The 288,358-nt window shown below is 34.7% G+C and overlaps 20 protein-coding genes, 2 long non-coding RNA genes and 1 pseudogene across 39 annotated transcripts; 9 read left to right on the top strand and 14 right to left on the bottom strand.

Moving 5' to 3' along the window:
• The first annotated feature begins 26,294 nt into the window (after window positions 1-26,294).
• LOC126712832 (probable WRKY transcription factor 40) lies at window positions 26,295-29,163 on the top strand. Of its 2 annotated transcripts, XM_050412319.1 has the most exons (5): window positions 26,337-26,381; window positions 26,493-26,558; window positions 27,099-27,353; window positions 27,481-27,597; window positions 28,089-29,163. In XM_050412319.1, exons 2-5 carry the CDS (start codon window positions 26,529-26,531, stop codon window positions 28,467-28,469), a joined length of 783 nt encoding a protein of 260 aa, XP_050268276.1. In that variant the 5' UTR covers window positions 26,337-26,381; window positions 26,493-26,528; the 3' UTR covers window positions 28,470-29,163. The 2 variants fall into 2 exon arrangements, with proteins under 2 accessions (XP_050268275.1, XP_050268276.1); XM_050412318.1 differs by having other exon boundaries at window positions 26,295-26,558.
• A 22,687-nt stretch (window positions 29,164-51,850) lies between these two features.
• On the bottom strand, window positions 51,851-74,206 carry LOC126712831 (formin-like protein 18). 2 transcript variants are annotated; one of them, XM_050412317.1, is made up of 18 exons: window positions 73,632-74,205; window positions 71,583-72,283; window positions 69,909-70,130; window positions 68,125-69,800; window positions 67,881-68,010; window positions 65,077-65,148; window positions 62,005-62,103; window positions 61,821-61,862; window positions 60,606-60,686; window positions 60,466-60,516; window positions 60,285-60,366; window positions 56,772-56,866; window positions 54,932-55,003; window positions 54,714-54,830; window positions 53,510-53,578; window positions 53,336-53,402; window positions 52,245-52,639; window positions 51,851-52,138 (listed from the first exon to the last, which is right to left on the bottom strand). In XM_050412317.1, exons 1-17 carry the CDS (start codon window positions 73,702-73,704, stop codon window positions 52,455-52,457), a joined length of 3,834 nt encoding a protein of 1,277 aa, XP_050268274.1. In that variant the 5' UTR covers window positions 73,705-74,205; the 3' UTR covers window positions 51,851-52,138; window positions 52,245-52,454. The 2 variants fall into 2 exon arrangements, with proteins under 2 accessions (XP_050268274.1, XP_050268273.1); XM_050412316.1 differs by having other exon boundaries at window positions 60,285-60,516; window positions 73,632-74,206.
• A 12,376-nt stretch (window positions 74,207-86,582) lies between these two features.
• Window positions 86,583-90,351, top strand: LOC126712830 (protein POLAR-like 1). The gene is made up of 4 exons (XM_050412315.1): window positions 86,583-87,029; window positions 88,135-88,592; window positions 88,727-88,762; window positions 89,724-90,351. Exons 2-4 carry the CDS (start codon window positions 88,224-88,226, stop codon window positions 90,093-90,095), a joined length of 777 nt encoding a protein of 258 aa, XP_050268272.1. The 5' UTR covers window positions 86,583-87,029; window positions 88,135-88,223; the 3' UTR covers window positions 90,096-90,351.
• Window positions 90,352-94,339: 3,988 nt separating this feature from the next.
• Window positions 94,340-98,130, top strand: LOC126712826 (chorismate mutase 2-like). Of its 3 annotated transcripts, none has more exons than XM_050412310.1 (6): window positions 94,340-94,595; window positions 94,905-95,103; window positions 96,692-96,778; window positions 96,859-97,002; window positions 97,249-97,341; window positions 97,666-98,130. In XM_050412310.1, the coding sequence occupies exons 1-6, from the start codon at window positions 94,345-94,347 to the stop codon at window positions 97,894-97,896; spliced, it is 1,005 nt and encodes a 334-aa protein (XP_050268267.1). In that variant the 5' UTR covers window positions 94,340-94,344; the 3' UTR covers window positions 97,897-98,130. The 3 variants fall into 3 exon arrangements, with proteins under 3 accessions (XP_050268267.1, XP_050268266.1, XP_050268268.1); XM_050412309.1 differs by having other exon boundaries at window positions 94,899-95,103; window positions 97,666-98,057; XM_050412311.1 differs by having other exon boundaries at window positions 94,512-94,590; window positions 97,666-98,057.
• A 15,508-nt stretch (window positions 98,131-113,638) lies between these two features.
• LOC126712828 (chorismate mutase 2-like) lies at window positions 113,639-133,466 on the top strand. Of its 2 annotated transcripts, XM_050412313.1 has the most exons (7): window positions 113,639-113,902; window positions 114,183-114,396; window positions 118,880-118,966; window positions 119,046-119,189; window positions 119,398-119,490; window positions 119,758-119,892; window positions 132,987-133,466. In XM_050412313.1, the coding sequence occupies exons 2-7, from the start codon at window positions 114,190-114,192 to the stop codon at window positions 133,080-133,082; spliced, it is 762 nt and encodes a 253-aa protein (XP_050268270.1). In that variant the 5' UTR covers window positions 113,639-113,902; window positions 114,183-114,189; the 3' UTR covers window positions 133,083-133,466. The 2 variants fall into 2 exon arrangements, with proteins under 2 accessions (XP_050268270.1, XP_050268269.1); XM_050412312.1 differs by lacking the exons at window positions 113,639-113,902; window positions 114,183-114,396; window positions 118,880-118,966; ... (1 more) ...; window positions 119,398-119,490; window positions 119,758-119,892 and adding exons at window positions 129,512-129,758; window positions 130,063-130,276; window positions 131,975-132,061; window positions 132,141-132,284; window positions 132,494-132,586 and having other exon boundaries at window positions 132,852-133,466.
• LOC126712829 (uncharacterized) lies at window positions 114,153-130,293 on the bottom strand. The gene is made up of 2 exons (XR_007651165.1): window positions 130,219-130,293; window positions 114,153-114,338 (listed from the first exon to the last, which is right to left on the bottom strand). It is a non-coding gene; the product is annotated as an uncharacterized LOC126712829 (long non-coding RNA).
• A 4,786-nt stretch (window positions 133,467-138,252) lies between the features above and the next one.
• On the top strand, window positions 138,253-150,600 carry LOC126712825 (DNA-directed RNA polymerases IV and V subunit 2-like). The gene is made up of 8 exons (XM_050412308.1): window positions 138,253-138,466; window positions 139,596-140,081; window positions 140,857-141,069; window positions 142,440-143,323; window positions 145,003-145,288; window positions 146,941-147,891; window positions 148,135-148,406; window positions 149,992-150,600. The coding sequence occupies exons 2-8, from the start codon at window positions 139,608-139,610 to the stop codon at window positions 150,491-150,493; spliced, it is 3,582 nt and encodes a 1,193-aa protein (XP_050268265.1). The 5' UTR covers window positions 138,253-138,466; window positions 139,596-139,607; the 3' UTR covers window positions 150,494-150,600.
• Window positions 150,601-152,036: 1,436 nt separating this feature from the next.
• On the bottom strand, window positions 152,037-160,156 carry LOC126712824 (3-hydroxyisobutyryl-CoA hydrolase-like protein 2, mitochondrial). Its single transcript, XM_050412307.1, has 14 exons — window positions 159,802-160,156; window positions 159,531-159,611; window positions 159,336-159,404; window positions 158,720-158,783; window positions 157,637-157,716; window positions 156,815-156,898; window positions 155,716-155,800; window positions 155,442-155,527; window positions 155,223-155,344; window positions 154,247-154,307; window positions 152,899-152,997; window positions 152,713-152,814; window positions 152,591-152,632; window positions 152,037-152,488 (listed from the first exon to the last, which is right to left on the bottom strand). Exons 1-14 carry the CDS (start codon window positions 159,949-159,951, stop codon window positions 152,369-152,371), a joined length of 1,245 nt encoding a protein of 414 aa, XP_050268264.1. The 5' UTR covers window positions 159,952-160,156; the 3' UTR covers window positions 152,037-152,368.
• A 2,418-nt stretch (window positions 160,157-162,574) lies between these two features.
• LOC126712823 (uncharacterized) lies at window positions 162,575-170,185 on the bottom strand. Its single transcript, XM_050412306.1, has 7 exons — window positions 169,859-170,185; window positions 169,562-169,766; window positions 167,419-167,620; window positions 166,867-167,060; window positions 165,680-165,836; window positions 164,894-165,058; window positions 162,575-163,245 (listed from the first exon to the last, which is right to left on the bottom strand). Exons 1-7 carry the CDS (start codon window positions 170,052-170,054, stop codon window positions 162,787-162,789), a joined length of 1,578 nt encoding a protein of 525 aa, XP_050268263.1. The 5' UTR covers window positions 170,055-170,185; the 3' UTR covers window positions 162,575-162,786.
• A 3,916-nt stretch (window positions 170,186-174,101) lies between these two features.
• LOC126712822 (uncharacterized) lies at window positions 174,102-174,960 on the top strand. The gene is made up of 2 exons (XR_007651164.1): window positions 174,102-174,248; window positions 174,335-174,960. It is a non-coding gene; the product is annotated as an uncharacterized LOC126712822 (long non-coding RNA).
• Window positions 174,117-181,141, bottom strand: LOC126712821 (uncharacterized; annotated as a pseudogene).
• Window positions 181,142-182,507: 1,366 nt separating this feature from the next.
• Window positions 182,508-190,211, bottom strand: LOC126712820 (BTB/POZ domain-containing protein NPY1). 2 transcript variants are annotated; one of them, XM_050412305.1, is made up of 5 exons: window positions 189,623-190,211; window positions 189,080-189,472; window positions 186,514-186,583; window positions 184,274-185,452; window positions 182,508-183,375 (listed from the first exon to the last, which is right to left on the bottom strand). In XM_050412305.1, exons 2-5 carry the CDS (start codon window positions 189,139-189,141, stop codon window positions 182,836-182,838), a joined length of 1,851 nt encoding a protein of 616 aa, XP_050268262.1. In that variant the 5' UTR covers window positions 189,142-189,472; window positions 189,623-190,211; the 3' UTR covers window positions 182,508-182,835. The 2 variants fall into 2 exon arrangements, with proteins under 2 accessions (XP_050268262.1, XP_050268260.1); XM_050412303.1 differs by having other exon boundaries at window positions 189,080-190,211.
• Window positions 190,212-207,597: 17,386 nt separating this feature from the next.
• LOC126696013 (uncharacterized) lies at window positions 207,598-209,596 on the bottom strand. The gene is made up of 3 exons (XM_050392804.1): window positions 209,593-209,596; window positions 208,395-208,843; window positions 207,598-208,107 (listed from the first exon to the last, which is right to left on the bottom strand). Exons 1-3 carry the CDS (start codon window positions 209,594-209,596, stop codon window positions 207,598-207,600), a joined length of 963 nt encoding a protein of 320 aa, XP_050248761.1.
• Window positions 209,597-213,490: 3,894 nt separating this feature from the next.
• LOC126712819 (transmembrane 9 superfamily member 8) lies at window positions 213,491-218,643 on the top strand. The gene is made up of 7 exons (XM_050412302.1): window positions 213,491-213,781; window positions 216,019-216,183; window positions 216,271-216,380; window positions 216,482-216,590; window positions 216,682-216,794; window positions 216,906-217,059; window positions 217,276-218,643. The coding sequence occupies exons 1-7, from the start codon at window positions 213,674-213,676 to the stop codon at window positions 218,431-218,433; spliced, it is 1,917 nt and encodes a 638-aa protein (XP_050268259.1). The 5' UTR covers window positions 213,491-213,673; the 3' UTR covers window positions 218,434-218,643.
• Window positions 218,644-222,943: 4,300 nt separating this feature from the next.
• Window positions 222,944-223,439, bottom strand: LOC126712818 (uncharacterized). Its single transcript, XM_050412301.1, is given in 2 exon segments — window positions 222,944-223,349; window positions 223,352-223,439. Coding segments are annotated over 2 exon segments (300 nt in total). The 3' UTR covers window positions 222,944-223,137.
• A 2,867-nt stretch (window positions 223,440-226,306) lies between these two features.
• On the bottom strand, window positions 226,307-226,831 carry LOC126696006 (uncharacterized). The gene has a single exon (XM_050392798.1). The coding sequence runs from the start codon at window positions 226,829-226,831 to the stop codon at window positions 226,307-226,309; it is 525 nt and encodes a 174-aa protein (XP_050248755.1).
• Window positions 226,832-228,004: 1,173 nt separating this feature from the next.
• On the top strand, window positions 228,005-228,885 carry LOC126712816 (early nodulin-like protein 1). The gene is made up of 2 exons (XM_050412300.1): window positions 228,005-228,287; window positions 228,392-228,885. Exons 1-2 carry the CDS (start codon window positions 228,107-228,109, stop codon window positions 228,745-228,747), a joined length of 537 nt encoding a protein of 178 aa, XP_050268257.1. The 5' UTR covers window positions 228,005-228,106; the 3' UTR covers window positions 228,748-228,885.
• Window positions 228,886-229,810: 925 nt separating this feature from the next.
• LOC126696000 (nucleoid-associated protein At4g30620, chloroplastic-like) lies at window positions 229,811-232,667 on the bottom strand. Its single transcript, XM_050392793.1, has 4 exons — window positions 232,628-232,667; window positions 230,267-230,412; window positions 229,958-230,058; window positions 229,811-229,856 (listed from the first exon to the last, which is right to left on the bottom strand). Exons 1-4 carry the CDS (start codon window positions 232,665-232,667, stop codon window positions 229,811-229,813), a joined length of 333 nt encoding a protein of 110 aa, XP_050248750.1.
• Window positions 232,668-237,056: 4,389 nt separating this feature from the next.
• Window positions 237,057-244,301, bottom strand: LOC126712815 (uncharacterized). Its single transcript, XM_050412299.1, has 6 exons — window positions 243,884-244,301; window positions 243,721-243,776; window positions 243,356-243,410; window positions 243,042-243,122; window positions 242,702-242,955; window positions 237,057-237,441 (listed from the first exon to the last, which is right to left on the bottom strand). Exons 1-5 carry the CDS (start codon window positions 244,089-244,091, stop codon window positions 242,720-242,722), a joined length of 636 nt encoding a protein of 211 aa, XP_050268256.1. The 5' UTR covers window positions 244,092-244,301; the 3' UTR covers window positions 237,057-237,441; window positions 242,702-242,719.
• Window positions 244,302-246,370: 2,069 nt separating this feature from the next.
• Window positions 246,371-253,794, top strand: LOC126712811 (pentatricopeptide repeat-containing protein At4g31850, chloroplastic). Of its 11 annotated transcripts, none has more exons than XM_050412292.1 (4): window positions 246,371-250,130; window positions 250,280-250,379; window positions 251,696-251,869; window positions 253,139-253,794. In XM_050412292.1, exon 1 carries the CDS (start codon window positions 246,719-246,721, stop codon window positions 250,058-250,060), a length of 3,342 nt encoding a protein of 1,113 aa, XP_050268249.1. In that variant the 5' UTR covers window positions 246,371-246,718; the 3' UTR covers window positions 250,061-250,130; window positions 250,280-250,379; window positions 251,696-251,869; window positions 253,139-253,794. The 11 variants fall into 11 exon arrangements, with proteins under 11 accessions (XP_050268249.1, XP_050268248.1, XP_050268251.1 ...); XM_050412291.1 differs by having other exon boundaries at window positions 250,456-251,869; XM_050412294.1 differs by having other exon boundaries at window positions 250,280-250,386; window positions 251,758-251,869.
• LOC126712814 (uncharacterized) lies at window positions 253,317-256,735 on the bottom strand. Its single transcript, XM_050412298.1, has 5 exons — window positions 255,796-256,735; window positions 255,214-255,284; window positions 254,907-255,087; window positions 254,679-254,807; window positions 253,317-253,922 (listed from the first exon to the last, which is right to left on the bottom strand). The coding sequence occupies exons 1-5, from the start codon at window positions 255,898-255,900 to the stop codon at window positions 253,881-253,883; spliced, it is 528 nt and encodes a 175-aa protein (XP_050268255.1). The 5' UTR covers window positions 255,901-256,735; the 3' UTR covers window positions 253,317-253,880.
• Window positions 256,736-260,491: 3,756 nt separating this feature from the next.
• LOC126695992 (uncharacterized) lies at window positions 260,492-268,562 on the bottom strand. The gene is made up of 7 exons (XM_050392787.1): window positions 268,386-268,562; window positions 266,781-267,235; window positions 263,839-264,343; window positions 263,457-263,542; window positions 262,122-262,274; window positions 261,880-262,024; window positions 260,492-261,376 (listed from the first exon to the last, which is right to left on the bottom strand). The coding sequence occupies exons 1-7, from the start codon at window positions 268,560-268,562 to the stop codon at window positions 260,555-260,557; spliced, it is 2,343 nt and encodes a 780-aa protein (XP_050248744.1). The 3' UTR covers window positions 260,492-260,554.
• Window positions 268,563-272,937: 4,375 nt separating this feature from the next.
• Window positions 272,938-281,249, bottom strand: LOC126712810 (probable protein phosphatase 2C 60). 2 transcript variants are annotated; one of them, XM_050412286.1, is made up of 12 exons: window positions 281,102-281,249; window positions 280,841-280,919; window positions 280,096-280,218; window positions 278,788-278,851; window positions 277,587-277,695; window positions 276,863-277,016; window positions 276,078-276,203; window positions 275,638-275,761; window positions 275,225-275,301; window positions 274,961-275,013; window positions 273,850-273,904; window positions 272,938-273,449 (listed from the first exon to the last, which is right to left on the bottom strand). In XM_050412286.1, exons 3-12 carry the CDS (start codon window positions 280,210-280,212, stop codon window positions 273,264-273,266), a joined length of 1,065 nt encoding a protein of 354 aa, XP_050268243.1. In that variant the 5' UTR covers window positions 280,213-280,218; window positions 280,841-280,919; window positions 281,102-281,249; the 3' UTR covers window positions 272,938-273,263. The 2 variants fall into 2 exon arrangements, with proteins under 2 accessions (XP_050268243.1, XP_050268242.1); XM_050412285.1 differs by having other exon boundaries at window positions 281,034-281,183.
• Between the last annotated feature and the right edge of the window lie 7,109 nt (window positions 281,250-288,358).

Here is a 288,358-nt window from a genome sequence, read left to right as displayed (position 1 = left end):
TTATTATATTGCGGTGGTCTCTCACACTGTGAGTTTGGTATTGATATGGGTTGACAATGGAGTACAACAACTAGTCTATTATGTGAGCAAATCACTACATGAGGCCAAGATTCTCTATCTACCATTGAAGAAGGCCATCTTGGCGGTGGTGCATGGTACCAGAAAGCTCCCCTATTACTTTTAAGCACATACAGTCGTCATCTTAACTCAACTTCCACTCAAGGCCATACTTCGAAGTGCTGATTACATGGGGAGGATTGAAAAGTGGGGCACGGTCCTAGGGGCTTTTGACATCAAATACATGCCTCGTACCTCTGTCAAGGGTCAGGTACTGGCAGATCTCGTGGCCGAGTTCACTGAACCCTCGTTAGAAGAAACATCAACAACACAGAACATGGATGGAAAATCGGTTGGCACAATCTCTCTGCAAGAACCTTTATTTTCGAAGGTATACGTTGATGGTGCGGCAAATCAAAGGGGCTCTGGAGTGGGGCTAGTTCTAATCTCGCCCGAAAAGCTCACCATAGAAAAGTCACTGAGATTGGGCTTCTTGGCCATGAATAATGAAGCTGAATACGAAGCCTTGCTGGAGGGAATGTCCATGGTTCAAAGAATGAGAGGAAAGACAATAAAGATGTTCTCAAACTCGAGGTTGGTCGTCGGCCAGGTGAAAGGTGAACTAGAAGCAAGAGATGAGAGTATGCAAGGGTATTTAAGTCATGTTAGACGTCTGCAATCAAGATTTGAATCCTTCACTCTTTTGCACGTCCCCAAGAGTGGAAACACACACACCGATTCCCTAGCCACGCTGGCGACCTCCTCGGCACAAAGCCTACCTCGGGTTATCCTTATAGAAGATTTGTGTAAACCCACGGAGGTCAAGGGACCAGCGATTCATGTTCATCGGATCAGGGTAGGGCCCAGTTGGATGGACTCCATAGTACTATATCTGAGAGAAGACATCTTGTTGGAAGACAAATCAAAGGCTGAAAAGATAAGGAGAAAAGCTCCTCGTTTCTAGCTATTCGAGGACCAAAAATTGTACAAGCACTCTTTTTCTGAGCCATATCTACTCTGTGTTCACCCATAAGCGATAGAGCTACTCCTTGAGGAGCTACATGAAGGAATTTATAAAAGTCACACAGGAGGCAGATCTTTATCTCACAGAGCCATCATTCAGGGCTAATGGTGGCCAAATATGCAAAAAGAAGCACAATAGTATGTGAAGAAATATGATCAGTGTTAAAGGTTCGCACCAAACATACACCAGCCAGGAGGAGTTCTTAACCCCCTGTTGAGCCCCTAGCCTTCTGCTCAATGGGGCTTAGATATAGTTGGCCCTTTCCCCAAAGTAGCAGGGAACAAGAGGTATTTGCTGGTCAGCACTGACTATTTCACTAAATGAGTTGAAGCTGAACTTTTAGCAAATATCAAAGATGTGGATGCTAAGAAGTTTATATGGAAAAACATTGTTACCCGGTTCGGGGTCCCTCATCTTGGATAATGGTCTTCAATTTGACAGTAAGTCCTTTAGGAGATACTACGGTGAATTGGGAATTACGAATAGATATTCTACTCCAGCTTATCCTCAGGGAAATGGACAAGTAGAGGTTGTTAATAAGGTCATAATGAATGGACTTAAGAAAAGGTTGGATGATGCGAAAGGAAAATGGGTGGAAGAACTGTCACATGTCTTGTGGACTTATCGAACCACGCCTCGCAAATCAACGGGGGAAACCCCCATTTCGATGACTTATGGAGCCGAGACTGTAATTCCCTTAGAGACAGGCTTCCCAACATTAAAGACCAGCTCATTCAGTCCAAGTAGTAACAGTGAGTTGCTAGAAAGGAGCTTGGATCTTATTGAAGAAAGAAGAGAAAGTGTAATGGTCTAATTGGCATACTACCAACACAAACTCAAACAAGGTTATGATGCCAAAGTAAAGCTAAGGCCATTAGTGCCTGGTGACTTAGTATTGAGGAAGGTTCTGGGCACTACAAAGAATCCAGCATGGGGAAAGTTAGGACCCAATTCAGAAGGACCATATCGCATCACCTCTGTGGTTGGAATAGGGGCCTATTTCCTTGAAGATTTAGATGCACATGTAATACCACGCCCATGGAATGTAAACAACCTGAAAATGTATTATTATTAATGAAAATTTCCTTTATCATTAAATTTTTTTGTTGTGAAAAAGCATCGTGCTTCATATTACTCAATCTGTTCAAGTATTAAACAGAACTTAAGTCCTGCATAGCTCCTCGGACCACAGGTTTAGGGGAAATTAACTACTTTTGGCATTTATCTAAGTATTAAATAGAACCTAAGTCCTACATGGCTCCTCAGACCACAGGTTTAGGGGAAATTAACTACTTTTGGCATCCATCCAAGTATTAAACAGAACCTAAGTCCTGCATGGCTCCTCAGACCACAGGCTTATAGGAAATTAACTACTTTTGGCATCCATCCAAGTATTAAACAAAATCTAAATCTTGCATGGCTCCTCAGACCACAAGCTTAGGGGAAATTAACTACTTTTGGCATTTATCCAAGTATTAAACAGAACTTAAGTCCTGCATGGCTCCTCGGACCACAAGCTTAGGGGAAATTAATTACTTTTGGCATCCATCCAAGTGTTAAACAGAACTTAAGTCCTGCATGGCTCCTCGGACCACAGGTTTTGGAGAAATTAATCACTTCTGGCATCTATCCAAGTATTAAACAGAACTTAAGTCCTGCATGACTCCTCAGACCACAGGCTTAGGGGAAATTAATCACTTTTGACATCTATCCTAGTATTAAACAGAATCTAAGCCCTGCATGGCTCCTCGGACCACAAGCTAAAGGAAAATTAAAACTCAAGGGCATATACATAAGTGTTTAAACAGATCCTAAGATATGTCAGGTCTTTCGGACCACATGTTTAGGTGAAATTAACATTCAAAGGTATACTTATAGATGTTGAACAGAACTCGAAATACAAGGTATATTACTTATTTCCTTTAGATTCAATACTCATTGTATGAGGGTTAGTTCACGATATAAGTGGATAATAACTCTCTATTGCTAATACTTAGATTTCTGGAGACGTCAATAATGATTTGTTGTTAGAATATGTTGGAAATGGAGCAACAACAGTTTAAACTTGTTTGCAATAATAATAAGTACGAAAAGCGCAAAAAGTAAAGACTCAGAGAATAGAAGGAAAGGTTCATTCATTAATTTCAAAGAAGATGTATTACAAGCAACGAAATAAATCTCAGTACTACTTTTTCTTTGGCTGGGGATCCTCCTTAGTAGTAGCAGTCTTAGACCTAGCATCCCCATCTTTAGGCTTCTCAGCTACCTTAGCCTGGGAGACCACATCCCTAATAGTGAGGGTGTCCTCGGACTAAGCATCACTGGCTGGAGGAAGGCCCTCTTTACCCATACCTGCTTCAGTAGAAGTCCCAACATCAATAGTAAGATCTTGTGTACTGCGAACTTGCTCAAGAGAGGGCAAGGGCAAAGCGGTTGAAGAAGGATCGGCTAGAATCTCTCTTATGTGTTCAGGAAAGTACACGTTCTCCGCCTTCCTCAGCTCGGAGTCTGCTGAGACCCCTGCACTGTTAAGGGCCTCATTCCAAGTTATAGTGTAGTAGTCCCTGCACACTTCGGCTACCTCCTCAGCCATCCTCTACTCCGTTTGGAGCATCCCCCGTTCGTAGGCTACTATATCTGTGGCTTTAGCAACTTCTTTGATCGCCTGGGTTTCTGCTTTGGCCTTTTGCAGTTCGGCCTTCAGACTTAGAACCGTCGCCTTCTCTGTGGCTAGATTCAGCTCAGTTGTATAGAGAAGCTTGCGTTGGTCCTCAGCCTAGATCTCAACAGTTTTAAGCCCTACCAAAGTGCTTAAACGCTCATGCTCGGAGGTCTTGAGCTTTTCGGCCAGTTGAGTCTTTTCCTCCTTCACAATCCCGAGTGCTTTCTCTACTTCGCGCCGGGAATGAGACTCAGCTTCAAATTTATTGTGGGCATTTCTAACGCATTCCTCGGCCACATAGACTTGTTGAGTGACTTGTATAAAAGCACCAAAGGGATTACACATAAAAAAATATATGCGAATGGAAAAGGGAAATAAATTAAGGTACTGATAAAACCGTACTCACTATTGCGAGGTCTCTTTTTAGAGACATAAACAAGTTAGGTTGCCTCATCCGCCTAAGGGCTTCCATATCCTTCGGAAGGAGGAAAGACTACTCTAGGGCTTGGGCCAGATGCGTAGAATGCCCTCTGCTAGATTCCCTTATCGTAGAATCGTAAGGGATAGGGGCTCCGTCCATCTCTATTACGGGTGCCCATGTATGTTGCTGTCAGCATACCTCAGCGTCATCTCGGCTATCCACGGATTTAGCCCTCTTGTCTCGATGGTCTTTAGTCTTTTGCTGTTTGGTGCCCCTCTGCGGGAGTATCTCCCCTCCTTCGAACTCATGAGGTGGTTTCTTCTTCTTCGAATCAGGATTGACACGCGAACCTAGATCAGTAAGAGGAGGAGGGGGAAGAGGAAGGTTAGCAGAAGTTTGGGTCTTAGGAACTTCGGGTGGAGTTGCTCCTTTGTTCCTATTAGCAATCAAACCCCTCAAGCTCGGTCTCTTTTTAAGGTCCATGTTCTCTGCTTCTTCGGAACTTGCTTCAACCAGAGCAATGGTTTGTCTTGGCTGATGAGCTGTGGAAAGCCTGTCGGACTTGGTCTCAGAATCCGAAAGCTCCACGGGCCTTTCAGGTGTTCTCTCTTCCTCTACAAAATGAAATCTATCTATCTCCTCCTTAAGTGACAAATGTGAGGGGGAGGCTATCTCTTCCGCTACTGCTACGGTTGTGAACGGAACTTGTTGGAGCGGTATCGCAAACTGTGGGGGGTTTTGTTGAGCAGGCAATACCATAGGAGGGAGATCCCGCCTCGCTAGGAACCCTGGTTTGGAAACGTCTATCCGAACGAGCCGGGGGCTACCTGCTCTTAACGCTTGGCCTGCGTCTTGGTATATGCGTGAGAAGGGCTCATAACCTAGGATTAGGTGAGTAGCCCACAACTGATTATCCTCACTCATGAATATCTCCGACATCAGTAAAAAGTTGAGCCTGGGAATGTTAACCAAACTGAGCTTCGGAGAGACGTGATCTTTATCTACAAAAACATCCGAGAAGGTAATTATCGTTAATCCAATAATGAACATTATCCGAGAAGACAGATTACCAAAAATGAATAGAGAGAGAGCTCAGAAAACTAAGGTCCTGATTGAGAGACCTGATCCTAGGGTACCCCATCTAGTGTTCCTGCCCTAACTGGGCAGTGAAGACCGTCGTGCCATCCCTCGGAGACAACTAGATAATTGTCCTTCAAGCCTTTGTTGGACTTAGAGAGGCAGGATATTAGTCTCACCTCGTCAGACCAAGATTTGAGGTAATATCCCCCTGAAAGGGAGTGACACTCGTACAAATGAGCAATGTCATGCCATGTAAGACCGAGATTCATCTGGTCGTTTAGCACATCTACACATCCTAAGACTCTAAACATATTGGCGGTGCACTGATGTGGGTGATAGGCCACAAACTGAATGACCCCTTGTGATAGAAATTAATTAATTAATTAGCCAAGTTATTAATTAATCAATTTATCATGCAAAAGCGTGGTAGCACAAACAAATCACCAATAAACTAATTATGCAGTAGAAAATAAATAACACGGTGATTTGTTTACGAATAGGGAAAACTTAATGGCAAAAACCCCACCGGGTGATTTTCAGGTCACCACTCCCGAAACTCCATTATTATCACAACAAGCGGTTACAAGTAAAGGAATCCCAAGTACCTTACCAACCTATAGTTGAACCCTTACCCCAATACCCAATTGGACTTGTTCTGTAGTGACAGTTCCCCTTTCTGATGCACGACTCCCAAGTACGTGACTAACCAATTGCGCGGATCCCAGTACGCGACTTCAATCACCAACTAAGAAGGTTGTTAGTTGCAAAGTTCTTCAATTCATCCACACGATGAAGATCAAGAAGATGCTTGGTCACAAAACCCTACGGTGCACATACACAGCAACTTCTTCAAGAGAAAGAGATGAACTAGGGCAAGAACTTCGTCTTTGGTCACAATTTGCTTAAACAGAGTTTGCTCAATACTTGTGCAACTTGTGAACTATTTAACGGCCCTTAAAACAATCTTTTTATATGTCTAGGGTTAGGAGAAAAGAAAGCCCAAAGATATATTCACGGATCCCAAGAAAATCAAAATTGAATTATGAAAATCTTAAACCTCGATAGAGAGGAGGTGTCGAGCAGCTGTCAAGCACATCGGGTTTTGAATAGCTTTCTTAAACTCAATAGATGCAACTGTCGAGCCAGCCGTCGAATTTTAATGAATTTGCATTATCAACTTGTTTTCTTGGACTGACTTGAAGACTTCAACACTTGATCTTAAAACATGGTTTCTTGAAGTATTTAAACACATCCTAAATCTACCCAAATACAAGTAAAGTGCGTTTTGTCAAAGGATAAGCCAATTACATAAAATCATGACATATGTTCTTAACATGTGTAACACATATGTCCTAACAGTGGGCATAAACTATGGTTGAGCAGATAGTCCCTAGTTATCCTACCTATGGGAAGCGTCATTCCTCCCTCTATAAAGGCAATCATTGGAATGACAACTTCGCCTTCTTTTTTATCCGTGAGTACACAGTCTGAGGGATAGTATTGTAGGCCTACTCCTGGGGAGATATGGAACTTAGCCCTAAAGCTCTCCATACTAGCTGGAGGGTCTACCAAATACTTGAATCTACCCATTTGAATGAACGGAAATGACGCAGGAAGAAGTTTCTAAAACAAAAGAAAAAGGCCGAGGAGGATGGCCGAGAATAAAAGGGAGAATATAAAGAAATAAGAACTTACGAGAATGAGTATGTTTATCTCTGTTGTTTTTAAAATATTTTCGAAGAAATCTTGAAGAAAAGGTTTGGGAAGCTTTGTAATTTGGAGAGTTCTGTGAGTTGGAGCACTAGAAATCACTAGAGAGCTTGAAGATTGGTAAAGTAAAAGGAAAACAAGTTCCCTCAAGGCTTTATATATGAAATGGAAATGAGTGGGAGTTATCCTGCTCAAATTTCCAAGAAAATGCTCAACTGTTGAATCTAAGCTTCGCCATTGGATCTGGGGAACAACACGCCACTTAGAGCAATTAATGATGCTTCGTGGGCTGTGAAACGTCAGAGATAATCATGAGGCACAGAAAACGGAATTTCCACACATGTGAGCAACAAAATCAAATGGTGTTAGCTCTTAAAAAATCAAAACCTCACTTTTCTCCTCGGATGGGGAAAAAATCGGTGTTTTGGGGGGCTATTGTAGGGTAAGGGCCCAAGATCACATATTGGGCCTTGGGCTTTATCCGAAGATATAGATGGGTCCGAGGAGGAACAAATAATTATTAGATATTCTTAGACCAGGTCCCATAAGTAGAGAGCAAATGAAAGGTTGTTTGAGGAGTAGCTCCTCCTCGGACTTGATGAATATGGTTCAAAGTATGTAATCCAGCAATTAAAGTGACGTTCCAAGAAGCTTTAATGATAGGGATGTGCCTCATGAACATACGAGAAGGAAGGAGACCTAAAAATATCTAAGGGAAAGCTGCCACCACCGCATTAAATGCACTGCAACTGCTTTTTTGGTCGCATTTATGTGGAAAAGACCTCTGAACAGCGCTACCTTGGCTACCGCAACTCACAAAGAACCAGAGAGTGTATCTGATGGGACATGTACTCAAGTAAAGACTCGGATGATCAACAGGTGTAGGATAAGGATGGTCTGGAAGAGAATATATAGTGTGAAGGATTCTTCATAAAGGGGGGATCGGAAAAAATAGGGAGAGAATAACTGTAACAATCTAAATTGTCTCTGTATCCCACTATGATTAATATATACAATCGTGGTCTTCTCGGACTGGAAGTCCATTGATATCAATACCTCTTATTCGTGCTTGATTGTCATTTAATTCAATACTAGCCGTTGTTCAACTCATTAGGGCCTAATTCTTTGACTCACCCTCTACAAATTTATTGTATTGGGCTCATTGGGCCGAGATCCCATACACTGTAGGTTTGGGCCATAAATCGGGACCCTACAAACAGAAAGAACTTATTTTGACTTCTATTGAAAATTACAACAAAAGGATAATTTATCATAAATAGCAAAAGCAACTAATTAAATGGCACCTAAATGAAGGAATTTCCCCCTAAAAGTGATATTCAATTCTGTGAAATGTATAGTTACGATAGATTAGAGAGTAGTGGAGGCAATTCAAGCTTATATTCATGTATAAATATAGGACATTGTTCGGAGCAAGGTGATAAGAAATTAAGAATTTCATTCTCCAATTCACTCTCTCTGTTTCCTTTCCTCAACCTCAACCTCTGCATCTTCTTCTTTCTTTCTTTCTTTTCAATTCTTTTTTTTTTTTTTTTTTTGGAGAATAACCTCTTCAGCTTCTTTAATTCATCTACATTCTGTACTTGCATCAATCCATGTTTCCCTTCATTTCATTCATTCACGGTTTAATTTACAATTAACTTTGACTTGTATTAAAACATGTAACTAGCATTATGTGTGGCTACAATTCTACTTACACTAAGATTTGTACATCATATTTCTAGCTATAGTGTTTTAATACTTTAGGTTGTATTTTTTTAAGTCTCTTTTAACTGTAGCTTATATTTAACTTAAACCATGATAATTTCATGTAATTTTTGGTTAGCACTGGTTTTAAATATTCTATCATACAACTTTAAGGATGTGTTTTGATCCTAATTAACTTATATATACTTTGGTCAATAACAAATATATATCTATTTTTTCCATACTAAAATGAAACTTACCAGTTTCTCACATAGGGCTTCCAGCATGTTACAGTCCATTAAATGCCACATATTATCCCAAGATCAACCTTAAGGTGGTTTAGATCATAGGTATCTATACAAAACAAATCATTAGATTAGATGTATGATTAGTTTGTCATATGATTTATTTAATATTGAGCACTTTGTTTTTTTTCAATGAATAATTAACTTGAAACAAAAATTAAAAATCTTAAATAGGACACATGGCACAAAATTGAACCTCAATTGTAATCCAAAATCTAAAATCTAATTGGATTTTTCCTGTGCAACACCAACTTTTTAAGAAAATTATTATTTGAAATTAATTGCACTTATTTCTTTGGCTCTCTCAAATGGTTTTGCATCTTTATCAGCGGGAATATAATTTTTCACTTTTATATTTTTAAAATTTTAAATTATAATTTTTTTGAATTTTTAATAAAAATATCTAAAGTTTAAATCATCTTCCTCTGAAAAAAACAAAACAAAATCAAACCAAACCGTTCAGACTCCACTATTCAGCAATCAATATGACAACTTGGTCTTGGTTGGTATCTAATAAGTGCAAAGGGTAAAGAAACTATTGACTCAATGATAGCGTATATATTTGAAATGTTTTAACATCAATATCCATTTTGGTATGATTGTAGTTGCCAATTGGCAATTCCAATTTTCTACAAGAGATGAGCCACTTGCTGCATTTAGAATTGACAGATGGACATGTTGAAAATATGAACACGTCGGCCAAAAAAAATGTATAGTAACACTTATATTTTGACAGCGTCAAGATCCTTGTAGCTATTAGCATATTTTAATATTTTCTTTCTCAATTGTAACTATAAAATTTATAAAAAAAAAGAAGGCAATAAATTAATTGATGGCTTTATCTCATACTGTTTTGATGGGAAGTTTCTCCGACGGTTACCTGACGGTTCATAAAATTATTAACATGCACTTTTAGTCAAAAAAAAACTTTTGTCTAAAACTAAAAGATGATTTGAATATTCCGAGAATATTCAATAATAATTTTTAAAACATCGTACCCCGCATGACTCGTGGGTTAACAGGAGCAGTTAATAACTTCATCAGATTCAGATGTCATCCTCCCATGCTTGAACGACAAATCAGAGCAGGAAAAAAAAAAGGCTAGTTGGTCAAACCAGAGGCATGTTGCTATCCTTGATTCCCTAGTTTTATCCACGACATTGGGCCCCGAACTTACAAAATCACATAATGGCTTATACACGTCTAGCCGTATTAATTGACTAGAAAAATTTGGGATACTAACAATTATTTTGATGATGATGATATCGACAGGTTTGTCTTTGAAACGTATTGTAATCTTTCTTGGCCTTCTGGGTCTACTTTCTTATGAAGAAGAAAGTCTTCAGTCTCTGCACGTGAATAAAGCTGGCGTCTTTTGCAGCTTAAACAGCCGGGGAGGGATGTGCTTAAATTCAACCCATTTGGGGGCTAATTAATTACAAGACTAGAGATTTAATTTGTTAGTTAGAGAATACTAGTGATGACTGATGACAATTTAATACTAAACCCGATTGATCTCGCCCCTTTTGGAGAATTTATTTAGTCCACCGGAAAGACTGTTGACGTAATAAGTGATGATTAATGCTAGACATGTACAATCATTTGATGTAATAAGTTGAAGTATAAGCTTGAACTAATGCAATTATTCTTATTCATGCAACTCAACAAGAATTAGGACAAAATTTAGCTCCAAACTGATTTGTAGTTATCTTTTATAATCCATTACGTGACGATTTTGTAAGACTATCTAATTTTATTATTTAAAAGACGAAGTTTAGCTACAAAATTGGTTGTAGCCTTATTCAATATCTTTTTATTGGAGGTGAATTTGGATAGTTCCACCATTGGATTACATCTTTTTCTTATATCCTCCATACTTGCAAAATTTCTAAAAAATTAAATATCAATAGTTATGCCATTAATAAATTGTTTAAATTGCTAGTTTTTGTAATTTTAAATTATGTATAAAATATAAACTTATAGATCATATAGTATATAATATCTGATTGATATGAAATTTGACATGTGTATTAAGAGTATAAAGAACAAGCAATTCAACAGCTAGATTTTCAAAATATTTAGTAATATTTATTTTATTGAGTAAGGTTGTAACCTTAAGCTACAACTAATTTTGTAGTTAAATTTTGTCTTTATTTAAATAAAACACGACTCATTAAAAAAGTCATGTGACTAAAACAATATATGAATAATCTTATAAATCGACATATAATGGGTTGGAGTAAGATAACTTCACCCCAGTTTTTCCCCAAAATTGTGAAGAAAGGACAAAGTTTAGACTAGTAATGGAGGAGAGAGAGAATGATTTGTGGGGTTGCGAATAGAGGAGAGAGAAAGGGTTTAAGGAGGAATGGCAAAGAGAGAAGAGAGAGAGAGGAGAGTAATAGTTATTAAGTTGCAATTGGCCTGTTAAATGGTATAAAGAAGGTTATGTATTTTGCACATGACCAAGATACTTATTTATTTAAGAAGATGCCACCTAGCAATTTGAAGGAATCTCTTTCAAACTAGTTTGTAACTAAACTTTATCTGTGAATAAATTAGTAAGATTTATACTTAGGCTGTGTTTGTTTCTGTAATGGAAATTAGGAAAACATTTTACATGTTGGTCAGTGTTTGGTTTGGACTAAAAATTTAGTCAACCCAAAAATTGGGATCTCTAACCGTAAAATAGGTGGGCCTGAAGTGTAATATTGTTTACACTTCAGATTTACCTTTAAACCATTTCCATGGTCTGCCTAAACCGAGAGAGAGAGAGAGAGAGAGAGAGAGAGAGAGAGAGAGAGAGAGAGAGAGAGAGAGAGAGAGAGAGAGAGAGAGAGAGAGAGAGAGAGAGAGAGAGAGAGAGAGAGAGAGAGAGAGAGCACCATCGACACCTGAACTCGAGCTTCGGTCCACTGCCGTTTGTGGCCGTGCCTATCATCGCTAATCAAGGTCAAATCAGAAGCCCTCTTCCTCTCTCTCTCTTTCTCTCGATCCTTCTTTCTCACTCTTCCTCCTATACCGATCTTGCTTCTTTCTCTCTCTACCTTTCTATCCTCCCTTACCAATTTGCTTTCTTTGGCCTCATTGTTGTGGATTTTTTTTTAATTGTAAATATATTTGTTTTTGGGTTTTGGAGGATCGATGGTTGGGGTGATTTGTGGTTTCAATGGTGGTGGGTTGGGGTGAGTTCTAGCGTTGATGGTGGCCAATTGGGGGTGGGTTTTGGTAGATTGGTTGCTTGGGTGATTTATGGGTTTCAAGGGTGGTTGGTTGTGGGTTTTGTAGATGGGTTTTGATTTTGATTTTGAGATTAATGAGTTTTGATTTTGATTATGAAATTTTCAAGTTAATTGGTTATGTGGTGGTTGATGGTGGCTAGGTTTGTGGTGGTGACTGTGGTGGCTGGGTTGATAGAAATACGTTTTTACATGCAAAACCAAACACTGAAAAATAATTTTACGGTATATTTTCCATAACGCAAACAAACAACTGAAAATATTTTCCTTTTCGTAAAACATTTTCAAAACATTTTCACCTGAAAATATTTTACGCTTAGAAAATATTTTACATATTGCCAAACACAGCCTTAAAGTAATTACATTTTACACACATGTTGTGGGTACCTAAGGCATGCTTGCAACGTCCTAGGCATGCTTGGCAACGTCCTAGGTCGGCCAAGGACGTTGCCAAAGCATGCCGAGGACGGCCAAGGACGTTGCCAAGCATGCCTAGGACGTTGCAAGCATGCCTTAGGTACCCACACATGTAATTTTGGATTTTTTTTTTTTTTTTTTTTTGTGGTAAAAAGATACACTTTTTATTTTAAAAATTTACTCCATCAATATTAGTTGTACTTTCTCATCAAATATTATCAATTATCATTCTAAGAGCATTCACACTTGTTAATGTTTTTAGCATAAGTCACACATTTTATCCAACCAACCCCCCAAAAAATACTAACATTAGCTCATGCAAAATTGTGCAAAAATAAATTCCAGCTACAGTGATTATGCAAATATCTGAGGGCACTGTTCATATGTATTGGATTAAAGATTGACCCCAGTTAATTAATCAAATTTCCCAAGTTGATTAATTAATCAAATTACATGCAAGTCAAATTAAGGCACACTCACATCACCAAACTAAATTAGTGTAATGGAAAAGAAGTGTGACACGATGATTTGATCCTGATGAAGAAAACTTTCATAGGCAAAACCCCACAAGGTCAATTTTAGGTCACCACTCCTGAAGAATCCACTAACAAAAAAAATCGATTACAAGCACAAGGAATCTGACCCTATAGGTCTATTTCCAAGTACCTACCTATAGTAGAATCTACTAAGATATACCAATCTCAACTCTAATCCGCAATTAGACTTGATATTGTAGAAGAATTCTCCCTTGCACAAATCTCCTTATTCATGATTAACTCTACAACAACCTTTTTTATTGTTGTAACTTTGTAGAGTTCTTCAATACATGCTTGGATGAATCAAAAGTAACTTGACACTAAACCCTAGGCGCATAAACATTGTAGCATCTCTCGTTATGCATGTGTCTCTCTGTCTCAATGATGACAGCTGTAGAATGAGTCTTTTATATGCTTTAGAAGCCTAGTGCACAAATTCCTAGAAAGCCAAGTCATCATAGACCGAAAATAGAACTTTACATTCAGTTTTTCCAATACTCAATAGATTGAGAGGTGTTGAACTTGGTATCAAGATACATTAACTCTCGATAAATCGACAAGTATCGAGCTAAGTATCAAGACCTTCAGATTCAGCTTTTCATAAGCAGTCTTAAGTCTTCATTAATACCACTTGTAAGTAACATTATGACAAACTTAAACTTGGACTCAATTACACAAAAAAATATGTTTTGAGCTCAAATATGCTAATACATAAAAATATGACCCTTACAATATGCAAATGATTTTTAAATTTTTTTTCTCTCTTTGTAACAAACCTCTTTCAGTTTGTCTTCTTCCTCATTTTCCCCTCCTTCATCTTCCTCTTCCTCTTCCTTTTCCCCTCTGTCTTCTTCCTCTCTTTGTACAAAACACACCCCATCCCAACCACAAAACCACTACCTTACCCAGTCTTAACCACCGGCCAAGGTGGTTCCACCCAAATACAAAAACTCCAAAACTAAAATTAGCAATAACCCATTACAAAACTAGCAAGAAAGAAAGAACTTAGAATTAAAGTCAAAAATCCAAAATTAACATAAACCCAAATTAAATCAATCAAAAACTCCCCCCCCCCCCCCCCCCCCACCCCCCCAAAAAAAACTAACCTCCAAATCCAAAATTAACCAAAATCTAGATGAAATCAACAAGAGAAAACCTCCCCAAATTTTACTTTTTCACCACAAAACTAACCTCTAAACACAAAATCAACCAATATTCAAATAAAATCAAGTGGGCCATAGTGGCAGGACATCAAGAAGGGATCAAAGGTTCTCATGGTGGGTCACTACAACTAAGGCATACTTGGGTTGTTGGCAATGGTGTGATGCAACGTGGTAGCTTGGGGTAGGCTGTGATGGTTCAAATTTGTGGTGGTTGTTGAGAGAGAGAGAGAGAGAGAGAGAGAGAGAGAGAGAGAGCTAATAAGGGTTGAAGGAAATAGTAAAAAATGTAAAAGAAAGAATATTTTATCGGAATATTTTAGAATAGATAATCTGATGTAAGTGTTCTTGAAAAGTGGTTGTGTAAAATATAGTAAAAAAAAAATCAAGTTATTATGCTAAAATAGACTTGAATTTTTACATAAGCTGATGCGAATGCTTTAGGAGTGGGAAAAATATTAGCTTATAACCTTTGTATATACACAAGTGCAATTAAAAATAATCACAATTACATTTATATGTGTAGAAATTTTCTACCCAATAAATAATAAACTGTACATATTTATAGTATTACATAATAACATAATAAATTTAAATTATGTCTTTTTATATTTTCTAAGTTTGAGTGGATTTAAATTCTAAAAACATTTGGCATCAAAAAATAATTCAATTAAAAGGATACTTGGCATAATATTATATGGCAATTAGAATGATACTTGGCACAAAATTGAATGGAAATCAAAATCTACTTGGAATTCTTGATTGGGCTTCCACTTTAATTTATTATTAATTACTAGTATGTAGCCCCATGTACATGTACGGGTATAATTAAAAACATTCACAATTATGTGGTTCAAATTATACATGGTATTAGCTTACACATTTTTTAAATCATATATTTCTAAAATATGTAATAGTTTCCCATTATATATATATATATATATATGATTTAGAATTTAATTAGATTTAGACTTTTCATTTTTTGCACTTAATAATTCACTTGCCACAAAAATTAAAAAATTAGATGTACATATAACGCAAAATTGGACTCCAATTTAGAATCTAATTGGATTTGGGTTCTTCGATTTTTATACTCAATAATTCACTTGTTACAAAAATTAAAATTAGATGGGACATATGGCACAAAATTAAGAATCCAATTGAAATCTAAATGGATTTTCTCTAAGTTTTGACTTTTAATATATATATATATATTAGCTTGTAACTCATGTATATGCATGGAAACATTTAAAGATATATAATAAGATGCATAATATAATTCTTATATATATAATTTAAATACTATTGATAGTCATTTTTATATTTTGTTAACTCTTTAAAAAATTTTGTAAGGATATTATTAGGTATAAAATGTAAATTGTCTATTTTTTTTTAATTATTATGAAGCACTTTTAAAAAAAAATTCATTTATTCTAGACTCTTTAGTTTTTGTACTTAATAACTCACTTAGATGAATATTTATGATGTAATTACACATTTGATTCTAAAATTAATAGATAAAATTTTTTAAGAATAAATAATTTAGGACACATGGCGTAAAATTGAAACTCTAATTTGAAATTCTAATTTGAGTTTCTCTCAACTTCACCTATTATTATTATTATTATATAGATATATAGATTAGAGTTATTTAAACATATTTTTATAATGACCTATTATAGCATGACACGTGGATGGCCATTATATTTTTGATAATTGGATGGCCATTAAATTTAATAGCAGATGAATAAGACTAATGATAAGACTCTGTCGATTGAATTAATGACACATATCAAGCTGAATAATTCAATGGCTAAAATGATACTTTGGAACAAGAAACTAGTCCCATGTCAAGTGTGTGTCGAGGGCTTGGCAACCAGACCATAGCGAGAAATTTATTTATCGTGAAATATCAGTTCGAGTAACTGTCTACGCATGAGACAAAATTCAAAGAAAAATAGGTACAATGATGTAGTCAAATAACTACTTAAAAAAAAAAAAAAAAAAAGAGATAAACTGATAATTTGGGAGGGAGGTGAGGGGGAAGAAATGGAATGGAATGGATTAAAATGCATTTTTTATAGGCTATTTCATCCTTTTATTTGAAAGTTTAATAGAAAGAAGTTGAATGATGACTTCCGGGGAATGGTCATTCCATTTCATACTCTCCTAAGAATTGAAATGAATAGAAATGAATTAAATATTTATCTTTCTCATGCTTTAATATTTAAAATCAAATGAATGGAATGAAAAGTTGAATGGAAATAAATCTTTATAACAACATTACCATTATGTCATTTATTTAATAAAAAAATGAATATGGAAATTTAAGGGAAAAAAACATGGGCATTTTAGTAAAACTCATTAAAATATATATTTCTTTCCCTCCTATTAAACTACCAAATGAGGAAATGAAAATACCAATTTTAAATAAAAAATTTCTTTTCATTCCATTTTCTAATATTTCCCTCTCCCAAACAAACTGTTTTGAATTATTTTTTTTCTATTCTTTTAATAATTCCCAAACATAGAATAAGAAAATTGCTACAAGGCCTGATAAGGTAATAGTAATACTACTTTTCTTGAGCAACTAATTGTAACCTTCTTCTAAATTATAAATAAATAAATAAATAAAAAAGACAAAAAAAAATGATAGTAACCTTTAAGTCTCACTTATAAAATAAAAGGACATTTATAAGAACTCATCGAGAGTAAGAAAGTTTAACAAAATATGATTTTTTTTCTCTTTTTTTTAGCCTAAATATTAAATTTTATAATTATGATAGTTCTTAAAAGGAATTTATTATAATATTTTTTTAACATTATATACTACCATTTAAAGAAAATATGATTTATCAAAATTTTAATGAAAGATTTAAATAAAGAATATAATTTAAATTCAATTAAAAAAATTTATTAATATAATAACGTAAAAAATTGCAAAACCTCAAAATTTTATATAGTACAATATTACGAGGTCAACTAAAAGTCAAAATGTTTTGACTTTATATATTATAAATTATAGATGATAGATGAAACACGAATACAGACTTATCAATTTTTTTTTCTTTTATTATAACTTTTAGAGGAATTCATTTCAGTCCAGTTTCCTTTGTAAGCTCCACTATTTTCAAATAACTTATTACTCACTTTTATGTGTACTCTTTCTAATTAATGCAAATAAGTAGCTAGACTCACTAAATTCTTGTCTTAGTTTATTACTCTGTTCAATTTAGCTTTGGTTCACTTTTCCGGCTCAATCTAGTTTTACTTTACTTTTCTCGCATGATCTAGTTTAATTGTAATTTAATTTCTTGCTCAATTAAGCGTAATTGATCTAGTTGAAGTTTAATTGTTGCTCAATATAGAACAATCACTTTATCTATTATCCAAAATACTTATTCAAATCTTGCTTAATTTTGAATTACTCAATGGGTTCCAGTAAGTCAATAGACATAGTGTCACGCCCCTACTAATCATTGGCATGATATTGTCTGCTTTGGTAATTAGGACTTTGCAGTTTTGTTTCTCCCTTGTGACACCAAGCCTCAAGGGAAAAGGCCTCATGCCAATGAAGAGTTGAACTGTGACATAAAATTTCTTATCTTCGAATAAGGGACCTAGATTTAAATTTCTCTTACACCAAAAATAAATTCATTGGTGCTATAGATGATGATAAAGAGAAACCATTATAGAACATATACCATAAATTTAAAATATTATTGTATTTGTCATAAAAATCCCGAATCACTCATTGGTTAAATTCATATTAATTGAGGTAATTCTAAACCCATCTAAAGTGGATTATCGATTTCTAGAAAATCCTCAACAAAAGTGTAATTATATATCTCGAAGAAATTTATTGTAAAACAATAGTAGTTAATGTTCAAATTTTTGTACTAATAAAAAGAGATATTGTTTCTTTGGATGGAACTATTTCAGAAAGTTTCTCCAAAAAAAAAATAAAAGGAATTATTTCAGAGAGAGACAGAATAGATTTGGATTTAAACTTTTAGTTTAAACAATTTGATTAAATAATGAAAACATTGAAATTAAATTCATAAATGTATTTAAGTTTTATTAATACATAAATTTGAAATAATGATGTGTAACATGTTATTAATGTTTTTGTGAGGCAAAAAATTTAAGGTTAAAAAATTATTATGTGTTCTTAAAATTCATATCAAGCAAATTATATTATTAACTGTTTTCTAAATCGCTCAATGTTAAACCCTCAAATTTAATAACTTTTTTTTATTAACTTGCTAAAGAGACTTCAAAAGACCCCCCCCACCTACATTAGAAAATAACAAAAATTAATAATAAAGAATTTTGAAATTTTAAGTTGAGAATGACTTGATTTTGTAAAAGTTACTCAATTGCAATATAAATTACCTGGTGCACAAGACTCATTTACATTTCGTTTGTTTCACTATAAAATATTTTACATTTGAAAACATTTTCAATAAAATATTTTCAGGTTTTTGGTTTGACATGTAAAATTTTTCAATTACAAACCACCAAAATTAGCGGCTCAATCACTGGATCCATCGGTGGTGGCCATAGTTGATGATATGGCGACCAAATCGTCGGCATCGATTGCCAAACTGCCAATTTCGGCAATCAAATCGTGTTAGGAATGCTATAAGCATATGGATAATAATTGTTGTATTGAGATTTAGTTAGTTAGTTAGTTACAATTTCAAGCATGTTAATCACATTTAGCACATGTTGGAATTATTAATGCACATGGGGAATAATAGAACCAATAGGATGAGGCCATGTGGACCAATGAGATTAGAGCTAGTCTCCTATAAATACATGATTGTAATCCAATATGAGAAATCAATGAAGAATAAACCAATTTGTTAGTGCATTTCTCTCTCTTAATCTCTCTCTTTCTCTATGGAGGGTGACTACCTCAAATTAAGTCAATTTACCTATAATCCCTATCCATTCCCTTATAATTCCCATCAATCTCCATTAGGAACCACCGGGTTCCTAACAAATCGACGACCCAACCACTAAATAAGAGAGTAGAACTATTGTATATTTTTGTCAAATGTTTTACGCATTTTTTAAAGATAAAACATTTTATAAATAATTTTACATCAACGAAAAATATTTTTAAATTTGATTAAATTTTACAATGAAATGAATGAAATAAAATGCTTAAAATATTTTACAACAAAATATTTTATAGCAAAACAAATCTCGGTTAACAACAATTAATCTTTTAGTTTGGACAGATTGAAAAATGAGAGGATATAAAAAATTTAGTTTTCTCTCAGATGTGTTTAATTGGAAGGATGAAAAATTGGAAAGATGAAAAATGATAGAAAAAGCAGATTGTATAAATTTATCCTCATGTCCCTAATAGATAATTTTTTTTTAAAATATCTTTTTAGAAAAAAAAATACACAAAGTTGAGTTAATTATATTGTTGTGGGGGAGGATAAGAGGTAAATGGGTAATTCTATCAACCCATCTATTTTCTCCCAATTTTCTCTTCATTTTGGAGGGATTGAATTTTGATGGACCAGAAGAAAAAACTGCACGATCTCATCATGTTCTCCCCCTCTCCCCTCCCAATCAAACATACTTAGGATCCGTTTGGATATAACTTATTTTGCTAAAAACTGAAAACACTGTAGTAAAATAATTTTTAAATGTGTGAATACTGCCATGGGACCCATTTTTAATATATTTTTTCTTAATAAAGTAGTTGTGGGTCCTATGAACAGTGCATGAACAGGAACTTTGTCTCTCACACAGTGTAATCACGTGCATGAACAGTGCCAGTTACTGTTCATAAGCGCTTTAAAAAAAAAAAAAAAAAAAAAAAAAAAAAAGGGCAAAATGTGCAAACACACAAAAGCAAACGTGAATCCAAACTGCACCTTAGTTTTAGTTGTCTCCTATATTCACTCATTTATTTCCGTCTCCCATTTTTCATCCCCAATCAAACGGACTCTTAGATAGCGTTTGAATTGGGATAGAAAATTAAAATTAAAATTATTTTACTATTCAGTTTATTTTTGCTCCTATTCATAGGTCCCATTACATTTTTTTTGTACTATTCATGAGTTTCACTATATTATTTCAACTAACTTTTACTTTTATTTATAATACTTTTAACAATAAATTTTTAATTTCAACAAAATAAACAGTATCTAAACATCCCTTACTATTTTTTCTTCCCTCCCCGCAATTTCTAAGATGCTTCTAGTGCTGCATCCTGGGGCAGCCAAAACAAGACAAAAACAAAAGAAAAGGTGAAGGGTAGCCCACTAGCCCGGGCAGTGAAACATGTATGTACCTGCATGTGATGGTGTAATAATAGATAAAGACAAAGACTGGGGTCAAGTGGGAGATTTCGTGCCTGGATTGAGTTGATTTGTCTTTATATGATTGACTTTCAACGACTATTGACTGGCGTTAATTTCCCCATCCCATGATACGAATCCAAAGACTTGACTTTGTTCGCCGCCGCACGCCCACCTTTTACTACAGACCACAACGATGACCACAGTTTGTTCCTCTATTTCTATGGCTTTGCATGCCCCACAACAACTCTATAACTTATTCCTTTCCTATTATCCTTGTTTTTTTTTAATTTGTCTTCATTCTTTTTGGGATTCTAGATGGAGTTATCTCGCCCGAATAATTCTAGTATCACATACTTTTATGTATTTTTTATTACAACAATTTTAATTAATTGATTGTGTGTAATGAGAAAAAAGATATTTATGAGTTTATGCAATATATATTTTAACTCATCTTTTACGTATCCCACTAATTTCTAATATCACTTTTTACTTATTCCAAACATGACAAATAGTTTCCCCGTTGTTATTATTATTTATGATATTTAACAAGGGTATAATAATAAAATAAAACACCCAACAAAAAAAAATTAATTAATACATATTATATATTGTCTTACTTTTTCTTCTCAAAGTAAAGGAATACATCAATTTTCCATTTTCTCACTTTTTTGGGCCATATTTTATCAAATCAGTAATTGTTCTATGTATCCGACAACTTCATTTTTTCTCACACATTATATCGGTTACACACGAGGACTACCAAACACATACCAATAAAATTTCTTGAGATATCACATACCATAAATTTGGTATCTTTAATTTGAATGCTCCAATCCAACTTTTCTATTTTCCCCCCTTCTTTTTCCACATTTTCGGTCCTTTTTCTTTTTAGCTGTATCTAACAATGGAAAGCTTTAAGAGGATAAAAAATGAAGAAAATGTGGAAATCCTCTACTATTGGGTTGGAAAAGGAAGAGAAAAAATGTGAAGGTTAAAGTGGTGTGGAAGAAATTTTTTCACCCTATCCTATGTTTCCCAATATTCCATTTATACATAAAGCAAGTCTAGGTTGATGAGATAAATCATAAATTTACCTCTTATTCTCCAAACATTTAACATTACATTTATATATATTTTTTAAGTCATCTTTTATGTATCCCACCAATTTCTAATATCACTTTTTACTTATTCCAAACATGACAAATAGTTTCCACGTTATTATTATTATTTATGATACTTAACAAGGGTATAATAATAAAATAAAACACCCAACAAAAAAATAATAATTAATTAATACATATTATATATTGTCTTACTTTTTCTTCTCAAAGTAAAGGAAATTTACATCAATTTTCCATTTTCTCATTTTTTTTTGGGCCATATTTTTATCAAATCAATAATTATTCTATGTATTCAACAACTTCATCTTTTCTCTCACATGATATCGGTTACACACGAGGACGACCAAACACATACCAATAAAATTTCATTAAGATATCACGTACCATAAAATTTGGTATCTTTAATTTGAATGCTCTAATCCAACTTTTCTATTTTCCCCCTTCTTTTTCCACAGTTTCAGTCCTTTTTCTTTTTAGTTGTATCTAACAATGGGGAGCTTTAGACTTACTATCAGGTCTTAGCAGCGAATATTGTCTTTTTCTTAAATGTGTTTTTGTTTGGAGGCTGGCTCAATTGCAAACTCAAATGATATTTTTTGTGAGCTTTCATATATAGAAGTTGGACTCGAGAAGAACCGATTTTGTGAGGGATAAATGTGTTTTCTTAATAGGTATTTTTAGGTATTGATGTATTTTTTATTGAAATGTTTTTGAAGGGTTGATACTAGGTCTAACTAAATGTCTTCTCTTTTTTTTTTTCTTTTTTTTTTTTTTTTTTTTCAGAAGAACTAAATATGTTGTGTTAAAGGTTAAGGATACTAAATTAAGCTACATGAAGACAGCTAAATACTATAGTTTAACTCAAGGATTGACATGTTTTATAAATCCATATAGGTTATAAAAATAATGGAGAAAGAAATTTGAAATTTTTTTATTTTTTTTTATTGTGTCCTTGCAGTTCTCCTTTTTTCTTTTTTTCTTTTTTTTACTACAAGTAGATAAGTATTTCGATTAAGATAGTGTTTTCGTAGGTGTAGTACATTAAGTTCTCTAATTAAATTTTTTTTCTTGCTAAGAAGTCCTCCAATTAAATTCAATCACATGACTACTTTGAACAATATAACACAAAGAATATTATCTATTCCAAAGAAATTAAATTCAATACAACTATTTGTTTTAATTTAAATGGAAAACCTAATAAAAATTTAGGCACAATATCTAAAGAACTATACCTAAATTTTCCTGTATTTTTATGTTTGAAACCCACTGGCCCTTGTAACAAGCCAAAACTATTAGGTTGAAACTTGAGAGAGGATGAAAATAGTAATCTTCTATTATGATTTTCTATTATGGACCCAATTTTTTATTGATTGTATTGAGGGAGGCGAGACCTCCTAATTTGTTAAAATGGACTTCATCTAGGGAGTCCAGACTTCTAAAGTGAAACTTCACTCCATAATACTAACATTTTTCATTTTGCTTTATTATTCACCATCAAGCTATATAAATAGATTGTAAGATTAACCTAGCATTTAAAATTAAAAGAAACCTAATCTTTATCTACTACAAATAGATAAGATGTATTTATATTCTAATTAACCTAATCATTAATTTGTCCTTGTCCTCAAGGGTAACCTTTGGGAATGGACTCTCTCTCTCTCTCTCTCTCTCTCTCTCTCTCTCTCTCTCTCTCTCTCTCTCTCTCTCTCTCTCTCTCTCTCTCTCTCTCTCCATTATATTATTATTCCTAGTTTATAGCCTTCCTTCTTTTTGAATAACTAGTACCATACAAATTCCTCTCCTCCAAAAATTGATGCATTATATTATTATTCCCAGTCTATAGCCTTCCTTCTTTTTGAATAACTATAGTACCATACAAATATTTCTCCTCCAAAAATGATAATTAGTCAAAGAAATTTCATTCTTTTCTAGTTTTTGGGTGTTTATGTTCAACAAATCACTTGGGTATTGACTAATTTTGCCTTTGAGACATCCTAATTGGTTTAAGTTATATGAATCTTCAACTTGGTCACAATCCTAACCACCCAATAGTTGATTAGGACTCATTTGGCCATTAATTGGTACATAGTCATTCGATTCAATTGTGCGAATCTTCAACTCAATTAGGATTTACGTTTCTTGTAAGTTGATCATGGTGAATGTTCAATGTGAAAACATCTCTCACATCTCCTTAAGCATGTGCTATCGCCAAAATCTAACAACGCTAAGCTTGGTTTCAAGCCGCTCAAAACTTGAATAAGCTTGGTTTCAAGCCGCTCAAAACTTGAATTGTCCATAACGTGGCTTTGATACCAATTGTTATGGACCTAATTTTTTATTTGTTGCTTCAAGGGAACCAAGACCTCCTCATTTGTTAAAATTGACGTCTTCAAGGGAGTTTACTATGTAGACCTCCAAGGTGAAACTTCACTCAATAATAATATTTTCAACTTGATTTATTATTTAACATCAATCCGTATAAATAGATGGCTTTATAAGATAAACTTATCATTTAAATTCAAAAGAAACATAATCTTTGTTTACTACAAATAGATAAGATTTATTTAAAGACTAATCTAAAAATTTATCTCACCCTTATCTATTTACCCAAACTAATAACAAAAATACAATTCTAAAATGATTATAAAAAATTTAAAAAGAAAAAAGAAAAAAAGACATAGGATAAAAGGCACATAATACTTTCATTTAATTAAGTTTACCTCATTTTTTTGTGAAAATTTATCCTCACAATGCTCAAAATAGATCAATTATCACATGCATTGATACAATGATGAATTGTTAAGAAAAACTAGTTCTTACCGAAGATATGGAGAAATTGAAGGCTTCTTAGATGCAAGAAATTAAGGAAGATTCATCAATAAGGCGGTGCACAGAAGTTGAAACTAACTTCAACTGTTAAAATATCACATCTTGGGTCCAATTAACTTAGAGTATTTGTTAATAGAACATTTTAGGATAGTTTTGATACCACTTTCATGAGAAATATAAAAAACTATCAAAAAAACAATTGCTTTTTTCTTTTTCTATAAAAAAAATTTAAAATTTTTTTTATAAACCAATGTCCTTAAAACATCTATTAACTTTTCTCTAAAATCTTTGATCTAAACTGAACATTATCTATATTTGCATTTTCTTCCTTTGATTAAATAAAATGATGTCCATATTCCCTCCGCTGCTTACTATTATTATGAGCAACTATAATATTTTTTGTTTTTTCCTAGTACAAATTTTCTATCTGCTTAAGAGATTGTCCTGTGATTCAGTACTTTTACCTGACTCTTTATCTTTTGACCGGTTTTGAAGATTAATTTGTCCATTATTCAGTTTACTTGGAAGAATTCAATCATCATATTAACAGAAACTTTTGATAAGCCAATTAAGATGATGGTGGTCATAAAGAATTTCAACATTTGAACCACATACACACGAATACACACGCCAGGATCAAAGAGAAATGAGTTTGGTCCTTGGGGGTATTAGACTATTAGTCCGCAATAATGTCAGGTAATAAAAAATAAATAAAAAAAGGAAAGAAAGTATATTAGTAAAATACCTAGCCAACTAGCCCGTCCGTGTGTTTTTGTGATTACTTTGTCATTCATAAAATGATAAGTAATGTTAAAGACATAATAAATTTTATAAATATTTTTACATTTTATTGAAATAATAAAATTATGATTGATAAAATATCACACTTATTTATATTTATATATATATATATATATATATTAACATCACTTAAATTGTACACCAATCATAACTTACCATCAAGCTATAACTAAAAATAAGTAGACTTTTTGTGGCATAAGTAGACTTGTTGTAGTATTTGGCCTAGCTGGTATGCAGACAGAGAAAGTTACAAAAAAAACAAATTTCTAACATCTTGAGAGAAATAATAATAATAATAATTGAATTAATACTGTTCAAGTATGAAAACACAATCCACGTATGTCATTGTTTATCTTTTAAGACATTAAAAACCTCTTTATCAATTCTTTCTTTTTTTAAAAAATTAAATAAAAACTCTTAACAACTTATTTACCAAAGGGGATAACAATTTCAAAATATTTTATCATTATAATTTGCCATCAAAAAAAAAATCTTTCTAATTTACAAAAAAAAAAAAAAAAAAAAAAAAAAATACCTCCACTTCCTAAAGAATCTTAAATGAGCTTTAATGCTTTATTATGTTTTAGTTCCTTTCTCCTTGTTTTACTTATGTATAGAGGAATACTGTCAAAAAAAAAAAAAAACAATTATGTACAGAGAAATTAATTCGCCTGGGACCTAAAATAGAAAAAGAAACTGAGTCAACAACCAACGTAGACTTGAGTCTTTGAATTTTGTTTTCATGCTTCCGTGACCCAAAAATTAAAAGGAAAAGAAAAAAAGTTAATGGAAGAAAGAAATGCAGGGCTTACGTCATGGATAGTGATGTAATTATGCTTAGTGTGGGTTGCGTAGTTCTATGTATGATTCAAAGGTTCTTATATACCATGAATCTATTTTTTTTTTCTAACACATGGATTTGATTTCAACATTTTTCTTACAAAGAACCAAGACCAGCCTCCATGTTAGTCTTCATTGATCTTAGTGTAAGTTGAATATAACTAGGCCTTATTAGACTACCAACCACTGCATGAAAATAACTTATATTACATTATAGATAAGAGCTTCTCCAACTCTTATTTCTTTTTCTTCCAAAGGCTTAATCAGTTAGCAATCATCGAAGTTCATTCAACATGGAACCTCATATCTCCTACAAAGAAAAGGTAATCTTTCTTTTGTTGCTTTACTTTCTCCTGGGCATGTTGAACAGAATAAACATGTTCAATTTGGTTTTTTTTTTTTTTTTTTTTTTTTGGAGTGGGTGGGGGGGGGGGGGGGGGGGGGATTAAAATAAGATCATTTTACAGAAAATCTTAGATGCTTGTCTGATAAAGAACTTAAAGGTACATCCATGGGTTCCACGTTTCATTTTTTTTTTCCTTGCTTCGCTTTGGGCATTTTTTCCATGTTTCTTTTAGCATAGGAAATAAATCACTTTTTGAATTACATGAAACATGTTTTGTGAACTTTTTTTTGATAAACACGTTTTTTGTGAACTTAAGATCACAGAAGATGGCTCCATGATATATAGTGGGGTTAGTTTTTGCCTTCAAAATTTGTGAAAAAAAAGCTATATATACTTAAATCTACTTTACTATAGGTAGGAAAAAAGTTTAAACTTCAAAATTATATTAGACATCAAATACCTTTGATTTTTTTTATGTTTTTGGGAAAAAGATTTAAAGGAAAAGATGTCTCTCCAGGTGGAGACCCTCCAAGAAGACTTGGAACGTTTGCGAAAAGAGAATGAAACTCTAAGATTCATGCTTAGCGCCATGAACAACAAATGCAACATCCTTCAAGCCCGTCTCCAAGAAATGAAGGTAGAACAAATGGGAATCAATTTAACTCAAAGTGGCTCAATCTATGATACAAAGAAGAGAGCACGGACTGAGGTTCCTATACAGACTAATACAAGACAAATCTTTGTGAGAACCGACTCCAAGGACTCTAGCCTAGTAAGTCTTTTTTATTTGAACATGTACATTTGTATGTAATGGTTACCATTTCTATGTTAATTCAGTTGTTAAAATCGATTTATTCGTCTTTATTCATATTTATTTATTTATTTATTGTGGATTTTAGATAGTGAAAGATGGCTACCAATGGAGGAAGTATGGGCAGAAGGTTACAAAAGATAACCAATCACCTAGAGCTTATTTTAGATGTTCCATGGCTCCTACATGCCGAGTCAAAAAGAAGGTGTGCTCGATTAGAACTCTACAAAAGAAAAAAAAAAAAAAAAAAGCTTTTTCCATCACATATCTACAATAAACTGTTTAGTTGTTAGATTATTATTGCTATATTAGATCCATTTTATTAGCAGTGGTCGTTTTGGAGACAGAAAAGTATACAAGATAAGGGAACTGATCAAGAAAATAACAACTGTACTTTTAAAAATTACAAAACTATTTGACTATAATTACTATTTGACTAGAAAAAATACTTATTAGAATGTATTATTAGAACACGCATCTATAAAAAAATTTCAAAAATTAATTAGTATTTCAATTTACACAAAATTTGACTAATTTGTTGGCCGGGAATCCATAAAACTAATAATCCACAAAATATAAATTGTTATTAAACCTTTCCATCCAAATGAATAAAATATAGATTTTGAATGTGACTTGATGGCATAATTAATAACAACTACAGTCTAACTAAATGCTATTAATTTTCTTCCACTTTAGGTACAAAGATGTATGGAAGATAAGTCTATTCTTGTAGCAACTTATGATGGGGAGCACAACCATGAAGCTCATGGTTCTCTTGGGGACTCTTCATCTTCATCAGATATAGTGAACACAGGTTCAATAGCTAATGTTATCTCTCCTCTATGCATGGCTTATAATAACCCATTTCAACCAGCTATCGCCCTTGATCTTAGTCTTTCCGTGCCAAATCAAGAAAATCGAATACCCTTCCAAAATTTTGTGGAAGACTACCATAGCAACTACAACAAAATTGAAGAATATGTTGCATCTTTAACTAAAGACCCTAATTTTACCGCTGCTTTAGCTGCAGCTGTTGCAAGCTCCATCGCCGACCAACCTAAAATATCCAAGATTTGAGAATCTGAACATTATTCATGATCATTGTCACTGTAAAGAGACAAGAGTATCTAGATTCTAAATTTAATGTTAATGGTTTTCTTATAGGTGTCTGACTGTTAAGAATAAGGTTCAAGTGTATTGGTTTCTTTAATTCTATCTTCCCTTCCATGAAAATGAGACGATTGAGTTTTATTCATCCTTATTAAGATGCTATCAAAGTCAAAATGATATAATCAAGAGTCGATCGATTTAGTGGTATTGCCCATATTCAATCAGGTGTAGGAGAATTTGGGTTCAAGTCCCCCTCGATCTCCTCCTGTTTGTGAAAGGAAAAAGTGAAAATAGCATAATCAGATGTGTCATGCATGCGTTTTGTAGCACAAAAATGGAGGAATAAATTTCTTTAGCCTGCCTGAAGTGGTTGCTGCTGCTACTGTGATGGAAAACGGAAGTAGGAAATTGAAGAATTGTTGGATTATGGTAGTCTATATATAGTAGTGCCTCTGTTATTGATACCTAAATTATGTACTTGCTCACTCTTAAGCCTTTTTGGTTGTAACTTGGAGGGATCCATCTTCATCAACCTCATACCCAAGTCTCTAATCTGTAGTGAAGGGGCTGAAGGGGAAGGATCCTCCTCTCTTTTGTACGTGGCAATAATACCTTGGGCAATTGATGTAGATTGGTTGAAGGAGAGGAAAATATTTTAATATTTTATGTTGTTTGCTCTTTCTTAGTAGAATTAGGATTTATTTGCTTTTTCAAGTTCAATTAAAATCATTTAACAACTAATGTAGATGAGTGTAGAAGCAAAATCTGTAACACACAATTACTACAACTCTTTCATGAAATCTAAATTCTACAAGAACAATATGCTAGTAGGCAAAATAATAGAAAAAACCTCTCTAATAAACTTTTATTAATCAACATATAATAATAATCCACTCTCTATTTATAGGAATGGAATTTCTCTTACTCCTTTAAGGAAAATAAATAATAAACTTACTTCTACTTGAGAAAGGATAAACAATTTAATTAACTACAAAAAGAAAAACAATTAAAATCCTAATTTAACTAGGAAAATGATTTTAATTAAACTTGAAAAGGCAAATAAATCCTAATTTCACTAGGAAAGAGAAAACAACATAAAATATTAAAATGTTTTCTTCTCCTTCAACCAATCTACATCAGCAATTATCACAACAACAATAACAACAAAACCCTCAGTCATAGACAAGCATTGTAAGTTCACATCTATCAATTTGAATCGATCAATACCTGAAGAAGCTATCTTATATTTTCTAAAGAGTCATATTATCAACCAGAAATTGAGCAAAACAAATATTAGGTTGTGGGTGGTGGGTGGTGGGTAGAAATCCCACAATAAGTAATTAGATTATAAATTGCAAATTTGGTGTTCAAGTGATAATCCAATGGTAAGTGCATTCATGTAGTGTTTTATATATGTGGTTTAAGCCTCACCTCCCCCTTTCCTATTTCTACCTATCAAATAAAAAGTTATAAATTCTAGCTTGCCATATTGGTGTGAGAAGTGTTTGGCAAGCCCCTTCCCCACCCCCACAATGCCAAAAATAAATAAATAAATAAAGAGCTTTTTGGACTTCTCTCTCATATTTTCTCAAGTATATTCAACATATATGCTTAAATAAAGTGAATTCAAATGAAAAATGTAAATAAAAAGTTATTCAATTTTGAAAATATAATAATTATAAAAATAGAATATTTTTTACAACTTTTTTCAGAATGGCTAACATAACTTATTGTCATTGATGCATAATAAAAATAGTGTCAATAATGGACCCAAGAGAAAATGATATTGCTCTAATCACAACATATCATATTAGAAGTTGTAAAAAAAAAAAAATGTTGTGTAGTGGAGTATTACTCTTGAAAATAAGTGGCTGATAAGTTCTGCTATCTCATAGGCTTAAGCTTTGATTTGCAATTTTGAAGCAAACAAGAATTCATCGTGTAGGGAATTAACCCGAAATTCCCAACCTGTGAAAAACAAAAATAAAGAAAACACACGCCAAAGAAAACAATCACACGTACAAGATAATATTTACGTGGTTCGGCAATTTGCCTACGTCCACGGAGCTACAGGAATTTTACTATTATCAGGGGAAAAAAAATACAAGGTACGGCTACAATTTTTCACACTCTCTCAAGACGATGACAATACAATGAAACCCTTATCATCAAAAACGGTTTTTACATCCTGCACACAAGAATCACAATGGGTTACAAAACGAGCCAAAAAATTTTCCTCAAAAAATCTCTCATTAAAAACCACGCAACATTATTTCGGGTCAGGTCGGGTCGTCAACTGGATCAAACACAACTAGGCTCCACAAAGCCCAACACATTAGGACCAATGAATTCTAGTTAGCTCAATAGGTGAAATTTATTTACGTTGAATAAGAGACCTGGGTTCAAACCTTGCTTATAACAAAAATCAATAGTTGTCTTAGCCTAATACTCAAAAATAATTATCATAAAATAGACGTCATAAGTTTAAATTCATTATATCTACCAAAAATAAATAAATAAATAGAATTCATCCTGACCCACCCACCTACCCACCACCTCTACTTTAATGAAGAAATATTCTCATAGGTATTGACATGAATGCATGGAATGAATTATAGGATACCATTAACTGTCTAATTGAAGTATATAAATTATGTTATAATTAGAGGTGTGTATGGATCAGTTTAAGATAGGTTGGACAGTTTTTACAACCCAACTAGATCTTGTCAAGTTAAGAAATTCCCAACCCAACCCACATGGGTTGAGTTGGGCTTAAATGTTTCATACCTTGTAAAAAATTGAATTTTCATCGGCAATGTAAATCCCATTTTTTAATGAATTACTACAATTCCTAAAATGTCTTAGTTACCCAAATGTCCAAATTCATCAAAACTTTTTTTTTCTCCATATACCAAAATAAATCAAACTAAAAAGTTATTATAAGAATAAGAAAATGCATTTGTATAATGTTTGAGTCAAGCTGAATTAAATGAATTGAAAAAATTATCGGTCCGAGTATCCAACCCCACTTTGAACTTTGAAGCTCAAAAAAATTCCAACACAATCCAAGACCTCGGGTTGCGTTAGGTTGGACTAATTTCATTCAGTTAATGGGTTAGATGCATACCCTTGCTGCAACGTCTTTGATGTTTACACTTTTTAATTAATGTTGTTGTAAACTCATCTTGTAATAATATGAAGAATAAAAAACTGTCAACATTACTGTCTGCATTTGTTGGTTGTACTGGACCCAGGCGGCTCCATCTTAATAAGACTTTGAAAGTACAAAAGATTTTATTGTAATTGGGTCCAATGACCTTTGAAATGGTTTTAATTGGCGGCCAAATTCAGCTGCTTTCCATCCAAAAACCATTTCGTTTTGTCATTTCGAACTGGTGCATTTAATTAAAGAGAATAAAGATGCTCAAATACGTACCACAAAATGGTCTAGATACATGATACCCCTGGCATCACCTTAAGTTAAACAAACGAAGGCTAATCCATATTTCATTTGAAAGGTACTTTTCAATGTTGAGAGCCCTACATTGATTTTCGGAGACCATTGACTTCAAAGTGTGGAATGTATATTGATAATGTGTTAGGAAGTCGCTGGGAACCTGAGACCACGATCCGGTTTTCAACGACGGCTTTAAAAATAGGCCTGTAAAATGCAATATTGAATGCCATAAAAAATTAGTGTATTTCTCTAACTCATCACTAATTGATTTTAAGACAAAGTGACACAATTTACGGTTCGATAGAAGTTAGCCTTAACTAGGGAAAGTATTGCCTAAGAATTCATACTTTTTTTATATTAATTACAATGTTACATACATCCTTAAAAATAAAATAAAAAATTACAATGTTACATACACATTTAGTAGGGTCTTGAACCCAAAACTTCATCTTTTATCCAATTACCAAGAGGCAATTAAACTATTATTCATTGACACTTGAGCATTCAGTTCTAAGGGTTCGACTCCCCTCCCTTGTAAAATCCTTTCATTCTCTCTTACTTTTATTTTACTAAATAACATGTGGCACATAAATAATCTAAAGATTTTAAATAAATAAAAAGAAAAGTCATGTCAATCTTTGTAAGATTCTCCTCCTCTGCCTCTCCTTCTCTTACCTCTACAACATCACCGTGATCACCTAAAGAAGAAGTGTTAGTGTGCCTTGAATTTGCCACAAGCCCATAAAGCCCAATCCGGCCATAAATTGACCTAATACAAGTTGTATTAGGAATCCCACTCAGCCGACTTTATAAAGTAATATATATATATATATATATGTACTTTATTATATGTGGCAAAAAAGAAGAGAATTGATTTAAGAAAAATTCCAATTAACCTAGTGAGCAAGCCGCATGAGAGAAAATAGAGAAAAGAGAGGCAGCCAGCTTCTATTCTTATTTTTTCTGTGAGAGAGTGCTAGGGTGTAATTGGGATTTGGGTTTCTTGAGAGTGTTCTTGTGCACTATTGTATTTTCTCTGATAATAGTGAAATCCCTGCAACTCCGTGGACGTAGGCAAATTGCCGAACCACGTAAATATTGTCTTGTGCGTGTGATTATTTTCTTTGACGTGTGTTTTCTCTATTTGTTTTGTTTCTCACAGGTTGGGATTATTTTGGTTAAATTCCCTACAACTATTATCAGAGCCTAGAGTTAGGTTTGAGTGGGAGCAATGACAGAGGAAGCAAGAAAGGCGTCTGGAATAGAAAAGTTTGATGGCACAGACTTCGCGTATTGGAGGATGCAGATTGAAGATTATCTCTATGGGAGGAAATTGCATCTGCCTCTGTTAGGGACAAAACTTGAGGCTATGAAGGCTGAGGAATGGACTCTTCTTGACAGACAAGTACTAGGAGTTATCAGGTTAACTCTGTCTAGGTCTGTTGCACACAATGTTGTAAAGGAGAAGACCACAGCAGATCTGATGAAGACTTTGTCTGGCTTGTATGAAAAGCCGTCAGCAAACAATAAAGTGCACTTGATGAAAAAACTGTTCAATCTGAAGATGGCAGAAAATGCATCAGTAGCACTACATCTGAATGAATTTAACACTATCACAAATCAATTGTCATCTGTAGAAATTGATTTTGATGATGAGATCCGTGCACTGATCGTTTTGGCTTCTTTGCCAAACAGTTGGGAGGCAATGAGGATGGCTGTAAGCAATTCTACAGGAAAGGAAAAGCTCAAGTACAATGATATACGAGATTTAATTCTGGCTGAGGAGATTCGCCGAAGAAATGCAGGTGAAACCTTAGGATCTGGTTCTGCCCTAAACCTTGAGACAAAAGGCAGAGGTAATAACAGAAATTCAAATCGGGACAGATCAAAATTCAGAAATTCTAATCGGAACAGAAGTAAATCTAGATCAGGCTAACAAGTACAATGCTGGAATTGTGGAAAAACAGGTCACTTTAGGAATCAATGCAAAAGTCCTAAGAAGAAGAATGAAGATGATTCTGCTAATGTTGTAACAGAAGAGGTACAGGATGCATTACTTCTTGCAGTAGACAGTCCACTTGATGATTGGGTTTTGGATTCAGGAGTTTCGTTTCATACCACTCCACACCGAGAAATCATACAGAATTATGTTGCAGGTGATTTTGGTAAGGTGTATTTGGCTGATGGTTCAGCCTTGGATGTTGTGGGTATGGGAGATGTTCGAATATTGTTGCCTAATGGGTCTATTTGGTTACTGGAGAAGATTCGACATATTCCTGACCTGAGGAGGAATCTGATTTCTGTTGGACAACTGGATGATGAAGGACATGCAATACTATTTGTTGGTGGTACTTGGAAGGTTACAAAGGGAGCTAGGGTATTGGCTCGTGGAAAGAAGACTAGTACTCTGTACATGACCTCAAGTCCAAGAGACACAATTGCAGTTGCTGATGTAAGTACTGATACAAGCCTATGGCACCGCAGACTTGGTCATATGAGTGAAAAAGGGATGAAGATGCTGCTGTCAAAAGGAAAACTACCAGAATTGAAGTCCATTGATTTTGACATGTGTGAAAGTTGCATCTTAGGAAAGCAGAAAAATGTGAGCTTCTTGAAAACTGGCAGGACACCGAAGGCTGAAAAACTGGAGTTAGTACACACTGATTTGTAGGGGCCTTCTCCGGTTGCATCCTTTGGAGGTTCAAGGTACTACATCACTTTCATTGATGACTCAAGCAGAAAAGTATGAGTTTATTTTCTGAAAAATAAATCAGATGTATTTGAAACCTTTAAGAAGTGGAAGATCATGGTTGAGACAGAAACAGGTTTGAAAGTAAAATGTTTGAGGTCAGATAATGGAGGAGAGTACATAGATGGAGGGTTCAGTGAGTATTGTGCTACACAGGGAATTAGGATGGAGAAGACCATTCCTGGGACACCATAGCAGAATGGTGTGGCTGAGCGCATGAACAGAACTCTCAATGAGCGTGCTAGGAGTATGAGATTGCATGCTGGACTACCAAAAACTTTTTGAGCTGATGCTGTTAGCACTGCAGCTTACCTGATAAACCGAGGACCTTCAGTTCCCATGGAGTTCAGACTTCCTGAGGAGGTTTGGAGTGGTAAAGAGGTAAAGTTTTCACACTTAAAAGTTTTTGGTTGTATTTCTTATGTTCATATTGATTCTGATGCTCGTAGTAAACTTGATGTAAAGTCTAAAATATGTTTTTTCATTGGCTATGGTGATGAGAAATTTGGCTATAGGTTTTGGGATGAACAAAACAGGAAAATCATCAGAAGTAGAAATGTGATATTTAATGAACAGGTTATGTACAAGGACAGGTCAACTGTAGTGTCAGATGTTACAGGGATAGATCAAAAGAAATCTGAGTTTGTTAACTTAGATGAATTGACTGAAGGTACTGTCCAGAAAATGGGTGAAGAAGATAAGGAGAATGTAAATTCACAAGTAGATCTGAGTACCCCTGTAGCTGAAGTCCGCAGATCTTCCAAAAACATTAGACCTCCACAACGTTATTCACCCACTCTAAATTATCTCTTGTTGATTGATGGTGGTGAGTTAGAGTGTTATGATGAAGCCTTGCAAGATGAAAATTCAAGCAAGTGGGAGTTAGCCATGAAGGATGAGATGGATTCCTTGTTGGGGAATCAAACATGGGAACTGACTGAATTGCCAGTAGGAAAGAAGGCTTTGCACAACAAGTGGGTATACAGAGTAAAGAATAAGCATGATGGTAGCAAACGTTACAAGGCCAGATTAGTTGTTAAAGGGTTCCAGCAGAAGGAAGGCATTGACTACACAGAGATATTTTCTCCAGTTGTGAAGATGTCAACAATCAGACTGGTACTGGGAATGGTGGCTGTAGAAAACTTACATCTTGAGCAGTTAGATGTGAAGACAGCATTCCTTCATGGTGACTTGGAGGAAGACCTTTACATGATTCAGCCAGAAGGGTTCATTGCTCAAGGACAAGAGAATTTAGTCTGCAAATTGAGAAAGAGCTTGTATGGCCTAAAACAAGCTCATAGACAGTGGTACAAGAAATTTGACAGTTTTATGCATAGAATTGGGTTCAAGAGATGTGAAGCTGATCACTGTTGCTATGTTAAGTCTTTTGACAATTTTTACATCATATTACTGTTGTATGTGGATGATATGCTTATTGCAGGGTCTAGCATTGAGGAAATTAATAATCTGAAGAAGCAATTATCCAAACAGTTTGCAATGAAAGATTTGGGAGCTGTAAAGCAAATCCTTAGTATGAGAATCATTAGAGACAAGGCTAATGGTACATTGAAACTTTCACAGTCAGAGTATGTGAAGAAAGTTCTCAGCAGGTTTAACATGAATGAAGCTAAACCAGTGAGCACACCCTTGGGTAGTCATTTCAAACTAAGTAAAGAACAATCACCGAAGACAGAAGAAGAAAGGGACCATATGAGTAAGGTGCCCTATGCCTCAGCTATTGGCAGCTTGATGTATGCTATGGTGTGTACAAGGCCAAACATTGCACATGCAGTGGGAGTTGTGAGCAGATTCATGAGTAGGCCTGGAAAACAGCATTGGGAGGTAGTCAAGTGGATTCTGAGATATCTGAAGGGTTCATCAGATACATGTCTTTGTTTCACAGGTGCAAGTTTGAAACTGCAAGGTTATGTAGATGCTGATTTTCCTGGTGATATTAATAGTAGAAAGAGTACTACAGGGTTTGTTTTCACTCTGGGTGGTACAACTATATCATGGGCTTCAAATCTACAGAAGATTGTTACTTTGTCTACTACAGAAGCTGAGTATGTTGCAGCAACTGAAGTTGGAAAAGAGATGATTTGACTACATGGTTTCTTAGATGAATTGGGTAAGAAGCAGAAGATGGGCATTCTACACAGTGACAGTCAGAGTGCAATCTTTCTTGCCAAAAATTCAGCTTTTCATTCAAAGTCGAAGCATATACAAACAAAATACCACTTTATCCGTTACCTTGTTGAAGATAAACTGATAATACTTGAGAAGATTTGTGGATCTAAGAACCCGGCAGACATGTTGACTAAGGGTGTCACTATTGAGAAGTTGAAGCTGTACGCAGCTTCAATTGGTCTTCTAGCTTGAGGACAGGAGGATGAGTTGCAGGGATGAGGGATTGTGTTATGGAGGATTGTGGATGATGTTTGCAGCTTGTGAGCCCTTAAGGGCTAAGGTGGAGCTGATGGAGGAGTTTGCTAGTGCAGCTTGTTCAATTCAAGCCAAGGTGGAGATTTGTTAGTGTGGCTTGAATTTGCCACAAGCCCATAAAGCCCAATCCGGCCATAAATTGACCTAATACAAGTTGTATTAGGAATCCCACTCAGCCGACTTTATAAAGTAATATATATATATATATATATATGTGTGTGTGTGTGTGTGTGTGTGTGTGTGTGTGTGTGTGTGTGTGTGTGTGTGTGTGTACTTTATTATATGTGGCAAAAAAAGAAGAGAATTGATTTAAGAAAAATTCCAATTAACCTAGTGAGCAAGCTGCATGAGAGAAAATAGAGAAAAGAGAGGCAGCCAGCTTCTATTCTTATTTTTTCTGTGAGAGAGTGCTAGGGTGTAATTGGGATTTGGGTTTCTTGAGAGTGTTCTTGTGCACTATTGTATTTTCTCTGATAATAGTGAAATCCCTGCAACTCCGTGGACGTAGGCAAATTGCTGAACCACGTAAATATTGTCTTGTGCGTGTGATTATTTTCTTTGACGTGTGTTTTCTCTATTTGTTTTGTTTCTCACAGGTAGTTGGGATTATTTTGGTTAAATTCCCTACAAGAAGGTGACCCATTAAGCTAGTATTGCCGCCTGCAGCTTTGATTCAATCCAAGGTTCCAAAGCAAAACAAAATTAAGAATACTATAAATTTTATTATATATCTTTACAAACTAATCATTCCTAGTACCCAACTATCAAATTATCAACAACAACAACAAAAATGTTAAATTTACTTTTTTATGATTAGTGACATATTAATTTTATGTAGTAAAATTCGTTGTATTCTTATCACCCCTCTTCTAACATTACCAATTTAGTGTAAACTCAGTCATGTGATGCATTTTCCATCTCCCTCAAGGCATAACGTAAGGCTCTTTGGTTACCAACACCGATCATTTCCACCTCCTTACACGATTGAATAATTTTGTTAATGATCTTCAATTCGTTCATGAGCTACAAGAATCCATAGGTCAAAGGACTCTTCCATTGATCAATTGGGATATAAAGCTATATATCTCCTTGGGTGTTATTTGTTATCAACATATATCTGAGGTGAATCTGGTGATGGGCAACCTTGGTTAGTAAATTAAAGTCACAACTAAGATAAATAAATTCCATATTGCTCTCACTTTAAAGTAAAGATATATTTGAAATCTATTGTTTTACCCACAATTCGTTTTTTGGCCTAAGAACACATATTTCAAAGGCAATTATCTTCTCAACAACCATTAGCGTAGAATGGTTGAAAGTTGGGGAGGGCTCTCAAAGTTCTTAGTTGCACTTAGAAGCTTTATGATGTACTAGTCGCAAACCCACGCAATACGTGGGAAAATGTAATATAATCTATATATATATAATAATAGGTGAAACTGAGAAAAACTCAAATTTGAATTTCAAATTAGAATTCCAATTTTGCGCCAGGTGTTTTAAATTATTTATTCTTAAAGAGTTTTATTTCTTAATTTTAGAATCAAATGTAGGACCACATCATAAATATTCATCCAAATGAGTTATTATGTACAAAAACTAAAGAGCCTAGAATAAATGAATCATTAAAAAAAAAAAAAAAAAAAGTGCTTCACAATAATTATAAAACAAAAAATGGACAATTTACATTTTATACATAATAATATCCTTACAAAATTTTTTAAAGAGTTAACAAAATATAAAAATTACTATCAATAGTATTTAAATTATATATAGGAATTATATTATGCATCTTATTGTATATTTTTAAGTATATCAATGCATATGCATAGGGTTATAAGCTAGTTATTTTAAAAGAATATAATGTAAAATTTGTAGGCTAAATAGTACGTGTTATTTAAAAGTATTTTTTATTTTTATAAGTTTTATATAATGTATTTTTCATTTAACAACAATATAAACGTAATTTAATAAAAAAAAATTAATTACATAATTATGATATTGTTTTATATAAATGGAGAAGAAGTTATTAAAATGACTCTTAAAAAATATATATATACTATAATCAGTTGACCAACTTGAATATATTTAAAAATATATATATACACCATCATTCTATGGAACACATCACACATGTAACATGTTACATTAAGTTTAAATTATTATATCATTCTAAAATTGTAGCATTTTTTCTTTCCAAATATAAGTATAATGCGTTAATGCCTATATGATAGGCCAAGAATGTATTGACCCCTTGTGATAAATTAACTAATTGATTTAAAAATTTTAATTAATTAATTCAATTAACATGCAAAATGTGTGGTAGTACGAACAAATCACCAACTAACTAAATGCAGCGGAAATTAAATTGATATGGTGATTTTTTTACGAATTGGAAAAACCTACACGGCAAAAACTCTATCGGATGATTTTAAGGTCACCACTCCCGATAATCCACTATTATCAAAACAAGTGGTTATAAGTAAAGGAATCTCAGTACCTTATACCAACTTACAGTTGAACCCTTACCCCAATACCCAATTGGATTTGTTCTGTAATAACAACCTCTCATTTTCAATGCACGGCTCCCAGTACGAGACTAACCAATAGATGCGCAGATTCCAGTACGCGACTTGATCACCAACTTGATAAAGATGTTGGCTGCAAAGTTTTTTAGTTCTTCACACAATAAAGATCACAAAACTCCTTGGTCACAAAACCCTACGGTGTACATACACAACAGCTTTTTCAAAAGAAATATGAACTAGGGCAAGTTCTGTCTCCGGTCACAATTTGCATGAAGAAAACTTCACACTTTCACAACCTTTGACGACCCTTAAAATAATCCATATATATGTTTATGGTTGTGAGAAAAGAAAGCCTAAACACATACTCACGGATTGGAGTGAAATCAGCTCTGAAAAATTGAATTTCATAAATCTCGACATACCCTATCTATTGAGCTAACTGTCGATCTTCGGGTTTCAGCAGCTTTTTAAACCTCGATAGATGCTAGTTGTCGAGGTTTAAAATTCAGCACTTCTTCACTTGTTTCTTAGACAGATTTGCATGGCTTTAACACTTGAACTTGAAACTTTATTCCTTGAAGCATTAAACGCATACTATATCTACCCAATTACAAGTAAAGTGCGTTTTGTCAAAGGATCAGCGAATTTTAGTTTGACATATGTCCTAACAATCTCCCCCTTTAGCAATCTGTGACAAAACCACAACAACAAAAATGAACATATGATAGAAGTCATAAATCACTCAACTCATATTTACTTGTTGAATACAATAAAATCTATCCTAACACAAACTCTTGAAAAACTTTGCAAGAAGAGAGTTTATGACAAATAGACTTTGACAACCTGTATTTCTGAAACACTTTAAACAAAACTCATCAAGGCATTTTAGTGTGAAACAAAAATATAAGATTACATACATTAATAAGAAGTATGTGCATAAAGAAATAAAAGAAACAACACATGGAAAGATAGGTGAAAGAAAGTAATAACAACCTCAATATATATCAACATAAGTACAAGGTGTGCTATCACTAAGTGGTCATAAAACCAATGTACAAGAGATAATGTATCTAAAATAAAAGGAAAAGAAAAGATACAAAAATCATCACTACATCCCTCATATACACACTCCCCCTAACACAAAATCTCCTATACTAACCCTCCCCCTATGAGTATGACTACTTTCATCTCAAAACTACTCCTCCTTTTTGTCACGAGTGACAAAGGGTTAGTACATCAAGTAGACATCTCATCATCACTAGGCGAGCTAGCACCATCATCCTCATTAGCATCCTCACTGCCAGAACCATCGTCGCTCTCATCCTCAGAGGCTAGTGGAGATGGAGAGGAAGCAACAGTGAAACCAATCATGACAGCCTGTCATCATGCGATACGACCGACACGGGTGTTCACCTGATACAACTCATCACTAAGAATGTCAAGGCGAGCATCCATGCACACAAGCTATGCCATGATGGCCTCAAGTGTCACTCCACCCACAAAAGACGAATGAGCAGAGGTGGATGGAGCGGTAGAAGCTGGAGGAGCTACCGTTTATATCTGGGGCTGCCTCGGTCTAAGCTATGCCACCCTTTGTCTAACGGTAGCAGCGTCTATGGCACCCATCACGGAAAAATGAGGAGACACGGGAAAGGAGAAGGAAAAATGAACTTATCACGGATTGTCGTATCCCTATATACATCTATAAGGGATAGAATAAAGTGAAAAGGGAAGTCGATAAAGATATCCTCTAAGAGGGACAACAAAAATTGAGCACGAGGCTCTATAGTGAAGTTATAGTAAGACAAAGGATGAACAATGAATGTCATCACCATATTAAGGAACCTCAGACCTTTTGCAAAACTCAAGCAAGGAATGCTTTGATGGTCACCCCAAGAAGAAGGTGTCTCACAGAAGCGAGGCGAGAGTTCGTCTTTGGACACAGTTCGCAGACAATCGCAACCAAGGTAGTCAGGATGCACTACCCTAGGAACATGTAGTACCTCAAATACAATATCTGGAGTAACTACAATGCGAGTACCTCAAACGCGAAAGAAGAAATGAGGTACAGAAGTATCGATTCCGTGCATATTAGAGTAAAACTCCTGTATAATCATGGAGGGACAAGTGACCGGGATGTCACAAAGTGACTCCCAACCCCTACTGTGAATGACAGTGGGTAGGTTAGTGTCGAAAAAGTCCGATAGAATGACGTAGCATTCCTAATGAATGCCTCGTCTACAAAAGTTCTCCGAGAAGTCCTTTCGGGCTTTATCATCACGGAACCGTACAAAAGAAGGTGTAGGATCAAAAAAAGAAGATGCCCTAGAACGCAGAGGATTCTGGGATAGAGTAGATTTACGTTTAGGTGCCATAGAGCAGACTAACGAAAGAAAAAGAGAGAGAGAGAGAGAGAGAGGCAATCAGAAAAGTACCGACAACAGCAGTATATAAGAATATAAAGAAATGAAGGTATGTATGCATAAAAATGCATGAACATGTGACATGCAAATTTAAATACATCATGGGCTTAGCCCAATCCAATCCTAACAGCACACAAACAGTTCAACATATATAGCACACATCTAAAATGCATAAAAATATAGTTATAATGCAAGTGTGATGTAATGCATGAAGTTTTAAACTCATTTAAGCAACACCCATCCCAAAAATTTTACAAAAACTTCATCAATTTTGAAAAACCCCAAAAATTTTCAAAAATCCCAAAAGTTAGGTCAAAATGAATGAAATGCATGATAAAGTGATAAAGTGATGGATTAAGGACCTTACCAATGAAGAAGAACAAGATCAAGGTCGAAAAACACTTGGGAATGAAGTTTGGAGTGAGAGAGAAGAGTTTGGGAAGGTGAGACGTCAGAAAGTATCGAGAGAGATCGAGAAGAAATGAACAGAAATCGCGCTGACCCTTTAAATAGAAACTTCATAAATCTCGACAGATCGAGATGTGTCGAGAGGTGTTGAGAATTTAAAAGGCGCTTTTTAGCTGTCGTAGAGCTATCCAGGATCTATCGAGAGGTGTCCATAGCAAAGGAATCTCGATGAATCGAGGAAGCTGTCGAAAGGCTATCGAGCAACCAAAAAGTATCTTGATGGATCAAGCAGCTATCGAGAAGCTATCGAGAATGTGATAAAAAGCAACTGAAGGGTCTCAATAGATAGCCTAGCTGTCGAGAGGTGTCCAACAACTGTTGAGATTGCTTAAAAACAATTTTTCAAGGAGAAAAAAACATAGATATGAATGCAATCAAGCATGCTATACAACCAATGATCTAAAAATCATCTCTCAACAAGAAAAATGTTAAGCACATAGATCCAAAACACACACACTAAACATGTCTAACCAATTTTATATATCAAAAACAAGTTAAAACAGTTTAGTGAGCATACATTTACACAAGTATTCCTTGTGATGGCCAAATCACATTGTACCTGCACATGTATCAAAAGTAGCAAAAGTAGCAAAGAATATTGCGAGTTGTATGTGAAAAATATTGCAAGATTGCATAAGTGTCTACATATTATGACAATTTGAGATATGAGAAAATCACTTTAACTCACACGTAATCATAACTGTTTGATGGGGACTGTCACCTTTGAGGTACATCCTATAACTCTCACATCTCCTAGAAGACATGCTTGCAATCATATATAAAGCATTTTGATCTTTTTGCTTTTATTTTTCTTTGCATATTTTTCTTTTAGGCAAACCATGCATGGGCATATAAGAGATAGAAAAAAAAAATACCCAATGATGTTAAGCTTTTGACATTGCACTTTTGCTATGCCGAAGTATACAGGTGTCATTTCATGATTGGCGGGCAACAGTAGTGAGATGGTTATTTATGCCTTTCTCTTAGGATTTTCTAGTCCTTCCCGTCAAAAAGAGTGATGCGAGTGTTAAGTACAAGAAATTACTTAATCTTACTCATCACAAACACGAGCCACAAAGCTCACTTACTTAGTTGTGCATAGAGATGCTCATCTAAGCTACAAAAGATACAAAGTTTAGAAAACTTTATTTCATTGGCCATCCAAAGTACACAAGTACCAATGTACACAAACACACATTGTTTTTGTATTTTTCTGATTTTTAATTTTTATATGAAAAACAAAATAAAGCAAAACTGAAAAGAAAACCAAAAAAAAAAAAATGTTAAACAAAGCAATGCATAGAACTAGACTGACTCAAAACAATAAAGCAAAACACACAAGTAATGCAAAACAAAAACAAGAAGGGGAGAGAGAGAAAAAGTGATAGAATCACTTGGAACCCTTTTCCTTCCACACCTTAGAAGAACCTTTCCGTTTAGCAAACCCTTGATCTGGCGGTGAAGGGGAAGAATTTAAACCATTCAAGTTCAAAAGGAATATGAGGGCTTTGAGTAGATCTCCAAGAGAAGCAAAAGAGGATGGAAACTGATTTTGGTTTCTCGACACGACCATGTTGTTGCTTTGTGAAGTGGCTAACCACTTATAGCAATTAGGTCAAGTATGTCCAACTGTGCTACAGTGATGACAAAAATGATGCTTTTTCTATTTGGGCTTTTGAATATTTCCCTTCTTAGTCCTAGGGTTCTTGATCTCTTTCTTATCAAGCTTAGGGGGTGCTCCTAAGATAGATTTACCCTTATCTATTTTCTCACTAGCTAATTTATTTTTAACATCATTGTTCTCAATTTCAATATTATCAGCAGGAGAAACAAAAATAGTAGTACTAGTAGAAGCAATACTAGGAGAAGAGAAATCATACCCTAAACCGGTTCAATCATATGCAGATTTCTAAAGACTAAGCATCTCATCGAGCTTTGCACTTGAAGTCCTTTCCAACTAGGCTCTGACTTGGAACAATTCTGCCTCAAACTTCTTGGTCTTCTCAGCCAAGAAATTATTCTCAAATCTTAATGCTCCAATAGTCTGATTTGCTTCATCAAACTTAGTGGAAATTTCTTCTCGCTCAAGCTCTACTTCACTAAGCCTCTTAGTGACCAACCTATACAACTTCTCATGCTTTTCTGAGATCTTGTATAACTTTGCATAGGCTGTGTGGATGTCATCTTGTTTATTCATCTTTTCAAACTTAGACTGCACCAATTCCTCTTCTTCATCCACATCTTCAACAATCCCTTCAGTAGGATTTACAGTGGCAGTGAAGGCATTTAGGATTCCATCATACTCATTATCAAAACCATCCTCAAGCTCAATGTCACTGAACATAGCAGCAAGTGCCTTGCTTTTCCCAATAGTCTTGAAGTAAGTAGGACACTCTTGTTTCATATGACCGAAGCCTTGCCACCCAAAGTATTTTGGTCCTGAGGGAATAGTGTATTGACCGCCATCCCTAGCATCCTTCTTCCCTTTGTCTTAGCTCTTGAACTATGAAGAACTAGATTGCTTTCGGTCCTTGTCAAATCCTTTCACATTGGCATTCTTTATAAACTTCTTGAACTGCCTCGTGATATAGGATTTCATCTTAAAATATTCATCGTCTGAAGACTCATCAGTGTCACTGCTCTTGGCCTTCAATGCCATGCTCTTGCTCTTACTTGATTTCCTAATCCTTGTCAAATCCAACTCATAGGTCTGCAGATTGCCAACTAACTCTGTCAAAGGAATTTTATCAATATCCTTTGATTCCTCAACCACGGTGATCTTGGCATGAAATCTCTCGGGTAGAGATCTGAGCACTTTTCTCACAATCTTGGGTTCAGGAATGGTTTCCCCAAGATTAAAGGCTGAGTTCACTATATCCTTGAGCTTGACATAGAACTCATCGAATGACTCATCCTCCTCCATCTTAATCTCTTCAAAGCTCGTAGTAAGCCTCTGAAGTTTTGAATCCTTGACAGCCTTGGTTCCTTCATAAGTTGTCTAAAGAATGGTTCATGCTTCCTTAGCAGTTTTAGTAGAGGATATCTTTTTGAATTCCTCATTTGTAACTGCACTGAATAAAGCATTCAATGTCCTACTGTTGAAGTTTGCCGCTTTGATCTTATCATCATCCAAGTCGGCTGACGCTTTCGTAGGCTTGGTTCAGCCTATCTCCACAGCTTGCCACACTTTTTCATCTAATGACTGTAAGAAAGCTCTCATGCATACTTTCCAGTATACATAGTTAGTACCATCAAATAAATGAGTTATAATAAGAGACTGTCCTTTATCCATGACAAACAGGAGTTAATGGATCACATAACAAAGATTAACACCTAATCAGAGTGTGCCTACTCTGATGCCACTTAATAAGTCAAGAATGTATTAACCCCTTATGATAAATTAACCAACTGATTTAGCCAAGTTAATTAATTAATTAATTCAATTAACATACAAAATGTGTGGTAGTACAAACAAATCACCAATTAACTAAATGCAGCGGAAATTAAATTGACACGGAGATTTGTTTACGAATAGGGAAAACCTACACATCAAAAACCCCACCGAGTGATTTTAAGATCACCACTCCCGAGAATCCACTATTATCAAACACAAGCGGTTACAAGTAAAGAAATCCCAATACCTTATACCAACCTACAGTTGAACCTTTACCCCAATACTCAATTGGATTTATTCTGTAGTGACAATCTTTCATTTTCAATGCACAGCTCCCAGTACTTGACTAACCAATAATTGTGCGGATCCCAGTACGCGGCTTGATCACTAACTTAAGAAAGATATTAGCTGCAAAGTTCATCAGTTCATCACACGATGAAGATCACGAAACTCCTTAGTCACAAAACCCTACGGTGTACATACATAATAGTTTCTTCAAAAGAAAGATGAACTATGGCAAGTTCTGTCTCTGGTCACAATTTGCATAAACAAAACTTTTCTTCACACTTGCGTAACCTTTGACGGCCCTTAAAATAATTCTTATATATGTTTAGGGTTGTGAGAAAAGAAAGCCTAAACACATACTCACGGATTGGAGTGAAATCAGTTTTGAAAAACTGAATTTCATAAATCTCGACAGATAGGGTGTCTATCGAGCTAGCTGTCGAGATTCGGGCTTCAGCAGCTTTTTAAACCTCGATAGATTCTAGCTATTGAGCTAGCTGTCGAGCTTTAAAATCCAGCACTTCTTCACTTGTTTCTTGGACAGACTTGCATGACTCTAACACTTGAACTTAAAACCTTGTTCCTTGAAGCATTAAACACGTCCTAGATCTACCCAATTACAAGTAATGTATGTTTTGTCAAAGGATTAGCCAATTCTAGTTTGATATATATTCATAACATCAAATTACATATGTCCTAACACTATATTATTGAAACTTGTATTTTAAGGTAATCTTTTGAAATCTATCTTTTTTTTTTTATGACCCAAATCTCTAATTTCTAATGCCTATTTTGTTTGCATTTTTTAGTCCAAAACTAAAGAATTTGGCCCAAATAGAATAAAATTTCATACTTTCAACCCAAAAGTTAAGGGAAAAAAATGAATTTTTGAGTCCAAAACTGAAAAGGCAACCTACAAATAAAATCAATTTAATACCCACTTAGTCCAAAATGGAACAAACCAGATTGAATGGACCAAAGTGGACTGAATTGTACCAAATAAACCGAACTGGATCAAATGGACCAACGTGGGCCGAATAGACCAAAATGGACCAAGGTAGACCAAAATGGATTGAATGGGCCAAAATGGGCCAAAGTGGACTATAGTAGACTGAATAGATGGAAGTGAACGGAAATGGATCGTATGGACCAAAATAGACCGAAGTGGACCGCATTGGACCTAATTGTACCGAACTTGACTGAAATGCTACATTGATGTAGCATTTCAATCCAGTAAATACTACAATTCAACTTTTAGATTTTATATAGGTATCTTTATCAAAGAAGGCTAATAAGGAGAGAGTTGAAAGACTAAGAAGGACATTGGGTTTCTATAGAAGTTTCTGTGTGAACTCCCAAGCTGCTGAGGAGGTCTAGCCTATCATGGAGGGCTAGGTTTGAAATTAAAATTATAAAAGCAAACAACTAGTTGATATGTGGTCAAGTGCTCGTTTGTTTGCACTTTCAGATGGAAAAAAACGTTTTTTGAAACCAAAAAAATTTTATGCGCATTTGGTAAGGTTTTAAAAGCTGCTTTTTCTAAAAAGCTGTGTTTTGAAATGTGAAGGAAGTCCACTTTAACACTAGGCAGCTCTTCAGAGCCTTTTGCAAAAGCCAATGCGCGTTTCATAAATATTACCATTAGTGGCAGTGTTCAATTAACAAATTGCCCAAATATTTTATTAAGAACCCAATTTTACCCTTCGATAAATCAAAAGATAACACCTCTAGAGCTCACCTCACGCCAGGTTCCTCTCATCTCTCTGCTCTGCTCTGCTACAGAACAAGCCTCTCTGTGTTGCTACAAAGGTCCTCTCTGTGCTGCAAAGGTCCTCTTCGTGTTGTTGATCTCACTCTCAAATCTCAACATCTTATCTCACTTCCAATTTGGTTTTGCAGTTATAGAGAGAGAGAGAGAGAGAGAGAGGAGTTGGTTTTGGGTGAAATTGAGAAAAATTAACTCACCTTAATTGATTTTTAATTGGCATGTATGTGGTCGGATGATAAATTTGAGAGGAGTTCGGTTTGGTTCTTGGAAGTTGTTTGATGAAACTAGAGAAAATGAGAAGCAGAAAGAAGATAAAAGTGGATGGGAGAATATAAAGGTAGAAGAAGATAAGGGTGAAAGGAAACGTGTGGTTGAGAAAAAATAAAAAAATAAATAGAGAAGTAAAAAAATAAATAAATAAAAGTAAAAGGTAGAGTGGGATATGTGTCCATGCAAGGAAATTTACAAAATGAAAATTACAACAATATTATGACACAACAAATTATCACAAAAGTTTCACAATAGTTGAGGTATCAAATCTTTTATTAGACTAGGATTGACCACAACTAAAAACAAATAGTATTGTGAAAATATTGTCACATTTTATTGTATTTCTGGACTTTATAAATTAGTGCTATTTTCTTTAGGAAAAAAAATAGTGTTATTGACACAATATTTTCATAACAATTTCATAATAAATTTTACACAGTAAGTTGTTATTAGTTTTCATTTGGACCTACTAGTGACATTATTATTATTTTATCTACCATTAACAACTTATCATATAGACTTTATTGTGAAATTTTTGTAAAAATGTTGTGTCCATAACTTGCATTAAGAGAGATAATTAAAATAAAGAATTCTCTTATATATATATATATATATATATCTTGTCCTTTTTGGTAATTTACAACTCAAACCTCCACTTTTATAAGTGTTAGCCAAACACTCAACTTTTTCAAAAAGTACTTTTTAACAATTTTTACCGAACACTCAGCTTTTTCAAAAATTCCAGTTTCAAAAGACTGAATCAAGTAACTTGGAAGTTGGAAGATGTCATGGGCTTGAGATCCTAGTAACTTGGAAGTTGTCAGAGACGCATGAAGCAGCACAGTTCTTAGCTCAACGACATTCAAGCTCATGATGAAAATTCATAATACTAGAAAAGTTTAGAGAAAGTGGAACAAGGAGATTTTTGAATGATGTCAATCAAGGATAAGTGAAATAACAAAGATGTTGGATGCTTGTCAAAGGGTAGAACCAACAGCTCCAAATTTGAATCTTGAAGCCCATTTGCAAATGAAGCTTGATGAAAGTAGAAGGCTATGAAACTGTGGCTTGAGGAGGGGGATAGAAATACCATTTTTTTTCATCTGGCCACTATAGTGAGGAGAAGGAGATAGATTCCAGTAGGGATATCAAAGGTGGCTAATAGACCCAGATGAGATTGAGAACATCTTGAAGAACTTTAAGTGGGTGTATGAGTCCAGTAAACCTTCCTGGCACAAAAACATAAAAGATTTGATCAAGTCTATGGTGGTGGGAGTTGGAAAATGAAGAGTTTTGCCAGTACCTTCAATGGAGTAGATTAAAGGAATGGTATAAGCAATGAATTTATTGAAGATGTAAGGCATGCTCCAATGGTGGTGTCCAATCTAACAAACTACAGGTCATAGGGATAACTAAAAAAATTGCAAGACATGTTTGATGAGGAGTCAATTGCAGGAAGCAAGAAAATCCAAGCGTCTAATAGATCTAACAAGGTGACTTGGATTAAGGAATGATCGAGCAAGTCTACTGTTAAGTCGGCTTCCTGGATAGATCATGGAGAAGAATTTAATAGAGAAAATCAAGGCATTTGGAAGAAGTGTGGGGATGCAAATTTCACAAAGAGATTGAAACTATTTATGTGGAACAAGGGACAAAGTCTGTATGCTGTGTGGCTTGGAAAATGAAATTGAAGCATGTGTTCAAGGAGTGCGATATGGCTAGACTTTAATTGGTTTGGCTCAAGTTGGGGCCTAAACCTAAAGAGATTGCAATTGTCTTCAAGCCTGGATTCAGTGAAGCTGTTTGTGGATTCTCATAAAGAATTTTCTAATGACTCTTTGTCAACGGCATACTTTTTTAATCTTGCTGCAACCACAGCAGATGACTAGAGGAAATTAAGGGAATGTTGTTCTTTATAATTGAGGCAAAATAGACCTCTTATGTTTGTCAATAAGAATAAATCAAACCTTTTCATGATATGTTCAATCTCGTAAACCAAATCCGATACTCTTTATGGTTCAAGATCCTAGGGAAGTGGAGTTTGCCTCCGTTGTGAACTCTACTCTGGCGTGAGCCTCTCTCTACCTCTTTCGCGGGCTTTTCTGCTCTTTTGAAGACCTTTTTTCGTCCTTTTGTGGCAGTTTTCACCGTCTCCTTCAAGAGTCTCAAGTAGATCCTATGTGGTTGTGTCTCATTCGTTGGTTGACAATTAAGCCGCCCTCAAATTCCCTTAGGGGGTGGCATCGGTCCAAATCTAGCACAGAATGGCCCGAATCTAATGGCTTGGATTTCAAGGCTGGAGTTCTAACACTAAGGTGGATTCTTCCTCTTAGCTACTGCAGGTATGTGCTTTCTCTCCTAGATCTATTGCTTCCCTACGTAGTTTTGGTGACTTTAGGGTCCGTTTAGTTGGAAATGTGAAAATGTGGGAGGATAAAAAATGAGGAGATGATAAAAAAATTGGAGTTTTCTCTCATATGTGTTTGGTTGGAATGATGGAAAAGTAAAATAAATAAATAAAGTTTGTATAAATTTATAATCATGTCCCTCTTAACAAAAACAAAAAGTAACACTTTTTATAAATAAATATAAATGCTATATAGACACCTCCTAAAAAAGAGCACAAAGTCTTGATCCAAAACACGACACACACATATATAAACCAACACCAACACAGTTCTATTAAAAAAAATAAAAGAGAGAGAGAATAAAAGAAACGGACAAAACACAAGAAAGCAAATATATATATTATACATACATAAAATCAATAAAAATAAAAAAAGGTAAAGAAGATAAAGACAATGAAAAATATTGTAAGTTACTGGGGAAGAACAAGGGTAATTTCGTCCAACAAAAACCTCACATTCTCCCTTGTATTTTCTCCCTGATTTGGAGAGATCAATTTTTGGTAGGCTCAGAGAGAAGATAACTGAGCTCCACTATTATTTCCTCCCTTCTCTCTCCCAACCAAACACTCCTCCTACCTATTTTCTCTACTCTTTTTTCCATCCTCCCCAGAATCGCCCTAACCAAACATACCCCTTAAGGTGGATTTGTGGAGAACATGGGCCATCTTCTAAGTTCGTATTAATGTCTTTCCTCACGTTGTTAAAACAAATTTGGTTTGTAATTGTCTCTAAGAGTTTAGATCTCTCCTTGTCTATGCTACATTGTATACTTTTTTTGTTTTTTCTTTATACTTGTAATTATTTTATTTTAGTAATAAAATTTTCTGCCGCTGTCTCACATAAAAAAATATATAAATATAAATAAATAAATAAAAATTTTGAATGTTGATGCAACTTGGAAGCAAGACCAAGCTTTGTATAGTAACAGTTAGAATCCACAAGGGTTAGGCCAAGCAAGCATGGCCGACCAATTTTACTGCGAGTTCAGCTGAAGTAGCAGCAGCCATGACCCTTAAAAAAGCTGTGGAGTTGACACCAATAAAATATTGGCCTAAGATATAATAAGTGGAAGGGGATGCCAAATTGGTGATGAAGGGTGTAGATTCCGAAGGAAAGCCAATGATCTGACAGATAGTTAATATTATAGAAGAGATCAGAGAGTCAGTTCAAAACAACTCACGTAATATCAATTTTGTTGGGTGAAAAAGGAGAAAAATATTGCTCTCTACTCATCTTTGATAATTGCTTACTTTCAAGAGGAGAAAATATTGCTCTCTACTCATCTTTATGTACTATCTATGTGTATATATATATCAACATTTACATCCCTATCAATCAAAAAATATATACACAGTAAAAAATGATGATAACAGATTTACACTACATAATTCTTAAAGAGCTTCATAAAAGTAGCTCATCGAACAGGACTCCTTCAACTCCAGCACAACTGCTCCAAAAACAACAAACCATTTTTAAAAATAAAACAAACATAAATCTCAATATTCATAAAGTGAAATAAGTTCCAAAACTTGAAAGGGGTGTAAAAGGCTTACTGTTTAAAAATGACTCTCCCAGCCATGCACCACCTGCATTTCATTAACTGCTTATCCTCCTTACCATTCAGATTAAACAATCTCCATGTCATCAACATCAGTGCTGCCAGTTGTGGTTTGTTTTCTCAGTCCTTTTTAGGGTTTTTTCATCCATGGGGCAATTATGTTATCTTGTGTTGCTCATCAGAATGTAATTTTTGTAACACTTGATCATTTGACGTTGCCACTCTTGATGGCAGTCTGCATCCAGTGTAAGGGCCCCTTTTTGGGTGCATTTAACTTCAATTTCTCTTCTTCCTCCTTCTGCGCTCTCTTTTTTTCAAGCTCAATCTGCTTGCAGTTTTCCTCATGTGCTCGTACAAACATCCTCACAAAGTTGAACAGAGTAGATACGACTACAAGACATACCAAATAAAATTAAAGACAGAAAATGATATCCTTTAGAAAGGAAAAGGCAAATATGTTTACTGCAAAAGTAAAGACACAAGGTTATTACTGCTTGGCATAACTGGGAGCCAAGAAATGTAATATATATATAAACCTAATAAGTATCAATTAGAGAAATTCTAAAAGCTAATATATATATATATATATATGCAATTGATTGTTCATCAGCTCAAAGAAAAAATAAAAAGAATAAGCATGAAGGTCAAGTGTTGCCCAATGGGACAAGAAGTGAGGGATCAAGATCCTCTCAATTTGATTTGAAATGGAGAGGATCCATTTCATGGTATAGATTTAATTATTCATGCATCTAAAGGTGTACATGATGCCACATCATTCAAAATCAATTCCACCAAAAACGGAATGATAATTGGTTTTAAATGATATGGCACCATATTCACCAATAGATTCGCAAAAACGAAGTCTTCACCTTAAAATGGACTATCCATTTCAGAATCAAAAAGGGAGGATACTTTTCTAGTAGTGAGCATGTTAAACATGGCTCAGAGACAAGAGTGCAGAAAGGTAAACGAGGGAATTAAGAAAATAATACATGATACCTATCAGAAATAAAGAACAGGTAGACTTAATTTTCTTTAACATCTAACAGGAATACAAATTAATCAAAACTATAAGACCAAAAATACCTTGCTCAAATGGACACCGGGCTGGATCTTCCCCAAAATACTGAGCCAAAGCATCAGCATTTCTACCCTGAAAACATTGAAATTCAGATATATGTCTAGTAATGCTTAAATATCATCTTGCAAGCATACACTAGCATCTGAAACAAATTCCATCAAACTAAACGCAATACATACCACATTAGTATAAAGCGAAGCCAAAGACCTCACTTCAGCTTCAGCATGACCGAGGAATTCATTTAATATCTGGAAATTTCCCAATGAAAGATCAAATTGTAATAACTGAATTAATTGCAATAAGAAAAATAAATCTAAAATAAAGTAACTTAGATTTGAAAGCAGTTGTAGACAAATGGCAGGTAAACAGGAAAAAAAGCCATGCCTTCTTGAGATGGTGGTAGATCAAGCAGAATGCTCTACCATGTTAGTGCACAAGGTGACAAATATTGCAATTATTTTGTGGCTTTTATATCAACTCTTAAGTCTTGTCAGAAACCTTTTAACTATAGTTAAAAAAACTAGTAAGAAACATTCAAAGTCAAGTTTACAACTGAACTTGCCCCCCCAAAACCCTAAATAAATAAATAAATAAAAAGCTTCAATTGTTTTGACTTAATCTTTGTAGTTCTATTATTATAGCAAGTGAATAAGTTCTACCTCAAGTGGCACCACCTTCCGTTTAAAAACAGGGTAGATGGTAAAGTTGTGGATTTAAGGCCCGCATGTGCAACTTACAAATAACAGGAAAAACAAACACTATTATTACAGCCAGACTTTATAAGTTTTATCTTACATGTCATGTAATGTAACTTTTGCTGTTTCAGCTTTCGGTAAAAATCAATAATGCAACTGATTTTGAGACCTAGGAATTTGACTAGTATAGAGGAACATCTTCTGATTCCAGACCTTCAAAAGCAACTAATATAAATAAAGATTAAAATTATGTCCTGCCCTCCTCCCCTCCCCTCCCCCCCCCCCCCCCCCCTCTCTCTCAGTCTCCCCATTCCACAATATTATGAAGTATCCAAGTCTGAGATAATTAACTTTTTCACTCTGAATGTGGAATAACTCTGATCTGGAATCTATAGTGAATATGTGCAATCACACCACCATTCAAAAGGTCCAAAAGTCTAGAGAATATCTGCTGCCACAGATTACAAAGAATCACATCCTAGACAGGGTTTACAGATGTAACAGATACCATTGGTCTATGGCAAAAGTTCAGTTAAAAAACTTTCAAGGTACAACTGGGAATAGAACTCTTGAAGCTTATTGCATGTCTCAAAGCAATGCATCTATCAGCTGCAGGATATCATGCAGCAACATAAATAGAGAAACTCTACTCACACACATGAACACATATGCAGCCATTGCAGAGTACCTTGCAAAATTTTTCAGACACAGGACCATCATTTTCTGAGGCAGTCAATTCCTGTACAACCTTCTCCAGCCCCTTACTAATGGCCTGCATTTCCTCTGCCAGATATTTCAATTGTATCTGCATGGTAATAAAACTTTTAGCAACAAAGACACGTTATATGGAAAATGAACTGTTCCACAAAAATAATACCCAAAAAATGAAGCAAAAAAAAAAAATACCTTTGTTGAAGCCTCCAAATTCACTAAGTCTTTATGAAAATCTAGAAGTTCTGGCAACTTCTCAGCAAGCACCTACAGCTTGCCAAGCAGAAATTGATTATAAAGAGATACATACAAATTTCCCTGAACAGAAGCATGCAAAAGTCCCAAATTTTTTTATTTTCATCGGACCAAAAACAGTAAAATAAGACCAACATGACGTGGACAAAATGGGGGAAGAATATGATCATCAAAGATATACCCAGGGATTAGTCAAGTGCTGAAGGAGCCCCAGATAGCTTGTAATAAAATATGACCTTCCATATGACTGGATGGTGCAAATGGGTCCATGTAGCAGACTAATAATTAATTGATGCTAAGGCTTACTTGAGCAAAATGAGATAATAAACAACTTCAGGTTAAGCCTAGTTGAATACACTTTATTCCTTTTGTTCTTTCACCATTTCATGATTCAATATGCACAAATGAGGGAGGATAGACTTCAGCACAGATTAACAGTAACACCAATATCTCCAAATGCCGACCAACAACAAATTGAAAATAGATCCAGATTCTGCAGAAACTACAATATTTCTCTCTTCAAATCAATCTCAATGGTGAGATAGCCCAGAAACACTCATATAGTGTCGGGTATAATGTACTAAAAGTACAATAATGACCATTATTCAGTTCCTTTCACCGAGTACATGCTCAAAATTTCATCAAACTCCTAATGCCCTAAACTTAAAAAGGCACGTGTTATGGATATGTTCAAACATAGTTTCCACATATTAAACTTCCTATGTTAGACACAGCTTTGTCTGACCCCTCCTCACTAATGACTCAATTCAACCAACTACAAAAGTGTTAATTTTTTAATACCTCTTCTCCTCTTCAACCAGATGCTCTTCTCTCCAACTCTGATAGGAAACAAAGAGGGGATGAAATCCTTTTTCTGTAGGATGTTAGCAATCATTTTTCCATACTGTTAAAGCTGCTCCACCAAATGCACTTGAAACTTGCCATCAAAATGCCATTATCAAGCTGCATAAGGATGGCTATTTGTGAGGTTGTTTTCTTCCCAGAATAGTATTTCTCTCACTTGCTTTAATCAAGCTGCCTCTCTGGATATCCCTCCAATTCAATTTCAACCTTTATTTTATTTTATACTTTTTGGATTTGTAACTTACAAACACACCCAATATTCAACCCTCAATTACAATTTCTCATTCTTCACCATTCAGTCCTCTTTCAGGAAGAGCTCTCCATCCATTAATACTTCGCTGTATTTCTTTAATTAGAGAAGCACTTTATGCCACTTCCAGAGAGAGAGAGAGTCTCCTTCATCCAACAGTCCCAAATTGATCTCAATTTGTGAAAAGTAAAAGGAAGTAAATGTTCACTTTCCCATTCTATCCTTAAACAATGTGTCGATGTAAGTCTCCTTAAACTTTGTTTTGTGTGAAACATGACACAAAATTTGGGATGGAAGGAGTTTTACTTTATGGAGAGAGACGGAATATGATGTAGTTGGTAGCAATTACTGTCCTACATCAAAATATTTCAATAGAATGTAGGTATTCGGAATCTGGACCTTCTAATAATGTCTAACTACATCAAATGCACAATCAAATAGTACAAATACAATTTTAGAGACATGCCAAATTAGGAGATATTTAACTCTCTGATCTTACATTACACCAAAGACACCTTTGTCTGCGGGAACTTAAAGTGAGTTCTCATGTGATTACCAATGACAACAAAAAATCCCAAAGCAACAAGTGTGCCTGTGATTAAGCTAATGATACAAGCTCGACAGAAAAATAAGCATCAGCAAAGGCTAAAATGAACAATATTCTACCTTACAAAGATAATGCATGAGAGTCATCTTGTTGTTCCGGGCCCGTGTATCAGTGAGTTTAAGGAGACTATCCAAACGAAATCCAATTGCAGAACCTGAATCAATAATGTTATAAAATTATTGCAAGAAGAAAGAAAGAGGTATTGGTACTTCAAAAAAAATTTGTACTGCACATCTAAAGGCAAATTTCGATAGCTGGTTCATCTAGATAAAAGGTAATGCACAGCATATAAGACAAATGTTAATGCACAAACACATACACATTAATTTAGAGTAGTTAGAAGGTCTTTAATAAAATAGACAATTCATCCCAGATTTAAGCACCCAGTCATGAGCTTGTTATTTCAAGCACAAAGCAGTATATCTTGGAATGACCCAAATGGCATCCATGAGGTTGCAGGTCAAACTCCACCATGCAACTCCAACTGACCAAAGGATAGAATATTGGTATTGTCTTTTTTTTTTTTTTTTTTTACAAGTAAATATTTCATTAAAAAAAGAGAAAAGACATAGCCCATGTACACAGAGAGTGTACAAGTACAACAAGTACACCAACATTAAACTCTAAAAGAACAACTGTCAAGCATCTCAAGGAAAGAACCAAAAGACAGAAGCCCCAAAGCATATATCCATTCAAACAAAGACTTGAGGAATAAAAGCTTCAGGTCAGAAACAGAATTTTCACGTCCTTCAATCGTCCTGGAATTCTGCTTTTGCCAAATGCTTCACTTAACTATCGGTTGCTTCTTCAGGCAAAAGCTACTGATATCATGCTAAAGTAAAGCTATAATAAAACAGAATCTTTGGGTAGATCAGCCAGTTCCAATACTAAAGACAAATATTTGACACCTAGTTGTAACTTAAAGGTACACTAAATTCCCAAGTTATGTTTTCCTCTTCATTTTTTTTTTTTTTTTTGGCATTCTCATTGGACCCAGAATGTGGTCAAAATAGGGCTTAACCACATACTAAATTTTTTTTTTTTTGTTTCAGGGGGCCGGGGGTACACTTAATCCACCATTGACTTGGAATGATTTCACTCTGCCTATTTGTGGCTTAAAAAGTGACACTTTATACCCTGAGCTTGTCTTGTTAGAATTCAACACAATTCACCATTAAAATAAGGCTAAAATCATCTGTGCATTGCTCACTTCTTGACACAGGATAGAATCCTTAAGGGACTCTGATACCAGTTTTAATGTAGGATGACTAGGATCTTTAGGAATTCAACAATAAATTAGGCTCCTTGATTAGGGTTTGAGGTTTTAACGGTTTATGTAGGGTTAGATAATAAAAAGATAACATCTTGAATAAACTTGATGATTGTTTGGTGTAAAACAATAAATAAAATGAGAAACAAAGAAAGATATACACTAGGCAATCACACCCTCAAAGCTTAAAATAAGCTGCTAGAATTTAATAAATTCAATCTCTCTATTTATAAATATTATTTACTACAATAAAGCTTTTATATAGGCTATTACTAAATCTTTTCCTCAAAAGACTAGGGCTCCTCAATAACCTATTCCTAGAAAGACTAAAACTCCTATAACAAATTTAGGTACTTAAAAACTTCTAAATGAAATAGAAAAAGGACTCAAAACATAAAATAAGACTCATGGGCCTTTGCCAATTCCAAAAAATCTACAAATTATCAAACTACCCCAAGTTTGGTAAAACTTAATTAAAACTGAAACAGCAACTTTCTAACCTAAACTTAACACTAAGACTCAATATTAACTAAAGTAGCCTATGTAAGGTGCCAAGAAGACCCCACATCCAAACTAGATTACAATTCTTGAATCTTTTGGTATTTTATCATGTTTTTCCTCAAACTCTTTATTGTTTGCATGACTTCTTCTTTTCTTTGTCTCTCACACATCTGGCCAATCTCTCTCTTCTTTTGGAGAAAGAAGAAATAGACCACAAGTAACAGATCTTAGACTAACTGAAGGACTTACAAGCCTCAGCAGCAGCAGCAGCCTTCACTACTGGCTGCTCACAAGGTTTACCTAATGTATCAAAACAGCTAAATCCATAGATTAAAAACACAGCTTTCTCAGATTAGATGTCTAAGCCTCGTCTGTCGCATGGATAGGATGCACAACACATCCAATGGAAGATGCAAAACAAGGTAAACATTGGTACATTCACATACAAAATGATGCGATATCAAGTGAAATTTCAGTCCACTAAGGTTCTTTATTAACTAATAAAATCCCCAAAAGAATCCAATGCAACCTGGCTCTGACCTCACTGGAAAACCATTCTCAAACTTAGCACAAAGCAATGCTGCCTGTTTTTGCATGTAGCCTTCAATTCCTTTAACACTACCCTCTTTAACCATTTCTGATAAATCTTGAGCCACCCTATAGCCCATCTTGTGATGCCTCACCACCAACCTGGAAGACCCTACACTCTATCGCCTCCACCATATGTTACACCCACAAGGCAATAAAATCCACCGATTGTAAAAGGAGGAAACCAAGCAAGAGAAAAGAGCAACAATCATAAAATCAAACATGTAAAAAGAATACCATAAAAAATCTCTTGAAGCTATAAAACATGCAAAAAGGTAGGCATCCGGGTATCCAAACCATTCTTTATTTTTTTTTCTCCCTCTACAAGCATGTTAACAAGTCACAAACCGTTTTCACCACGCCAGACATGAGTCCATAAGCACCCTTACCAAAAATATCCAAACCAATCCACCCCTTACCACCACCACCTCAAGCCACATGAAACCCACCCAAGCCACCACAAGAAACCCAAACCCAAACACCCAATCAAACCCATGAATCCATGGCCAGCCACCATAGACCCAACTGCCACCCCCTTCAAAAAGCCTAAACCATTCCCATCCAAAGCCACTCATAAGAGGAAATTGGTTAGATAAGGGAGAGAGAAAGAAAAAAGAAAAAGAATGAAACTTTACCTTATTTTTTAACAGTGAAGTGTGATAAGGTGGGTTATGAAGCTTAATGGGGAGAGTGAGAAACTCAAGGAGTAAAGTGTCACTTTTTAAAATACAGGTAGGAAAAGTTAGACACCCCAAACCAAAGATGAAGTGTAGTTTCCCTTTTTTTTCTTTGCTAGAATTTCTACATTTTTTTCGCTCTTTACATATTTCAAACCTATATTATGCATATCCTTTTATAACTCAAGTGGCTTTATCACTACTGCAACATTTCTTTTCAAATATAATTTTTGTTGTATAAAATGATAAATTACGGGTCTGTTTGGAATCCGCTTATTTTGCTGAAACTGAAAAAATTTTGTTGAAAGTACTACAAATAAAGGTAAAAGTTAGCTGAAATAGTATAGTGGGACTCATAAATAGTATCAAAAAGTGCAGTGAGATCTACGAATAATAGCAAAAATAAGCTGAATAGTAAAATAAACTGACTTTTTAAGCTAGAGTCAAACGCATACTATATGTCTAAAATTCAAATTCTTCGAGATGAAATAAAAAGTAATATACGCAAATCAATGTAATTTTAAGTTTTAACTCACCTCTTGCAGTTCCATGGTTCAAAGCATTACCCAGAGAAAGAATTGTTTGCATGATTCTTTTCAATTTGACTGAATTCCTGATCTGATAAGCACAGCAGTGAAAATGGTGTAAGAGATAAAACTGTTCAGAAAAAAAAATTTGCAGACAGTAGAGAATCTTTAAAAAAAAAAAGTAACTTACCACTTCAGATGCAGAATTGACAATGTTCAAATTTTTTCTAAGGTCGGAAACCTGATAGAAATACAAGACAAGCTTAACAAGTAACAACACAACAACAAGAGAAAGTATGTGGAAAACTAATAAATAGATTGTCATCTGACCTGACAACGGAACTGTATCTTAAAGGAGAAAACTCTCAACTTTGACTCTACCCGTGGCACTTTCATCAATTCTAAGAAGAACTGTAAGGAAACATTTTGTTATATATTAAACAAATAAATTAAGGAAAAACATAGGGAATGACTATGGTATACAGGTTGTCTACAAAAGAACTGTCTGAAAGCATACTAGTTAGTTATTTAGGATATGATTGAAAAAGAGAGAATTGAAATATTTATGAAAGTGATTATCCCAACTTCATCAAGATAAAATTGATTCATATATTCAGTATTACACATTGTCCATCCCCAAGTGGCTCATGGTAAGCGCTACACATTGTATAATGTGCTTTCACCATATGGCTCACTACAAGCAGTATCCACTTTATTTTCCCATGTGGCTCGTGGTGTTTTTCTTTTTCCACTATCTTCAAAATTTATCAACTACAATTATTATGATAATTTTCTCTAGGTAAAACTATTTTGCCAAAGGTTCCAAGAAATATTGAAATGCTACTCCAATTGAAACTATTATCAAAAGTTCAAAGAAATTCAAATTAAGTTTTTAACATTTAATTTTATACATAAATATTTTAATAATCTCCTATAACTTTGGGTTTTGATCAAAACTGTCTCACATGCCAGGCTTCCACCACGTAGCTCATTGTTGGAATTACATGTTCTTTCACCATGTGACTTAAAGTTCTTCTTTTTCTTTTCTTTTTTTCTTTTTTAGCTATGTTGATGATATTAGACATATCCTTTCAGAATTTCACAATTAACCCATACACATCACACGCATAGTATCAGAACTAATACAGAAGGACTCCCTCAAGCTTTGCTTTTTCCTTCAAAAGAGGGATCTAGTTGTATTCAAAAAATTTTGGTTAAATTTTTCTGGCTGAAATAATCCAACTGTGGGCTTGCCCTTTTGATAGCTTCATTATGCTGGTTCAACTTCAGTTGGGGTCTACCATGGGAGGTAGACCACTTGGATTAAATTTTATGGTCTTAACTTGAATGATAAGCTAAAAAATTGTGCAACTGCAGCTTATAGATGACTGTCTCTGCATCTTCCTTCCTGGTCCTATATTGATCTACTGAAAGCTTAACTTAAGTACAACTCAAGACATACAATCTGTACATTCAATTTAATAGTGGCAGCAGTCCTGCTACCCAAAGAAAAACTTACAAGTCAAAAAAAATAAGCTCCATTACCTGTTCACATTTTCCCAAGTTTTCCTTATTTCCACCATAACCCTGAACATTAAAGCATGATTACAACATAAAAGAAACATGAGAAAATATGTGTACAGTACTCACAGTATGGAAATAAAATATTCAGTGGGTATGATATGCAAACATAGAATGGAATATTTCAACTGAAAAAGAAATCCAATACCTTTAGCAATTCTGTCTCTTCTTTTGTTGGACAAAACTTTATGAGGTTCTCAACCTGATCAATATCTAGCGCTGACTCATCCAAGGCCAGTACTAAACTCTAAATGACATGGGCAAAGAAGAAATAATGTAAGAAGCTAATTTAAAGATTCATTTTATGGGATGAAATCTGTTAAATAATTCATTGTGCATCACTTCAAATTCCCCAATATCCAAGGATGGTAGATATAAGTTGTGTCTTTGACGCGCTAAAAAGAAACAAGATTCAAGCAAGCAAGGTATGAAAAATATTACAAAAAGTCTCTAACAAGTTAATGCTTCTCGTACAAGAGATAGTAATGGGCAAAATGAATATATAAATTATCGTTCTATATGAGTGTGTGTATATATATAATATAAATATAATATATATTTATATTTATATATATTAAAAAAAATGTTCTGATTTTACCATATATGCATTGTTATCAAACATTGAAACTTAAGTAAAAAAAAAAAAAAAAAAAACCATTTGGTTCCACTAAATTAAGCACGGGTACATTTTTCAGGTAAGGGTATGGTACAATATGGGATACGGTAGAGATACATGTATCAATTAATTATTACATATATGTTTATTTATATTTTGTATATATTGTTAAGCGTTTATTTATTAAATATTGATAAGCATATATATATATATATATATATCAATTTAAGAGCTATAATGGATACTAAAGTGAATCCATAGCCATTAAATTATGTTTAGCATACAAATTAAGATCCAACATAGTAAATAAAAGATAACTAGATAAATGTTTAGTATTGAAACGAATATATAAAAAAATATAAACAAAAATCCTCACAAGTTTGGGCTATCTCTAACTATCAAAGGGTTGGGTTATGAGTTACGCCGTATCTGAGCTGTACCACGAGAGCATCCCCGAACATATCGACACTTAAAAAAAACAGTTGGGACACACATGTAGAGGTATCCCAAAAGTATCTGATACAAAGACGTATATACGGGTACTTTAGCAAAAATGGAGTATCTGTATTTCCTAGCCACTAATTCTTAAATTTAGAAGATGTCTATCTCTATATTGCTTGTAGATTTATCTAAACAGTTTTGACTAATAAGTAATCTTACCGATCTACAGAAAAATGAATGAGGCCCCATCATAAATTCAAAAACTGATCCAGGAAATATTATCATATGATTCACACAATTTCATAGGAACTATCAATGTAAAACGAAAAAAATTATATGGAATCACCCAAAAATAAAAGTGATTAGACCATTAGATTACAAACAAATTATGGACAATTCCAATATCATAACAAATTTTCTAATAGGTAACTGTTAAAGAATCCCATATTAGTCATGTATAGAACCTAATGTTAATTTATGTGCTAGTTGGCTTTTCAAAATAGCTTAAGCTTTAATGACAGATGCTCTAATATCGAATCCCAGTTTGTTCTCTCTTCACTCCACATGGCAAGCCTGTTTGTTTTTGTTTCGGTTTTGGTTTGGTCATCCACCCCATTTGTCTCAGTTCTAGTCTAGGTTGGACTTGGACTCGAGAAGATGTGCTAAGAAATCCAGATTGGTTGTGTTTAAAATTTGATATGGGTTTACATACTGGTTAGGCATTCCTTCTTAATAACTTAAGCTTTTAGGTTGTATACTCTTAACAATAACATCATGAGCTACACTTTCCTAATTTTTGCTATTCAATAAACATATTTAGAAATTTTTTAATATAAAATAGCTAATATTAACACAATCAACTCTACTACACTGGAACATAAAATTGGAATTTGTCCTGATTTCAAGTTATTGGAAATCTAGATTGAGAACATATTGAAACCAAATTCCATTGATGGGATGAGTCATGATGTCAAATAGAAAAGGTAATTAAATAATGCAGACCAGTGGTGAAGGGCAATGATGGTGAGGGAAATGGATTATAAAAGAGACTCCATGATGGTATGGTTACAAAGTTGGAATATATGGTAACTATTGAACTGCCGCCCTAGTTAAACTCCACCTTGAACCAAACTCATTCTTCACAAAATCCATGACATCCGTAGTTCCTGTTTCCAGACCTCCATTTGATCTTCTGCCAAAATAATATACAATTTGGAAGGTATCCTAGTATATAGTACCTATATGTTAGAGATTTTTTCCTACACTAGGGTGGCAAGTTTATAATTAGAAAAGATGGCGTAAATAAGCACGCGCACACACCAAAAAAAAAAAACACCATTGTCCAAGCAGCAACAATTTTTTCCCAAAAGTGCACACGTTAAGATTCAATTGATACAAACAATAGTTACAGTCATGCCAAGAAAAATACTTAAATAACACGCCCAAGAGATCAAGATGAATACCACAAAAGGAATTAATTGGCTACACTAATCGGGTTGAAGGAGTCAAATAATATGTCAAACATTATATAAAATGAACAAACTAGAAACATAATATTTGGCAATTCAAAACTGTAACCCATACTAGATGTGGAAACACACAGTGCATGTGGGTTTTTTTTTTTTTTTTTTTTTTTTTTTGCCTTTTTCAACACTATTTATATATAGACAGTGCAGTATTTTTTTTTTTCTTTTCTTTTTCTGTTATTTTTTTCTTTCTTTTATTTTTTTGGGGGGGCTAAAATAGACAAAGTGTGGTTATAATCGTAAGAAGTTAGAGTGTGTGTGTGTGTGTAGCTAAAGAGAATGTAGCACAGTGAGCATAAGACATAAGGAATTATGTGGGAAATTATTTGGTAACATGAGAGAGAGAGAGAGTGAGTGAGTGAGTGAGTGAAGGAGAAACAAGGGAACATGGGTTAGAAGTTTACTAAAAGCCCATATTATTAAGTATTCTTGAGTTTTTCTTCAACTATTTTAATCTTAGTTGCACATCTCTGAACTTCTAATAAGTATTTAATTTTCCCTAGAGTTGTTTTGGGTATTCAAACGATGACACCAAATGAGAAGAATTATAATGGTACAGATAACTCTATAGAACCTCAACTCCAATTCCATGAAAGAAGAGTTTAATTGCAGAGAAAAGCCATAAGGAGTAGCTTACCATCAAATCAGGAATAGGGACTTTAACTTTTGAAAGCATGATTTCACAATTATATGCTCGCCTTAGCTCAATCTGCAAGAACCAATAAATTCAATATGAAATAGCAAAACTAGATGTTCTAATGATGATGACTAATGATTTCATATATATATATATATATATAATGCGAGATGCTATAAGGCAAAAATCATCAAACATGCAAAAATACAATCAAGAAGAGGTTATCCCTATAAAAGAAAAGGCACCACACAATTTGTCTGTGCAGATTTAGAATGAAGTTCCATTTCTCCACTGGAAAGCACAGGTACGCCGATTGGGTCGGCGCACCCGAGTCTGATATGCACAGACGCGTCCATGGCTGCACATGCGTCCGTGACTGAATTATTTTTTTTTCATTTTCCAAATCGGCCCAATACGGTCCAAAACGGGCCAAAACAGGCCCCGAATCGGTCCGATCTGGGCCAAAATAAGTGTTAAAAAAAAAAAAAAAAACATAAAAAAATTTGTCAAAACACACCGTTTTGACATCCTAGTTTAAAGAAAAAACCCTAAACTCATCTCAAACTCTCTCGTTCTCTCCGTTTCCTCTCTCTCTAACCCACGACTCTCCCTCAAACTCCCTCCATCTCTCCTTTGCCTCACTGAACATCATGGAATGGTTATGTATTCAATATTCACTTTATTATCTATTATTCTTAAATTGGTATATGTTTACCATTATATGAAAAAAATATGTTTAGCAATATATAAAAATATATATTTAATAATTTATTAATAAACGTATGCCGCCGCACCCGCACCCTCCTTTTTCAAAAATTGTTGAGTTGCCGCACCGCACCCACCCCCGAACCCAAATCCGCACCCGTGCTTCCTCATTTCTCCATCACCCAGCACTATGAATGATTTTCCAATTATTTATATGATAAGCCAAATAAAAATACAATTACCAGGTAATATGACCATATCACTCCAAATTGATCACCCAAATGTGACCTAATATGAAGTTGTTGTTTCTAGACCCTATCCTATCCCCAGCATTATTTTCTACTCCACATTCAGAGGGCCTCTTACAAGAGACTAAGATCCTCTGACACCTACTGGATCAGTGGAGGTATCAATCAACCACCTCATCTACAGCTTGCCATAAATTCAAGCTCAAACACCTCAAATGACATGACTCATATACCTGCTTCCTTTTCCACGTGTCCCCTATCACTTTATTACCTCATATCCTCACTTCAGAGCATCATAAAAGGGCAACAAGAAGCAGCAATGTGAGGAGATATTTTATTTTGTCAAAAAGTTATGGGTTTATTATTTAAACAGGATAAGAGCGCTGTACCCCTGAAATTCCTATTCACAACTACTTATTGCTGCTAAAGTTTTCTCAATCTATCCTTATTGCACTTTTGATAATCAGCACCTCCAATTACATTTTCCAATACATTTCTTTTTTAATTATTATTCTTTTGTTACACACATACACAATTGGTTGAAACCACAAATTCACTCTCCGCCTAATATTTCCCAAGAGTTTATGCACTCAACATGTCTCCCTCTGTTTTAACAATCTCTCTCATCTTCATATATTAAATATTCAACCTTATTGTACACTGCCTTATTCCCCTGAATTTCCAAGGATATACACCTAATATTTTCTAAGAGTTCATGCACTTAACATCCAATCTCCCACTGTTTTACAAATCTCTCTCACCTTCATATGTTACATACTCAACCTTGTACACTTCCTTTTTTCCCCTGAATTTCAAAGGAAATTCATGCACTTAAATCCAAGTTGGAATGATATATGTTTCAGGAGGAGAGAGCTCTTGAGAAAACTAACAACTAGGAGTCATGATTTTCATATCCCATTGAATTTTAGGATGGAAGTGTGTTGACATTTTAACGAGCTTTGATAACATGTATTCATGTCTATCAAAAACTCAGGAGAGAACACTCTGCAAGAAAGAAAAGTAGGATGCCATGAACAGGACAGGTTCCAGTTGTATTTTATTTTTCTCTTATATTTTCTCTATATTTGTTTGTCAGAATAGGGGAAAATATAGAAATTAGAAAAAATACCATGCAACATATGTTTTAAGAAAAAGCTAAGATCTCACTAGCTTGTGATAAAGCAATTTCCTGGTGGCCAGGAGAGTATACTGCATATGATGTAAGTAAAGATCAAAAATTGTTCTCCCCTTTTGCCCCACCCCAAAAGAATTTTATATATATTGTGAGTGAGAGAGAGAGACATACTTATCAATATAATATAATATATATATACACATACACATATAAATAGTAGAAACCAAATCTGATAATTGGGGGCCTTCAGTGGGATTCAAACAATTTAAATTTTGATGAACAGATTTTTGTTTTTTATGACGTAGGAGAATTTTGATGAACAGATGATCACTTAATACCTTACTTCTATTACAACAGTTACAAAGCAATTTGAACTCCCTCAGTGTAAAATGTAAATTGCTGCATCGAAATGGTATTATACAACTAACCAGATTCATTAATTAATGATGATAAATTCTATCACATATGCCCAATATTGATTTTTCTAAAACACAAGAACTCAAGTGTTCACCCACAGTAATTAACTGTATGGGCCAAAGGGCCTAACCCAACACAACCCCCTGAGAAAATAACCAGCCAGAACCAGGCAAGCCTGGTTGTTTAAAAGGATAAAACAAGTCATGCCAGTTCTAGCAATGTGTAAGAACAGAAATTTTGAGTTGATGAAATGTAGAGAACTAACAATAAGCTCCATTGTAGTAGAATTAGACACTAACCAGCTGAACTTTTTCAGATTTAGGTCCAGAGGCACGGCGATTTGATTTTCCTCCTGTGCTTCCATGATCTGAATTTGGCAAAGCAGTAGAGAAAAGACTCTCAAGTTCTGACATGTCAAACTCTGGAGCCCTGGCACAGACAAGACAGGATAAGAACAATTAAATGTCCACAAGAATTGTACGAACTGGAAAACACTCTTTTCAGAAAGTGAGGGAAGAAATGGTTGACAATGAAGATGCATACTTAGTAGCTTCATCAGATTTCTGTGCCTCAGCCCATAAGCTTCCTGACATGGCCCTAGTCAACTTTAACCAATGATATGGCTTAAGATTAGACTTTTTAGGCTGAGCCAGATTTCTAGAACCTATACGTGATAGGCCCCGTCCCTTTGCACTGAATGGAGCACCAGAAGGTGGTCCAGGAATTGGAGATACATTTCCATTACTAACTACAGAGGAAGACTGTGGAGCAGAACTACCCACTTTCGTTAACCCATTCACAAACAGAGCTGGAGGAGGGGGTGGTGCTGGTGCTGGTGCTGAAGATGTTTTATTAGGACCTGAAGCAAATCTAGAATGTGGAGGAGGGGGAGGAGGTGATGGATGAGGGGCAGATGTAACTGCTGAGTTCTTTACAGGTAGTACAGAAGGAATGCCAGGGGATGGAGGAGGGGGAGGAGGGGGAGGGGGAGTTGAAAATGAGTCTCTGATACTGGAAGATGGGAATGTTTCGGTCAAAGTAGGCAGAGGTGGAGGTGGAGGTGGGGGTGGGGGAGTTGAAAATGAACTCTTGACAGACAAAGATGGCACCCCAGCCAATGAAGGTGGTGGAGGAGGGGGAGAGGGGATTGTACATGAACTCTTGATAGCAAAGGATTGAGATGCCCCTAAAGGAGGGGGTGGAGGGGGAGGAGGAGGTAATGATGACTGTACTGTGGTCCCAGGATGTTGGGTAGGTGAAGAATCTGCTGCACTTGAAATTGGTAGAGGCATTGACTGAGATGTAGGAGCATCCATTGAAGATTGCAATGAGAAAGGGGGCAGTGGAGGTGTTGTTGTTGGAGGAATAGGCACATTAGTTGGCTGTACAGGTTTGAGGGTACTTGAAATAGCAGCCAAAGAAGTGGGAGAAGGTAAAGGTACTGTCAACGCATGCTTAACCTCTTCACCACTAGATGCAGCATGATCATGCAATAAAGCTGTAATGCCAAGGGCTGAGGGCGCACTATGGTATCTTGATATAGGCACAGGTGAACCTTGCAAAGAATTAGAATATGAAACTGGAGTAGATAGGGAAGTTTGAGGTCCTCTTTGGGATATGATCTTAGGTTGGGCAGGCCGTTGGAGAGCAAACCGTAACTCTTGGGGCTCAATCTTCTTCCTAACTAATAGAGAATCTAGAGATGATTCAAAAGAGGTTGTAGATTGTTTTCCCTGGCCCATCAACGTGGGATTCCTGGTTATTTTTTCTGTGTCCTTTAATTCTGATTTTAGATTTTCTGGAGTTGAATCCAGCAACAAGCTACCCACTTCTGCAGAATGCATGGGATCCAATATTTTCTGAATGGCATTTGATACTTTGATTTGTTGGAGCATATCCACCGATGTGAGGCACCTGATGTTGTTTTCAGAGGCACTGGATTCTGATTTTAGTTTTTCATGACTTGAATCTTGCAACGAGCTACCTGTTTCAGCAGTGAGAACAGAAACGGCCTCCAGACTTTCCTGAAGAATATTAGACGCTGTGATTTGTTGAATAACGTTTAGTGCTGCATCAGCGTTTGGATCTTGCCAATCCACATTGCTGAAAATCTCTTTAACTTTAGCAAATGCTTCCACAGGAAGCCCTTCTTTCTCCTCTAAACCAGCCAAATCAATTGAAATAGGAGGACCAGTAGCATCCATATCCGAAAAAAGAACCTTAAAAAGAGGTCAGATCAAATAAGAGAAGTAGCAGAATTCACATAAATTGCCACTAAATAACATATTTGTTGTTGTGCCAAGCATAAGTGAAGGATAGATCAATACCTCTGCTCTAAATTCCTTGGGAAATTGGTCCTTCACATTCCATACGACATCAATGTCATCACGATTAAGCATCAAAATATTTGATCTTATAAAGGCTGTATTGAACATAACCCGAAACATCATCTGTTCACGTTCCAGATCATCATCCAAACTAATGCACTCAAGAACAACATCACCTTGGATGTGGCAATGGATGTCAAATTTAACAAGTTCACAATCTTCCTGCAATAAGATAATAATAGTAGAAATCTCATTAGAATAATATTCATGTAAATTGGGGAAAATTCAATTTACAACTCATTCTCATAGGCAACGCAACAACATATAGAAAAAATAAACCATGAGAAGCAAATGTTAATGCTCATGAGTGGGGTAAGAAGTGATAGTTGATCTTAAACATTAAATTGTGAGAAGGTACCAACCCAGTCAATTGAAGTATATAAGCCACTTAGTCCTGTCTAATTTTTGTTATAAAACTGGGTTTGATCTTAACTTCAAGGTCACTGCTACCAGTTTAAATTTGATTAAAATAGCAAGTATATGTGCTTAGTTTTGTTAAATTAAAATCCACAAAAAAAAAAAAAAAAAAAAAAAAAAATTAAGTCGAAAAATACCCATAAATGAAGAAGAACTAAGCCACTTGCTTAAACAAAACCTTTGTGAGTTGTTATGGAGTTGTTCTTCTCTAATCTCCCTCTCTTAAAGCAGAAATTACCTATCCATACATTGTGTTATAGATATATTCACTAATAAAATAGATGATAATGATGACAACTGTTAGAGTAATGGTCAAGTGATTAAATTCACCATTTCCTATCAATTTAAGCTTTTAGGACTAGTCGAACTTAGGACCAAAGCAAGTGGTCCTAAGCTCAAACCCTTTCTCCATTCTACCTCACATTGAAGGTAGAAAATTCCACATATCGGGCCCACTTATTAAGGGTCAGTCTGGCCCACACACAAATGGGGAGTGTTAGAATAATAGTTAAGTGATTAAATTTATCATTTTCTATCAGCTTAATCTTTTAAAACTAGTGATAGTATCAACAACAATAATATTATTATTATAAAATATTAGCAATAACATGAAGAATGAATGAATGAATATATGATGACGATGATGATGATAATATTAATAATAACAACATGTGAACTATTAGGGGGTAAATTTTCTATTTATTCCATGGTTGATTCATCTTATTAGCTGACCTATGACCAGAATAAGATCCTTTTGTAGATTCTTATATGACAGATGATACTAGCATGTGTTTATCAATAGGAGCACCCACGATATGTTCATGTTGGAACACCCCCCCCCCCTTCTTTAATGAGAATGCCTTTGCTAGAACATAGTGAATATTAAAGGGATTAGGGATCTCATTATGGATTTAAAAACTATAAAGGTAGATATCCTCTCCATTAGAGGCAACTATTAAAGAGCAAGATTTAAAAATGCAACAGATATACTATATGATAATGGCGAGAACAGCTTTTATATTGATACATCATATGCAGTTCACAAGCTATCCCCCCAGGATCCTGCTTTGGCAGGACCAACACTAGGTAACAACACTTCTCTTTTCTTTTCTTTCTTCAGTAGTTCACAGGAAGGGGGGGGGGGGGGGGGGGGGGGGGGGGGATCATATATACAAGAATTAAAAGACTTAGATTGACCTGACTGTAGTGCCGAACAAGTTTGCTCCTCTTTGAAGTCGAGAACAGAACTTTGGTTGTCCGATCAGCAGCCATAAAAGGATCCTGTCCATAGATCCTAAATATTGGACGGCAACCACCCGCTCCATCCATATTAGGAATGAATCTAATTATGACGCAGTCTAATGTAAGGGCCCTGTCCAGTGGAGGCCATTCTGAGCCGACATTTCTTCTGGATACATACTGAAGGTACCTGATTTGCGAAGGCAATGGATTCAGTGGTGACATTAACTGCAAAAGTTCCCGTGGTGCTTGCTTGTAAATCATGTCCAGAGTTTTTTGTTCACCAGTGTACTGCTTCCTGTAAATCAGGAGGGAAGCCAGCATGAAAGCCAATACTGGCCATCCACCACGTTCACAATGCATCAAAAGCACATTTTGTTGCCCAAGTGACAGCCAGCTTTCACTTGATCTCAAAAAGTGGTGGATCATCTCCATTGTGAGTAACGGGCAACCTTCATAGTGTCGTGGATAATCCATCACCGTCATATCATATTCAGACAATATGTTACATATCTGGCTTTGGTTCTCTCCTTCTCGAAAGTTGAAGACCATGAATGAAGCATCAGGGGAGTGTTCGCGGAGTTGACCAACTATGCCTCCTATATAGACTTTATATTCATCTTCTTCCCAAACATCCGTTGTGAAGCAGCAATCAAATACTGCACATGTGCAAACATAGTGATCACAGCCATATAAGTAAAAAAATTTGTCTATTCTTTTACAGCATGAAAATGAACAATGTAATTTATATATACAGATCTAAGACACATTCATTTCCTCCAAAACATTCAAAACAAGGCAACCGTCAAAGGCTACATATATAAGGCAGTCATTATTCTTTGTTTATGCACCAATTACAATTTAATTCAAATTGTATTTGTTTCTTATTCAAAGTGTTCAACATCGTGAACATGATGTTCAATTTTTTTTTTCAATAAAAGTCTTATTACATATCAAAAAATAATTTAATTCATACGTCTTCAGAAAACTAATTTATATATCAGAGTATTGGACAAAATGAAGAACATAAACAAAGACAAGCACTCATGTGTGTCAGATGCACATACACAGTCTACATATACATACATTCATGCATACATATATACATATATTTGTGGAGGGCATTAATTGCAATACAATCCTTGGCAAATGTAGCATGTCCAAAATCTATAAGAGGTCATAGAGCCCCTAAGAACTTTCCCAATGCAGATTTTGGAAATTTTCTAACATTATGATAGTTCACAAACTGGGAATTCTTCTTGACTGGTTTTCACTCAAAGACTGTCAATAGGTCAAGTTTCCAGAGGAAACAATTTAAATTCTCTTCAGATAATAATACAATTCAGCAGCCAGTCAGAGACTCAGAATCTGTGTGACGAACACCGACATGGATTGGGTAAGGCACCACTGATTTCAATTGAAATGAGTTGTTGGCAGCAATTCTGGAAAATTACCTTCTCTCTATGCCTCATTTCTCTCAGAAAAAAATTACTGCCAAGTGTGGGTAAATTTTATTACATTCTAACCTCCATCATCACCCAGAAGGAACAATGTTACGCAGCTATTTTTCTTCTTTTCTTCCCAAAGATTTTCTTTGGAAAAATTGACCAACAAATCCTTACTATAGACTGTGACACTGACACCATTTTGTTCATTTGACAGTCCCACTTCAACTTTCTATTCATTAACATTCTTAGTGCTTCCACTATTAGAGAAAATCTTGGTCTCCAAATATATAAACACATGTTAATTACAAAATTAGCAACTCCTGGTTAGCCTATGATGATAACATGTAAAACCATGAACAAACCATTATGTATTTCACAAGAATTAAACACAATATATATCTTATAATGTCAAAAGGCACTACTATTAACACCAATGCATAAGAATTCACAACTCTGAAATCAAATGGCAATCACAAATTTAAGAGAACCCCATTAATATTCAACCCCTTCCCTTTCATTTTTGGTCAACCAAGTAAACTGAACCGAAAGAAAAACATACCATAAACCCTTTCAGAGATCTCCAAAAGCCCTTCTGGTGGCTTCCTATAAAAGAACTTGCGGAACAAAGCCATGTTCTTTCAAGATCCCAAAGAACAACCAACCAAAACACAACACCTAGGAACGCTTAAACACAACACACATTGTAACAAAGCTCAACCCCCCATCTCAGATCACACAAACCCCACATTAAATAAATTGAAAACGGTCATAATGGTATTGAAGGTAGTGTCTGTTATGTGTATATTCAGGAATAAGAGGTATGGATTTTGCTGGGTCTTGAAGGAATACTTTTTTTTTTTTTCTGGGTATTGCTGTTGTCCTTGTCTTCAAATTCACACTATTGTGTATCAGAGAGACTTTGCTTTCAATCAAGATAGAAGGAGCTCGAGATATAGAGAGAGTTTGGTTTATATAGGTACATTCTATTCCTATATATATATATTAAGAAATAAGAGTCAGAAATGGAGGTTGTTAAGAGAGAGAGATATGGGATCCAAGGATCTGAGGTTTGTCTCTGTCTCTGTCTCTGTTTGTGTTTGTGTGTTTTTGTTTTGTGTTATGAAGAAAAGATTGATGATAATGATGTGCCTTTTTTTTTTTTTTTTTTTTTAACATTCTCTATTCCACACATTAGAATAGACATTGGATTAGATCTGTACTTTGGTTGCTCTTGTGCGGCACGTGTGTATGTGTGCCCATCAAGGAACACCCAACAAAAAATATAAAAGTTACTTTAGAAAAAAAGGAACGTATAACACAATTTATAATCTATTCTTCCAATAAGGTAGTGTGGTTAAATTGTATTTTACTAATGTTTTCTCCTTTCTAGGGTTCAAATTTGATTACAAACTACCTTTTAAATTTAGTTTAAAATTGAATTATAAATTTCAAAAAGTTATGATTAAAACTTGAAGATAAAGGAAAAAATTTAATGGCAAAATCACATAAAATGTTTAGGGTTTTATAACCTTTTCAAGTTAGGTCCTAGACTCTTAATTTTATTAATTAAAGTCTCAAATTTATGATTTTTTTTTTTTAATTTTAAAAACCCTTGCCCATATCTGTTATTTATTTTGATTATTTTGGAAAGAACATGCTAGAAATTAAACAAAGAGTCATTGATAAAATTTTGTTTTACATCTAGATACCCTGGTTTTTAAACAAACACCTTCTCACTAAGAGCAAAACTTTCTTTCCAAAATGGAGATTTCTATCTTTAATAGTATAATTCTGAGTTTAATAGCTGCCAAATTGATATATGAACAAGTTTTAAATGAAACACATGGTTTAATTAATAGTTTCTTGCTTGTCTTTACTTCCGTTTAAAATCATGAAAATTAAAAACGATGGTAGGCAAAGACACGCCTCATTAATGCCTAATTAAATTTAGAGCCTCGAGCAATTTATGCTAATGTAATCAATGAAATTATTACACAATTCCATGCACAAGTAAATATCAAACACAATTTATATTAACCAAAAATATCAAATAAGAAATCCAAAGCAATAAAGATAAAGTAGTAACAATCAAATCAAAGATCTGATAACAAAGTGAAAAATCAAAGAAAAACCTTCTTCAATGGGAAAAATCACTATAAATGAACATATAAAATAATTTATACTCATCAAGAATCTTGTAGCTTTTTGCCTTTTACCTTAAAAAAACTTGTAATTCAATCGATACCTTATGGTTTTTATAATGAAAACATTTAGGGTTCAAATCCCTCCATCTTCATTGTCAATGTTGAATTATCTCAAAACAAATATTCTCACAAAATCTTTGTAGCTCTAGGCTCTCTATTTTTTTGGTAAACTTCAATGAATTAAATCAAAAAGACAAACAAACTAAGGCATCTTCCTCACAAACAACAGCCAAAGAGGCTGGAAGATTGCCTGGAACAAAACAGAGAGATCCTAAACAGCTAATTGCATACTTTGCTGTCACATGAGCAGCAGCGTTTCCACTTCTATTAATCCAACTAAAAAAACAAGAGGAAAAAGACTTAGCCAACTGACAAATATTGAAGACACTGGTAGAGATTGCCCACACGGGGAAGCCTGAAGGGTCCAAGATGGCATCAATGTTGCTTTTTGAATCACTTTCCACCGCAATATTCCTCCAATTTTCCCCATACACAATGTTCAAAGCCCATAGGATAGCTTCGGTTTCAGCAATAAGAGGGGAGTAGATAAGTATGCTTTTAGCTCTAGACTCTCTATGTAACCTCTACAAACACCCTGCTTGCCTTTCTAATGTTTGCACAAACTAAATAAAAGTTTCAAGTAAGGGCTTAAAGCTCAATGTATTATAAAAAAATTATAAAATAAAAAAATAAAAACAAAAACCAAAAAAACGCCAATAAGCTGTTTTTTCTTATTTGATAGCTTATGTTGAGATTTTTATGGCAAGACTATATGGTTTTTTATTTTTATTTATGAACGACTATATGGGTAATTGGTGACTGATGAGTTTGGAGGCAACAATGTGGTCGGGATGTGATTCCTTTGAGGAAAGAGTAGCGGGGGAGGGGGAAATTAAAATAATTAAAATGAAGTTTAATAGTTAAATAGTGGAATACTCTTTTCTAATAATAGCAACCCCACCAAAGTCCTGATGTCATATCATATCGAGTGACGAAATGTGGTAGCCATGTTGCCATATCTAAAATTTAAATAATAATAATAATAAAAACGTCAAATATGAAGTACAGCAGGACCTTAATTTCTTATTATTATGAGTAATGAACAATTAAGATTAATTAAATGATTTCTTCTTCTTGGCAAAAAACATGGCGCAATACCTGGCAACACAGAACCAAAATCCCGCTTTAATTGGTCCGCCAAATCAGTTAACACTTTATGCAGTTCTCGTTTGGAGCTGGCAATTTGATGTTTTTTTTGCTTTTTTTAGTTGCTAAAGAATCAACTATTTGACGTGTTTGTTAAAGTCTTAAAGACATAAAGTACATGATTAAACACTAAACACCATCAAAGGTCACATTTTGATAGTTAAGGTCACATCACCTTAACTGTTACCCCTCTTTTCTTTTCTTTTTCTTTTTTGGTAGAAACCTTAACTATTACTACTAGATGCATCTCTTCTCTTCTCTTTTCTTGACTTACCCTTTATCCTTATTTATTTATAGTTGTTGTTGTCAGTCGAAAATGATATGATTGTACAAACCGTGAAAGGCACTTCGTTGCCAGAAAATAACTTTATTGTCGTAAAGAAAAGTAAAGTAAAAAACCCTCAAAACTCAGTCAAAAGTAAACAACTTGCTTAATTTTAATTTCATTGTTTGATAGATAAGCACGTGCAAGTCCATAGGAAGGAACTCAAACTTAACATCTACTAACATTTTTTTTTTTTAACGATACTACGGATCACCTAATTTTACAATATTCTAAAATGGTTAATTGTAAATAGGGGAAAAAAAAAAGTAATGGTCCAACCGTCCAAGTGAAAAAGGGTGAACAGAAATCGTTCACTATCCGCCACTCACATTTGGGGTGTCCCTAAATTTATTTTCTAAAGTTTCCTTAACTTTAGAATCAATACAATTGTTAATTGATAATTAGTGAAATGAACTTAAATTAGAGTTCAAAATTCCTTTTTTTTCTTTCTTCCCCTCATAACAAGGTAAACCTAGTAGTATAAAAAACAAAAGCCACTTTTAAGGTTCTGACTATTGACTAACACTTGGCACTATCAAAAATTTTAAAAAATATCCAATTTTTCCCCTAAACACAAACTACACTTAATATTGTTTGAAAATTTATTATTCTTTTAAGTCAACTACTTCCTTCAAACAACTTGTCCTTACTGCTTAGGTCTCACATTAACTACATTATGGTCATTGTTAGATAAATAGAAGCCACCAATTGAGAAGGAAGTAAGGGAATTTTCAAAAGGTGTTAAGAGGCGTTTTTGCTTTAGGAGCAAATTATTTATTTTTGAAAAAAAAAATTTGTACTATCTAACCTAATAAACATTAGCCCAAACCTAACTGTAGTCTTGTTTTAATTTTACCCAATCTATTAGCATAATTATCAAATTTGGCTATATTTGGTCTAAGGGATAGAAAAGTGGGAATTTTCTATCATGTGTGCTTGGTATAGGGGAAATAAAAGTGAAAGAGAATATGTGTGTGTATGTGTGTGTAAAAAAAAGGTAAGTATTGTATAAAAAAAAAAATGCCAATTTAGTTGGATTGCACGTTTCTTTGTGGTTAAGGGATAAGGCTGCTGCTTAACTAAAAAAAAAGAGGGATGAGGTTGCTAGTTTTCTTTTTTGAAAAACTAAAATTTAGGACCAAATAGTTGGCACTAACTTATATTGTAGTATAAATAATGTCCTAATTTTTAGCAATTTTAGGGTCCGTGGCTTGGAAGCCAGCTTAGAGTCCATAACTTGGAGTTCACAGTTTCGAAACCCTTTAAATAGTAGTATAGATATAGATAATATGTACCTAGAGTATTTGGTTCATATTTTTAAAAACAAATTTGGACTAATTTCAGGGTTAAAGCATGTATTTTAGGAGTAGTCAAAATCAAACCTCATAGTTTCAAAAGTATCAAATTGAACCTTGAAATTTTGAAAGGTAACAAATTAAACTCTAGAGTAAAAACTGTTATAAAATTTAAGTACACATTAGCTATAAAAAGAGGGGGAAAATAAAAGAAAACTTTGTTTAATTATGATATTTGAAAATGTCATGGTGCGAACTTACATTTATATGAATACGTATGTGTTGATGAGACATTACCAAGTGTATAAATGTTCCTATATGTTTTGGTTTAAGTTGCCTATGGTTTGCTTTAGAAAGCTATTGTTCAATTTCATTCATGATGTTTTGAGGATTATGAATACTGTGTAGGGTCTAGCCTAAGATTCCAGATGAGTTTTTGGGTCAGACTCCCAATTTACTTGTTTTTTATGGGTATGGAATTTCCAACAATGGAAAAACCTCCTAGAGCAACCCAATGGCCCAAGGGAAGGTGCTTTAGGCCCATTCTGCGTACTGTTCCCCTATGTGTGTGCTTCCTGAGAAGGCTCAAGCTATGTCAAGTTGAAACCTTCTCTCTCTCTCTCTCTCTCTCTCTCTCTCTCTCTCTCTCTCTCTCTCTCTCTCTCTCTCTCTCGTTGTTCCTCACTCTTCACTCATGTATCCCTCCCTAAAAATGCCAAATCCTTCCCCCTTACTAGTTAGTCCTTATCCCTTAGTAGGGGCATTACGATGGAAGGGTGGTTTTCCATGCCGATGGGTTCCTTTGAGATATATTCCTAATCAGATAGGGCCCACTACTTATGACTGACATGGCTTCCTTGAAACTTGCAACTATCGCCAAATGGCATTTGGCGAGTAATCTCCCCCAAGGCATTATTGTTCCCATCTGATATAGGCCCCAACCTGGTACTGGACCCCGACCTGGCTCTGGGCCTTGAACCTTTAACCATACAGAGGCTAATGGGTTGGATCCATACTTGGTGCCCGTACAATTATGTTTAAATCTTGTCTTTGAGAACTTATTTTATGATATGATATGTGTTCATTTTTACTTAAAATGATTGGAAAGTATTATAAGATTGGAAGTATATGTTTTGAAGATATCAATGGTAGATATGAAATCAATTAATTTTGAAATATGTTGTGAGCACTTTGAGAAATGGTTTTGAAACCCTAAGGCAAATCATGATTCATGAGTAGAAGCATGGTACCATATCTAGTGCATCTTTGGTAACTCCAAATGGGGAATTTACCGATCATGATTTTAAAGAGGGAGTCGATCTATCGAACGAGCCTTGTTTTATGTGATTATATTTGATCTATTAGATAATATTATTGCATTGTGGTGACTGTAGACACTCAATTTTACACCCATGATTTAATCAAGGAAAATGACTTGAATGATCATCCATGTACCCCAAAAATCATGATTGCATTACATGCATCAATTTGTTTTTGCATTACATGCGTCAATTTATTCATTGCATATCATAAAAATGATCTTGAAGTTCTAACAGTCACAATGGTGTGCCCGGTTTCCAAATCGGATCATCGAATCGAAAGATATCGCATGATCAAGTTACACGGTCAACATGTATTATGTCTAGGTAGAGTCGACCACACATGATCAACTTAGGTTGTGTTTGGTTTATGTAAAATATTTTCCGGAAATGCTATTTTCGGGAAAGGAAAATATTTTCAAGTGTTTGGTTGCATTATGAAAATTATATTAGAAAACAATTTTTAGTGTTTGGTAACATTCTGAAAATGCTATTTTCTCACAAATTTTTCACATTTTCTCAGCTATTTTCTCAGCTTCCAAACAAATTTTATATCAGAAAAAACCACTGATACCACCACAAACTCACCTCAACAACCCAACCACATCAATAAACCACCACTTGCCACCACAACAACTCTGATTAAAAAAAAAAAAAAAAAACAACAAACACCACCACAAATCCACCTCAACAATCCATCCACGTCAACAATGGCTATTAACAAACCCACCACAGCCCAATAAAAACCCACACAACCGGCCACAGCCCACAACCCAAGGACCCACAACACCGATCCCCACCACCATCGACTCACAGGCCACAACCCAACAATCCATTCTCTTCAAATCGGAGTGATCAGAGCCATCAATTTCGTCGGAAGAGAAAGTAAAGATCGAAGCTTTGGAGGAAGAAAGGAAGCCATCAATTTCTCGACGATCTCGGCGAACGATCTCAGTGATCTCGGCTTTCCTTGTGGCGCGACCTTGGCGCAATCGAGAGGGTGGCTCGATCTTGGTACGATCAAGATGACGACGAGATCGAAGGCGATGATCTAACCCAGAGAAGGATGGCGCGTTGGGGCTTGGGGCGGTGGGCTGAGCTCGACAACGCGAGCTCGATCTCACTCTCTCTAGTCTCTCTTCGTGCTCTTTCTCTCTCTCTCTCTTTGGTGTCTAAGTCCGGAAATGGTTTGAAGGTAAAATACAAACATAAAATGATTTCCGGGTCAAAGCTTAATATTTTACGGTCAACTGAAAAATATTTTCCGGAAAATTTATTTTTCATGCGCAACCAAACACCCGCATTTACGGAAAAGTATTTCCGGAAGTGATTTGAAGCCAAAACAAACACAACCTTAAATTAATTATGATTGGTTAAGCAACTAAAATTAATTATTTGTGATTGGTGGATAATTAGTATTTAAAATAGGGATGCATGCATAGGAATAAAAGAGATGATTGGGTAACAATAAAATTGTGGAAAATCTGAAATTTATCAAGATTTATTTTAGAGTATTTATCTACAAGATAATTGTTCCTGAAAAAGCCTGAATTATCCAGAAAAAAGATAAAAAATCATAGACTAAGGATAAAAACACATCTATGTGCGAGGACCGGATCAAAAAACCCTAGAAGGAGAGTCCAAAACGCACCCAAACACGGAAGAACGTTTAGCGTCCAAGAGCCCATTTGGCACTTTTGGAGCGCCGAACGGCACTTTAAAAGTGCCGAATTGGCTCCTTTTGGGCTTTGGCCTAACTCCCTTCGGGTAACGATAAGGCACACAATTTTCAATCTTTTCGCGTTAGGATGCATCCAGATTCACGTCCTAATTGTCCATACCTATTTTTTAAAGTCTTCTGGCCTCTATAAATAAAGACTGAATCTCATAATTCAGTACCTTTTTTTTTACGTTCTGAGAGGCATACGTTTTGAGACTCTTAAATTGCTAATATTTGCTGATCCTCTTTGAGATTTGCTACTAAAATTATAGTTTTTAGGTTTCAAAGATAATCGAATAAGTTTCTTTGACCCTAAAACATCCTCTCAATAACAAGGAGCGCTCATGCAAGAGGTTGTTTTCAATCACCTTTTCTTTTTATGCTTCTTGTTTATGATGATGAATGTTTTTCTTTATCCATGAATTATTATTTATTGTTTTGTTAAAGCATGATCTTGATTTTTATACAATTGTTTTGATCTTTTTCTTAATTCCAATAATTTGCATGTGAATAATTCTTTTTCTTAAAACAAAAATAGATCTACATCTTTCTTAGTTGTAGATCTGAATTTTTCTTAATCCCAAAACAAATCTGCATCTTCATTACATGCAGATCTGAATTTTTCTTAAATAAAAAACTGATTTGTATCTTTCTTAGATACAAATATGATTTTTCTTTAGCATATGTAGATTTTTGAAATAAAGGAAAAAATTAAACATGATTGTGTTTGTGTTTGTTTTATTTAATTCATGTTGCATATATTTAAATTATGAGTGAAACTTTATTCTTAAAAAATATTTTCATTCTTTTAAAACATATAAATAAATAAATAAAAAAACAGATCTGATTTTCATGTTATCAAAAACCATTTTTTAGTTCTTAAAAAAAAAAAAAAGATTTGATATTTTTCAAATCAAAAGACTTTAGTTCATGTGATAAACACAGATCTTAATTTTCTATCTCCAAAAACCACATTTTTCTACATCCTACAAAATAGATATAGTATTTTGACAAATCAAAATCAAATTTTTTTTACCAATCAAAACAGATCTAAATTTTTTAAACAAAAGAAGAGACTTCATTCATAAATAAATTTATGTGATTTAATCTTTATTTAACATATTCAACATATCATTCATGATATGCATAAAAAAATACACTGGTCACAAGAGTCTAGAAGACCAGACTCTGTCTGGGCAGAATTAGTGTCTAACACCTTCCCATTTCGTAACCTAGCCTTGAGATTTAGGTTTTTGGTTAAGTAGATCTAAGCCTTGTCTTTACTTTTTATTTTGGGTAGAATGTAACTAGGACAAAAAAGGCCACTTAATTATTCGGTAGTTTGTAACTAGGACCCAAAACCATGTAATTTTTCAATTTTCCAAATGTGTAATTTTTTTATTCAATCAATGAAGATAATAATTCAATCATGTATTTAGTTTTTTTTTTTTTTTGGTATAAAAAATAAGTAGTGACTCCATACCACTTACCCAAAAAGAGAAGTGCCCTAAAAAACCCTCCAAAAATCACTCTCTTTTGAGAGGCAACTTTCGAGGTCTCTCACAGTGACCTAAAAGTCCAAAAATACCTCTTAATTAGGATGAGGTGAAGCAGAGCCAAGTCATGAATGATGTTTTGCTCACATAAATATATTGCTTTATGAAATATTTCCATATCTGTGCTTGATGTTTTGAGATATCTACCTACATTGCTATTTTAAAAAATATCTATATTTGCAATATAACTGTTTTTGCAAAGTAGTGGATTTATCGAAAAGGTATTCTATTAAAATTGCTCGTTTCCATGACTTAGGGAATATCTCCTCCTTACAGATTCTTGAGGCAATCATGGATTAGAGAGTTTTTGGTTATGTGTTTGAGGAATTTTAATTTGTTCTTTGTTGTAGATGTTTTATTTTTGAGAAAATTTAATGTAATAAAAATCCACAGGAAATTTGGACTCTATGGAAATTGATTATTTTTGTTGGAACCTCCTTTGGGTTGGAAGATTTCATTATCGTTGTGGTTGGATTCTTAATAATTTATTAATGGAATTAGAGCTATGTCAATCATGACATAAAAATATTAGTTGATGAGTATTATTTTATTTTCCATGCATGGATGGTCTCAAATTAAACAAACAAATATGTATACGAGTTAGATAATTCAATGATTCATTCTCTCTAGGCCCTAGCCGGGTTTGGGGCATGACATTGTCACTAAGCTAGTGCCATGCCCACAGTGGATGAGTGGGAGATGTTAGAAACTGAAAAGAATATGGAAGGACACTCAAAGTGGGCATGTTCCTCTGTATACCTCATGATAATTGTAACATTTAGGAGTTATAGAGTAATGGTTTGGAATGTTACTCTACCCCACTAAGTCCACTATCCCACTCAATATTAATGGAGTGGGATGTATATAAACACCAAGGGTGGTACCCATTGAACAATAAACGAATTCTGCATTTCTCATAGTGTTTACAGAGTGTTGTGAGGCTCTTAGGTTACGGGTTATGTTTGCATCACTCTAGTGGTATGCAACACCGTCGAGAAATGTTTTTGGTCCGTGGGTTATACAAACTGGAATTCAAAATGTGTTTGAATAGCTAGTCTGCGTGGAGGCTGGCTCTAGATAGCGTAGAACAATCTCAAAACTCCTATGTGATTGTTAGTTTAGGCCAAAAGAGGTATGCCGAAAAACCGATTGTTCATATTCCGCTGCAAGTCTCTATTTCTTACACTTGATATATTGATCTACCATTTAGTCATTTTTCCTCAACTAAATAGAGAAGTGATATTTTAAATCGTTGTACATAAGTAAATTGTGTGCATTTAAAAAATAAGTCGAAGTATAGCTCACACAAACACATTCACAATCAAACTTGTTTCTTGTTTTGGTTTTTCACTTTGAAGCAAATAACTTGGGGCCTGTTTGGATTGAGGGGGGGAAGGAGGGGGAGTGGAGAGGAGTAGAATAGAGTTGGCTTAAAATAGACTAATTTTGGACCAAATTTACTCTACTCTACTCCTTCTCCCTCCCCCTCCCCCTCAATCCAAATGGACCATTAGTATAAATGAATTTCAACAATAAATGCATAACATGATTAAAAAAGATAAATTTACAGCAAAATTGGTTGTATACACTTTTTTTTTTTTTTTTTTTTTAACTTTATATACCTATTTAGTCTTAAACATGAATATGAAATATTGCCTTATTTAATATATATATATATATATATATTAAAATTAAGTAAGTGTAGTATATACAACAAAGCTAAGAGTCTTGTAGTTTAATCCTCGTCTACAACAAAAACTAATTAATGTCTTGGTTAGATGATAAATAGTTACCATTAGAAGCAGACGTCATAGGTTAAAACTCTCTAAAAAAAAAAAAAACAAAGCTAAGAGCTTTATAGTTTAATTGGTACTTTCTAATGTTTCTAATGAAGACATTCATGGTTCAAATCATTTATTATAAATGTAAGGGGTGTAACTAGTGATCAAGCCCAATCAAAAGAGTAATGGGCTCAAAAGCAGATCTAATACAATTAATTTGTAGATGTGGGTTATCAAGGCCAACCCTTCAAGCCTTAATAGCTTCACTTGGTGATTTAATGAAAGGAAATAGTCTAAGACAACAATTTGAGAAGAGAACAATCTAGAGAAAAACACAAATTCTTACTCGGGCTAGCTAAGGAGCAATGGTTCTTAGAATTATACACTTCTTGGTTATACAACTTTTAATTCCGCTATCTTTCCTTTCTATTTCTTTTTTCTGATCCTCCCTTTAGGAGGATCTTTCTTACTATATATAGCTACTAGAATTGCATCCTAACCTTCCACTGGGATAATCGTTGATCATTCTTTGGATACTTGTCCTATCGTTGCTTTGCTGGTAGTGGTAGAGTAGGATGTAAGCTATGAGGGTACTGTTTAGTAATCATTTTGCCATTAATGCGACAAATTGAGTTGGTACAGTGCATTAAATATGAAGGTGATGGGTGCCTTATCTGGAAGCTTTCTCCTCTCATTGCTTGCACGTCTCTACTTCCTTCCTTGGCTTTTAGTCCTATGGCTTGGTGGTTTGTTTAAAGTCTCACAAGAAGTGTATGCTCCTTGGGCTCCTTAGGTAAGCTGTCTTCCTCGGTTTCACTATCTAGATTATCCTAACTGTGCTGGGCCTAAGCTGATGAATAGTTGGGCCCAATTGCTCCTCGAGTTGAGCCCAATTGATGATCTTTTATCTTTGGACTTCACCCTCCCACAGTAAATATCAAACATTAACCCAAAAAAAAAAAGTCTTTAAACTTAAATAAGCAATTTTTTTTTTAATTTTTTTTTAAATTTTATAATGAAAACATTCCAGAAAATTCACTCATTTCATTTGAAATTTAATTAACGAAAGGCAAGTACATTTTTGTTCACATTATTGACCAAATAGCACAGCTTCAAACCAATATCGAAAAATACTCTCTTTTTGGTACACAACTCTTCATGAGTTGAGTTTTATGTCAAATATGCGCATTAGCATTAGTGATTACGACTAATGTGAAGCTTTTCTTTTGGAGTGAATGACTGATGTGCTCTAACCCATTTGGTTGGGGTGATTTTGGAGGATGAAAAATGGGAAGAAAAAATATAGAGAAGTTTGAATAGTGCCCTTGTTTGCCACTCGGCCCATTAAATTAGCGTGGTTTGTTTTCTCCCAAATCGTAGAGAAAATGGAGGAGAAACAATGGCTTAATTCAGATTATTTATTTATTTATTTAAAATTTATTTATTTTTAAGGTGTTTTGTTTTCTCCCATATGTTTACAATGTTACGGTTATAGTTTTCTTTTCCTGTTTTTTTTTTTTTTTTAAATTTATTTTTTATGTAATAGTAGGAATATGAGAACAAATTTAGACAAATATCATTTTCTATCATAAATTTTCTTCTCAATCTCAACTAAATAAAAGGTATTTTCAATATATAACCCAAAAAAGAAAAAAAAAAAAAAAAACTCTTTAAGGGTCTGAGAGTTTGAAACAATTCTATAATCTATTTGACCAAATTTTTTTTTTTAAATTACATTACTAAACAAAAAAAAAAAAAAAAAACTGCCCAAAAAAAGAAGAAGCATATTCCATTCAAAAGTGTTGGAAATTCAAAATAGTACAATATTTTGAAACAAGCAAGCAGCAATAATGAAGATGCTGTCGGTCAGCAGACTCAGCACCCAGCACTGCTATCTGATTCATTCAAATAATTACTAGTAATATTAAAAACCAGATAAGGGAATTTAATTTTTTGGATTGAAAAGTAAATATACTTGTCAGCTTTTTCATGATTCACGTTTGGCCACAATAAATATAATAATCAATTAACACAACAATAAATATCGAAATATTGGTATAGTACAAAGTACAAACCAAACGCTCTTTCCCTCCAATTAAATTTTTTCCCTCTCTCTCTCTCTAATTTAAAACACTTTGATTTGTCCTATGTTCTCATCTGTCACTGTTTCTCTCATTCAGTTTTCACATTCAATTCTCACCCAACGAATTAAAACACCAATCCAAATCCCAAGATATGAACATTAATATCAACGACAACAACAAGTTCAAGAACCAACATCTTCGTATTGCAGACATACTCGCTGATGATGATGACGGCGAATATTTTGTTAGAGATTTAGGCATGGAGTGCTGGTCGCCTGGCCGGATTGTTGCTCGCTGGCTGGCGGCGGTGTGGCGGCGGCGGCGGAACAAGGAGAGTTCTATTGTGAATGTGGTGCCGCTTAGGAAGCCGGAGGAGGAGGAGGAGAAGGAGAATGAGCCTTTGCGCACAAGGGGTTCGGTCGATGGTCTCCAGGGCCGTCCTGGTTCGTCGCTTTCTTCTTCCGAAAGTGAGGCTTTCTATTTCCTTTGTTTTTATTATTATTGAATTTGTGATTGTTTCATTTGATGTTTCTTTGAACAAAATGGGTTTTTTGTTTTTCAAAAAAAAAAAAAATACTTTTTATGCTTAGGTTGCCTTTCTTAGTCTCAAATTTAATCTTTCACTTTTTGTTATATGATCAAATATTTGAAACTCTCACGTTGTCAAATTTGCTTCGCAAATATTATTATTATTTTTTTAAAATGACGTATGAAAACTTCCCTAAGATTAGTTGCTAGACGTAGAGTATAACAATCCTCAGGGATACACAATTGACTTCACATACTAGAACCAGTTATTGGTAATCCAGATCTTTTTACCCCCATTCGGGCTACGCAGTTTATTCTCATGCTTAGGAGGTTTTACCAAATATTACCATTTAAAGAAAAATAAAATTGCCTAGTTTTTAAATAAACAACCGCCAAAAGCTTATCTGCCTTGTTGTTACGTATGTGTCACTGAAATCTAGATTAATGACACAGTTTATTCTCATGTCCAGGAGGCTTTTCCAAATATTACAATTTAAAGAAATAAAATTGCCTAGTTTTTAAATAAACAAACACCAAAAGCTTATACGGCTTGTTCTTGTTACTTATGTGTCATTAAAATCTAGATTAATGGCAATGGTGCCATTATGATTGCCTCATGACCATTTGTACTATAGTACATGGGTGTCTAAAGATGTGTGAACTGCCATGCCATTGCATCACTATCTTTGCTTTCTCGTTGTATAGAGTTCAGACATTACCTGTTTGAGTAGCGTTTGGTAAATGAAACATATGAGCTTCCTTTGGTAATACCAGACTAACAATAGCAATCAAAATCTGCATTTTGAATTCGAACATTTAAGTTCATCAATTATCAAACTAAAAGATATGTCATAAGTGAAGCCGATTTTTGTAGAAATAATTCTCCATATGTGAGTTTAATTGATCATTGGTTTCTTCATGTTGAGAGGGCATGATTTCATATAAAGGCCTGGTGACTGTGTGCCTGTTTGATTTTTCTCCTTACAGTTATTGTTTCTTTATTGTTGAATGAATTAAATCGTTTAAATATTTTAATATATGCAGGACAGTGCAGAGAAGATGCTTCGTTCAACTTGGGACTCGGGTGTAGTTAGCTATATCTCATTGCAGCGAGTAAAAATGAACTTACTAAGATGGTGGAGTTGCGAAAAGAAGTGGAAATGCTTCTTCAAAATGTCAAAGTGGAATTACAAAGGAAGGATGTACTGTGTAAGCCATTTGAGTCAAATGACACAATTGCTTATTCCACCACTGATATACAAGAAGGTTCAAACTCTAACAGCAGAATTTCACTTCAGTCACAAACTACATCACATGTCTTACAAGATTCAGAAAGCATTATGGTACATGATCAGCTTTTGATTAGTAATCATCATCAAAAAGAGGAACATGTAGAAGGAATGGATGAACTTGAGGCGGAACTTGTAGCTGAGTTAGAACTTCTGCAGATCCACTTGGATAGAGAAAATTCGACGAAACATCCACAGCAGCAAAGTATAAAGGTACCTGGAATTACATTTCTGTTTCTTTCTTTAATCTGTAATTGATGCCCGTGTGTCCCTAAGTGAATTGATAAATTACGATGAGATTTGCTTGCATTATAGAAACTTTGTTATCTTGAGTGGCCTTAAATCAGGACTGGTACCAGCAAAGAGGAGCACAAATGGGCAAAGTATTGATTTGAGAATTTTCCTTTTTATGTTTTTATCAGTTTAATCAAGCTATCTCTGCTCGAATGGCACTTCTTCCTCCCTTAAGAGTATATGGAGAGTGAGATCATAAATTTAGAACTTATTGGGAGTGTGTGTAACTTACCAATAATAAAAAAAAAGTAATGTATTTTGTATGTGTAAGCACATGCACCTATTGGATATGTGTTTTTTTTTTTGAATTTATGGAAGTGCAAGGTTAGTGTCTTAGTGATTAACTAGAAGAGGTTTTACCTTTTCATAGTTGTCGGAACTATTGCATGGTCATCAACCTGGTTGCACCTATTTCAACATCAGTTGTAGATGATCACCAAAATCTTGTAGCATAGTCTTCCTTTTTCTATTATGTTTTGCCTGTATCTTACAAGTACATTTCTTCCTTCAGTTTTGGTACGTTGTGTCATACATCTGAGTAGAACAGCTGTACTTTCCCACCTTGACATTTTCATTGTAAGCTTTAATTCATTGACTTTATATATGTTGATGGCCTCATGAACTGTCAACCAATTCTTCGGTCTTTTAATTTATATAGTTGCCTCCTGCAAAAATAGAGGTATTTTAAGAGTTTAGGTGATGATTCCCTGCTAATATTGTGATCCTTGTTCTCGTACACTAGTAAAAGATTATTCAAACTATTCATCACTGCAGGAGAATATCACTTTTTGAGTTAATCAATGTCTTTGATGATTGCGGTTCAAACACATCATGTAAGATCAATAGGAAAGAACTTTAAGACAAAAACTTACTTTTGTTAGAAAGTTTGAAATTTTGACCAACTTCCCCAACTTTGTGGCGACACCCCCTCTTCCTCCTTTTATTTTTTCTTCTGGAGTAATCTTTGGTATGTTGTTCTATACTTCTATCCCAATTTTACTGTTACACTTTCGTAATATCACAGACTAAAACTAACAAGTGACTGCTCAGGACACTGCTTCTGTCAGAGGCCGCAGTTTGAGTTTTGGGGAAGTAATTGACCCTCAAAATGGAGGTACTGAAATGGAATATGGAGTTCCACCCACAGAACTCGAGATAGGGCTGCATGAACTACTGGAAGCAAGACAGCAAGAATGGGTAGAAGATACTGAAATGGAATATGGAGTTCCACCCACAGAACTCGAGATAAGGCTGCATGAACTACTGGAAGCAAGACAGCAAGAACGGGTAGAAGAGCTAGAAGCTGCTCTAGAATGTACCATACACAAGCTTCGTGAAAAAGAAATAGAGGTTTCTTGGTGGAAAGACACTGCACGACTTATTTCGCAGCATGTTCCAGGGCCTTCACGATTTAGTTCCTGACATAATTCAGAAACTTCTTAATTATGGAGGTAGGCAGCAAATTGTAAACCACGGGTTTTGAGCAAGATTTTGATCAAGCCATTATGCATGAGAAATTATATTTAGGTGTTTGATGATGAGTTACAGTATCTGTCTGGCTTTTTGGCTTATGGATTGTAACAGCGTGGGATATAAAGTGTAAAAAGGTGTAATGCTGACAAATGAGAAGAATAATACACAATCAAGAATTGCAACAGAGTGAAATTGAACTAGGAAATCTTTTCTTCTTCCTTTTAGGTATTACATAATTCTTGACATGCCTTGTACCATTTCTTTCCTATAGGTCCTGTGCTTCTGAAAGAATGTGATATATGTGTAGCTGCTACAAATAAAATTTGCATACCAATTAAAATGAAGACATTTAATTCATACTTATGTTATGCGTCTCGAATGATCCTACTCTTATACATATGATAAATGATGCATTCAATTGATTGATTGTCACGTAGGTTTTAAGATGTGCTATTGTACAGCTACTAAATTGATAATCATTGACGTAGGACCAGGGGGAACAAACAAAATCAGATTTAGAACTCTTGGGGTAAAATCTGGTATAGCTTCAATTTTGAGGAATTTGGGTTAGTGTTTGGAGGAAATGTTGGAAAATAATAGGGATTATAGAGTTTCCAAAGGGACAAGGATTAGTAGGGTTTGGGGATGAAATAAAGGTGAAAAATTAGATTTGGGCAGCTGTTCCTGTACAAACAAGCTCCATCATAAAGTTTGCATCACACAAACAAGCTTCAAAGCTTCTTCAAAATTTGAAAACTTTATTATTATTATTCTTTTTCAATAGAAACTATTACAACTCTTTAAATCGAAGACTTAGCTATTCCGAGTAGAACTAAGATATCTTGAAGAAGGTTTGGACTCCTTAGGCTTTATTACTAAGCCCAACTAAATAACTAACTAAAATAAAACTAAAATAAGACCTAATAGACTATTAGCAAAGTCCATTTCAAAAAATTATTAAATTACAAAGTTGCCCCTAAAATCTAAAGATAAATAAAATAAAATTAACATTGCCTCCTATATCATTTCCTCTGGTTGGTCAAAACTCTTCCTCGAATTTTGAAGTGTTGAAGTATGAAGAATCTTGGTTTCTTGAAGCGTATCATTGATCTTGAATAAACTCTTTGACTTTGAATTTACTTTCATTTCTTTATCTGAGGTAGCAATGATAATAATTAGGGTGAAGGTTTACTTTCATTTCATTTCCAAAGGAGACAAAAATTAGTAGGGTTTGGGGATGAAAAGAATGAGAAAAATCATATTTAGGCCGTTGTTCTTGTGTTGTGAACAATAACTCTTGAATAGTAAAAATGTAAAATAATAAAAAGAGACTCCTAGAAGTTTGCATCATACAAACAAGTTTCTTCAAAAATTGAAGACTTTATTATTATTCTTCTTCATCCATAGAAAGCATTACAACTTTTTAAATAGAAGACTATGACTCATTGGGCTTTCATTACTGAGCCCAACTAAATAATTAAACTAAAATAAAACCCAATGGACTATTAGCACAACTCATTCTAGAAAATTATTAAATTACAAAGTTGCTTTGTAACTTAAAGATAAATAAAGTAAAAATAAATGTCTTTCCACGGCCTCTTGCATCAATCATATACCATTGTATTTTTTATTTATTTTTTGTTAAATTACATTAACCTCTATTGAAATTTTAGGAATTTTTTTTCCCCGACTATTGAAAAAATGGCAATTCTTCTCTTGAGGTTTGTGATGAACAACTAAGTTCTACCACTTGATATTAGCGACCGTGATACATCTAGGGTTTTCACTTTTCCTTTAGCAAAGTCTTCTTTGTGATTGTTTATAGGTCATTATGCAATCTATTCTTTAGAGTTTTTGCCAAATAAATATTTTTTTATGCAATCTATTCCTAAGAGTTTTTTCTTGTAGAAGTATCACTGGCAAAGTGCATGAGGAGGCCGTGCTTGCCATTTAACCCTTGCCTATACAATGGACTCCTCATAATCGACTTCCCACTTAATAAACATCCAATTTGTAGAAACAAAAACCTAAATAGAAGACATAGCATCATGTTTTAGATCTCATATATCATTGAAGTATTTATCCGAATAGCAGGGCCAGCTCAACACATTTTTGAGTTAAGGTGATAATCTAAAGTAAGAAGTTTAATGAAAAGTTATTAGTTTCTTCCAATAGCCCAATGGTGCAACTTGTTGAATACTACTTTGAAAACCCATCAATTTTATATTTGTTTTTTTATAGCAATTTTAGCCTTGATTGAATTGGTTTTTTTTTTTGTACTAATACAACTATGTTCATGCCAAAATCATGAAATATTAACTACAATATTGACATGTTAAATGCATTTCATGCAAAATATGGCCACAGTACTATGAAGATTTTTCATATGCGTATTTTAAATATAAAATAAAAAGTTTTAAAAAATTGTAAATTCTAAATAGTGTCATTTATGGAAATAGCTCAATTCAACTTAAAATTTTTTTTTTTTTTCAAACATCGCTCAAATCCACAGTCCACAAAAATAGGGTCAAGTGTAGGGTTGTCTCAACACATTTTAGGGTCAGACACAAGTATAAAATCAATTATTACTAGTACTGTACAAAAAACTGTTCTGATCGCACCTAAACCAATCGAAATTTATGGTTACCACACTGCCGACTATGGTGGAGGTGCAAAAACCACACCTCAAATATAAGTGCGGTGTGGTTTTGTTTCAAAAAACCACAAAAACCCACATCGCACCTATTAATATATAAGTTATATTTAATATTTAATAGACATGTAACATATATTTAATATAACTTTTTAATATATAAGAAAACCAACCAAACCACATTGGGAAATAACGCAACTGGGATGGGGAATATTGAGGACTAATGCTCTGTTTGTTTCCATATTAACAATTTCTATAAATGAATTATTTTTCAAAAATCATTTTTTAGAAAATTATCTCATTTTTCTATGATTGGTAGCAATCTTAAAATGAGTTGAAAAACTATTAATTACTGTCCTTATTTAGGTTTGTGAGAGATAGAGTTATTTTGCAAAAAAATTTAGCTCAAAAAAATTCTATCTCATGTCAAATTAAGGCAATTTAAAATATAGTTTTCCTTTGACCCTTTTTTTTTAACTTTCCTTACTAAGCCTAGCATGAGATAGAATTGTTTTTAGCTAAAATTTCCTAGAAAAAAACTCTATCTTGCACAAAGCTAAATAAGGAAAGTCAATAGATAAATTTTCAACTCATTTTAGGATTGTTACCAAACATAGAAAAATAAGATAGTTTTCAAAAAAATTATTTGAAAAATAATTCTTTTTCCAAAAATTGTTAATATTGAAAAAAACAAAGCATCAGTCCTCAATATTCCCCGTCCCACTTGCATACATTTCCCTCAAAATAAAAAACCAACCAAACAGAGCATGAGTTGAGCCTTAGCTCATTATCAAACAAAATTACATGTTTGAGCTTGGTTCATTTTCTTGTCGAACAAATTTTATTTTGTTCATGAGTTACTTGATTCACTTTTTTTTTTCTTATTATTTAAAAAAAATTATTTTTTCACATATATATTAAAATCATGACCAAAATTGTTTACATTTTCAAAAATCATTGAATTTTCACAATAAATAAATTGGTTATATTATTAATAATTTTTTTTTTTTAATTGATATCATATCAACAACCTATTTATAAATTTACAAAATTAAATCCTATATAGCATGTTGTTACATGCTGTTACTAGTGGGTAAGAAAGTAATTTTAGTGGTGGATTCAAATTAAAAACCTTTAACAACTTGTCAACTAGGATTTATTGTGAAAAACAAAGGGTTTTAATTAGCTTACTGAATAAAGTTTCTAATGGTTGTATAAGAGATCTGAAATCTAATTCCTACATACATCAAAAACTGATTGGTGCCTTAGTTTGATAATAAAAAACTATTATCAAGAGTGAATGCCATACGTTGAAACTCTATAAAATTTTTTTTTTTTTGAAAATGTTGTATATATAGCATTTCTCATATATATATATATATATATATATATATACACACACATACACACACTTAAACCGGGCCTTATATTCATGAGCTTGTTTAAGAACAAATTATTATGATTAAGCTAAGCTTGTTTAATAATAGAGTTTAAACTTAGGTTTAAGATTAATTTATTTACTAACGCAGACAATCTTTTTCTCGGATGGAGCTCGAGGTTGGGCTTGTTTCATTTACACCCGGAGGTGGAAATAAAGAAGTGCGTGGCCGCCGCGTGGGTCCTCCTCACTCCTCACGCCTTGCCCGTTCACACGCAAAATCCGCATATAATAAGAACAGTCAACCACCATTCCATCCTTCCATCCACAAAGCTCTTTTCCTGCGTTTTCTTACATCACCTCCTACCCTCCCTGACTCCTCCGCCACCACAAGTCCCCACCAAACTCCAAAGGTAAGGTAAGTACGTAGAATTTCCTTCTCCATTTCATTCATGTTTTATTTGACTTTTTCCATTTTCTATTTAATTACCATATTTACTAACCAACTATACAGCAAAATGCTTGACTAATTAATAAGATTTGACCTCTATATATGGCAACTACAGGGTGCCCTTTTTATTGAACATTATTACAGTTACAATATATACCAAGTCCCAATAATAATCTTGGCCTCATCTCATTCCTTTTCTTCTTGCTAACATATAAACATGTCCATCCTATCACTCATTGTTTGTTTTGTGGTATGGTCCCATAATGTTAGAAACAGCATGGCGAATGGTGTAACGCTTGAATCGGTTAGACAGTCTTTGATAAGACAAGAAGACACCATCATTTTCAGTCTCATAGAGAGGGCTCGTTTTCCCAGCAATTCTCCTACCTATAATGAATCTTACGTTTCCACTCCAACCTTTTCTGGTTCTTTGGTTCACTTTGTTGTTAAGGAAACAGAGGCCCTTCAAGCTAAGGTATGTGCTATTAAAAATATATATTTAATATTTCAAAGCAAATAATTTAATTTTTCTTGGTCTTCGACTTCTGGTGCAATTTTGTTTTTATTTCCTTATCATTGTATTTGTTTTGTTTTGTTTTGCTACGCATTGTATTGTCCGCAAAAATTTGAAGTTGGGCTTGTCGTATCGTGTCAATAGGACGGTCCACATCGTGTGTGGGCCATGTGGGAGAACTCGCTCGTCTTTGTTATTATCTTATGCTGTGGCCTGTACCAAACAAAATGATTTTAGTAGTTATTTAATTTAATAATATTATTATTATTATAGCAAAGTACAAAACAAAATTATATTTGTTATATAATGATCTTATTACTAATAATATTTGTTATATCAGTTTCATAATAATATTAGCCTATGATTTGTATTCACCATTTATTTTAGGTGGTGCTATTTCCATTTTTTCCATACTATTCCCAAGTACCATGTGAATAAAGGTCTGGTGAAAATTATGTTTCCCTTATTTTTGGTCTCCCTATGTGTATGGTTCTTTATATGTTTTTATGATTTTATTCTAAGGGAGAGATAGTGGTGCCCTTACCATGACTCCATTGATTTCATATGGTTGTACTCTTAGATAAGTGTTAATTGAATGGAGTGTGCGAACTATCTAAATTACAATGTTGTTCAAACATTGTGTACAATGCCTAATCGAGCCTCTGCATCCCAATGCTTGACTAGACAAGTAGCAAGAGATTTCAATATGGTAACATTTCTCTACTTAAAATTGATCATCGCATTTCACAGAGTTTAGGAAGGAGTTAAGAGTTTTTGGTGGCCAAGGTAGTTATTTCTTACTTCCATGAATGTAATCAACTTAGGGACACACTAAAAATTTGGAGAACCAACAATATGAAAGATCTCCAAGGGTGACCTTTTTTTTTTTTTTGCTTACAACATATGGGGTTGGGAGGATTTGAGCCCAGGTTCTCATCATAGAGAGAACCAGGTCGTGCCATTGAGCTACAAGGATCTTGGAGAAGATGAACTATGTTGCTTCACACTTCATGTTGAACATCATCATAATGGCAGGCTGACCAGACAGACTATTGAAACTTTTGGGTTTGTACTTTGTACTCTTTGATTTTTGGTAGAATTGTATCAAAACGACATCAAGTTTTATGTGATATTGTCATTGGCTAAAGCCTTTACATGATTATCAATATCTGCAAAACCATAATTGGCTAATTTTAATTAGAAAACATAAACATTGTTGTCATTAGTACGCTACACTGACTCTTCACTCTGTTAAACATATCTGACAAAGGGCAACCAAGCCAAGTTTATTTTCAATGCAGGATCTGAAACTTTAGCACTGAGATAAGTTGCTTTACTGTATGTAATTTCGTTTGTTCCAGCTTTCTATCTACTAAGTTACTTGTATCCTTGATATGTCTACTTTCTTGTTTAGTGTGAATGCCAAATGCGATTATGCAAACTTAGTAAAACCACAGTAATGAGACTCAGTTGACAGAATTCTTTGGTTTGGGTTGTGTGGGTACTTCCTACTTCAGTTTTATTAATAAAATGACCTGGAATGTTACAGGCTGGAAGATATGCAAACCCTGAAGAGCATCCCTTCTTTCCAGATAATCTTCCGCCCTCGGTGGTGCCGCCTTACAACTTTACAGAGGTATTCATATGCTGCAAAACTCTTGTTTTGCTTTTTAATTTTGAAATGGTCCATTAGTTTTCATCTAATTCCAAATCTAGATATTGCATCCTCCAGCTGCTTCGATTAACATAAACAAGGACATATGGGATATGTATTTTAAGAAACTTCTTCAGCTGTTTGCTGCACCGGGTGATGATGGCAATTATGCATCAACTGCAGCTAGCGACCTTGTGTGTTTACAGGTAAAGGTGCATGTGAACTTGTTCAGTGTTCTGCTATGCTGTTGTTAAAATTTCCTGGCTGCTGATGATCATTTGGACTCTTGTGCAAAGTCATTTGTTGTTGTTGTTGTTGTTGTCGTTGTTGTTGTTTTTTATTTATTTTATTTTTTTATATAAAAATATTCTTTGAGAAGGTAAATTATTGATTACTGTCATAAGCCATATTTTGAGGTTTTGACAATGAAAAATACAAAATATTCCGTGCAGGCCCTCTCCAGAAGAATTCATTATGGAAAGTTAGTAGCCGAGGTAAAATTCAGGGAATCCCCTAAAGAATATGAGCCTGCAATTCGTGCTAAGGTATTAAGGGTGCATCATTAAGGACTATAGTAAATAAGGTTTTGCTAGAATATTTGCCTTGTTGTGATCAGCAGATTGAAGAACCAGTGATTCTTAACTCCTAAGCAATTAATTAGAATCACTATGACAATATTTTGTTGGATTTTTATTTATTATGATTATGAGTTCAATGACACCATGACAGGAATTTGAGAAAAATGAGAACATATGGATTGATTTCTATATTAAGCATATTTTAACTTCCTAAATTGTTTAGGTGCTACTTCTTGAAGAAAAAAAGTAAAGGTCATGCATTTTACTTCAATAATGTGTTGGTTTTTTCAGGACAGAGATGCTCTGATGAAATTGTTGACATATGCGAGTGTAGAAGAGGCAGTAAAGAAGAGGGTTGCAAAGAAGGCCATGGTGTTTGGACAAGAAGTGACTCTGAATAATGATGACAACAAGGGAAAGTACAAGGTTGATCCAACAGTAGTTTCTCGCCTCTATGGGGATTGGATAATGCCTCTCACTAAACTTGTCCAAGTTGAGTACCTACTAAGACGCCTTGATTGAAGCCGTTTCCTTTATGAATCATCCAATAATGTGATGGAGTTTCAAAGGATTGAATTTTTCTTATGATCACATAATTGCTTATTCAAGAAAGATGATTTTGAATTGAGTATCATTTTAAAAGCTAGCAAATAAATCTGCATTTAATGAAGAAAGTTCGTCTACATGAACATGTATCCATGATTGGATATATAGAGATATCGATGTATATATATGCATGCATTATTGATAAAGAAATGAAGGTAGTGAAGCTTACAATCCTAAAAAAATAATTTATATAATATGTCGTAGACATAACTTTTTCCGTAACTTGTTGAGATGAAAAGTTGTGAGTGGTGGATAATTTCATATACTTTTCACTAACACCACTTTTGTTATTAGCTACTCATAATTTTTAATTCAACAAGTTGTGAAAAAGTTGTATAGCTGTACTTATTCAACATTATATTGGTACATGAAGACGTTGTTGTTAAGACCATGACAATTTACATATTTACACACAATTGGAGAAAAAAGAACGGTTTTGAAACACCTTGTTGCCTCAAAAGTTGATCTATATAAACTATCAACACAATTTACTACCTGAGGAGGGTAAGGCACGGAGTGAAATATAGGGCTTAATACAAAGGTTTTGGTCCAGATGGATTAAACGGCTTGAGAAGAAATGACCCAAAGACAATGAAACAAATGAGGTTTGGGTCATCTCTGTTACACTTTCTTAATATCTGTAGACTAAAACTAACAAGTGACTGCTCAGGAAACTGCTTCTGTCAGAAGCCACAGTTTGAGTTTTGGGTAAGTAATTGACCCTCAAAATGGAGGTACTGAAATGGAATATGGAGTTCCACCCACAGAACTCGAGAGAAGGTTGCATGAACTACTGGAAACAAGGGAGCAAGAACAGGTAGAAGTAGAAGAGCTAGAAGCTGCTCTAGAATGTACCATACACAATCTTCATGAAAAAGAAATAGAGGTTTCTTGGTGGAAAGACACTGCACGACTTATTTCGCAGCATGCTCCAAGGCCTTCACGATTTGGTTCCTGACATAATTCAGAAACTTCCTAAGCATCAAATATTGTAAACAACAGGTTTTAAGTAAGATTTTGATCAAGCCATTATGCATGAGTAATTATACTTGGGTGTTTGATGATGAGTTACAGTATCTGTCTGGCTTTTTTGGCTTATGGATTGTAACAATGTGGGATATAAATTGAAAAAGGTGTAATGATGACAAATGAGAAGAATAATACACATTCAAAAATTGCATGAAATTAAACTAGGAAAACTTTTCTTCTTCTTCCTTTTCTTTTAGGTATCACGTAAGTCTTGACATGCCTTATACCATTCCTTTCCTATAAGTCCTGTGCTTCCAAAAGAACGTGATTTATGTGTAGCTGCGACAACTAAAATTTGCATACCAATTAATACCATTTTTTAAATATTCTCTACTTTTTTATGGTGAATTATTCTTAACGAAACTCCATTTTCTCTCCAAATTTTTTTAAAAAAAAAATCCATTTGCTATTAACAAAGAAGTTTTTAACTATCTTCTTAATCTAATCAATCATGATATAGATTCAAATTATTCTTCTTTGTTTAAATGAAATTTTAAAATTATTCTTCCCTATAACATATTTTTGTAATTTTACAGATCCAAATTGCATAAGGCATGCCTGTCATCACATGATAAGTTCAGAGAATTATATAGTTATGTGCCAATAGAAGCTCTCCTTCTAGTTTTGTATTTATGATATTTAGATTAATGCCAATATCCATAAGGTAAATTCAAAAAAAATTATCTATTTTTATTTCAGATCACTTTTTATATAACTACAAGTGTAGATATAACACCAATATAGAAAACACAATGGTTGAATTAGTTAGTGTCAATTTTGCCCTAGTGATCTACATGTCTACAAATTGAAGAAAACAAATATTAAAAATGATGCATTACAAATGAGTATATGGATATTTGCACTATTCAGATTATTTGGCTGCGTTTGCTTTTTTTTTTTTTTTTAAGGACCAATGCCTCTTGCACTGTTTATGGTCATGGGACATGAATAGTGCAAACAAGCAAATGAACAATAATCCGTGCGTAAACAGTAACTTTATTTATTATTTTCAATTTTTAATTTTCAGTTTTCAGCAAAATAAGCGGTATCCAAACGGATTCTCAGTGTTTTAATTTCATGTGTACAAATTAATTTTAATTACACCATCCCAATAAAAGTAATAAAAATACACCACATCTCACAACATTCACAATATTATGGAGGAAAAGAAAATTCAAATCAATTTAATCCATAAAAATTACATTTAATCAAACAAAATGTACACATAAATTGCATGAAAGACACAATGGATGGTTCCTAATGGCTTGGGACCATCATGTTGCTAAACGTCCTTGATGGTTGAAGAGCATATAGCTGCCCTTGATAATAATAATTATTATTTTTTTAAATCTTCAAATTAAACCAAACTTATTAATCCAATCAAACACTAAATTTTTTAGAATGTATTTTCATAATAAAAAAAAGGATAGTAATAATAAAGAATTGATGAAGAAGTACATAATAATAAGGATAAAGTTTAGTAACAAAATTTGTTGTAGATTAAGATTACAACCTTACTCAATATCTTTTTATTAGAGGTGAATTTTGACAAAATTTACCAATGGGTTACATCTTTTACTTATAACCTCCATGCTTGCAAAATTTTTAGAAAATTAAAAATTAATAGTTATGTCATTAATAAATTGTTTAAATTGCAAGTTTTTGTAGTTTAAAATTAAGCATAAAATATAAGTTTATAGATCATATAGTAAATAATATTCGATTGACACAAAATTTGACATGTGTATTAAGAGAGTAAAGAACATACAATTCAAAAGTTAGATTTTCAAAATATATCGTAATTTTTATTTTATTGAGTAAGGTTGTGGCATAAGACTTCAACCAAAATTGTAGCTAAATTTTATCCTAATAATAAAAAATAATTGATGAGGATGTTGTCCAATTTAGCTAGCAAGAAAGTGCCAAATCTAATGACACGTGTAGGAAGGGGAGATTTTCACACACTCAATACTATAATGTCATGTGGCAAACAAATCCTAAGTATACTATCCGAAATAAAAGTAAATAAAAATACACCATCACAACATTCACAATATTATGGAAGAAAAGAAAAATCAAATTAATGTAAACCATGAAATTACATTTAATCAAACAAAAGCTACACATAACTTGGATGAAAGGCACAATGGATGGTCCTAATCGCACTGCTAAACTTATTTGATTGTTGAAGAGCATATACTTACCATTCATAGAAACAAATCTTCAAATTAATCCAAACTTATCAATCTAATCAACACTAAATCTTTTAGAAAGTATTTTCCTAAAAAAACCATAATAATAATAAAGAATTGATAAGGAAAAGATAATAATAATAAAGAATTGATAAAGATGTTGTCCAATTTAGCAAGAAAAGTGTTGAAACTAATAAGGATGTTGACATATCTTTTTTTTTTTTGAGAATCAAGACTTTGAACTTTATTAAATAGTAGACAAATCTACCTGATAAGTAGCAATGGTGCACGATGGGACATCTTCCATCCACACTTGAAAACTAGTGACATGTCGTGCATGTTGAACTAGGTTGTGAGCTACACTATTTCCTTCTCTACGCACATGTGAAAACCTAATACAATGAAATAGACTTGCAAAACATTTAACATCTCGACTAAGTAAACCAAAGGAATCTAAAGAATGCGAATTTGCATTCAAAGCGTTCATAGCAATCTTTGAATCTCCCTTTGGGATGACATCTTTCAAACTCAGATCAGCATTAAACTGTAAAGCCTTCGATATAGCCAAAGTTTCAAGCTCTATGATAGTTAGGGGGAGAGGGATGATTCCGACAATGTGTTCCAAGCCTTTTCCTTGGCAATCTCGGATGATCATTCCAATCCCTGCCCTATCTTCTTCTTGAAACATTGTATTGATATAATATGTGCTCGAACCCTCCACAATTTCGTCAATAGTCGATCTCCAAAACAACACTAATCCACCACCCATATCCAAAACAACACCCACAGAATTTTGTTCCCAGAAATTAGCATCATTAGAGTTCACTTTCAGGATCGGCCATGGAGTTGGTTTCCAAATGGCACTGTGGAGGCTGATTGGACTTATCCAGCTCATTACCCTTCATTGTTGTTGTTGAGCTTTTTTCCTTGTCTGGAATATTGACCATATTAAACACTTGTCATTGGGATTGCTTTAAAGTGCACCCCATAAAATCCGAATCCTCATCAAACTTTGCCAATTCTGTATCTATCTCCTTTATTTGAATATCAAATAAATTCTCCTTATTGCCTGCCTTCGAACTTAACTCCTTTTCCTTCTTTATCTCGCAATCAACATGACTTGCTTCCACAAACTTATTGGCAACAGCTGTTGAAGTTAAACCCTCAATCATATTCGGCTATAACGTATCATCAACTCCCCCCTCTTTTGTAACCAACACTTCATTGGCAATAATGCATTCACTCACTACAATTTCCATATTTGCCTGAGCCATCTCCGGTCGGCTAGCCACCGTTTTCGCCACCATAGCCTCAGCCCTCATCCTTGCCGTTTGGTAAGCTTTCCGCGTGAAAGGAGATTTGTTCTTGTAAAAGCCAGGCACCACGATGAAATCCCTACTAGTTGACGTGTATGGGGCTGCCTTCAGGTTAGAATTGAATTGTTGTTGATCCGGTGTAAGAGAGCCTTAGCTTCGTAACCACAATTCACAATTTTTATCACTATGATCAAGCCGCCCGCACCAAAAGCAGAGGTTTGGAAGACTCTCATACTTGAAATGAACCCAACTCTTAGCTCCACTCTCCAGCGTAATCACTCTCCAGTGTAGTAGCTGATACGCCCGATCAAATTATAATTGTCCAAACAATACCGGTCATGGACGATCTTAACAAAACCGTCCTGAGGGAAAGGGTCGTCTCTCAAGGACATGAACACTCGTCTCCACTCCTCGAGGAGCCATTACAAGACATTAATCAACCTTTAGACCGTTGGGAAGGGCAACTCATCATTAACACCTTGCAAGGGGGTTACTAGGCAAGATTAAAGCCTCCATCAAAACTCCACCAACGGCTAGAAGAACCCAGCTGTAAGCACACATATATAAAGACTAAACCCCGAAAGGGGTGGGGGTAAGAAAAACGCTCTAAAACATTATTCTCATTGCTCTCTTTTGTCAATCTTTTTAACTTTGGCATCGGAGACCTTTTTGCAGGCACAACGCCGGCGAATTACTTCCTTTCTTTCATCCACGAGTTGCAGAAGATTGGATTGGTCAGGGACGGCTTCCATCTGGACGATCATAGTAAACTGACGATCTGTTCGTCATCAGTTTGGCGCCGTCTGTGGGAACGACGATGCAACACGTGATCTGTCCCCAGTCCAAATGGAATCCAGTACAAACCCAGATCCTGCTGCGCTGGCCCTACAAATCCAGTCGCTATCAGCAACCATGGAGGAACTCACAAGACAGAACCAAGAGATGAAGCAACGACTGCTGCAGGAAAGTAATCGTGCAGACAGAGGGGACGACGAAGACAGCAACAGAAGGCGAACTAGCACTCTGGAGGAAGCAAGCTCGGATCTCTTAAAAGAAATGAGGAAAGAGATGGACGAACTAAGGAACGCCATCAAAGGAAAGATGGATCAAAGCTTGGAAAGAATTGTCCGGAAGACAGATTCGCCCTTCACCATAGCCGTCCAGGAGTGCCCAGTACCCTCCAAGTTTCGTCTACCCCAGCTAGAACCTTTCGACGGGCTGAAAGATCCCTTGGATCACCTGAATACCTTCAGGACGACCCTAGGCCTTCAACAGCCACCCGACGAGATCTTGTGTCGCTCATTCCCTACGACCCTCAAAGGAGCAGCCAGGGAATGATTCAACAAGTTGCCAACATCGTCTATTGATAATTTCGAACAATTAAGCAGTTCCTTCGTCCGTCATTTCGTAGGCGGGCAGCGACCAAAGAGAACTGCCGACCACCTGCTTACCATCAGACAAGGAGAGAAAGAACCACTGAGGTCTTACATGACACGTTTCACCCGAGGAATGCTGGAAATAGATGAGACAGATGACAAGGTACACCTCACGACCTTCAAAGCAGGGTTGAAATCCAAGGATTTTGTGGCATCCTTGGCAAAGAACCCCCCCTAAGACAATGGCCGAGGCATTGCTGAAAGCTCAGAAGTACATGAACGCGGAAGAAGCCCTGCCAGCTATTGACGGGGCAGATAAGAGCAGGGAAAAGAAAAAGGAAAAGGGGGGCGATCGAATAGGGCTAAAAAGGAATTGGGCTGACAGACAGAATGACGATGGAAATAGAAGGAGGGAGGATAAGAACCCTCGTCCATCAAAATTCACTCCACTGGTGATGCCAGTTGATCAGATTCTAACAGAAATAAGGGACGAACCATCCCTAAAATGGCTAAGACCACTCCATTCAGCGCCTGGATTGCGCGATAAAAGGAAATACTGCCGTTTCCACAAAGATCATGAGCATTACACGGAGGATTGCAGGGACCTCAAAGAACAGATTGAGGAGCTCATCCGTAATGGGAAGCTACAACAGTATATAAAAAGGGGAGATTCTGGCAGGTACGGACAGAAAGGCCAGCAAGTTAATGCACGGAGAGACGAAGATCGCCCCCAACCTCGTCCACAAAGTGCTCTAGGGGAAATAAAGACCATCACCGGGGGACCGACCACTGGGGGATCATTCAAGTCTCTCAGGAAATCATACCAAAGACAGGTAAACAGCGTCCACAGTATACCTCCATCAAAGCAAAGACGTACCAGTAGAGACTTGTATTTCTCTGAGGAAGATGCCAGAAGTGTGAGGCAACCTTATAATGACCCACTCGTCATTATGATCATGATCGAGGGGTTCAACACACGAAGAGTCCTGGTCGACAGCGGAAGTTCAGCAGACATAATCTATCTTCCTGCCTTCCAACAACTAAAGCTGGACCCAAAAAGGCTCCGTCCTTTTGAGTTTCCCCTCGTCAGTTTCAGCGGAGACAAAGTATACCTCAGAGGAATCGTGGCGTTGACAGTAACGGCCGGGTCATACCCCCTTCAGGTAACCAACCAGCACAATTTCCTGATAGTAGACTCACCCTCGTCCTACAATGTGATCATAGGGAGACCAATGCTTAATCGCTGGAAGGCTGCAATCTCCACCTACTGCTTAAAGGTGAAGTTTCCAATAGAACACGGCGTTGGGGAGATTAAAAGAGATCAAGTACTGGCAAGAGAATGCTACCATGCCGTCCTGGCCTTAAAAGAGAACCATACGTGGACAATTGAAGAGAAAACACCAGAGATTATGGAGAAACTTGAAACGGTAGAGCTGGCTGAAGGGAATCCTCCAAAGACGACCCAAATAGGGACGAGCATGAGTCAAAGGACGAAAGGTGAAATCGTCAGCTTTCTGAAGAGCAACCTCGATATATTTGCCTGGAGCCACAACGATATACCAGGAATCCCAGCAAGCCTCATCCAGCATCACCTGAATGTTGACCCGAAGAAGAAACCCGTCCAGCAGAAAAGGAGAGTCTTTGCTCTTGAGCGAAATAAGGTAGTGATGGACGAGGTTAATAAGTTGCTTGCAGCAAAATTTATCCGAGAAGTCCACTACCCAGAGTGGTTGGCCAACGTAGTCATGGTCAAAAAAGCAAATGGGAAGTGAAGAATGTGTGTCGACTTCACAGACCTGAACCAAGCCTACCCAAAAGATAGCTTCCCACTGCCCAGAATCGACCAGCTAGTGGACTCCACAGCAGGGCATAAACTTCTCACATTTATGGCCGCGTTTTCGGGGTATAACCAGATACAAATGGCTGAAGAAGACCAAGAGAAGACCGCTTTTATCACCAGCCAGGGACTTTACTGCTACCAGGTCATGCCTTTTGGGTTCAAGAACACAAGTGCCACCTATCAAAGATTGGTGAACCAGATGTTCGAGAAGCAAATCGGGAGGAATGTGGAGGTTTATGTTGACGATATGCTCGTCAAGAGCAAGGAGGAAGAGAACCATCTGGACGACCTCAGAGAGACGTTCAATACACTCAGGCAGTACAGCATGAAACTCAATCCGTCCAAATGCGCTTTTGGAGTTTCCTCAGGAAAATTCCTCGGGTTTGTGGTATCGCAGAGAGGGATTGAAGCAAACCCCGAGAAGGTCAGGGCCATCCTAGAAATGTCCTCACCCAGGACGGTCAAAGAAGTTCAATCCCTCACAGGGAAAATTGCGGCCCTCAACAGGTTCGTCTCGAAGGCTACAGACAAATGCCTTCCATTCTTCAAGACTTTGAAGAAGGCTTTTTCCTGGACGGAGGAATGCGAAATGACGTTCCAAGAGCTGAAGCGTTATCTTAGTAACCCGCCCCTCTTAAGCCCATCCAAAGAAGGCGAAGATCTATTCCTGTACTTAGCCATCTCGGTTACGGCTGTCAGCGCGGCGTTGATTAGAGAAGATGATGGTTTGCAACTTCCTGTGTATTACGTTAGCCAGGCCTTCCAGGGTGCCGAGGTGCGGTACCCTCGTATTGAGAAGATCACCTTCGCCCTGATTATGGCTTCGAGAAAACTTCGTCCGTATTTTCAAGCCAATCCCATCATTGTGATGACGGACCAGCCCATCAAAAAGGCCATGAACAAGCCCGAAGCGGCAGGAAGAATGGTGTAGTGGGCAATCGAGCTCAGCCAGTTTGACATAAAATATCGTCCAAGGATAGCGATAAAAGCACAGGCGTTGGCCGATTTTATAGCAGAATTCACCATCCCTGGGAACGTAGAGAATATCTGGACGGTAAATACTGACGGATCGTCCACTCAAAGGGGGGGCGGAGCGGGCATCGTTATCACTTTCCCTGAAAAAAATGTCCTCAAGTATGGAGTCCAGCTTAAATTCCATGTAACCAATAACGAAGCAGAATACGAGGCCTTATTGACGAGATTGAGAGTAGCCCGGGTACTAGGAACTGAGAATGTTGTACTCAAAAGCGATTCCCAACTCGTCATTGGGCAAGTAAGAGGGGAGTACGAAGCAAAGGAGGCCAGGATGCAGAAATACCTCAAATTGACGAACCAATTGATAAGCTCCTTTAATTACGTAGAGTTCGTCCAGATCCCCAGGGATCAGAACGCAGAAGCTGATGAGGTGGCCCGAAGTGCCTCAACGGATAGCGAAAGTAAAAGGTTCGATTGGAAGACGGAAAAACAAAACTATCCTAGCATCTAGAAACTTCAAACTTTCTCCGTCCACACTGACCGTGGTTGGACGAGCCCGATATTCACATTCCTTCAAGAAGGACAACTACCGCCAGATCTAGAAGAAGCTAAAAAGGTACGGAAACGAGCAGCTAGATTTACAATACTTAATGACGAACTCTACAAAAGGGGCTACTCCCAACCGTATTTGAGATGTGTGGAAAAGGAGGAAGCCAGATACATCCTTGAAGAAGTACATGGGGGAATCTGCGGAGATCACACGGGGGCAAAGTCCCTCGTCAGGAAGATCATGAGAGTAGGCTACTTTTGGCCAACAATGCAACGAGACACAGCTGATTTCGTGAAGACGTGTGACAGTTGCCAAAGATATGGGAATGTTCAAAGAATCCCCGGGGAAAAGATGACCACAATATCGTCTCCCTGGCCATTCGCACAGTGGGGGATCGACATTATGGGTCCCTTACCTCCAGGAAAGAGACAAGTGAAGTTCCTACTCGTCGCCATCGATTACTTCACAAAATGGGTGGAGGCAAAAGCTCTGGCAACAATCACCGAAGCAAAGGTACAAAATTTTGTTTGGAAAAATATTGTTTGCAGGTTCGGGATATTAAGGACGATCATATCAGACAACGGTCGTCAGTTTGACAGCCAAAACTTCAGGTCATTTTGCTCGGGCTTGGGCATTAAAAACAAGTACTCATCACCAGGTCATCCTCAGGCCAACGGACAGACGGAAGTAACCAACCGGACCCTGCTTAAGATCATCAAGTCCTGGTTGGTGGGGGCAAAAGGAATGTGGCCTGAAGAACTACCAAGCGTCTTGTGGGCATATAGGACGACAGCGCGGACACCAACTGGAGAAACACCGTTCAGTCTGACATACGACACAGAAGCAGTCATACCCGTCGAAGTTGGGCTCACAAGCCTTAGGAGAGAATTCTTTGACGAGCAAACTAATGAAGATCAATTGAAGGAAAACTTAGACAGTCTGGACGAGATTAGAGACCAGGCAGCTGAAAGAATGACCAAGTACCAGCAGAGGATAGCCGAATATTATAATCAAAGAGTGAAGCTGAGAAGATTCAACATTGGAGACCTCGTCCTTAGAAAAGTCACCCTTGCAACAAAGGATCCAACACATGGCAAATTGGGGCCGTCTTGGGAAAGTCCCTACAGAGTCTTCCATTATTCACGTCAGGGTAGTTACCATCTGGAGGACTCAGAAGGAAAAAGACTACCTCGTCCGTGGAACGTCGAACATCTAAAGAGGTATTACGAAAAGGAACCATAAACTTCAGAGTAAAATCTATTTGATACTTCTATCTTATGTAAGCAATTATTTGAATCATAAGTATTATCCAGCATTTCTTAAGTGTTATTGAGCAAATCATGCGCCACAGTTTTCAAAGTAAAATACAAACAATCGTCCAAAGAAAAAAATGGCGATAAGATTCCTTAAATGGACGTACATTGTCTCAAAAAAAAAAAAAAAAAAAAAGCTAAATGACGATAAGATTCCTTAAATGGATGTACATCGTCTCAAAAAAAAGCTTAGTGACGATAAAATTCCTTAAATGGATGTACATCGTCCCCAAAAAAGCTTAATGACGATAAAATTCCTGAAATGGATGTGCATCGTCCCCAAAAAAGCTTAACGACGATAAAATCCCTAAGATGGAGGTACATCGTCTTAAAAAGCTTAATGACAGTAAAATTCCTTAAATGGATTTACATCGTCTCAAAAAACTTAATGACGATAAAATTCCTGAAATGGATGTGCATCGTCCCCAAAAAAGCTTAACGACGATAAAATCCCTAAGATGGAGGTACATCGTCTTAAAAAGCTTAATGATAGTAAAATTCCTTAAATGGATTTATATCGTCTCAAAAAGCTTAATAACGATAAGATTCCTTGAACTAATCGTCTAAAATAACTTCGTCCATACAGCGAAGCAAGTTGATCAAGGTAACCTCGTCCATACAGGACCATGGAAAAAGTTAGTAAGTGGGGAAACCTTTTTAAAACCCCCAGGAAGAGGCAAAAATCCTCACACAACTCACGCGATCATGAAAAGCAAACACACAGACGTTTATATAAAGCCAAAAATCAAACATAAAATTAAATTGTTCAGAGGCAAAAAGGGGGGCCCCAAAAACAGGAGCAGCATCCAAACATCAGCTGTTTTTAAAACTTAGTACATACAAAAAAAAAAAAAAAAAAAAAAAAGAGAAGGGAAAAAGTGGGCAACAATATTGGGGTGAACGCACCAATCAAAGGGGTCTCCCACCGGCGCAGCAACCTAGGAACGTTCCCCCACAAATCATCAGGTAATGTTTCCCAACCGTCGCCCAATACAAAAAAGTATCTTGACTTCCAGTAGCGAAAGGACGACGGAAGGTCAACTACCAGACGAGCCTTCCTATTCCAGGGTACAAACTCATAGTATCCAAATTCTCTGGACTCTTTTAGACGATATAGATGGACGAACTCATTAACTGAGATCAAATCTCCGTCAGCAATGGTCGTCTAGATCACCATATAACTAATTACTATTCTCCAAGAGTTAGGCATAAGTTGCCCCGGTGCAAGGTTAAAATGGTAAAGAAGCTCCATTATGAACGGATGGACGGGAAACCGGAGGCCACACGAAAAAGCAGCCTCGTAAAAGCAAACTTCTCCATGGGCAAAGGCGCAAGCCTTTTCACCCTTCCTGGGGAGACGAGCCTTGGTTCCCTCTGGAAACTGGAATCTGTCCTTAAATTTACTAAAAACCTCAACTTTCAAGGAACACTTTTCCTTAAGGGCATGAAATTGACGGACCACTGCGGGAGCAGGAGAATGGGAGGACGAGGGAGCATGGGAAAGCACGGTGGTCGTTGCGTCGATCCCGGCCCCTTCCTCAACTACGTTAGAGGACAAACCCCTCTCTAAATCACCTGACCTTTCCTCTAAACCCATATTCCCCTCTCTTAGGAGCCCTCGAATAGACCGGAACCAAGCCTGAGATTCTAACAATAAAGGGTATAAGGCACCCAACGCCAAACTTAACCCACTACCCCTACTGACAAATTCCTCAACTGGTGGGTACAAACCGGCAGGCGAAGGCGTACCCAATGGGTCACCGGAAAGCTCTACCAAGGATCCTAAGCGTGCGAAGAGAAAAGCTACGGAGGGAAAGTTACGCCTAACTTCGAAATTATCCACCATTAAAAAACCAACACCACCACTTGGTAAGAAGAAGGGATAGTACAGAAAGGAAAAAGAGCTTAAATGACACTAATACAAGGAAAGTTCAGAAAGGAAAGAAAAGCGTAAAAGAGGGGGGGGGGGCGTACCTGGAAGTTAGGGAGAAAACTGAGTAGGTAAGGAGCAAAATACGCGAAGGAGAGATCAACCGCACAGAGAACAGGGAAATGGGAAAAGGAAAAGCCAAAGAAATCAAAGAACTCTGCCTTGGAAAGTGCGGGAAACTGAAAAGGCACTCACCGGAAACGAGGCTCTCCAGCCAATAAAAATCAAACACGTGGCACTGAGATGAGCCACAGCCGCCATTACGCAATCAATGCGGAGCAGAACTCCAAGCGCCAAAAAAAAAAAAAAAAAAAAAAAATTTAAAAAAAAAACCTTTTCATATTCCTATAATCGTCCAGGATATGGACGACCATGGAATAGGGGGGCAACTGATACGCCCGATCAAATTATAATCGTCCAAACAATGCCGGTCATGGACAATCTTAACAAAACCGTCCTGAGGGAAAGGGTCGTCTCTCAAGGACATGAACACTCGTTTCCACTCCTCGAGGAGCCGTTACAAGACATTAATCAACCTTTAGACCGTTGGGAAGGGCAGCTCATCATTAACACCCTGCAAGGGGGTAACCAGGCAGGATTAAAGCCTCCATCAAAACTCCACCAACGGCTAGAAGAACCCAGCTGTAAGCACACATATATAAAGACTGAACCCCGAAAAGGGTGGGGGTAAGAAAAACACTCTAAGACATTATTCTCATTGCTCTCTTTTGTCAATCTTTCTAACTTTGGCATCGGAGACCTTTTTGCAGGCACAACGTCGGCGAATTACTTCCTTTCTTTCGTCCACGAGTTGCAGAAGATTGGATTGGTCAGGGACGGCTTCCATCTGGACGATCATAGTAAACTGACGATCTGTTCGTCATTAGTAGACTCATCTCAAAAAGAAAAATGTTTCCCTAGCCCCACAACAAATAAACCCCACAAGCTCCACGGATACGCTTGATATCCACAGAGAGACAAAATAACAAACAAGACAAACCCAAAACAAAACTCTCCTTCGTGTAGAAGGGACAAATAATTTCTACTGTTGAAGAGAAGGAGGAAACACCCACTTCTCTACACAACAAAGAGACTTTCATGAAGAAAAGTCATTTCTCCCGGCCCCATACTCAAGTTGATTTGCATGACTTGAAAAGGAACTTATCCACAATAGAAAGAAAAAATGTTAATGCTCCCTAATAGTGGCTGTTGACATATCTTGATTATGATAAACATCTGACTCAATTAATTGGCAACATGACATTATACTATTGAGTGGAAGAAACAATCAGATATTGCTAACATGATCTTAAACGCACTATCTTATCAAAAAATAAAATAAAATAAAATAAAATTAAAAAATTAAAATGCACTAAATAATTGTAGGCAAGAAGCAACATACAATTTAATATATACAACTCATATATATTTTTTTAACACACACACACATATATATATATATATATATAATATAATTTAGTAATGAATTAAAAGAGGCTACCACCCAAAAAAAAAAATTATCTATATGATAATAAATAATATTTTTTCTTCAAACGTTTTTACTTCTAATATTTACACATTTATAAATTAAAAGAAATTTAATAAATAATAAAATAAATTATGCAAAGCACGGTTAATAATTAGTTTATATCTATATCCGTATCTATCTATACTTATCTAAAAATTAAAGAGTGCAATTAATTTTTACACTCTTACATTATGTCACATCATTCACATATTTCCAACATTCTCTCCCTTATTTTTAACATTTTTTCTTCTTATTAATTTTCCAACGGATTGTTACACTTCTCCTACATTTCCTCTTTATTTTTGCCTTATCATCTTCATAGTACTCTCTACTTTAATGTCACTCTTCCCTTATCCATTTATCTTTCGTTATTTTGGCTCTTCTTATTCACATTCTCTTACTATAAATTTCCATGTAAGAAGGTTATTTTTCTCTCTCTCTTAATTTTTTTAATTATTTTTTGGTGGTTTTTTCCCAGCATCTCTACTTTAGGATAATAAATTTTTATGTTCTATAGAACTCTACTTTTGGTTGATGCAATTTAGTTTTGTGTTTTAAGTTTTTTTTTTTTTTTTAAATTATTAGATGTTATCCTATTGCATATGAAGATAGTACATAAGAATATAATGTTATTCTATTACATAGCATGGCTTGGATAATTTGCTATTTATTACCATATATTTTATCTTTACTTTTTTTTCTTCTCATTTTTATTTTCTATGAATTTGCTATTCTCTCTCTCTCTCTCTCTCTCTCTCTCTCTCTCTCTCTCTCTCTCTCTCTCTCTCTCTCTCTCTCTCTCTCTCTCTCTCTCTCTCTCTCTCTCTCTCAATTTTGTATTATTTCTTGCAACTCTACTTTAAGTTGATAAATCATTGTATTTTTTATAACTCTGTTTTGGGTTAATAAGTTTTGGTGTTGTATTTTTTAGTTCCCTATCATAAGTAGTCTCTCTCCCTCTTATAACTTTAGTTTGATTTTTGTTTGAATTAATTTGGATGTGATAATTTGAATTTATATTAAAAGTCATGCTTAGTGTTAAAAGTTCAGCCTCATTCATTTAATTTTATTTCAAACATGAGTTAAGCTTAATCTCTTTATTGAACAAAATTATATGTTTAAGTTTGGTTTATTTTCTTATCGAACAGGCTTAAGTTTTTTCACTAGCTACTAGCTAATTACTTGACTAATTTATTATTTTTCTCTTACTTAAGAAAAAAAAAAAACTTATTTTTCTACATATATGGTAAAACTATGAGTAAAAATTTTGATCCCTCACAAATCAATGAATGTTTACGACAAATGAATGATTATATTATTAATAAACTCACAAAATAATAATGTAAAATATCACATCAACAACCTACGGTATTTATGCTTAAAAAAAAACAACCTACCGTATTTACAAAATGAATAGCTACAGCTTTATTCATTTACCCTAAGTGCTAACTAAAGAGGCGACACCACCAGGAGGTGGAAATAAAGAAAGTGCGTGTGGGTCCTCACTTACCTATCTTCCTGCCTAATAAGCAATACAATCTGCAATCACGCCACGTTATGGCCACTAGTACACACGCAACATCCGCATATTAAGAATAGAAATGGCCGCTCCCATCAAACCCCACTTCTTTGATTCTTTCCCACGATTTTCCTTTCCATATATAATTAAGTTTATGACTTTTATCATGATCTCACAGCCAGAGAGTAGTCAGTCATAGAAAACAAAACATCATCACAACAATTCCAGTCTCTCTTACCTCTTTCTCTCCTCCACCACCACTTTTCTCCTGTGTCTTTCTAACATCATCACCTCCTAATCCTATCCCAGAAGTCTTGACTCTTCCATCACCACAAAGTCCCACCAAACTCCAAGGTACTTATAATTTCTTTTTCTTTTTAATTCATGTTTTATTTGACCTTTTCCATTTTCTATTTATTTGTCAACCATATAACAAAATGCTTCACCAAAGGGTGCCTTTTTCAAAAATAATAATAATTACAATTACCATATATCCCAAGTCCCAATAATAATAATGGCAAAAATTCCTTAATTTCCTAGTTGCTTTTTGACAAAATTGTTGCTAACATATAACATAACATGTCCCTATTATTATTACTCAGTGTTTTTATTTTGTGGCATCCCATAATGTTAGAAATAGCATGGCGACGAATAGTCTGACGCTTGAATCGGTGAGACATTCATTGATAAGACAAGAAGACAGCATCATTTTCAGTCTCATAGAGCGAGCTCACTTCCCCATCAATTCTCCTACCTACAGCCAGTCTTACGTTTCAAATTCCATTCACACCTTTTCTGGTTCTTTGCTTCGTTTTGTTGTTGAGGAAACCGAAGCCATCCTAGCTAAGGTATGTATGTGCTGTGCTTTCTTTTTTTTTTTTCTTTTTTCTTTTTTACTTTTTTGGTTAAAAGGAGAATGCATAAAACAACTAACTGTCCAAAGCAGTTACAACAGTGGCAGAACGCCTTAAGGGGTACAGACCATTAGCATCAAACATAACAAAAGAGGTAATATCAGGGGAAGGGGAATTAGTGAACACTGCAAAATCAGCTTGCCGCAAACATCCCTTCCTCGCAAGCCCATCTGCGACTTTATTCGCTTCCCGATAGACTTGCTGGAATCCGTGGAGTAGGGACCTGCAATCATTCAGCAGTGGAGAATACTCTTTGTTAGAAACAGAATTAGAGAGGACAAGGTTAACTACTATCTTTGCATCCATCTCTATTTCTAGGAAAGGAATCCCCAATTGTGCAGCCATGGTCAGCCCATCTCTTAAAGCCCAAAACTCAGCTATGACACTTGATATGAAGCCTATGTTTCGGGCAAAACCCTGAACCCAGTTCCCTCTGTGATCCCGTATGACCTCTCGTCCTCCTGTTTTTCCTGGATTCCCCATCGAGGCTCCATCTGTGTTGAGCTTGTGCCAACCCACGTTGGGTTTATTCCATCTGATCTGCATGCAGCCCTGTTGCTGAGGTCGGACAGATTTGCCTACACAAAAGAAGTACTCGGCTGCCTGAATAAAATAATACAAGATTTATGAAGAGAGTGATTCAGTGCGATGTTCTCAAAGACAACTTTGTTCCTGTGCTTCGATAAGCCCCAAACAGCAAAAGGAAGTAAGTTCCTGTGGGATTGGATTTGGTGGTTGCACAAGCTATTAATCTTCAACCATTCCAACCAGTTTGTGTTGAATGAGGAAACCAGAGAGGCAGGCACTCCAATCTTCCTCCAAAAGTCTACGGCAAAAGGGCACTCCCTTAATAAATGGCTAATTGATTCAATACCATTTCTGTACAAAGGGCAGGTGGATTCACTGTTCACACCTCTTGCAGCAAGGACCTCTCTCACGGGTACACTGTTATGGTGACACAACCATAAGAAATGTGATATTTTAGGCGTTGTGTCCAGTTCCCAGACCCATTTCCATTTACCGAAAAAGGTGCTTTCTTGATCGTCCTTAGGTCTCGCCAACTTGTATGCCAAAGCTGCAGAGAATTCTCCATTCTTGGTTACCCTCCAAATTAGGGTGCCCTCCTTAACTCCATATAATTGAATAGGCGTAGCTGAAATTTTTTCCTTCACAGTTGTCGGTAGCTGAAAGGACAGCTCATTCCATTTCCATTCTCCATCTCTAAACATGTCTTTTACTGTTATATTGTCTTCCATATGCTGTAATGGACCTTCAATGAGCTCCCTTAAACTGCCCCCTTTTAACCAGTTCTGTCCAAAACTTCAATGCAGAATTATTGCCTACACTCCATGCAATGCCTTTAGAGAAGACATGAAACCCCTGTTTGACTGCTTTCCAGATTGGAGAGCAAGGAAGCTTGTCGGGGTCAGTGGAGTTCCTCCTAGACTGAGAGCAGTATTTGTTTAACAAAACTTTCGCCCACAAAGCCCCCTTTCATGATAGAGCCGCCAGTTGAACTTAGCCAATAGGGCAAAATATTTTTTGCTCTTGCTGTTTGAATGCCCAAACCTCCCTCCTCCTTGGATTTGATTATTTTATTCTAACCTACCAAGTGCATCTTGTTTTTTCCTTGAGATGATCCCCAAGGATGTGTTTCTTTGGAGTTAAAATATGATGGATGAAAAACTTTGAAGAGAAAATGGGAACAAAAACTTTTTTGGTAGGTGTTTGGTTGGAGAGAGGGAAGGGAAAAAAATTGGTGGGACTCAGGTGTTTTCTCTCTGGACCTACCAAAATGTTTTCTCTCCAAAATGGAGAGAAAACTTAGTGGGAGGAATTTATTAGGTAAATGACAAAAATACCCATGTGCTTGTCCAATCCGTAGTTTTTTTTTTTTTTTTTGGTGATTTTTTGTTTTTGTTTTTTCTTTAGATGTGATTTTTCTTTTCTAGATATGATTTTTATTTCCTAATAAATTTGGGTGATTTGCATTTTTTGTCACTAATTTTTTTTTTTTAATAGGGCATCATTTTTTAACAAGAAATGAGTAAATTTATTCAAAGACATTTTTTCCATCCTCCTACTTTTTCACTCTCAACCAAACAAAAAAGAAGAAAATTAAAATATTTTCTATCCCCTCACTTTTCCATACCCACCATTTTCTATCCTTCCACTTTTACCCTTCTCCAACCAAATGGATCCCAAAGGAAATCCTTGCTGATTTTATCATTTTATTACAAAGGTGAATTGGTAAGGCCGCCCCTTGCATCACATAGTTTGGTATGGCGGACATCACAGATTTCACAGGACCGTCCTAACTATGAAGGATAGAAGCTTAGCTTTCCATCCCGATAGCTTGTTGATAACCCTTTCTGCCACAAAATTGAATTGATTTCTTGCAGCCCCTTTATGTCTTATGGGTAATCCCAAATATTTGCCTAAGTCATTGGTAGCTTGGATTTGCAGATTGCTACAAATTTTGGCCTTCAAATTTGCCTTTACATTCCTGGAGAAGTAGATGTGGGATTTGTCAGAGCTCACTTTTTGTCTAGACTCAGCACAAAATCTGTCTAGCACATTTTGATAACCTCACCACCTTCTTCACTTGCCTTGGCAAACAAAATTAGGTCGTCGGCAAAAAAGAGATGCGAAATCTCAAGATTTCCTCTTGAAGCCTTCATGGGAATCTAGTCACCATCCATACATTCTCTTTCAATTAGGCTTCCAGGATACTCCATACATAGGATGAAGATGTAAGGGGATAATGGGTCGCCTTGGCGGAAGCCTCTAGAGGGGTTAAAATTGTCCAAGGTCTCGCCATTAAAAGTATAGAGATACTTGTAGTGGATATGCAGCTCATAATGAGCTTTATCATTTGATTAGGAAAGTGAAAGGCTCAAAGGACTTTGTGAATGAAGTTCCACTCAAGCCTATCATATGCTTTCTCAAGGTCCACCTTAATTGCCATAAATCCCATCCTTCCTTTCTTGCTATCCATGGAGTAAATGAGTTCCTGTGCTATAACAATGTTGTCCATAGCCCTCCTACCCAGAACAAAAGTAGCCTGTAATGGTGAAACTAGAGTATTGAGGAAAGGTTATAGTCGAGCAGTGATGATTTTTGTGATCACTTTATAGACCGAGTTGCACAGGCTGATTGTTCTATAATTCCCCAATGATTCCGGATTCTGACATTTTGGAATGAGAGCAATAAGGGTTTCATTCAGGTAATTAGGAACTGTCCCTGATTGAAAGGCTAAAACAATCTCACCACAAACAGCTTATTGAAGTTGGGCTTGTGGTGTCAATTTGGACGGACCACATTGTGTGTGGACACTATTTGGATTTTGGGCTATGTGGGAGAACTCCCCCCTCTTATTCGTTGTTATGCTGTCGCACCCTGGTGATTTTTAATGTCTTAAACTAATACTGATACAGAATCCAAAGTACAAAACCTATATATATATAAAAGTATAAAACATATTAGCCCAGGACTTTGTATTCACCATTTATTTTGGGTGGTGCTATGTCCATTTTTCCATACTATTCCCAGTTCCCACTGATGAATTGATGATGGTCCAACCATGTGAATAAAGGTCTAGTGGAAATTATGTTTTCCTTTTTTTTTTTTGGTCTCCCTGTATGTACGTATGTTTTTTTTTATTTTATTTTTTTTATTATAATATATTTTTATGATTTTATTATATGGGAAAGATTGTGCCCTTTTACTAATCGAGCCTCTGCATCCTCTAATGCTCGACTAGACAAATGGCAAAGACATTTCAATATGGTAACATTTCTCTAGTTGAAATTGTCCATCACATTTCACAGAGTGTAGGAAGGAGTGAAGAGTCATTCTTGCTTCCATAGATGTAGCCAGTTAAGGGACACACTAAAAATTTGGAGAACCAATAATATGAAAGATCTCCAATGGTGAACCTTTTTTTCTTATAACAAATGGGGTGGACTGACCAGACATTCCATTGGGAAATTTGGGTTTGTGTTCTTTGATTCTTAGTAGAATTGTATCAAACGACATCAAGTTTATATGGTATTGTCATCGGCTAATTTTAATTAGAAAACATGAACATTGTTGTCATTAGTACGCCACACTGACTCTTACGCTGTTAAACATATCTGACAAGGGCACCCAAGCAAAATTAAATTCAAACGCAGCATCTGAAAATCTAGCCCTGAGATAAATTGCTTGACTGTATGTAATTTCGTTTGTTGCAGCTTTCTATCTACTAAGTTACTTGTATCCTTGATATGTATACTTTTTTGTTTAGTGTAAATGCCAAATGTGAATTTAGTAGAACCACAGTAATGAATCTCAGGCGACAGATAATTGTTTGGATTGTGTTGCGTGGGTACTTTCTACTTCAGTATTATTTATAATATGACTTGGAATTTTGCAGGCTGGTAGATATGCAAACCCTGAAGAACATCCCTTCTTTCCAGAAGATTTACCACCTTCAGTGGTGCCACCTCACAACTTTGCAAAGGTAATCATATGCTGCAAACTCTTGTTTTGCTTTTAAATTTTGAAATGGTCAGTTTCTCTTGATCTAATTCCAACTACAGTTTTTGCATCCTCCAGCTGCTTCAATTAACATAAACAAGGACATATGGGATACGTATATCAAAAAACTGCTTCAGTTGTTTGTTGCACCGGGCGATGATGGCAATTATGCATCAACTGCTGCTAGTGACCTATTGTGTTTACAGGTGATGGTGCATGTGAACTTGTTCAGCGTTCTGCTATGCTGTTGTTAAAATTAAACATTTTCTGGCTGCTTATGATCATTTGGATTGTTGTGCAAAGTCATATGTTGTTATCCTTTTAAAAATTTTCTTTGAGAAGGTAAATTCTTGATTACTGGCATAAGCCATATTTTGAGTTTTCACAATGAATAATACAAAGTATTTCCTGTAGGCCCTCTCCAGAAGAATTCATTATGGAAAGTTAGTAGCTGAGGTGAAATTCAGGGAATCCCCTCAAGAATATGAGCCTGCAATTCGCGCTAAGGTATTATAGGTGCATCATTAAGGACCATAGTAAATAAGGTTTTGCTAGAATATTTGCCTTGTTCTGATCAGCAGATTGAAGAACCCGTGAGTCTTAACTCTTAAGCAATAAATTAGATTCACTATAACAATATAAAGTTGAATTTTTTTTTAATACAATAATGAGTTCAATTACACTATGACAGGCATTTGAGGAAAATGAGAACATATGGCTAATTTAAACATAAAGGTCGTGCATTTTACTTCTATAATGTGTTGTTTTTTTCAGGACAGAGATACTCTGATGAAATTGTTGACATTTGAGAAAGTAGAGGAGGCAGTGATGAAGAGGGTTGCTAAGAAGGCCATGATGTTTGGGCAAGAAGTGACTCTGAATAAGGATGGCAACGATGGAAAGTACAAGGTTGATCCATCAGTAGTTTCTCGCCTCTATGGGGATTGGATAATACCTCTCACCAAACTTGTCCAAGTTGAGTACCTACTAAGACGCCTTGATTGAAGCTGTTTCCTTTATGAATCATCCAATAATGTAATGGAGTTTCAAAGGATTGAATTTTTCTGATGATCATTGCTTATTCAAAAATGATGATTTTGAAATGAGTATCATTTTAAAAGCTAGCGAATAAATCTGCGTTTAATTAAGAAAGTTTGTCTACTTGAATATGTGTATCCATGATTGGATATACAGAGATATTGATGTACATATATATATATATATATATATATATGCATGCATTATTGATAAAGAAATGAAGGTAGTGAGGCTTATAATCCTAAAAAAATGATTTATATAATATGTTGTTGACATAACTTTTTCCATAACTTATTGAGATGGAAAGTTGTGAGTGGTAGATACTTTTGACTAACACTACTTTTTGCTATCAACTACTCATAATTTTTTAACTCAACAAGTTGTGAAAAAGTTGTATCCCTGTACTTATTCAACATTATATTGGTGCGTGAAGACTTTGTTGTTAAGAACTATTTATTGGGTAAAACCATCTAAAATGGATCAGGTCCAGCCGGGTTGGTTAGATGGGTAAAGTTTCTGTAATTTTTTTATTTTTTTAATAATTCGATATATAGAGGTGAGTTAATTTGAACCGATTTTTCCGTCATTTAATTTGTATGGTTGCCTCCTGCGCAAATAGAGGTACTTTTAAGAGTTTTGGTGATGATTCCTGCAAATATTGTCATCCTTGTTCTTGTACACTAGTAAAAGATTATTCAAACTATTAAACACTGTGGGAGAATCAACTTTTGAGTTAATTATTGTCTTTCTTTTTGGAGTAATACTACAACTATAAATTATTTCACAGAATTTTTACTAACTTTTGTTGTGGTCAATTTCTTACTAGTTCTTATGAGTTATATGGGCTCACTACTAACATTAGTTTTTCATTTAGTAATAATCACTCAATAATTTGTAAATTTTTTTGTAAAAAGTTTGTATACGTAGCATTTTCCTTCTTTTTGTCACACCCCCTGTCTGCAGTTCATACACATCATGAAAGATCAATTTCTTAGTTAAAACTTTCTTAACATCTGTAGACTAAAACTAACAAGTGACTGCTCAGGAAACTGCTGCTGTCAGAAGCCACAGTTTGAGTTTTGGGTAAGTAATTGACCCTCAAAATGGAGGTACTGAAAGGGAATATGGAGTTCCACCCATAGAACTCGAGAGAAGGTTGCATGAACTACTGGAAGCAAGACAGCAAGAACAGGTAGAAGAGCTAGAAGTTTCTCTAGAATATGCCATCATACACAAGCTTCGTGAGAAAGAAATAGAGGTTTCTTGGTGGAAAAACACTGCACGACTTATCTCGCAGCATGTTCCAGGGCCTTCACGATTTGTTTCCTGACATAATTCAGAAACTTCCTAACCATCAAATATTGTAAACAACAGGTTTTGAGTGAGATTTTGATCAAGCCATCATGCATGAGTAATTATACTTGGGTGTTTGCTGATGAGTTACATTATCTGTCTGGCTTTTTGGCTTATGGAGTATTCACAGGAGCTAAAAATTTAACTTTTTAGCTCCACCAAAAGTTACTTTATCTATTTTATTTATACACATGGTACAGCAGTGGATCTATTTTAACTTTCAATACAATAAAATAATATAAATATCACAATAAAATAATATGTCGTCTACACTAAAATAATATATCCTCTACAATAAAATAATATATCCTACAATAAAAAAAAATCCACAACACCATCCACAACCATCTATACCATTAGCCCACCACCATCACCGGCCACAACTACCACTCTACTTTGGCAACCACAACACAACATAGAAAAAAAAAAAAAAAAAAAAAACCCACAGCGGCTGGGACGGCGTGGGGTGAGGTGATCGACGGTTGGGAAGGCGTGGGGTGAGGCGATTGGCAGCTGGGACGGCATGGGCTGAGGTGATTGGTGGCTGGGAAGGCGTGGGTTGAGACGATCGGCGGCTAGGACAGCGTGGGCTGAGGCGACGGTAAACTGAGAGATGAGAGATGAGAGCTTGAGATAAATTGAGAGATGAGAGATGAGAGATGAGAGATGAGAGATGAGAGCTTGAGAGCTTCAAATGGGAGCTTGAGAGTGACTGAGAGAGAGGACGGTGAGATAAAAGAAATGAAAAAAATAACCAAAGCAGTATTATTTTAATCTGGAGGGTGAATAAATAAATAAATAATTTTTAGATGTCTGCTACAGTGCACATTTATGCACTGTAGCAATTCAGCTAAAATTTATACCTATGCCTCCACTGCTGCTTGGCCGTTTTTGGTATAATGGTGGAGCTAAAATAGCATTATAGCTATTTAGCTCGGTTGCTACAATGCTCCAGTGTGGGATATAAATTGTAACAAGGTGTAATGATGACAAATGAGAAGAATAATACACTTCAAAAATTGCAACAGAGTGAAATTAAACTAGGAAATTTTTTCTTCTTCTTCCTTTTCTTTTAGGTATCACATAATTCTTGACATGCCTTATACCATTCCTTTCCTATAAGTCCTGTGCTTCCAAAAGAATGTGATTTATGTGTAGTTGTGACAGATAAAATTTGCATACCTATTAATACTATTTTTGAAATATTCTTAACTTTTTTATGGTGAATTATTCTTAACGAAACTCCATTTTTCTCTTTGAAATTAAAAAAAAAAAAAAAAAAATCCATTTGCTATTAACAAAGAAGTTTTTAACAATCTTCTTAATATAATCAATTATAATATAGATTCAAATTATTCGTCTTTGTTTAAATGAAATTTTAAAATTATTCTTCCCTATAACATATTTTTGTAATTTTACAAATCCAAATTGCATAAGGCATGCCTGTCATCACATGATAAGTTAAGAGAATTATATAGTTTTGTGCTAATAGAAGCACTCCTTCTAGTTTTGTATTTATGGTTTTTAGATTAATGCCAATATCCATAAGGTAAATTCAAAAAATTTATTCTATTTTTATTTCAAATCACTTTTTATATAACTACAAAGTGTAGATATAACACCAATATAGAAAACTCCATGGTTGAATTAGTTAGTATCAATTTTTCCCTAGTGATCTACATGTCTACAAATTGTAGAAAATAAATATTAAAAATGATGCTTATAAAATGTTTATGTCTTTCCATTATTATTTTCCCCAATTAAATGCATTACAAATGAGTATAGTGCACTAACAATTGTTATAGAATGAATACAAGATTGGGAGAAATTATTCTACATACTTGGAAGATCATATCAGCAAGATCCAGTGATCAAATTTTTTATTTTTATATTTTAACTCAATAGCTACAATTGGAGGGGAGATTTCTGCCACTCAGTGTTTTAATTTTATGTGTGCAAATTAATTTTAATTACACCATCCCAATAAAAGTAATAAAAATACACCACATCACAACATTCACAATATTATGGAGGAAAAGAATATTCAAATCAATTTAAACCATGAAAATTACATTTAATCAAACAAAATGTACTCATAAATTGCATGAAAGACACAATGGATGGTTCCTAATGGCTTGGAACCATCATGTTGCTAAACGTCCTTGATGGTTGAAGAGCATATAGCTGCCCTTGATAAATTTTTTTTTTTTTAATCCTCAAATTAAACCAAACTTATTAATCCAATCAAACACTAAATCTTTTAGAATGTATTTTTATAATAAAAAAAGGATAGTGATAATAAAAAAATGATGAGGAAAAGATAATAATAAGGACAAAGTTTAGCTACAAAATTTGTTGTAGATTAAGGCTGACCTTACTTAATATATTTTTATTGGAGGTGAATTTTGACAAATCCACCATCGGATTACATCTTTTTCTTATAACCTCCATGCTTGCAAAATTTCTAGAAAATTAAACATTAATAGCTATGTCATCAATAAAGTTTTTAAATTGCAAGTTTTGTAGTTTAAAATTATGTGTATGGGCGGCGTTTTGGTTCCTGAGCCCAAAGGGTAGAAGGATTCAGGCCCAAAGAGCCTAACACAGTGAATTTTTAGAGAATGTGCTTAAAAGCTAGGCTTCAATGGATCATGCAACACGCATAGTGTGTTAAAGATATTAAGAAAGCAAAGAAAGACAAGTTATAAGCAAGGAAATCCTTCCTCAGCAAAGTCCGAGAAGAATGATTCTTGAATATAGTTCTTTTAGACTTGGATATAATTTCAGTTCTTATTGCTACAGTATGTTCTCTACAGATTTTTCGATACCTTTTCCCTGGAGGGTCTCTTACATTATATAGCTTCCTTTAGATGATCTTGACCCTTCATTTGTTGATTGTTCAGGTCATTACTTCAGTGCTGTCCTATTAGACACATTTCCAAACCCCTTGTGAGTTGCAGTAGCCAAGACAGCACTGTTTAGGGGTCTTCTCCACATAAATGCAACCAGGAGGTTTGGTAGGATGCATTAAATGTGGTGGCATCCACCATCCCTTCAGTCACGTCAGGGCTAACTCCTTCTTCGAAACTCTTTCTCTAGTAACATGCCACTAACGTAGCCTTATTGTCCGAGGTTGTGGCCTCCTCAGCACGATAATGGCCCCCTCGGCCATGGGTTTGACACGTGGCTCGATTTCCTTATTTAAATTCTCGTACTCCAGATTATGTATAAAATATAAGCTTATAGATCATATAGTAAATAATATTTAGTTGACACAAAATTTGATATGTGTATTAAGAGAGTAAAGAACATACAATTCAACAGTTAGATTTTCAAAATATATAGTAATTGTTATTTTATTGAGTAAGGTTGTAGTTTAAGGCTACAACCAATTTTGTAACTAAATTTTATCCAAATAATAACAAATAATTGATGAGGATGTTGTCCAATTTAGCTAGCAAGAAAGTGCCAAATCTAATGACACATGTAGGAAGGGGAGATTTTCACACACTCAATACTATAATGTCATGTGGCAAACAAATCCTAAATATACTATCCGAAATAAAAGTAAATAAAAATACACCATCACAACATTCACAATATTATGGAAGAAAAGAAAAATCAAATTAATGTAAACCTTGAAATTACATTTAATCAAACAAAAGCTACACATAACTTGGATGAAAGACACGATGGATGGTCCTAATCACGCTGCTAAACTTATTTGATTGTCGAAGAGCATATACTTACCATTCATAGAAACAAATCTTCAAATTAATCCAAACTTATCAATCTAATCAACACTAAATCTTTTAGAAAGTATTTTCCTGAAAAAATCATAATAATAATAAAGAATTGATAAGGAAAAGATAATAACAATAAAGAATTGATAAAGATGTTGTCCAATTTAATTAGCAAGAAAAGGGTTGAAACTAATAAGGATGTTGACATATCTTGATTATGATAAACATCTGACTCAATTAATTGACAACATGGCATTATACTATTGAGCGGAAGAAACAATCAGATGTTGCTAACATGATCTTAAATGCACTATCTTATAAAAAAAATTAAATGCACTAAATAATTTTAGGCAAGAAGCAACATACAATTTAATGTATACAGCTCATATTTTTTTTAACACACACACACACATATATATATATATATAATCAAATTTAGTAATGAATTAAAAGAGGCTACCACCAAAAAAAATTTCTCTATATAATAATAAATAATTTTTTTTCTTCAAACGTTTTTACTTCTAATATTTACAAATTTATAAATTAAAAGAAATTTAATAAATAATAAAATAAACTGTGCAAGGCACGGTTTATAACTAGCTAGTTTATATCTATATCTATATCTATCTATACTTATCTAAAAGTTGAAGGGTAGCAATTAATTTTTACACTCTCACATTATGTCATATCATTCACTTATCTCCAATATTCTCTTCCTTATTTTTAACTTTTTTTTTTCCTCTTATTAATTTTCCTTTGGATTGTTACACTTTCTCTCACCTTTCCTCTTCCTTTTTGCATTTTCATCTTCATAGTACTCTCTACCTTTATGTCATTCTTCCCTTATTCATTTATGTTCCATAATTTTGACTCTTCTTATTCACATTCTTTTACTGTAAATTTTCCCTGCATCTCTACTTTAGGATGATAAATTTTTATATTCTATAGAACTCTACTTTTGGTTGATGGAATTTAGTTTTGTGTTTTTAAGCTGTTATCTTTTTTTTAATTGTTAGATGTTATCTTATTGCATATAAAGGTAGTACATAAGAATATAATATTATTCTATTATATAGCTAATAATGCCTTAAAATGTATACTTGTTATATATTTATATGGACGTTATTTCCTTATTACTATGCTTAATTTGTATAATTAAACCATGATTTGCATTAGTCCCTATTATTTATCTTTACATAATTTCTTGAATAAGATGCTATTCATTGTGCGTAATTTTCTACTTTCAGGAAATCATGTGAGAAAGATGAGTTTACAGGAATTTGTGAGAGAATGGAGGCCAAACTAGAATTAAAGTGACACTAAAGGACCATGCTTAAATGTCTAAGGAGGTGCAACTGGAGTGCTTGGATTGTCTACCATGATTGGAAGTTTCAAATAAGGAAAGAAATCAAAGAAGTAAAATCTGAAAAGGAAAAATCTGATTTGAGCACTGATCAGTATTTTGGGCGTATCTCTCTCCTCAAAAATCCAATTGACACAAGGCCAGATGGGTTGGAATCATGATTTAAATTCTACAACTTTCCAGTTTTGAGTTTTTCGAAATTCTCAATTTTTGATGGCCGAAATTAACTTACAAGTTACTACTGTAAACCTTGACGGAAATTAAAATAGTAAATGTTTTATTTTCTTTGGACACTTAGACATTAGGGTTTTGAGGGAGGCTATGTAGAACGAATTTTGGAGAGAAAACCTTGTATTTTCCTTTCTCTAATGACAACCTAAACTCTTTGCTAGGGCTAGGGGTTATGTTTCTTCTATACGATATGAATATTCAATGTGATTCTTTCTAGGATTTTATTAACAACATATTTGATTGTTCAATTAGATTTCTTTTGATGTATTAGTTCTTCCATACTTTCAATAAGTTCAATCATGTTTTTCTTATTGTTTAGATGAATTTCTAATAGTTTCAAATAGAAATCAGGTTTTAAATTGAATGAGTTTTTCTGAAAACTTTTCTAACCGCATTTTTAATCGAGGTTATCATGCGTTCTTGAATTGTCTCAGTTCAACCGAATCATAAGTTTTTAATTGTATAAGAACAATCAATTATGAAATAGATATTTTCTTAGATCACAAAGAATTTCATATCGATATAGGGAAACACCCCGATGCCCTAGTATTTACATTATTGATTTAAATAAGTTATCATTGTTATTCTTGTTTACAATTACTAGACAAAAATTACTCTTCATCTTCACCAAAAGTTTTTTTAATTACATTGTCTTTGAATTTACCCCACTCCTTGTGGTTCGACCTCGGTACTCCGAGAATTATATTGCTACGATCTCCTGCACTTGGGAGTGAGCAAGCAATAGCATGGCTTGGATAATTTGCCATTTATTACCATATATTTTATTTTTACTTTTTTTCTTCTTATTTTTATTTTCTATGAATTTGCTTCTCTCTCTCTCTCTCTCTCTCTCTCTCTCTCTCTCTCTCTCTCTCTCTCTCTCTCTCTCTCTCTCTCTCTCTCTCTCTCTCTCTCAATTTTGTATTACTTCTTGCAACTCTACTTTAAGTTGATGAATCATTGTGTTTTTTATAACTCTGTTTTGAGTTCATTAGTTTTGGTGTTGTGTTTTTTAGTTCCCTATCATAAGTAGTCTCTCTCCCTTTTATAACTTTAGTTTGATTTTTGTTTGAATTAATTTGGAAGTGATCATTTGAATTTATATCAAAAGTTGTGCTGAGTGTTAAAAGTTCAGCCTCATTCATTTAATTTTATTTCAAACATGAGCTAAGCTTAACCTCTTTATTGAACAAAATTATATGTTCAAGTTTGATTTATTTTCTTATCAAACAAGTTTAAGTTTCTTCGCTAGCTAGTAGCTAGTAGTTACTTGACTAATTTATTATTTTTCTCTTACTTTAAAAAAAAATATATTATTTTTTCACATATATGACAAAATGATGACTAAAATTTTTGACCCCCTCACAAATAAATGAATGTTTACAACAAAATGAATGATTATATTATTAATAAACTCACAAAATAATAATGTAATTGTAGGAGGCAAAATTTTAAGCCAATCATAAAATGCCACATCAAAATTTAGTGACAAAATTTAAATTAATATGTATAAATCAATTGTTGACATGTGTCATTTAAGATGATATTTATCCTAATTAAATAGGGATAAATATCTTGATGATAATTATTCTAATTAAATAGAGATAAATATCTCAATTAAATTGGAATGATAATAGTTAGTCATTATCTCTATTAAAATAAATAAATAAAAATAGAGGTAATTATCTACAAGGAAGTCAATTCTAAGTGGGACTTATACTTTGAAACCACTATAAATAGAGGACATACCTCCTCTCATTAAGAGAATTTTTCTAAGACGTCAAAACTCTGGAGAAATTTTGCCTCAAGGGAATTTCTTCTAAGATGTCAAAACTCTGGAGAAATTCTGCCTCAAGGGAATTTTTTCTAAGACGTCAAAACTCTAGAGAAATTCTGTCTCAAGAACACATGAAGAACATTCAAATAAGTTCATTGAAATTCTATTGGAATTAAGTTGAAAAAACCTCCATAAACCTCAACAAACCTCAAATCCTTGAAGCTCAACGGATCAAGCCTCTAAAGTCTCAAAGAACTTCAACTTAAAAGCCTTCATATTCAAAGACTTGAAGAACAATAAATTTCTAATAAGCTCAAAACTAGAGATTTGTTATGGAGACTGTTCAATCCATCTTTCAACTAAAGTCAAGAAGATTCCTTATTTGAGTCAAATTCAATGAAGATAGAATCAAAGGGTATTCTTTTGTAAAAGAATTGAAATAGAGATTGTACTTATTATTCATCAATACAATTTATTATTTACAAACCATATTTCTTTTCAATTATTTAATTGTCTACTATTGGAAAAAATTTGTGTTTACAGTAATATATCACATCAACAACCTACAGTATTTACAAGATGAATATCTACAGCTTTATTCATTTAGCGTGTTTGTGTGTAAATGAATGTTAGTGTTTGTACATTTGTGTTTTTGGTTGGTCCCACAGTACTGTTCATGATCTAACTAAAAACTCAGCAAAAATGCAAATAAGTGGCAATGTTCACAACCCACAGCACTATTCATCATAAAAAAAATATTTTACTACAGTATTTTCAATAATAAAATTTTAATCTTTAATAAAATATACGGTATCAAAATACATCCTAACTCTAAGTGCTAACTAGAGGCGACACCAGCAAGAGGTGGAAATAAAGAAGGTGCGTGTGGGTCCTCACTGACCTATCTTCCTTTTTTTTTATGGATACTTACCTATCTTCCTACCTAAGTAATACATACAATCTGCAATCACGCTACGCTACTGGTACACACGCAAAATCCGCATATTAAGAATAAAGGTGGCCGCTTCCATCAAACCCCACTTCCTTGATTCTTTCCCACGATTTTCGTTTCCATATATAATTAAGTTCATGGCTTTTATCATGAACTCAGAGCCAGAGTAGTCAGTCATAGAAAACTAAACACCATCACCATTATTCCATTGTCTCTTACCTCTTTCTCTCCTCCACTACCCCTTCCTAACATCACCTCCTAATCCTATCCCGGAAGTCTTGACTCTTCCATCACCACAAAGTCCCACCAAACTCAAAGGTACTTATAATTTCTTCTTCTTTTTTATTCATGTTTTATTTGACCTTTTCCATTTTCTATTTATTTACCAACCATATAACAAAATGCTTCACCAAAGGGAGCCTTTTTAAAAAAAAAAAAAAAAAAAAAATTCAATTACCATATATCCCAAGTCCCAATAATAATAATAATGGCAAAAATTCCTTAATTTCCTAGTTGTTTTTTGACAAAATTGTCGCTAACATATAACATAACATGTCCCTATTATTATTACTTATTGTTTTTTTTTTTTTTTTTTTTTTTTTGTGGCATCCCATGATGTTAGAAATAGCATGGCGAGGAATTGTCTGACGCTTGAATCGGTGAGACATTCATTGATAAGACAAGAAGACAGCATCATTTTCGGTCTCATAGAGCGAGCTCACTTCCCCATCAATTCTCCTACCTACAGCCAGTCTTACGTTTCAAATTCCATTCACACCTTTTCTGGTCCTTTGCTTCGCTTTGTTGTTAAGGAAACCGAAGCCCTCCTGGCTAAGGTATGTATGCGCTGTGCTTTTCATTCAAAATATTCATATTTTAATAAATAAAATATTGATACTATCATTATAATAAAATATATTAATGTTTTGTAATGTCTGCAAAAAAATAAAAAAAAAATTGAAGTTGGGCTTGTGGTGTCAATTTGGACGGACCACATTGTGTGTGGACACTATTTGGATTTTGGGCCATGTGGGAGAACTCCCCCTCTTATTTGTTGTTATGCTGTCGCACCCTGGTGATGTTTGGGTTGGCGTTTGCTGCGTTGCGTTTCGGTTTCTACGTTTTCTCCTTTTTTTTTTTTTTTTTTTTCACGCGTTTTCCCCCCTCACAAGCGGTTACTGTTCATGTATTGTACATGAACAGTAACCGCAACATTTGACCAGTTTTACGTGAACAGTGCATCTGTGCACTGTTCACGGATCCACAAATTTCATTTTTTATCCATTTTTTCATTAAAAATGGGTCCCACGGTACTATTCACACATTTAAAAATTATTTTGCTACAGTGTTTTCAGTTTTCAGTTTTTAGTTTTGCTATTTTGCTACAATGTTTTCAGTTTTCAGTTTTTAGTTTCAGCAAAATAAGTTTTATCCAAACACATCCTTAATCTAATACTGATACAGAAACCAAAGTACAAAACTTATATTTATATATATATATATATATAAGTACAAAACATATTAGCCTAGGACTTTGTATTCACCATTTATTTTGGGAAAAAATTTTAGGAATTTAATGAACAGACCCCACCATAAATGTGAGAGAAGGGAACACTGTTTTCCGTACTCTGGGAATATCCAAGAATTACTCTTATTTTGGGTGGTGCTATTTCCATTTTTCCATACTATTCCCAGTTCCCAACGATGAATTGATGATGGTCCTACCATGTGAATAAAGGTCTAGTGGAAATTATGTTTTCCTTTTTTTGGGTCTCCCTGTATGTATGTATGGTTTTTTTTTTTTAAATTATATATTTTTATGATAGTGCTCTTTTACTAATCGAGCCTCTGCATCCTCTAATGCTTGGCTAGACAAATGGCAAAGAGATTTCAATATGGTAACATTTCTGTAGTTGAAATTGATCATCACATTTCACACAGTGTAGGAAGGAGTGAAGAGTCACTCTTGCTTCCATAGATGTAGCCAGTTAAGGGACACACGAAAAATTTGGAGAACCAATAATATGAAAGATCTCCAAGGGTGAACCTTTTTTTCTTATAACAAATGGGGTGGACTGACCAGACATTCCATTGGGAAATTTGGGTTTGTGTTCTTTGATTCTTAGTAGAATTGTATCAAACGACATCAAGTTTATATGGTATTGTCATCGGCTAATTTTAATTAGAAAACATGAACATTGTTGTCATTATAACGCCACACTGACTCTTCAGTCTTCACGCTGTTAAACATATCTGACAAGGGCACCCAAAGCAAATTAAATTTGAACGCAGCATCTGAAAATCTAGCCCTGAGATAAATTGCTTTACTGTATGTAATTTCTTTTGTTCCAGCTTTCTGTCTACTAAGTTACTTGTATCCTTTATATGCCTACTTTTTTGTTTAGTGTAAATGCCAAATGTGAACTTAGTAGAACCACAGTAATGAATCTTAGGCGACAGTTAATTGTTTGGATTGTGTTGCGTGGGTACTTTCTACTTCAGTATTATTTATAATATGACTTCGAATTTTGCAGGCTGGTAGATATGCAAACCCTGAAGAACATCCCTTCTGTCCAGAAGATTTACCACCTTCAGTGGTGCCACCTCACAACTTTGAAAAGGTAATCATATGCTGCAAACTCTTGTTTTGCTTTTAAATTTTGAAATGGTCAGTTTCTCTTGATCTAATTCCAACTACAGTTTTTGCATCCTCCAGCTGCTTCAATTAACATAAACAAGGACATATGGGATACGTATATCAATAAACTGCTTCAGTTGTTTGTTGCACCGGGCGATGATGGCAATTATGCATCAACTGCTGCTAGTGACCTAGTGTGTTTACAGGTAATGGTGCATGTGAACTTGTTCAGTGTTCTGCTATGCTGTTGTTAAAATTAAACATTTTCTGGCTGCTTATGATCATTTGGATTGTTGTGCAAAGTCATATGTTGTTATCCTTTTAAAAGTTTTATTTGAGAAGGTAAATTCTTGATTACTGGCATAAGCCATATTTTGAGTTTTTCACAATGAATAATACAAAGTATTTCCTGTAGGCCCTCTCCAGAAGAATTCATTATGGAAAGTTAGTAGCTGAGGTAAAATTCAGGGAATCCCCTCAAGAATATGAGCCTGCAATTCGCGCTAAGGTATTATAGGTGCATCATTAAGGACCATAGTAAATAAGGTTTTGCTAGAATATTTGCCTTGTTCTGATCAGCAGATTGAAGAACCTGTGAGTCTTAACTCTTAAGCAATAAATTAGATTCACTAAACAATATAAAGTTGGATCTTTTTTAATACAATAATGAGTTCAATTACACTATGACAGGCATTTGAGGAAAATGAGATCATATGGCAAATTTAAACATAAAGGTCATGCGTTTTACTCAGATAATGTGTTGGTTTTTTCAGGACAGAGATACTCTGATGAAATTGTTGACATTTGAGAAAGTAGAGGAGGCAGTGATGAAGAGGGTTGCTAAGAAGGCCATGATGTTTGGGCAAGAAGTGACTCTGAATAAGGATGGCAACGATGGAAAATACAAGGTTGATCCATCAGTAGTTTCTCGCCTCTATGGGGATTGGATAATGCCTCTTACCAAGCATGTTGAAGTCGAGTACCTACTACGACGCCTTGATTGAAGCCTACTTTTCCTTCATGTATCAACTACTAATATGATGGAGTTTCAAAGAATTGAATTTATCTGATGATCGTAATTGCTTATTCAAGAATGGTGATTTTGGAATTGAGTATCATATTAAATGCCAGTGAAGAAATCTGTGTTTAATGAAGAAAACTCGTCTGCTTGAATATGCGTACCAGTGTATCCACGACTGGTGCACTTCCTGGGGATGTTTGAAGGGAGGTTCTCTTTCTCAAACTTATTGGGATTTCTTGATAGTTGTACTATTTAAGCTTAGATGTGATTAACATCTGGTATAATACATGTGTACTTATGATCTTCTATTTGAATAAAATTTAGTCTAAAGTGCAAAACACACCCCTAAATTTTGGGAGTTTTTATACTTGAAGTTTTAGAATTTGGATATTGCCCTCCAATATTATATGTCATTTGGATCGTTAGCCCCTTGGTTAATTTTTTGCATATATGTTTGTTAAGTGCTACATCAGGCTTATAACGTGTATTAATAGGTCTGATCAAATTGTGACATGTGCATTTAACATTTACATGTAATTAAATTAACTAAAAAATCTTTAAAAAATAAATAAATCCTAAAATCTGTAAAATAAAATAATTTCATTGGGCTATGGTATGACACTAAATAGATACATCAACAAAAAATTGATGGAGGGGCAGCGATCCAAATAGCATATAATATTAGAGGGAAAATCAAATTTTGTGAAATTCAAAAACCTCTTAACTTTAAGGTTGTGTTTTACATTTTAGCCTAAATTTTATTAACTCAACCTTTAGGCAATGGGCCAGGGCTCCCAAATAAATAAAATAATAATTTCAAGGCCCACTATTGGTCAAGAGAATGCATTATCTATTTATCTTGAGAAATGTTTGTCCATAACATTTTCATAATAAATTTTGTGTAACAAGTTGTTAGGCTGTAATTAGTGGCCGATAAACAATTTTAATAGTGGGCTCATATTAGAACTGGTGATAGCTTGTAATTTAAGATTTGTTGTGTGAATGTTATGATTGTAGCATTATTCATTTGTCTTACAGAGCAAAAATTGTAATTAAAGCCCAAATTGTAATTAATCCATCTTTGTCCTCGGTGAAGAATCTATTTTTTCCTGGCACTAAAGTTTGGAACAAGGAGCTTATCGAGCAATCTTTCTTACCTTGGGAAGCTGAGAGGATTCAAAGCATTCCGGTCAGTCACTTTCCAATGGAGGATTTGCTTATTTGGCCACTCACCAAGGATGGGAACTACTCGGTTAAGAGCGCTTACCAGCTGTTATCCTCATAAATCAAAGCTACTCTGCCTAGCTCATCTGAAACAGAGAATGGCAAGCATTTTTGGAATGGAATATGGAAGTTACAGGTACCTAACAAAGTGAAGCATTTTGTGTGGAGAGCTTCAAGGGAGTCGTTGCCTACCAAGCTGAATTTGTTTTCACGGCATGTCTTACCTGATCAGTTCTGCAACCTCTGTAAAGAGCATCCTGAAGATTCCATTCACTGTTTATGGTTGTGTGATGGAGCCAAAAGTATTTGGCTATCGGACCCAACATTTAGTTCCCTACGATCAAAAATTTTCAGAGGTTTTGGTGATCTTGTCGCTGCTGTGTTGGAAAATACAAGCCCAAATTTTGCTGCTCTGTTTTCAATGATTGCATGGTGCATTTGGGTTAGACGTAATAAATTGAGAGAGAAGCTACCGGTGTGGGCTGTTGGGGAAACGGCGAGACGAGCTCGGGAGTTGCTGCAGGAGTATTGGGACGTTCAAGACAGGCCATCCCGGACCTCTGTTCAGCGCCCAAGGCAGAAATGGTCGCCGCCGGAGTTAGGAGTGTATAAACTTAATTTCGACGGCGCCATCTTTGAAGGTTCAGCGAGAGCGGGGTTGGGGGTGGTAGTGAGGGATGCTGAAGGTATGATCATTGCTGCACTAAGCCAGAACATCAAACTTCCTAGCTCAGTAGACTTGGTCGAAGCTTTAGCCACTCGGAGAGCTATCTTATTTGCCCAGGAGCTCTGTCTTGGTCAAGTGATGGTGGAGGGTGATTCACTGAGGGTCATTACAGCTATTAATAACCCACAAAAGAATAGGACACAGTGGGGTCATGTTGTTGAAGATATTAAAAAAGCCAGCTCTTGGTTCCAAACATGTAGTTTCGGTCATATCTATAGGGAGGGAAATAGTTTAGCCCATTCTCTAGCAAAAAGAGCAGTTTTAACTGTTGATTTAGATGTGTGGTTAGAAGATCTACCACAGGATTTAATTGATGTATTTCAGTTTGATTTATCTTAATAAAATTGACTTACCTATTCCTCAAAAAAAAAAGCCCAAATATTTTAATTAACAAAAATTATTTTTTGAAATTATCATTTCTTCAAATGTTGTGCGCTTTGATAATGTGTTTCACGTTTATAGTGAGCATAGAAATTTCCTATCTTCTAAATATATGAAAGGTGAATAAACTATTCATTTCTCTGTCATAATTAAAATAAAATTAATTGCTTTTTCAAATAAACTCATTAATGAAATCCAATGTTCATTATCAAAATTCAAATAAATATTATTTAATTAATATATAAATATAAGAAATGGTCCAACTTAAAGTAATCGCTTTAGGACCTAAAATGTATTGAGTTGTACTGTATATATGCATACATTATTGATAAAGAAATTAAGGTATTGGGCCTTACAATCCCACAAAAAATTTAATTTGTTGTTGACATAACTTTTTCTATTACTTGTTAAGATAACAGGTTGGTAGTGGTGGGTAATTCATTTCATTTAGCTCTACCATTTACACTACTTTTATTATTAATTGCTCGTAACTTTTGTTTTCTAAAAAATTAAAAAAAAAATTAATAAACAAGTTCTCATAACTTTTTAACTCAACAAGTTATGAAAAAGTTGTGTCACTATACTTATTCAACATCATAATGGCAAGTGAAGATTTGTTTGTTAAGAACTATGACTATTTAAATATTTACACATAATTGGAGAAAAAAAAATAATCTGAAAAACCTTGTTGCCTCAAAAGTTGATCTATATAAATTTCAACACAATTTACTACTTGAGAAGGGTGAGACATAGTGTGCGTTTGGATTGGGATTATAAATGAAAATTATTTCACTATTCAACTTATTTTTGCTACTATTCATAGGTCTCATTACACTTTTTGTCACTATTTATGAGCCTCACTATATTATTTTAACAAAATAAATGGTATTCAAACACACCTATAGAGTGAAATATAAGGCTTTATACAAAGGTTTTGGCCAATATGGTATTGAAATGGAATTAAAAAACTTTGACAAAAGTATTTTTTTAAAAAGAATTAACAAAGAGTTTGAAAAGAAAAAAAAGAGTTTGATTTTTTTTTTTTTTTTGTTTTGTTTAGGAGAAGAGGGATAAAATAGGTAATTAACCTTAATATTCTAACTATTTAGTTAGATGGTTCAGTTATGAAAGTAATTTGCTTTATAGCATATCGAGTCTTTTAGACTCGATTTTGGCCTGTAAATCGAGTATAAAAGACTCGATTTTCATGGCCTGATGTGGCATTTTTTTCACGTCAGATTGGTGGAAATCGAGTCTTTTAGACTCGATTTACAACTCTTATATACCACCCAAAATCCCAGAACCTAGAACCCAAATCTCTTTCAAATTTCAAATACTGAAGAGCTCCTCGGCGATCTCTCCGGCGACCCAGATCGCGCCAGGAGCGCGACCCAGGTCGAGCGGCCAGGGTCGCGCGACCCAGGTCGCGCGGCCAGGGTCTAGGTCGCGCGACCTGGGTCGCGCTGGCCTGGGTCGCGCGGCCAGGTCGCGCTGGCCCTGGCCGTGCGACCCAGGCCGCGCGGCCTGGGTCAGTTTTTTCTTGGTTGCACGGCCTGGGTCAGTTTTTTCTTGGTTTTCAGTTTGATTTTATTCTTGGGTTTTTTGAAATGAGAATGGGAGAACGACGAACAGACACTTGAAAGTTTGATTTGATTTTGTTCCTGGGTTTTTTGGAAGTCTGAGAAATGAGAATGGAGAAGAACTGTTCTTGGGTTTTTTGGATTTGGAAGTTTGAGAATGGAGAAGAACGAACCAAACACTTGAAACTTGAATATGTGTACTGTAGATGTAAATCAAGTCTTAGAGACTCGATTTACAGGTGGACCTCTCCTGACACAAGTGCCACCTCGGAACCGATCAAACCATGAAAATCGACCTTCAAAAAGTCGACTTATAGGCCAAAATCGACCCTCTTATACTCGAGATGCTATAAAACCAATTAGTTTCATAACTAAGCCTACTAACTAAATAGTTAAAAAATTAGTGTTAGTTACCTATTTTATCCGGAGAAGAGCATTAGCTATCTTTTGAAGTTTGAACAGAAAAATGAGGGCTAAAAGACGCATGTGACCTTGAGAGATAAACAACCTTTGTGGTAGGACATTGGAAATGAGTGCCTGTTTGGTTAAGCGTTTTTGGGCTAAAATACGCGATTACAATTTTAAATTGTGATTTTTTCTTTTTTTGGTGTTTGTAAGATTTCCAAGATACAACTGAGATTTAAATCGAATTTTGGATAGTAAGTTGTAACTTCTAAAGATACAACTGAGATTCTCTTTTGAGAGTAAAGGTTAAATAAATTTATAGGTAAATCAAAATTTTCAACCAATATCACGTTACAAGTATTTAATAATAGATAATAAAGTAGTGATGGTTTTTCATTATATAAAACTAAATAATAACTTGGCAATTGTTTCTAAAAAATAAAAAAATAAAATAACTTGGCAATTGTTTCTAAAAAATAAAAAAATAAAATAACTTGGCAATTCAGCCAAAGTAAAATTTGTAGCCAAAAAAAAAAAATTCTATTCAAATAAATAAATATATAATATATAAAAATAGAAACAATAAAAAATAGAAATAAAAAGGATAAAAATAAAACAATTAAAAAATAAAACTGTTGTGTTTATAGCAATACTCGTTAAAGTTAGCCGGAATTATCTTATAAATCAGCATAAATTCGTATTATCCAAAAACACCCTCACCTTTGTGGGCCCACTGCAGGGTCCAAGACCCAATGAAACACAGAGGTCAAGTCCAATAGAGGATATATTAGTCATTTCAGCTCTTGGAACACAGAAGTCATATATTCATCTCCTCCTTCCTTCCATGTTGACTACACTCCTTTCCTTTTTATCAGACACAGAAAAAAGAAAGAGAGAGTGAGTGACAGAGTGAGTGTGAAAAATAAATACCTCACACACACATTGTGTGGCTGTAGCAGTGACTGTGAGCAAGCAAATTCCTGATTTTCCCGAAGATTTTAAAGAGAAAAGGGTTTAGGGTTTTATCAGACTTCACTGACAGCCTCTAATGTAAGTCCCTACCTTCATTTCTAATTTTTTTTCTTTCTCATTCTAGGTAAAATATTGCTAACCCTGATTTTTTTTTTTTAAAGCAAAAATTTAAAATGGGGTTTTTTTTTTTTTTTTAAATGATCACGTTATAGTTTCAGGGCAAAAAAAAAAAAAAAAAAAATTGTTGGAATCGGTTTGGTGTATGTATATCATAGAAAAAGTAAAAGGCTTTTAGTTTGGAGCATTATGTAATCAATTCTTTAGGTTATTCCAATGAAAATGTTTCCATCTTTTCCTAAAAAAAAAGTATGAGCATTTTATTGAATGCAAGTACTGGATGTACTAAAAAGAAGTGCATTTAAATTGATTTGTTATAGGAAAGCAATGGTCTTTGTTTTTGGAAACAAGGTAATAGGATGGACTAGTTTACAATTATTAAAGAAAAAAATGGCGAGGGAAAAATTAAATACTCTATTATATTTATAATGCATTTTGTTTTTGGAAGGCAAAAAATTGTACAAGAGAGGGAGAAACTGGTTTTTGCATGTGGGTTTATTTGATTTTGCTGTTTGGGATTCATGGGTATGCAAATAAGTGATATTTCAGAATGCTTGAAGGTTTTGGGTTTAGTTAATGATTGAGGCACTTAAAGAAAGGATAAGTGTGTCCACATTTTTAGAGGTCTGTTTGTAACTAAAAAGTTGCAAACTTCAAAACTATGACACATAAGGTTCAAAGCTTTAAATTAATGCATGTTTAAGATTTTTTTTTTTTTTTTTTTGGAAATATAATCAATAACTGATCAGTTTATAAATAAAGCTATGAGAATTTGGCTTATATTTAATTTGAAAAGAGAGAATCAGGTAGTAGAGAAGAAACTGGTGCATTTCTTGCTTACATATGTTGAATTTTTTTACATTTGGGCCTTGGGTTTATTATCTATTTTTATTTTTGTGGAAGATTCTGTGCAATGCCTTGTCTGTGTGGTTCTCACTTTTTTTGCTGTTGAGCCAACTTGTTCAAGCTTTATGTTTCTTTTCTTTTCCACTAGTGCCTCTGTTGCTAATTTTGGCATAAGGGCTTTTGACATAATTGCTTTGATGGTTTTAATTTTAATATTGGTTGTTTTGTCCTTTTTTTTTCACAGATTTTGAAGCCAATGGGGGCGTCATCGGATGCCAAGGAAGAAATAGGCATGAGTAGTAAGGGTGAAGCGTATTCGAATGGGGTGGAGATGGATACCGATGATGATGAGTTTCTCGAGTCGACTAGTATACATGAGTTGGGTGAAAAGTTTCTGAAAATTTTTTGTAAGAAGGCAGCGGTTTCATTTTTCAATGAGTATGGTTTGATAAGTCACCAAATCAACTCGTACAATGACTTCATCAAGAATGGTATCCAGAAGGCCTTTGACTCTTTTGGTGAGATCATAGTTGAGCCTGGATTCGACCCATCAAAGAAGGGGGAGGGTGAGTGGCGCTACGCTTCAGTAAGGTTTGGGAAGGTGACCCTTGATCCACCGATCTTTTGGGGTGGTGAAGGAAATGTGAAGGAGTTTAATATGCTTCCTAGGCATGCCCGGCTTCAGAACATGACATACTCAGCAAGGATGAAAGTGAATATCGATGTTCAGGTCAATAAATCTAACTTTTTAATTGAATTAGTACAGTTTTTCCCATTTCATTTTCACGAGTGCTTGACATTCTTGTTGATGCTATAGCTATCCTGCTTATCATAGCTTAGGTTCTGTATGATAATTTCCATATGCTGATTTAACATTTGCATATTGTATAAGAGTGCACTTGAGTTGTTATGCTATATTAACAAGTACACTTAGTTGCTGAATATCTGTAACTTTTGTGTGACATTGGATAATACTTAATGTAATTTTGAGAAAATGAGGGTAGCCATGTGCCTAGCTGAAGGTGATAGGTGCATGATTGTTTGTTCTAGTAAGCCAGTCAACTGACTTGGGCCTTACTAGCAATAATTCAAAATTATTTGCTTTCTCCTAGATGCGGTGCTTGGTACGTTATTGGTTTGAGGATTGAACTAACCAGTGCAGCATTATTGTGCTGTTGGTTCCCCCATGAGTTTAAGCTTATACATTCTGATTATTCATAATTTTCATCTGCAGGATATGGAATTCAAGGTGTTGTCCATTATTAAATACAAATACACTGCTTTTAATCTTGGTCATGCTTGGTTTTATTATTACTATGATACAATTTAGGTTACTTTTTGTAAAGTGTGAACTCTTTATGAAAAGGATCTTACAGATGAAATACTGTGCAAAGTATTATTTGATGAATTGTTTATGTATATTATGTGACATGCGTCATTTATTGTGTAATCTGTTGACAGCCAAAAAAGACCTGACATTGTGTTGCACCCATGTAATTTATCAGGTGTATACACAGAAACTAGTCAGAAGTGACAAGTTTAAAACCGGGAAGGATCAATTCGTTGATAGGGAGATCCTAAGTGAAGAAAACAGGGATATTTTTTTCGGAAGGATTCCTGTGATGGTGAAGTCTGACCTGTGCTACATGAAAGGAGCTGAGAATGCTGATTGTGATTTCGATCATGGAGGCTACTTTTTAATCAAGGGTGCAGAGAAGGTAAATTTGAATTATGGTTTCTTTTAGTTTCTGTCCTATATATTCATGGTTGCAGCTCTAATAGATTTTCTTTTATGGCACTTAAAGTGGAACAAACAAGTGTTTTAGGGGGATGGGGAGACTATTGATCACTTTCTCCTTCATTGCTCTATTGCTTGAGAACTTTGGTGCATGGTATTCTCGCGTTTTGGGGTTAGGTGGGTTATGCTAAAGGGTGTTGAGCTGTTAACAAGTTGGCAAGGAATGTTTGGTAGGAGGAATACTGTGGTGCTTTGGAGCATGATCCCCCATTGTTTCATGTGGGGCATATGGCAAAAGCTGAATATTAGGACATTTGAAGGATGCAGAATTTCTATTTCTAACTTGATGCTTTTATTACTCAAGACTTTGTCTGAGTTGATAAATGCTTCGGTTTCCTTCTCTTTCAATTCTTTGTTTGAGATGCTTGATACTTGTACTTTTAATGCTAGATGTTGGTGACCTGTTGTACACTTCATATTTACATTGCTATGCCTTCTCTTCCTTTTCATTAATGAAATTTTTACTTATATTAAAAAAAAGATCAAAATGATTTTAATATCAAACTATGACACTTGTTGCAAAGTAACTCCTAAGGGCCCAAATAAATGATGTGTGGTCAACTACTTTATTTCTTTGTAAGTAATAATTTTTTTTTTTTTTTTTTAATTATTAAAACTAAAGAAATGTACAAGGGAGACTATGGAATATACAGGCAGTATATCCCATGTTTCCTTACAAACAGTTACAAATACAATGCATAAATAAAGTCATGCAATGTTGATGGTCTACTTGCATCTAAAAACAGCAATGCTGTTATTTGAATCTCTGTATAAGTAGTTCCTGATCCTAATTGATTTTCCTATTCTCCTCTCTCCAAACATGCCACCTTAAACAAGAGGTAGCAACATTCTAAGCATGATTTTGCAAGGACTTGGAACTGCGGTGCCTACATTGATACAGATCTTTCAATTTCTTTGGCATCACCCACTTCATCCAAAGGCAACAAATAAAAAAATCCCATAATTCCTTAGCGACTGGACAATGCAAAAGCAAGTTATCCATGGTTTCCACTTAGTGTGAATTCGCAATGCCATCTTTGTTGTTTTACATTATTAGCTGATAATTCCCTTCATGGAGAAGTTTCTGTCACCTTTGGGCTTGAAATTTTAGGTTTCTGAAATTCTCTTTTCTTCCTCCACTTCTTATGCTGAATTTTAACTGTAACTTAAATATGCCATGCAGTATTTTAATTATAGGTAGATATATATTTTTTGTTTATTTTCTTCTTACTCTGCCAATTATATATATATATATATATATTAATGTAAAAAATATTGTGTTTATTGCAGACATTTATTGCACAAGAGCAGACTAGTATGAGGAGGCTTTGGGTTTTGAACAATCAAGGTTGGACTGTTGCATACAAGTCTGAAGTGAAGAAGCACAGGTTAATTGTGAAGCTAGTGGGGGTTCCTAAAGTTGAAGATATTAAAGGAGGAGAGCAAGTTCTTACTGTATATTTCTTGTCAACAGAAATCCCTATATGGATATTGTTTTTTGCTCTTGGGGTATCATCAGACAGAGAAGTCATAGATCTTATTGACTATGACAGTGAAGATGCCAGCATATTGAATATTCTATTTGCCTCAATTCATGATGCCAATGAGAACTATGGGGGCTTCCGGAGAGGGAAGGCAGCTCTAAATTTTGTAGAAAAATGCGTAAAGGACACCAAATTTCCTCCTGGGGAAGCTATTGAAGAGTGCATTAACATGTATCTGTTTCCCAGTCTCCAAAGCTCTAAGCAAAAGGCTCGTCTTCTTGGGTATATGGTGAAGTGCCTCTTACAGGCTTATAATGGCCAAAGAAAATCTGATAACAGGGATGATTTTAGAAACAAAAGGTTTGACTTGGCTGGTGAGCTGCTTGAGCGAGAGCTGAAAGTGCATATTGCACATGCACGGAGGCGCATGCAGAAGGCTCTGCAGAGAGACCTTTATGGAGATCGTGATATACGTCAAATTGAACACTACCTGGATGCTTCCATAATCACCAATGGCCTTTCAAGAGCCTTCTCAACTGGCGCATGGTCTCATCCTTTCAAGAGGATGGAAAGGATTTCTGGTGTGGTGGCAACGCTAGGGCGAACAAACCCATTGCAGACGATGGCTGAAATGAGGAGAACACGCCAGCAGGTTCAGTACACAGGGAAGGTTGGAGATGCCAGATATCCGTAAGTTATTTGAACTTATATTGAGTGTTGAATTTCAATGTGTTACTGGCTATACCTTCAACATAGCTGATATATTGGTTGAATGATATATGCTTGAGTTATTGTGCCAAACAATCTCCTTTTGATATTTATGCATGGTTAGACTGAAATAGGCTGCTGGGAAGTTAATGGTATCATCAACATTCTTTCTAAATATATCCTGGTCAATTTCATTTGGCATTAAACATTCTTCTCCCTTTAAAGCAAAGTTAATATTTTAGTGGTGGCTTTGGTGCACGAGGTTTGTGTGTGCAATGTGTGGTGCTTGATCTAAATAGCTAGTCATGTCTCAAGATAAAAACTGACAATTTTTTTAAAAATCAGATTAATGTTTGATATAAACAGCTAGTCATGTATCAAGATAAAAACTGACAATGCTGACAGTTTTAAAAGATCAGAGTATTTTCAGAAGAGTAAATTAACGATAAAACTATTTAAGCATCTCACTAAAGCAAAAGAGCATCTTTTTAGGTTCCATTTGTTCTGGAAATGATTTCAGTAGAAAATATTTTTCGGGAAAATAACTTATTCTATGTTGTTTGGCTAGAACTGTGAAAATGATGAAGAAATTATTTTTCACCATTTTTGTTTGGAAGTAAAGATGTTAATAGAGATTTGACAATGAAGAGTGGGGAATCCTTATAGGAAAGAGGGGTTGAAATGAATCGTGACCCAATATCCAGAGGTGTCATGAAGGTTTGAGGCAGCCAGAGAGAGGGATTTTTTTTTTGGGGGGGGAGGTGGTTGCTAGGAGGCTTAAGTTGTTTTGTTTTGTCTGTCTACATTTAATTTTATTTGTGATTTATACTATGAAAATACCTCTCTCTCTCTCTCTCTCTCCACATAGTGGTGAATGTGGCTGCAAAGTGATCCTCTGCCTTGCTTCTCCAATCAAAATCATTTGGAAGATGAGGAAGACTAAATTACCTCTCCCCCAGTCTCCCCCCCCCCCCCCCCCCCCCCCCGGGAAAAAAAAGGAACTCTACATAATGTATTTTTACCTCTTGGTCATTTTTTTAGCGGATGCATGTTCTTTCACACCTTAATTGAAGATCAAGCAGGAACAGGAAAGCAATTGAAATTTTTCTTGGCATGTATATTGATTTCTCTTAAGTACCTCCTCCATTAATCTCTTCTTCCTATCAGGCTTCTCAATTTAGATGTAAATTTTCTTTTTTTGGAACTGATATAATTAAGAGGAAATGAGAAGGTGAATGATAAGAAAACAAACATGTGCAAAGATAGTACATTAAATGAGGAATGGAAAAAAGAAGGAAATTATGTCAGAAGTGAAATCCTGGATCAATTGGTGTTAGACGCGCCAGATATAATTATTTGCTACTACCTATTAAAAAAAAAAAGATATAATTATTTGCTACTTATAGAAAGAAAAGGGATGTGTGTTTACGTGAGGTTAAATTAAGTTCATATTGCTATCATCATTTGATTGAGCTGTTTCCTCTATTTGTGTATGCATTCAATATTATTAATTGTCTGAGTCCTAGTGTTGGATGGTAAATTGTATATGCTCAACTTTTGCATATTTGATTGTTGGAGTGCTGAGTGGTTGACTGGGTTTGTTTTTTGAGTGGTTTGTCAAAAAGGGCTGTAATATACCTGATTGAATTTTGTGTGTGCAGACATCCTTCTCACTGGGGGAGGGTATGTTTTCTCTCTACTCCAGATGGTGAAAATTGTGGGCTTGTAAAAAATATGGCCATCACCGGACTAGTAAGCACAAACATATTGGAGCCTATAACTTCCAAATTGTTTGATTGTGGGTTGGAGGAATTGGGGGATGATGCTCCATTGGGTAAAAAGTATAAAGTATTTTTGAATGGGGAATGGGTTGGTGTCTGTACAGATTCCATTTCATTTGTTCAAGAGCTTAGGTATAAGCGACGCAGGAAGAAATTGCCACATCAGGTACATTATAAGTCTTCCCTATTTCCCTAGAGGCTTTTCAGATTTCTTTTATTTTGGTTTTATATGCTTCCATATTTTTTTGCTATGGTTGAGGTGGAAGGTTAAATCATGATCTGAAATATTACTTTGGGTAAATAGTTGTTAATATTCTACAAGAGCTTGGGGAAGTTAGTTCTGCAAACTAACCTCTATGTGGTTAGCTGTTTCTGGCTTGCAAAGTATATACATAAAAGGTTTGACTTTGATTTATCCTGGTGTACAATGTCACTGCAAGCGTGATATGCGTGAGGAGCCAAGCTCTATTATTTGTATAGGCTATCCAACAGTGGATGCCTTAGTAAGTTTCTGGTTGAATTCCTAGCTGCAGGAAGTTCCTTCTCTCACCCTATATCTCATTTTCTGTTGTTTTGCTCCTTTTTTAACATCTATAACATTTCCTTGATTAGATTATATGAATAGCACAATCAATGCAAATTCAAGTTTTTTCAACATATTCTGAATAATTTTATGCCACCAGCAGTGCTGTGTCCTGCTCATGTGTGATGCAGTGCTGGTGTTATAAGTTCTTATTTTAGTATTATCTATGCTGGTCTGTCACTGTCATGGTTTTAAAAAGTGGACCGGGTTAACTGGGAACCAGCCACCTGTTCAGGTTTTGGAAGTTAAAATTCATTATTTTGCTGGGAACTGCTTGAACTGCCGTCAAACCCAGCTAAACCGGGCACGGGTTTACCAGTCTAATAAGGGTTTCTTCCATGAAAAAATTCACTAAAAAAGCTGGAAGTCGATCTCATCTTTAATCAAGATATATTTGAACCTCTTTAAATATTGTTTAGGTTAAGATTACTAAACTTTGGCCATTTATTCTCTTTATTTTTATATTAATTAATTATAAAAGAATTATTATGTCATCATAGTTCTAGTCAAACCTTATAACCTTGAACCTTTCCTCTTTATGGATCTTATTACAGTTCAGTTTTTTTAAAACCATAGTCAGAATACTGAATTATTCTGGATCTTGGTCCTCTTTGTGCTAATGCTTTGACAAATGTGTAAATTATCTTCATTTCCTTTGTTTTTTGGTTGAACTAATGGAGTAGTCTTTGATTATGGTTTAGTCTTCTTTTAGTTCTTATCCTACAGTTGTAATTCTGCTGTGGATTTTGAGTTGGTTTGTTTTATGTATATAGCATTAACAATAACAACAAAGACTTAGTCCCAAAACTTTGAGGTCGATTATTGATTCTCAACAGACTAATTGGGGTTGTCTACATGAATTTTTCTCTATCATTCTATCATTATCCTTCTTAATTAGCATGTCAATTTACTACTTCTATTAGTGTTATTCTAGGTCTTCCTTTACCACTTTTCGTTCCCTTTGACTTGTATAGAATTCCTCTTCCTCACTGGTGAATTAATTTCTCTCCTTTGCACATGACCAAACCATCTGAAGCAACTTTCTCTCATCTTTTCATCAATAGGTTCCACCCTTATCTGTGAACGAATTTTTCATTTCGTATCTTATCTTTTATTGTATTTCCGCTTGTGTGTGTGTGCGCGCACGTGAGCGCATGTGTGTGTTATAAAAGAGATGAAAAACATGAAGAAATGTATATATACCCATCATTTTTAATAATGATTTACTCTTGCAGGTGGAGATTAAAAGAGATGAACAACATGAAGAAATACGTATATATTCTGATGCTGGAAGGATTTTACGTCCACTTTTAGTTGTAGAGAATTTAGGAAAGATTAAAGGAGATAAAGGTGAAAATTACACCTTCCAATCTCTTTTGGACAAGGGAATCATTGATTTAATCGGAACTGAAGAAGAAGAAGATTGTTGCACTGCATGGGGCATTAAATATCTGTTCATGGAAAAAGGAGGGAAGTCATCTGATAAATATACCCACTGTGAACTTGACATGTCGTTTTTATTAGGTTTGAGCTGTGGACTTGTCCCATTTGCAAATCATGACCATGCAAGGAGGGTCCTTTATCAATCTCAGAAGCACTCTTCACAGGCTATTGGCTTTTCAACAACAAATCCTAATATTAGAGTGGATACTCTGTCTCACCAATTACATTATCCGCAAAGGCCACTTTTTCGTACGATGACTTCTGATTGTCTTGGAAAACCAGGATATCCTCTTGGTCATCATGGAATGCTGCCAAAGCCTGAATTCTACAATGGCCAGAATGCTATTGTGGCAGTCAATGTTCACCTAGGGTACAACCAAGAGGATTCCTTGGTGATGAACAAGGCTTCTTTGGAGCGTGGAATGTTTCGGTCTGAGCATATCAGAAGTTATAAGGCTGAGGTTGACAACAAGGACTCGTTAGAAAAAAAGCGGAAGCCTGAGGATTTTGTCAACTTTGGAAAGATTCAAAGTAAGATTGGACGTGTTGACAGCCTTGATGATGACGGTTTCCCTTTCATTGGTGCAAACCTGCAGAGTGGTGACATTGTCATAGGGAGGTGTGCAGAATCTGGGTCTGATCACAGTATAAAACTGAAGCACACTGAAAGGGGCATGGTTCAGAAAGTTTTGCTGTCTTCTAACGATGAGGGAAAGAATTTTGCTGTGGTGTCCCTGAGACAGGTAATTTTAGACCATATTGTACTTGAACCTTAATGCAAACACATGTTTATATGTGTATGTGCTTATGTTTGTGCAAGACACATGCACACGCATGTACCTTTATGCATATGTGCACAATGTGCACTATATTGATAATGTCTATATATTAGTCATTTACTAGATGTGGGAATATGTAGGCTTTCACCTTTACTATCTTTTTTAGAAAGATTGAACTTCCTGTTCATTAATTACATTTTAATGCAGGTTCGTTCTCCATGTCTTGGAGACAAGTTTTCAAGCATGCATGGTCAGAAGGGTGTTTTGGGCTTTTTGGAATCTCAAGAGAACTTCCCCTTCACAATACAAGGGATAGTTCCAGATGTTGTAATAAATCCACATGCATTTCCTTCACGACAAACTCCGGGTCAGCTCCTAGAGGCTGCTTTAGGGAAGGGAATAGCCTGTGGTGGTTCAATGAGATATGCCACCCCTTTCTCCACAGTCTCTGTTGATGCCATCACTGAACAGCTTCATAGGTAACTAATACTTGGGCATAATTATTTATTCAATATCATTTCACCATCCAATAAGTTTCTTTGAATTTTCTTCTTACATGATTGCTTTAGAAAAAAGAAAGTTTGTGGATCCAGAAAAATTATGTTTTGTTTTGTACGTACTCCCTCCATGCAATAATGAGTGCCTTATTTGACAAAACACAAAGCTTAATAAGAAAAGACATTAATGCAAGGACGATTCAGATCCTTGTAGTATATTTCCATTATTTCCTTTATTAAAGGCTTTGACAATTGAGGAGCACTAAGCACATTTTGTTTTGTTTTAATTTTATAAATGAAGTAATATAGAAATAAAATAGTTAATGAATTGGCCATTGAGCAATGGATGCTCATGTTGGGACACACCAAATATAAAAGACACCATTATGGCATGGAAGGCATATATATCCGTGCATCCATTTGAGGACTCGGAAACAGTTCCATTATATTGTGGTATGTTAAGTATAAGTCTTTTTTCTTTCAACTTTTTAATAATTTTATTCTAATTTAGTTTTATTCGATTTTGCAAAGAAATTTTATTTTTATTGGTCAATTGTCTTTCAGTTTATGTATTATTATTTTAGTCGGTTATTTTATTAATTTCCTAGAGTTGTGGTTATTTTTGTAAGTCAGTAATTGGGATATCCCAAGTCGCTTAGAATTAGGGTTTCCTAAATTAACCAGAATTGGGGTTAACTTATAGTCTATATAAGCATAGTATTGTGATTCTATGGAGACATGATGTTATAGTTTGATTGATCAATATAGTTTCTCTTGGAATTTTTCCAATGGTTTGGTGCTGATTCTAGCCAACCCTAGGTACTGACTCTCGGGTTTTTTTCTCTTTTGCTTGGTGCAGACTCCAAGCAAGCATAGGTGTTGATTTATCTATCTTTTATTTTTATGTTCTTCAATTTTGTTGTTGTGTCTGGGAATCAGCCTCTCCAATAAATTGGAAGTAAGCTGCCTACCATGATCTGTCCTAGACACTGCAAAATTGGGACCTTAGTGCACTGGGTACTACTTTTATCTGTTTTAGTTGTCTTGCGTCACTTTTGCTTGTATGTCATGTTCATTTCATTTAATTTTGTCTAGGATCTGGCTCTTTATGCTATGATTATCTGTTCGTCTGTTCCTTGTCAAATTTTTGTGCTTGGTTGCTAGGTTGCGTGCTATACTTGAAGTGATATTTATGTGTTTCAGGGGTTATTTTCTTATTTAATCTCCTTGTGTTAAACATTTGGGCTTACCTTTTTGGAGGCCTTCATTTATTTTGTCTAGGATATGGTATCAGTATTTAGTACTGTGATTCTGTTCCTTCTCAGATTTATGTGCTCAGTTGATAGGTTGCATGTTATTCTTGCAGTTCTATTTGTGTCTTAGGGGTTATTTTCTTATTTGATCTCCTATTGTTCGGAATCATTTTTTTTTGGATTCAAATGTTCACCAGACTGATTCTTGTATTGTTTTTTTTTTTTTTTTTTTTTTTTTTTTTTTTTTTATATATATAATTTTTTTATAATAATTTTTGAATAAACTGATTATTGTATTGTTAAATATGTGGCAGGGCTGGATTTTCAAGATGGGGAAATGAGAGAGTATACAATGGACGAACTGGTGAAATGGTTCGTTCCCTCATATTTATGGGTCCAACATTTTATCAGCGTCTGACTCACATGTCTGAGGACAAAGTAAAATTTCGCAACACAGGTCCAGTCCATCCTCTTACCCGACAGCCAGTGGCAGATAGGAAGCGGTTTGGTGGGATCAAGTTTGGTGAGATGGAGCGTGACTGCCTTATAGCCCATGGTGCCTCAGGAAACTTGCATGAACGCCTCTTTACGCTCAGTGATTCCTCCCAGATGCACATTTGCCAGAAATGCAAAAATGTTGCGAATGTGATCCAACGGACTGTGCAAGGTGGCCGGAAGATTAGGGGTCCATATTGCCGGGTTTGTGAGTCAGTAGATGACATTGTTAAGGTTAATGTACCTTATGGGGCCAAGTTATTGTGCCAGGAGCTTTTCAGCATGGGCATAAGTCTGAAGTTTGAAACCCGGCTCTGTTGAGTCTTCCTGCTGGTTGTCTTTTGGGTTGTGCTACTTCTGAACTGCTTGTCAACCAGTATTATCTTGTTAATATTTGAATGGGTTAATGGTGTTTATTTTAAAATTTACTTGCTGGTCTCTTTCAATTATCAAGGCTAGAAAAGGGATCCAAAATGATGGGGAACCTAAATAAGTGGAATTTACTATTTAGGTCATTTGTTATTGTGTCTCTGCACAAGAATCATGACACGTTTTGGCTGAGTTATTTTCGTAGGCAGCATATAAAATTAGGTTTTATCAGTGATATTACTGGAGATGGAGGGCACGTGCTATGAGTGGCTAAAGCATTTTCATGCTATACTTATTAGTCTTGAACCAGGGGTTGGGTTTTTTCATCCAAATGCATCTATATGCCAGGCTTGCGAGTGACCACTACCTTATCAAAACAAACAAAGACAACAAAGCGACAATATCAGGAACAAGATGGACCTCACTGATTAGAAAGCTTGTCTGGTATTGGTTCATGGTTTTGCTCTTCAGCTTGAGTTTGGGTTATTGCTTAGTTTGGAGCCTGTCAAAATTCGCAATGTTTTGTGTTTGGGATTGTTGTTCAGTCGTTATAAAGTTACAAGAATCCTTTGATTTTGATTTGGGTGAGGAAGGTCTACCCCTTAACAACAATGTGTATGTATACGTGAGGAAGGTCTTACCCCATTAACAACAGTGTTTATATATATGCTAGGGAATATATAATTATTTTGAAATGTGATATAATTTGTAATTTATTACCTATAATTTATTGAAAATAATATATTATGATAAATTGTTTTCAGAAGAAATATGCTTACAAAATAAGTAAGTATTTAACAATTAAAAATTTTCACTTAGCCAAAGTCACGAGAGGGAGAGGGAATATGTGATGGAGAATTACGAAACACAACTGGAACCACTAAAGCACATCAATCCAAATTGGAGTTGTCAAAATTCAAAAATACAAAAACTCTACAAGAAAGAGGAAAAAAAAAAAAAAAAAAAACCATCAAAACAAAGGGGGGAGAGAGAGAGAGAGAGAGAGAGAGAGAAATCGCCTTTTTTTTTTTTTTTTTAATGGGCAAAACATGAACTAAATAAGAGAGAAATGTACAAAGGGAGTAATAATAAATTTATAGAGAAGAAGATGGGGAGAAAGAAAAATAAAAAAAGGGGAGGAAGAATAACATTAAGGTAGGGGGTTAATAATGAGAAGAAAGCCAAAAAGAGAGGGAAGCGTTGGAGTAAGAATAATGGTTAGATAATAAATTATGGGAAAAAGAATAAAAATAAATAAAAGGGAGGAAAATGGTTAAGTAAAATTAAATGAATGAATTGGTAAAATTTCTTATAGTTGGATTTGTAAAGTTAGCAACGGAATAGTTTACATTAAGTGTAGGATAATATTGTAAAAATACTGTGTAGGAATAACCTCAAACTTTACCATTAAGTGGCTTCAAGGTACAATATTAGTACCAGTAAGCAAACAGTGACTGTAGTTATACTAATCATATTTGCAAGCTATTGCAGCTGATAGAGCAAAAGGATTGGAAATCATAATGAGTTTAAGTCAAGAAGTGATGCAAAATACACGGTAACAACAATTCCATGGACCATGTGAACACAAACCCTCATGTATAGTTCTCCAGGGAATACACTTGTATACCTAATGTACCATAAAAAAAATAAACTATTTCCAAAAATAATGGCCATGAAAGACTGCTTTGAGTGCTTTCAGAATGATAGGCTACTTACAACAAAAATTTCCAAAAAATGATTTCTCGAAGAAAAACCTTGAAATGGCTACATTTATTCAAAACCAACCACCAAGGCAGATAATCATTACACAGTATTTATGAATGTATCTCACATGTGAGGTTCTCGCAGAGCTGTGGGCAGCTGCAGTTCAGGCTCAAACTCATCAAGCCGGGAGAAGCAGCAGTCAACCATGTCTTTTGATACATCTGCTAAACTAGGAGGGTCCCACTGCATATTGGGAATTAAAAAATAATTCACACTTTTCTTTTATCTTGAAACATGATTTAATGATTAAGATATACTAATTATGGACAAAGAAAGATCAGATACCTTTGGCGCAAAGTCCTTATCCACCAATCGTGCTCGAACACCCTACAGATGAATGAAACGAAGGGATAATGTAAGAGCAGATTCAACAGTGATCTTCACATTAGAAATGGTTTATCCCATACCTCACAAAAGTCATTTGAAACCCGTTTAGAAACTCCATTAAGGGAAATCCGGTATTCACGAGCAAGACATTGATCAAGAGTTTGAAATCTACCTTCACGTATCTAATTGCAAAGGAGAAAGTCAAGGCATGGAGTGTAAAAGCAAACACCGTTTACAACCACATGTAAGCAAACAAGGTAACTCACAGATTGCAAAGTAATTTTTAAGCTTAATGGGGAGGCTTCACTTAGTTTCTTGAGGGCTGTTTTACACCATTCATCATAAGACTCCGCTGCCTCCTTTTCCTGAGCAAATTGGTAGGAAGAAACAACCAATCCATCAGGATGCAAATTCTAACTTATCAAAGAAAAATATATCAGGACATAAATTCTAGCAAAAATTGAGATAAAAAAGAGTTGCTAAATGTTATCCACAAACAAACAATTGCCCCACCAGAGTTGGCTATCTATCAAATCAAATTTAATCACAAGTAATTTAAAAATGTGTTCTGTCTCTTCAATGCAAGGAACAATTTTTCAGGCCTCATGAAATGCAGAATACCAGTCTTCCAGCTCTTTGCCTGAGACTGATGTGCGGCGAATACAAATTGATAGTTGAAGATTGATTTGTATTATATCTTTCAATCCAAGGCTTAATTTTTACCACTCTTTGTATAGAGTTCATTAGTTTTCTAGTAAAACTTTCTATATAACCGTCAGAATAAAATGATTAAGCTTGGAACCCACTTTGCAAATCAGGCATATCAACAAACAAATCAGAATGAGATAACAATATCAGCTATATGAAATCAATTATGGTACTTCAAGCAATTGAGTTTTATGACTTCTGCAAAGATAGTGCTGCAAATAATTAAATCCTAACAAATCCAGCTGATAATGGACTAAACATTAATAAGGTACTTGATGCAATTTGTTGCCCTTGATATTCTGAGAGCAGTGATGGAGTTTTGCTTCGCACTGAAAAGGAGACAAAGTGCCTAACAAGATAATTACTGACTGTTTAAAGAAGTTCATCATAACTTTTATGATAGAACCAAAATATTTTTTTTTAAAATTTATAATTTATAAGTATGATAGAACCAAATTTCCTATTTGGAAGGCAGAAAATATTTCCATTATACTCTCTAAAGTGGAAAAACCAAAATAATAATAATGATGATGATGATGATGATGAACCAATAAAGGAATATGGTTCACACTAACAGTCTAGATTCATGAAGCGTCACAAAGACACGATTAGCCAACAGAAATCAACTTCAGAATGCGGAATTTATTTCAAAATTACCATAAATTTATAAAATTGACTGAACATTCTTTCTAACTAAAAAAGATTCTTATCTTTTACAGAAACCCCAGAAAATTTCAAGGGGGAAAAAAAGGAAAGACAATGCACATGTACAAGAATAGAATCAACCACCAACTAATTTTGCTGGGCGGTGGACCTTTATCTGACAAAATTAAATTAATTTTTTAAATATTCACTATCATCCAACTCTATCAAGTACCTAGTGAAGAAATACTGTTTTATGCTTACCAAAGCATCAATAATTTCCTCAACTGTATCATGGCAGAAGCATCTATCAACTGTGTCAATCCTGAGTCAAAATCAAAACAGGACGGGCCAGTAAATTAAGTCAGAGACATCAGTGCCGCTGCATGTATTTCTAAAACAGACAATCAAATACTGAATCCTCTTATTTCAAGAATACAGAATTTATATGAACAAAAATGAATTTACACAGAAAATGCCATCAGCATCAGTAAATGTTTTTGATCTACAGATCAATATTATGGAAAATCAAGATTTCAGACTATTTATAGAGGCAGAGAGGAGCATTTGCACAGGGAACTATGTTTTCCATGGGGAATATCAACTTGAAACTTAGAAGCACGCTTTTCCCTTCACTCTCACGTATGGTTCATGCAATTAGGCGCCCCATGTAACAAAAATAGTAAACTAAATCAACACAAGTCATTGGATATCAGTTATATCAAAGCAAGGTGGATTTGCAATTTTCGTATTCCAAAAATCTGAGAAACTGAAAATTGATTTTTCAAATGTAACAAACTAAATAGATTTGTCCAGTTTCTTAAAGCATGACAAGTAGATGTGTAAAGCACCTGTTTACACTACGAGTGTATAATAGATAATTAGATACCAGCTGATACATCTTCAGGTATTATAGTTTCAGATGGAACTGAAATCAATGATGTCCCAGCAATCAAATTATGGGTCTTTATGATCTTTTAGAGAAATGAAAGTGTCCCTTCTTTCACTCTAGTAGTAATATCACAATGTCCAGTACTTCCATACTACACTAAGTGAAAACAATAGTCTTACAATGATCTGCAATATGAACATAGCCAAAGATATCTAGCAGCCCTATATATAATTTTACTTTTACCCTTAATAACTCTACTTTAAACATTAAAGAATTTCTACACAAGCATGATGGACAATAAAATTGATAAAAATCTGCAGAACTAAGATGTATTTGTCAGATCATTACTTATGAAGAACACTCCCCCTGTCTGGATAGACAAGGTCACCATATTGCGCAAGGGCTGTCTCTATAACAGAAGGCTCATCTGTGATCAATTTACCAACGCGTTCTTCAACCCAAGCAAGTCTCTGTCAGAGAGAGTTGATAGCTAAAACTAAAAGCTGCCAATAATGAAGAAAAAACATAGAAAACAGAAACGAAGAAGTAAAGGAAGTGAAAACAAACTGCATTTAATGAATAGTGTGTAGCAAGGCCACAGGCAATCATTTCTACACCATTGAGCTTGTCTCCTGTAAGAGCTAAGTATTCCCCTGCAATGAAAATAGAATCCAACAGTTTGCAAATCTGTTTTCATGTTTACAGAAGAAATGGATAACAATTCAAAAGGTTAAATGCTCGGTCCTAGTGATTGAACAGTATAAAAACCATGTGAATCCAAGTACGTGTTTAAGTTTTTCTTGAAGATATTGCATACTTCAAATTGAACAAAATATCTTACCCAAATAACCAGGTAGACGAGAAAGATAATAGGAAGCTCCTGCATCAGGATGGAAGCCCATTTGAGTCTCTGGGTTGGCAAAAACCTGCAATTTCATGCTGAGGTTAGAAGCTTTTGACTATGCATCTACTTCACCAAAACATGGTGATTATACAAAAGTATATAAAGCACACCAGAGAGCAAAATTTCAGGATGCTTTACTTTTTCTTTTTTTTTTGATAAGTTCAGGATGCTTTACTGATGTTTGGGAGATTGAAAAATGCTACAGAGTTTTTGCTACTAGAGGTAATATCATGGAGTGATTCTAGAGATTTATATTTCATTACTTGGTTATTATACTGGTAAAAATAATTTTAAAAAGTGATCCTCACCTCCCTGAGGAAACTGAACATACATATTCTATCTGGAAGTCCTAACAAAACAGCAAAAACATTCTCACACAATCAAGATTATGCGCTTTTCATCTCATCCAAAGGTTAAGGCTATATACTATCTTTATTAGTCAAGATAATAGCATAAAATCCAATAGCGCTCTTCATGCAGCTGTTCAAAGCAACCTGGCCCTTTTTGGACAATATCACCAGCCAGTTTGGTTGGCATTGAATTTTATAAAAGCAAATTTGATCCGTGCAGGTATCAGATTTAAGGAAGTTTAATTGATTAACACGACCAAACAATCTTCAGCCATCTCTCTCTCTCTCTGACAGTCACCACCATTTGCAGGTGAGACACTCCCTATTGTGGTCATGGGACGCCGGTCTGACTTCCACAAGTTTGAGATCTGAAAACAGTGAAGCCCCTCTCTCCCTCCCTTGATGTCGGCTGCTTGTCGTTTTCATCGACTTGCTAAGCCAAAACAACCAACTGAATACCTGAAGACACCATTCCTTCGGCATTATTACTAATGTTTGAACCTGACATGATGGGATCAGGTGGCACTTTAAACAAAAACCCGACTGAACCCAACCCGTCAACAACCCTAGAGCTTCACTTAGCTTAACTTTTTACAGTTCATATAAAACAGGAGGATATTGATAGCTCAAAAGGAAAGAATAATTATATATTATATATTCAGTTGGGAGTAGCAGCAGTTACATACTGTTTTTTCAGTCACCACACGAAACATTCCTGGAAGTGAAATTCCAGCCCCACCTCCCATAGTGATACCATCCAAGATAGCCACCTGTATAGATGTCAATTAAATGATCATCAATTTGCCATCTGGACAGTGATAGTCATACGGGTAAAAGGATTTTTTTTCCCCTAAGACAGAAGAAACCACAAGTATGCTACAACTCATCACATGATTAAAAAAAATGATAATGAAATATCATTCCATCACATAAACATCAAATGCAAGATACCATAGTCAATGCTAAAGACATCCTAACAAGATAAAGCAGTTGATAACAAAACTTATTTTAGTGATGATACATGAGAGAAGCAATTAACACATGACACTAGCCAATGTTTTTTATGACACAATATATGATACATTTTATATTAGATCAACATTACTGAGGCTTAATAAGCAGCCAGACTAAATTATGTTAGCGCTTCCTCAATACTTTAGATATGGGCTTACCCTCACTATGCCTATGGGGTATTTTACCAACATTTTTCAGTTATTCATAATGTCTCACTAAAAATAAATAATTTAATTATCCATATCTTTAGTAACATTACACCAATACAGAAGGGAAAAGGGGACAAGCAAGAAAATACATGGTCTAAATCCTTAATATTTTCACAGAATCACAGGCATTAAAATGATTGAAACCTGGCCATGCCCCCCAAGAAGAAAACTGACATCTCAAATAATTAGATTATTCATTAAAATTTTCTGAAATTTCAAATTCAAAAGGTAGGAGATTAACTAAAATTTTCTGACATTTCCAAAACTAAAGGGAGGAATACTTACATGTGGCTTCAAATATGTTCGTTGAAGATATACAAACTTATATAGTGTTTCAAAAAACTTCTTACACTCCTCAACATTCCCTGCGTATAATCAAAATAAATATAAAGATATTAACAACCAACTCAATTTCTAATGAGACCATGAAGGTGACAACTGTTTCCCGACCAGAAGAAAATTGTAATAAGAAATTTGAAACCACAAATAGTCAAGAAGACACCAGTTACACCTTATACATAGTTGTTGAAACTTACTGATCCCAAATATACAACAACTATGTGTGGAACATTTTCATCCAAATTAAACCATGGCAAGCACCTCTGGACAACCTCTTAACACCCCCCCCCCCTCCCTTTTGTTAAATTGATTCAGAATTCCAATGTTAATTTTGTTCTATAGCCCATCTGCCAAACCTGGTCTAAATGAACATAACATCTTCACTGATGTGCTTAGCCCTAACAAACAAGAGGTCCAAGACATAAAAATATTTAGGGTAAATTATGTATTTGGTCCCTATCCTATACACCATATTTTAATTTAGTCCCTAACATTTTAATTGTGTCAATTTGATCCTTAACATTTCAGTACCGTGTCAATTTAGTCCTTACTCAATTTTACTTGTTGAGAACAAACTGTAAGATTCAATACAATGCTAACATTTTGGCCTGATTACTGAGAACCATACTAAATAACCATCTGATTCATCATTACTAGAATCTGTAATATGACACTGACCTAGTTAAACAATGGGACATATGACCAGAATCAGTATTCTTCTCCTCTATAATGAAAATTAGCCAGATATGCACATCTGAAACAACAATTTTACTAATTGAGTGCTTGTTGATGTCTAAATAAGTTCATACCCACAAAAAAAGGCAGAATTCTTTAGACCCACTGCCATGAAAAATGAAAGTAGGTCTTAGAAAGTTCCAAAGAAAAGGAAAAAAAATATTTTCTTTTGCATTGGTTCCAAAATTAGTGACTACATTATGTAAACCTAATCACTCTTAATAATACCTTAAAAAGAAAAGTATGGAGGACATTGATTCTAATAATTAAGGAAAAGATCAAAAGGCAACGCACCGTCATTGATTAACTGATAAAGGGTAACAACATCCGCACCAGAACAGAAAGCCCTGCCACTACCCTTCAAAAAAATTCAAGATAGCATCTCAGACATCAAGGTGACCAAATTTGAAGCATAGGGGCATGTTTACATGTTCAAAAGCACTTCCGCAGATGATTTTAATGAATTAGACACATAGAATACATTTTGAAGCTCATTTCCATTAACAGTTTCACGAAAATTATTTTAAAAATGCATTCCTCCGGAAACATCCTAAAGCAGCTTTCCATGTATTCATTTTTATATATCATTTAAATAGAAAATAAGAGCACAACACATCCCCAAGATTAGAGTCCATCTACATTCTCAATGTAATCTTTTTTCTTCCCCATAATACCAGGGCCACTCCACACGTCATGCCTTTTTCGCTGTCATATGACAACGTTGACCAATTTCAGTGTAATCATAAAACAATATTAGCAACTCTTGACATAGACAGCAAACTTGTAGAAGATATTATTGAACATGAAATCAAACATCCCCCCCCCCCCCCCCCCCCACCCCAAAAAAAAATAAAAATATATGAAGAACAAAGAGTTTTGTGTGTCAGGGCAACCGGAAACAATGTAATACCTTCATTAAGACAAAGCCGATATTCGAGTTTTCTTCCCATGATTCATACAATCTCTTAAGCCGAGCAACCTACAAAATTATAAAGGGGGAAAAAAAAACTCCAATTAAAAAATTTACCAAATGGGCATGAACTAAAATGAACAAACAACCACAAGGAGATGGAGAAAATGTAACAAAAAGAAAAAAGAAAAAAACCATAGAAGTAGTGAGAGCATTGAGAGCAGAAGGTCTGTTGAGAATGGAAGCTCTTGACTTAGCTCTTCCTTGAACCAAAACCTGAAAGCACACGCAAATTCGACACCTTTGAGATCAATAGAGCAAGACCCACAAATGGGGTTTCATTTAAGAAACAAAAAGAACAAAATTTGTCGAGAAAAAAAAAGAGAGCACAGGCATTGAAATCTCTAAAAGTGAGTACATACATAGAGGTACAACAACATATAGATAGAGATAAATGGAGAGAGACCTGGTCTTCGAGATCATCGTTTTGGGGGGTGTAGTTTGGTTGAGCAGAAAAGGGTCTTTGGTAATGGTGAGATAGAAATCTGGGTCTTTGAAATGAACAACTATTTCTACTTCTACTTCTCAAACCCACCAAAGCTTTCAAACTCTGCATCTTCTACTTCTGCAAACACAAAAACACACTCTGTCTCTGCTACACTACACTACACTACACTACACACTCTCTCCTCCTAAGTCACAGTCACAGTCACAGAACAGAACAGTAGAGGTTGGTTTCTTCAGCTCTCTCAAATTCTCTAAACCCTCAACCTCAACCAGTGTGCTGCTTTGGTCATCATACGATTCATACTACGTCGTATTGTGAGGCACACATTTTGTCGGGTAATAAATTCGACATTCTAAGATGGTCGTCGGGCTTTAGTGTAGCCCAGTTGTATTTATGTCTGGGCTTTACCTGAGTTTTTTTTTTTTTTAAGGCCTTAATTTATTTTTAAGGCCTCTTAATTTTTTGTTTTCGGTGGTGCTGCTCTATTCTAGCATTGAAAAATGCTATGCTATACTATTATACCATCCCAAAAGGCCACTTTATTACTTATACCATCTCATTTTATAATATCTCCCACATCCTAAAACTCTATTCTTATTAAAATATTATTCTTTAATCTTTTTTTATTATTTCTTTTTAACCAATTTTTTTTTTCAGTTCTACTTTCCTAGGCTTTCCAACCGTTTCTTTTTTTTTTTCCTCAGCCTCCCTCAACCTCTAGCACCAGCTCCTCTCACAGAACCACACAAACCCATCAACAGAGCCACACACAGCCACACACAAACCATCAAACCAGAGCCAACAACGGCCACCACACCCACCACCGATCAGAAACCACACCGCAGAGATGGAGAAAAGAGAAGAGAAGGAAGAGAGAGATGAATTGTGGGTTGTGAGGAAAAAAACGGACTGAATAAAAAATATATATATATATATATATTTTTTTTTTTAACATTGTGCTACAGTACAATTCTAAGTTTAGAATTGTACTGTAGCACTATTGCAAAAATTTTTGCAATAGTGTGGTTTAGCATTGTTTGATGCAAGTGGTTTTGTCCTCTAAAATGTCAAAAATGCCTTAAATATGCCTTTAGCATTTTTCAATGCTAGTGCTCAATAATTGCTCTTTAGTCTTTGTTATCAAACTAAAGCACTAATAATTTGGTATAAGTAGGGTTTAAACCTCAATATCTTATGTAACTACAATAAATTTTACCAGTTGAATTAACTAAAATTCACAGAAACCTTTTAACTTCAACTGAGTTGTTATATTTACGTACACTCAATTTTAAATAAGTGGGAGAGTCATTAATCTATGTATGCATATTTTTCTTTTGTTGAGAATCATGCATCTATCATTTTTCTTTTTGAAAATATTGAGTTTGAGTCCTATTTGTTCTAATAACAGCATTGATTATCAATTTATCACTTGTATCCATAACAACCACAATTTTTTTATAAAAAAAAAATCACAAATATATCTCTATAATACAAAGCAGTAAAATAACAATAAGAATAAAGCAACATGCTGAATCACAGTGAAATAATGGAAACTTTTTGAAGAAATCTTCAAAAGAAAAACTCTCCATGATTCCTTATCACTATAGATGAAGTTTGTTATTTCTTGAAATGTTGGCTGATGGGTTTGTCTTTGGGTGGGTTTGTTTTGTTTAAGTGTGGGCTGGCTTGGTCTATTTTAAGATTGGGCCTAGTGTCCATTGTGTTGGGTCTGGGTTTTTGCCGTGTGTTTAATTATGAGAAAAGAGGATTGGCCTTGATAAAAAGAGGCCTGCTATATGATATTTAAGATAATTTTATACAAATTTATTAGTAACTAAAATATTAATAATTTAAATATTAATAATTAGATTCTCAAAAAAAAAAAATTAATAATTTTTTAAAAATATGAAAAAAATGACATTAATAAATGTATGATCTGAATAAAAAGAAACATTTTATTTTCCGAAATTAGTTACATATACTTAATTTTAAGGGAAAATTGTGAAAAATTAAAATGTCACACTAGTAATTCTCACTAATGCAAGATATGTGAGAATTGATATCTCCTTAACTTAAAAGGAGAGATGTAGAATTCCCACAATTCATGGAAATTGTCATTTTCGATAAATTAATCAAATGAACAACCAATTTTCATGAATGATCACAATTTTTTATCCTGAATTCTTACATAAATAACATACCCTCATTAGCTTTAGTTTTATCTCTTACATATGTTGAACTTTTAATTATTTGTGGTTCCGAATTTTGGGTTTGATGATTGGGAATACTGGGTTTTGGCACGTGTTGAACTGGTTGAATTTGGGTTCTCCCTCTATGGGATTTTTTTTTTTTTTTTTTTTTTTTCACACATTTGGATTTATTTATTTTGTTTGTATTGAATAAAATAAAAGTGAAGGTGAGAGGTATTTCAAAGGCTTAAGCTTGGTTTTGGCATTGATTGGGGTTCTAATATAAAATCCAGTGATGTTTACTGACAGTATCTTGTTTGAATGCCACAATAATTGTTTTTTGGGGAGAGTGGAGAGATGCTACCATTTTTTTTTTAATGTTCATTGAGACATTAACTATACAATTGCTTAAATTTCATATAACAGGATGCTAATTGAGACCCACAAAAAATTTAAATATAATTTTATAAGGATATCTATAAAAATTGGCTAAAATGTAATTTTGTTCTAGTGTTAAAAACCAAAAACATAAATAAGAATAATTATTCAATTGTAAACTTTTATTCTTCGTAATACCAAATCCAATTCCTTAACTAATTTACATCAAATGTACTAAACCCTTTGTTTCAAGCCTATCATTTTCTGGTTGGAACTTGCCTAAAGCAACAAGTTCAGCTACTCCTCAGCTTTATTTAATTTCAGACCATTATTTACTGATTTGGAACTAATCCAAATCAACAAGTTCAATTACTCCTCATCTTGGACAAGCATGACCAACCTCCAACTCTTCAACCGGAATAGCATATGGCGAACTCCAGTCAGCATCAAAGATTTGTTGAAGTTGCGAAACAATGGCAGGGTTGTATGTTCCAAAGCTGACCCCAGCTGTTGTATAGAAGTAATCCCAAATAAGATTGCTTGTGCCAATGTGGGCTCGCACATCACTAACTGCATACTTTCCATGGTTTACCCTGGTATATCCAGGGTAAACATTTCCTGTACTAGTTCCCTTTTGAGTAGCAGGTCCTGTCAAATTGAAACCTGGAACCCTGTAGTACTTGATCTCAACTTTTCCAGAACATTTGTTGTACTTTGATGAATTGCAGAGAACATTGGAGTAAAGGAGAGACTTCAGGTACTGATCAGTATTGTCGATAAAATGTGCCCAGTAGGCTACTAATATCTTCACTGTTGCATGCTTGGAGAAGACAACCTACTAATCATAAATTTTGCAAGACTATAAAACCTGGAATGTCGAAGGTTCTAATAAAGATATAAACAAGTGAAAATCTATTAAATGAGTAAAATCATGTTTGGTAACAATGAAAGATAATCCATTCCACCTTTTGGTAGCATTTGAAATAAGTCTCTCGTTTTCCTTGCCAATAGAAAGAACACTTCTTGTGCCTTCAAAGATAAGGAAACGTGAAACAGCAAGATAGCATGAATTCATTTCACCAGGTGTTAAACAAGCTGCCAAAACCTAGGGAGTTCTCTCTCTCTCTCTCTCTCTGTGGGTTTGGGGGGGAGGTTCTTCGTGCTAAGTTCCCAAGCCACCAACCTCCATATATATATTTACTGCATATAAGATAATTGGTCCAGATTTTTCTGGACAAATTTCTTTTCAACATGGTATGAATCTTTATTTGAATGACTTAGGTATGTTAAATGGTCCTGGAAATGCATATTGCAATCATGGACAAGTAACAATGACAGCACTATTAATCGCTATTCACTACTTTGCTACAGAAACTCTTTTTCAAGGAATGCATAAGGGAGTACCATTAAATCCTCCACTGGAGAATAAAACTCGAATGAATACTTAAAGCTTGCTATTACTATTGGGGTCCACCAATATCAGGCTGATGCCAGTGCATTTAGAAAAGGAAGGGTGTGTGGCCTGGCATAAAAAACTCCACTAGTATCAGAAGCTGGTCTGTAATTTTTTTTCCGTATAAAATCTCATCAATTGCTTATGTCCTAACTTGAAAGTGAACAGGCTTTTGTTTTATGAATAAGGTATTTGAACACACCAAACCTAGAACACATACACAAAATGTCAGGTGTGCTGGCAGATTGGCCATTGAACCATACTTTCCCAGCAAACCAATTAAATAGATGAACAGTAAGCCTCTAAGCACATGGTTCCAATCCCAGAGTATAAGTCCTCAAGTTTAGAAAAATGGAAATAAATTTAAAAATTACAAGACAATTCGAATTGACGTGTTAATACATGAATTGGTGTATGTGATACCCCAAAATGTTTGAATTGGATTAAATTTTATGACTATGTGTCATGTGGGTGTGTGTTTAGTTCCACATTAGGCCATATAAGCGATCATAAGGAGCCTCGATGTAGCACTTTCCTAGGGTTATGACAAATGAAATCAGAAGTGGGGGGGTGGGGGGGGGGGGGGGGGGGGGGGAGACAGATTTCATAGAGATAAGCACAAAAGAAGGGGAAAATTTTCTCTTTGCATAGAATATGACAATAGGAGCCCAAAAAGCAGTCATGCAAACTATATTCGAGGCAGCTACTTTAGATCATGTTGGCATTGAATGTGGAACTCCCTACTCTTAAAAAGTGCCTGAAACAAACCTTAAATCCTCCAATCCACAATAAGAAATAAAATGTAATAGATAATAGGGGTGATGTTTCATGGCCAAGGCAGGCCCTAAGTTTTGTTATCTACACACACACAGATCAGCCTCAAAGGTGTCACCCTAAACCTCTCTCCTTATGTAATGGTAGCACACTCCTAAGAAACTAGAAAAATTGGCCAACACTACTTTGCTAACTGGTTGTAACAAGAAGCTAACAATGTTTCAAGAATATAAGAAGCAATGACATTGATAGTTACCTCTGATACAGCAGAGGAAAGGGATGACCAATAAACTGTTGGCTTCATATATTGGGACTGACCAAGCCAGTCCATGGTACTAATTCTAAGAGTTGCTCCGCTTCCTACAGACTTTATTGTCTCCACCCATGCCTGTTCATCTGGCGGGTATGTGCCAAATGATAGCTGCCAAACACAATTGCAACAAAATTAAAGCATAAAACACAATGCTTCCAAAATGCTAAACATCACTTCCAGAAATAGCAATGAGTTAACAATTAAAAATAGGCTATAAGTGCAGATAATATCAACCCTATATATATTCCCCAATGGGTTTTCTATGACATCTTCATGGTCTTAGAACCCCTTTGTTCACACTTTATAGAGGGTTTTAAGCAAATATTAAATAAAATGATTTTGAGTAAGATGCACCTTTATTAGGTATTTGCACTTGATGACCTTTGCCTAAAATCACTTTTGGGCATCATTATTAGACAAAAATCACTTTCTGCATATGTGCCATTTGGTACTAATGCAAAAAAGTGTTGTTCCAAGGCCATTACATGCTTTGGTATTCCAGTTCATTACAGCTCAGCATTTGAAATGTACTGAATATGTTACCAACTAATGTCATTTCAGTTCAACATTATAATTGGTTGTAATAGTTTCAATCTAAATGATGAGTTTGTGCCTTAATATTACTTAATATAATGAAAATTCAATTTCTAAGCAACCCTAGATTTGTATTAGATAACAGAACAAAACAAAAGCCACATCACCAACAAAATGTTAGGAATTCCCAGTTACCTCTGGAGGAGCAAAAGAGAGATAGCTAAATTCAGGCTGCAAAGTTGAATAGTTCTGCCCGGGACTCTGAATTGGCAATTTAAACATATGAGGGTGGGACAATGTAGGATATCCTGCTACATGAGGAATCCTCACAAAATGATCATCAAGAGGCGACCTGTGATGATACAAATCAATTAACTATCATAGCTTTTTTCCCCTCACTTCATTTGCTTGCCAACTAGACAAATGACCATAAAAAAGATGAATAAAATTGTGCCATTCAAGAAAATCATTAGGCTTTCTTTGCTAATGGTATACAAGCTCATAAATGACCAAAATATCCTTTTTTTATTGGGAAGAGAGAAGGGTGGGGGAGTGGGGGGGAATAAATATAGCTGCAGTGTGCATGTTAAGCTAGATGATCAGGTAAAAGAACGAAACTAGTAGCTGCAGAAATAAGCTCTCTAAAATATAAATAAGATTGTACTTTTTCTTACAAAATGAAAAAGAAAGCTCTATAAGAAACTTGGAGATGGAATTTTGACTATACTAGAAATCCTTCTGTGGGTAGATCAAGTTTAAATTCAGCATATACACTCGGAATTATTATAAAATAAAAAAAAATGGGGGAGGCTTGCTTCTCTCTCTCTCTCTCTTTCCAAGCAATCACCACCAGTCAATTTCAAGCAAAATAGTTTTTTTTAAAGTTTAACTAATTTCTTGTTATAATGCTACCCATTATTTCTAAATTCCTGCAAACAAGATTCTTGTACATCTATAAGCCAAAATGTTATTATTGGTCTCACAGGCTTGAGGCCACCATTCAGAAGGGGCCATCACTAAATTAGGGACAAGCAAACTGATTTTGCAAGCAATTTTGCAGAAAATTACCAGCTTAATTGTAAAGCAGATGTAATGTATATATTATATTTATCTTACACTTACACTCTTCTCCCTTCCTTAATAGCAAAATTCCAGCAAAAAAAGGAGATACATAGTGATCGAATCTCAAAATGTATACACACACAAAAAAAGAAAAAGAAAAATCAACGGAAAATGATATCCTGTAAGCATGAGTAATAATACCAAGTGAAGATGGCAAACTATCTAAGCACTTGGGGAAGAGAAATCATTTTTACATGATTAGCACTTCTGAAGATAAAAACTTAACAGAGGTTGTTTCTCGAAATAAGCCTCTGACTTACCAGCACCTCTCTTCAGAATCAACAAAGCGTGACCAGCAAGGAACTTTTCTTTCTGCCTGCCATTGTTGATCCCACACTGTTTTGGTGTAAGCTGCAGAATTGAGATGTGCAAGTTGCCACAGGTTTTCAAAGTAGGCTTCAACCTTCTTTGCAATTTTTGGACAACCAACAAGATAAATACCAACTTCCTTCACCTATAGCCGTTCAATAATGACACCTTATAACATGGTTGAATTGAAAACCAACTTACTGAAACAATTAGAAGAGTGAACTTTTAAAATAAACAGTTCAATATGGTTTTATGATTGATCCTAATCTGCCGCTTTGCCAATTCTTCTCTTTGCAGGATTCTCACTCTCACCTCTTTATCATTATTTTGAGCTACTGACTAACAAATCGCCCCACTTCTTTATCTGGTTATGGCTTTTACTACTTTTTATAGATAAATACCAACTTCTAGATTTCACTATTTTTTACTGAATGATTTTGCTCTGGGAGACTAACTGGTTATGGTTTTTCTCTACATGACAAGACAAAACTGTGTCAGAATACCTGTGTGAGAGACTTCCAGTCATTGTTTGCAGATCCAATATATACATCTCGACGATTTGATATCCATACTTTAGCATGGACTATGCCAGAACCCCACCATTCACTATGCAATAAAGTCACACTCTTCACATTTGGCCTTCGTGAAGCAAGGTTGGATGGTTCTTTTGTAAAGTCTGGATAAACTCCTGAGTGTGACACTAGCCTACAGAGTAATCAATTTCATATAAAGAACAATTAGTTTAAATATGTAGAATATAGTAAATGCAAACTGACAAAAACAAAAAGAGGCAGAAATGCAAACCTAACATGAACCATGCCCATGATATTGATGTGTTTCTATGATTATCCATCAATTGGGTAGAAAAATGACACATTACCCACTACTGGCCGAGTTTTTATAATTGTTCACACAATTAGTAAAATACACATAGTATATTTTATGTTAAAAACATATGTATTTTTCAACAAAAAACTCCATTCATCATACAAAATAAAATTGAATACACACACACACAATATATTAAATGCTTTGAGGCTGTTACAAGTTTGAAAATGTAAATTTGAGTACAAGTGGTATAGTGCTTGTAGGAGATGTTGGAAGTATGGATGAGTTAGCTAATATTATCTGTTATAGAATTGGGAGTTTGCTAATGAACTATTTAGGCATGCCTCTGGGTTCATCATTCAAGGCAACAACAGTGTGGAATCCCATTTTAGAGAAAATGGAGCATAGATTGTTTAGGTTGGAAAAAATTAAAATTATACCTGTCAAAAGGGGAAAGGTTGACGCTACTAAAAAGTATGATTTGAAGTCTTCCAACTTACTATCTTTCCTTGTTTATCATTGTTTCCTATGTCAAATAGGTTAGAGAGGTTGTAAAAGAGTTTTTATGGATTGGTCTAGGAAATGAGTTCAAATTCCATTTAGTGGATTGGAATACAATGTGTTCTCCAATTGTCAGAAGGGATTTGGGGGTGTGCAAGTTAAGCACCTTTAACCAAACTTTCCTAGGAAAGTAGATTTGGCCTTTTAGGGAGGAAGAAACACATTTATGGAAAGTTGGAAACAAGTTGTAGCAATAAAGTATGAGGTGGATTGGAGAGGCTGGACAATGAAGCAAGTGCGAAGAACTCATGGTTGTAGCTTATGGAGATTTAGTTTTCATGCAAAGGCATTTGATGCACCAAGCTCCGAAGTTGGTCACTTTCTTTGTGTTGACAATAACATGTGGGAAAATTTTGATTAATAATCTTAAGAAGACAGGAATCAAGCTAGTAGATCAGTGCTCTATGTGTAGGTGTAGCAGGGAGACATTGGGTCAATTGTCGCTTCATTGTGATCTTGCATATTCTTTGTTGAGCTATGTTCTTTGTGCGTGTTTGGGGCTCAATGGGTGAGGCCGAATAGAATGATTGACCTATTGGCTAGTTAGAGAAATTGGTTTTCTAATCACTCTTCCACCATTTGGAATTTAACCAGCTTATGCTTAATATTGGATATTGTGGATGGAATGGAATAATCACACTTCTGAAGATATGAACGCTTTGTAGATGCAATTGAAGACATCTTTCTTTAGATTACTATTTGAATGGTCTGCCATTACTCAGGTCTCAATGATAGTACCATTGCACATATAATCTCATTCATTTGCTTGTAACTCTTTGGATGAAATTCTTTAGACTATCTTGTCTTGTGTATCACTTTTGGTCACAAGTCATTAAATTAGTTATTTTCAGTAATTACTCTTACACACACCTTGTTTTTAAGTAACAATTTCAGTTAAAACACAAGTGGGTGTGCGTATCAAGCATTGATTATATTCTTTTCCCAACTCATAAATCACTGTATATGTTTTTCCACCTCATATACTACTGTATATATATATTGTTTTTTGTTAAGTGAAGTGAAGAACAATATAAGTGGATGGGGTTTTACAGGAAAAGGAGCACTCTGTTACACTTTGCTTGAGAAATCGGTTGAAGTAAGTAACTAGCTTTAAAAAAGACATGAACTGAATTATTGAAAGCAATCCTATCATATATGTATCTATCATCACACAGACACCAATCAACTAAAAAAAAAAAAAAAAAAGACAGAAACAACTGAAACGTTGCGTGCATTGAGTTGAGTTGCGTATTGTACCTAATGGAAACATTGCGATCAGCTGCGTCCTCAATGGCCTTGTAAACTTGAGACCCCTGAGCAGCACCGAATCTGCTCATATCAGCTTCTGAATATCCATAGTCCCCGGAACGAGGGTCTTTGGGCTGCGCATTCAGTTGCCAGTACTGAGCTATTATGTCCAGTTTATGGCTCGAGTTCTGAGCTAACCAACGAAACACATCCCCTAAGCCAAAAAAAAAACAAAACCCAAAATCAGTATACACTTTTGGCACTCATAAAAACAAAACAACGTGTTAATATATATGATATTATTACCAGTGGAGAGGACACCAGAGACTCGAGCGAGGTGGGGCATGTCGGTGGGGATGGATTGGACCAACCATGCTTTGCATTGGTGTGCTGATACAGACACGGACACATGTGGCAAACACAGAGTGGCTGACACAAATACTAAAACCACAAACATGGTGGTTCTGCTTCTTCTACTTCTGTTGCCAATGCTCACTTCCATTTTTTTTTTTCTCTCTCTCTCTTTCTCTCAAATTTTCTAAAATGCGTGGGGGTGAGGGGGGTTGAGTATTTGTAATGAAGAAGTTGAAGTCTGAACGAAAAGTCGGAAGGTCAATGAAATGGAGCAGAATATCTTTATGGAATCATTGCGTTTCCTCCCTAATCTACAGGGAATTATATAACTAATATTATATTATACGCTTCAATCAAATAATTTACTAAATAATTTACTTGGATTCTATCTCCCTCATTTACTAATATTATCCTTTAACTTGGATTCTATCTCCCTCATTTATCCCGAAAAAAAAAAAAAAAAAAAAAACTAATAATATATGCTATAACATTCATAATAATACGGTGAAACTACAATGTTGGTCTCTCAAATGTCAAACTACAATGGTGTGTTCAACAAATTTTACACCATAAATTGTTATCGATTGTAATTTGAAATTTGAACACACTAAAAATACAGTCTTGCCCACCAGTAAATAACCTTAAGAATTTGTTAAAAAATTGTTAAATATATATATATATATACTATACTATATATAAGAGGATTCTCCTCTTTCAACTGAATTTTTATGTGGTTTAAAAATACCCTCATAAATATAGGGTAACTTCATTTAGAAATAAGGTCATAAGTGTCAAATAACGAATTTTATTTTAAATTCAAAAAGAGAATTCCTAAATTTTTTTTTTTCATTCACGTTCAAAAAATAAATTAGTTTATCCTTTTTATTTGTTTGAAATTTTTTTTTAAAAAAATTCTAAATTATAATAGATGCAAATTATTAACATTTACCTAAAAAAAAGGAAAAACTTCTGAGTGCTAAGAGACTACTCAGACTAGTATATGTGTGTGTGTGTTATGTTTAAAATAAGTGGTAAATTGTTAATGATTCTAATTTGAATTCATAACTTAAATTATTCTTTTTCTCATTTATAACAAATATAAGTGTTACGTCTAAAATATGTGGTAAATTATTATTGGTTCTAATTTGAATTCATAACTTAAATTACTTTTTTTTGCTCACTTATTACAATCAATAATAACTTACCATTTATGATTTGTTGTAAAAATATCACGACATAACATTTCTCTTAAAAAGGAAACATTGTGAATATTGCATTCTTGGTTAAGCTATTATGAATTATTATTATGCTATTATCCACTTCCAGTATTTCTTTCCGTTGTCATTTTCAAATACTAGATATCGATGTTGAAATAATTACTACTTTACCTATTAGTTGTCAGCAATTTTTTCAGTTTTAGGTGTTTTTGCTTTGCTTTTCTCCTTTTAGAAGTTAGAGAATCCTTACAAGTTACAACTTATAAACAATCTCTTTTTAGACTTGCTACAGATTTCTTTCTCAAGCTTTCATTTGTACTGGTAGTACAACTAATACTACAACAATTTCTTCTCAAAAAAAAAAAAAATACTACAACAATTACACCTGGCAGATAATCTATGATCATTTTAAAAACTACTCAGTTGGTCAAACATTGATATTTGTATTTGAGAAATGCCCATCAAATTTGATAAATTTAGTATATAAACATATATTGAAAATGAGTCAATAAAATAAAATAAATTAAAAATTTTATAATAAAGGCTTGATGAGCAGGTTGGGTAGGGTAAGGGTTAAAGTCGAAATCGGGTTAGGATCAAAAACTTATCAAAATAAAATAGGTAGCTATTCATTTTGCTCATACCTTATTTGTTCATTTGGGTTCGTTTAACGGTCAAGGTCCAATTTTGTTAGGTCTATTTACAATACTTGTATGATAAACATAATGCTACCCTGATATCCTAGATTAAATCCATTGCAACGCAAAGTTTTATAATAAAGATGTAATTGTTCAATACTTTGTTATAGGTGTAAATTTTCAAGTCAAATCACGTTAATTCTTATGTGCTTAGGTTATATCACGTTCTCACACTACCACCATTGACTAGTCATTGACCTTTTTTTAATACCATTTTGCCTCTAAACCAACCCCTTTTCCACCAAGTTTTTGGTAAATTCAAAATATGAAGTCCATTTTCACAATTAAGGCCACTAAATCTCCTTGAAAGGGCATCAGTCATTCTTTTTAGCTCAATCGACGCAAAAGATTTCTCAAAGGCCATAAACTTGTACATGTGCACCTCACAAAGTGCCTCTCGAATCAATTGTTGACCAGCCACCAATGATGCTATCCATAATCGATATCATCATTCCAACTATCAATGTCATTATCATCGGTGGAGTGTAATTCTATATTGTGCTATAACCCTAGGATTAGTCTTTTGCTATAACCCTACTCTTGTAACACTTTTACACTTGAAAATCGAGAACTGCTCCTCAGTAAGAGCTTAAATTGGCCATTGCAATGTTGCAAAGGTACATGATGTCTTCCCATTACCTTTGAAAGCGTACTAATAAAGAAAAATTCATCCCACTCCATGTCACCATTTGTGAGTGTGGCATAGCGGTTGGATGCCTTTGTCATCCCTGAGGCTAAGGTCTCGAGTTCAATTAGTGGTGATACCCATTATTGTGCACTTGGTACCCATAAAATACCGTAGGGCGTAGGGCAAGGATTACATACGTGAGCCCTCCTTGAAGTTACATTGAGTCACCAATTCTACCTACCATTCCCGTTTGGTGCCTATCAGTCTTCCACCTATCATTCCCATTCAATGCCAAACATTCTCATCTACCATTCCCACCAAAAATTCTCATCCACCATTCTCATTTAACATACCCATCTACCATTTTTCGTCTCTCCACTATAAATAGGAGGTTCCAATTCATTAAAACTTATCTAGAAAAATACATCGAACCACGAAATGAAGATTTGCTTCTTTTTTTCAAATCCTCCATTTGTGGTGGAAGTTCTTTGGAACTTTTGGGGCTTGAATCTGTAGAGGTTCGTTGATTTATGGTTTCTTGAAGTTTTTGGAGGTTTTTGGGCTTGATTCCAACAAACTTTAAGATCTAGGTAGGTAGTTTGGATGATTCTAGTTCGAATGTTCTTTGTACTTAAGGTTGAAGTTCTTGAAGTTCTTGGAGGCTTTAGGGCTTGATTCCGGTAGAGCTTCTGTACTTCTGAATCTTCTTTGATGCTGCTTGTGGCATGAATGTCTTAGTGTCTTCCAAGATGTCTTGGTGTGCAGAAATGCCTTAGAAAGGCTTCTACTTATAGGAGTTTAGGGGTGGGGTAAGCGACACATGGCAGAGTCTAATTAGTGACACATGTCACAACCTGATTGGGGTAGCTTTAAGACTTTTCCTCCAAGACACATGGCCTCGTTTGATCAGCCAAAATGTCTTAATTTTCAAGATGACATATGTTAGCAATCGATTGGATTGCCTATGTCACTACTTACACGCGTTGATGTGTGGCCTATGTCATTGCTTAGACGTGCCAATGTGTGATTGGTTTTGCATGCTTTTATTTCAATGACACTTGGCAAATTTTTGTTGGTTTTTGAATAGTGATAGCAAAACCTAGTAACAATACGTGACGCTTTTGTAATTGGTCGTACTTTGTGGACTTGGTACTTACACTCGTCGATGTGTGGCCTACGTCATTGCTTAGACATGCCAATGTGTGATTGGTTTTGCATGCTTTTTTATGCTTTTATTTCAATGATACTTGGCAAATCTTTGTTGGTTTCTGAATAGTGATAGCAGAACTTAGTAACAATACGTGGCGCTTTTGTAATTGGCTGTACTTTGTGGACTTGGTAGTATGATGTGTCAACTTGTGATAGGTTGAAAATTTTCCCTCTCTACGCCTACATTAATTTCAATGTAATACAACATTAATATAAACTATTTAGTTGTTTATGACTTTCCACTATAGTCGTAAGCCTTTTAAGCCAAACCATGTTAATTTCTGTATAATTCCATTCACTTTATCGATTGTCTTTCATTCTCAAACTCAACCACACCACAACAATTTCAACAATGTTATCTAATTTCATGAGCAGAAAACAATTGCGTTTTCCTCTTAGGTTAGATATTACATCATATTATTTTAGTTTCTCCAAAGGTAACAGGTTCACGAAAGAGGGGAAAAAAAGTGTTTGAAGCTTTATGATGGGTCTTATTCAAGCTCATGTAATCAGCTCTTGTTCATATCAATGTACATTCAGTTTCAAGCATCCTTCACCGATTTGGAAGAGATCAAATCCAAAAAATTTAAGTATGTCATTGTCACCAAAATTTATTTGTTTGTTTATATTTTTACTGTTTCTTGTCTAGTATATTTATCTTATTATCTTGAATTAGCATGACAGTTGCAAAGCTTTAATTGGAACAGCATCCAGTCAGCATCAAAGACTTGCTGCAATTGTGAAACAATGGCAGGTGTGTAAGTCCCGAAGCTAACACTGGCTGTCACATAAAAGTAATCCCACACAAGATTGCTTGTGGCAACATGGGCTCGAACATCACTAACAACATACTTTCCGTGTTGACCCTTGTAAAACCAGGATAGATGTTTCCTGTGCTAGTTCCATTTGGAAATTTGGCAGGTCCTGTCAAGTTGAAACCAGGAACCTTATAGTACTTGATCTCAACTTTGCCTGCACAGTCATTGTACTTTGAAGAAGAGCAGAGAACGTTAGAGTTGAGGAGAGACTTCAAGTATTGATCTGCATTGCTGATAGAATATTTCCAGTATGCTACCAATAACTTCACTGTTGCTTGCTTAGAGAAGACTACCTGACAATAATAACTTTGTAAGAATATGAAACTTTGATACATGGAAGGATACTTATTAGAGGAGTATACACCCTGTAGCACATTGGCTAATGTTAATTTGCAAACTAATTGTTTATGAAAAGAAAATATGTATGGCAAAAATATAAAGCAATGACAGTGGAAGTTACCTCTGATATTGCAGAGGAAATGGATGACCAATAAACTGTTGGGGTCATATTCTCAGATTGACCAAGCCAATCCATGGTATTAATTCTAACGATCAATCCACTTCCTACAGATTTAATTGTATCCACCCATGCTTACTCGTCAGCTTGATATGTTCCAAATAATAACTGCCAACTACAAATCACATCAAGATAAATGAAGCATAAAACAGAATAAACATGTTAAAATTAACACATCAATTTTATTAATTTAGGAGGTTCTTATTTTTCTTTTTAAATAGAAGCACAACAGCATTAGATATAGAAAACAAGAGATGTAATTCCAAGATGCAAAGCAGAAAAGATAGTATTGATCCTTCAATAAAACATTATCCATTCTCATTTCATTTGTCAACTCAAATAAAGTCAAAATAGAAATTTGGGTTAATTTCTAACAAGCATGTATGAGATCTCATTCCAAATGATTCAATTTTAGTTATGTATCATCATTTGTAATAGTTCTATACTAAAATTATGAATTTTCCTTTGTTTATATATAGTCCAATTTCCAAATGACACTTTTAGACATCATAGTCAATACCAGAAATATGAGCTTTGGAAAAAAAAAAAAAAAAAAGTAATTGCAGAATTACCTCTGGAGGAGAAAAGAAAGACAGTTGAAATGAGGCCGCAGAGTTGAATTACTGTATCCAGGAGTTTGAATTGACATCTTAAACATATAGGGATCTGACAATGTAGGATATCCAGCTACAAGGGGAATCTCCACATATGCAGGAATAGGAGACCTGTGAAGAAATAATCATATACAAATAATTGGGGAAAAAAAAAAAAAAACTGTCCTAAGAGTTTCTTCTTCCAAAGTCTACCAACAATACTGCAACCAAAAATAGTTATCAAGTCATAATTTGCTCATTGCCAAGCTCAACATTCAGCGTTTGATTTTGATGATAACTACAAATAGAAAACCTAGGGTTACAATCACCCAAAGGCCAAAGTGAAGCAAACAGTTCCTTACCAGAATTCTTAAATTATATAATAATTTAAACTTAATGAAACATGTTACAAAAAAATATTATTGAAAAGCCTCTGCTCAAAGCTGTTTTGTTATTGCTAAATTTGAGTTCCAAGTAAAAATCGAGTTTAGCAAACGTGAGTTCTAAGCAAATAACTGCCGTCTTATTGAAAATAACACATTAGATGATCCACGTGAGAAGCTATCAGCATGAAACTAGAGTTTGCTAAACTCAATTTTCACTTAGAACTCGAGTTCCAAAAGGGGTAAATAACAAAATAACTTTGGGTACTTTTCAATAATTTTTTTTTTTTGCAAAAACTGAATATTTGGAAAAAAAAAAAAACTTAAATAACACATGCATCATTTAACCTACAAATTTTACATTATTTTCTTATAAAATAATTATATTATATTTTTCCACACATTACGTGAGTTTGCAACTAGTTATACTAATAGGTCATTTTCTCTTCATTAACAAAAAACCCATGAGATGAATTCCATAATTGTTGAAATATAGAAAGTCATACTAGAATTACAAAGGCAAACAAAACCCTATAAAACACCAATATATGATAGTAAATAAACAAAAAAATCTACACACTTCAGGCAGAGCAATCTATATCAGAACATAAAATTAATTACAATGATTAAAATTGGTACATGGTTTTCACAATAAGCATTTGACATACCTGCACCTCTCTTTAGGGTCAATGAAATATGACCAGCAAGGAACTGTTCTATTAATTTGCCATTGTTCATCCCAAACTGTTTTTGTGTGAGCTGAAGAATTAAGAAATGCAAGCTTCCATAGATTGTCAAAGTAGGTCTCAACCATCTTTGCTATTGTTGGACAACCAGCAAGATAAATCCTGAGCTCCTTCACCTATAACCATTTTGTAATCAGGACACACTATGGCTTGATTTTTTAGAAAACCAACATGCTCATAGCTCACGACATAATTAGAAGAGTAAACTATACAACTTAAACAAATAGTTTTGCAATCGTAAAGTTCCCCAAAAAAATCATGATGAATAGATACATGCATAGGGATGAAGACAAGGACTAAGGAAAAAAAAAAGATATCTTAAGTAGATTTTGTAGCTGCGCTTATTACATATACATCAACCAACAGGCAACAGCTAACAACAAAGGATGGATTTCCCCACAAGTATAGAGCAACTGCTGATGATTATGAAGTAGTAAAATAATTAAACAAGGGCAAGTAACAAACTGAAGAGATGGTTTTAGACCCTGGTTTTTAAAATAAATTAATTTGATTCCCCTACTACTTAGTAAGGAAACAAAAAGAAATTCAATTAGATACTTGGTAAAATCCCACATTGATCTATTCATGCAAGATGTAAAAGGAGAGAATCTGACCTTTGAAGCCATCAAATTTGGCTGATATATATTCAAGTTCTTATACCTTTTTATTAATGAAGAAAGCATGATTGATAATTAGACTTGTTCACTCTAATTAATTTTATTTACAGTATCATATAAGTGCTTTGATCCTCACAGATGTAATCACCAGAGAACCTACTTTTACTATCCTTATAAAATGATTTGGCTTTGAGAAAATGAGAAGTTATCCCTCGATAGTCATCACCAAATATGCAAGAAATATGATTTATTACAATACCTGTGTGAGAGATTTCCAATCTTGATTAGCAGATCCAATATATACATCTCAATGATCTGAAATCCAAACTTTTGCATGAACTATGCCTGACCCATACCATTCACCAAGTAACAAAGTCACATTCTTCACATTTGGCCTTCCTGAAGCAAGGTTGGATGGTTCTGTGGTATACTCAGGATAAACTCCTGAGTGTGATAATAGTCTGCATCATATGCATCAAATAGAGAATGGTCGATTTAACTATTTAAAGTACAAGGATTATTTTTCATTTGCAGGTAAATGGTGTATAAATATCATTAATTAAAAAAATAACAATTTTAAAGCAAATAAGAAGATAGCATCATTCTATAAAAAGGGAATGTAAACATATAACAATCATTTTCTATTAATAAAGGGGCAAGCAAAATGCAATTCCCAAATCCATATATGAAGCAAGGGTGCGTTTTCGAATTCAGGTGCAGTTGCAGGTGCGGGACTCGGCAATTTTTGAAAAAGTTGGGTGCAGGTGCGGCGATTAAAAAATTATTAAAAATATTTTTATTTCTATTGTCTATATATTTTTACTATTAAAATATTCTTAAAAAACACATTATTATGCCTTGATTTACAAAACAAAGAAAGAAAAAGGCAAGAAACACAAAACAAAAATAAACATAAAGATGAGACATTTATGACATGAATTGCACTTCTCTTCCTCAATTTTGTCACCCTATAAACAAAATGTAAACTCCATAAACAAAAATCGTGGACTCAATTATACTACTAAGAACATACCCTTCACTCAAAAATAAAACATTTGTATCATACATTATCAAAACTTAACCAAACAGCACAAACAAAAAAAAAAAAAAAAAAAAAAAAAAAAAAAAAAAAAAAAACAAACAAACAAACAAAAGCAAAAGAATTAGGGACGAACCTGGTTTTGATGGTTGTGGTGGGCAAAAAGGGAAGGTTTTGTTTATGAAGAGTTTTGGGGGTTAAGAAGAGTGAGGGTTTAAGGCTGATTTGGCTGTTTCGGTCGCTGGCCGATATGACCTGATTCGGCCAATATGGCTTGATTTTGGCTGAATCAGCCCAATTCAACTCAAATCCGTGAAAAAAAAAAAAAGCTCAAACGTGGCGCCGACGCGCGGGCCATGTCGAACTTGGGTACAGCACCCTCCCAGCCGCGTTCGTGCTTCATAATCCTCCCCCCCCCCCTCCCCCCCAAAAAAAAAAAAAAAAAGCTTGACAACTTTGTATTAGAAAATTGGCTTTTCAACCAACAAACAGACTCATGTCCATTTCAGCATTTTTCCACAGACTATTCTCTGCATTGTATGCTCACATATTTATTTTGATAAGTATAGTCTTCAAACACACAGACGCACACACATCTTTAAAATAAATCAATAGTTAAACTTTAGCTTGTCAAGTGACCAGAAGCCATCAAAGGCATAGAGACCACTCCACAATAACTATCAATTATAGTATAAGAGATGAAAAAAAGGGGAGGATCACCTCCAACAGAGTAAAGCTCCTAGAGGAACATGAGGATAAGGCTATTGACTACCAAACAACTTAATATGGGAATCGTTCCACCTTATAGCAATATGATATTGCATACATAATAGCTGAAAATTGCCTTCATCTTAAAACTACAAAAGAAACTTTCATATATACACACACGCACACTTAAGAAATTTGCAAGTTACATGCAAGAGTTGTGAGCTTCAATACCCACCTGCTACATCATCATCTTGTTTCTCTTATCAAATTTGCAGAACAGTTCCAAAACTACAAGACCATTGTGGCTTTTATAACATAAGCATACTAAATTTAATTTAAAAAAATCCCTACCTAACATTAACATTGCGATCAGCAACATTCTCTATAGCCTTGTATACATCATAACCTTCTTTAGCACCAGATTCTTGTAAGCCATCACATTCCATCACAAAAGCTCACACCATATGCGTCGATTATCAGAATAGAGTAAAAAAGCAATAAGTCTATCTATACACATAAATTAAAAGCCTTTTTCAGAACACAACTTGCTGAGCATTGGTGGAGAATTTTTGTTTAGGGGGCTATAGTTAATCACAATTATAGAGATATGCCCATTATGCATATCATTTTTCTATGTCGAAAACAGAAAAAGAAAAGGTTATGATGCAGTAGATGCTATAGTTTCAAACAAGAAACAAAATGATGACATAGTAATTTTATTTTGCTTTGCTGAAAAGTTTATAATAAATTACGTGATAGACTAGTTTAGTATAAGCTCACTATATAAATTCAAGTTCACCCTTTAAAAATCGAATCGGTTCCTATGCATGTTTTCAAGAAAAAAATCATTTAACTTTCAAATTGGTCTTGTATAGCATTTACTAGAATGAATACCATTTGGTCCAGTATACCATTTACTAGACTGAATACCACTTTAATGTTTTAATTCTTAAGTTAAAGTACATGTTTTGTTCTGAAAAATCATTTAATTCAAGTTTATCCCTTTGAAAGTCAAATTGATTCTTGAAAAAAAAAAAAAAAAAAAAATTCATTGAGCATTCACTTCACTTGAATTTTGTGTGTCAAATTGATCCCTAATACCATTTGCTAGAGTGAAGGAATTGTTTGTTTGACTTGGAAATTTTTTTTCTTTTATCATGTAGCAATTAGCATACTTTGGAGGGGAAAAAAAAGCCTAATATACAACAGTTACAACCATAGCAAATGTCCGAAATGAGAGAAAACTAGTAAGCTACATTGCTGATGTTTACATTGTTAAATAAACTCCTTTTTAGTTATAAAGAAATTGTTTTTCATTATCAAAATAATTTCTATATTAATCAATTACATCACTTCATTACGTTAGAATTGTTTGATTAGATAATTAAATTTACCATTTCCGAAGAGTTTATGCATTTGGAAGAATCCATCACCAACTTTGTATAAATCATCAAAGTTTGACTGTATTTTGCTAAGCTGCGGTTCTTGCGTTCTACTTCTCTTTCATTTTTACAAAAGATTCTCACTAGACTCGATTTCCTAGGAAATGGCAATGACAATGAAGTGGAGTGTGAAATGCTGACTACTAACTCCACCTGCCAATATTTTATAGTAGAAATATTTGAAAACGTTGATATATTCAAAGATTATATATTCTCTTTTGTGATTTCCAACACTTTCTAGCCTACCAAACAGAGCTGAAAAGTTGTACCAAGACTAGTGTAAAGTGTAAACATACCGGTGGATAAGACGCCAGGTACACGAGGGAGATGGCGCATGTCTATGGGGATTGATTGGACTAGCCACCCTTTGCATTCTTGTGATGACTCAGAAACATGTGGCAGTGAAAAATTGGCCACGATAATGAGAGCAACAATTATATTGGCTCTCTTACTAGAGCTGACGTTCATTTTTCCTTGTCTTTTCTCGCTCTCTTTCGTGTGAATCAAAGTGCAAAGTGTATAGACAATACTCTTATAGAGAGACAGTCACAGAACGAAAGTCAAACCACTCCAACAAAGGGAATATTCAGAGGTTGTTTGGCTGATGATTCTAGGAAGTATGGGAAAGTCACTCTCAAGAGTCAAGACTCGCGGCTATCCCTATCCTCCAAGAAGTGAAAACCGAAATATTCTATAACCTCTTATTATTTTATTTCACATATACAACATAACTGATTGTAACTGATTATAAATTGTTGGTTTAGGTAAAAATGACAAACAACCAATCATAGTTTATTACATAAGATAATTGTGAAAATTGATATAAAATAAGTTGTGGTCCTAACTAATGAAAACCGTGCATAAAGTCTCATGTAAATAAATAACATGTCATCCACAATTTAGATTTCAAAAGGATTAGTTGATTACTATTGAATAATCACAATTATTGCTTCAACTCTTTAGTCTTTTTTTCTAACACTACATTTTTTTAAATACAATTTAGATTACAATTTTCCCTTTAATTTCGTTAACAAGCGTCCTAATGCCACAAGTAAAGATGCATTTTGATTATAAATTAATGGTCCGGTGCTCAACATGTCAATGGAATACTTGCAAAAACCAAGATTGACTAGTAGCAACGAAGAAAAACTATCAAGTATTTGATTTATGAATTCACCCTCTTACATGGGTACTACATGTAAGAGGACGGACGCATGTATTAGATACATATAATACCACATTTTAGCAAGGAAGTAGCACTTCAACGCTTAAGTATGATGATCTCACGAAGAAATAGCCTTTAGGAGGTATCATGCACATGCACTCATATTTGTATACCTTAATTTCTTAAGCTCATTAGGAGTGCACGCTTCTTGATTGTAGCCCTCAGTTTGATAGTGAACTTAATGGTCTAGTTGATATTGTTGTTATGAGCGTGATTAGTAGGGTTGCATCTATCATGGGCGAGATTCTTGGCCTCTAGACCATTGGTTCCCATAAATGAAGATTGTGTGCCTAAGACTAAGAGGTCATCTTTCAGGTCATGCTTGTCCTAGGAGCTTCGAGATTTGAGGTCCAAGCTCTAAGAGTAAGCATGCTGCCTTTCATTGGTTGCCCCGTCCAACATGTGAGTAAGCATGCTGCCTTTCATTGGTTGCCCCGTCCAACATGTCCCAAGTCATTCGTTCAAGCTGCGATGATGTAGTAGGTTGTCTAATCTTATACTAATGTGGCTCTCTTAGACTTGTTTTCCTGTATCACATATCATACTTAGTATTGCAGCATAAGAGGGGGGGGGGGGGGGGGGGGGGGGTTGGTGTGGTGGGGTGATAGGGAGGATAATTTTGTATCACATTTGAGCAGTGTCATATCACATTTTGGGAAACATGTCTTATGTTAAGTTGAGGTAGGAGAAATGGCTCATGTCAATCTTGAGGATTGGTAATAAGATATTGGAAGAGAAAATAGTACCACAGAGAAAGCTAGTGAAGGGGAAAGTTTGAATCATTACGGCCTTTAATTTAGGGGATCAAGATCCTGTACAAGGAAACATAAAGTATTAAGAAAGCATAAAGAACCTACTTTGACTTTATAGGATAGCCGATCTTACATTTGAAACCAACAGATGTGAGAGAGAGATCAAGCAATCAAAAAGCTCATTACATTTTTCTGCAGAAAACCCCCTTCTCTGAATATTGTGCACTGCAGCTAAGTTAATACCCATTATCAGCTATGGCAAAACCTACCACTTTTTACACTTCAAGCAGTTTGAATCTTCTTCACTTTTTAGTTTGAAATGAGCTCCCAAAATCCTTTAGGAGATGGAATGCCTCCTGTGTCTTGATGATGAGCCAGAAGATTTGGTGTCTCCAGGAGCCATTGAAGTCGGGCTTTGAGAACTCCCAGATGACTCAGAGCTCTTGTTATCTCCATGCCCTTTACCCACAACCCACAGCTTATCAAATATTCTACGCGACCGTGATGGCAGTAACTGAATGCCACTTCTGCCATTTTTGCTGTTCTTCTTAGCCAATTTCCCGTTCTTCCGGAACTCCTCCTCTTTTATCCTCATTTGACTCATCTGCTTTTTAAGGGTTCTGCAGCTTTCAGCTGCTGTCTTCTCACATTCTTCATCTGTATTTGTCGTGGAACGTGAAGCATCACGGGGATTGTTGTTAATGGATCGAACATTAGCAGATGCTCTAACCTGCTCAAAAAAGAGAACCTGGACAACAACCCGAAGTGGCAGGCGCTCATTCTGTGCAGCATGCATGGACGCATCCATACTCAGTTTCTTGACATCCATAAGTCCACATATCTTCTTCCTTTCAACTTTTGTTAAATTAGGATGCTCCTGAAAACACAATAATTTATCAGAAATTCATTCAGGTAATGTGTTCAAATCCATATAGGTTGCATCTTCTAAATCATGAGTTAAGCTGTCTGGTTCACATTCACAAGAGAGCACCATGTATTTATAAATCAAAAAGAGTTGAGGTATTATAGTGACTTAAAATCTTCACCCTGTCTTATTTGATTAATGATGTATCGACAATGTTGAACAAGAAAACACAGAAGACAACATTTACAAAAAGAAAATAACGGCATTTCCCAGAAACATAAATAAAAGAACCCCAAGGAGTTGGTTTGAGCGAGTCTTCAATTTGCAATCAGGACACCTCAGCAAGCATTGGCCCAACTTGAAAACCGAAAACCACCCCTTGTGGTGGCCAACCCCAGGGACTTATTCTAGTGATTACCAAATACATGTGAGATAGGAGCACTACAGGTGTACAGGCAATAGTAAGACAAAAAGGAGCCTGGAACACCTTGTTAGCCAAATACAAGACAAAATGCATCAGTATAATTCTAATCTCAGCGTTAGAATATTTCACAGTATTAGTTTTATATATTTTGTGTTGGAAATATGAGAAACAAAGCAGTGAAAATGTTCCACTTTAATCCGATGCTGGAAGCTATCAGACAAAAATTACTCTGCATACCACAGCAGAGCATATAAGTCTAATGCCATAGCTAGATAATGTCTGGTTAGTCTACTCAGAGCCCTAAGAATTTGAAATACCTAAGCTTCTACAGTAATTTTCTTGTATAATAATACATGAGTAAAGGCCACTTTACTGATACTCAGAAAGCATAACCCAGTTTACGTATATATATTTCAAGAGCTTAACTCGGATAATTAAATATACTAAATTGGTGTGCAAGGCATAATAAAATCCAACAGTTCATACCTTCAGGTAAATGTCTATGGCCTTGTACAATCCATCATGAGTTAATCTTGCTGACTGAGGAATTGTATGTGATAAGTCAATGAAACTAGACAGGGTAAGATTTCGATCACGTGCAATTTCCGCAAGATAACCATCAATCAGTTTAGCAACACTCAACAAGGATCCATGCCCCAAGACAAAACTATCAACCCCCTTCTCATTCTTCCCAACAACATCCATATCCCAATTAGACTTTTCATGCATCAAAAATCGATTTACAATGCATTGCACCAACTCAACATCATATGTAGTAATTTGAGGAGGCCGAGATGGGATCAATAAATCCGTAACAGAAGCCTCATGTAACTTCATACTTATCCTATTCACCAAATCTTCCCTTGATGACTCATCCGCTCCAACTAAAATTGCAACTTTCAATAGTTTCAGCAAGAAACTACATGAACAACCCACACCTCTGTCAGATGGCAGTAAGCAAACAATCGTTTCTACCAAAGATGTGTTCCTCCAGGCATGAGCATCAGAAACCAAAGCATCAACAGAATCCGGCAACCATCTAACTGCATAAGTTTTTAGTGCCTCCCCAATTACGCTACCATCCATTCTTCCCTTTGATTTTACAGCAATCATAACTCGCTTGTAAAGATCAATCTCCAACTCACATATATCTTCAACCCACCAATCTTTTGGAACAGATTCGAATTTCTCAGGGAACTTCACTCCATCCTCGACAATTTTATCTTGCTCTGCTAATTTCCGATTATATGTGTAGGACCAGGTGATGTTCACAGGGTTCACAGAAGTTTTAGAGGCAATGGAATCTATGCATCTTCCAATAATTTTCAGGTCTTCAGACCATGGTAGAAGAGATTTGGTCGTTTGGAGAACAATAATGGAATCTTTCCAGCTACGGAAGATACTTGAGTTGAGAAATACCTCAATTTTAAATATCAGGTTTCCTCGATCAATGTCCTCAGTCATCTCAAGGTACTCAGCTGCACAACGAGCAGCCACGACATTGTATGCATTGAGAGTAACAGTCATTCCATAGCAGAACTTCGCACAAATTTCAAAGGCTTTTGGCCCACCAGGAAAATCAACCATGTGAATTTCATCATCACTCTCCTCATTGGCCTTCATCACTAGTTTCTGCAGGCGATTGCTCTTGGACAAGAGAGGGAACTGCAAAGACAAAGACAGTATACAAAGTATTACAAACCAGAATATACAGCTGGTGGAAAATGGTCACTTTTTTTTTGGGGGGGGGGGGGTGGGGCGGGGGGGGGGGGGTGTTGGTCCTCAAAAATAGAATACATCTTTCATGCTCATAGAGACATTGTACACAGAGCAAATAACTTTTTGTCAGTAACCTCGTTAGATCATAATTTAAGTTTCTACAAGAGATAATTAGGCATCTATGTAAGACGAACAAAATTTTGCACTTCAAAAGATACCAAGAAAGAGTGTTATCATCTTTCTTTGTATGCCATTCACATTGCTGTTTCCTGGGTGGTACTAACACAGCCTGAGAAGAGACCTCAACCAGCCATGACAACATTATAAAGTCCGAATTCAGAGGCCTATGCTCCCTGTTCTTGGTTGAAGCACGGATCATATACCACATGCCTCTTATTAAGACAGTTATTTTCGTATTAATTTGATCATTTGTTTGACTGTTGTCCATTTGGTCAAGCCTTCAAAACAACAAAAACGGTTTATCTCCATCTAAAAACACAACATAAAATAGATTCCAAAATGATGTTTTCAGGTATGTTTCTCCAATCACAACAATGAACACAGATTTCACTTGAGATTGGATTATTGGAAAGAGATGCTTTAACTGCTGTTGTATGAGCCCTTAAACAATAGCTTCAGTCTAGCAAATGATTTATTAATTTTTTTTTCCATATTCTTTTGCAATGAAACAGAAACCCGTAAATTTTGTAAAAGATATGCATATGTAGCCACCTGTCACCCAATCTTCTAATGTCGAGTTAGTGTGGTTTCACTTTATTCACATGCTTGTTTGCATAAAAGATAAAATTATCTCCTCTCAGAACAGTTGGCATATTAGTTACCATGAAAATATCATTACTTTTGAATATTTTTATAGGTTGACCAATTTAAAATAATAAGACATTGAACCAATTCTTTTTTAGATAAGTAGAATAAAACAATTCAGTTAGCTAAGATAATGTTAAATTCAACCCACTTGAGGGAAAAGCATAAAAAGAACACCATACCTTATGAAGGTAAAACTTCACTTCACCGACATTTATGATGACATCCGTAGCCAAATCAGATGACACATACCTGCATGAGCAGACTCGAGATGCTAAGCCATTAAGGAGGGTGGAGACCACAAAGTTAAAAATGAAATGAAATGCATATGACCATCTCATGGTTTATAACCTCAAATAAACATTTTAAAAAAAATTTATAAAGAGGTTATGATTCTTTTGATGGTAATATCATTATAAATTGTAAGTTTTAACTCTTCACTACATGATGCAACAGATATAACATATTCTTCTTTTATTTTTTTACCGAACATATTCTCCTTATAAATGTTTTAAATATCCAAAGACCATAGAACCAGGCATCAATCTCAAAAAAAAAAAAAAAAAAAAAAAGTGTAATGTGTAATATAAAGGTATCAGGGAGGGCTGGGTGTAACCTTGATTAGAGGACCTCACCCTGCTCCTAGGGTTCCTAGGGTTGTACTTGTAAATAAGTCAAGCCAAGTATTAAAAGTTCAAGATTGATTCATTTAATTTTTCTTCAAACACAAGCCAAGCTTGAGCTCGTCACCAAGCTAGATAACATGTTCAAGCTTGGTTCATTTTCTTATTCAACAAGCTCAAGCTTTTCACAAGATACTTTGAATAATCTATTTTTTCCATCATATATACTAAACACCATGACAAAAAAAAAAAAAAAAAAAAATTTACCCTTTCAAAAATTCATGCTAATAATTAATAACTAAATTTAAGTAGAATGATTTCTGTTTATGAATTTATAAATTAGATTCACCAATCTTAAGTTGTTAAAAATTATAGAATTTTTACTATGACATGAACTATTTATATCATCAAAAAAATTACACATAATAATTTGATATCTCATATACTTATTTACAACTTTGCACAATATGATCTCAAGTCTAATAAGCATATTTTTATGTCTCATAGTCACAAGCTTGTTCATAACACATTATTATGTTAGAGCTTAGCTTGCTTAATAGATGAGCCCAAACCTAGGCAGCTTGGCTTGTTTGCTAACAAAGCGAATATAAACAAGCTTTTGTTGAGCCAAGTCTAAGCTGTTCATAACAACTCAGTTCTTTAACAGCCCTACTTGCTCTTACACACAGTTGATAACCCAAATAACAGTTACAGTGACATAGCAGCACAATTTTCATCCAGTCTTAAATGCAAAGAGCATAACAACTCAAAGAAGAGTAATTTTTGTTTTGTTTGATAATTCAAAAGTTGGGATTTGAACCATGGACGCCTTTAGTGTTTCCAGGAGGTGCTAGTTGAGCTACAAGGCTATTGGCAGGAGTGAATTGAATGTTAGCTGGTGCATGTATGATCATTCAATTGATCGTAGTTTAAAGATACATGTCTTAAAGAATAATGAGACAAATGTTGAGCACCAGGACTGCCTAACCCAAATAACAAGCCCAATGGATGAGATAAGAGATTTCTTCTAAAATCCATATATAAATTATGCTTGATGCTTAAGTATATGAATGGATGGATTTGAATTACATTTACAGACAAAGGTCAAGAAAAGCCACCCCTCTGGTTCCCAAAAATCTAAAATCAAAACCATTGCATGCATGTGAGATATGAACCAAAAGGTCTGAAAACTCATTTTATGGGGTAATAACACTCCAATATCTACCACCCTTTTTTTTCGCTTAAGTAAACAAAACTCGTAAAAATCAAGGCCCCCACCCCTCCCAATCCCCCCCCCCCCCCCCAAAAAAAAAAGCAATTTGCATTATAACATGTGATCCCATAATTAAAGGAATTAACCACCAAATTAGCTTTGTTTTTGTCTGATTTTCATTATGCAACGAGACAAAGATAGTGCACATGCAAGAGGTTATGACACTTCGTTATTAAAGATGCCCTTGAGGCAACAAAGCTGGATTGGTGATGGTCAAACCATCCATGCACAGGTTTAACTTTTCCTCTGACCAATTTGACACATGATGTGATAAATGGAAATCTGCATGTAGCATCGCCAGTACAACCTATTTGGAGGTAGAAATTGTAAATGTTGGTGCAATTAATGTCATTGTATGTGTAAAGAAGTTACCCAAAAAACAACTTGGAACTCCCATATGACATTATATTATTGATCTGGGCCACAAATTCTTCACAAAGATGAAACCTTTCAATGACAGGACCACCTCCTGAGTGGACTTAAGATTATATCACATCCATACCTTCTTTTTATTTTTTAAAGTTTGTACTTAACAGGGTTTTTCAACTGAATTTAAAAAGGTTTTGATTAGTTTTACAATTTTCAAAAGTTAGAAATGTCTGCTTTACATTTTTTCCGCTTCACATACAAATCTCAAAACTGAATTAAGTGTAAGCTTTTGCTGAAAATTTCCAGAGCATGACAAAGAAATACAAGCAAATCTACAATTCTTACAAAGAAAACTTAAACCAGTAGAGCATTACCATTAAGTCCAAAATCAAACAAAAATGAACCCAAAAAAAGCACACAAAAGAACTTTTATATGAATTTAGAATTTGAGGTAAAGGAAAAACCCCTCACTCACTGACTTACCTGATAGTTTTCCCTTCTGCTTGAAACACATCAGGCTTGGAACCCAACTTCATAAACTTCATTTTTGTTCACCACTGAATACCCCTCCTAAGTAGCACAAATAGCAAATTTGTCACTCTGAAATGTCGGATTTTGAGACAAACCCAGTTGAAGAAACCAAAAACCCACTTCAGAAATGGCGGTTCTTCTTCCTCTTTCTTCTTCTTCTATCTAAAAGAACGCTTCCACAGGACCGTGACAACCACAAACAGCACCACCACCACCAGAGCGAGACAAGTCTCCACCTTTATACCACTGTCTCGATCTTCGTGCTTTTCCCATTGATTGATTTCAAGGCTCTATGATGGCATTGATGACGCCGGTAGAGGAGAAAGAAAGAGAATATCTAAAATCCTATGGAGCAGAGAGAGAGAGAGAGCAATGGTTTCCCAGAATAACACACAAGGAAAATAGCGTCAGAAAGAGAAAGAAAGAAAGGAAGAGAATACAAAGCTTGGAATACAGAAACAAATATTAAAAGAGGGTCTGAGTTCTGAGCCTGACGAGTGAAAGCGAGAAAGTAATTGGCGTCAGCGTTTTAGAGAGAGAAACAAGTAAAAAAAGCAGAGCATGAGAGCAGAGACTTAGAGAGAGAAAGAGAGAAACGATCCAAATTCTTTAATTTTTTTTTGTTGAGTTTCTCTCTCTAAGTCTACTCTACTCTATGAGCTCTAAACTCTCATAAATTGTCGCCGCCTTTGCTTTAAATCACTCTGATCCGCTGAAGATCCTTTCTTTTTTGGCGCAAATCTCAATGCATCTCTCTCTCTATACGCTCTACTCTGAGCAAGCCCTCTGATGCCCTTGTCTCCTTCTAGCCCTGAATTCTTTCAGCAAAACAAAAATGAGGGAAAGTGAGAGAGAGTGTTTTTAGTGAGAGAAAAAAGGCTCAGGCTTTGTGAGTGTGTGGTAGTATTAGTAGTAGTAGAGTAGAGAGAGAGAGCAGAGCACTGTGTTTACAGGGTGGCTCAGACCTCTTCTCTTCTCTCTCTCCCTCTCCCTCTCTCTCTCTCCTCTTTTTTTCTCTCTCCTCTTTTAAAAGAAGCTTTTCTCTGCCGTTAAAGCACGCCACCCCTTATTTTCTTACCTTTTTACCCTTTCTTTTTCTCTCTATTTTCATGTCTACCACTTCTAGTTTTACCTCAACTATGGTTTGTAATGTTGTTGTGTTCCATTGCTCTGTTTTATTATTATCGTATCAATATGGGTGTCACTTGTCAGTTTTATTAATCTTTTTGGATCCAAAAAAAACAACAACTAATAGCACTGACAAAAGTGGTTGAGATGATACAAATAGATTTGGGTCCTTTTCTTTGAACAACAAAAGTGAGAGAGAAGAAAATAATAATAATATACTCTTGCCAAGCACATTACGACGAGTACTTATCTAGGGTCCCAACATGGTCGTTTGGTTTTGGTTTCATTCTCCTATCCTATGCGCTCTCTTTTTAAAGAATCCTCAACTTTCTTTCCCAAGCTGTTTTGTGTTGTTGTGTGTGAATGTGTATTGTCAGTGTATTGAGAACCAAGTAAATTAACCAAGTTCAAAACTGAATATAATCTAATAATACAAATTGTTGCACTATAACAGTCCACGTTACAAGCTACAGCAATGCGGCTGTGTTGTGACTATATATGTATGTCCCTGTGTCTGCCGCGTAGCTTTGTCTTGTGACTTTGTCATTTTGACCTTTGAGAGCATTTTAGGTACTGGAAATTGGGAAAGAGCAATGTTCTCACACACACACGTACATATATATATATATATATACACACAAATTAGAATAATAATTTGATATATAATCATAATATATTCACGCGTGAACCGGTACATCCAGTACTGAGTTGATATTTTGTTAGGTATTTATTGAAAACTTGCTCGACACATCCCGTATTAGTCAATACCAGCCAAAACCTATAATTTTGATTTTTTGTTTTTTTTTTTGGTTTATTCAAAAGGTTTCTTTTTTTTATTCCCAGAGCTATAATTGGTTTTCTTCGAAATGTGTTGAGGCACAGTAGTTGACTGGACATCTAGAAATATAATATTATTTGGATGTGGGTCATAAGAATGGCATCAAAATTCATTATTTGAACGAGACTAGATCTTATAGAATCATATTTTTACTCATTTTTGAAAGTTGGATTTTTATTTTATTTTATAATTAGTTGTTAGTAGAGAGAATTTAAACCGTGTACATTTTTATTGAAAACATAAGGAAGCGTTAGTTGAACTAAAAGCTCTTTGCGAGAATGTGTTTCTTTAATTTAGTTTTGATGTTAATACAAAAACCAGTCATGCTAGTTATTGGTACGGAATGGTATTATTATTATTATTATTATTTTTTTTTTATAGATCATACTACGGAATGGTATTTATAACATTGAGTCAAGCTCAGTCAATAATGCACCATGGATATAAATAAAGCAGAGACCAACACCATTTCTCATTGTTTGTGTCATTGTGTGTGCCTTCCATGAACGGGTAGACACCCAGACGTTGCCATAAATTAGCAACCTGTGAGGGTTTTACATGGAATAAGTACAGGGCCACAACTTGTGGCACAAGTTGTGCCGGCACTAGACTTATTCTTTTATATGAGCCCTCTATAATAATGTACTGCATATCATTTATAATGACAACAATGAAAGAAACTAGACTGTCCAAGATGGTGGTACATTCTACTATTTGCAGTAGTAGTGCTAATGCGCCATATACTGATATACAGTGTAAATATTTGTTCTTTCTCTCACTCCCTGTTTTTGTTTTTGTTTTTTTCTTTTTATTTGCATTTAATAGCCTCAGGCATACATGCATGGCGTATTTGAATTTGCGAGCTAAAAGCCTAAAACAGTAAAACCAGCGTTTGACGAGGTTTTTCATTTTGGGTCCTTCTAGTGGCCAGTGGACACGCGTTCAGTCTTGACACGCGTTAGCATCGCAACATATTTAGCCGGCACTGACCATTGGATACAAGTTCCATCCTTTCATTTTTGTCCGAAAACTTTCTTTTAAGAAAATGTCTGTGGGTTTGTTTAAATACCATTTATTATTAAAAATTAAAAATATTATAGTAAAATAATTTTTAAATATGTTAATAATGTTGTATGACCCAATTTTAATATAAATTTTGTTAAAAAAAGTATTTATAAGTCCTATAAACAATACACGGAACCCACTAAAAACGCCAACACAAATACTGAAATAACTTCAGTGCAATCCAAACATAGGCGTAATAGGATTCTGTCATTCTGTATCCATTTAGGATAGTTTAAATTTATAAACTAATTAATACTAACAATTTGTCAAATAAATCATGACAAACACATGCATAACTAGCAAAGTGAGGTTGATTTTTCTAATTTTTTTTTTCAATTATCATCTACCATCCAAAAGTAATAATACAGTAATCATCATTAACATGTTCAAAATTTTGTTTTGGTCAAGATTATAGGAAGAAACACTATATTTTTCTGTGCTCAAGGAGCAACATGCTACTTTTTACTTTTCTTTTTTTCTTTTTTTTTTCTTTTTTTTTCTTTAATCTCAATAGAAGGTGAAGGAGAGATTTGAAAACATATGATCCAGAGACGTGGTCTTTAACCGATTGTGCTACCTCTTTGGGGAATAACAATATGTTACTTGTATGGATAAGACTAAAATCCCAAAAATTAATTCTTGTACGTTTGTCATTAGCTTATTTGGTGTTTTGCTAAAAATTGATACTTTGGAAACAAAAAACAAGAAAGAAAGAGAGAGTGAAGTTTTAAAAAACTGTTTATAAACAAAATAAACTAAAATCTAAACGAAAAAGCTAGTGACATATAGACCATTTTGTCTATTCTTCTACCTTGTACCTCCTACTTACCTTTCTTAATCTCTTTAGTAAGATGGTTTAGAGCTTACACAAACACATTTCCAATTCAATTTTTCTTTATTAACCAATAAGACAATTTTTTTTTTATAGGGACTAAGACAACTTTTGTCCATCCAATTTCTAACACACTATTATTTTGGTTACTTTGAGTATCAGAGTTAATAATTTAAACCTCCAACTTTAATGCGGTTATTTATCAAAATCTTTAAACTCTGAACTAACAAATTTATCAAAATGTTTTTTTTGTTAAAAAAATAAGACGAAGTAGTGTTGGGATATTTAACAATTCATTTTACAACGAAAAGATTGTTAATTAGAAGATATATTACAATTTTTAATAATGGAGGGATTAAAATGACAATGACACAAATAAAAGGGACCAACCCATCGTCAAACCAAAATAATTTTAGCCTACAGGCTACAGCCAAGTGAAACAAACCATTAATTATACCTGCTTTTGTCTTGAATCTGATCTATGTAAACTGATTAAACTACTACCTAATAATCTTCTTATATAATTTAAAGCTTTCAGTCTTTAGTCAAACAACCTTGACTAAAGACTTTTACTGTTACTTATGTCATCTTTGGCAGAACCCTAGTCTATAATCTATATGTATCACTATCAACTATTGGGGTTTCAAACATCGACACCTTGGTCCGTAGTCATGTACTCTAATCCTCTAAAATGGGGTGTTCATTATTGCACTTCAAGGTGGAGTTTGGCCAAAACCATCACGACATTGCATCTCAGTTTTGTAGTTATATGTGCAATTTTATACCGTGTATCACATTGTGATTTGATTGGTTTTGGGTTTGAATATTTTTCAAAATTTTGGCAAAATATTTGCTTTGTTTTTGGCCTATTTTTAAAATGTTTGGTTGGTTTTTCTTTATTTTGGAATGATTAAGAGTAAATCAATAATTTTTTAGGTGTGAAATGTCTCATCTTTAAATTCAAAAAATCAAGTGATCAACACTTAGTTCATATAATATATATTAATATAAAATAAAGCATGCACACACACATATATATGGGCACAGTGCAATGTGGTTTTTTCACCTCCACTTGTAATACAATGCGGTTACTCTATTTTGTGGGCAATTTGGTTAACTTAGATGCGGTCCGAGCGGTTTAATGAACACCCATACTTTGAGCTACAAGTTCAAAATTGTTCATATGCCCTTTTTTTTTTTAATAACCTATAGTTAGAGGAGAGTGATATGACCATTGAGTATCTTCGTGAAAATATCAAGAAGTACTAATTAAACTACAAAATTCTTGGCATTGATACGTCAGATTGGCCAACGGAATTGATGTCATACTGCATTGGCAGTTTGTCACCTAAGGTTCTGTTTTAAAATGTCTCTACTTTTTTTTCGGGTAAGACTTAGTTCATAGTGGGATAGTAAAGGTTCTTCTTACTTACCTTGCACTCCTTATCTTTTCAGATTTCAATAATGGCAATTTAAATTGTTACCTCTAAATGAAGAAACAAAAAGATAAAACTTGCCAAAGGGTTCAAAGTTCAGTGACACTTTACCCCTTCTCCTCCCTCTCCCATTTGTCGAACTTTAGCTCTAATTTTAATGTATAAGAGCTTTAAGCTGAATTCAATCAAAATAAGTACTCTAATTTTCAAGATAGTTTGATTAAACACTTGCATCATTAGTGATGTAAATTAAAACAAAGGGTTAGTTAAAATGTAGTTAGACGCAACATAAATTAATAAGCTTAAGTTATCCCCACAATATTTATTATTCAACTTTTGACTATAACATCAGTGCTAGTCATGTTATGTGAGATCTCAACTAAACCTACATACCCAAAAAAACAAAAAACAAAACCAAATCAAAAACTTAATTGTCATCGACAATTTTAATTCTAGAATATGCTGTTCAGACTTGGTTGGAGTCTAATTGTAATATAATTATTGCTGTTGTTGGATTAAACTCTACATATCTAATAGCTAGCCCTACCCCAAATCCTAAGCATAAGATATGCATGCACCATTGCTAATTTCAGTAATAAAGGAGATATATGAGTGATGGATATAATGAATGTGATGTACTAGATCATCACAAAGTATTGGTACTACAATTTTAATTTAAGTTCACTTATCATTGCTTAGGGACCTAGCCTGCTGCACATGGGCAACTGGGTAGTGAATTTTACCTTCACCATATATGTTATACAATACAATCTCTTTTGTGTTTGTGATAGGTTGTATATTTCCAATGGCTTAATTAATTCTTTTTGTTTAAAATGCTTATTATATATAAAACAGTAAGATTAAACTATTTTTTTTATAGAAAAGGTCAAATTTATGAGTAGCTGTGCACATAAGGAAAGCGGAAATGAAATTATGACACATAATTACAAAAGTTTGAAAAAAAACTTAGATAGTCCCGGAGCACTACTCCAGGTTCTCACATAAATGATGGACCCTAAATGTGGTACCCACCATGGGAGCCACTCTCTTTGTGAGAGCTCAGAGCAATGCTCTAGGACTACGTAAGAATTGTCTAAAGAATTTGAATCAATGCAAACCCTGACCCAAAAAAAGTAAAAGAATTTGTTGACACGCTTTCTTTTTTGTTTTGATTTTTATAAGATTGAGGTCCCTACTCCAACAAAAGTAAAAAAAATAGATGGAGAAGGAAATCAAAAACAAATATAAAACAATGTCATTGCAAAAATTGGTTCGATATTTAGAGGAACTTGAAGATGTCACTCTTTGTCATTGGGAGGTTAGCGTGGTGAAAAAGAAAAGGATTTTAAAAAAAAGATGTATTTAGGAACTTTACTTGTAAGTCATTACTCAATCGGCCAAATTAATGATAATGGTTGGTTGATGCCTCCTTTTTATTCTACTATAATCTATATCATCTTGGACCACAAAACCATCATTAAACATTACATCATCTATGTGTGGATATGTGATAATTTTGGTTATTTATAGTAGTAGAAATATATAGGGTTCATGATAAAGTCTATCAGGACCACATAACCAAAAAGACAGGTTCAATTCTCAACAGCATTGCATTGCAAAAGCTGTACATTACAGGTAGCAAATCATTCCCATGAGCTCTTCTCCATGCAAAATATAGTATCTTTCTCAGACCCATCGAAAACCATTTTCAACAAATTTTCAAGCTCGCCCCTAGATTTCGCATTGCAATGGATAAAAGTTCAATCAATTTATCTTTAGCAGGAAAGTATATTCCCTAAAAAGAAACAATATGTAATAAGAAAGCGCTAATTATTATTGTATACGTTAAGTTGTACAGTATCATAATAAAAAATAACACGATATCAATTATGTGTACCATACATATAATGTGTAATTATCATCGTTTATAAGAAAATATATTAGCATTGCATTTTGTCAGAGCAGGAAAGCAAATACATGTGCTGATGTGGTAGTTGTCCCAAGAGGGGACCGTCCGAGGTCCAGAGAATTAAGTGCTTTTCCGATACTCATCGATACTTTTTTGTATCTTATAAATTTCTGTGTGATATATGCCATTGCCATGCATGAATACCTAAACTATATAATACAGCTTTTGGTTCCAAAAAAAAAAAAGTAGGTACCAGTCATGGTCTAGGGATCATTTGGGAATTTTGTTTTGAACATAAAACCGCCAAAATAGTGTATAGTGAAATTTTAGAATGCATTTATTGATTTTTTTTTTTATAATTATATATCCAATGTTTGCTAGCTTTGCTAAAATGTAGTCAACTTTATAGTCATGTCAAATAGGGAGTTGAGTATGTGCATTCATTGGCAAGCTATGCACCTTTTTTTTGCCACTTCACTGTCATATAATTAAGCTATGCATGGTCCCAACGAGCTAAACATGTTGGGGTAGGAGTAGGGGACCTTAGGTTAGTCTCCATGCATTAAACTTTCCTTAGACTAATTCCTTTTCATATTCAGCACAGTCGCCAAGTCCCTTATCCATTACAGTTGCCTTGTTGTGAATGTAGCTAGAAAGGAAAAAAAATAGTATAGCTAATGGCTATCAAAATAAAACAAGGAAAACGTTTTGCTGTATACAGGTTACGTGACAGGAAAAAAAATAAAGACCACGGTTTAAGAAATTACTTGATTGTGTGTATTGTATATGACCATTGGACACATGTTACTTTCTTTTTGCTATCACATAATCTTGTATACGACAAAACTTTTTCCATGAAATAATAAGAACTATTTTTTTTTTTTTAAAGACAAGGAAAATTGGTATGCACATGAAATCATAGGTGAAAACTTAAAAACTTTTTAAAAGAGACATTGGTAGTGGGTGTTTGGCAAATGCTTTGCTTTAGCAATGGGCAGAGATTTGTGTGTAATATTTTATTTAAATGACAAAAAGGCAGTTGTTAGTCAAATGATAACACCCATGTGTGGGTGCATAGAAGAAATTGCTGGTGAAATTAGGCGTGAGAATAAAAGCATCATAAATTAATGATGATGGAAAGATGGGGGGGGGGGGGGGGGGGGGGGAGTTGAGGGTCCCAATCTTTTATAATGGTTTGGGGGTGTGGATGGGCTTTTACTTAGCAATGGCTCCAAAGTGGGGGACCATATGACCCCCTTTATGCCCAACCCTTCTTTTGTTTGTTATTAGAATAAGTTCCACATTTTGGGTTCAATTGGTGCTGTTGGTGCTGGCCCTGGGTTGCAACTTATAGATTCTCTCCAGGTTTTATGCTCTAAAAGCTTGGCATGATTGTACCAACTACACAACCCATGTATCTACCTTTGCCCCCTGCCTGCTTGCTCCTCTCTCTCTCTCTCTCACACACACACACACGTAGGGATGGTGATACTTTGGAATCTATGAAAGTTGAAAGAGGAACAGACTGAGATGCAACACTATTTTGATATTTAAAGAAATGCACATCTTAGTTTACGACATAACTTAGATATATTTTCTTTTAAGTGTAATGCATTAGTTTCTCCAATTACATTCAGAAATTTTCTTTATTGACGAGTACAAGTCATACGACTATACCATACAAGCAACACTATCTTTTTCAAGAAAAATTAGATGCAATCAATTTATGTGTTTGAATTTTATTGGGGGTAATCAATGTGCTGCACCAAATTTACTGTACCTATATTTTCATCTTATTTACAAGTTTTCCACAAATAAAAGGAAAAAAAAAAACATTTAGAATTGAGAAAGATTATGAATACAACAAAATATTACAATATTTTCACAACACTCTTTCTTTTAGTTGTGGTGGTGGGTCTCAGTATAATATTTTAATATTTTATTTAATTTTCTTTTGACCTATGAGATATTGGCATTTTAGCTGTTATGAAAATATTATGATAATTTGCTGTGTCATATGACCACTGGAATTGAATTTTATTATGGTTAGTGAGGCCGAAGTAAAAGGCTTTTGACTGTCCTGGCCCGCATTGAGCTCTTTTGGACAAATAGGGAGGCAGTGAAGATGGTGGCCGTAAGAGTTCAGACCAAAATCAAAGAAAGTGAAGGGAAACCAAACCCCCAAAAAAAGGGGTAAGAGAATATTGGGCCTTTTACTTTGCCCACATCAAACTCATTTTGGACTGACAGAGTAGGGACGTTGTATCCCAGCTTCAAAGCCCCCTCCCCCACCTCTAAAGTATAAATAAATAAATAAAATTCCCCTGCCGACATCCAACTGATCCAAATGAAGAACATGTGATAATTTTAGCTCTTTTTGTGAAATGTGCAATTCATGTAGTTTGCTAAAGTCATGGAAATCAATCTTCCAACCAAAGCAATTGGTGGCCTGGCTATTGGAAATACTTGGGATTCTAATAAAATTTTATTAGCATAACTCAGGGTGCATTTAAATACCGCTTATTTTGCTGAAAATTAAAAAATAAAAAAAAAATTATTGTTCACGCGTTTGACACTGTTCATAAGCCTAAAATCACTATTCATGGGCAATGAACAGTGCCAAATGCATGTCCAGGAAAAAAAAAAAATAGAAAATGCAACGCAAGAAACGCAATACCCAAACGCCACCTCAATTGGTGTATGGTAAAAAAAAAGGCAAAAAAAAAAAGGGATAAGAAGTGGGTGAGCATGATGAAAGTGAAACATCTTATGGGATGCTTATTGAGAGTTCCTAGTTCTTAATAATTTGTTTGAAAGATTTGAGGGATGGAAAGTAGAGGGTATGGCTAGGAAAAAAGAAGAAGAAGGAGATGAGAGGGGAATAATTCACTTTGTTGTGAAAATTTGTTATGTCTCATAGCACAACTCTCCGCTTTATTTGTTTCGATGGAAAACTTTGTATAAATATAGTTTTCCATATTTTTCAGTATTTGGTAACATTAAAAAGAAAAAAAAAAAAAAGAAAAAAAAAAAGAAAGAGTCAAATGAAAAATATCTTTAATTAACATAAAAAATATGTTTTACTATTAGATATTGTTTTCCACTAAATTTTTTTGAAAAACAATTGTGGGGCCCAATAATTTATGGGTCAGGTCCATTTGCTCGTGGGAAGCCCAAGGGCCCAAGCCAAAGACAGTTACGGCCCAAGCTCAATAACATAAAGCCCAAATGGCCCGAAGGTGTTGCCGAGGACAGTTCGGTCCTCGGCAGACCCAAAATTCCACCAAAAAAGAGGGGCAAAAACGGTATAGGACCAGACTGGAAAGGAGATCTAAAATATCTCGGGAAAGCTGCCCTCATTACCCTTCCCAAATAAGACTCAGCATCCAGCAGAGCCGGATTCTTCGGCTTTATCAACCATCCCCAACAATTCTGGGATTAGACTGACGGGACAAATATCAATCTTGCAAAAGTTGACCCTACACGTGGACGAAGGACAGCGAACGTAGGCTAGTATAAAAGAGAAAGTAAGTAATCTGGGTAAAGGGGGGAAGGAAGGGACAAGAAACCAGGGATTCCCATCCCACCTCAAGGAAAAAGACTCCATGGGTGAAAATCACTTAAAGATGTATGCATACTAGGGGTGTCCACGGGTCGGTCCGGGTCGGGTTTGTGCCCAACCCGCGACCGACCCGACCAAGTCGGGTTCCAATTTCTTAGACCCGCCGCCGACCGGTCAGAAAATCGGATCGGATCGGACGGTTCTTGCCGGAAAGTGGTCGGGTCTCGGTCGGGGTTGATTATTTGGAAAACGGTGAGAATCCGGCCAAGAAAATATGAAAAACGGCAGAATCCGGCGAGGAAATTTTGAATAACGGTAGAAATCCGGCCATATCTCGCCAAATCCAGCGAGATCTTGGCCATTTTCGGCAAGATCTTGGCTAGATCTAGCGAAATCTCGCCGGATCTAGCTTAAATATTCCCAAAGAAAACTCAAAACTCGCCGGATCTACCCAAAAAAATCTCAAAACTCGCCGGAAATATGATGAATCGGTCGGATCGGGTTTCTCGGATTTGAGAAGAGGAGATCCGATCTCCGACCCGTTGATCTCGGATTTTGGAGAATGAAATCCGTCGCCGACCGCCGGAGCAGTCGGTTCGGTCGGCGGCGGATCGGGTTCGGTCGGCGGCGGCGGGTGGGTCGGTTCCGGCGGGTCCTTGGACAGCCCTAATGCATACCACAAAAATTACCGCCGGATAACCGGAGGAAGATCTTAATGATCCTCGGACTAAGTCCGAGGAGTCTAACCCCTCAGGATGTAATGATATAGGGCCTAAATGTTCAAATCCAACTCTCATCTTCCACATGAATTTCTCTAAAAACAGGACCGGACCATCACCCCGTGATCAAAGGCAAGCCTTTCAAGCCCACTCTCTACAAATCATATTGTGAGGGATCTTTCATGTATGAGCCCAACATCATTATTGGGCCGTTAAGAAAATCGTGTCCCTACAACAATCATATTTCACAGCAAACTAAATATAAAAAAAAAAAAAGTTAGAAATTATTTTTCAATCCAATTAAAGTTACTATCAAATATTAAAAAATAAAATAATTTTATAAAAAATACTTTTTAAAAAATGACTTGTCTTTTTTAGAAAACATCATCGCCATAACAAATAGAGCATTCTAATTAAATTTTAAGATTGGCTAGCGAGGCCAAGGTTAAAAAGACTTGGCTGTCCTGGCCCGCATTGAGCCCTTTTGGACAAACGCGGAGACAATGAAGATGGTGACGTCAACTAGGCTGCCCTTCAGAGTTCAGACCAAAAACAAAAAAAAAAAAAAAAAAAAAGAGAAAAAAGAATACTGGGCTGTTTAAACCTTTCCCACATCAAACTCATTTTGGACCGTAATTAGTTGACAGAGGAGAGTAGGGACGTTGTAGCCCAGCTTCAAAACCCCCTCCCCCACCGACATCCAGCTTCCAAGGAAGAACATGTGATAATTGATTAATTTTAGCTCTTTTGGTGAAATCTGAAATGTGTAATTCATGTAGTTTTTTAAAGCAGTAATCCTATAGATACAAACTTTTTTACAATTTAGTGAGGTGATGAGTGGTTATTGGTAAATGAAAAAGTGATGTTAATAGTGTGTCTAGATGAAAATCAATAAGAAGTCGAATACATCACCAATTTGTAAAAACATTGTAAAATAATTTGTAGTTATAGCATTACTCTTTCTAAAGTCATGGAAATCAATCTTCCAATCAAAGCAATTGGTGGCCTAGCTATTGGAAATACTTGGGATTCTAATAAAGTTTTATTAGCAAAACTCAATTAGTCTATGATGCAGGAAGGGAATGATAAACAGTAACTAAACATGATGAAAGTGAAATATTGAATAGAGATATGAACCATGAACCCAATTTGTACTGGGCCTTAAATGGCGTATCGTTAAGAAATGTTCCCTAATTTCTTAGTCAACGTGTTAATGGTGGGGTGGAGATATTGTTTGAGTATAAAGTATAAACCAATTTTTAATTAACCTTAGCTCCTTATATTGGTTTTAGGTAGCTCAAAGCAAATATTTGACTTCGAAAACTAAGGTCTGGAGTCTAGAAAGGCCTAACTTAATAGGACATTTTAAGAAATGCGCAAGTTAACAATAAGAATGAGAAAATCCTAAGTGACAAACTTCATAATTGACTAAGTTGAATTATTGAGTCTAAGAATGAGAAAATCCTAAGTGACAAACTTCTTAATTGACTAAGTTGAATTATTGAGTCTAAGTTACTAAACCTAAGTTATCAAACCTAATTGAAGTGAGCTAATTCAAAATGCATTATTTCGAAGTGAACTATCTCCAAGTAAATCATCTTGAAGTGAACTAATCCGGAGCAAATAATCTCAAAGTAAAATAAATTGCAACAAATATAACAAATTCAAGACTAATTAATTTCTCTAACACTAAATTGATTCGAAGCAAGAAAGAAATCATATTAAACTTAAACAAACAACCAACTATTGCATCAAAGTAATTGAATACTTGATTAATTGAGATCGCAAGTACAAAGGAAATGAACTTACAAGCATAAAATCTTAGAAGTACCATTGTTTATGCTTTATTATGCGTGATCCCTTCTCTTGTAAAATTCCCTCCATTTATACTTAAGGATTTGATACTTATGCCTAGTTCCTCTCACCACGTGTCACTTCTTTAATATCAATCCATTGCCAAGCGTGTTATTATCAACAAGGCTTGGTAACCTCTCTTAACCGTTTTGAGACAGTTGCCACCCTATTGCTCTTGATTACTTAGCACACATGTCTTCATATTTGATGCCTCTGATGGTCACTCAAGGTAACTACCTTTTTTACTTGTAAATACATGGGGATTCTATTAGATTAACGCCACTTGTCATTCTTTCGGCTTGGTATGTCTGGAACTGAACGAGATGTCATCTCCCTTCTTCCAAACATAGGGTAATATCGAATTTCACCATTTTTGATTTGGCAATTACACCGAAGCCTCTTTATCAAAGAGTAATGCTACAACCATAAACTATTGTTGATGCCCATTTTTGCAAATCCGTACCCAAAAGCTTATGAGGAAGAAAGCCCAATAAGAAGCAAGACTCAAAAGCCCATACGGAGGAAAGCCTAATGAAAAGCAAGGCCCAAAGGCCCACCAAGATGACCAAAGAGCAAGAAAGGTCCAAATAAAGAAATGCAAGGGAAAGCAATTTGCAACACAATGCAGATTTGGAATAGAATACAAATCTACAGCAAAATACAGATTTGCCGCAAAATACAGTTCTTCAGCAAAATGGCTAGGGCAGATTAAGGCAAATTGGGCCCAAAACCCTTTTGATCCAGTCAACATTATTTGGCCCACAAATGCCCAAATCCTTTTGTATAAAAGGATAGGTGTGAAAACTAATATGAAGAAGCACGATGAAAAGAAACAAGGAACAACAGGAAGTATAAGTAGCAGGGATTGCGTGAAGGAAAGAAAAGACAAATCAAAGGAAATGACAAACACAACAGGAAATGCATAAAGAAATAAGATAGAGACATGGAGTAGAACGAAACAAGGCTATTCTACTACAGCAGAAACAACATGGGAACGAAAGAAGACAAAAACGGAAAATAATGGAGTAAGCACACAAGGGCCGAAGTACCACCAACTTGTACCCAGTTAATACAAGGGAGGTGGGCTAACGATTAAGGGGATTCAGAGGGTATGGATTGGTGGTGGGGGAAAAATTGGTCTATATTTGGTTTCCAACTGTGACTTCTTTTGGGAATATACCTTGCTGGGATGGTATCTTACCCAAAAAAGGTAATAGATGGCTGGGACCATCTAATGCATGCCATAAAGGTAGGTGGTGAGGTAGCTCAATCCTTATCCATTTGAACCCAGAGCCCAATCCTTATCCATTTGAACCTAGAGGTAGAGGTATATAGCAAAAACAAACAAAAGGGAGTTTTGTCATGAAATTAGTAAAGGTGGAGTGAGAACATACTGAGTAGTGGAAGTGGTTGGGCCACCAATGGGTTGGTGGGTAGTCTTGAAAGAATGCCCACAACAAACCAAAAAACTGTTGGTGAAGCCCTAGGGGTAAAAGGGAGAAATCTCTTTGAATTAGCTCACTATAAAAAGGGGAGATAGCCATAGATGAGGGAGGAGAAACCCATGGTAAGAGAGAGTAGTAAAAACCTAGGGGAGACACTTAAAGGGGGAGAGACCCAGAGAGAGGGACCTAAGAAAAGGAAAGACTCAAGGGGGAACAACCCACAGCAAGAGATCAGTAAGAAACTAAGGCTGTGTTTGAATTGGGTGAAAACTGTTTCCGGAAATCATTTTCCGTAAAATCGGAGTGTTTGGCTGTGACGGAAAATATCATTTTCCGGAAAATGACTTCCAATTGACCACTATTTTCACCTTTGACCCGGAAATCATTTACTCCCCTCATTTTCACTTCAAATCACTTCCGGAAAGAGAGAGAGAGAGAGAGAGAGAGAGAGAGAGAGAGAGAGAGAGAGAGAGAGAGAGAGAGAGAGAGAGAAGAGAAGAGAGAGCCCAGATCAGAGAGAGAGAGAGCCACAGAAAGAAAGAACTCAGCGAACAAAAGAGAGAGCGAGCCAGAGAAAGAACGATCAGCGCCGATCACAAAGCGAACCAAACGCCGATCAGCGAACCAAACGCTGATCAGTGAGCGTCCCAAACGCCGATCAGCGCCGAACCGAATGCCGATTTCGTCACGAAGCAAACGCCGATCCACCACTGCGAAGCAAACGCCGATTTCGTCCCACTTCGGTCACGCCGAGCTCACCTCACCGCCGATCCTTCACGGTAGTCCGATCACCGAGCTTTAGGAAGACCCACGGTGACTTTTCCTTCCACCTTTGACCGATTCGAGCTCCGATCCACACATCACCTCACCGCCGATGCACTGTCACCGAACCCCCACCTCCGTAAAACACACAAGTCCGATCCACATGCACATCGGATCCGATGTGCATTTTATATATATATATATATATATATTAATTATCCATTTTTTATTTAAACTGTGTTCATGGATGTTTAAGGGGATCAATGTGTAGAACTTGGTATTGTGATTTTGCTGTGATGGAACCCCTGTTCTGTGTAGAATTTTGCTGTGATGTTGAAGAATAATGTTGGGAAATGTTGGTGCTGTGAACTTGATAATGTTGGTGCTGTAAAAGGAAGTCATTTTTCGTAAAATGTTTGTACGAACCAAACACCGGAATTGATTTTCCGTAAAACGAATTCCGACACAGCCAAACACCTGAATACATTTTCCTTTCCGGAAATGCTTTTACGCAAACCAAACGCAGCCTAAGAGTAAAAAAGGAACAGAAAGAAAGAAAGAAAGAGAAAAAGAAATGTAAAAATAAGAGAGAAAATACAGCAGGAATAAGGGCATGCATCAATAGACTAACTTTTCCCTCTCTCTTAGCAAACCCACTCTTTGAAGTTCCCCAAAAGTAATAGCTAGTAGCCATTTAGACCTATTCTCCAAAATGCACAACTTTAATGGTAAAACCCTATGACAAGGTTGTTCAAGTTGGAGTTTGGGTTTCTTCTTGGTTTACTTATTATATGGAAAGATTCAATACTTGATTTCGATCGCAAATATATTTGATTTCACTCGTTAGAATTTATATCTGCTGTATTTAGTCATTCTACTGTAGCACACTTTTTATCATGTTCGCTGCATCAGTTATCTTGCTATGGTATCTTTATTTACCATACTAGCTATTATGTTGTAGCACATTTTTATTATATTTACTGTGTTAGCTATTATATTAGCTAAACATTTTCTGCTAAAACTTTCTTATTTCTTTGTTATTACGTGTTTTACTTTTGGCACAAATTAATCATTATTCTGCCATAAGTATATATACATATACATTGTATCTCATGTTCTGCCATATATTTTATATATGTTTATGTGAATATGTATAAGTATATTTACGAATATATGTATGTATATATTTGAGAATATGCTAACCCATGTAAACTAACATTTGCTTGATGGGTATTTTCATTGGGTTTTAGATTTGTTTATGTGCAAGAAATAGAAAAGTATTTCTGCAGTAAAAAATGAAGAGTAGTCATTCACATTGTAGAAAAGTGCAGAAAGTTTTATTGCATAGCAGAAGGTTTTACTGTACAATAGAAAGCTTTACTGCGTAGCAAAAAGTTTTACTGCCCAGTAGAAGGTTTTATTGCACAGCAAAAAGCTTTACTGCATAGCAGAAAAGTCAGTCCTGTGGCAGAAACTGGTGAAAAGTTCCTTCTGTGGTATAAATAGAGGATTGGCCCACTTTGCAGTGTCTTCCCTTGGACTTTGGACTCAACATTTGTACACAAACTGGCAGCGTGTCTAAGGTGCAAGAAATGTAAAAATAACACTCGACAATTATTTTACAACATTTTTACAAAATGTTGATGTAGACAACCTCTTACTGGTTTTCATCTATGCTCACCATTAATCACTTTGGCTAAAATTCAAAACTGACTCTCTAAGTTTCAACTTTTGCCATTTCAATCCTCTAAGTTTCAAATTTTGTCAATTCAGTATTCCGTTACACTTTAGTTAAGTGCTGCCGTTAACTAAGCCAAAAAGGCGTAAAAAAGAAATGAAAAGAAAAGAAAAGAAAAACTGTTATTTAAAAAAAAAAAATTAACCTAAAAATCAATTAGCCTCACAAATTTTTAAGAGATAGTGAAATTCTGAGACATGCATTTCTGCAGATCTTCGACAAAAAAGTGAGTGGGGCTTTAGCCTATCTTCTTCCTTCCTTTCAAGTTCTCCTAAAGTTGATTGAAGTTTGTCAAAATGGTGATGTTTGGGTAACCTCACATTATAGATTGGAATCCAGCTTCCCTTGTAAGAGCATCTCCAGTAACTTCTCTAAATTTTTGTATTGTTTAGAGTGTGAACAATTGTTTTTACCTTTTACATATCTACTTTTTTAAATATATTTTCCAACAAATTCTCTATCCCTTTATCTATCTCATTTAAATATTATTTATTTAACCTTTCTTTATTCTTTTTTTAATATTTTTTTATTCTTTCTCTATTCATTCCCAACAGCTATATTTTTCAAAATCCCAACAGCTATATTTTTAAATCTCCCAACAATAATATTTTCAAAACTACACACACACACAATCTGAATGAAAGCCCCTATAAATGGGAAGCACACACACACACACACAATCTGAACAAAAACCTTGTATATGGGAAGCATGAAATTTGAACAAAAGCTTTAGTACAATAAAAGCTTTAATACAATAAGGTTGAACATCACCTTTTTTTTCCCTAATAAACTGCAATTTCATTAAAATACTAAGAATGACTACAAGCAGAGGCATCTCCCTTACAAACTGCTTTAAGCGAGGGGGGGAGATTACCATCAGAAAAACAGAAGGTGAAAACAGAGTTTAAAACAAATTTCGCAGCTTCATGTGCTACAAAACAAAATGAAATTACGCAGCTTCATGTGCTGCAAAGATTACCATCACCTTGGATATACATATATAGTGCAATAGGATCACGTTGTAGCAAAACAAAATGAAAGTGCAACAGGATCATATTGCAGCAAAACAAAAATGAGTGACCCAATTTACATTCTTAGTTAGTAGGATCACATTGCAACAAAACAAGTTTAAAGAGCTCTTTTAATCATATACAAAATAAGAGCATTGATGATGATAATAGTCTAAGAACGAGACCTTCGTTTTTCAAGGATTTCCATTTGGCATTGATGAATATATTCTTGCTGCACTGAAGACAACATACTTACATCCATCATCATAAGCTCTTTTTCTTCCTTCATCTGATTCATTTTCAATTTCTCCATTTCATTGTCCTCCTTCAACTTTTCCATTCTTAATTTCTCCATTTCATTGTCCTCCTTCAGCTTTTCCATTCTCAATTTTTCCATTTCATATTCCTCTTTTGATCTTTTCATATCCAATTCCATTTTCATTCTTACTATTTCAAGTTTTTTATCCTTAAGTTGAATTCGTGCTATCTCATGCTCCTGTTCTGCAAGACATCCTTTCTTAATACAAGTCATTTTCATCTCATTTGTTTTTCTTCTTTCTTCCATCGTGACATTCAATATGTCTTCTATGTGTAAAGTCATGCCTTCTTTGCATTTTTGTTTCTTCAATCTTTCTTTTTCGGTCTTCACCCCTGGTGGTCTCTCCAAGTTTACAATTGAAACCTGTGGAATATCATCATCCTCTAAACTTATTGACTCTAGATTAAAAGGTGAAGATGCCTCAGATCTCCCTCTTTTTTTTGGTTGTTGATTGTTACAAATAGCCAACCATTTTGGTGAGTACTTTAATAAATTCCAGCAATGTTTATATTGAAATTTAGTACGCTGCAATACTTGATAGAACTCTTTTACTGCATTAAGTTGAAAAATTAACAAATAGTTTATAGTTACTATCTTGAAACAGTTGGAACAAATTAGCAGATTAACACAAATTTCTATATAAGATGTACCTTATCTTCATCAGTCTTACCATTTTCATTCTTTGATTCAATTTGTGCCAAACACCCACAAAACTTATTGGTGCAAAGTTGAATCGTTGACCATCGGTTCGTTAGAGAACCCACCATACGCTCAGAAGTGAAGGTTTTCCACTGGTGGTAATACTCCCAAATTCTTGACCAATATGTTGTGCGTTTTTGGTTAGTGCTTTGCACTACATCTTGGTTGACATTGAGAAATGCAGACACAAGAAGCACGTCTTCTTGTATGGAGAAGTTGCTACCACGTTGTAATTTCTTAGCTGCGGATTCAACTTGGGGTAGAGACATTTGACTAAATGCTAGAGTTTGTGGAATACTATCTTCACCACTTATATGTGAAGATCCTGACATATATTCATCATAACTATCTTCTAAAAGATTAGTAAAGGATGTGTCTCTTGGAATACTCGAATCCATTCCTAGTAACAAAAACAAAAACAAAAAAACATAGTGCTCAAATAAATAATAAATTATCACCATTTCAATCATATAATTCATTACACAAGCTACATTGACACATCCCCTACCTTTTATTTTCATACCAACAAGACAATCGTAATTAAGAACAACAAGAAATATATAATTATTAAGGAAAGAATATCTATTGATGATAGATATTGAGGAAAGGAATATGCACTCTCTCCTAATTTGACTCTATAAATAGAGATAGGAATAGAATAGGATTCTAGCTTATTACGTACCTTAAAATAAACATAGTTCTTGAAAATTCCTAATAGAACCAATAAAGCCGCCAATCCATTAAAGATTGAAACACCAATCCAATTATAATACTATAATGTGTAAGGAATCCCTTTCATTCAGTAATCAAGAATTTTGAACTAAATCAATTGTTGTTTTGAACTTAGTAGGTTTTGATTTCAAGTTTGAGGATTTGATCCCAAGTTTGACTCTAAGAAGCATACCCCATGTGTAAGCAAATATCTCAAGAAACCAAAATATGACCAGTATTCAATAACAAATAAAAAGGTGCTTTGATAAGCAATGCAAATATACAAATACAATTGAAATGAAAAGCAATGAAATTTAATAAAAACAGAGCATTAGAAAAATACTTTGTTGCCCGTGCTCCACTTAGTAAGTACATCAAAAAAAAAAAAAAATCATGTTTTATAAAAGAAAAGCCTTCCACATCAATTCTTAAACATACCCATGTCTTCTCTATCAAACACTTGGTGTGCAATAGAGATGAGACCAAAATTTCTATTATAAAATAAGAAACTATAAGGGAATCAGATTAGTTTATCAACTCTAATAAGATTAATTTAATAGAAAAAATAGAGAAACGATCAAGAAACAGAGTGAAAGACATACAAAGAGAAAAGAACCAAAAACCCAAAACCTAAACCCAGATAGTGGTGAAGAACAATAGAAAATCATTCAAAACCACCAAATCATCAACTCGTACGGTAAACTAATAAATTCAAATATGACAAAAACCCTATTAAATCAAAATTTTGGGTACCAATATTCAAGGTTGAGCTAATGTTTTTAGAACTCCATTCTTCGTCACAGGTGGTTGAGCTTCAATTGAAAGACACGGTGCGAGTTCTTTTGTGAAAGACACAGTGCGAGTTTTTTATGAGAGAGAGCAACGACGAGAGTTGATTTTGTGAGAGAAGAGTTTTTGAAGTGAGAGTTGCATTGACATATTCTAAAGAGAAGAGAAACCAAGAGCATAATAGAGAGAAGGAAATATGTTTGGATGAGAGAAAAAGAATAGTAAATTAATACCACTGGGCAATTTTTTAAGATAAAGTAAGGGTATAGAGTTGCTATAGTGTTTTCTAAATCTAGATAAGCATTGTAGCAACTTCGAAAAATATTTAGAAAAGTTTTGTGTTTAGAGAATTTGTTGGAGTGTGAACAATGGGCTTTTCTCTCCAAAAAATAGATATAGAGCATCTATTGGAGATGCTCTAAGTTGTAGCCATCATTGTTGCCTATGTCCTATTGTGGTCTGTGATAGAGTTGAATCCTTTTAATATTTCCCTACCACTCTTATCTCTAGCCAGGTAAGCCATTCTTCAACTTGGGTCTGCAATATCTAGCTATAAGGATGAGAAGTTGCTAGTTGGGATCCCCCCTTCCATGGCTTGATTCTTTTGGATGGAACATGGATGTTGTGTCATGCCTCTTGCTTGCTTCATTGGTAAAAGCTTTGTAATACCTGTCAACCAAATTATGACAAATTAGTAATGTATGCTATAGTTTAGGAACTTGCAAGGGCGTTTCTGAGAAATTGGTGAGGCTAGGGTATTGGTGGGGTGGGGTTTTTTGTTTTGATTTTAGGTTAATTGTTTTTTTTTTTTTTTTTTTTTTTTTTTTTAAATTATGAAATCAAAAAAAAAAAGAAAAGAAAAAGAAGCTTGGCTTTATCAATGGCAATAGTTAACTGAAGGTTAACAAAATACTGAATTGAAAAAATTTGAAACTTAAAAGACTGAAATGACAAAACTGAAACTTAGAAGACTAAAATGATAGATGTTGAAACTTAGAAGGTCAGTTTTGGATTTTAGCCTATCACTTTTTCATCTACCAATAATCACTCACCACATCAACAGTTTGTAAAAAAAATTGTAAAATAGTTTGTATCTCTAGCATTATTCATTTTTCAAATGGGCAAGCAGATATGGTTATCCCATAGGCAATAATTTCATAATTGATACATTATCCTCTTTCCATAATGTTTTTAGTTGACCGGATTGGAGTTTATTGAGCTGTTTCACGGCTTTAGGCTGGGCCAATGGTCCAATACTTGGGCCTTCATTTACTATAAACATTGGATCCAAATCAAGCCGTGCTTGTTTCCTTTTTAGGCTAATCTGCTTTGGGTTGTTAAAAATTGGCCACAAACAGCTATCAACTGTAAAGCAACCACCAAATGACTTGGACACAGTGTGGGGGTGACTGTGTGTGTAGTCACCCATAAACGTATAGTACACTTGGTATAATCAAAGATTTTGTGTTTCTAAAAAAGTAACATTTAACAATTAACATTGCTTAATCGTTCAGAACTCAGGATTGCAGCTATGAGATTTGTTTCCAGTTTGAAAATGAGCAATGGGAAACATTATAAAGTTCATATGCTTTACAGTTTACACACTTCTATCCTTTCCATCACAAAACCAATGTGGTTCAACCGTTCAAGTGTTCTACGTTTGATCTAATGAGGCTTTTTGCATGTTGGCCCAAAGGTTCTAAGATATTCAAAACTGGAAAGGCTGACTGGGATGGGCTTGTAAGGGGGTGTTTGGTTTACTTTTTTTCATCACTCAAGTTCCATCACTCAATTTCCGTTACTCATCACTCATCACTCAAAATACCCTACATGTTTGGCACTATCACTCACTTGTCATCACTCAATATTTTTCACATTATTTGTGGGCCCCATACCTGTCACTCGGTGCAGTTTTTTTTTTTTTTTTAGTATCACTGAACCCAGTGAAAAAAAGAAAAAAAAGAAACCCAGATCAGAAGGAAGAAGAAGAAGAAGCCAGTGAAAGGAAAAAGAAAAAAATGAAGATGAAGAGCGCACACACCAAACCCAGTGAAGAAAAAAAAAAAAAAAGATGGTCAAAAGTTGCGGCTAAAGTCTGACAGTGGGTCCCTCTATTTAATGTTATTTACGGAAATGCCATTGAGTTATGAGTTATGGAAACTGAAAACAGCTAAAATGTGTTTTCAGTTTCCATAACTCAAAACTCAAAAATCAGAAAATTGAGTGATGAAAACAGAGTTATGGAAACAGAGTTATTGAAAGCCAAATAACATTTTGTGTCATGGGTCCCACCATTTTTGAGTTATGAGTTATGAAAATTGATGAACCAAACACCCCCTAATTTTCTCTTCCACACTTTGCAAGCACCTGTTTAACTTTAACCAAAAAAAAGTCATGTAGGGAGTGAAATATCTTGACCAATGAGCCAACGACTGTGATACATTGATACTATATAAAAATAATAATAATATCAAAAACCTAAAAACACACAATAAAAAAAAAGAAAAAAAGAAATGGACTTGGCTTGGATTTAGTGCTTCAAACACGGTATCTGCCACAACATTGGCACATGTTTATTTTTGACTATATATTAAGTTCTAATGCACAAGCTTTGCCAAAAAAGAAAGCTAGCTAGCTAATGATGGAGCACTCACATGGTGAATGTATAATAAAAAAATGTGTCAAATTTACACACTTAAGCTTAAAAATTGTTGTGGGTTTTAGTTAGCTCAATTGGTAAAATTTTTGATGATTGTATAAGAGATCTCGGGTTCAATCTCTGCCTTCACCAAAGAGATATCATTGAGAGCGGACGCCATAAGTTGAAACTCTCTTTCAAAAAAAAAAAAAAAAAGCTTAAAAATTGCCCACATTAATCCATTTATAAATGTGTATATTTACATTTTTGCTACAATAACTATGTAAATATACATGGTTATTGTAAATCAAATTTTTAAATAATTCTTTACTCATATACATAAAGATAAAGATAAATATGATTTGAGAGAGTAATAAAAATCTAATACTAGAAATAATTTTTTAATGAAATGTAGTTTAAAATAGATAATATGACGTGGGTGATTTTGTAGAGCGGTCATGTAAAATAGAAAAAAAATAAGTTCTCATGTTAACATAAACAAAAAATTTTGCACAAGCTTATCCGAATGCTCCGATTGTTTAAGCTAGCATAAAGAGGACTAGTAATAAATAGTATAGAACATTAACTTATGCAAAAATTAATGTCTATTTTAGCATAAAAATCTATTTTTTCTACTTTACCTACTCACTTTTCAAAATACTCCACGTAAGATTATCTATTTTACACCATTAAAATATCAAATTTTCTTGATTTATTTATTTGTTTTTCTTTCTTTTACAGACAATAATCATCCTCTACTATTTTGTCCTTAAATAGTAGTATGAGTCTAAATTTACATTTGTATTTTTACATAATATAATTTTACGTTAGACTGGTGTCGGTGAATTTTGACCGTGATGGGCTAAAATATGATATTTATGAGCTGGAGTCACCGTAGTAATCATAACTGGAGAGAAGTGAATCTCAAAGCCTCACAATCCCCTTATGCTTCTCATTTCTAAAAATTTATCGTGGAGTGAGAGCGATCTCATATAAAACAAACGAAGACCTCTCTTCTCTCTCTCTTTCTCACAGTAATTCACAGATCCATATACCCATTCTCTCTCTCTCTCTCTGTGAAAACGAAACGCCATGGCGTTTCGAACGTCTCTCTCCGCGATCTTCGCAATCCTTCTCCTTCTCTTCCATGGCGGCCTCTGTTTCTATCTCCCCGGCGTCGCTCCCGAGGATTTCGAAAAGGTCAACTCTCTCTCTCTCTCTCTCTCTTCATATATTCTTGCTGTGCTTGCTTGATCTGAATTCGTGTTTTGGATCTGAGTTTCATATGATTTCACTTGTTTGGATGCCGAGAAACTTTTAAAATGAAAAAAGAAAGTTCATGTTTGGAACCGGAGGTTTTAGGTTATCCTGTTGAATTACTAATAGTTGATTCTCCAAATTAAGATTAGGTATTTATTGCAACTGTGCTTCTATGATTCTATCACCGGATCTAAATAAATGTTTGGAATTTCGGAATTTAGGACAATCCAATGCCTAATTAAGATGCTTTTGGTTTTCTTAGCATTGAACATCTAATAACTTGAAAGGTTTATCGATGAGCATTTTAGAACTGTGTGATCTTGATCCTGGTTTTCTCTGTGGTTTTTAATGATTTGCTAATTAAGTTGTAGCTGGTAGAGGAGCTTGGATTTGATGCTTAATGAAGAATTCAAATGCTGTAAACATTTTTGGAAGAATTTTTAGGCCTATTTCTTTGGCTCCGTGTGCATTCACGGGAAAACATGATCCTCTCCATTTCGAGAAGACATTATTCGTGGATCTGACAATGCCACATTATTTAAATATTTATATAATGTGGCACTAGATACATGCGTTTAGATTTGTAATATTTAATCTGAACCTTGAATATAGATCCATTTCAAATGGAGAGGATTATGATTAACATGGGGTAGGGGAAATCCAAAATAAGTGTAGATAGCTCCAATCATTAGTTCCCAACCGTGGGGCCTGTGATTTGCTGATGAATCTCTTAAGCTGTAAGATTTGAGAGTGCAATATATCTAGAGTAGGCTGAGAGATTTGGGCAGGAGCTGGGCTTTGATGGACTCAAACTCTAGGCAAAAGTGCATGAACTGAAATGTTCTACATTGGGGTTTGGGGTTGGATAAGCTTTTTGGGAGCTATAGAAATTACAAGCATAGCTAGCGCCATACCTGTAATAGGAGAGACAGTAGTCACTTGGCTTTGGGGTGGTTTCTTTGTGGACAATGCCACCAATATGTGGATTGTGCCAATTATAATTTTGGGGAAAATTTATGGGATTCACTCATTCAATTTACAAATATTTTAGTATTATGTACATTTGTGCCAAGAGCCTTGCTCAAGTACTCGCCTGATTAAAGTGAAGGGCATGTCTTTTAAAAAATAATTTGATAAATTAGAAAATAATTATTACTGGGAAATACAACAATCAAGTGATCAAATATTCATATAAATTGAAATAAGACATTTTATATAATTCATATAAAATTTATATAAGTCAAGTTATTTTTATTTTTGGATCAGCTAGATTTGAGTACATCTATGCAATAACCTTTCTTGAATATCTGGTAGCCATAATGCTTGTGACTAATCACTAATATCAGTTAATAATTTAATCACTTAATGAGCATAAGTCTATAAGAATTAGTCAATATAAGGTCAACGGGGGATTGTTGAGTGATTGTGGTCCCAAAATGGGTGTCATAGAATTTGTGAAGTTGGAGGGGTTGGATAATTTATAGCAGCACACCATATCGTTGAATTTTATACACCAAATCAATGGTCTATATCAATAGTGCTAAGATCCTATGTCTACAATTCAGATTTGTTTTTTTTTTTTTTTGAAAAATATAAAAATAAGTGTGCTTAAAGCATGCTTCTTTGAATGCGGCTTGCTTTAGAGTTGAAAAGCGCTGGAGCCTTGGTGCTTCGCACTTTGTGCATAAGCTCGCTTTTACGAACACTGCTTTTGGTGTTTTCAATAACTATGTCCAAGGTTCAAATCCCCCTTCCCCCAACTATCGAATTATCATAAAAAAGTATTCTGTACTGTACATTGTGCTTCAAAGGGAGTGAATAAAAGATTAAAATGAAAAGTGATACAGCAAACAAGTATATCAGAAAGTAAAATATGGATCTATGGCTCTATGCCACATATGACTCTCTCCAATCTCCACTGGAGCTCATATTTTTAAAAATATGAGACATTGTTAAGAAATATAAGCCTGCACTAATACATGCTTAGTAATTTATGTTTTCTAAGCCATGTTACTCATTTTATTGCATTTGCCATTATTCAATTAAAACAGTTATCTGATGATGCTTGGATTTATTATTTGTGCCTGAATATTTTTTAGAATTCATTCAAAAACAATTGTGACTAACTTTCTTTTTTGTGTGTGTTGGGGGGTGGGGGGGTGTTTCTCTACATGCAGGGTGATAGTTTGAATGTAAAAGTGAACAAATTGACCTCTATAAAGACTCAGCTTCCTTACTCATATTATTCTCTGCCCTATTGTAAGCCTAAAAAAATAGTGGACAGTGCAGAGAATCTTGGGGAAGTACTTCGTGGTGATCGTATTGAAAACTCTCCTTATGAGGTCAGTTTTGATTTTCTTTTACAAGTCTAAACCTGATAAATAATTCCATTACTATTGACTTTTCTAAGTTGACTTGAATTTTTGCAGTTTAAAATGCGAGAAGCGCAAATGTGCAGTATTGCCTGCCGGATTACACTAGATGCCAAATCTGCAAAGGAGTTTAAAGAGAAGATTGCTGATGAGTATCGGGTTAACATGTATGGGATTCTTCAATTCGTGATAAATATTTATTTGCTAATGTCTGTTAGATCTGCTTTCAAGTTGCATTCTTCTAATGAATCTGCCATACATGTGACAGGATCCTTGATAATCTTCCGCTGGTTGTTCCTATGCGAAGGGTGGATCAGGAATCTCCTATTGTTTATCAGCTTGGCTATCATGTTGGTCTCAAAGGCCAAATTGCTGGGGTATATACTTCATTTATTAGGATATAAGTATTTTCTTGTGGATGTGCAATTTTGTTTCCTTCTTTTTCTTATTATAAATTATTTTGCACAGAACAAGGGTGACAAGTATTTCATTCACAACCATTTGGCATTTACTGTCAAGTATCATAGAGATACACTAACAGACTCTGCAAGAATTGTGGGATTTGAGGTTAAACCATTTAGGTCAGTTTTTTTTTCCTGGTCCCTTATTTCTTATTAAATGATTGCTTCTTGTTTATTCTTGTGTCCCATAGTATCTAGTAGTGATTTTACTTGATTACTGGATAAATACAGTGTTAAACATGAATTTGAAGGAAAATGGGATGAGAAAAATACACGTTTAACAACCTGTGACCCTCACACAAAACACATGGTTGCTAATTCCAACACTCCTCAAGAGGTTGAAGCGAAACAAGATATTATATTCACATATGATGTTGAGTTCCAGGTAAACTCATAATTTTAATTATAGCTTTCTTTTGCTACAAACGTTCTCTTTTGAGCATGAAATCTCTTTTATAATCATCATTATTATTATCATTATTGCTCCCACCTAACAGTTCAGACACCAATGGGGACTGGTGAATTTATATGTATATATATGCTCCTTTATGAGTCCGGTGCTATTGTATTTATAATTCTTTTTCTTTATGTCTACCTTCAGGAGAGTGATGTGAAGTGGGCATCTAGATGGGATGCCTATCTTCTAATGAGTGATGACCAAATTCACTGGTTCTCAATCGTCAACTCTTTGATGATTGTTCTCTTCCTCTCGGGCATGGTTGCAATGATAATGCTAAGAACGCTTTACCGTGACATCTCCAAGTATAATGACCTTGAGACCCAGGAAGAGGCTCAAGAAGAGACAGGATGGAAGCTTGTCCATGGGGATGTCTTTAGGCCCCCAAATAATCCAGAACTGCTCTGTGTCTATGTTGGAACTGGTGTTCAGTTTTTTGGGATGATACTGGTAACTATGATCTTTGCCATCCTTGGATTCCTCTCCCCTTCAAACCGGGGTGGTCTCATGACAGCCATGCTCTTGCTTTGGGTCTTCATGGGCCTTTTTGCTGGTTATGCATCAGCCCGTTTGTATAAGATGTTTAAAGGAGCAGAATGGAAGAAAATTGCTTTCAGGACTGCAATCATGTTCCCAGCAACTGTCTCAGCCATTTTCTTTGTCTTAAATGCCCTCATATGGGGACAGAAATCATCTGGGGCTGTGCCATTTGGTACCATGTTTGCTCTGGTATTCTTATGGTTTGGGATTTCAGTCCCACTTGTATTTGTGGGTGGCTATGTTGGGTTCAGAAAACCAGCAATTGAGGATCCTGTGAAGACAAATAAAATCCCAAGGCAGATTCCTGAGCAGGCCTGGTATATGAACCCAATCTTTTCGATTCTGATTGGAGGAATACTCCCATTTGGAGCTGTTTTCATTGAACTCTTCTTCATTCTTACCTCAATCTGGCTGAACCAGTTCTACTACATCTTTGGCTTCCTCTTTTTGGTCTTCGTTATCCTCCTTGTCACTTGTGCTGAAATAACCGTTGTGCTCTGCTACTTCCAACTGTGCAGTGAGGACTATCTGTGGTGGTGGAGGTCATACCTTACATCTGGCTCTTCTGCACTATACCTTTTCCTCTATGCAACATTCTACTTCTTCACAAAGCTTGAAATCACAAAGCTGGTGTCCGGGATATTATACTTCGGATACATGCTAATTGCCTCATTTTCATTTTTTGTTCTGACTGGTTCCATCGGATTCTATGCATGCTTTTGGTTCACAAGGCTCATCTACTCCTCGGTTAAGATCGATTAAATAATGCAATAAGGTGTGTTGGATGGTCTGTTTCTTTCATAGGCTGCACAATTTATCTGTATAAGAATTAAAATTAAGTTACAATTATGCTTTTCAGATGTAACATTGTACTCAATTTTGATTTTTGACAAGGCCATGATTTGGTGTTTACAGTAGCTTTTTATTTGTTGAATATTTAATGAATGATTCTCTCCTAGAATATTTGTTTTCGTTCCTAGTCTGGACTTCTAGTGTAGATTTTTTGAGTGGTATGTGACATTTAGTTACATAATTGCTGTTGTTTCTTTGGTATTCCGTACCTAGAAGATTGCCAAGCACAATCTTAATCTTTCGAAAAAATAAGTTGACTTACCAAAACCATTTCCTTGAGATTACAAAGTTGAAAAAGATGGGGGGTATATATCAAGCCTATAATAAGAATATATCAAGGCAACTTACTATATACTTGTTAAATGATGTGGGGAATGATGAGGTGATCTTGGGGAAAGTTAGATGAAAAAATTGTAAAGCAGTTTGACGTATAGGTTAAATGTATCCTGGGTTTGTACTTGAAAAAGATTGTTTTGGTTTCATTGCGGCTTTAATCAAATATTTATAAAAGCTAAATAGAATATCAGCAAGAAATGCAGCGTGCTTTGTGCAGGTGTGTTCAGTTTTGTGGGGCAAATTTATGGCTGATGCGTATACTCAAAAGTGCAATCATATTTCTTTGTCTAAGGGTTCGGCTCGTAAAACATGCAGCCTGAAAGGAATTATATACTATTAGTATTCAATTCAATTGTGGTTATACTGGTTGGCATATAGCCACTTCGAAGTGGATGCCAAGGGTGGCGGGCTATGAAGAAAGCTAGTTGCAACCCATTATGTTGTATTTGGGGACTGAGGATCAAGTTAAAGTGGGCTAAGATTAAGAACGTAGCATAATTCGATTTCGTTGTTTTCCATCCAAATTTTATATTCTATTTTTGCATATTTGTTTGATGTATCATGTATGTGCCCCATTTAAATTCCTTTTTGGGTTTGATCCTATTATTGATTCTTTCTCGAAACGTCAACCCACTACTAAAGACCTTGTAAGAAATGATGTTTGCGGAAAATGGCAGCCTTAAACATGTTAGCTGTCCATGCTTGTATTTATAGAAGTATCAATGCACATGTGATATTTATCACTCACAGGTGCTATATAGGTTGTAAGGACTCAATTTGTAACGATCCCAAACTGATATTGGGTTCGTACGTTAAAAACCCAAATAATAAAATTTGTAGAGCGTGGGTGTCCAAGAACTAGGTAAATTCTAAAAGAAAAACGATTAAATCCCACGTTTATAGATGGATTAGCACTGATATAACAATTAGTTTTTCCTTCAAAACAAGTTTAGTTCTTTTGTTCTTAAGGCTTTTTTCTGAGTATTCTTTATATTTTTTTATGTTCTGATCCTCTTCCTCAATGCTTTCTTTCATGTTATATACTGTCTTCTTCATATCATCTTCAACACGCACGTGTTAGTTAGGTTCAGGGGATCTCTTTCTGTCCCATCTAACACCTTCTGGAACCTCCAACTAGCAGCTGTAAGGCTGCTTCATCACTGTTCAGGCATCACCTTCACATTAATGTGACCAGAGAGTTGGTTGAGAGGCAATTAATGCGGTGGCAGCTGTCGTTATAGATATTTGTTTGCCTTTTCTTTCTTACCCTTGGTCCCATATCCCGCTTTTAGTGGTAATGTAGCTCCGAAGTATGTTTGTAACAAGGTGGCGTTCTAGTCATCCTCGGACTCATATTGCCGAGAAGGATTTTGTCCTCGGACGAATACTGAACTCACTTTATGTGATATCTACTCTTCCTTTTGTTTGGTTACCCTTAAAACCTGACATGGGCATCCTCGGAGAGCTTTACGTCCTCGGATAGGCCACATGCCCAATTAATCTTGACTTTAATAACTTTATTTACTAGCCAGCCCCCACATAGGTATAATGCTAAAATTTAGCTCCACAAACACAAAAAGGTTGCTGCAGCAGTGGAGCTAAATCTAAAAATTTTAGCTCCATTGCTACAGTGCACATCTATAAATAGATGTGCACTGTTCATGAGAGAAAAAAAAATTATTTTATTCTTCCCGCCCATTAAAAAATTATTTCTTTCTCTCTCTCACTCCGTGCCTCTCTCTCTCTCCCAAATCACTCAGTCTCCTCTCCCAAATCACAATCACTCAGCTCTCACTCCGTGCCTCTCTTTCTCTCCCAAATCACTTAGCCTCCTCTCCCAAATCACTCAAGCTCTTATCCTCTCTCAGTCACTCCCGACCCAGCTGTCCCTCTCACTCTCCCAAAACTTTCTCAAGCTCTCATCCTCTCTTAGTCACTCCCGACCCAGCCGTCCCAAGGCCCCAAATCACTCACCGTCACTCCTCTCTCACCGTCACGCTCTCAATCTCCCTCATTCACCGCCGCCAGCCCGACCCAGCCGTCCCAAGCCGCTGATAAACTCACCATCACTCTCCTCTCTCACTGCCACACCAAGAATCCACTTCCGATCGCTGCCCATCTCTCTATTCTCTTTGCTGTGATTGAGGGTTTTTTTTTTATTTTTTATTTATTTTTAATGTATTTTCATATGGGTTTGGTGGCTGTGGTGGTGGTGGTGGTTGATTTTGGCTATGGTAGTGGTGGTGGATGATTTTGACAGTGGGTTTGTGGATTTTGGTTGTGGTGGTGGTGGATGATTTTGGCTTTAGCAGTGGGTTTTGTGGATTTTGGCTATGAGTTTTGTGGTTTATGGTTGTGGTTGTGGCAATGGCAGTGGTAGTGGGTTGTGGTTGTGGTTGTGGTTGTCATGGCTGGTGGTTTGTGGTGACTGGTGGTGATGGTTGCGATTGTGGTTTTTTTTTTTTTTTTTTTTTTTTTTTTTTTTATGTTGTGTTGTGGTTGCCAAAGTAGAGTGGTGGTTGTGGCCGGTGGTGGTGGTGGTGGTGGTTGTGGGTGTCGGTGTGGTTGTGGCAGATGGTAGAGGCGGTTGTGGTTGGTGCTGTAGATATTTATTGAGTAGTGGGATATATTATTTTATTGTGATCTTTATATTATTTTATTGTGTTGAAAGCTAAAATAGATCCACTGCTGTAGCATGTGTGTAGGTAAAATAGATAAAGTAACTTTTGGTGGAGCTAAAAAGCTAAAATTTTAACTCTACTACTGTGGATGCTCTTACAAGTAAAAAGGAAAAGATAAAGATACTTTACAATCATGATCACGCCAATCTATTATAATACTAATTTACTGATATGGACTGCATTCTGGTGTTGGCTGTAATCTTAGCCTGATTATCATCTCTAACGACCTTGATTTTATCATTACTGGTTATGCTAACAATAAAAACTTGAAAAGAAAAATACTTCTAAGAAGAGAAAAAAATGAGTCAAAGGAATCTCCACGACGAACGAACCTTTTCCTAGTTTGAAATTCTGAAAATTGATGCTCATGTTGGAGAATGGATAAAATATCCTACCGCAAAACACCCAAGATTTGGAAGCAAGATCACTTTAACAAGTCTAATTGTCAAGCTTAATTCCAAAAATGATTTCTGTGCAGAAGGAATTTTCCACCTGCTAGAAGTACATTGGGTCACTAATCTAGATGGCACTTTACACACACACATCGGGACACATCTTGGGTATCCTGTTATCATGCTCTCATAATGATAGAATCCCTAAACAAGGGAATCTTACCTGAAATAGTACCAATGGATCCAGAATTTTGTAGACAACAATGGCCACATGAAGATCATTGGGAAATGCCCAATCCTCTTATGGGATATGATGACCCCTACTACCATAACCATGATCCAGATGTCAATGCTGATGTTGATGAAGAATGGCTCCAAGGAAGAGAAGGATGGGATAAGATATTTCTAACACTTTAAAAAAAAAAAAAAAAAAAAAAAGGTCCTACAAATGTCTTCAGACATAGCACTCTTATTCTCAATAGTCACATATCTACTATTTTGTCAGAAGCATATCTGAGTGATCTTACCCATGTAGACAGGTTCCCTACTCGGTTTGACACTTGTTCATCAGCTCCAGCCAAGACCTCTACTCCTAATGCATGTGAACCTTATCCTGATGTCCACAATTATTACCATTGCAGAGCTCTATCCGGAAGAAGATACGTCTCCAGCCAGACCCCTACCTTTTTGCCACTTGTAAATCCATGGCTTAGGCCCCTACTTTCTTCTGAAATGTATAATGTACATTATCTCTAAGCTTTGTAGTCTATAAATAGAGTCCTTGTAACTCTGAAGAGGAAATAGTGAAGAGAGAAAAGAAAACCCTTAGAAGTCCTTGTAAGATTACCAGTTCTTGTAAGATGTTCATCGGTGTTTTTTATGTCTAATATAAAAAAGTTGTTGGATCTAATAATATCTCTTAGTTTGCTATATCTTATGCTGTGTTCTATCCCATATTTTCTTGTGATCTTTTATATCTTCCATAACCTTCTTACACCCTCATTCTCCCGTTTCCTGGTCTTTCTCTCAGCAATTGTTATCAGCATATAAACAGTTTATATATCCACAATTTATAAACTACATCATGTCCGTAGTCAAAGATAAACACTACAAAAAGGTCCACAAATTAAACAAACAATTACGACATCAGCAGCAAAACCTTCATAGCTAGCACTAGAATAATACTGCCACTACTACGACTACTGCTACTTCCTAGGGTGAGTGTCTTCGGGTTTGGCAACTCCAACAATAACCTTGCCAACATCTTTGGCTGTGGCTTCAGGCTTTTTCTTGACATACAAGGTGGAATATCCAATGGCAGCAGTAATAAGGAGGCCACCGATGGCCATGGTTTTATAGCTGTATGGAAAGTTGCGCCTCTGGTGTAACACTTCCCCTGGGTTCTGTCCGGGGGGCTCTTTGATCCCTCTACACCCGCTACTTTTACATCCTCTGGTTTCATTTTGTGGGTGTTTGCCATTTTTCTCCACTCCTTGTCTCTTGCCATGATGTATATATCTCTCTCTCTCTCTCCGTGAGTTATAAATTTGTTGTGTTTGTGTGTGTTTGCACTTGGAACTTGGAAGGGGTAGATTAGCCACGTTTAATCTAGGCATGTTGTTGTCGTTTTTGTTGTTGAACACGTAGCTGTGTGGTGTTACTGTAGCTGGACAAGTGTGTATGTTGACACCAATCAACGTGCCCTTCTGACGGGTTGTGCAAACCCAGTTTAACCAAACCAAACCAAAACAACCCAACCCAAGCCTAACTTGTGCTTTGAACCCAATTGAAACCATAGTCCGGCTTATGTTTTATGATACCGACCAAAATTAGGGTTGTAAATTAATTAAGCTGTTCATAAATATCTAGGATTTGATTCGAAGTTCTAGGCTCGTTTAATAAATGAGTTGAGTCCAAGCAGGGACGAAACCAGAATTTAAACCTAGGGGAGGGGGGGGCCAAAGCATGAATTAAAAAAATTGCAAGTAACATGGTTTATTAAAAAAAAAATCATGGTAGGCAAAACAATTGCACTTTATTACTATAAATATTTAAGTCAAGAAGGAAATAATATGAACCAAAAAAGTTGAAAGTTACAATATGATATTCTAACCTTTTCGAAGAAGAAGAATAAAAAAAGAAGAGGACTTCGGATCTCCAGATTTTGAGTAATTGGAATTAATATGTTGATTTTATCACGTTGACCAACTCACCAATATGATAAACCCATACTTTTGGATGCAACTGAAAATCACACTAATAAAGTTTTCAAAACTTTGTTTGAGGATTTTAAAAAACTGGGATATTAATATTAAGAGTTGGCAATACTACATCATCAATATTGGCTTCTAAAAGAATTTTGCATTTTATCTTTTGAAAAAAGTTTAAATATTTTAATTGACTTTCCCATAAATTATAAATCAATTAAAAAGTCATAAATTATTGTCACCCCCGTAAGGGAATTTTCTTTTCTATGAGATTTTTTTTGTTATGAATTATTGAATTATGATATTGGTGATTTGTAGATTTTTTGTTGTGTTGTATTTAGACTATGGAGGGGTCACAGGCCCAAAGAAAGATTTAGGTGATTAGTTTCATTTGGGCTATTTGGACCAATCAAAAATTTTGAGGGGGGCCAACTATAAACTCTAAAATATAAGTCATTCAATATACATATACTACTTAAATTTTTCAAAGAAATGTGTTGGGTGGGGGGGGGGGGGGTGAGATGCCCCCCTGCCCCTTAGTGAGTCCGTCCCTGAGTCCAAGCAAAAAAAAAAAAAACATTTTTATTAACAATTGTGTAAACAATAGGGCTTGATAAAATGCAAGTAGAGCATAGGCTCGTTTATGGACTGAATAGTAAGTTTGATACAAACTTAATAAATAAATTCATATCTTACTAAGTCTTTAAATTTTATTAGAGTTGAGACACTCATCCAAACAAAAATGGGCTTGATATGAGCTTCATAATGTACTTGTGTTAGATCTAAGGTCAAGAGTTAGATATTGAGTTCAAGTTTGAGCTCGACTTAAGAATGAATTAAGTTAAGTCTAGTCAAGCTCTAGCTTTTGGACATTTTGACGAGCTCAAGCCCAAACATTTGTTCCTAGGCTTGGTTCGAGCACAAACCGAGCTTGAATGTTTAATACTTAACAAAGCAATTGGCTTATTTAAAGCCTTAACCAAAATGATATTCCAAAATCAACTGCTCTATAATATAAATGTGAAATGGATTATTCATACAAGTTTGGAAAACACACATACTAATAGGTAAATTTTCAACTTTGAAAGAGGAGTTTTGCTACATAGTTTTTCGCAGATATGCTTTTACAAGTCACAAACTCATCTCACTGTCATCCATTACAATACAAAAAAATACATAGGTTCAGTGAAAAATTGATGATAGTTTCGATGTCATCAAGGGATTCCTCTATGTAATACTTGGTATGTGTGATGCGGAGGGACTGTACACACTTAAAGGAATAGTAAAATGTTTAAAAAGCATTGGACATCCTTGGTCTTAGGAAAAAAAAAAAATCATAAATCATAAATCAAAGCTAGCTATAATGATCTATAATTTTCCCACTATTTTAAGAATTCTCATGCAACTCTCGAAGGCCTCATCTCTAAAAATTTTGTCATCCTAATATAGTAAAACTGGATATTTAAGATATTTAAAATATGTGCTATCTCAATATATGGTCTCTCAAGTTTCAACATTAAAATATATATTTTTTTTTGGAAAACTAACTCATTTTCTTGGGTTGTATGATTATATTATGGTTAACTATATTACTCTGCTCTAAAATACCAAATAAACTTGAGAGATGATATATTGGGATGATAGATTTTAAATATCTTAAATATTTTGCTATAGAATGTATTGAATATTTCTTAGAAGGTCCATTTTATTCTATTCATTTCCTCATTATAAATAGATTATTAGAGGGTAAAGGAAGTGATACTAGGGATACAATTTTTTTTTTTGTTGTTGTTACAATAAATATGTGTGATAATCTCTCTTTCAAAAAAAAGAAAGAAGCTTATTTGTGTGATAGTGAGATAAAAAAATGACTTTAAACAAATAAGTTGGCTATATTTAAAGTTGACTTATATACATAAAAGTCAATTTTTGTTTCACATTTAATCAAATAAACTATCAACAAATAAACTATCCAAACTGATAACTTTTTTTTTTTTTTTTTGGGTAAACAGTACTTCTATTAGAGAGAAACAGGAATACAAACTAAGGAATCATCCCTACAAACAGCCTCTAACGAGGGGGGGAGATTTCCTTTATTAAAACGATAATCTAAATCAGAGTTCAGTGCAAACTTGGCAGCTACATGCACTGCAGAGTTGCATGATCTTCAGACCCAACAAAAATAGACAAAATCAAAAGCAACAACTAAGCTACGAATATTACAGATAATATTGTGCGTAAGCCATTTAGGGGATAAGTCTGGGTTGATGAGTGGATCAAAACAATTCTTTGCATCTCCTTCAAATATCACAGATTTCCATCCCTCCTTGACCGCTAGAGTCACATCCCAGTAAAGTGCTTTAGCTTCGGCAATCGTAGGGGAGGAGTTGTGATGTTTTTTGGCCCAAATTGATAGAACTTCACCCAAGTGGTTCCGTGCAACAACTGCTAAAGCAGAGCCCGAGTCTTGCTGAAACGCAGCATCCACATTCAGCTTGATGCAGCCAGAAGGGGGAGGAGACCAAGTCTTGCTACTAAGCTCTTTAAGAGGTTGGGTAGCTGAAGAAAAGACTTTAACTATTTCATTGAATCTGGTTTGAATGTTCTGCCTAGCCTTCATCGCATCAGGGTTGATGTTACTAAACTGTTTAAGGTTTCTTGACATCCAAATCTCATCAATTACTAATGCCATGTTGAGAGATACACTCCAAGATTCATGGGCAGGGATGATAACTTGTTTGATATATTGCAATATCAATTAGTAAAATTATGGTAATAAAAACTAAATGCGCGTTTAGAAGTTTTTTTCATTGATTGCTTATTTGTTGATTTTTTTTTTTTTTTGGTTGGAGAGAGAAAGGTAAGAAATTTGCTTATTATAGTTGATTAATGTATAATTATACTTTATTTATTGAAATTTGATTAATGTATAATTGTACTTAACTTGCAGAAAGTTTTTTTTTTCTTTTTAAATTTAATTTATATAAGATAGAATTCTACTATAATTTAGCCTAATATATGTGTATGTGTATGAAATTTCTTCATAGAGACTTAAATCCTAGCTCTTCCCCCAACCCCACAAGCACTTAATATTGATTAATGTTTTGATTGTAACTAAAAAAACGGATTTTAAAATTTGTATACAAACAAATAAACTAAAAAAATTAAACTAATAAGTTGAAAGAAAAAAATCAACATCAAACAGACTTTGAAATATCTTTAAAAAAAAAAAAAGACTTTGGAATAACACGGTCATTTTTAATATTTCAAAGTTACTATGGGTCCGGTTAGTAGTATATGCCTTAAAAATATATATTAATTATTTATTTTAAGAATTTTTTATATGAAAAAGTGAAAAATCTGTCAAAAAAATTAGTCACTTTTTTTTTTTTCATAAAATATTTTTAAGATGATTTACTAACATACATCGGTGAAACCCTTTTTTTTATTTTTTTTTTGAGAAAAAACCCTTTTTTTTTATTGGTCGTTTTTAGTTCCTCAGTTCAAATCATGATTTCAATTAAAAACCAGTTTGTGTACACGGTGTCTAAAAGTAAAAGTAATTTCCCCTTTACTTTTCGGATTTTTTTTCTCACCTTTCTGAATTCTGACCGTTGCTCTTCCCCAGACTCCTTGCTTTCCACGTCATTTTGAACGTTCAAAATCTCTCCTGCTTCATATTTCTACCGTTACTGACACTGTACCCCAAGGCCAAAAAATAAAAAAGAAATTGACCGTTACAATATTGTAACGTACAACAAAAGGCCAGAAAGGCAGAGTGGCCCACACTGACCTCTGTCCCAGGCCCCAACGGCTAGTTTTCTTCACCTTTCTTCCTCCATAAATACCCCCCAAAACACCTGAACCAACATCACAATCATCTCTCTCTCTTTCTCTCTCCCACAAAACACAGACACACCTCACAAAAACACAAACTTCTATTGCTCTTTCTTTCTCTCAGCTTCCAATGGCAGTTTTTTCAAGAACTATTTCAGCTTTGGTGCTCTTGTTAGTAGTCTTCAGCTCCTGTGAAGCTAAAGAAATCTTGGTAGGAGGCAAGGCAGATGCTTGGAAGATCCCATCCTCTCAATCTGATTCCCTAAATCAATGGGCTGAAAGTACTCGTTTTCGCATCGGCGACTCTCTTGGTAACTTTTATATTGAATCAAATTAATAGTCTTTTGTTTTCACAAATCATCATGGTATCAGTTTTTTTTATCTGACATACCCTTTTTCATGGTTTTTGTCTCAGTGTGGAAATACGACAGTGGGAAAGACTCAGTGCTGCAAGTGAACAAGGAAGGCTATGTTAGCTGCAATATTTCTAACCCCATTGAAGAGTACAAGGATGGGAACACCAAGGTGAAGCTCAGCCGATCTGGGCCGTTCTACTTCATCAGTGGAACCAAGGGAAACTGTGAGAAGGGTCAGAAGGTGGTTGTGGTGGTTCTTTCTCCAAGAAGCAGGTACACTGGTATTTCTCCGGCACCTGCTCCTGCTCCGGTGGAGTTCGAGGGGGGTCCTGCTGTTGCTCCCACTAGCAGTGCTACAAAGTTGCAGAGCGGGTTGTTGGTTGCATTGGGGATCTTTGTTTTGGGGTTGTTTTGAGGGTGAGAAAGAGGGCAAAGTGATTGCCAGATTTCGAGCTTTATATTTTGGGGGGGACATTCTTTTATTTGTTCTGATATCTTATGTAATCCAGATTCAGATTATATCCCAATATTAATTTAAATTTATTTTATACAATCTCTTGCCTCTTCTTCTCACAACAAAGGCAACAGAGACTTTAAAATTTCACTAAAGAAATAAAATTTTATCCTTGAAATTGAGACTCACAAATGGATAAAATGTTTACTGCAAAGCTCAAAATTGAAACTCATGTCAATCAAAATTCGTTTCAATCCCTCACCGAGGCCTTGAAAAAATAAATAAATAAATAAATCAGAAACTTCCAGTAAGCAAAGGTGCCTCAGTACCTGGAGCAATAAAAAAAAAGTGTTCCTAATATCTAATAATTTGGAGCAATAAAATATACTCCAAGGAGCAACTTGTGCAGATGTGAGATTTTTCTTAGAATCACGCCAAATGCCAAATGCCAGAATTTAAGTTGGACCAATTGTGGTAGCTAACAGTAGCATAATTAAGAGCGATAATATTTGACACAACCCACGACTATGACACTCAATTAGTGGATTGAGAGAGTTCATTGTAAATTTGTAATCGGGTTCAGGAGAGAACGGGTCAACCTAGACATATGATCGGGTTCATTGTAAATTTGTAATCGGGTTCAGGAGAGAACGGGTCAACCTAGACATGATCAATAAAAAGGTAAAATTCATGTTGTCTCGTCTAACCTGCAGTCAACCCAAATGAACCCAGTTATTCATGTTGTGCTATACCAAACATGATATGGTAATCCTTATCTCATCCTTGGTTGAGAGTCTCGTTCTGATAATTATGAAGTCATCTCCCTCAAAAAGGTTTATCCTTATTACTATTGATGCCACCAAGTAGTTAAATAGACACAAGTAAGCTAAGGTTACCAAACTTGAGCCTAATCCATGACAATTTGTATAATATTTATCAACCAACTTTACGGCCACACACAAGTATTGGCATAAAAATTCTAAACCACATTCAGGCTGATTTTTGTAATAAAAAGAAAGAAAAATCATACCTTAATTAGCTCACCTTCACAATAACCATCAAACTCTGCTCTGCAAAAAGAGAAGAAAAAAAAAATGCAAAAGATAAATAACTCTTTTGGCAAAAGGAGTACAAATATAACACAAAAATGGATATAATACTAAGAACATACGCAGCAAGCTCTTTCTGCACACGCACTGCTTCAACTTGGACTACCATTTGAGCTTTCTTAACGGTTTCAAATAGATTTTGCATATTACCCAGTGTGCCTGCCTATATCAAAGAACTATGGTGAACAATAAAGGATGAACATACAGTTAAGAAGTGAAAGGAAGCATATGAGAGATGACATTAATTTAGGAGATGGAAGTTATACTCGTGTTTAAGGCATAATCTAGTTGTTTAATTATGTAGTAGTTCAGTCTAGATGACACAATACTTAGCTAAGGGAAAACAAAATGAGAGACGGAATGAACCGAACCTTTGATGGCGTATCATCACCCTTTCCATTATTTTCCTTTTTCCCTCCAAATAAACCATACAAATGGAGAGATCTTGGTGTCCTTCCAGTCTTCCGACTAGGCCATGATAAAATTGAAGGACCAGCTGGATATGCATATATGTTAACTTCAACCAAATTCAACAGAGAAATAAGTTTGAACAAGAAAAATTAGACAGGAAAAGAATGTTGCACAGAAACATTAAGAACAAGAAAAAGCATGCAATTTTTGTTACTTTTATAATTTTCCAAACAATTTATTTACTTTCATAAATTTCTAAACAAGTTGAGATGAAGAGGCGAAATTCATTTACAGCAGCACAAAATAAATGGCACACAAGGAAAATTCTAAATGACGAAACTTGAGCAAACTGGCACCATGCTGATTGCAGGATTACTAAAGAGTGTCTTTCTTTTTATGGACTGCTGCTAGGGATGATATTCTCACAACAGAAAACCTTGTTAAGAAGAACTTGCCTCTTGTTAATTGGTGTTGCCTTTGTCGGTGTGATGAGAAAACTATGGATCACCTTTTACTTTACTACAAGTTTGCTCATGCTTTGTGGAGTGGTTTTTCTTATGTTTGGTGTTCAGTGGATGATGCCAAGTATAGTTGTCCCTCTTCTTTTCGCTTGGAGGAATTTGTTGGGGGGAATTATTTTTCAAATGTTTGGAATATGGTACCGGTGTGTCTTATATGGTTAGCATGGAAGGAACACAATGCATGAACTTTTGAGGACATTGAAAGACCTATTGATTTATTGAAGTCTTCGCTAGTTAGGACTTTATTTGAGTGGTCTCGTATTTGGGGTCTCACACTATGTATTTCCTTGTTTGATTTTCCATTTGATTTGATTGTTTTCTTTTTTCTTTTCTTTTTTTGCCGTGAGTTTACAATTGTAAACACATTGCACTTTTGATAGCAATAAAAGTTTTATTACCTATAAAAAAAAAAATAGAGAGAGATTATTATTCATTATTGATCACCATGAAAAATTAGAGCTATCGAAATACTGAACCACTAGATATTTGTATGCAGAATAACAATGAAGAATTGTTTGTCAAGGTGTTCAGTGAATTTTCATCCTCAAGGCTAGTTGATGATGAGTTTTGAATCCAGGTTTTAATGTTCTAAATTTGACCTCACCAATTTTTCAAGCATTGCTCTTTATTAAGTTTGACAAATATACATATGATAATTAAAAACAGAAGCATACGTGAAAAAAAATGATAAACATTCAAAAGGCTGGCTAACAATCATCTCTCCCGAATCTCTAAAAAGTTGGAGTTTTGTGTATTGGGAACGGCCTTTTTGTTTTGTTTTGAAAAAGGATTAAGAATAGTAGGGACAAAACTTGCTGTTGGTTCACTTTCTATTTCACTAAATTCCCCGACTAAGAATAATTTCATTTTGAAACATACACATAGGAGAAAATACTCAAAGAACGAAAACCATGAGATCAACATATGGAAATATAAAAAAGAAGAAAGCAGTTCTGCTAATCTACCAAACGAAAACAAAAAAAGAAGGCCAAAATAAGTATTAGTGACAGAGACAAACAATATAGAAGATAATAAAGGTAGAAGACAATGAAAAACCTAAAATAACCTACTTTTCTTTGTTAAGATTTAGTGCCCTATGGCCATGTTCCACTGCATATAAGCTTGAGGCAAGCACCCTAGGCCCTGTTTTTTAACTTAGGCACGTCTCTAGCATGAAGCTACACTGTATAAGGATATGCATCTAGCATGATGGTCAGTATTAATAAAAGCACACCTAGGCACACTTAAAGTGAAAAGCATGAACATCCAAGGCCAACACTTTAATCATTTGAAGCTAATAACTAATATATTACCATTTTGATATTCTTTTTTCAACTTTGAATTATATGTCGTGAATCTTTCTATCACAAGTCATTATACATTATGTTTAAATATTGTGCACTTTATTTCAATTAGGCACAAGCTTGTGCTTTGCACCTAAACTATTATGGCACTTTGCATTTAAGTGTACCGATTTAACAACAATGATAAGGGTGTTATTGTTGTCAAAAGGACCTCAAGGATGTAACACATTTCCAATGGCTTTTAAGGTCAGCTAACACATTGTGCAAGCACATACACATCACCAAGTAGGCATGTAACCATTGGTGTTGGCACTGTAATCCAAGTAGTCCTACACTTGATCTTTCTAGTTGAATTCTTGCGGTTTTAGCATGTGAATTATTAAAGCATCCACATTCGGATTTCATATCTCATCATATTTCATATCTCATCTTTTACAATACACCCAGTGCTATAAACTCGGACATATTTTCTTAAGGAAAAAAAAAAAAAAAAAACCTCCCTGTCTCATGACACCCTCTTTATCAAATTCAACCATAACCTTTGAAGGTTAGCATACATGAAGAAGTCGAGGTATAATTCACTAAGTTGTCCCATAAGCCAAAAGCATGGTAATGGAAAATGCACTCAAATGGAACTACGTTCAATTGATTTAATAGAGTTTATTGTGCCTCCTAAAACCAACAAGTATAACAACAAAGAATTTATATATTTCAAAATCATAAGCTACCCCATGCCATTCAGTTGGAATATAAGCTTACATAATAAATGTGTCCACCGATTTCCTTTTTTATTTTATGAATAAGAGAAATTTTATTAACAACACAACCAAATTGGATTGCAGAGCCCACAGCTGATAGGCCAAAGCAAAACAGCATCTCAAGTCCTACTGTTGACATATAGGATTACCCTAATTATAATATAAGACCCTATTTAGAACTGAGTTACAGTAGTTCCCTTTAGCCAGCATCCTAGCTCTAACTTCCATTGCAAGAACAATGTTGTCCTCTGACGTGAATTGGCCACCGTGGAGCCTAGCATTTCTTTCTAACCAAACATGGTAAATAGCAGCCCACAAAGCAAGCCTACACAGGGCAGTACTGAAGCTTCTGCCTCAGCAGTTTTTATTCCCCAATTCAGTATCTCATCCCATACTATTATTGGATTCCTGACCAGACAGCATGTGAGCAACTCTTTCCAAATTCTTACAATGAAAGAATGGGTGATTTCTACTCTCTAGACATCCCCTACAGAACACACAGGCTGTAGTTCCCAAGTACCCCCAATGCAGCTTTCTACCACCTGTTGTCAATCTATTTCTGAAGGCTAACCAACTGATGAAGGAATGTCTGGGAATGGCACTCACAGACCACATTAATTTCCACAATTTACCTCAGATTGTTTAGCTCGTATAGCCTCCCAAGTATCAGCACAACTGTACATTCCATATGTGGTAGGGAACCTTACTCTATCCCACCCCTTAACTTCAACCAAGGAAAGTCGACTTTGTATGATATGCAAGTCTTCCAACCTTGTAGGTTTCCAGAACCAATTACTATTCTTTAATGCCCTAGACAGTTTAGCGTGCAAAGCCACATTTTAAAAACAAAATCCCATCAGGATCATACCAATTATCATTCCATAAAAGATGTTCTGTCCATTCCTCACTTCAAATCTCAGAAAAGGCCTTAATAAATTCTTCAACTTTAAGATTATCCTCCACCCCCATTTTCTTTCCTGTGGAGCCTTCACAAACCAGAAACTCTTGCCTCTTTACAGATTTTTGTGAACCCAAGAAACCCATAGAGAACCTGCTCTAGAAAACAGATTCCAGATGCGTTTCATTACTGCTTCACTTCATTACTACTGCCTTATTCAAGCCCTAACCACCATTCTTTCTAGGCACACACACTAACTCCCAAGATACCTTAGCCCCAAAAGCAGATTTATCATTTCCATTCCATAGGAAGCTATTAATTTTTTTCTCATTAACTTTGATAACCTTCTTTGGAAGAATGAACAGTTTTGCCCAATAAGCTTGTATGCTATATAAGTCTGACTGCAATAAGTGCAACCTTTTTTTTTATATAGGTTATAAAAATAAAAATAAAAATTATTAACAAAAATACCTGCAAGTACGCTGGGAGTATACTAACAAAACACCATGGTACCACTCTAAATTATATGACACTAAGCAAAGACACACGCATTTCCTAAAATTCCTCAAGCTTTGCACGACAGGTGTCTCGTCTTTGTGAAATTCACAACTCCATACTGTTTTACCCATGTAATAATATGAGTTACCATTCTTTTAACTGGTTCATAAAAGAAGCAAACAGAATACAATAAATTTTACTACATGAATTGTAATTTGGAGATTCAGTTTAAGCACAAATGATATGGTATGAGAGAAGCAATATTTTTAATTTTAGACAAGTAGTACAAAAGTAGGGAGTGTAGTATTACTTTGATTAATGTTAAAGAGGGATTTATGTACACTTAAAGAGAGAGATTGGTTTCTGGGGGTGACCACCGAGTCCAACACCAATTGGGTGGCACTTAAAACTTGTGAGGTTAGAGTAGCAGCTGTCGGGGCCATTTGATAGATAGAAAACAAATTGAGATGGTGGCGAAAAGGTTCCTACTTTGGACTAGAATTTAAATTAGTACTGTCCTACAAGCCTACTATGACTACAACTCCCTCTGTGTCTAGAAAGTCAAAGAAGTGTTGTAGTTATTAGAGAGCTTGAACATATGGGGAAAGATCTTTTTGCCATTTTGGTTAGGGTGGCACTCGCCTCTTTGACTTTTTAGCAGACCACATACCTATTGGGCTTTGTAGAGCTTAGTTTTGTTTGATCTGGTTTGACGACCTAACCCGACCCGAATAATGTTGCATGGTTTTTTAATGTTTGATCCGTTTAACCCATTGTGGAACCGCCTTTTGTAATTAGGGTTTTTTAGTGTGGTGTCGTTGTCGTGTTTTTATATAGAGAGAAAATATTGTAGCCGCAAGTTGTACTCTGTATTCTTCCCAGATAATAGTGATATCCCTGCAACTCCGTGGACGTAGGCAAATTACCGAACCACGTAAATACTGTATTATGCGTGTGATTGTTTTTCTTTGACGTGTGTTTTCTCATTTTTTTTTCTCACAGGTTAGCTTAATTCCCTACAGTACCAAATTTCTATGTTTCGTATCATTTCTCTTTTAGGGTGGTACTCCATTCTCACGAATAATTATAGTATCAGACTCTGTAGCTCTTCTGTCTGATTGTGAGTAGTAAAAAAAAATTATAACTCAATGCGATAATGACTAACAGTCAATCACATTTTGTTACATAAGATAATTGTAGTAAAGTGTGTGGTACTAGAATTACTTTGTTCTCTCATTTCTCAACAATGCGGACAGTGAGTAATGGAAAAAAATAATGATAGATCTATATAATAGTGACTAACATCCAATTATATTCTGTTACATAAGATAATTGTGGCAAAATGTGTGTAAAAGTGTGTGGTACTACCGTACTAGAATTACCCTATTCTTTTATTTCTCAATAATGATTGTAATAATAGCAAATCAGAAATCCCCTGTTTAGAAATTTCCTAATTCATGCGTTTAGTATTAAAATTTATATATATGCACACACATGTGTGTGATTTTCAATTTCAATGTTTGGAATCTCAACTTGTCTATATTACTTTAATTAAACTAGAATTTTATGTAAATTAGTTAGCAAAGAATCAAACAAATTTGGTGATTTGGAAAAATTGGGTTGGTTGGGTTATTAGGTTCCAATGATTTATGCACATCCCCATTCAATGCAAGTCATCTTAATTTTTCCCCCGAATTTAGACTTCCACTAATTTGATCTTAAGAAATTCAATTGAATTTGAATTTTTAGAATAATTGAAGTCAAAGTAATTCATTCATTAAATAGTTCCAAATAGAGTGTACCAAATTAGGAGTTAGTAGTCATAGTTTTGTCTTTATTTTAGAAGTTGCACAACTTGTTACTAACAAAGAAAGAGAGACACTCAGATTACAAAAAAAGGCACATCACCCATGTTGGCAAAGGAGGTTTTCACGAACAAATGCACTGGGTTGTAGACTTGTAGTGCATGTTTTAAGTTTATAAAAAGAATAAAAGACTAACCAAAAAATTTGCAGGTGATCACCATTTTTCTGTTCAGAAGTGGACAAAATTGTATCTTTTCATTATGAGAGAGAGAGAGAGAGAGAGAGTTCTTAGTAATATAGAAGGCAAGCGCCACTTAGAGCACCATAAAATAAAAGAACATCACAGCAGCTGGCTTCTCTGAGACGTCTATGTTTGGGTGCTCTCCCTCTGTTCCAAACTGACCCTTTAGGGTGTGAAACTAACCCTTTAGAGTTTGTTTGGTTGGGAGGATGTAAATTGAGAGGATAGAAAATGAGGAAAGATTGAAAAGTAGAATGATAAAAAAATGTTAGAGATGATGGAAAATTGAAAGAATAGAAAACTCCACCCACCCCTTTTCCATCCTCCCTTTTTTTCCCACCAAATCAAACAATGGAAAACTTTCATTTTCCACCCAAATGGACCATTACTGCTTGAAGTTGGAGGCTTCTGCTAAGGATGTCAACTGGCAAGTTAGACACAAAATCCCTCGGAAATGTTTTACGACCCTTGTTTCTCTCCCCAAGCAAACAGGCCACAGGTATTCAACAAATGTGAAAACTGATTCTGCTTATTGTCAATGCCTAAATTAGTTGTCACACTCACCAAATTAATGTAACAAGGCTTCCAGCTCAATAACCTTAAATCTATTGCAGGATGGTTCCTAAAAAAATCTCTCTGAAGTTCAAAAAACTGAAACATATATCACACGTACATATATTATCCAAATAAAATATAAGACCACAAATTTAAAAAGAAAAAATATATATACCAAACATGGTGAATCCATTGATCACATTCTCATCATAAATTCAAAACCATAGTCATCATCAACATTATATAAGATAAGATTTAATCCAAATATATGTGGATTGTACAGCTGTTGGAAAAAGAGCTACTGATGCAAATGGATGGAGAACTCAATAACCAAAACAATTTTCCCCATCAATCATCACAGTTCAGGAAACAACTTCAACTATTGGTATGGTGATAAAGACTCAAATACTGGACATCTCTCATGTAAATTTCAGAAGTTTATAAACCAATTACTGGGAAAATTGAATATTTAAAAAGCAGAATCCTGCATAAGGAGATTGAAATAAACACTTGCTTTAAGACAATAATGAACATGGGCGGCCTGTCTCCTCAATCCTGTGAAGATACAAACAAAAGGATTGTCAAAATGCCAAAATAATAAATCATAAATCCAATTCTCAAAAACAATACCAGAGCAAGTTCAGAGTTTGAAAGGAATTAAACCAGGAGAGACTAAACATACATGCAGCGCATCCTTCAAATTTATCCTTGAAACTAGTTTATGTTATTATTTTTCCTCTTAAAAAAAGGCACATCATCCATGTTGGCAAAGGAGGTACAAAAAGGGCAAGAGCATGAGAGATAAGACCCTGCTAAAGAAAACCTTCAGAAAGCTGCATATTTATCACATTCATTATCTTGAGGATGTTTTAGTTTTCCAAACACCAGCCAGTTTAAGTTAAAATTAAATTCAGCCGGTCCAGACCAGAACTGTATATAGGTCAGTCCAGACCGGAACTTTTTTGTCCTGGATTTATTAGGAGAGTGTCCCTCACATTGTCTATCTAATCAAGTTTCCATAACTTGAGTCAATATTGTGATTGGCCAGCAGGATCTGTTGTTTTTCCTAAACATAATACATCACAACTGTTTCCCAATGTAGTTCTATAAATCTTCAAACCAATTATCATAATTAAACAAAAGTAATCCAACATATGATTTCACTTTCTGTTTTCCATAAGTAGATAGATTCAATTTCATAGTAAGTTTACCTATATCTAGTCATAGTTTGAACCATACAAATATCTACAAAGCCTTTCCTCATCAAGTGCACAAAAAAACTACTAATCATGCACTCAATTTTTTTTTCATGTACGAGGGCTATGCATCAACCCCAAATTTTTTACAAATATGGACAAAAGAACACTTATATTAATGTGGAAAAAGCAAAAAGAGTAAAAGAGGAAGCCGAAAATGACATTTGTAGAAATTGTAAGGAAAAACATGAGCTCTAGATCAAATGGAACATTTTCCCTTTATAAGAGATAGGTGGAGGGTGAGCCGTGAGTTCAAGACAGACTGGGTGCACGTATAACTTTAAAAAGAGAGAGAGAGAGAGAGAGAGAGAGAGAGAGGGGAAAGACATGATTCTTGGAAAGGGCTAGGGAAATATGGCCCTGGATGGAGCAAGTGGGTAAAGGATCCATGGATCCCAGATCAGTTAGTTAGGATTAAGGCTTAGTTGACACAAGTTAGTTATCATCAATCCATTGTTTCCATATTTGATGCAAAACCAGATAATTTTTATACGTATTACAATGGATATCTCGCAGGTTTAGTTGTTGCTTGGTGAACGATATATTTATGGCATTTGATTCAGATCCTACAGCCTTTTAGGATGAAATTAATATGAATGTATGAAGTGCATCAAACCAGAAAACCAATTAGTCACTCTACAAGCTTTATGAGAACATTGTACTCCAACCATCAGCTTAGTACCAAGGCTGAGCAGACATGGTATCAATATTAATATACAAAACTGATCTATGTGATGCAAATGGCTTAGCTTACTGTCAAAAAAATAAAATAACGATAAATACACAATTACATCTTCCTAAAGTCTATATAAATACACACAATTACATCTTCCTAAATCAGAAAACAATTTCCTAAGATAAAATCTAGAAAAAATATTGTTGCCGTCCCTATAGTTTGCCTCAAGTTTGCTCTTGTCCCTAAACCTTAAAACGGTTTTTTATTTATTTATTTATTATTATTATTATTTTTTTATTATTGCCCCTAAACTATTTAAACGTCACATTTTCTATCTTTCCGCTTACACCCAATAAGCTTCCATCATACATGTCTAACGGAATGGAATGCCTAGGTGGCATTATTTAATGATTAAACTGCATTAATTAATATGACATGGTCCACAAATTTTATTTATTTATTTATTATTTTTTTAAGTGTCATCTAATTGTCTTTTCCCAATTCATAAACCCCACACTGTGAAACACATTCAGCCTTATTTCACAAATCATCAAACACCGAAGCCAAACCTATCACCAATCAAACCCCAAGACAACCTTGCATAAATCTACATCAAAGAAAAATAAGGAAATGAACTCAAAACTGACAGATCTCTCAATTTTGCAATTGAACAAGCCACTGCAGAAGGAGAAAATGAAGTCTGAAAGGTAGACAAAGATGCTAGGCATCCTGACACCACAGAGGGAACAAATAATATGATTTCAAACCCTAACCAAGCTGAATCTGATTCAACTCCCATGCCTTTTATACACTGGAATTTGTTGGCAACAGAACCCTCCAACAACAACCATGATAGAGAGATATAAATGATTTTCTGAAGTCTCACAAGTCACAAGAGAGAAACCTCAACTTCTTCCCCTGCATCCACAAACACAAGAGACACCATCTGTTGGGGCATCCAAGCTGAGGATAACCAGAATCGCCACCTTTGTATAGAAGAAAAGAAGAGGGAGGAGAAAGAGAAGAAATAGGGGTAAAAAAAAGGGAATATGTTTAAAAATATTTTGGGCCATGTCAGATTAACCAATGCAGTTTAGTCATTAAAAAACGCAACCTAGGCATTCCGTTAGACATGTATAATGGAGTGTTAATGGGAGTGAACAGAAGGATAGAAAACGCAGTTTAGTCATTAAATAATTCCACCAAGGCATTCCGTTTCTCAAACACTGATAAATTACCAAAATTTTCCCAAAAGCTTATACTATTAGGAAAATGGTGAATTTAATAATTTAAGATTTAACTATAATTCTAATACTCCCCCTTTAGTGTGGGCCTAAATTCCCCCTTAATAAGTGGGCCTAACACGTAGGATTTTTTATATTTTAAATGGGAGGTAGAGTGGAGACAGGAATTGAACTTAAGACCTTCTACTTTGATACTATTATAAATTATTGATCGTCTCAAAAGCTTAAGCTATTAGAAAATGATGAATTTAATCATTTAACTATAATTCTAATAGACAAATATAATGGAAAAATAATGGTAGTGAATAGAAGGATAGAAAACGTGACATTTAAATAGTGGGGACAAAAATATAACTCTTGAAAGTTGAGGGACAAAAGGCGAACTTGAGGCAAAATTTAGGGACAGAAACATTAATTTTCCCTAAAATGTACATTCACAACTATCTTATTCAGGTGATCACACCAAACCAATAAAGCTTTTCTTCATCAGCAGCTAGCATACAATCAAAATGCACCCTATAATAGAGATTTGCATATCACAATTATATAAAGCATATACACATGTAATGCATACCATTAGGAAAATATCTCTGATTAGTTATCGTAATTACCCTTCAAATTCACATAACTTTTCTAATTTCCCTTACTAAAAAGAAAATTTGATAAGTCTAAAATATATACCTTTTCAAGGGGTTGAAGATGTTGACATATTCACTCTTAACCATACATTCAAGTATCTAATAAATCCTTACTATTTAATGCTTAATCACGTCAGTATAGCAAACAAGGAAGGGCAGAGAGGTCTTCCATACTGAACGATTTTTTTTTCAGTGTGTAGGTTAGTCTTGCACAAGCTACTTATGTGATCCCAGGCTAGATTACATGAGTTTACATAGTTGTAGAAGTATTTGAAAGCACGAGCAAATAAATGAATGGAGCCGGCCTCCAATATGAAGAGATAAAATTGCTCTTCACAACTTTCCTATTTGGAATAAGACAGGGTGCATACTTAAATTGGCACCATAAAATACTAACTATCAAAAAAAGGTTGGCACCATAAAATACTACTTAAAAAACCCACAGGTCTAATGGGCTTCCTATGTACGAAGGAAAAGTTATTTTATGATGCTAAAGAAACACTCATGTTAATGCCAAAGGAGTCCATTCTCCTAGCAATGATAGTGACTTTACAGAACCAAAGACAAATTAGTTCTCTCCAAATAACACTCAGAAGTGGCTTTTAATGGGATGGAGCTACCTCCCTTTATTATCTCATATCTGCACAAGGTCCTTCCTCAGAAAATAGATGTCTCCGTTAAAATTTCATGTGAAATTCATTGTTGGGAATTGTATTTCATTTGGTTTTGGCATAATGTGTGATGTGGGGATGAACCGCTTAAAAATATCTTTTCCTGACCCACATATTTTGGCAGTTAATAAACAAGCCATTGTTGCTCAACATATGTATAGGCTAAATGATACAGTTCACTGATGTCCTACCTCCATTAGGGACTTTAATGATTCGGAGCTTGAAACTATTGAATATTTGTTTGACACTATTAGTTTAGCTCATATTTCAAGGAGAGGTTGGTATTAGATTTATCTGGTATTGCCTAAAACCACAGTTGATGTGAAGTCTTTCTACAGGACTTTACATAAAGACCACAAGCAGGGTTTTTTCCTTGTAGAGCAATTTAGAAGACTAAAATCCCTAAAAAGCTTGCTTTCTTTGGATAGACAGAAATTTCGGTATAATTCTCACCATGGACAACCTTCAAAAACGAACATCAATGTGGATTGGTGTTGTATGTACAAAAAGGATGACAGTAAACCATCTTCTCGATCAATGTGTTATCAAATGAGATTTTTGGTCTATGGTTCTCCTTACTGGAATTTCTTAAGTCATGCCTTGGAGAAGGATCTCCTATCTTGTTGGAGAACAGGTTTTATGGGCCACCAAAGTGCAGACATTTGGAATGCCATCCCTCTTTGTCCCATGTGGTGTATTTGGAAGGAATGAAATTCTAGGTTTTTGAAAGGATAATTCCCATTGTTTTGATTGAAGTTCATTTTTTTTAGAACTATTTATGATTGGCTTAGGATCATTGGGGATATTAATTGTTCTATATATGGGATATTTGGTCTATGGAAGTATGGTTCTCTTTATTTGGAAATTCTTGGGTCATAACATACACGATGAAGGATCTCTCATCTTGTTGGAGAGCTGGTTTTAAGGGCCATCCAATTGCAGACACCTGGAAAGCCATCCCTCTGTCTTATGTGGTGTATTTGGAAGGAACATAAATCTAGGTAGTTCAAACTTCAAAGGGATATAATACTTCTTTCTTAGATCTTCACAATTGGCTTAGGAGCATTTGGGGTAAATGTTCTTCAGTTCAGGAATTCTTAGATCTTTGCAATTTAGGTCTTAGGTTGTTGGATAGCTCTTGTATACTTGGGTGTGTAATTACAAGATTTTCAGAACCTTTCCAACATCAGAAGGTTCTTTTTTTTTTTTTTTTTTGGGGGGGGGGGGAAGAGATGAGATTATAAGTTACATATCTCAAAGAACATCAAGACAACTGCAAATATCAACGGCATGAAAATAACATAAAAAGAGCTTTAAACTAAGAATCTACCTGGATAAAGCATGAAATTTAGCTCACAGGCATGTCATCATCATCTAAAGCCTCAGCCTGTAGAGGTCCCACTAAACCACCTTTATTATCACCAAGAAGTTCACGGGCTGCCTTCTCCAGAAATTCCTTGGCAGCAGTTTGAACAGATTGTTTTTCAGATGATTGATACTTTCTCTTCTTTTGGACACTCCTCTCAAGATACTTAATGGTTGGCCCCTCTCCTCTACTAATACTTCTCATACTTTGTTTTTGCTCTGCACAAAATGAGCAGCTTCTCAATGGAAAGATCTTAAGATGGTAAAACATTCATGAACATGACAATTAGGAAAGGACCAACTACCTGAGGAAAGGTCTGGCAAGGCATGCTCGATAAAGCGCGTTGCTGCCTGAGAATTCAACGTAGCAGAAGGTCGAAGCGGTGCTTCAAGAACAAATTTTAAATCAAGCAATCAATTAAAGGAAAATGAACTACAAACAACTGTTGAATAATGTTTGTAGGAAATGACTTCTAAAATGAATTCAAATCCAAAACATACAACAGTATACTATGCATCTTAAATGACCTACCCCAGTCACTTTCCTTTTTCATCTTAAAACAAATCCCTTTTATCAATGATTAAGATCAAATGGCAGCTTTTAAAGAGAAAAATGTACCTTTACTCAAGTCTATGAGCCTTTCAAGTTTGTCTTCATACAAACTTAATCTTTCCTGCAATACATGGATAGTGAAAAAAAAAAAAAAAAAAAAAATCAGTTTTCAAACAATCAAAACCAAAAGGCAAAGCATGTAATTTCAAATAATGAGCTGGTCCTCTCCCACATGTATAGACCAGCAGGAAAACAAAAATCACATGCTTGAAGCAATACCCACAAAATCTATAAGTCAGAAAGACCCAAACAGTCACACCCAAATATCAAAGAAAAATACATAATACCCATCATTAAAGACCACAAAACATAGATACCCACATGACAAAAACATATAAACAAACACAAATTCACAGTATGAGCAAACCTACAAGCTCTGATTTGACTGGATGGTCATCTGGGTGAACTCCAGTACACCTCAACCTCACTGTAAAAGAACAAAAACCAAAAACAGAATCCAAAAATTAAACCTTTAAGCGAATTCACAAACAAAAAAAAGGGAGAGTGAAGGAGGAGGAGGAGGAGTTGGCGTACATGTGAAGAGGGTAGTGGTGGCTTTGGCAAGGGTGAGCAAAGTCTGAGCCCGTTGGAGAGGCGGCATTTGAGAGAGGACATGTGGGTCGTAGAGAGACAAGAAGTTGAGCAAATGGGTCTGAACATCTTCTACGTTGGCTAAGGTTCGGTTCACAGAGTCCATCACTGAGTCTGGTATCACCGAGCTTTCTCTTACACCTCCTTCCATTGTTACAGAATCAGAGTTCACACACACAAGATTTTATTTATGATTTAGCTGCCTCTCTAAACTCTCTGAAGTTTGAAGAGGCGCTAGATAGCTAGGGGTCCTGTGTTTGGAAGGTTTAATTAATACGTTTCTGTTTGTTTGTTTATTTTTCTTTTCTGTTTTTTGATTGGTGGCGGAAGAACATGTCTTATGTTATTTGCTAGGATTTCTCTCAGTCTAAAATTAAAAATCCATCCCTGGTCATGTCAGTTTCGGGTAATATCGACTCTTGAGTATACTCAAACCATAAATAGATAACATGACATGACATACATGGCCTATTTAATGAACACTATTCTTTATATTTAAACTTTCATAGTACACAAATTTTCAAATTCAACATACATATTATTTTTCAAATAAAACGCACGATTTTGTATGTTCAATATAAGCAAATTTTTTAATTTCTATATTCAATGAACACAATTTTTTTGCGTAATGTATACAATTATGTATATTTAATGTACTCAATTTCTTATTTTTGTACATTTAGTATATATAATTTTTCAAAGAATTTATACAATTCTATACAATCAATGTATGCAAATTTTTGAATACTATGTGAGCGTTTGGGTAGGGCTGAAAGTTGCGTTTCAGCCCTGCGTTTTTATGCCTTTTTTTTTTTTTTTTTTTTATTTGCAGTGAACAGTAAAATCACTGTGCAGGGGACAAAAAATACTATTTATGCACTGTTCACGCACTGTTCACGTACTGTTCATGGGTCCCACGACACTATTCACACATTTAAAAATTATTTTGCTACAGTGTTTTCAGTTTTCAGTTTCAGCAACAATAAGCTCAATCCAAACGGACCCTATACACGAATTTGCATATTCCAAGTACATAATTTTTCAAAAAATGTACACAATTTTGTATGTTCAACGTACATAAACTTTTAAATAACAAACACAATTTTGTACATTCGACTTATACAAATTTTCAAAAAATGTACACAAATTTTCAATTATATACACTCAATGTATACAATTTTGTACATTCAATACATATAATTTTTCAAATAATGTACACAATTATGCACATTCAATGACATACTTATCCAAAGAATTTATACAATTTTGTATATTTAATATACCCAAATTTTCAATTATGTACAATCAACGTACACAATTTTTCGCAGAATGTACACAATTTTGTACATTTAACCTACACAAATTTTAGGGATCTATTTTCAAAATAACACTAAAACTCAAACAATTTCGTTAATTAGCACATTTTCAAAACTATTTAGCAAATTGACATCTCGAGTCTAAGGGTATCAATTTTGTTGTGCTAAATCGAGTATAATGAACTCGAGTTCTATGCGTGGAAATCGAGCATTACATACTCGAGTTCCATGAAGAGACCAAACGAAACCGAAGAAACTACATGAAGAACTACACGAAGAAGGCAAAACCAAAGGAGAAAACCCAGAAACCCAGACTAAACAAAGAAGAAACACAAACTAAAGGTTCCAGGAGGCAACGACGTCAGTGGAGACAAAGCTCCAGATGAAGGTTTTCCTCTAATTCGTTGTTTTTTCCTGTCTGGGTCTTTGGATTTGATAATGCATGCTTCGCTGTTTTTCCTGTTCTTTGGTTTGATGATGTTCGTTGCCTCTTAGGGAAATCAAGTCTCAAAGACTCAAGTTTCATGGAACTCAAGCTTTTCACACTCGATTTAGCACAAGAGAATCAAGTACCCAGCACTCGAGATGTTAGTTTGCTAAATTGTTTTGAAAATGTGTTAATTAACGAAATTTTTTGAGATTCAAGGTTATTTTGAAAAAAAAAAATCCCAATTTTTAAAGAAAGTACACAATTCTTGTATATTAAATGTATACAAATTTTCAATTATGTACATTTAATGTGCAAAATTGTGCAAATAATGTACGCAATTATGTACGATCAACAACTAAAAATTTTCAAATAATGTACACAATTATGTACATTTTGCGTAATACAAATTTTTAAAAGAAAATACACAATTTTGTATATTCAAATACATCAATTTTCAATTCTACACATTCAATGTAAATATTTTTTCAAAGAATGTACACAATTGTATTTGTGTACGTTCAATACACACAATTTTTAAATTAATTATGAGGATATAAGATCAGAAGACAAACGAGTTTGTGCATTTTAATTCCAAAAATTAAAAATTAGGAATGCTAAAACGACGGCGTACACTTGTACAGTAGACACTATACCATGCCTTGCTGTCTCTGTTATTTCGAAATAAATATCCAAAGCCTCCACCCAACTCAACCACAGAAAACTAAGCCCATGGCCATGGAGGAGTTCTCAGCTAAACCACACTCTCAGAATTCAAACATCTAACCTTCACATATCCACCATAGCAGATATCATCTTACCACTTCCAGAGCACTACACTCTTGTCTCTTTCCCCCCACCTCAAGTCATACATACATACAGGTTAGTACATGCCAGTTTGTATATATCTGAGTTTCTTTTGCTTTTTCTCACAAGCAATTCAACAGTCACCAAACATGCACAAACCAATTCATTTATGAATTATAAGACATACCCTCTTTTGGTTACTCCTTTGTTTATGGTAACAACTCCTTCATGGCTGAGTTAATCCTCTGTTCTTCTAGTGTTTGCTGTAGTAGTATCACTTATAGTTGTGCTCTCACTGATAGTAAGGTATATGGTTTAAGCCACAATGGGTTAGTAGGTGGAAGAAATTGTAGAACTTTAAAGGTTTTTCCATCTGGGTCTGGGGTGAAATGGAAGAAGCATAGGAAAAAACTAGTGAGTTTTTGTGGGTTTGTGATGAGAAGTTCAAATGGGGTGGGGGTGGCCAAGGCAAAGTCAAGAAATTCAGTGTCTTCTGAGGAAGTTATTGGCGTTTTAAAGTCGATTTCGGACCCGAATTGTGCTTTGTCTTACTTTAAGTCTATTGCACAGTTGCCCAGTGTTGTGCACACCACTGAAACGTGTAATTTGATGCTTGAAGTCTTGAGGGTTCACAGGAGGGTGGAAGATATGGCTTTTGTGTTTGATTTGATGCAAAAGCAAATCATATACAGGAATTTGACAACCTATTTGACTATTTTTAAAGGCCTTTACATAAGAGGTGGGATTCGGCAAGCACCAGTTGCACTAGAAAAGATGCAAAAAGCAGGCTTTGTTCTAAATGCATATTCGTATAATGGGTTAATCTATTTGCTACTTCAATCTGGGTTTTGTAGGGAGGCTTTGGAGGTTTATAGAAGAGCAGTCTCCGAAGGAAATAAGCCTAGTTTGAAGACTTACTCAGCGCTTATGGTGGCATTGGGGAAGAGAAGGGATGTTGAAACCATAATGGATTTGTTAAAAGAGATGGAAAGTTTAGGGTTGAGGCCAAATATATACACATTCACTATATGCATTAGAGCACTTGGAAGGGCTGGGAAATTTGATGAAGTGTATGCAATTCTTAAGAGAATGGATGATGAGGGATGTGGACCTGATGTTGTTACTTACACAGTTATCCTAGATGCTCTTTGTAACACGGGGAAACTTGATAATGCCAAGCAATTATTTGCAAAGATGAAAGCTACCAGTCATAAGCCCGACCGAGTAACCTACATTACTATGCTGAACAAGTTTAGTGACTCCGGAGACTTGGAAACGTTTAAAGAAATTTGGAGTGAAATGGAAGTGGATGGTTATGCTCCTGATGTTGTTACTTTTACCATATTTGTTGATGCCTTATGCAAAGCTGGGAACGTTGACAAAGCATTTAGCATATTGGATGTTATGAAGAAGCAAGGGATCTCACCAAATCTTCATACCTATAATACTTTGATTTGTGGACTTTTAAGGGTAAGTAGGTTGGATGAGGCATTGAAGCTTTTCAGTGATATGGGATCTTTGGGAGTTGAACCTACTGCTTATACATATATCCTCTTCATTGACTACTATGGAAAGTCAGGTGATCCTACCAAAGCTTTTCAAACCTTTCAGGAAATGAAAATTCGAGGAATTGTTCCTAATGTTGTTGCTTGTAATGCATCTTTATACAGCCTTGCTGAAATGGGTAGGCTTGGAGAAGCAACAGATATATTTAATGGGCTTAAAAATAGTGGGATTGCTCCAGATTCAGTAACTTATAACATGATGATGAAGTGCCACAGTAAGCTGGGCCAAGTAGACGAAGCTATTAAATTACTCTCTGAGATGATGGAAAACGAATGTGAACCAGATGTTATTGTAATTAATTCTTTGATTGACACACTTTACAAGGCTAACCGGGTTGAGGAAGCATGGCAAATGTTTTGCAGAATAAAGGACATGAAGCTTGCTCCTACAGTTGTGACCTACAATACATTATTAGATGGGCTAGGGAAGAAGGGTGAAGTCCAAAAAGCCATCGAGTTGTTCGAGAGCATGACTAGGCATGGGTGTCCTCCAAACACAATAACTTTCAACATACTCCTGGATTGTCTTGGCAAGAATGAAGAGGTTGATTTGGCCTTGAAAATGCATTTTGAGATGACAACAAGGGACTGTGTTCCTGATGTTTTGACCTACAACACTATCATTTATGGCTTGATTAAAGAAAATAGAGTTAATGATGCATTTTGGTTCTTTCATCAAATGAAGAAATTTCTGTATCCTGATCATGTGACTTTGTGCACCCTCCTTCCTGGAGTTGTAAAGGATGGGCGGATTGAGGATGCTTTCAAGATTGTCGAGGACTTTGTATATCAGGTTGGGGTTCAAACAGACAGGCCTTTTTGGGAAGATTTAGTGGGAGGTCTTTTGACTGAAGCTGAATTAGATAAAGCCATATTATTTGCTGAAAGATTGGTGTGCAATGGGATTTGCCAAGATGACTCAGTATTGATACCTTTTGTAGTGTTTTTGTGCAAGCGTAAGAAAGCCCTTGATGCCCACAATTTGTTTGTGAAATTTACCAAAAATCTGGGAGTTAAACCAACACTAGAAGCATATAACTGTTTGATTGATGGGCTTCTTGAAATCCATTGTACTGGAAAAGCTTGGGATCTTTTTAAGGAGATGAAGAGTAGTGGTTGTGCCCCAGATGTTTTCACATACAACTTGTTGCTTAATGCTCATGGAAAAGCTGGGAAGATCAACGAACTTTTTGACCTGTACAAAGAGATGCATTGTAGGGGATGCAAGCCTAACACCATCACTCATAATATTGCAATCTCTGGTCTTGTGAAATCTAATAGTTTAGATAAGGCTATGAATTTATACTATGATCTCATAAGTGGTGATTTTTCTCCCACACCTTTTACATATGGTCCTCTCCTGGATGGACTTTTGAAGTCAGGGAGACTGGAGGAAGCAATGCGGTTCTTTGAAGAGATGCTGGATTATGGATGCAAACCTAATTGTGCTATTTACAATGTTCTTATAAATGGATTTGGGAAGACTGGTGACTTGGAAACTGCCTGTAAGTTGTTCAAAAGGATGATCAAAGAAGGTATAAGACCGGACTTGAAGTCTTACACTATTCTTGTGGATTGCCTGTGCATGGCAAGGAGAGTTGATGATGCCTTGCATTACTTTGAGGAACTAAAGTTTTCTGGCATTGATCCTGACTTGGTCTCTTACAATCTTATAATTGATGGACTTGGAAGATCACAGAGGTTAGAGGAAGCTCTCTCTCTTTTCAATGAAATGCGAAATAAGGGCATTACTCCTGATCTTTACACTTATAATTCATTAATCTTCAATCTTGGGATTGTTGGAATGGTGGAGCAAGCTGGGAATATGTATGAAGAACTACAACTTATAGGTCTTGAACCTGATGTGTTCACCCATAATGCTCTCATTCGAGGATACTGTACGTCAGGAAACCCAGACCATGCCTATGCAGTCTACAAGAAAATGATGGTTCGGGGCTGCAGCCCTAACAAGGGAACATTTGCACAGCTTCCTAATCAGTCTTGACTTTATTGAGATACTCACGGGGCCACTCAACTGTATATGTTTGGTGATCTCTGTACTTGAGGAATACCAGGTATAATTTTTTTTTCACTCTCCTTGAAGCACTGAAAATCTTCTTTAAATGTCACTAATAAAAGTTTGGCCATCATCTTTTGATGGATCTATATGAGTATGTGTTGGGGTTCTCCCTTTTACTTATTTCTGTTAACTTGGATTTTTCAGCGATGCTTTACCCTAACAGCAGTAAATGGGTTTGGTCAGTACCAACTGACAATGAATGTTGTGGAAACAACTTTGTCCTGCTATTAGATGTATCTGCAAGGTTGGTGGTAAGAAATCTGTCCTGGTTTGGAACGGTTTTTATAATATTTGGTCCTAATATAGAAGTTGCTTGTTAGGTCTGTTTGAAGTCTTCTAAAACTTTTGAGCCTGAGAACTGTGAGTATCTTACTTTTGTATGCTATGTATGTAAGATAGTAATGCAATACAGTGATTTTGAAGTGTAACTACTATTTCTTGTATCATCATTGACCTTGTCATCATTTTGTAAACTAAAGCATTACATTTATGTTATACTATGTCTACACTACTTTTACTCTACCATTATCAATTTGGACATATTTTATCTTCTCCAACCCATTATGTGGCATTATGTGGTGATTTAAAATAGTATTCTTGTGTGTGTGTGTGTTTTTTTTTCCTTTTTCTTTTTGGAACAAGTATTCATGTTACAGATTATTAAATAGATACATGAATGGTCACATTAAATAGATAATGTGATAAAGGAATTTTTCTCAAAACCTGTTTGGAGGAAAATTCTAATCTTTAATTTAAAATTTTATAGGGACCAATCAAATCATATGTAAATATTGGCATATCGTTGTAGTATGTGCTATTGTAAAGAAGAATCTATGGATCGCCTGCTGATTTTTTGTCCGGTAGTTCATTCTATGTGGATGTATATGCTTGAGTTGTTTGGGATTGATTGGGTCATGCCAGGTTCAGTTGCAGACTTATTATTTTGTTGGTATCATTGGCTTGGGAAATTTAATTCTTATATTTGGAATTTGGTTCTAGGCTGTTTGATGTGGACTATTTGGGCTAAATTTAATCGGCTTTTTTTTCAGATATTGAGAAATCTCTAGCTTAGTTGTTAAATTCGTGCCAATAGACTCTCTTTGATTGGTCTCGATGTTGGGGTCTCTTGGATTGTTTTGTTCTTATGGATTTTCTTTTGTCTCTTGGAATAGTTTAGTGATTGTTTGTTCCTATTTGTTTCTGTTTGCTCCTTGTTCATTATCGTGAACTCTGTGTATCTTTCCTTCTATTCATTTTTTAATAATATTTTCTTTCTTACCTATCAAAAAAAAAAAAAAGAGTGTTTCATATCACTTGAGAAATTATTTGTGCTTAAATAAAGTTTGTTCCCCGGAGCACCGCATCACTCTAGTCCAATGGTCCTCTCAACCAATAAGAAACCTTCATCTGTGCTTAAATTTCTGAGTCAGATCCTAATAAAGCATGACAAGGAAAATCCAATTCTGTTTAACACCGTTGGAATGAATGTTTGAGCATTTTCAGAATAACTCAGAAAAATTTTAATCTCAAAATTCAAATCTGTCTCTGTTGGAGTGTCAGATCACCCTCTTCTCCAAATGATTCCTAATTCTCTCACATCCAAAATTTCAAATCAAACCCAGCAACCCAAGCATGAGTTCCGCAAGGTCAGTCAAAGTAGCCGAGACAAGCCCAAGCTTTCACGTCCATCTCCAGTTTTTGAGTGTATCAGTATCAGCACTCCCATTTACTGAGGTTAGTGATTTGCTTGGTCTTATTTTTTGTCCTTGATTTGTGGATGCAGTTTTTTTAGTCTTTGTCGGGGTGTTTGGTTGTTGAGAAAATGTGGCTGTTGGTTAGTGAAGGTAATTGGGTTTTGCCCTCCTTGAAGATTGTTTATTTTGTTGGGAGTGGGTTGTGCACATTTGGATCTTTGTTTGGTGATAGAATTTAAGGAAGCGAAAAGGAATTAAGACTTCGAATATTAGATCTTTTATTTGTTTTGATCTAGGGAACCAAGTTTCTATTGGATTATGGAACTGAAACAAGCATCGCCATATGGGTTTAGTGATAGATGGAATACAAAATAAGAAAAATAGTATGTTTAGTTGAGGCAATCAAATTTTGGCAGCTTCAATTTTCTTAGCAATGGTGTAGATAATTAAATGCTTTGAATCACTGTACATACATGATAATCATATGCAAAGATTTTCATCCTTGTGCGAGGTTGAATTCTTCCCTCTAATCTTGCTTCTTTGGTTTTTGTCGATTTTTCCCTGCACCTTCTGATCAACTTAGGAGTAGATTTATTTTACAATTGCAATCACATATTGAGATTCATTTTTTCTTGCTCCTTATTGAGTGTTGGATACTCATAGCACATGTATTCTATATAGTCAACGAATTAGGTATGTCTCAAATGAAATTTTGATGTGAATTCATTCAAAAGTTCTATATGAATAGTACATACTTCATATAGAATTGCATTTACAAAGAATGAGTTCATCAAGTTTATGGAATTTTCTTATCAGCTAGTATTCTTAGGCTTGTTGTTATGATTTATCATGTATCTCTAAATTCATTTGCTACATTAGAATATAGAAAACTGGTTTGGAATTTTATTTGTTGTAGAAGTTTCTGCAATATACTTTGCAATTTGACTTCTTTTTACATGTCAAACTTCTAGTCTTGACTAAGAGCACCAGTAAATGTTTATGGGCCTAAGGTAGCTCCATTTGTTAAGCCAATAACTATACTTGATGTAACAAAGGAAAATAGACTTTTGTCTAAGCTTTCACGATACTAGTTGAGCCCACCTCTCTGTAGGGTCTCAGAGAAGGGTATGCTCCCGATTGTTTTGTTTTGAGTCCTCTTAGTGCCATGCTTCTCCATGTCATATATATATATATATATATATATATATATAGAACAGTATAGAAGTTGATGACTTTGATTTTTTGTATTTTCAAACTTTGTTATTTTAAAATTTTAATACTTTGTAATGGAAAGAAAGTTGTCCATCAGGCACATCAAAGATGGGAGCACTCTAAGTATGATAGGGGTCATCCAATGCCATGATAATGTGCCTGTGATTATTCAACCAGTAGAGCCTATCTCAACAGGCTTCCAGTGGATAAATTGTCTCTTCCCTACCTATGCTGCAGGACAAATTTTGACGTGGGATGATAATCAATATCTGATATGGTTCTGGTTGCATTTCATCAAATGTTTTTATGATGTTCCAAGTAAAATATTTGGAGGACAGAACCGAAAAGAATATGCTACACTGCCTGGTCGCTCTGTTTTTTCATGTCCAAAGTTTTAAGTTGCAAAGTATGAAGCTGAAGATTGTCTTGGAAGAGATGAAGAGAATGGATCTGAAGATTGTGTAATAATCAATAAACTCCACTTGGAGGTTAAAGATTCCATAAGGATTCTAATTGCTAATGGAGATAATGGGGAAAAACGATTTCCACTAGCAAGAAGCTAGAAGATGTGTTGTGAGGAGGAAGCACATTTTGATTTTTGCTAATTTCATATGTAAATAAGTAAATTCAATTTCCCTAAGTAGTTCAGAAAAGTTTGTTACTCCCAATTCTGGCTTGGAATGTAGAATTATCAGTATCATGTTTTAACATTTGGCTATATTTGTTTGTTAATAGAGATCCCATCAATGTCCATATTCTATTTCTTTTCATGAATGTACAACAAAGCTCATACTATTTCTTCTCATCAAATGTCCATCCTCTCTCTCTAAATATAAAGTTCATTTGCTTCCCGAACTCTCCTTTGTGGAAGATGAGGGTTCCTGCTATGGTCATCTGATCAGTTAAAATACAGAGTAGGGGCCAAATGAAATGAAGAGTTCAAACTATCACTACATAATACATACACAAAAAAAATTTAGGCTTCAAGCCTTCAAGTTCTTTTTCCCCTTCATATAATCATTACATCTAAAATTATAATCACTGTGATCAATTTGAACCAAAAGTTACCGAATATATACAAGGACTAATATAAATTAGATAATGGATTCATCACCAGAGTAAATTGCTACTGCAGTCCCTCCCCAGGAAATAATGATAACAAAGTAAATCAAACATGAGATTGCATGACAAGTTGACATCATTAATGATGATAACATTATGTTAAAAACCCATAATCAAGAATGCAATTGGACCATTAAGAATTTTTTTTTTTAATTGCTAAGAAATCATAGGAGAGAAAGAATAAAAGAAAAAAACTTAAATTCTTCGTGACATTCCAGGTCTTGGCAATTAGATAATATACATGCATAAGATAAGAAGTTGGAAATAAAGACAATTATATTGATCTTATCAAAGGGTGTTCCACAGTTTTCATCTATACTTTCGGTCTTAATCCCAACTACATGGGCAATTATCAAATATACTCTACAGTTCACATAGAATTTAAGGGAATGAAAGGAGACCTATATGAAAAAGAGATTAAATAATAATTTTTTTATCACATTGACAATAAATTATAAACTCTTTATCTCCTCACAACAGAGCTGAATATATGAAATTTAAACCTTCAGAGCAACCTGATCTTGCAATGAGATTTTCTTCTTCCCAACTCTTTTGTCATTGATCATGCAATTCTTAGGCTTCTTCCCTACTCTCAGTGGTTCCCAAACAATGTCTTCTTTCCTTTTCAGTTCCTGTTCATCATTCTGCAACAGAAAAATCACAATCAACCTTATACAACTCATTAAGAATCAAGAACATTTTTGTTAATATTCTAATTTTCAAAACAGTCCCAAGTTTACTACCAAAATAGGCGTCATAGCCAGAACTGGAGATGGATGTTTTAGAACAGCTTCATTGACATTGTTGTCAATCTCATTTGCAAGCAATTGAATGCCTATATCTGAGTTCTGTTGTTGAACAAATTCTGCTTTGCCTTTGGGCGATTGTAACTTCAATAAATGTCTGTGCCTTTGTCTCAAAAATCTGAAATTCCAAAATAATGTATCAAAGAATAAAGGAAGCAGCCAGTTTATCTTTAGATTACTAAGAGAAAAAAAATCAAAATCCATCCGAACCAAGAAACTAGGACAAGAGAGAAGGAAGACATACTGGACTTCAGCCAAAAGGTTCTCTCTGTATAGCTTTACAGCTTGCGCTTTTTTCTTCTTTGAAACAAATTCCTATCAAATTTTGACAATACACATTTAACGAATGAACCACATGCAACCAACCACACCAAAATTAGAGAAAAACCCATTGTTCCCCCCACTAATTATCTAGTTGGGAAAAAAAAAACAATGGGGAAAGAAGAGTTTATAGTTTTGGATCATATTTTTTCACTCTATGATAGACCCTGAAGAACAAAGCTTTCCGCAGCTAAGGCAAATACAATAATTGTGTAAAATTCATTTTTATCCAGAAACTTTTTGGCGTAGTGGATTCCATAAAACATTATTCAGAATTTTATACGCTTCTTTACCACTCTCTCAGAAACCAAACAGAGGGACATACAACGTGTCAACAACCATAGTCACAATTACAAGCACTAAGGACCATATAGCAATCGACCAATTCACTAAATAGTAACACCTGACAACAGAAGTTTTCAGTCACACCCAGATGATCAGTTAAAAGTTCAAACATAAACAAAACAAAACCTTAAACAACGTAATCAGCAAAGAAAATACTAACCTTTTGCAATTCCAAGTAATCTTGCAATAAATTTTGATATTTAACCTTAACCCTCCCACCATCAATAGGACGAGATTGATGAGAATCCATGGAGACCCTTTTCATCTTAGTCTTCAAAATTGCCTCTTCAACATCAAAACTTAGTCTAATGTTACATATAATGACAAAAATTCAAAACCCTTTTCACCTCCAACTCCAAAATTGAATCTTTAGCCACAACTCTAAAAGATGAAACCTACGTTTTTTAGAGAGAGATAGAGGAGGAGGCAGAAAATTGATGAGAACCCATTAAAACCTTTCTCAACTTGTTCTCTGAAACCACAAGTACAAAAACAAAACTTGGAGATTAAGCAAAGAAAAAAACAGAGACCCAATTGGAGTTGGAAAATAAGGTATGAGATTATAGAGAGAGAAAAAAGAGAGTTAGTAATAATAACAAAAGGTAATTATGGAAAGATGGGATACTGAGAATCTTGAATTGGGTCTCTGTGTGGAGTCCATGAATGTAAGAAACCGAAAAGGCCCATGAAGGTTGGAGATAGAGTGGAAGGAACGAGTGATGAAGATGGGATATGCAGAAGGGCATTTGTGGGAAGTGGATTATGTGTTTGGGAGAGAGCTGTGGTTGGAGGATAATAGGAGACATATCTCTCTGTCTTTCTTTCCTCCCTATCCTTCCAATTCCATAATTTTTTTTATTTTTTGGTTTTTATTTTTATTTTCCTTCTCTACAAAACTTGGTCCAGGTCCAGGTCCAGCTGGACCATTCTTAGAGACAAAGAAGAGGGTCTGGTTGTGCATCTTGTGTGTAAATATATACATATACATGTGTGATGTATATATGTAAATCTTATAGTTTTTGGAAGATTTGGGTATGGCATAGAGGTAGATAGAGAGAGGGTGTAGAAAAGTCAGGAGATAATAAATGGCTGCTGTTTGCTCTTGAGTTGCAGTTGTAGCCAAGGAAAGGACTTTACATGGCTTGGAGTGGTCACTAACAACTAACATAAGGAGTTAAAGGTACCAAAACACCCTGCTATATTTTGAGGCTTTTATATGTATTGGTCATTAGAAATTCCAATAGAGGATCCACATTGGTTTAGCCAAAACATCATCATAATTAAAATGTGCCTAATAAACCCCCAAAATCACCCACATTTGAATCAATCCATTCGCCAAAATGTCATTTTGCTATGATGCTCCTCTCTCTCTCTCTCTCTCTCTCAGAGAGAACTTATGACAAGGATCTCTTTGTAACTAAAAGACACGAGCTTCCCTTTAAAGAAAATATCTGCGACGAGATTTGGATATGAGTTGTTGTGTGTGAAGATTTGGATGTGGGTTGTTTCTTAAACAATGGAGGAAGAGAGATTTGGATGTGGATTGTTGGGTGTGAAGAAAGAAAAACGAATAATTTTAAAAATTAAAAAAAAAAACTAAGAAAAATAATATTTGAATAAAAGAGAGAGAAATAAAGAGTTAGATGTATAGTGTTTTGAAAGGTTGTTTGATAAAATACAAAAAATAGATTCTTATTCTATTGAGCGAAAATTTTGGCTAAACTGACATAAATGTTCATGAAGCATGACATGCATTTAAATTAATAAAAAAAGAGAAGAAAAGTGATTTTTACTTTTTTGGCTTAATTATTTGCAAGACCTTACCTGTGGATTGAAGCTAGACTCGCTTGACCATTTCTGGCAAATTCTTTAAATTTTTGTACTGTTTGAAAAGTAAACAATTACATTTATCTTTTACCTACTTACTTTTTTAAATATACTTTTCAATAGACTCTCTATCCTTTCTCTATCTCATTTAAATATTATTTCTTCATCTTTTTTTTAACCAACAAGAAAAAGAAAGAATTGATATAAAACTACCTGCTAGAATTTTTTAATAAAAAAATTCAATTGCTAATGAACAATAGCTCATCAAACTTGGTGAGCTATACTATTCATGCGCAAATTTTTTTTTTTTTGATATTTAGAGAAACCATTGGAGACCTATTTTTTGGTTTCACTCTTTATTGTAGAGAAAATTTTGGTTTTACATTTGCTGTTGGAGATACTCTTAGGAGAATTATAAGTGTATGGTGAGCTATAGGCTCACAAACAAAACAAAGTGGTTTGCAATATGAATGACCGGTTGATTGTTAAGAAATGTATCTTTTTTCTTTTATTTATTTTATAAAAAATTATGTTTTTACAGCAACAATCTTTTGGAGTTTTCTATCATACATTTATTTTAATAATTATAAATGAAAGCTATGGACTTAGGGTAGAAATATGAAAGATTAGGTATTGCAAAAACTCTTAAAATAAATCAAAGTACATATAAAATTTCTTGAAAATTTTTGTGTATGTTGTCAAATTTTTTATACTTCTACATTCATTTATTTTCTCAATTAACTCTTAAGCTGTCAATTTTTTTTCTTTATTTAGATTTCTTTTTTAAAGTTATTCTATTGATAAATATATTGTGATAATTTTTGTTAATATAGATTAAAGACATGAAAAAATATAATAAAATTACCATTATATTTATTTTGTGATGATTAATTATTTTTTAAAACTTTTTATTTATGTATTATTTACATTAAATTAACATGTTTTGAACTAATTTTATTTTCAACTCTATTTTCAATTTTGTCTTTTACTCTTACCAGCAATGGACCAAAATCTTGACTGGTCATTGGTCATTGAATATATTTATTCAACTAAAATGATTTTTTTTATTATATATATTTAATTTGAGAATCAAAATGAAATTAATTAATCGCCGACAAAATGGTACACAATAAACATACAAAATTACAAATAACACATAACAATGAGATGGACCGAGACACCAATCAGTTTTTGGTGTAGGCGATGATTAAACTCCAGATCTCTAATACAACCATAAGAGACTTTATCAGTTGAGATAACTGGAACCCACACACATGCACTATAACTCATAAGTTGGTTTTGTGATTAATGTGTGAGGATATTTCATATTTTGCCCATTTAAAACGTGGATACCAAAAAATTGTATTCTCTTATATAAGTTATAAATATGGTATAGATTTTTTCAATTTAGTCGAATATAGGCAAATACATGATCAAAATATAATTAAAAAAAAATGTAAATATTAGAATTATAAGTTGTTATATTTACACACAAAAAAAGCATACTATATAGTGTTGCTTTACAAGATCTTGGTATTAATGGTTACAAAGATCAATAATAAAAACTAGATTTTGTTGTAGATAATGATAGAGAAGGTAAGATGAGAGGAGAATTCTTTTGCTTGAGTGCAAATAATACTTGAGAAAAGCTTGACACTAATATAAGATTTTTTGGGAATGAAAATAAATACTATAATGAATACAAGAAGTTATAATGAATAACTACTCTTATGCATCTGTTTGATGATATCACAAAACTAGAACCTTAAAGCTATATTTCACAGATTGGTTTTTGGTGTAGGCGGAGATTGAATTCTAGATCTCTTATTCAACCATCAGATAAATAGACACTTTACCAGTTAAGCTAACTGGAACTCACACTGTGGATCTCCTTGAACATTCAATTATGTATATTAGATAATTATATCATTGTCTTTTGTTTAAAATTGGTATCTCCATAAATGTTAAAAATAGAAAATTATTTGAAAAAACCTTCTTAAATATTAAATTCTAATAACTAATAAATTCTCTTACTTGAATAAAATAATGATACATAAAACAAACTTGATTTTTTTTTTATTAAAAAAAATACATGTTTGATAAAAAAAAAGTTAATACATATTTGAAATTTAAATTAATACATTAAAAAATGCTTTTGCTTTTGTTTTGTTTTGTTTTTTTTTATTTATTATTTTTTATATATTAAATTTCACACATAATAAAATTAATTAAACTTCTACTTATCAATAGTTTTTCTAACTAATTTGTTTACTTTTATTGAAATTAATCTTACATTTGTACATAGGCAAAAGATTTTAAGTAGTAGCAATCAACTATGTTTTTTCAGCTATTATGATAATTTTAGTAAGGAATAGTTATTCCTCCTTTTTGATAATAGATATTCTCTATAATAAAAAAACATCTGAATAATGATTACAATTTGATTCATGAAACTGTTTCTACATACCAAATGTGTCCTTAATGGATTCTAAAATAAATAAATAAATAAATATATGTGTGTATATATATATATATATATAATAAAAGTGTCAATACAAACATAATAGAATTTGAATCTATAATTTCTGCCTCTAAGATGATTGTTATTTACTATCATGTCAAGACCAATAACTTTCTTTTTAATGTAGGTGTAATTCAAACTGAACACAATAATACCTAATTTAAATACAAGATAAAAATATGCATAAGGTTTGTGTTCCCCAGGCCTAGCTAACACTATATATTCTCAATTTAGTTTTGCTAATACTTCAGTAGTTTTTAACCAAAAAATACGACTGCCCGCCCAACAAAAAAGGCATAAATATGAGCTTTAGGATTGCAGAAGATAAAAATATACATAGAGGTTTCTATTCCCCTGCCCAACACTAACCCACCTTCCAACGACCAAGGACAAATGTGAAAAATAAAGAAATGCAAGTTATATTTTCATTGAAAAAAAAAAAAAAAAAAAAAAAAAGGCTAACTAAAAGAAATAGAATCTTCTGCAATCTGTGTTCATCTCCCACTTCTGTATTTTCATGAGTACGTTCTCTAATTTTTTTTTTTTTTTTTTTGATAATCCAGTATGTTCTCTATTTGAATAAGTTTTTGGCAGCTGTTTTTTGAACTTCTTGGACATCCTCTGGCATCATGGATATGACAATGATAGCCCCTCTTTTTTTTCGCAGCAAGTTCATATGTTCATTCCCATGACGATGCTCTGTCATCAAAGCTTCACTGGTAGTGCCGACCTTGCACATTTGGCACCAGAAGTGATGCTTCTGGCTTTCATCGTCACTCTCATCTGAAGTCTTGCTTGGACTTAACAATGCCAAATTGGCCTTCCCTTCATTGTTACTCTCCTCCTCCTCTAGTATCTTGCCACCATTTACTAATGCCAACTTGTCCTCGTGTTTCTTCTCTTCATCACCATTACTCTCCTCTATTGTCTTACTGGCATTTAACAATGCCTCCTTGGCCTGGTGTTTCTTCCCAATGCAATGACTTTTCAGCATAGCTTCACTGTTAGTCCTTAACCTGCACACTTGGCACCAGAATTTGTTTTTCTTAACTTCCTCATCATTAGCACTCTCATCCTCTGGTCTCTTATTAGCATTCAATGATGCCACCTTGTTCTTGTGTTTCTTACCTTCATCATCATTAGTACTCTCATCCTTTGGTAACTTATTAGCATTCAATGATGCCACCTTGTTCTTGTGTTTCTTCCCTTTCAGGTGATCCTCCAGGGTTTGTTGGCTTGTGGTTATTACTTGACAGAGATCGCAGCTCCATTCGATTCGACTTTTCTTAACAGCACTATGTGAAGGGGCCTCATTAGAGTCATTACCATCTGCCACCACTGGTGTTTCAGCTTTCCTCTTTTCCACAAAGTTGACATTCTTTGTCTGCATAACCTGTCATTTTGTTGAACATGGCATGAAATTGCTAAAATTAGACTATCAAGTTACATGATCCATTACAAATTCAACATAAGTAGAAATTCCATTATGGACATATTCCTTAATGCAATATTAAGTGGAAAATAAAAAGGATCAATTGCAGCTATCACCCTACTATTTAATCAACACCCTCCTAATTTTACATTAATTCACAATGTCAATCCACTGTCCAAATGATCAGAGATTAGTAGGCAACTAAATCTAAAATTAGGACATTGTAGAACTGTTGTAGTTTAGGGAGCACGCATAAAATGCTCCCTAGTTTAGAGTAGATAGTTCTCATTAAGCAATTAATTTCGACCATAAGAAAAACTATAAATTAATCTTGAAATAGGTTTAGAATGTTGATTGTAGAATTTAGAGGGCTAAAACACGCAAACATAAGATAGACACCTACACAGCATTTATTTAATCAAGTTTTACCCATATTTTCCACCACAGCAAGTAAACAGAACAACCATATGAAGGCTACCCAATCCATAATAAAATCCTGGCAAGTGAATCTCAAGCCTAGGAACTAAATCCAATAAAAATGTCAAGCTAAAGAAGTATGAACTTTCACTTGATTTGGTAGGAAGCTCTTCATTTTCTTTTTGTAAGCACCTGATCACAGGTAATATCATTATAAAATAGAAGGAGAAAGGTATAGGCCAACCCATAGACAACAAGCTATGAGTTTATTGTCAATATCATATGCTACCTTGAGCATTTTAGACAACTAAAACGACAAGCGGGAGGAGTGAGGGAGGGAGTGGTAGTTGTGGTGGTGGTAGCAGCGGCAGCAGTGTTGAGTGGAGGAGGTGGTGGCAGCACAGGAGAGTTCCTAAGAACCCAAACCTCATCAAGAGGTTGGCTAGGACCACAATATGGCTTACCCATAAGACAAAATTATCAAGTTTGAGCTCTAATAACAAATAAGCTAAAATCAATAGCTCATAAGCCTAACTGACCCTAATTGATATGTCCAAAAAGAGCATTGCAATAAAATCTATTTTGAAGTAGACAACATATAAAAAAGAGAAGATAATAAGGGTGATTTACTACACCAAAATGATCATTGGCAATTATTTTCATGCAAGAATTTTGAACATGACAAGCAAAACTGACTTATTTTTCATATGAAAAACTAGCACAAAAATAAGATACTAAAGACAATTTCAATTTGACAAACCAACACTATCGGATTGACCTTATAACCAACCACACCAAAAATAATATACAACTATCAGAGAGAATAGGCAACAGTGGAAATTTTCATATCACTAATTCTTCTACTTTTGTATGACTAACTTGAACCCTTGGCAATAAAAATTACATATTGCCACAACCAAAAAGCAAAAACTTACAGAAACATAAAATATTAATGACAATTTTAGCATGATAAACCACCAATATTGCCACTGGTCTCTGGCAAGATTATGCGTTATTTATTTATTTTTGTTATATCAAAAAAAGGGTTTAAACTTTAAAGTCAAATTCACAAAACTAGCATATACTGAATGATACAGTGCTTGAACTTCTTTTTAGTCATGGCTCTCATATCGTGAAACTTCTATTTGATTGAAAAAGACTGTCACATGAAACTGTGAGGTACAACAAACTGAATTCAAGGGATAAAGCGAGAGATTTTTTTTTTTTTTTTTTTTGGGTGAGGTATAAGAATACTGTTATATTTAAACTCTATTATATAGCCATACATGCTTTCTATTGATTAACATGGCTTTTTTCTAGGGCAATTGCAAGGCCTAACAATCATTCAAGAACATAGAAGAGACAACATTACAAACCAAAACCTCAGTGATGATCTCCAAATATCTTTCAAAACTAAGGACTACCTGGAAACATAATGATGAACCCTTTTACCCAAAAATGTATGAGATTACTTCTGAATATATCTCTGATTTAATTTACAAAAGTTCCTTTTTCTTTAGATTTTTTTAAAAAAAAATAGTAAAATTGGCTAAGTAACATATGCTTCATTATGTTCACCATATATGCTAACAAATTCCATCCAACATTAATCTCTAACTCTTACATTCCTTTATTACCCCAAGCTTTGATTGCCAGTAAAGAAGAGCTTTCTTCAATGAAAGCAAAAGCACCCTTGCATCTCAAATCAAGCTTTAAGTAAAACAAAAAATCATTAATTTACTACATATTTTCCAGATCATCGTCCTAAGCTTCAAAAAAATATTCAATAATCTGGAAGCAATGCTCCTTGGTAAACTTCACCCAATCAGGCACGTGTTACATATAATATCAATAGTATCAATATAAAACTCCAAACTCATAACAAAGACAGACCCTTTATAATACTGACAAAGCAAGATCCCAAAAACATTATTAAAAAACAAATTTATTAACAAGAAAACAGAGCAAGTAATTGAAAGCAACAACATGAAAGTTGAAACACTTACCGTGTCCTCCACTACTGGTTCCTTTATATCCTCAGACAAAGACTGAGTAATGGGCGGAGTCGTCAGCTGCTGAATCGCCTCCACATTACCAAAGACCTCGGCAGGGCTGCTGCGGTGGTGCTGCAGCTGAAGCTGCTGCTGATGATTCATCATTAAGAAGGGATTCATGCCCATGTAATTGTTGTAAAAATCTTGGGAAAATCCAAATGGTGATGAAGAATACTGGTGTTGACTCAGCAAAGACATCTTGCTCTGTTCCATCTCTACCATCATCTGTCTCTCCACCTCTGCTTTGAGCTCGAGTCGCCGCCGAGCCAAAGCTATGTCGTTGTTATTGTTCAGAGTCAGAGACAGAGCGTTTTGGGTCATTAGGGTATCATTGACACTGCCATTGAGAGCAGTAAGGTGTTGCAAAGGACGAGACAGAGGCAGAGGCAGAGTGGTTGAAGAAGAAGAAGAAGGAGGAATCTGAGTATTGGGGGCTCTTTCATCGATTGCTCTGTACCTGAACTCCATCTACACTACACAACCCAAAGTTTTTGACTGATATAAATTTAGGGTTTCAAAGAAGAGAAATATTTTCGGCACTGCTTATGCTGAAACAATAAACAAGTGTGTGCTTTTTTTTTTTTTTTGGGCTCTGCCTCTGAGAAAATTTTGAAGTGAAAATTTAAGTTTTGTGTGTATAAGTACTTGTTACTACTTCTATGATTCTATAGTATTTATTGTCAGTCGAGAGAGATTTATTGATGTCCTTCTCTGATTCGATTTGGGACTCTGTTCTGGTTTCTTTGTTTGAGACAGATACAAAGCTATACTCCTTTTCCTATTAGTAGTAATAATCCTAGTCTCCTACAACTGCACAATACTCCACCGACTCTCTCAACTTTGATATCTTTAACACGTCACTCTTCAGTTTTGTAATCTTTGACCTTGGACACACACCCTTCACATGATTCACTTTCAAAAACCTTTCAGATAGGAAGGTAGATGGAGGGAAGATTTGGTTCCGGCCGAAATTTCGGCATGCTGGGCGAAATGAGTGTATCGGCACGAAACAATAACACCTGAAAATAAAAATAAAAAATAAAAAAATAAGACGCGAGAGAGCATTTGGAAAAGAGCACAACTTTTGCCATTACTTAATAACCAAAAAAAAAAAAAAAAAAAAAGTTAAGAAATAAATGTGGTGGGTTTGACCGTTGGACTTTGGCTTTACTCGTTTGGGCTTTTGCTAATAAAGAGTTAGAGACTAGTAAATTAATTAAACTCATTTGGGTTTTTGCTAATAAATTAATTAAATTATTAGATTTCAATGAGTTATGAATAAAAAATTTTCAAAAGAAAACTGGCATCAGAGTAAACACCACTTATCCAAGAAATTAGTAACCTCAATACTTCAAAATTATTTAAAGCGACATCAAGTTGAAGTTGACTAGGGAAATAGTTTAGAATATGGTAAATTATAAATTACACTTTTAAAGTTTTGAGTTGTTTGGATTTTACATCCTAATGTTTCAGAAATTTGATTTTATATCCTAAAGTTTGGTTTTGTTAACAATTCACCTTCCACAGTTAATTTTTACTGTTAAGTGACACATGTGCATGCTAACATGTTTTATTTTTGCTAAATCAACCCCAAACCGTACTATTTTAGTGAAGACCAAGAGCAAACTTGGCACAATCCAAACGGTACCGTTTTGCCCAATGTTAAAACACAAAACACCAATCCTAATCTACACCGTTTTAGCCAAGTTCTAAAATCAAAATAACTGGTATCAACTACTCCCGAATCAAGTTCTAAACCCATCCACCTGAAAACTACCGCCAACAGCCACAGATATGGCGAGTTAGAGAAGCCGGAAGAAGGAAGATTATGGAAAGAGGATCTGACCCTTTACCAACTTCTTCCTTTGTTAAAGGTTAAAGGAAAACTTGTCAAAAACAATTGTAATGAGTTCTTGATTTGAAATAGAATTTTTTTTTTTTTTCATATAAAAAAATATAAAATTCCCGTATTTAAATATTTTTCTAGTTAAAGATTGCATCCACTCGAGAAAATCTTGGCTCTGCCTAATGACAGAGACAAATCAATTTCAATCATATGAATATTCTTTGTACATTCATCCTAAGCTTTTCTAAGGAAAAACATATAACTCATCAGATAAGCAATTTATAAAAGAGTAATTACGTGAAAATGTAGAAGCTTGCAAATTGAATGATTAAGATGCGTATTTGCAAAGTAGTCACATGTGAGATGCAAGGAAGTCCTATCTGTGGGGGTAAATACAAGAAAAATTAGAAATAGTACAAGAGAAACTAAATTAAAAATATGGGATAATATTTGTTTGGGAGAAATTACACAATTATACCACAAATTACACAATTTTTATTTAAAGTGAGGCGCGACACTCGTTCTCTTTAAGGAGAACACCCTTCTTTGCCAAGAACCTCTATTTTTGTGCATCCGAATGCTTTATGGTATTGTGTTATTTTTGCTGCTGTTGTTATGTTACAAATGATTTTGAATGAGTCTACTTATGGGTTAAAGTGCCTCATGAATTTGATTACACAAGTTAATCTAATTAATAAGGTCCATTTAATTTGATTTAGTGGGAGTTTTAAGATTAATAATTGAACATTATCTTGATGAGGTGAAGGTACATGTTTTAATGAATTATCTAGATATTTATTGTGCACATATCTAACCCAATTTCTTTTTCAATACATATCACTAATTTATAATAAAGTAATCCATCTCCTTATTAATGTGGGATTCCACATACGACAAACTCCTGATCTCCAAATCAACTCCCATATCAATACATTTAAGTTACCAAGTTTTTATTCATATTAATCAGTTTTTGGCAGCTGTGTCTTCAACTTCTTGGACATCCTCTGATATCGTGGATAAGGCAATGATGGCCCCTCCTTATTTTCGCTGTAAATTCATGTGTTCGTTTCCATTGCAATGTTCTTTCATCAAAGCTTCAGTAGTAGTCCCAACCCTACACATCTGGCACCAGAATTTGTGATGCTTGTGACTTCCATCTACTGGGAATTCATCATTGTTACTGTCTTCGGGTGTCTCACTGGCATTTAACAATGCCTCCTCGGCCTTCCCTTCATCATTGTCACTCTCCTCCTCTAGTGATGATGACTTACTAGCATTTGACAATTCCACCCTGTCCTTGTGTTTCTTCCCTTTCAGGTGTCGGTCCAGGTTTTGTTTGCTTGTGTTTATTACTTGACACAGAGAGCAGCTCCATTCAATTCGTCTTTTCTTACCAGTATTTAGTGAAGTGGCCTCATTAGGGTCATTACCATCTGCAACCACTGGTGTTTCAGCTTTCCTCTTTTCAGAAACATCAAAGTCAACACACTTTGTCTGCATAACCTTCCATTTTTTGAACATGGCAGCAAATTGTTAAAATTAGACTGTCAAGTTTGCATGATCCATAACAAAATCAACACAAGTAAAAATTTCAATATGGACATACTCAATTTTTTAGGAAAATTTCCCAATTTCAGTTTCAAGGGTGCTTTCACTGTCAGCCAAAGATAACGTTCTCTCTTGGCATCCAAAGCAAGAGAGTAAACAGAATGAGGCAATTTAGAAAACAATATTAAGATCTCTATGAAAGAAAAGAATCAAAGAATTATTGATGAATTTGGTAATCTTAGCTTTCTCCAACTAAGAGGACTTATCCTCATATAGCTTCATGGTCTTGCCTTGCTTGATTACTAAGGCTTATAAATCATTCAAGAACAGAGATGAGCAACATTATAAACCAAAACCTCATCAATGATCTCCGCATATTCTTTAAAACTAAGGACCACCTGGAAACATCCTGAAACCCTTTTAGCCAATACCACTTCTAAAAATATATGAGATATATAGAAAAAATCTTCTTTCTTTTACTTTTCAAAAAGAGACTAAATTTTAAAATTTTAATCTGATATATTTTCAGTAGTAGTGTTGACTAAGTAGCACATGCTTCATCATGTTCCCATATGTGATAGCAAATTCCATCCAACATTAATCTCCAACTTTCCCATATGTGGCAATCAATACTCTAGCTTTTCCTAACCATCATCCTCAGCTTCAAAAAAAATTCAATATTTTGCCAGCAAAGCTTCCTCCTTTCACATGAATGATAAGTCCATGATTAATTTGTGAGAAGAGTAAGCATTTCTTCCTAAATAATGAACAATTACTCCTAAGCTTCACAAAACTGATGGATCACAGTACACAGCATCTCTCTTGGTGTTTCTAAGAGAGCCATCCAGGGTTCAAATCCCCCCTCTCATATAACTATCAAATTATTAAAAATAATATTATAGCATACAACTCCTAAGCCCTAATAAAGACAGATGCTTTATTATAATATAAGTTATTAACTACCGAGTATGACAAAACAGTACACTTAAACAATTACAAAAATAAAAAATAAACAGATTTATTAAGTTGTTTAAAAGTGGCATAATAGTTGTGAAAGCATAAAGTAATTGATAATAACAACATAGAAGTTGAGACATTCACTCACCTTATCCTCTACAACTGATTCCTTTATATCCTCAGACAAAGGCTGAATAACGGGCCGAGTAGTCCGTATCTGAAGCGCCGCCACATTACCCGAGAGCATGGTAGGGCTGCGGTGTTGCTGCTGCTGCAGCTGCTGCTGATTCACCGTCAAGGAAGGGAGGAACTTGTTCTTGGCCATGCCCATGCAGTTGTAGAACTTGTCAAAAAAGCCAACTTCCGATGAGTTCTGGAGTTGTTTTATATAAGATATCTCCCTCTCTCTCTGCTTCATCATCATTGTCATCTTTCTCTGCCTCTCTCTCAGATCGTTCATCATCTTTATCAGTCTCTGCCTCTCTCTCTGATCTATCATCATTATCATCTCTGCTCTCCTCATCTCCTGTTCTTCCAACTGGAGGCGCTGCCGAGCCAATGCTATGTCGTTGTTGTTGTTTAAAGCCATGTTTGCGGTTAATAGGGCATCGTTGGCATTGAATGGAAGAGGCCGACGAGGCTGAGTGGTTGAAGAGGAAGAAGGGATGTGAGTGGAGGCTCTTTTGTCCATTGCTCTGTAATTGAACTCCATGGAAACTACGCTGCACAGAGTTTGTGTGTGCTCCAAATTTAGGTTTCAGAGAGAGAAGTAATCGGCCTTGGTTACGCTGGAAACTCAGTGTAGGTCGCTTACTTGTAGAACAAGCAACTTGATCTTAAATTAGGTTTTTTTTTTTTTTTTTTTTTTTTTTTTTTTTTTTTTGTGGGGATGAGATCTTAAATTAGTTTGGTTAGTCTAGTGTTAATAAAATATTCTCATAGTATATAAACTTTGGATTCTTTATAACACAAGTATGCAGCACTTAAAGGTTTTCTCATTAGAAATTCTCTCTTTTATGCTTTTGCTCGTCATTCAATCATCACACACAATCATATAACAACTACACTATTTATTTTTGTTGGATTATTTTGATAAAAATATTAAAATTTAATAAATGCTCTTTAAGTGAATTGATGAAATCAATTTTTGACTTTTTAGTTTCTTTCTCAAATGCTATAAATTATATGTTGATATTTCCTAATTAAGCATTTTGTAATTATGATATTGTGAAAGAAAAGATTTTCATTGAAAAAAACTACTGGCATATGTAATGTAGTGGTAAAGTGCCGTTGGTTTTAATATGCATGGGAATAAATAATTATTTTCTAATTGAAATATAATAATGTATAATTTGTTCTCTAAAATTTGTTGAACGTAATTTGTTCTCTCTAAAAATTAAAAAAATTGTAATAATAATGTATAATTATCTAGGGTTAGTTTTAGAGTTTCGTTGGTGCTTTTTTGGTGGTTAGTATTGTTTCAGTAGTTGCATTGGGTTTGAATTGATTTGCGATTTGGATGGCTAGTTTGATGGTTTAGTGGTGGTGGTGATTTGGTGGTGGTTGGTTGGTCACTTGGCAGTGGAGAGAGACAGAGACAGAGAGGAAGAAAGGGAAGAGAGAGAAGAGTAGTTTATATTATTTTATTGTGTAGTTTATATTATTTTATTGGATTATATATAAAAATAAGAAATGAGATGTTGGGAGAATTGTTAAATGCGTTGGTAAAATAGATAATTAAAGTAGTATTTTAGAGTGTAAAATATGTATTTTTTAGATACCCGAATGTAAATGTTAATAGTATTCTTTTCAGCTCCTATACTCCACCAACTTTCAAATTTGAAATCTTAACATGTCACTCCTTAGTTTTGTAATCTTCAACTAATATTCAAAAAGTTAGTTTTTTTAGGTAGATGGGTGAGAAAAAGACACTATTATAATTGGAGCGATGATGATTACACACGATATTGTTTTGTATTTTTAAAACACGATTTCACGGGAGTGTACAATAAAGAGTGTGCAACAAGATTTAACCTTATAATTTAATAATTACTTGAATCCCTAGTACCTATTATTAGTAGTAACATCTCTTTTATCATGTCATTGCATATCATAATTCACAAATCACAACCTATTCTAAAGTAGGTTCAAATTAACTTTTCCAACCATATCAAAATCATCTCAATGTAATGTTATTTTTCTTTTTCTTTTTTGATAAGTGATTTAATAATTTTTTTTCCAGAGAAATCGACAATAGACTTTATTTGTTCATAATCACGTTATATGGGAAAAGAAAAAATGGCATAATGCCTTCTTTTTCACTTATGCGACCTCTAATACATCGCAAAGAAATACTAACAAAAGAAATGAATGAAAACTTTCAAAATTAGAATAATATCTTCAAGTATCATCGTGAGTCCTAACCTTTCCAAAGGATACAATGCTTCCTTCATTAGGGATGTAGTCCCATAGCCAAGCATGACTTCTTCGGGGGAGCGCTTTCAACACTAATATGGGATGTCTTTTCTTATTTAATCCAAAATAAAAATATTTTGAAAAATACGCAATTGATGTAATTAAAAATATTAAAATATTTATTATACATATACCATATTATAATTATACGAAATGCTTTAAAATACCTATTAAACATTTACAAATATGATTGTTTACTGTGTCAAAGATTGTTATTAATTTAATATATATAACATAAATGATTAAAATCAATATTTTTTAATTTTATTTTTATATTAAACATCAAAATTATATTTTTTTTTATATATATATTAATCTTGAATTTCTTTCCTTAAATTTTATTATTAAAAAATTAATTAGATTTTGAATCTTAATTTCATAAAACAAAATATATGTATGTATGTACTGCGTACTATATATGTATATATATTTGATTTTATATAAGCAAAAACCAAATCATTTTAAAATTATTATTACATTAGACAATAAATAATATTATTGTTATTTTTCTTGAAATACTACCAAAAATTGAAAAAAAAAAAAAAAAACACATATACTAGTCATATTAAATAATCAATTGGTTTTTGATAAACTATCCAAATATAATAACATAATTATGCTATTTACAGGGTTTTTTATTTCCTTTTTTTTATGCTCACTTCTTAACTCAATTTTAAGAAGAAAAAAATGAACCAAAAGAAACATGTCCATATTCGGTATTGTAAATATATGAGAATATATTTAAAAAATTAGAACTTATTATAATTTTTAGAACTTATAGTAGGTATACTAATGTACTTTCTTTATATGTGGTCCCTCCCTTCTCCCAAACAAAAAGTGATCCTTTGTTATTCAAATGTTGTCCCCAAACCCCTTCCACATAATACCTATCAATTTAACCTAACCAGAGATAGAGAAGTATTTGAAATTTATTAAATTCTTATTTTTGAATAAGTTATGAATAAATTTCTCAAAAGGGAAGCCCTTTTTTTTTTTTTTTTTTTTTTTTTTTTTTTTTTTTTGTTTTTGTTTTTGTGAGAAACAAACGCGCACACACAAAAGAGAAGGAAAGAGGTTTCTCAAGGGAAGCTGACATCAAATAAGAAATTAGAAACCTCAATATTCAAAGAAATTATTTTTAAAGTGACATCAAGTTGAAGTTGACTTGGAAGATAGTTTAGAACGTGAAACTTGTCAAAATCAATTGTAATGAGTTATTGATTTGAAATAGAATACACAAGTGAGAAGGAAAAATGTTTCTCAAGGGAAGCTTACATAGAATAAGAAACTAGAAATCTCAATACTCAACGAAATTATTTTTAAAGTGACATCAAGTTGAAGTTGACTTGGAAGATAGTTTAGAATGTGAGACTTGTCAAAATCAATTGTAATGAGTTATTGATTTGAAATAGAATTTTCTTTTTCATATAAAGAAATACAAATCCAGGTATATATATATATATATATATATATATATATATCTAGTTAAGAGTTTGCATCCGCTTGAGAAAACCTTGGCTCTGCCTGTTGATAAAGACACAAATCAATTTCAGAACCATATTAATATTCCTTGTACATTCATCCTAGCTTTCCTAAAGAAAAACAACCATATTACTATCTTATCAAATAGGATCTATAATTTTCAAAGCTCTAAATTTTCATTTTGACCATAATATAAGAACCCCTAAAAAGATAAAAACTAAAGATGCTCTACTACATTTATCCTAACAGAGATTATCTAACCCCTTGCTCCAGTTCTTGATCCGTTACAAAACAAACTTTTGGACGGTTAAAAAGCCCAGCAAAAATAAAAAGCAATTTCCAAATGAGTAATTACTTGAAAAAAGTAGAAGCTTGCAAATTGAATGATAATCATTCTCCTTTTTCTTTTTAGGATGAGTGTTTGCAACATTGTCACATGTGAGATGGGAGAAAAAAAAGAAAACGAGAGTATATCCTATTCGATTGTGAAATCCACACTATGATAGAAAGAATGCATATACTCGATTCATGAAATAATTATCAAAAGAAAATTAGAGTACACAGCAGCTATGCATGTATAGTTGCAATTGCGTGCAACTAGCATTGTCCAGCCAAAGCAACCTCAACCATTTTTCTCCTACTGGGTGTGCATAGTGGGAGATGAACTAAAAGGTGTGTGTGACTATAAACTGGAAAGAAAATCACACATTAGTAATGCCATTTTTTCCTTGCTCATATCAAGCTGAATCATAAGCAGCTGGCTTGTATAGCATCATTGAAATATATGCATAGATGCCGTTCAGAGATGCGGTTGTTAATAAACTGTACATGTTATTTTAAGTAGTGATATTGTTGAATTCTCAAACCTAAACACTGTTGAATTCTCAAACCTAAACACACACAGCCAAAAACGAATTCTCTTAATATTTGATCCTTCCAATTTCTTACAGAGCCATCTACAGTTACAGATCCAAGGACTCAATATCAAGAACGTAGGGGATTCTCATAATTTCTTCTTCCAATGAGAGTTATGCAGTATAGGATCTGATATGTGGATAGACTGCTGCAGCTACTTTGATTCAGGGTCAGCTGTTTTGGACGGTGAGGATTGCCCATCCACAGATGGAGGGGACTGAATGGGTTTCTTGAACTGCACCAAGACCATGGTCATGTTGTCGCATCCCTCACCACCAGCTGTTGATGGTGCCAAACACCTATCAAGTACTCTCTCACACACCACAGACAGCTTGTTTTCCTGCATGAGTTACAGTTTTCAGCGTCAAACAGGCCGAAATATTACAATTGTAAGGCATATATAGTCCCATTGGATCAACTAGCCAAATATATATATAGAATTCCTTAATCAGATGTTGAGCAACATTTTATTCAGGCACCACTTGAATGGCAGGTCAGTACTTAAAATTCTTACCATAACCAAAGCACAGACAAAACTGAACTGCTGTTTCTTCTCACAATTTCTTTGAAACCGAATATTTGTGATCTCAAATTTTTAACTCAGTATTAGCTTAACATTCATGCATTGATAGGTCATTATCCCTCACTCTATTTATTTATTTATTTTTGGTAAGACTTGCTGAATATTAATCAAACTGCATTGTCAAGTTTTTAAAAAGAGAGGAGACCTATGCACTCACCATGCGTAGTTGTTCATGAACAAAATCTACCAGTTGCTGGCTTGACATGCAATCCCTGTAAGGAATTAACAGGACAGTAAACATCATAAATTAAAATTTGTATAAACTGAAAGCAACCAAGTTATTAAAATAAAATCAACAGATACAATATATATATATATATATATATATATATATAAATGATTTTCTTTTAAAAAAAAGCCTCACTAAGAGAACTAAAAATTAGAGCAAGGTGGAAACTAAGTTAAGGATAATAAAAAGAATTTTAATATACTATAATACCGGTCAATCAATAGCATGGAATTAGAAATTTTCCAGCAACCATTATTCGTAAAAGATATTGAAAATCTACATTGATATAATGCACCTAGCTTAATTCTCTTCCTTATTGTATCCTATATTATGTTTTGCTCCCATCTAAACATCCACTAAGAGGGATTCAATTATAATGTAGAATTTTGTAAAATGCAACCTACAATCCACCAACATTAATCTTTGTCTCTCAGCAAAAGAAAGAAATTTTTTTTTTTGGGTGTCTGATACTTGGAATAAATTTTGGCCAAAGGCAACGGTAGTTATGGTTCAAGAAACCTTACAAGTCATAACAATATCATCAAACGTTAATACTCTTTTGACGACAATTTAAAACTTTCCAAAATCACAAAGACTCTCTCTCTCTCTCTCTCTCTCTCTCTCTCTCCACCCACCTTGTATAATATCCATGATTTCTCATTATATAGCTATAGAGAGAAGAAAATAATTTCTGTCATACCTAGATTGACATTTTGTCTCCATTGGGCTAGCTATGCATGTTTTCCTCTAGTGTAACAAATATAATGCAACAAGAGTGTGTACCAACTACTTACACAGCCACAATGACATAAATCTAGCATATCAAAATCACAATTGCAATAACATACACCTCATTAAATGAAATTCCATTTCATGAGGTTCTGTTTCAAACAAGAGGAGCTTAAATTCATTATTAGTAGCTAACGTCTTAATAATTTGGAAGCACATATAAAATACATTGGCTTAGTGAGCCCAACTTCCTTAAAAGATTTGACAAACTTCAAAACCAAATCTGGAAGGGAAACCATAAGATGCTTACCAGATACCATCACATGCTAACACGATAAAATCATCATCATCACAAAGCTCAACCTTGAGAAAAAAATAATAATCAATTGAATACCAATGTTTAAGAAGTTTCAATCTTGGGAAAAATAAAATAAATTAAAATAAGAGAGATGCTAAAGCAATAATGCAAAACATCTAGAAATGTTGGAGATTTGATCTCCAAAGTGACCATATTGCAAAGAAAAACACAAAATGTAATTAAAAATGTCATCAACTTATGACAGGATATACATACAGTGTTTATATCTGGATTGGCAGTTACAATTTGCTTTTCAGCAGGCAAATATTTATTCTGCTTGAATTCCATGTCACCTGCAGTAAATGGAAACTACATCAGTCTGTAAACTTCATAAAACACATCCCCCACTCTCTCTCTAGAAACACATGTTATGACCCATACATATATATACATGTGTGCGTATATATGCATGTATATTCAATTTGAAGAAAAGATAGCACTGGGCTTGTACTAGTGGTATCTAACTGCCTCTACTGAAGAAGCTCCACAGACCACGTCCAAAAGTTTCAGACTTTCACTTCAGCTTAAGGTATGAGCACAGGCCAGCAGCTTAAAGCAAAATATCAAAAGATCGACTTAAAGTTTCAAAAGCTTGCTTTTAGAGTTTCACATGCATGTTGATAAGATACCTATAGCTCTAGCAAGATTTAAACTGCCATTGACTCGTCCTGCATGTATAAAACCACCGGCCTTTAAAATCCTATCCTTCTCAACCTCAAGATCAGGTTTGTGATCCCTAGACAGATTGTATGCCTGAAAAAGAGAAGCCACAGGTCCCAGTGAGAGAGAGAGAGAGAGAGAGAGAGAGAGAGAGAGAGAGAATCAGAAGCCATAATAAGAACAAGGAATTAAAATTCTGAATAGAGAACTTCTTTCATTTTATTTACTTTTTTTTGGGATCTGCTCCAGTTTTTAGCATATTATCATTGTCTAATAATTTTGATATAATCTTTGTATACTTGTTATAGTTCAAATTAGAAGATGTCTTTAAACATCCATGGCTAATAATAATGTTTTATAATAATCAGCAACAAACATGCTGAAGAATTCCTGTAAATTATAAAATTACCTGACCCTTCCTAGATATCACACAACGAGAATCACCAGCATTTGCAACAATAAGTTGGTAGTTTCTAATAATGGCAACACAAGCCGTGCTCCCAGAAGTTGGTCCAGCGAAATCAGAATGAGGCCCCTGGTAAAAAGTGTGTTTAAAACACAAAGAAGATATAGCCAAATTAATTACTTTTTCTCAAATTCCGTACACCAAAAGAACCACATTATACATTGGCGCCATACGTCATCTGTCTTTTATACATATATCCTATAAACTCATTTACAAAGATGACTGCACTTTTATGATTAAGATGATTGCTACTAAGAATTTCCAAAAAACAAAAAAAAAAAAATTCATCCTCAAAATTAAATGAAAGAACAAATGAAATACTCTGCATCCCTATGTATCAAATGATGAACAAATTGATAGATGTAATACAGGAATATCATGTATCGCATTACAAATTCGATTTCACCTCATGAGTACCACATAAGCAATTATATGTTTGTAGATGAGAGCATTTGTGCATGTAGTATGCATACACACAAGCATGTATACAGAATTTGTCACACCTAGATGCGAAATGGAAATGAGGTCAACAATTAAGTTTCATTAAAAATAAATAAAAAAGGTCGAGCATGTATACAGAAGGTCACACCTAAATGTGAAATGGGAATGAGCTCCATTTACTGAGTGATGTAAATATGAATAAGATAAAAGCAAAAAATGGATCAACCAGATCAATGCTGACTGCAGAAGACAGTAACTTTGATAATTTATTTGATTCTTGCACCTACCTCCTCAAAAGCCCACTCATCAACATGGTCATTACTATCACTGCCCCTTGGAGACCAAATCAACCCTTCTATCATGCCAGTAAACTTGTTTATTTTATCGCCCAAAACAGCTAACTCCCTCCAACCCCTCTGTCCACGCATCATTTCATCCATTCTGCATAACCCAAATAGTAATAATTGGAACCGCAAAATGAGACCATGAGTGCAAAGGTAGCAGCATGACAATGGAGCTATAAACCCATAAAAAGGTTGAAAGCCATTGGTAAAGGGCTTAAATAATGAGCTTATTATATTCTATATCTCACACACAAACTTAATTACATACAAGAAAGTATTTAGGTATTCAAGTCATAAAATTACACTTATCTGATGTTAAATCCAAAAACTGAGATGAGTCTAAATTATTTAAGTCAGGAGTTCACAAACTGAGATTGTGAGACTCATTGACAGTACATACACAGGTGTGCGCATAAAAGCAGGCAGGCATACATGCACAGTATTTAAATATATATATATATATATATATTATGCTACCAAAATTCTAATGATGCATTTGCAAAACCAATTACTTATATAAAAAAATCAGGAGCACAGTTTTGGGTATGACATTATGAAGCACAACAGCAGATTATATGACCACTATAGACAATTATTATATATGTAACAATAATCACCAGGAAATGATGAAAAGGAACCTAAAATTCAAAAAACTAAATTATTTAACCTGAAAAATGCTTTCTGAACAGAAGTTCCTATGTCTCCAGCTGAATATGCTTCATTCCTAAGCATCTGTTGATGAAGATACTTGGCACAGAACTTTGCAACCACCTTACCTGAAATGCCATTGGATTTTACATGAGTACAATTATCTTAATTACTATTACACAAAGATAAGATAATTGCTAACAGGAAGCAAATTGGAAGGATAAAAGCATAACAAATAGAAATGCCCAAGCACCCAAGAATCTAAAGCTTGAATCATGGAACATCAGTTTTCCTCAAGGCTAATAATCTATAATCTTGAGAAGCACAACAAACAAGACTTTCATCCTTCTAGATATAAGAATTATATTTATTACGTGTTGAACCTTGAGGCGACCTAAAATCCATGCCATTTGGTAGAATCAAGCCCTGCTGCTCTGGACACTGGGATGAGACTCTATTCTAAGCACCACACATCTTTTCATTTTCACCTATAGACTCAAAATGATTATATAAATTACATACAGACAGACTAGCAGTGTTAGTTCCTTTGCTTTGCTGACCCAGATATGAGCTCTCAAACAGCTTCAGAAAATATATTTATAATGGACAAAGCCTAAAGATGGATACTGCAAGAAATCTTACATACAAATGAACTGCTAAATAAACAATTTCTTGCCCTTCACTGGAAAAGCAAAAGCATGCACATATATTTGAAGCTAAATCAAAGTTGATAAAAAGAGAAAAAAAAGAGCTCAATTTTTCACAGTTCTAAGATTTTGAGATTGAAACTAGAAACAACAAACCATAACTAACCACACATAATGAAACCAGTAGCAACCAGTTGAGAATAGCACCAAAAAACCAAATATATTATGTTTGAAATTATACATAAATTTGCATCATAGCAACCAATCTGCATGATTAATGCATACAACAAAAGTTTAGTCAATCCTCCAATTAAGAAAATACAATTTAGAATTCCGAAAAGGAAACTGAAGAAAGGCAGATCAGATCTGATGAAATCACCTTCAAATTGTAATGTAATCAACCACTTGTGGATTAATTAATCAAATTATACTATTCCCAATAACAGCAAAACTAATAACTGGAAAGTAACACAAAGATAAATTGACTATGATGCCAAACATACAAGTCCCTATTACATTAGTAGAATCAGCCATCTATCATAGATTCAAGTACTTGAACCTGCCAATTCTTACCTCCATGGCCATCATAAACACCAAAGAATGAAGTGGATGGATCAAGATCAGGGAACGCAGCATGCTAACAAAAATAATAATCATATTAACCAACAGGTTAATGGTAAATCTATAATAATAATAATAATAAAGTTAAGTCAACAGATAAATCAAATAAGTCCAGATAATGTGAATATCACAAGTCACAAAGATCAATATTTATTTCTGTATTCCTATAGAAGCTACCTCATAAATTATCAACAGATATGAAGCAATAACAACAAAACATTACTGATACAGGTATACTGCATCCAATAAACTTAAAGCCCTCAAAAATATACATAAACAATATGGGTGTGTCTGTGTGTGTATACACACGTAACAAACACACTCACAATCGAAATGTAAATCCAAGTATCTGACATGCACACCACAAATTTCTCATGACAACACTTGACATCTTAAAATGGCCATATGCAATGCATAAGGCTCTCGCTTCTGCAGGATCTGGGAGAGGTAAAGAAACATGTATAGGGGAAAGATTCAGGCTGATGTGCAATATGTTACCAAATATAAAACAAATGAGTCCATTACTCTGCAATCAGGATGAAAACTAAACAGATTGTATAGCAATTAGCCTAGTTGAAAAAGTACAAATTTTACAGCTGCAACTACCTCATGAAAGATAATGCACATAAAAAATTTGTCACCAAAATTATTTTAAAACAGAAAATGATAATTAAAAAGATGCCAGAATTTTCTCAATCATAGCCCATTTCAAAAACTTCAAACATTCACCATTTTCAGGTACTGGTCTTGCTTGTTAAAAAGATGAACAAAAGAAAAGGCACAAACGTATCCTAAAAATCTACCCTCTTAATCTTACAAATGTTTAAAATTCCAAATTTGGAATTTTTGAGTACATTTGCTTCCTCTATCATTTGGGGCTCATTTACTTTTATGAGGAGGATGCGTCCGACCCCCTATCCCCCATACCCAACCCCCTGCTCTCCCCTTTCTCAGTGACAATCATGTGGCAGATCCCAAATTTGGGATAACAAAATTTGAGAAGAGAAAAAACATATACAGAGGAGGAGATAATGGATATTGTATTGATATTTTCTATCACACCTGGATAATGGAGACTACAATTAACAGTGGATAATACAGTGCAGTATATTTTCATGCCCAATTACTTTATAGTTAACCCAATTCCACTTATATCACATAAAACCAGATATAGAAACAAGGAAAGAAGTAGTTAATCTGTAATAAAACAGGATTTATGTAGTAATTTAGAAAGAGCAAAGCTTTCATTAAATTACTCACAGCATCTTCCATGGTTGCGCGCCAACCTTGCATTGATGATAAACCATACCTAAGCCTATCATTCTCACCATCATCAGAGAACTTTTCAGTTTTGGGAGTGCTGAGGTATATACCCATATTTACCTGAAACCATAAACCATAGCTTCTGTTTATGATAAGTAACTATTAGTTAAAAATTGGAATAAAAGCATGCCAATAAAACACCCCCACCGAATATACAAAATGTAAAAATTAAAAATATAATATAATAAAAGTTCAAACAAAATTCAGAATCCTAATTGAGACTGTATACAGAAAGAATCTGCACTAGACAGAGGCTAAATAACAGCTTGTCACTTTCTGGTAATTAAAATAAATTAAACATATAAGAATTAAGATTAAGTTATTAATAGATCAAACCTGACTTGTGAGATCAAAAACCATTACAACATGCCCACATCATGCAAACCAATTTAGCAACGATCTAAGGTTCAAAACAAGAATTACCCATCATTTGAAAAGGCTCCTAGACATTCAAGACCCACAAAACAAACTTAAAAAAAGAAAAAGAAAAATCTGTATCTAAATAAAAGGTTGAAGCAATCCCAAAAGTTCATTCAAGATCTAATTATGAAAAAACAACACCAAAGCATAAAATATGAAAGACCCAGATGCCAAATTTGTGTCTAGATTAATTATAAACCTCCATTGAAACACAACAACAGGGGAAAAAAAAAAAAAAAAAAAAGTAGAGGTGTGGGCTTACTCGCAAAACGCCCGATTGGGGCTGTCTGTAAAGGGTTGGAGATTAGAAGCCTCAAAAACCCTCCCGGAATGAATGAAATCTATAAGAAGAAAATTTGAGGAAATGGGTGAGAGAATGAACGAACCAAAGAGACACACATGAAGATATTTTTAAGAAAGAGAAAGAGAAAGAGAAAGAGAGAGAGAAACTCAACAGGGCAAAAAACAACAAATTGAATAGAGAAAAATAGACACAGAGAGAGAGAGAGAAAAGAGAGGGGACTTTTTATTTGAAGTCTGGGAGATTCCAGTGACTGTTGATGGACTATTGTGCTGAATGTGAATGTAATGTGTTGTGGTGTGGCCAATGTTTTTTTCCAAACACTTACACACACTCTCTCTTTTTCTTTCTTTTTCTCTCTCTAAAATTTCATCCTCGTCTAACTTTCTTTGGAAGTAGTAATAGTAAAATGTTGTTGTTTTTTTTAATATTTTTTTTTTCTCTCTTTTGCGTATCACTGTTTATAATCAGATTAGTTTATTACACACACACTCTCTCATTGTCAGACTCTGTCTCTTACTCTTTACTACGGAGACAGCAGAAGCTCAATAATTCCCAAGCTTGAACTGGGCTGGCCCGGATGTGACATGATCAACCGCGTAAAAAACCTCCAGTTTTTCCAACCCCCGTGTTAATTTTTTTGACTCTTTTGTCTTTCAGTTTTTTCCTTTGTCAGTGCACTCTCACGTAATAATCGGTGATATTGCAAATTGATAAGATTGTTTTCATTTATCTGTATTATTATTGAAAAGTTCCTTGTTTGGGGTCTTTAATTTTGTAGCCTATGAGTTAGGTTTAAATAGGACATTTTTGTAAAAATATATCTCGAATTTCCTACAAATAGAATCACTTTTACATTTGGTTTTTCAAACTCAACTCTCGTATCTCTTCCGCATTCCACTCACGCCGCGTTTTTACTTTTTTTTATTCTTTTTTCCTTTATCCTTACTCTAATCTCATGGTTTTTTTTTTTTTTTTTTCCAAATCTCCTCTTTTTTATTTTGAAAAATAAAAAACTCCTACTATTAAAAAACCACTATTATTCCAAATCTTTAACTCTCCTATCTCTCCCATATTCCACTCACCCCATGTTTTTACTTTTTCTTTATCAAGACTTCTCTGTTTCTACCTTAAAAAAGAGAGACTTTTTTTGAGAAAAAGAAAAAAGAAAAAAAAAAAAGAAAAAAGAAGAAGAGATAGACTTATCTATTTCTTTTGTCCCCTTTTTATCTCTATAATCTCTATATATTAAGAGAATTTAGAAAGTTAGTTATGGCTTCAAAAAATGTCAAAAGTATCCCTAATCTAATTAGATAATCCTTATTCTTAAAAAATAAAAATGAGGTTAAAATTGTAATTCAACAAAATTCAAAAACAAAAAAAAAAAAAAACCACCCGAGAAACGTTTTTCCTAAAAATTAACACACTCTCTATTTAAATTAGAAGCATTAATCTTTATCAAAAATATATATATCATTATCATTGCATTAGCACGATATCACTTGAACCTTATCATGTTTATAATTCCAAGAAGTAAGAACGTTCACATCCATGTGGGAAATATTTGCCTACATTTTAGGCAAATTTGGAGCTAAGTAGTTTTTTTTTTTTTTTTTTTTTTTTTTTTTTTTTTTTTTTTTGGCTGAGACAGCTTGGGTCCAATGTCTCCAGTGCAATGGACCTATTAAAACGAGTCTATTGCATTGCTCCTTTTTTTTCTTTTTCTTTTTTTTAACCTAATCAATCCACAAACCCAACTATTAATTTATTTCTCTATTCTATTTAAATATTATTTCCTACTTTTTTTTTCAATTGCAAATCATTATAAAATGCGATAAAAAATGAAAGATGCACTACACAAATTCCAATAAATATATATATAGAAACACACAAATAGATATAAATCCGCCATTCACGTAATAAATTGTAATCTATGATCTACCCCTCTCTCACAAGTAGACTGAAATACCAACTCAAAAACCTAGCGACAAAGCTTTAATTCTTTGAATGCGCTATGATTCTCTATGTTTCTCTATCTTGTTAGAGAGAGAGAGAGAGAGTATCAGGTACAATGAAAGGAAAAGAAAGAAAGAAATGGTTTGGCTAAGATACAATGTTACCAATTTTTGGAGAAGCAAAGTAGCTAAATATCATTTTGGCCAACAAATTGATAATCCAATGTAGGTTTTCTTTTATATTTATTAGACATATTTGGGTTGAAATGCTATTTTAGCTCATAAAATATGAATATTCTAACTAGTATAAGTTTTAACAAGTAAAAATAAAATAAATGTGAGTGGTGTGATAATTATTTTTATATAAATTTATCATTCCTATGATTTGTGTAGTGCATAAATCATAATATATTAATTTATAGTAACAATTTTTCTAATAAAATTGTGTTATTAGATTTATTTTGTACAATATTGTGCCTCAATCACAATACGATGACTATATACACTACAAAATGCGGGGGCCTTGGGCCGCATTTTTTAGGCCGCGGCTATAAAAAACGTGGCCCAAGATAGACTAAAGCCGCGTTTTCTAAAAACGCGGCCTGAAGGAAAACTTAAAGTCACGTTTTAAACGCGGGGCCATAGAAAGGTTCTGAAGCTGCATTTTTTTGAGCTGTAGCCGCATTTTTGGGACTGGGGCTATGGCCGCGTTTAAAACACGCAGCCTAAGGACCTCCGTATTTAATTTTTTTGGCAAACTCTTTTTTTTTTTTTTAATGTTTTCCTTAACGAAGAGAAAATTCAATTAGAATCTAATTTTGCGCTGTGTGTCTCATCTAAATTTTTAGTTTTTATACTACGTGAGTTAATTCAGTATAAAAAATGAGAAGTTCAATATAAATAAACTATCAAAAACCTAATCATAAATCCAACTCTATATATATAATTAAAAGAATGGAGAATTTAAATAATTTTACTTTTATGAGCCATTTAACTAAAATAACTTAGATTGATAAGTCTTTTATGTAATACTATGAATATGTACCATCCGCTACTAATTAGATAGAAACATATATATTATATATACATGTGTGTATTAATTACAAATATTTTTAATTATATTTGTATATATGCATAAAATTACATACTAGTAAACATTAATGCTAGTACGATGGAAGCGGTTTGTAACAAAGAATTCAATTCTCATTCAGTCTACAAAGAAACGATTTTGCTAGTTCAAGAAAGATCGTTAAGATTATATGATAGGAGTGAGGAGCTTGTATGACATGCTCTTCAATGGGAGATGTCGTAGTTAGGTGATACTCACTTCTCGCTTGATAGTGATATGATCACAGTGTCGGCAGCAAGCAACATAAAAACGACGTGTAAGTAATTAAGATAGTGATAGCAAATTGCAATCAACATGTATCATTTCTCCGATAACTGAGTCTGGGGCATTCCAGACCAAACATGTTTAATAATTAACTCTGTATTGAGACACATTTGATTGGATTATGTTATTTCAATCCACATTAAGCAATTCAAGGATTTGACTCATCTTTCTTGGATAATGATATTTCAATCCACATTAAGCAATTCAAGGATTGGACCATCTCTCCCATCTTAAGTATGTAACCTTATCCGTGTGCCAAGTGACAAAAGGATGACTCATCTTTCATTAATGTAAGCTTGTCTGCTCCAAATTTATCAAGCTTTGTGCAATTAGTGCCAACTTAATTTGTACGTGATTGTAATAAAAGACCCGTCAAAGTGATAGAAGAAGAATAAAACAAAAGAGATGACATTACAAACATTATGACGGGACTACATTAACAGGTGTTCACAACCCAATGTATTCTCATGTGTTCCTTTTATTTTCCTTATAAAATGATTAAAGCTGTAATTCAATTAGTTGGTACTTTTGTATATTTACAATAGATATATCTTGGGTTCAAATTTTTCATTCCCGTTATAACTATCAAATTAATAAAAAAAATAAAACTAAAATTTAGAATAAAAAAAAATCAAATACGTAACATACCAAAATTAGTGGAGTATAAAGGAAAAAAAAAAAAAATGGTATAGACGATTTGAATTCATTATGAATTTATTAATAAATAACCACCATTTATTAATGAGTCCGAATTTGGTAAGGATGGGGTGTAAAACTAATATTTTACACCATCCAATAAGATATTGTCACATACCAAAATTTAGTAATCCGATTTGAATTCATCATGCGGGGTGAAATCGAATACGTGGCTTACCAAAATTTAGTAAAATATTGGTTTTACACCAACCAATAAGATATTGTTATATCAATTTTTTACTTAAAACTTAATGCATTCTACCGCATCTAATAACATCATATAAATCTTTTACTTAAAAGTTAAAATCTAAAATATAGTGTATTATCTTGTCTGGTTAGATGTATTTATATTTTAGTAATATGATGATGTGATATGTCCTTATTGGAGAGTGTAAACTAAGTCCTTATAACTTTTGGTTTAAAACAAGTTTTTATTAAACCAAGTCTTTAAAGAATTTAATATCTTTATTAAGGGTCTGGCTAAAGGCACATATTAAGCTATCTATTTTTGAAAATATTTTCTCGAAAATTGAAAAAACTATCAATACTTTTTTAATTCTCGAGAAATTTTTTTTCAAAAATGGTTAGTTAATGTGTGCTAACAAAATCCCTTTATTAATACATCTCAACGTGTAAAGACAATTTCATAATTTTTTAATAGGAAGAATCTGGATTCAATTCCTACGTCCTCATTTGTTATACGCTGGGAAAAAAACAATTTAATGATTTCAGATAGAAAGACTGGAGTATTAATTATAACAGTCTATTTTAGCATATCACAGTCTAATAACAAGGCAACACAAAGGTTACAAGTTGTACATGTCACACAAAGATAAAGTCAACAGACACCATATATAAAAAAAGTATTAGGAAAATGTTTCTACCCAAAAAACAAAAAAAGGTATTAGGGAAATGGTATAAGGTGCTCAACTGCAATCATTAAGGATATAAATTATTGACTGGGTTATGTTGTATTGGAAAGTAGCCAAAAAAAAATCCAAAATCTTAAAAACAAATAATTATTTAACTAAAAGTTGTGCGACTCCCTAGAAAAAAAAGTTCGATTGCAATAAAGCTCAAAATTAACCAATGTCCAATACACTTTGACACTCATTGACCAAACCCAAAGTGTAAAGAATATGATATTGTTTTACATTTGTTAAAGTTTAAGAAAGAATTTGTTTTAAAACTTAAAAAAAAAAAAAAAGGGTTTAAAAAAGGAGTTAATTAATGGCAGTGATATCATATTTATCACTGCTATTAACTCCTTTACACTCACAAAAAAAAAAAAAAAAAAAAATTAAATCGTTTTATAAGAAAGAATTTTTATGATTTATAAAGAGCAAAGTGCATAAGCAAAATATAAAAAAAAAGAAAAAAAAGAAAAAAGAAAAAGATGTTAATAGCAGTGAACAGCTATAAAAGCAATGGAAATAGAGAAAATTATTGAGTAAAGCAGGGAGAGAAATTTTTGTAAAAGGAGTGGTCCAAACCATCTCCACATATGTCAAAAGTGTATTCAAACCATTGGTGTCTTTTTTTGAAAATCACTATTGGTGTCAATATGCAATCAAGGAGACTAATGCCATATATGATAGGTAGATTTTGGTGGGGAATGCTGGAGATCGAGGAATCCATTGGGTGAGCTGGGAAAGATTATGTTGAAAGAAAGAATGGAGTGGCTTAGGGTTCAAAGATTTTGAGACTTTTGACCAAATATTACTAGCTAAACTACAAGTTTGGTGGCTACTCCAAAATGAACAAAGTCACTTTTGAGTACCAAATATTACCAGCTAAACAGGTTTGGTGGCTACTCCAAATTAATGAACAAAATCACTTTTGAGTATAAAATATAACCAGCTAAACAGGTTTGGTGGCTACTCCAAATTAATGAACAAAATCACTTTTGAGTATAAAATATAACCACCTAAACAGGTTTGGTGGCTACTCCAAATTAATGAACAAAATCACTTTTGAGTATAAAATTTTGAAGGCAAAGTACTTCCCCCAGTGACACATTCCTAAATGCTAGTGTAAGACTGGGACATCATATTCACACATTTGGAGTATAGGTGGAGCAATGTGGATCTTAGAAAACGGAACCAAACTCGTAAGTATAGAGACAAAGTGTTCACATATGGCAAGATTGTTGGCTCTCTATATCAGAGAAAGACAATGTTTATTACACACTGCTCTAGCTATTACACACAAAGTACATACAAGTTTTTTTTTAAACTGAAAATGTGACTTGAAAAACAAACTTATGTATATTTCATTATTTGTGTGCAACAAGAAATGTGCACTAACAATTAGTCATCAGAAAAATGGGTGAAAAAAAAGAGAATAGTATTATAGAAACCCTTTTTAAAACTTAAACAAACACAAAATTAAGTTAAAAACATTTCACGATTCTTTTTTCGGTGAATAACATTACAATACTTTACGTACGTTCAGTCTTCGGAGAAAATGGGCAAATGCCCCTTTCAAAAAAAAAAAAATCTAGCATTTTGTCCCCTTTCCCAAACTAATTAGAGAAATGCCCCTCTTTTGAAACTCGATTTTCTCAAAATCGAGTTATAAAAAAAAAAAAAATTTGGAGTCCTATAGTGGCGTTTTAAGGAGCCTATAATGACGTTTTAAGGACCTATAGTGGTGTTTTGTAATCCGATCTCCATGAAGTCGAGTTATATGCAATTTTTTTTTCTTTTTTTTACCTATAACTCGACTTCATGGAAATCGGATTACAAAACGCCACTATAGGTCCTTAAAACGTCACTATAGGATCCTTAAAAACGTCACTATATGGCTTAACTCGATTTTGAGAAAATCGAGTTTCAAAAGAAGGGCATTTCCCTAATTAATTTGGGAAAGAGGGCAAAATGCTGGATTGTTTTTTTGAAATGGGCAAAAGCCAATTTTTTCCTTCAGTCTTCATGTTTATAAAGGTAGTTGAATGTCTAAATCATAGTGAAATTAAGATGGAAAAAATAAGTATCCATAATTCTCTAGTTCAATAATTGTTCTAGAGTTTAGATGATTACAACTTGCAATTAATTAAAACTATAAAATTATTTTATTCTCTCTTTCAAAATTACTATATTCACTATAGGTGTTAAATTTCCTCTCTTTATGTTGAAGCCTATTTCTTATTTTCTAGCTATTCCTGTTTTCGTTGAAAAAAACAACAACAACAACAAAGGTTGGTATGAAACATGAAGAGAGACAAATGGATCAATGAAACCCTAAGTCCTAAGTGACTCTTGACGTTTGGTTTTGGCCAAGATTTTTATTTACTTATTTATAAATGTCTCTGTCTAGCAGTTAACATTTAGAATGCATCAAAATATCTCCTTCACCTAAAAAGGTTGAGAAAAATTGTCAAAAAGAAAAATGATACAGACTTAAATTTCATTTAATATTGAGGGTCCTCCTGTA

Source organism: Quercus robur, chromosome 2, assembly GCF_932294415.1.
Source record: "Quercus robur chromosome 2, dhQueRobu3.1, whole genome shotgun sequence".
Taxonomy (NCBI): domain Eukaryota; kingdom Viridiplantae; phylum Streptophyta; class Magnoliopsida; order Fagales; family Fagaceae; genus Quercus; species Quercus robur.
Note: the sequence above shows the minus strand (reverse complement) of the source record. Positions and strands in the feature narration are given on the sequence as shown.

Bases quoted from the DNA above. Each gene is read 5' to 3' on its own strand.
- LOC126712832 (XM_050412318.1), top strand. From the start codon at position 26,529: ATGGAACCTCATATCTCCTACAAAGAAAAG. The intron at 27,354-27,480 runs GTAAGTCTTTTT...TGTGGATTTTAG, and splicing joins ACTCCAAGGACTCTAGCCTA to ATAGTGAAAGATGGCTACCA. The intron at 27,598-28,088 runs GTGTGCTCGATT...CTTCCACTTTAG, and splicing joins CATGCCGAGTCAAAAAGAAG to GTACAAAGATGTATGGAAGA.
- LOC126712831 (XM_050412316.1), bottom strand. From the start codon at position 73,704: ATGGCTTTGTTCCGCAAGTTCTTTTATAGGAAGCCACCAGAAGGGCTT. The intron at 70,131-71,582 runs GTCAATCTAAGT...ATCTTATTGCAG, and splicing joins TTGTTCGGCACTACAGTCAG to GAAGATTGTGAACTTGTTAA. The intron at 60,517-60,605 runs GTCAGATGACAA...TATTTCTATCAG, and splicing joins AGATACAGTTCCGTTGTCAG to GTTTCCGACCTTAGAAAAAA.
- LOC126712830 (XM_050412315.1), top strand. From the start codon at position 88,224: ATGGTGGAGTTGCGAAAAGAAGTGGAAATGCTTCTTCAAAATGTCAAA. The intron at 88,593-88,726 runs GTACCTGGAATT...GCCTTAAATCAG, and splicing joins CACAGCAGCAAAGTATAAAG to GACTGGTACCAGCAAAGAGG. The intron at 88,763-89,723 runs GTATTGATTTGA...GTGACTGCTCAG, and splicing joins GAGGAGCACAAATGGGCAAA to GACACTGCTTCTGTCAGAGG.
- LOC126712826 (XM_050412309.1), top strand. From the start codon at position 94,345: ATGGAGCTCGAGGTTGGGCTTGTTTCATTTACACCCGGAGGTGGAAAT. The intron at 94,596-94,898 runs GTAAGTACGTAG...CCATAATGTTAG, and splicing joins CACCAAACTCCAAAGGTAAG to AAACAGCATGGCGAATGGTG. The intron at 95,104-96,691 runs GTATGTGCTATT...GGAATGTTACAG, and splicing joins CAGAGGCCCTTCAAGCTAAG to GCTGGAAGATATGCAAACCC.
- LOC126712828 (XM_050412313.1), top strand. From the start codon at position 114,190: ATGGCGACGAATAGTCTGACGCTTGAATCGGTGAGACATTCATTGATA. The intron at 119,190-119,397 runs GTGATGGTGCAT...TATTTCCTGTAG, and splicing joins GTGACCTATTGTGTTTACAG to GCCCTCTCCAGAAGAATTCA. The intron at 119,491-119,757 runs GTATTATAGGTG...TGTTTTTTTCAG, and splicing joins AGCCTGCAATTCGCGCTAAG to GACAGAGATACTCTGATGAA.
- LOC126712825 (XM_050412308.1), top strand. From the start codon at position 139,608: ATGGGGGCGTCATCGGATGCCAAGGAAGAAATAGGCATGAGTAGTAAG. The intron at 140,082-140,856 runs GTCAATAAATCT...GTAATTTATCAG, and splicing joins AAGTGAATATCGATGTTCAG to GTGTATACACAGAAACTAGT. The intron at 148,407-149,991 runs GTAACTAATACT...AATATGTGGCAG, and splicing joins ATCACTGAACAGCTTCATAG to GGCTGGATTTTCAAGATGGG.
- LOC126712824 (XM_050412307.1), bottom strand. From the start codon at position 159,951: ATGCAGAGTTTGAAAGCTTTGGTGGGTTTGAGAAGTAGAAGTAGAAAT. The intron at 159,405-159,530 runs GTTTTTTTCTTT...ATAATTTTGTAG, and splicing joins ATGCTCTCACTACTTCTATG to GTTGCTCGGCTTAAGAGATT. The intron at 155,345-155,441 runs GTTTGTTTTCAC...TCTCTCTGACAG, and splicing joins CACACTATTCATTAAATGCA to AGACTTGCTTGGGTTGAAGA.
- LOC126712823 (XM_050412306.1), bottom strand. From the start codon at position 170,054: ATGGAAGTGAGCATTGGCAACAGAAGTAGAAGAAGCAGAACCACCATG. The intron at 165,059-165,679 runs GTAACTGGGAAT...TGTGTTTGGCAG, and splicing joins TCTCTTTTGCTCCTCCAGAG to CTATCATTTGGCACATACCC. The intron at 163,246-164,893 runs GTAACTATCAAT...TATGATTAGTAG, and splicing joins TTTCCTCTGCTGTATCAGAG to GTTGTCTTCTCCAAGCATGC.
- LOC126712820 (XM_050412303.1), bottom strand. From the start codon at position 189,141: ATGAAGTTTATGAAGTTGGGTTCCAAGCCTGATGTGTTTCAAGCAGAA. The intron at 186,584-189,079 runs GTAAGTCAGTGA...CTGCTCATGCAG, and splicing joins GCAGAAGGGAAAACTATCAG to GTATGTGTCATCTGATTTGG. The intron at 183,376-184,273 runs GTATGAACTGTT...TTGTGTTTTCAG, and splicing joins CCATAGACATTTACCTGAAG to GAGCATCCTAATTTAACAAA.
- LOC126696013 (XM_050392804.1), bottom strand. The intron at 208,108-208,394 runs GTACATCTTATA...GATATTCCACAG, and splicing joins GTAAGACTGATGAAGATAAG to GTTTCAATTGTAAACTTGGA.
- LOC126712819 (XM_050412302.1), top strand. From the start codon at position 213,674: ATGGCGTTTCGAACGTCTCTCTCCGCGATCTTCGCAATCCTTCTCCTT. The intron at 213,782-216,018 runs GTCAACTCTCTC...CTCTACATGCAG, and splicing joins CTCCCGAGGATTTCGAAAAG to GGTGATAGTTTGAATGTAAA. The intron at 216,184-216,270 runs GTCAGTTTTGAT...GAATTTTTGCAG, and splicing joins TTGAAAACTCTCCTTATGAG to TTTAAAATGCGAGAAGCGCA.
- LOC126696006 (XM_050392798.1), bottom strand. From the start codon at position 226,831: ATGGCATTAGTAATTGATGAGATTTGGATGTCAAGAAACCTTAAACAG.
- LOC126712816 (XM_050412300.1), top strand. From the start codon at position 228,107: ATGGCAGTTTTTTCAAGAACTATTTCAGCTTTGGTGCTCTTGTTAGTA. The intron at 228,288-228,391 runs GTAACTTTTATA...TTTTTGTCTCAG, and splicing joins TCGCATCGGCGACTCTCTTG to TGTGGAAATACGACAGTGGG.
- LOC126696000 (XM_050392793.1), bottom strand. From the start codon at position 232,667: ATGGTTGAATTTGATAAAGAGGGTGTCATGAGACAGGGAG. The intron at 230,413-232,627 runs GTTTTTTTTTTT...ATTTGGTTGAAG, and splicing joins GGGTGTCATGAGACAGGGAG to TTAACATATATGCATATCCA. The intron at 230,059-230,266 runs GTTCGGTTCATT...TCTTTGATATAG, and splicing joins GTGATGATACGCCATCAAAG to GCAGGCACACTGGGTAATAT.
- LOC126712815 (XM_050412299.1), bottom strand. From the start codon at position 244,091: ATGGAAGGAGGTGTAAGAGAAAGCTCGGTGATACCAGACTCAGTGATG. The intron at 243,123-243,355 runs GTACATTTTTCT...TTGTTCTTGAAG, and splicing joins GCTCATAGACTTGAGTAAAG to CACCGCTTCGACCTTCTGCT. The intron at 242,956-243,041 runs GTAGTTGGTCCT...CATTTTGTGCAG, and splicing joins CTTGCCAGACCTTTCCTCAG to AGCAAAAACAAAGTATGAGA.
- LOC126712811 (XM_050412297.1), top strand. From the start codon at position 246,719: ATGGCTGAGTTAATCCTCTGTTCTTCTAGTGTTTGCTGTAGTAGTATC.
- LOC126712814 (XM_050412298.1), bottom strand. From the start codon at position 255,900: ATGAAAAGGGTCTCCATGGATTCTCATCAATCTCGTCCTATTGATGGT. The intron at 255,088-255,213 runs GTATGTCTTCCT...TTGGAATTTCAG, and splicing joins AACCTTTTGGCTGAAGTCCA to ATTTTTGAGACAAAGGCACA. The intron at 254,808-254,906 runs GTAGTAAACTTG...TTTCTGTTGCAG, and splicing joins TGGCTATGACGCCTATTTTG to AATGATGAACAGGAACTGAA.
- LOC126695992 (XM_050392787.1), bottom strand. From the start codon at position 268,562: ATGGCCAAGAACAAGTTCCTCCCTTCCTTGACGGTGAATCAGCAGCAG. The intron at 263,543-263,838 runs GTAAGTGTTTCA...TTTTACTTAAAG, and splicing joins AACCAGTAGTGGAGGACACG to CTTGATTTGAGATGCAAGGG. The intron at 261,377-261,879 runs GTTGTTCTGTTT...ACAAAATGACAG, and splicing joins GATTGGGTAGCCTTCATATG to GTTATGCAGACAAAGAATGT.
- LOC126712810 (XM_050412286.1), bottom strand. From the start codon at position 280,212: ATGGGTATATACCTCAGCACTCCCAAAACTGAAAAGTTCTCTGATGAT. The intron at 277,696-278,787 runs GTAAGAATTGGC...ATGGCATTTCAG, and splicing joins TGTTTATGATGGCCATGGAG to GTAAGGTGGTTGCAAAGTTC. The intron at 275,302-275,637 runs GTATCTTATCAA...CATTTACTGCAG, and splicing joins AAATCTTGCTAGAGCTATAG to GTGACATGGAATTCAAGCAG.